Below are 288,358 nucleotides of genomic sequence, written 5' to 3' on the forward strand. Positions count from 1 at the left end.
TCCACTAGTGGCTGCAATTACATTTGTGGTAAATTTCAGGAGGGAAAACTCTGCATTCTGTACCTGCATCAGAAATTTACCCTTCATGGCTTTGGTGCATTCCTAATTTTAAAGGGCTCAAAGGTTATAAAGTTATTTGTAAATTAAATTAAAAGCAGGTTACTGTATGTGTCTTGTCCTTTCCCTGCCTTCTGTTTCCCTTGCTATACTGTAACAGACAGCTCTCTTCTAGCCAAGACAACTATTGTCAAAATGCCTTGCAGTTCTGTAATCTACAGACCCTCATCCCACGTGATTTATACACATGAGGGGGAATTATTGGGTTTACATTTTGAAGTAGCCTATACAGTCATATGAAAAAGTTTGGAAACCCAGGTCTGGCAGGAAGATTGTTACAGACAACCCAAAGATCACCTCCAAAGACCTGCAAGAACATCTTGCTGCAGATAGTGTAACATCGTTCTACAATTCATCACAATTTGCTGGCAGGGTGATAAGAAAGAAGCCCTTTCTGCAATCACGCCACAAACAGGGTCGCAAAAATCTCATTTAGACAAGCCACAGTCATTTTGGAACAAGGTGCTTTGGACTTTTGGACCAAAATTAAGTTATTTGGTCAAAACAAAAAAGAACACCGCATTCCAAGAAAAACACCTGCTACCTGCTGTCAAATTTGGTGGAGGTTCCATCATGCTGTGGGGCTGTGTGGCTAGTTCAGGGACTGGGCCCTTGTTAAAGTCAAGGGTCGGATGAATCCAATTCTTCAAGATAAGGTTCAAGCATCAGTCACAAAGTTGAAGTTACACAGGGGTTGGATATTCCAACACGACAATGACCCCTAAACACACTTTAAAATCTACAAAGGCATTTATGCAGAGGGAGAAGTACAATATTCTGGAATGGTGGTCACAGTCCCCCGACTTGAATAACATCAAAAAATCTATGGGATAATTTGAAGCAGGCTCGGCAGCCATCAAATTTAACCGAACTGGAGATATTTTGTATGGACGAATAATCAAGAATCCAGACACTTATCAACGGCTACAGGAGGCATCTAGAGGCTGTTACATTTGCAAAAGGAGGCTCAACTGAATATTGATGTAATATCTCTGTTGGGGTGCCCAAATGTATGCACCTGTCTAATTTTGTCATGATGCATTTTGCATATTTTTTGTTAATCCAATAGACTTTATGTCACTGCTGAAATACTACTGTTCCATAAGGCATGTTACATATTGAATGGAAGTTGCTACTTTAAAAGCTCAGCCAATGATCAGCAAAACTCCAAAAAATTAAGAGGGGTTCCAAACTTTTTCATATGACTGTAAGGGGCCAATTCATTAACTTTGAGTGTTTTTTTGGCTACTTCGACCATTGAATGGGCTACTTCGACCTTCGATTACGACTTCGAATAGAAGGATTCGAACTAAAAATCGTTCGACTATTCGACCATTCGATAGTCGAAGTAACTTCGACACCCTAGTTCGCCACCTAAAAGCTACCAAACCCAATGTTAGCCTATGGGGAAGGTCCCCATAGGCTTGCCTTACTTTTTTTTGTCGAAGGATAATCCTTCGATCGTTGGATTAAAATCCTTCGATCGCAGTATTTGCGCAAAATCCTTCGACTTCGATTTTCGAAGTCGAAGGATTTTCATTTCCAGTCGAATATCGAGGGTTAATTAACCCTCGATATTCGACCGTTGATGAATTTGCCCCTAAATGTTACATTAGGACTTAAAAGTCCATATAGTAATTGTTTTGCTATCCAAAAATCTTCACACTGTACCAAAGGGATATGAGGAATGGTCCGTGTCCAAAATGTATCTCAGAGGGATTTGAGCCACAATTTTCTCTTTGTCAGGGAGGATCAATATAATTTGTGCAGAAAATGCAATTTTCTCAGCTGTCATAAAACAGCAGAAGATAAATACATCCATCACTGACCCCCGAATGGAAATGGAAATAACCATTGTTTCATCTGCATGTGGTAGTTAATACGGATTACACAGATCACTAATTCTTATGCTCCTCTATATAGTATAGCGTCCATATTGTACATGCAGATTGAGCAGCCTTAGTTGGCAGAATCATAGGTAAACTGCTTTAATTCCAGGAACATGGCTGCATACTGTATTTACTACACTTCCAAATGCTGCATCACGGACCTGAGCAGTGTAAATTTTAGCACATACAAAACACTTGACTGTATGGAAAGATTTAATACATTTACATTTATCAAAGCAGAAAGATGTGGCAGTTTGGCAGAATGTAGTCAAGAGCTTTGAGCTGTAGAATGCCAATTCTAGTCTCTGGGGTGTAAAAGCTCATTGGTGGAGTTCTAACATACCCCTGACTTAATTATCTTAGATGCAAACAGCAAGCCAGTCAGAGACAAATGACCAACAGGGTTACTCACAGTACATATGCAGAATAGAATGTTTTTTTTGCCTTCCTCTGGATCAACTAGCTGGCAAGTTAAAATAGAGTTAAATGGATGAACGTGTGTCTTTTTTCAACCTTACATACTATGAAACTACAGCAACCATACATTGAATTCAATGAGAGACTGGAATATGAATAGGAGAGGAGCTGAATAGAAAAATGAGTAATAAAAAGTAGCAATAACAATACATTTGTAGCCTTACAGAGCATTTGTTTTTAGATAGGGTCAGTGACCCCCATTTGAATTATGGAAAGAGTCAGAAGAAAAAGGTTTAAAAACCAAAGACCAATTGAAAAATTGCTTAGAACTGGACATTCTGTAACATACTAAAAGATAACCTAAAGGTGAACCACCCCTTTAATCAACTTTCATCAAAATACCAATTATCACAAAATATGAGGACTGTTAGCATAAGGGTTTCAAAACCGACAAAAGTATCTCCATTCATCCAAGGTGAGTTAGTTCTGCTTTTTCCTGGATTTTTAATCTGGCACCAGCTATTCCCCAGGTGCAAGTACTGAGTGAGCACTAAGGGGGGTTCAACATCCTAGGCTTTGCTGAGTCAGTCTACGGGAAGGTATTTAAACAGAGAAATTTCATAAAGGAAATGTAAGCCCAAATGCTACATTTCTCATGGAGAATTAAAATTTAATTCAGTTCTTTTAAAACTTTCCAAGGTTATTTGTAAATATTAGTCTGTACTTTGCACTGCTGGTTCTGACTTCATACACAATTAAAACATTATTGCAGTAGTCAGGTCTCCTGCAGCTCCATTTCCCACAATGCCTTGCATGCTACTGCCATGCTACTTCTTTAGCGGTCTATTAATCAAAATCCTGTATTTTTGCAGGCAGCATTCCCCTTACTAACATAACTGATATAGTAGGTTATTATGTGAAACAAGCCAGGAGTAAAATTTCAACTATCCTCAGATGCTATTTGCAAATCCCACTGTTCCCCAGGAGGTGACTTATTGCTGTGGAAGTGGGATTGTGGCATCATACAGATCATCACACATAATGAGAGCACAGACTTTAAACATGATGTAGATAATGATGACCTCATGATTAAATACAAAGAAACTGATCATCTTTCCTTTAGGAAGTCAAAAATGTGTAGTTTTCTGGAAAATGCTGGCAAAATACTGTGTGCTGATGCCTTGCGCATGTAATAATATATAAGATTTGTTGTAGGCTCATTTTTGTATAAATGTTTTTGCATGAATTGAAGCAGAGAAGTCATTATAGTTCATTACAAAGTGAATGTAAAGTGGAAAACACAGGTGCAAAGCACCATGTTTTTTTTTTTTACCTACAATGCATCCGCCGACTGTTTACTATCTTCCATTAACATGTGCTGGACCTGACTGGGGATTGGTTTATGGTGCAAGTTTTCTCTTGTGAAGGTATGTGGTGGGCCAGGGTGCAGGGGAAGAAAAGAGGGTTGCTATGGGGTTGTAATCCTCCATGGCTGGGGTGGTGGGCCAATGATGTGGACACCCAATCCAACACTAAACCTATGAGACTGCAGTCTGCAGTGCATATCCCTGGGGTACATACTAAGTGCTAAGTATTGGGTTCTAAGGCACAATTTTACAAACTTCGAAAAAATTCCACTCCTGCTGTCCCTCAATGTTGTTAAAAAAGCGAGCAGGAGCAGCCCTACAAATGCATGAGGAGGGGGTGTGCTGGACTGGTGAGCAGCTGGATGAGTAGGCAGGGTGGCAAGAGCAAGAGGTACTTACCTTAGTAGCCTATACATACATATGTGCTTTTTATAGGGTTAGAATAAAGAACTAATTATTATTAGCGTAACTGTTTTGCCTCAATAACTGCTTTCCCTGACTAGTACCAGTAGAACGTTGGATTACATTGGACTCTCTAACCTAGAATGGGCCTTCGCTATGTGGTAGAGGAAGGTTGAGGGTGTTGTGCTACTAAACCTTTCTACCTACTGTACTAAAAAAAACAAGACAGAGGGTACTAGAGGTTCTTGCAACCAAACATATAAAAGTATATTTAACATCCACAGGGTTACTCACATCCTTTGAGGCATTATACAAACATCAAGCAGAGCACAGCAATTTAAAGCCAGCACCATGCGAGATGCTTGTGGAGACAGCTTACGGTATGCACCCTCAGAATCTCTGGACAGTGACCTGGATCTCTACATGTTGGATCAGGAAATCGTTCTCTGCACTAGAAGAACTGAATTTCTGGTTTGAAAACTGGAAATTCGGCTCTTAAAGTTAACAGGGGCAGCATTTTTACCTCCACTGGTAACCAATGGGGCTCTGCCACCTGAGCAGAGTTTCTTAACTCGTGCAGCACCCCGAATTCACCTAGGGTCTCCATACCCTTGGGGCCTCTTCTTTACTGGTTCCTAAGTTCCAGGATCCCCAGCACTATCCACTGCCTTCTGAAGTCCAAAGAAAAAGATCCATCTTCTGCCCAACACTATACTAAAGTGTGGTAGGAAGTAGTCATCACTTTGTTGAACTAATTGAAGTTCCCTTAAGCCCAGCAAATATATAATAAGGAAGTGAAGGTATATAAAGCAATATGGGCTATTAGCCCTACGGGTCCTTATATCAGAACAAACTAATAATAATTTAATGCAAATGCCCCTATTTCACTCATAAAGAACAAGCCAAAAAAGGGCAATTTGCCCATTTAAATTTACCATAACGAAAGATGAAGCATCGGAAGCTACGTTGACAAAAAACATAATGACAGTGCCATTTACTGAATGGTAAATTGATTTCTAATCCTTGGTAAATCCAACTTTAATTACTTTATTACTATGTAAATTGTATTAGATGAGGCAATGTCAACATTCATTTGGGGTTTCATGGATATAGTGAAAAGGTCAGTCAAAATTGGAAAACAATACCCCATCCTACCATTATTCATCTCTTACACAAAATCACTATGATGGGAAATAATTTATCTTTCCTTATATTTGTCACCTGAGACTCTCAGCAGAAGTGGCCATTTGTTTGTTTATATACTGTCTATAGATTGTGTCATACATACAATATGGCATACAGTAATAACTGCATGCAAAATAAGTGGAATATCTATCTTCTTAAAGATATAACATGTATTTTTTCTATGTGTTGGTCTAATGCAGGGGTCCCCAAGCTTTTTTACCTATGAGCCACATTCAAATGTAAAAAGAGTTGGGGAGCAACACAAGCATAAAAAAGTCCCTGGGGTGCCAAATAAGGGCTCTGATTTGCTATTTGGTAGCCCCTATGTGGAGTGGCAGCCTACAGGAGGCTCTGTTTATGCCTCTAAACTTGACTCCAAGCAAGGTATTCAAAAATAAGCATCTGCTTTGAGGCCACTTGGAGTAACATCCAAAGGCTTTGTGAGCAACTGGTTGAGGACCACTGGCCTAATGGAACTGTTAAATATACTGAATATACATTTCTTATCCATTTGCTTTATTTCTGTATTCTTTGATGTTATTACTGGCTAAGTCAATAATTGAATGGCCTAGGCAGCCACTGACTTTCTGATAGGCGGCCAACATCTTCTTAATATGTTGATAACCCCATTACAAAAGACCAATCAGACCAGGAGTGGGCATGGCCTGCTAACCATAAGGGTTTGGTATGATGACACTGACATTATCAGCAGAACTGGGTTTTCCTATATCCTGATCAGGGAGATGCCCAGGGCCGAAAATATGGGTAGGCAGAAGAGGACCTTCCTAGGGCGCAACCATGAGGGGGTGCTGGGCAGATGCCTGTTGAAGGGCCCTCTGCTTTTGTGCTCCCTGTGATGTGTCTTATCTGCTCATCCTGCTGGGATGTCTCTTATCTGCTCGTCCTCTCCTCTGTGAGTTACATCACTGCGCATGTTCGCACATATAAAACTATATTTCCTTGAGCAGAGTTCTTCAATCTGAGAGTTTAGTGGCATATCAAATAGTATATAGTACACTACTGTATATACATATATATATATATATATATATATATATATATATATATATGTGTGTGTGTGTGTATATATACAATATATAATACTAATATAGTATACTAGAGCTGCCTGACTCCCTTTCCAGTTGAGTGTTTCTTCATTTTATACAAGCTATTACCTGAGAGATCTGCAGTACTTCCAAATACAATCTATCAATGTGTTATTCATAGGGTTCCTGCTCTCTGTCTTTACTGCAACCATTTGCTCCAGGCTCTCCAGCAGTTTACACCCTCTTTATCAGATGGAGTCCAAAGAGGAAGAATCATGTGTTCCATCCTATTTTAATAAGCTACAGCGAGGAACCTGTCATAACACCCTGGGCCAAATGGGGACATTTCCTTCCGAAAGGGCATAAGTAACAGACTGATCCAATACAAAATTGTTAACCTCATGGATCCCCAACACCTTCTGTTTTTTTATTTAATACTTTTTATTTGTTTTCTCTTCACCATCAATTGTCTGTGTTGCCATTTGTCCTTTCTTCTGCCATAGTCACTTTTTGCTTGAAGTTAACTCACTGCAATGACTCACTTGCCTGTTGCTCATAGTCATTTAAGCCCCACTTATGCTGCTCTTAAATGTTGCATTTTGTTTTGCCCTCTGCACTAAGCCCTTCTTCTTCTTCATGATATCTCATCTGCTGACCATCAGTCTTACCATATTGTTGTATTCCTACTTCATTGCTACATTTCAATCCACCATATACCTTGCAGGAACAGTTTATATTATTATTCACTGGGGGTAGACAGTTCTAGTAGGTAGCACACTGGAGGAGACAAGAGTGGAAATGTCCAACACACTTGAATAATGGAACCAGAAACACAAAGCTCATAATGCAGAAAGTAATTTAGTGGTCACCTAATGTATTGACAGCCCATTCTCACAGACAGAATTACTCAGGCACTCAAGGCAGGATGGGAGAATAAGTGCTCTGATTTCCCAGGAGCCTGGAAGGGTTTGCTGTTTAATTCCACACTGGCCTAGCTGTGCTGTATTCTTTACAAGCCCACAATGCAGGAAGCATCACACGTGGCGTACATTTGATGGTAACGTTCTGTTGGCCTCCTACGATTGCTGACACTGGAAATTTGCTTCCGTTCTTGTTCTTTGTCTCTCTAACAGGGCTGTCTAAATTCTCTTTGTTCTACCAGAATAATAATCAGCTTCTTCATTCTGACATGAATATTAAAGGGAACATTTTGTATAGATTTTCATCCTGGTTTTTCATTGAGCAGCACAGCTGCGTAAAGCCAAACTATTAACCCCTTTGTTGGTGAAATACAGTATCTGCAGTCACATGCCTTATAAGATATTATAAAATATGACAGGTGCCACTTATCCCTAGATATATAATCCTGTCATGGACAGTTAATTTGCAATATGCAGATGAAAACTGTACACACAATATTAACCTTTGCCACACACACATCTTAAAACCAGATTAATCTCTAAATTACCAGCATAACACTGGAAGTCAGTGGTACAAAGCTGATATTAGAAATGACATGAAGAATGCAAACATATTACTTAGTATCTTTTGGGGTAAATATGTTGACCAGTGATCTGTGTTTATTGACTTCAGTAATAGGATAGAACTTGAGTTTCGCTAACTTCCTTTTTACTCCAGATAGTTGACTCACTATAGTGGAATCTTTTTTGTATGTGGTGGATGCTGACTCTTAGGGGGTTATAAGTCCGAATGCAAAAAACTAAACAAATTTGTGGGGTTTTTTTACTATAAATCCGATTTTTTTGTGGAAAAAAAATTAGAATTTTTCAACATTTACTATACCCCGAGGATGGAAAAAGTCTAAATCAGGGTCATAAGTAGATATTACTGGGCCCCACTGCAAAGTATTCTTGGTGCCCCCAAAATGTTTAGAGGTTGACCTGTTATTCCAATATTTATTGAAATTGTATATTAATAAGGGCCTCTTTTTTAATAATATACAAGGTCAAATTGTGGATTAAAGTTTGCTCTGACTTCATCTAAAATTAACAGAAAAATTCAGATTTTGATAAATAACCCCCTTAGTGTAAAGTGTAAAGCATTCTGTAGCTTTAGTGATAGAAGGGTCTACCTCATTAACCCTTCTATAACCCTTCTATAATTTTTTTTCTGGGACAGACATCTGGGCATGCTGCTTTCACATAACTATTTCACAATCGAAAACAAAAATACTTTTTACAAATGTCAATTTGCAATTGGTATTAATTTTTTATTATCTGTGGTTTTGGAGTTATTTAGCTTTTTATTCAGTAGCTCTTCAGCTTGCAAATTCAGCAAGTTGCTAATGTCTAAAATTACCCTAGTAACCATGCATTGATTTGAATTAGAGACTGGAATATGAGTAGCAGTAACAATAAATATGTTGTCTTTACAGCGCATTTGTTTTTAGATGGGGGCAACTAATTAAAAAACTATAAAAAATGAAAACCAGTTGAAAAGTTGTTTAGAATTATCCATTTTATAACATACTAAAAGTTTACTTAAAGATGAACCATCCCTTTAAATTGGTTTAATTTTAAGTAAACCTAATAGGATTGCTTTGCCACCAAATCTTAAAACTAAGACAACCTTCTCATAATATGGAGCTTTCTGGATATCATGCATGCACTCACCAAGGGATGCCTGGGACAGCAGAACAATACAGTAGCATGGCACTCCTCAAACAGTAACTAAGGGTGGTGCATGGTCCAGGGTAACAAGTAAGTGACTAGTGTAGTGATAATGTCAGAGTGCCATGGGCCCACCGGAGGACCTATCCACCCCTGTCCACCCCCCATCCTGAAACTGTCAATGATCCCGGCAGGCCAGTCTAGAATCATTGGAAGTTACATAAGAACTGGCACTTACTCAAGATTTTACCTTTCAGCAGTTTTCTCAAGGAACATCTTAAACAGCTGCTTTTCAGCTAAATTTGGATTTGGTTCAGCTAAAGTCATGTGATTTTAAAGGTCTGGACAACTGAATGTGAAAGTTCACAGACAATGCAATTATTTTTTTTATATATATCTCAAATGCAATAGTGCAAAATAGGGCCAGGTATTTGTCCAAACCTTTTCAGGAGGATTTGGTGCAGCCTAAATATCTTAGATATGATGGTTGGCAGTATTCCCTGTTGAATATTACTCTTTAAATCTGTAATTTAAGTTGGTCCTTCTGCTTTGATGAGCTGGGAAGTGCAATGGGAAGGTTAGTGGAAGACTTACCTAACCTTCAGACCTTTCTGAAAACAGGGAAATATTTTACCTTGAATAGCTTATATCACTGTGCACTGCACACACAATTCCTAAATGAAATCCCGTATGAAGGTCCCTCATGTCATATTCCATGCATACATGAAGGAGAGCTTTTCCTACTAAAGACCAATTTTCTGCCAGCTTCAGAACCCCTCCTCTCTATTACAGTATTGCTATGGAAACAGCTATTCTCTCTGCAGCTGCGGGGGGAAAATGTAAGACCTGAATTATTTGGAAAAAGAATAAAAGAGAACAGAAGTACCACCTCCTTCACTGAGCCTCAGTCTTTCCCTCTATAACACACTTCTCTGAATTTGTTTCATGCAATTCTCACCTAAGCTCTCTTTTGTTTTAAGCAGGAGAATGGCATGTCAGTTTAAAGAAAAAAAACTCGCATTTGTGATGGCATCATTTCTTGCTGGTGACAGCTCAGTGTTTGTTTTCTATGATAAGGACAGGAGTGGAGGAATATACAGCGAGGAAACATGGGCAGGCTTGGAGATAAATAAAATAATTTGTGCAGATTTTTAAGGTTGTTTTATAAAAAAAACAAATGGGACAATGACAAAACATCCCCGGCCACCCTTTTTGCCACTCGTAATACCTTGAATGAATGTACTCTGTCTGATGCCCACAGAGTAGTGACAGACAATTGACAGTGCCAAAAAGCTTTTTGTGCCATGGCGCCAAAACAACAGCGTCCAACAGGGCTTTTTACATTCATTGATATTAGGAGTTGTGAAAGGCAAACTGTGGAATTACTGTTTTTTAAAAATATCTACCTGACAATAACAACCCTTCATGCTTCTCATATATTTATACCTTGTACATTGGGATTGTGTTCCCATTGACTTCTTGTTTTTATTAGTTTAGTAGCCTATCTTTGGACTATCTTTCATTCAGTAGTGCTCCAGTAATATCCCTTTACCCAGAAGTGCACTACATATTCCAATATTCCAGAAATATGTTGGGAAGGCCAGGAATGGACTGGGTTGGCAGGACACTGGAAAAAAACCCAGTGGGCCCCCAACTCTTGTGAATCCCACCAGTCCCCACAGCTGGCTTAGCCCTCTCTCCTTTCTGACCACCCCCACCGCACAAAGAAATAATGTGTATGAAGAAGGTAAGCACTATGGGGCTGAAGGGAGGACAGAAGGTCTGGTATGGTCTGCGGTGGTGGTGGAAGGGTAGGCCTGGGGTTGTTTACGGGTCACTGATGTGGCATCCCCGTTATGCCCGGAACTCCCCAGTCCGACACTGGGGGAGGCCCTCAGGAAGGGCCCATGAGGGGAAAGCTGCCCAAATCAACAGCTTAAATCTGCCTGTGTATGGAAAGCTTTAGACTCCTAATCATATGACATGGAAGTATTCTGCTTTTATTGTGAAGAACAGATACACTTTTTTCAGTGCCTTCATCCAAGTCATTATTGCATTATTCTACAAGGTTCTGGAATGTAGCACCATGAATACTGTATATTCAGAATTTCCAGTGACCACTATACAGTAGAATAAAGTCAGTTTGCTTATTGTAATATTATGGTTATTGCTTTGAATCAGTTTGAAGGAAATTAAAATCTTCAGAAGCTGGCTTTATTCTGCACATGTAACTAGAATTATGACGTTCAGAAGGAGAAAGCACACACAAAATTGTATAAATGTCTTGTGAATGGTAAACTTTTTTGTAACTCAACTTTTACCTTATGTGGTCAACACATAGGTGGTTCACCTTAAATTAACTTTTAGTATGTTATAGAATGGCCAATTCGAAGCAATCTTTCCATTGGATTTCATTATTTCTTTGTTATAGTTTTTTTATTATTTACCCTTTTCTTCTGACTCTTTTAAACAAATGATGGTCACTGGAAACTGGCGAAAGGGGTAACGTAATGGAAAATTCACACTCTAGTAAATTTAAGAAGTAACGACCGATCACCTGAGCAAAAATGCGCCCGGCGAAAGGACGTGAAACTAGACTAGCGATGGTCTCTTTCACTAGCGAATTGTCCTCTACGCCTATTAGTAAATTGGCAATGTCCCTGCAGATTGGATTTCTGGCAAATTTTCGCTAGCGACAGCCACATCGCCCCTTTAGTAAATCTGCCCCTTTGTCTACATACATACATGTACATAGATATAAATAGATAGATGGATAGATAGCATGCAGGTCACACTGTCTCCTATAGACAGCCAGCAATACAAGGAGTTCATTCAGGAGAGGTGAGTAAGCTGTCAGCCTGCCTTGCTCAGAAGCAAATTACAGCAATTTTCTCAACAAAGCAAGTGTTCTCAGTACCTGGGTGTTGTTTGGAGCTAATATTCTTTTCCCAGATCAGAGGGAAACTCTATACCAGTGTCGTATGCAGAGCTTTTCTTCTGTACATTACAGAGTTCAAAATGGATTGTAGTCTTTGGAAACCAAACCTTTGAAAATTGCAGAGAAAACAGCTCGTAGAGATTAGCGTGCGGTTAAGTACTACCACATTCAGCACCCAGAGATACGACAGGGTAGTGTAATAAATCCAAAAATGGCCTGATAAACCCACTCTTTATTAATGTGTATAGCTGTGAAAATATTTAGCATTTCTGTTAAAATCTCATTACATATAATCTTTTCATTTAATACTGCAAGATGTGGGGTAATTGTTTTGCAACTTGGCTTATTTAAATAAACTTCTGTGTTTTGACAGCTGTTCATGTGACACTCATTTAACCGTATCTTAAAATAACTTGACTAAAGGGGAACAATCATTTTCCTACAACCCCCTCTTTAATACTTTTAATGCAGGAATAATTACTGTATGGCAAAACAGCATATGAATATTGCTAATGTGCAGTAGGGACATTAGGTTGATTGCATCAAGCTTGGATGCAGGGCAGTCTAGATACTGGAAGGGAGTAGGGGTGTTCAGGGACTTCTAACTGGCTCAAATAGTGTATGAAAAGTAGAAAGTAAAAGTAGAAGTAAGATTTACCCGTAAGTACATTTCCAGTAAATTTATAATACTGGCCATTTACTGAAACTCCAGAGAAGGTGTTAAAGGTTTGCAATGTGCAATTGACATTTGCAATGGAATATTAATTCATGCAGATCTAGTATTGAATATTTTTTTTTTCCAGTTGGCAATTTATTTCACACCATTTCCTCTAACTAGCCAATGTTAAAGGGGTTGTTCACCTTCAAACAACTAGTTGTTTTCAGCTAGATCACCAGAAATAACGACTTTTACCAATGAATTTCTATTTTCTATTTGTGACTGTTTTTATAATATTGAAGTGTAAAGTGTAATTTTTCACCTTCTGAAGTAGCTGTGGTAGGGGGGGTTGCAGACCCTGTAAACTGTTCTAAATGGATACATTTAGTTGATACATATCTAATCTTTGTCCCCGCTTAGCAGAATCTCTGGGTTTCAAATGTCTGGGATACCAGAGAGAGGCATGCTGGATAAGTAGGTTAGATTACAGCAAACCTAAAGGAATGAACGACTATACTAGCCTAAAAGGTTTCTTATGAATTAATTTTAATTTACTATTTTTTCCTTTTTCTCAGGTATTAACGGTCAGCTAGACTTGAAACATAATGGAACTCCTGTAAGGTAACATAATCATAATAAGTAATAAAGTTAATAGTGCCACACTCACACTAAACCGGTTGTTGAAGCGTCGGGTGCACGGCTGTGTTCCTCTCTGCAAAGGTAAATTCCCACAGTATAACATAAAATCCAGCAGCACTCCGATAAGTGAATCAAATATTTATTTGTGCCACTAGCCAAGCGACGTTTCGGGCTATTCCAGCCCTTTACCAAGCCAAGTGAACAGTGTAACAACCAAGCTTAAATATATGGTTTGGGCGGGGAGGGGTTACAACACACTCCCCTCTCCCAATTGGGACTCAATTCCCAGCATTCCCAGTGATACCAACTGTGTAAAATTCATTATAGTGAAAAATACATTAAAGTGAAACGTTTAAAATATGTTTAAAACATTTGTGTAAAATTCTACATAATTCCTTGGGATTTGGTAGTCAACCCATAATCCATATGTTTTGTGATTGTGTTACATTGTGTACAAATATTGTGTATAAATAGTGTTATAAAATATTTAAAAACTTCAATTTCTGTTTCTATTGTTCTGAATCACTCACAAATGTCTGGGATACTAGATATCTACAATTGTCTGGACACCAGCAAATCCCAGGACAGAAGTAGTAGAATTCTAAAAAGGTAAAGTTGAAAATATAAATATTATTATTAACTACATATCACTAGGTTTAGTAGAAGATTCAAATTGAAACAGTAATTGTTTCAACTGTAGATATCTAGTATCCCAGACATTTGTGTAACGAAATTTCACCATGCTGGCGAATTTTCGCTAGCGTTAGCCACTTCGCCCTTTAGCAAATTTTCCCCAATGTTATTAGCAACCAAGGACAGGCTGAAAGGGGCAGTCTCCTTCAATTTTGTGCACCAGGATTGACTTACTAATGAACTAATTGGACTCAATGGACTAAAAGGTTTTTTTGAAAAAAGTTGTGTTGATATGTTCACAATTCCACACTGTCATTTTAAGTGGGGGGAGGTGGTTTGTTCCACGGGAAGGTATCCCATATATAATCCCATAATGCAGTATTACTTGTTACACTTGATAAAGGGCTCTGCACGAAAGATGTAGTGTGCTTACACTGCTAATTGCAGTTTAAAAAATACTGACTGGAGCTGTTTTGATTCAACTCTTTATTGGATTCAGGTGCAGGTAGTAGGAGTCAAAGGCAAAATAATCAGAGAATAGAGCACCTAGGCCCAAGTACGCTTGTCCTACAATGGGCAGTGAGGGAGTGCAGAGCAGGGTATTATATAGCAAGACTAATGGCTAATACTGTCCACCTGTGGCCAGATTAGCAACAGCTGAATTCACCATGGATACCAATAGCAGTAAAGAAGGACCTTAGCTGTAATGCAAACAGCATAGAAACACCAGGTCACCGATTCAAGCCCAAGCAGGATGTTGGACTAACTACTGAATGTGGGACCATGCATTGACCCCTTCACACAAGTTTTTGTTTTTCAGCAATAAAGACCAACTGTGGTGCCTTCTTGGGTCCATGCCTCTGGGTACATTACTCCTGAAGTAATTCCTCTCACCTATCTAAATTATGTATCATATACACATCAATTGAAAACACCACTCAGCCCCCAAAAAGGGCAGTATAAATTATTATTATTCCTTAATCGGATTTAACCGATAGACAGTAAAACCCAGATAGAATCTACTGTACAGCTGATTCTGTTTCTGACTAACAAAGTAAATTTTAACAAACCATAAATTTCCGAGATAAAATCGTGTTTATACCATTGTTAGTCTTGTCATTGCCTACTGCCATTATTCCTCAGCAGGAATCTTGCTTTATCAACACAACAGAGGTTATTTGAACCCATCTGCTGAAAAGCGTACTGGAAAATTAGAGTTTGCCCAAGAATTGAAGAAGATTTCCATCTTATTTTCTACATGTGAAAGCACATACTGGTACCCAGGTGTGTGGAGAATGCACACTCTTTTTACCTTTATGTGTTGCTAAGTCTGTTCAGCTCTCAGCTTGCTTAAATTTCAGCAGAAACAGTGGTTAAATGGATAAGGGAATCAGATCAAAGGGAAAGACATCATCAAAAGATAGCCGTGGGTCACTGAGGAGTTCTATGACCATATAAAGGCACAAGGCTGCGTTATAAAGGGAACTCTGAGTGGTACTCATGTATTATAAGGGCTAGTCCACACGGGGAGATAGCGACGCGTTTGCGGTCGCGGCGAAAAAACGCCGCGACAGTCGCCGCGACCGGCGCAGGCGACAGTTTTGTATGGGCGCCTATGTAAAAACGCCTGTGCTAACCACACGAGGCGATGCGCTTTTCAACAGTCGCCTGAAAAAGCCTGGCGAGGCATTTTCAGGCGACTGTTGAAAAGCGCATCGCCTCGTGTGGTTAGCACAGGCGTTTTTACATAGGCGCCCATACAAAACTGTCGCCTGCGCCGGTCGCGGCGACTGTCGCGGCGCTTTGTCGCCGCGACCGCAAACGCGTCGCTATCTCCCCGTGTGGACTAGCCCTAAGGGATAATGTTCCCCCTACTGTAAATGATAAGGCTGCAGGCTGATTTATACAGGGAACTTTAAGTATCAGGGGGGGGGGTGCAGGCCCTGGTACAATTGCACCCCTGCTCCCCAGTAGTTCAGCCACTGTTATGTATCATATAAAAGCACAAGGCTGAGTTATACAGGGAACTCTAGTATCACTCATATATTATAAGGGATACTGTAAATTATAAGACTGCAGGCTGAGTTATACAGAGAACTCTGAGTATCCCTGATGCATTATAAGTTATAATATACACCCTACTGTAAATTATAATATATTAAAGGTCACTGAGAAGTTCTGTGATAATATAAATGTACAAATCTGCGGGGAACTCTGAATAGACGGGGGGTCGGGTGCCATCATGGGGGGCAGGGTAATCATAGGCGGAGCGTGATTTTTGCATTTGTGGAGGCTAATTTTACCAATATTTTACAACAACCTAAGCCATAGAGATGTAAATACAGTTTACTTTATATGTGCCTCACTTTTTTACAATATGCAGTACACAGCCTTTAAATACAGGGGATTACTTCTGAGAAAGCAATTAATATTTTGTAGTTGCAGAGCCAGTTTGATAACTTAATAAAAAGCAGAAGATGCACTGCAATTACAAACATATTATTATTATTAATATTATAAGCAGTTATTAGCCCTTCGCTCAAATGCTGCTCATTTTTTAATAGGCTTTTTAATGTTTTTTAAGTCAAAGAAAAATCGTTAGATTTTTCCTTTGATCGTTGGATCAAACTATTTGAAGGATTTAACTTCGATGGTCGAATATCGAGGGTTAATTAACCCTCGATATTCGACCCTATGTAAATCTGCCCCTAAGAGTTACTTATTAAATTCTGGGTTATTTATTAAATTCTGAATGCTAAAAACCTGTCGAGGTCCTGTAGAAGTCAATGGCAGAGGTCCTATTTGTAATTTGTAGGTATTAATGTCTGCAGTGGGTTCGTACGATAAACATTTTGGGGTTTTCAGCGTCAAGTCAGTTTTCGTGGGACAAGCCAAAAAAGTTTTTTCCGGATACAATTTGTTACAAATTTTTTTTATTGATAAATAAGGGAAAATCGTGGATTCTAGTTTGATCAGACTTTTTTTTATTTAAAAGATTTGGATTTTGATAAGTAACCCCCTTATTGTTATTCCCACTTTTTATTATTCATCTTTCTATTCAGTCCCTCTCCCATTCTTATTCTATTCTCTTATTCAAATCAATACATGGTTGCTACGGGAAGTTGAACCCCCAGCAATCAGATTGCAGCAATTGCAAACTGGAGAGCTGCTTAAAAAAAACACACACAAGGAAAACGAATTGCAAATTGTCTCAGAAAATTACTCACTACATCATAGTAAAGGGGTTTATTTATCAAAAGTTCTGTTGTGTTTTTCCTGAAAAATTTTTGTTTTTCAAGGGTAGTTTCAGTAAAAAAAAAATCAAAAAATACTCCAGCTAAAACCTGTCATGGTCATGTAGAAGTCAATGGCAGAGGTCCCTTGAACCATTTGAAGATGTTTTTCGGTGGTTTGTGCTTTAAAACATGATCAATTCCAGCTAGTTGCATTTTTTTTTGAGTATTCAAAAAAAATATTAAGTTTTCCCCCAAATTGCATTCATTCAAGTTTTTTTTACATTTGAGTTTTTTTCATAAAATAGAAAAAAAACTTCCCAAACCTCACAAACTCGACCTTTGAAAATTACCCCCTAAGTGTAGTAGTAGATACCATTACCAGTAGACCAGAGGTAATGTCAAAACTGTCAAGACTCACACACGTTTTTAAAAAATTGGCAATATGGGAGCCTTTGTTCTTAAAAAAAAGCAGAAAAAGGTGCCACTAAAAAACTCCCATAGACGCTAATTAAGTATGCTACAAAAATGTCACTGCAACAAAAATGTTGCCACAACAAAAAGTCACCTGTACACTTTAATGTGTTTTGTGAATTTTCCTGTAGTTTTGTGGTTTTTAAACAAGACAGATTTGATCATCACTAATTAAGATTACCAGAAGTGCCAAAAATAGCAGACATGTTTTTAAAAAATTGGCAACATGGAGGTCGTTTTTTTCCTGCTGAAAAAGGGAACTGTGCTTTTCACTATTTCGCACATGATTTTTAATTCTTGCAAATCTTTTTGCAAAGAAAAAAAACGGGACAGATTCACACATCACTGATCCTTAGCCTAAAGGTGGCCAGACACTGGCAGATTAAAGTTGCTAATATCGTCCCTTTAGACCAATTCGGCAACTTATCTTCCCATGTGTGGGGGCTCCCGACGGGTCCTCCCGATCCAAATCAGGCCAAAAAGCACCTTGTCTGACAATAATAATCCCTGATTTCTTCTGGGTTCTACAATCCTGACTTTTTTGTCAACTCTGGGGACTGGCAGCAGATTATGCCAATGTTTTCCAACAATTTTGCTGTAATCCATGCTCTGTATCATTTTATGTTTCATTAAAGGCTATTTATTATGTGCATTCATTATTTTTTAGCTATAATTCCCCATTAAAGATTACCCATTTTCGGAAGAGGTAGGAGAAATGGGCACACTGGATTATCTAATTGGATTCTATGAGCTCTGAAATACCATGTTTCTATGAGTAAGCGTTCTGCTAAATAACATCACAAGGCTTCATTTGCATATATCTCAAATTGCTGGCAAAAATAGTCCAAGCACATTGTGTCTTATTATTATAAAAGTAATATCCGCTGCAGTGGGTGGAATTAGTAAGGGATTTTTTTTGAACAGATAAAAACGTAATTGGGTGCATCTTGCTCAATTATTCTCCCTCTCTAGAGATGGGGAAAAAGTTAATTTGGGGCATATTCATTTATCAGTAGTTAAATGTAGTATGTAAAATTGCAGGGATCGCTGTGTCACAGCTAGTATTAGTGCAGATTATTACAGTATGATGCCTGAGAGCTTAGGTAGCACATTAATTCACTTCTTTTAATGCTGCTATATCTATTTCACAAGGAAAAAATCTTCCATGGTCCAAGAATCAAGCAAGTGCCTAGGTTCACTTTTTACTGTAATAATATTTACATGGACCTCTCCTTGGTACCTAGGTACCTTGCTTGTTCTTACCCCGTTCAGACGTAGCGAGCTGCAACTCATGGTAAAGCATGTGCTTACATGTGCTCTCTTTCAGGTGGGTCCTCTCTCTAGAATAAAGGAAGGGGTAACCAAACTGATTTCACACAGAACAGATCTCTCAATATCTTGGATACAAGTGGTTTGGAATGAAATAGTCAATATTTTATTTCCCTTGTACATTATCTATGGTGGTACAGAAGCCCCTATGCAGCGAATCTGGGACATATAGGGGCAAATTCACTAACCTCCGGAAATTCGCCAGCGATGGCTTCACTCACATTGCCACACTTCGCCAGGTGAAAATTCGCCAGGACAACGCTAATTCACTAAAATGCAAAGTTGCGTCCAGGGCGCCGAACGATGGCGAAGTTTCACTAGCGTTAATTTGGCAAGCAAAGCGAATTTGCACTATAGTTTCCATACAGCAGGGAAGTTAAATTTCAATGGACGTATATGTTGCAGCAAATGCATTACACTACACAAGCCCAGGGAACCTTAATAAAAGAAAATAGAGTTGTTATAATGCCCTACACATGAGCTCAGTGTATAGTTTATGTGCCATATGTAAGGAAATGTAGGGGGGAAGCCGGGTACCATTTTGCAGCCTATCACCCTGAAAAACTGAAAAGTCGCCAGCATTTTTTGGGACTTTAGAAAAATTTCAATTTTTTTTTTAAGGAACTCCTATCTGCTTTATTGCACTTCGTCTGGTCTGAGGTGGCGAAAGCAAGTCTGGCGCAAATGGTAACATTCATTAAAATCCGCATCTTAGTGAATTTGCGTAGTTACGTCCATTTGCCAGAGCGAAAATTCGCCTGGCATTAGAGTGCGAAGTCGCGCTACAGTCTCTATCACCTTTGCTAGCGAATTTAATCCAGCGCCCGTTAGTAAACCGGTGAAGTCCCGAATTCTTAACTAGTGGAGGCACAGGAACAGTGAGCGTTTCCTCCCACCCACCCTGTGGAGATGTGGGGGGGTATAAGTTGTTGCAGCTTTAGGCGTAGTGGGATTGCCCTACTGGGTAGCCGAAAAGGGAGCGGTTCTGTCAAGGGGAGGTTGGAGCTGGATAGGCCGGGGGCTAGGCTAGGAAAAAAGCGGGCACAGTAGGCAAGGAAGTAAGTGGCGGAGCAGGGGTCAGAAAAAGTTTGGTTAAACTATGGTTCATTGTTAAATGTGGCTAGTGTGTTTTTATTATTATTAACATGTATTTATATAGCGCCAACATATTGCGTAGCACTGTAAAGTAAATGTGATTATACAACTAAAAATGTGATTATACAACTAAATTATGTTTTACATATATATTAATGTGATATGTATTTGTCATAATAATGTTGGTATGTTTTGATGGATGATGTTATACTAAGTTAAGGTAATGTTGAACAATAAATTAAGCTGCGGCCTTTTCACCCAATGCGTTTGCGTTTTGAATAATTGTTGTTGGTTTGGGATGGGACCAAATTGAGTCATACACAAGTCATGCACTGATGGCACAAAAATTAATTACTTCACAAATACTTTAAATAGTTACTTCCCTAGATGGTTGGTTGTGGCTGGGGTGTGAGACCCTGGACCACAAGTCCGAAGTTGGTTGTAGGTGAAGTAATCTGCTAAAAGTAATGCTGACAGTGAATCTTACTCCAGGAATGTATATCCCTGAGCTTAACTGCTTCAATCCCTATGGTGGTTGGCAGGTCTGGACTGGGAGTCAAAATAGGCCCTGGCATTCCAATAATAGAGAGGCCCAATCAGCTCCCCACCAGTCCTCTAAATATTGACTTTCTATGGCATCTTATGGCAGCCCCTCTGGCATTTGCCAGAGCCCACAGATTGCCAGTCCAGGTCTGGTAGTGGGTGACACCACATGGTACTAACCCTTTTTGTCTCCTCGTTGAAGCCTCAAGCTTCTTTACTAACTACCCTCAGCCCACACACAGAGAGTTATTACGGAATCTTTCCCCACACTATCTACACCTGTTGAGGCCTAGCCCCACCTTAGGCTCTCCAGCACCAACCACCTCTCCAGCAATAGGGGCAAGAGTGACAGAACTTCAAATTTTCAATTCGACCCTTGATAAATCTGACCATACTTACTGGTGTGTGTGTGTGGCAAGTTAGCTAAAGAAAACTGACTTAACCACACTCTCAGTAACATTAGACATACCTACTGGCTTTTAGAACAGGCATTATAGTTCAATAGTAATGCTATGGGTGGTGATAAAGAAAACAGTCTGCCTGAGAGAGAGGTGCTAAAGAAAGCTAACTGAAACACACTCCAAATAATATTTATACTGGCTATTATATTGGCTTATAAAAAGAACATTATAACACAATTGGGAGCTTATGGGTGGCAAACAACCTGAGAAATGAGCAACCTAGGCAAGGCAGGCACTGTAAATTGGCAAAGTATATTAACCCTTTAACTCGCCTTTTTAACAGGACAAAAATGTTTTAGTGTCATTCCAAGATTCTGCTGAGCATTCTCCAACTTCTTGTTTTGTAGAAGAAAGATCTGTGGGCCCAACAGCAACCATGGAAAGAATGGCTCGGAGGTAGTGATGGGCGAATTTGCTTCGCTGAGAAATTCGCGAATTTCATGCGAAATTCGCAAAACATTCGCGAAACGGCGCCGGCGTCTCGTTTTTGACGCCGGCGCCCGTTTTTTCGACGCCGGCGCCCGTTTTTGACGCTGGCGCCCGTTTTTTTTGGCGAATTTTCGCGGGCGTTTCGCAAATTTATTCGCTGGACGCGAATCGCGCAAATTCGCCGCGAATTCGCGCCTGGCGAATAAATTCGCCCATCACTACTCGGAGGGAATCCATCCATTTGCACCAAAGGCAGTGATGGGGGTAACTTCACTTTCCCAGCCTGAAGACTAATATATCCTCATTGCTTGTCCAGTCACTTTATTGTCTGCAGAATTTTATTTCTGATCTCCTGTGATTATAACAAATTATGAGAAATGAGAATCAGGTCATAAATAGCTAAGCAATAAACTGTGAGGTTGCTAAGAAACAGACTGGGATTATATAGTGAGGAGCAGAGAAAGAATGTTCCTGCACAGGAAAAAAAAATCTATCATTGTGTCAGTCCTAGGTGCTGTTAAAAGGTTTTTAATTTGCTGTAATTTAAGGTGCATTCTTGGATCCAGAAATGTCTTTTGTGTTGTGTTTTTCTTTGTGTGGTTCGTTTTAGAATCCTCTTTTGCCTGATAGCAGGCACATATTATGTTCTGCCTTTGAATGCCTCAAAGAAGTCTAAGATATTCCATAGCAATGCAAGTTTCTAAAGTGTACACAGCTATTAAGGAAAAAGGCTTTAAAAAAATAAGTTTCACTTCAATAGGATATTTTGCTTACAAAAACATGCCTTGGATTCCTAGAATACTAAGAAACTGAGGTTTGATTTTCATACTGATATCTGTATGAAAAGGTTTTGTAAGTAAGTACCTTTTGTAATTAAGTAGACTACAGTATGTATTATAATATCAAGTTGTGTGTTTTCTGAAAAATAAATAAAAACAGTTGATAATATCAAGTTGTTCGGTCAGCAGGAATAATAATGAAAAATATGGTATAGTGAACTACATTACCATGCCAGTATCCTGGCTTAAGCTCTCAAATATATAAAACTAGGCAGTGGTGTAACTAGATATTGCAAGGACCCACAGCAAACTATTATTCTTGTCCCAAAAATGTCTAGAGGTTGACTTATTTTACCATTATTTATTAAAATGTAAATGGAATTGGTCCTCATGGGACTACTACACCTCCTGGCCCCCCCTGCAGCTGCGGGGTCTGCTTCTTCTATAGTTACAGTCCTGAAACAGACTCTATTGTGCACTGGGGGGAAATGGAAGATGCAATGGAAGATACCTGGGCTAACAATGTACTGTCATCCCTAATCTGAGTAAGGAAACAATGCATACCATCTTAAATCCTAGAAGTTTAAAGGTATGGCATGAATTAAACAAAACATTTCACCTGGCCCCGTACCCAACCCTCTTGACCCCCATAAGGAATAACTGAATAATTACCTGGTTTAGAAGACAAGGGGTATGCGTCTTGATACAGGCCTGTAAGTGTTAATTAAACAGGCCAAGGTATCATGAAAAAAAACATTCTGCCAGTACCAAAAACAGATACTTAACAGGCCTCTGGTCACTAAATTCTGGAATCAACCTTGTGTAAAAAAGTTCAGAACCTGTGATGCCCTACTCTAAAGCTGGCCATAGATGCAAAGATCCATTCGTACGAATCCTTGATTCGTGCGATTTTCGACCGTGTGTGGAGAGTCCCGACATTTTCATCCCACGGAGATCGGTTGTTCAGTCGATCAGCCAGGTTAGAAGATCTCTGTCGGCTGCCGATAATATCTCTGCATGTATTGCCGATCGGACGATTTTCAGTGGGAGACTGTCACCAGCTTTGTCGGACATAAACTTTCATACATTTGCTTTTGTTCTGGCAAGTTGGGAGATAGGTGTTGTGTATTCCACAATATTATCCGTATAGTGTATAAGAGAAATGTAGAGTCCGCAATTTACCACAGCCAGGTAAAAGATGCAACCAAGGTTCCCAGAGATGAAACGATTTATTCAGATTATCCAGCCCAGAGACAGCAAATGATACAGAGATCTTTCAAAATGTGCCCACAGGTTATACTTCCTTCCTTCTCTCTCTCTGCTTCCTAATCTCTTCTCCTCTCCTTCCCAATCTCTCTCTCAACCAAAAACCAACTCCATTGTTATACTGTTTCTAGGCCATTGACCCAAATGGGGAATGGTTCTGATTGGCTGATGACAAGTTAAACAGGAAAACCAGCTAATTTCTTTAGATGTCCCTTTTACCAACAACAACTGTACAAACAGTTCCTCTTTGAAATGTAAAAGACTCTCTCCAGATGGTCTCTTGGAATGTGTCCCACCTATTTCTTATCTTGCATTTTATTACAAGACAGGATGAGCTCCTTTGAAGGAGTCATAAAAACTCAGGATACCTTCTTCCTAAGGATTAATTACAATCGGTCTTTATATATTACTACACTCCCCCACTTGGATCAGTTCTACTCAGAATTGATCCACAACTTATGCAAAAATCTCTTTTTTTTTTTTTTTTTTTTTTTTAAATTAATAAATAATATGATGCCATTATGTTGTAAGGAATGCTAAACCAAGGCTCTTAAATATTTCTTAAAAATTCTGCTAGAACTGGTTACATATCACTTCTCCAGCTCTTTATGTTCCCTCATTTAGGATGAATAAGGTATCCAACACTATTGCAAGTGGCAGTTTTGGTGTATGTTATAGATTAGACGAATGAGTCGATTCTCTCCTCAGTTGATATGTTCAGTCACCATTGAGAAATATGCACCATCTTACTGTATGAGCCATACTCAGTATTTGCAGAGAATTAGTGCAAGTCCTTATGCAGACTGTGGAACTGTTCATGTCCACAAAGTCCATTCTTTCCAGAGTTGGGGACTTTATGATCCAGGCAGGATATTTTGCCACTTCCATCATTCCCCCACTTCCTTACTCAATAGACAAGATAATGTCCTTGCTGCATTTGGTTTTCCTCCAAAGGCTTGGCTCTCTTTATTCCATTTTGCTCTCAGTAGCAGTTGAGTTGAGTACATAGGATCTTGTACTTTTGCTGGTGTTAGATGGCATTGTCTCTCTTTGTCATCCTTCAGTCTGTATTCCTGTTCCTTTCACATTCCACCTTGCCACCAACTCTAGCTTTGGACACAATATCACCCTGACCTGATTCAGTCAGAATATTAATGGTTGTACTTTACATCTGCAAATATGCAGCAATAACATCAATATTCTGAATATATATTCTTTTATTTTTTTCTAAATCCACCCATGTCTATACATTTAGCTCCCAATACCCTCTATTGACCATATGCTAAATGTGAGCCCTTGTTTAGCAACCCTAGGCAGATACACATAATTAATCAATATATTTGTACTATCTCTGGGCAATTCTCTGGGATATTTTTTTTTACATTAAAAACAAAACATGTACAGTATACAGAAAGAAAAACATGGAATAACAGTAATGTAAATGTTGCATAAGCAAAAGTCTCAAGTGTTTTTAGAAACTTTGCAAACAATGTCCTTTTTGTATGTTAATGAGTTCTTTCAATTTACTTCCTTTCTTTTCACAGAGGACTCTTGTCACACATCTTTAGTCCTTAATCACAATCACAACCTGTTTTATTTGGGGAAAAACTTTAGCTCAGAGGAATTCTGTAGAACATATATTGAAATCACAACAGTATCCAGTCTACTGCACTACTGTATCCATTCAAAAGTTTTCTCTGTGGTGTCCAGCTCCAACACCTTTCCTTAATTATTATGTTAATGTATTCACTCCCCCACTTAAAAGCTTTGGTTCCTTGAGCAAAATTTTTTTTTTGTTGCAGGATAGACCTGTGCTTTTGCCACTCCCATCCATAAAATTACTGTTAGGAAGCCATGAATAAAATTTTAAAAACAGTTCAGCATGATTAGATTATCTCCAGTCCTACTTAATTGTGGTATGAAAAATGATAAATAAAGGTAGTGACCAAAGATTCAGGTACATTGATCCTTCTGCTGGAAGACCTTTTCCTGAAAGATATAACTTGGAAAAACATATTACTCCATGTATTCCACATAAAACAACAAAGTTAAGTGCAAAAAAAACTATTAAAGTGTTCTACATTGGTATTCACAGGTTTATAGCTCTGTGTTGAATACCTCCCCCTTGGTCTGTAACACCAGAAGTTGTAAGAGAAACACACCTTAATTTGGACAATTCTGCCTCCAGCACAGAAACGTTTTGTTTCAAGAGATCTCTCTCAGCCCTTATGGTATCATATTCCATTTTAAGCTTGTCATGCTCTCTTTTCAGTTGGGGAAAGGGTATCCAGGATTGTCTAGGAGCCCTATCTTTCTTCTCCTGTTCATATTTCCCTCTTTCTCTCTGCCATTCTGAATTGTAAGCTCTATTCCCTCGCTGAGGCCCTCTAAAACCAGCATACTCTTTATTTTGTTGTCCTTCTACCCTAAAGATTCTAGCGGCATCAACTGCAAAACTTTCCTTTCTACTCCTTTTCCTCCACAAATTATCTGCCCTTAACAATATATCCTTTAAATCTATAGGGTCAGGTGTTACAGACAATATACCTTCCTTGACATCCTCTTCTAAAGCTTCCAACAACATCACTCTATGGAGTAAGCCACCATGTTCAAATCCTGGATTACCAGTCATCAATTGATCCATCACTGTGGCTATCCTATCACATAGTTCATATGGACATTCCTGTTTCATCTGTTTAATCTTACCAGACAATGACACATTTAAAGTAATGCCATACAACGCTCTCAGCATTTCTCTAAAAACATCCCTTGTCCTTCGTTGCTGTCCACAGTTATGTACAATCCTAACCCACAAACCATTTCCAACAACTCTTTGTAAGATTCTATCTATATCGTCCGTATTCAGGTTATATGTTTCTCTAACCCTTTTTAATTCACAGAACCATTTCATGAATCTATTTATGTCATATCGTGGTACCTGCCCAATCTCTCTAACAATAGCATCCATCTCCTGAGGCTTTAATTGCTTTGATATGAGCTGTACCTCACCTGAATTGTCAGTGTTTAATACAGTGGTAGTGACAACAGGGGCTGCTGGGAAACTAGATGCTTGATCCAATTCATTCCATGGATAAATTTGTTTGTGCTCTTTAAATTTGGAAATATTGTTTTGACAAAGTTGATCAGATTTTTCACCAACTTTATCAAAAGCAATATTTACTGCATGTTTGTGTTCCTCCAGCTCCTTCTCTATATCCTGTATTTTCACTGACAATTCATCATTTGTTGCTGTTAAACGGTCACACAGATTGGCCTTTTCAATTAACGCTTCACCAGTAGTAATGGCATGCAATCTTAACTCAGAAATCTTTTCATTTGACTCTTTCAGCAAAGTTTCATACTTGTCAGTCTGTTCTGTAAAATCATTATCCTTTTGTTTAACAATTTCTGCCATTTTTAAACAACAGGACAATAATCCCTGAAGGACCATTCCTTTACGTTTTGATTCCTTAGTTTTCTTATCAAAAACACTGTCAGCTATAAAAATTTTCATTAAATCCCATGAATCTTTACATTCCTGTGGGATTTCATATGGTCCCCCATGGTTTTTAATATAATTTAATAACCACATGCTGACATTTTCTCCCTTATTGCTTTTATCAACAACTGCAGCCATTATGTATATGTAAAAAAAAAAAATGCTAACAAGAAATAATTAAAAAAAAAAACAATGTTCTTACCAACCCTTGAGGTTCACGGTCACCAGTGTCCAGACCACAGTCCTAGGGTTCCAACCTTCCTTCCTTTCAGGGCTGCACAGGGCTTGCAGGCTTTTGGGTCACTAATCCTTCACGCTTCTTCTGGTCACTAGTCACGGCACCAAAATGTTGTGTATTCCACAATATTATCCGTATAGTGTATAAGAGAAATGTAGAGTCCGCAATTTACCACAGCCAGGTAAAAGATGCAACCAAGGTTCCCAGAGATGAAACGATTTATTCAGATTATCCAGCCCAGAGACAGCAAATGATACAGAGATCTTTCAAAATGTGCCCACAGGTTATACTTCCTTCCTTCTCTCTCTCTGCTTCCTAATCTCTTCTCCTCTCCTTCCCAATCTCTCTCTCAATCAAAAACCAACTCCATTGTTATACTGTTTCTAGGCCATTGACCCAAATGGGGAATGGTTCTGATTGGCTGATGACAAGTTAAACAGGAAAACCAGCTAATTTCTTTAGATGTCCCTTTTACCAACAACAACTGTACAAACAGTTCCTCTTTGAAATGTAAAAGACTCTCTCCAGATGGTCTCTTGGAATGTGTCCCACCTATTTCTTATCTTGCATTTTATTACAAGACAGGATGAGCTCCTTTGAAGGAGTCATAAAAACTCAGGATACCTTCTTCCTAAGGATTAATTACAATCGGTCTTTATATATTACTACAATAGGGAAGTCCAATCATTCGAGGATTCAAACGATCGGAACTTTGCGTCTATGGCCAGCTTAAGTCATAGCTGATAACTGACTGATAAGAACCCTGTTGAAAGATCCTAAAAGAGAGGAACTACCAAGAAGAGTTCTTAATGTCGCACCATCCAAGATGTTAATCAAGAAAAATATGTGTGGAGAAGAGAAAGACACTGCTGAAAGTATTCAGTTCATTGTTGGAATTCATAATAATTTTACAATAAATTTCATGTGATAAGAAAAAAACTGTTGTTCCAAATTAATTAATAAATTGTGCAAGAGAAACTACTGTTGAGGTTAATTCATCAAGTGCAAATTCATTCAGAAAAATGGTAATTACAAAGTGCTTTTAGTGCCAAAAGTGCCAAATCTGTGGTAGGCAGTTCTCAATCCACTGGTATCAAAATAGTATGCGGACTTGGTTAAAATGTAACATAGCACAGTTAAAAAATAGTTCATGAGGGCAAAATCAATTATATTAAAAACAAAAATATTTGATGTGTATCGATCTTGGGATACTCAGTGTAAATAACAGTTAGCACACTGGCCCCACCACGATCTTACATCAGACCTGTGAACCCTCTAGAATAATTTGCCTTTAGTCATACGTTTGCGGGAAAATATTGGTATGGTGGTATTGTAAAGCACCTGCAATTGTATGTTTTTATGGTGGTTACACATGCATGCAATACAATCATATCTGAAACCGAAGAATATAAGGCGTGATAAACCATGTTTGGTGTACCAATACAGGTTTCCTATCACTATGTCCTCTCAGAGGCACCTATAGTAGTGTGGCCTGATCCCTGTTACTAGTGAATTCTAGGCATCACCAAACAAGGTTTCTGTGTCCTCACTGTTAGTGAGCACACTTGCATAGCCTGGTTTGTATGTCACATCCAATTACCCACTAGATTTGAATTGCATCAATTCACCTTGACGGGCTAACCACACCACAAAAATGTTTTCGTCTAACCGGAGCTAAACGTCTGCCATGCGTTTCGCCACAAGGGCTTTGTCAAAGGCAAGAACCCTGCCATGTGAGGGTGGAAGCCCATGGAGAGGGTAGAGTTCACATTAAGGCCCCTCATAGGTGATGTGGAGCTCACAATATGAAGTAACTCAAAAACATTTGTCATACAAGGATCTATATCTGTTGTACCATATAAAATGGTTATGAATGCCACATTAGCTTTCAAAAGAGTCCAAACATGACCAGGTCCTACTCACATGAGGTTATAAAAAATGTATGCTCTGTTCTGCTAGGCCATGCCCCTTTAAATTCCTAAAGGAGGGGGGAGTGTCCACTTACCTGATGCCTCTGAAATAATTGATAACTAGGCAGCTCTTCTGAGCATTGGATTTACTTAGGAGAACCCATTTCTGTGGGAGTTTATCCCGTTTGTTTCCTCTTGCCTCCTGGACCAGGAAACTCTATATTTAAAGCTAAGTATCATCATGATAATTATCATATATTTATATAGCTTCAACAAGTTATGTAGTTCTTTACATTAGATAATGAACAGGGAACAAATGGTAAATAACAAACAACGGTTTACAGAGTACAATGCAAGATTTTACAAACTTAAGGGTTAGGGTACAATTAAAACATAAGGATTTTAGAAACAAATTTGTGATTTATAATACCTTTATGACTGATTAATTAACATACATTGAATAAGCTCCCTTAAACAGGTGGGTCTTTAGGGAGCATTTGAAAGTTTGGAAGGAAGAAGAACTGACAGCTCAAGGCAGGGAGTTCAGGAGAAAAGCAGACACCTGAGAAAAGTATTAAAATTCAGAATGGGTTGATAGGAGAAGAGAGGTCAGAAGCAGTGCAAAGGTTGACCGAAGGAGTGTATTTTAAAACCAGAGATGAAATATAGGAAGGAACTTCATTGTTAAGAGCCTTGAATATAAGTGTTAGTAGTTTAAATTTGATTCTAGAGGAGATTGGGAGCGAGTGAAGAGATATGCATATGGCAGCAGCTGATGTTGAGTAGTGAGAAAGGTGAATAAGTCTAGCAGCAGCATTTAGAACAGATTGGAGTTATGAAAGGCTACTTGTTGGAATACCTGTAATGAGTAGGTTGCAGTAATCAAGGCTGGAGTTAATAAGAAACTGGATAAGTGTTTTGGTTGCAATCTGAACTGAGATACGGTCATATTCACAAATGAGGAACCAGTTAATGAAGGTTTCCTTCTTAATAGTCTCAATTCTAGTAATACAACTAATGATGCATGGGTCAAAAGAGACTAGAACATGTTAAGATAAACAAAGGTCCGGGCCAGATGGTATTCATCCCAGGGTACTTAGCAATCTTAGCTCTGTGATTGCCAAACCTCTTTTTTTTTTTTTTTTAACAATTACTGCTTTATTGAAAGTATAACAGAGGCTTGAATGTACAGTGGTAATTAAAATACATTTCTGAGTTTACAATCAATATGCAGGATCAACTGCAGTTAACAAAAAGAACAATAAAAATTGACATGTTTAAAATTGTTGCTACAATTGTATCTCTGTTATTGCAAGCAGCGAACCTATGACCATATAACTGCTAGTGTGGCCGTGAGGTCCAACCTATGATCAGAATACTAGACCGTGACTTATTTCAGAAGGGTATACAAAAAGACCAGACATATGAGGGATATACATGTGTAATATACTTGTGTACGGGGGTATTGGGTTATAAAAGCCACCAAACTACTACTAAGTTGGCAATGTAACTACACTAGAGTAGGACCGTATTCATCATCCCACCTCCTCATCCAGCCAGATCCCCCATATTTTATGAAATTTTTCCGGGCAGTTCCTTCTCATGTATGTCAGTTTATACATGGGCATTGCTTTCCTGATGAGGTCCAACCAAAAAGGGACAGTTGGGCCAGAGGAATCCTTCCATTTGAGGGCTATAGCTTTTTTAGCAAGCATTAGTAAAATAGAAAGGAGAGTACATTCTGCACTTCTAACAGATACTTCCTCTACCATGTTCAATAAGATTATTAGTGGATCCACAGGGATTAACCAATTCGTTTTCCCTTGAATGTTCTGCAACACTTGCTGCCAAAAAAAGTGTATCACAGGACAGGTCCACACCATATGATAATAGTTGGCCACCAGTTCAGAACATATGGGACAGGCCTGTGCTAAAGTGGGATTCATTCTATGCAACCTTTGTGGGGTGAGATAAGTCCTGTGTAGGTATTTAAGTTGAGTTAGTTTGTCCCTACTACATATCATCCCATCTGAGTAGGACTCCAGAGCATCATTCCATTTTTCATCATCTAGCGAGGGTATATCTATTTGCCATTTCAATTGGGTTTTTTTAAGATTAGAGTTACCTATTGACATTAAATGATTATAGAATAGTGATAAAGGTTTTCGGAGTTCAGGGTTGTGGATATAGGTCTCCAGTCTCCTGGGAGTGGTGTCCACCTGCCCACCCAGAAATTGCGAACTTATGGCATGTCTCACTTGAAAAAAGCGAAAAAGCATCACATTAGGCAAAGTAAATTTATCTTTCAGAATTTGGAAGGGGGGTAATTTGCCATCAATAAGAATATCCATGACATACTTAATGTTGCCAAACCTCTTTATTTAATTTTTCAGGATTCACTGAGGTCTGACATAGTGCTGAGTGACTGGTGAATGTGGTGTGGCTATTCAAAAAGGGATCCCGTTCTCAGCCTCAAAACTATAGGCCAGTTAGTCTGACGTCAGTGGTAGGAAAGCTTTTTAAATGGTTAATAAAGGATAAGATACTGGACCTCATAGCAAATCATAATACTATGAGTTTGTGCCAGCATGGTTTCATGTGTAATTGCTATAAAAAGTACTTGCCCTGGTGGTCTAGTGGGGGGACGGCAGGGTCGCTGCCAGCCCCTCGGCGGGGCAACCCGCCGCGAACTCCTTCCTCTGCCGCGTCCTCTTCCGCATTGAAAAACTAGGGCGCGCGGCCGCGCCTCTGTGTAATTTACAGGCGCATTCACGCCGGCGTCATAACGTCACCGCGCATTGGCGCGAAATTCGAATGTATTTAAAAGCCATTGTACACCACTCTCACTGCCCATTATAGGAAATGTTTCTGGTGCTTTCTGAGCTGTGTGCTAACTAGTTATTCTGATTCTGATTCCTGTTTTGACCCCTGCCTGGCTATTTGACGATCCTGACTTCTGAATCCTGTCCCTTGCCTGATTACCGACTTCGATTCTGCTTAACCCCTCTGATTGACTTCCTGGTTTGACCCTTGCCTGCCTGACTACGTTTATTCTCTGCCTGCCTCGACCCGGCCTGATCTGACTACTCTATTGCTTAACGCCTTGTACTACAACCTTCTGCCCAAAGACTCTCTCTAAACAGTCGTGCCCCTCTGCCTATCCAGAACATCTAGCCTTGCACCTCTCGTTTAAGTCCTGGTGGTATCCAAGTAGCTGAGGGCTCCTCCCGAAGCCAAAGGTGGTCACACTACAGGTGAAGCACAAGCCCAGACCAGGGTGCTTGCCATTTGTTCTGGTGTTTGGTGCCGACCGTTACAGTAATAGATCTTGTCAGACTAACTTCATTTCTTTTTATGAAAAGGTAAGCAGGGACCTCGATTCTGGGATGCCAGTGGATGTGATTTACTTTGCTAAAGCATTTGTGCCACACAGAAGGTTACTGGTTAAATTAAGGAATGTTGGCCTGGAACATAGTATTTGTACCTGGATAGAGAACTGGTTAAAAGATATACTACAAAGAGTGGTGGTAAATGGAACATTTTCTAATTAGACCAGTGTTGTTAGTGGAGTACCGCAGGGCTCTGTACTAGGTCCCCTGCTTTTCAGGACATTTATTAATGACCTGGAGGTGTGCATTGAAAGTACTGTTTCTATTTTTGCAGATGATACTAAATTTTGCAGAACTGTAGGTTCCATGGAGGATGGAAACTATGTGTGTTGGGAGTTACCTTAAATGAGAAGGATCTTGCGGTTTTTGTAGATAACAAGTTGTCTAATCCTGGGCAGTGTCATTCTGTGGCTACTAAAGCAAATAAAGTTCTGTCTGGCATAAAAAAGGGCCTCAACTCAAGGGATGAAAACTTAATTATGCCTCTTTATAGGTCCCTGGTGAGGCCTCATCTGGAGTATGCAGTGCAGTTTTGGACTCCAGTCCTTCAGAAGGATATAAATGAGCTGGAGTGCAGAGATGTGCAACTAAGCTGGTTAGAGGGATGGAAGACTTATATTATGAGGGTAGACTGCCAAGATTGGGGTTGTTTTCTCTGGAAAAAAGGCGCTTGCGAGGGGACATAATTACACTTTACAAGTACATTAAAGGAAATTATAGACAAATAGCAGGGGACCACTCCTTCAGTCTAGAAGAAAATAGCTTTCATTTGAAGCAACGTAGGTAGTTCTTTACAGCGAGGACAGTGAGGTTGTGGAATGCACTGCTGGGTGATGTTGTGGTGGCTGATTCTGTTAATAAGAGTGGCTTGGACAAAATATCAAAGGCTATTGTGATATTAAACTCTATAGTTAGTATAGATATGGGTATATATATCATTTATGTGAAAGTATGGAGGGGTGTGTGTATGGAGGGGTGTGTGTATGGATGCTGGGTTTTCATTTGGAGGGGTTGAACTTGATGGACTTCGTCTTTTTTCAACCCGATTTAACTATGTAACTATATTAGGGCAATTTGGAACAGATTTTTTACAGTGAGAGCTGTGAAGTTGTAAAATTCTCTCACTGAATCAGTTGTACAGGCTGATACATTGATAGCTTTAAGCAGGGGTTGGATGGCTTTTTAGCAAAGGAGGGAATACAAGGTTATGAAAGTTAGCTCGTAGTTCAAGTTGATTCAGGGACTGGTCCGATTACCATCTTGGAGTCTGGAAGGATTTTTCCCCCTCTGAGGCAAATTGGAGAAGCTTCAAATGGGGTGTTTTGCCTTTTTTCAGCCTAACTTGCTATGTTACAATGTAATTATACATAAGTAACTTATTAAACAGCTGAATATGACCAGATTTTGTGAGTATTTGTATATGTGGTGAAAAAGACAGATGAGAGTCTCAGATAATTCCTAGGCAGCATGCCTGTGTGATTGAGTGAAAGGTGATGTTGTTAACTGTGAGTGAGATCTAAGAAACAGGGGAGGATCTTGGAGGAAATATCACGAGTTCTATTTTAGAAAGAATCAGCTTCCGGTGGCGCTGCAACATCCAGGAGGAGACAGCAGAGAGGCAGTTTGTAACTTTGGAAAAGAAAGATAGAGAAAGGTCAGGAATAGACAAGTAGAGTTGAGTGTCATCAGCATAAAGGGTATACTGAAGTCCAAGTGAATGAATACGTTTTCCTAGTGAAGAAGTATAGAGTGAGAACAGCAAAGGGCTAAAGATGGAGCCTTAAGGAACGCCAACAGAGAGAGGGAACATAGTAGAAGTACAATTAGAGAGAGCAACTTTAAAGGAACTATAAAAGAGCAGTGTCACAATTAGCAGCTGAGTATACAATGTCTAGGAGGGAGGAGTGGGTGGTCAACTGTATCAAAGGCTGCAGAGAGATCTAGAAGGATGCGTATGGAATAGTGACCTTTAGACTTTGCCAGGGGAAGATCATTGGTTACTTTTGTGAATGCAGTTTCAGTAGAGTGTGCTGGGTGGAAGCCAGATTGCAGGGGGTATAGAAGGTAGTTGTGATTGAGATGACTTTCCAGTAATTTGGATGTGAATGTAAGAAGGGAAACTGAATGATAGTTGGTGGGAGAGTTGGGATTTTTGAGGAAAGTACCATTAGAAATGGAAAGGTAAAGGTTAAATAGATGGGTAAGTGCAGTAGAGAGTGTATCAAACTTTTAGTAAAGGAGGTGAGAAGGTATGGGATCAAGGGATCAGGTTGTGGGGTTTCAGCAGGTTATAAGTTTGATAACTTCATCTAGTATTGCGGGTAGGGATGGGATTTGTTTTTGCCTTGTTTCACCGCAGAAATTTGCCATTGGTCAAAAAAAATTTGACGCCCATAGACTTTAATGGGCGTCTGCGACATTTTGCTGGTGGTGATTTTTTGGCGAAACTAAATGGGTCAAATTCACCCAAGCCTATTTGCAGGAGTGAAGGAGTGCAAAGTGCATGTGATTGAATAGCAAGATAATCTGAGATTGTTGACAGATGGTATGCTCAGTCTAAGGAGATTGATTTTTTTATTTAAAAAAATGACCTAGATCTTGGGCAGTTACATTAATGGGTGGTAATCTTGGGCAGTCAGGCTATTAAGGTTATTAACATAAGAGATCCACTGTGCTGTAAATATAGCACATGTTTTTCCCTTTTATTTTATAAACTGCCATATTTTCATGTATGTCTTTTTGTAACATCTTCATCAACATGTTCATTTAATAATATAACATTTGATAAGTTTGTCTTGATGCTCTAAACGACCCTATCCTAAGTGTAACTGTGAGCCTTAGCATCTGCATGCTAAAAGGAAAGGCTAGTCTGTGTATAATCTGATTGACTATTTGATTGCTGGTAGAAAGAGTGTGTGTTCCAGTTATCTTAACCCTAACTTCTATAGTGCTTGGCATCTTTTCATCCGCAGTCTGAAGTATGAAAGTGGTGGTAGCAAGTTTTTTGTGACTTTTGTGGGTGTTGGTTCGATTTTATAGGACTGCAAATACCCTAATCTACCGAACCATACAAAGACCTGAAAACCCCAAACTATTGCTTAAGATATTCCAGGCAATGACTGAATGCTCAATAAGCAACAAATACCAAGAACTGTCCTATAAACTTCTATTGAGGTGGTACAGGACTCCAGCACTTCTATACAAAATGGGAGTAATTCAGATGGACCGATGTTAGAGATGGGATCAAGAAACAGGCACCCTAGAACATATCTGTATAAAATGTACAAGAGTACATACTGGTCACAGGTCCAGGACATTTGTGAGAAGGTTATCGGCTGCCACTTCACTCTTTCTTATCTACGCGAGTCCTGCTTTTCCACAAGCTGGAACCCAAAGATCCTGCAAAAAAAGCCTACTTTTTCTATTGATTCTGGCTGAAAAAAAGTTATCCCCTTATACTGCAAAAATAAAACCCATCCACCAACAGAGAGATGGATCAGTATAGTCAATGAGTTATGTCTTAATGACTTCTTGCTTAACACAACACTATGCAATTTGGTACCCATGGAAAGAATATATGGAAAAACAAAACACACCAACAATATAAGTTAGTCTCCTATAACTCTATTTATACTTTCAGGTACAAAAATTCCTACACCTTGGTAAAAAAACTATAAGGGTAAATATATGAGGTGTAAACAAGTTCAATAAGCTTGCTAATGAACCATACTATTTAGTAGTAGTTAATCCATAGTTATGTTAATCAATAGCCATCAGATCATAAATAACAATTATTATTGATAACTATACAGTACATGCTTAATGTGACTGTACATGTGTTTCAATAATTGTATACATGACATGTCACTTTTGTACATAATTGACCTAAATGGAATAAACAAAAAAAGAAAAATATGATATAATTTACTTTGACTCGTGCAGTGGCTGCATTCGTTGTACACTTTGATTGGACTTATCACTCCTTGCACTTCCCTAACTTTGCAATCAGCATCAGACAGTCCATCCCAGCTCATATTCTGAATCATCCCCAAGTTCCCCTGTTGCCTCTTAAAAGTTGTTGGTAATTTCAGAATTCCCACTGCAGACTGCATTACTAGGCACAGCAGAAATGCAGCTAAAAAATAACATGCAGACATTAATTTGCCACTGAAACTTTGCCTTCCTGGTTTTGCATGTTCAGCTTCTGTAAAAACTCAAGCGCAATTGCATACACTGGGCACCATTGCATCACATGCAAATCCCCATCATGGCCACATTTACACTTGAATTGAAGGGGAAAATCCTGGATTCTGAGTAAAAAAACAAGGCGAATTTCATATGAAATTGCACTTTGCACACTTGCACTTTAGATTAAAAAATGATCCCAACTGTATCATAAGTGAACAATGTACCATCTAGAATCCACAGTACAAGTCCCAGTGGAGTTTCCTGACCATGTAACAGGAGTGGGCTGCAGCTAAATGGTTAAATGTAAACTACAGAATGTCAAGATTGTATCACTACAACCAATGGTATAGGGAATAATGTACCCCCTATTGTACAATATAAGTCAATCAGTATAAATTTACAGATGTGAGGCTGAAGACCCTCTACACGCCTGCCAACTTGCCTGCTTGTGCCCCCCGCTAAGGAAGGTAAGATTGCGACTGGGGAGGGGAAAGTAGTGAGGGAACACATAAAATGTGTGAAGGTAGCACCTAGTGAGCAGGATTGTGTCTTGTATACTGAAATTGTCACCCCTGTGTGTAAATAAACTGCCTAAATGTAAAGAAAGTGTCTGTTTACAGAACCTATACATTTTTCCTTAGTGAAAATAGTCAGGAGCGCCCGATGTCGCTTCCGTCTCCGGCGGTGTCGCATCCAAAATGGCGGCACCCATGACGCACAGGGGCAGATGCCGGCGCCTTGATGCCAGTGCCATTACATTACGTGTCTGCCGCGAAAATTGAAAATAAAAGGACTTCCAGGTCACTGGTTCAATGCCCGATTATAGGAATTGCTAATTTGTGTTTCTGGGTTTCCTCAGATTGCTGTTTCCTGGATTCCTGTCCCTCTGCTAAGACCCTGATTCTCATACTTGCTGCCTGGCTTATTGAACTCTTGCCTGAACTTGACTATGCTTACGACTGACCCCTTTGGATACCGCAAACTTGGACTTTAACCCCTAAGCTTCCTCCTTGGTCCATTATAATTGGGCCATGGACCCCACTGAGGAAGCTCCGTCTGATGTGAAAAGAACGCTACGGGGTTTGGTGACTCGCATGGAAGATTATGAAGCCCAGCAGAATCATATAGGGCAAGTGCTAGAGGCCCTTCTCTTCTGGATGCCATCCGCTTCTCCGGTCATGGGAAATCCTCCCACTGTAGTTGCTCCTCCTTCTCTTGCCTCATCGATTGATGAGCCCCACATTCCTCCACTGCCCCGCTATAATGGGGATCCTCAAGCCTGCAGAGGTTTGAGTTCTAACCCTCGCAATACTCCAGTGAGCAGTCTAAGGTGGGATACGTGATGTCCAGGTTGGAGGGCAAGCCACTAGAATAGGCAACACCACTTTGGGAGAAGAATTACCCTCTTACCTTCAATGTCAAAGCCTTTTGACATCGAAGATGCCCCGGGTTGTGTCGATAATGCCTCTTCCTGACTCCTACAGATCCAGCAAGGGAATCGCAGTGCCAGTGAGTACGCCATTCAGTTTAGAACTTGGATGGCTGAAACTAACTTGAACAACGAGGCTTATTGAGCGGTGTTCTATCAAGGCTTGTCAAGCAGACTCAGAGTCTCCAGGGATTGTCCTGAACAATTGGAAGACCTGATTTCTCTTGCTATCAAAGTAGACACCCGACTCAGGGAGCACCAATTTGATATGGAGCACAGCAAAAGATTCCTGCCTGCCCTAGCCCCACGCTTCCATAGACCCCTTCTTCCTACTCCTGTCTCTCCTCCAGTGCTGCCCTTTGGGCTTATATACTTACATATAGTTTTCATAGCCCAATCTTATATATTCTGCCTAGTTTAGTCTTTCAGAGCTTTGTAGTTCAAACATTCTAGCTTTCATCCAACTCATGTCACTGATGAGTCATGTGATGACAGTGTGGGAAGCCGTTATTTTCCCTTCAGAGTGGCAGCCATTTATACCTTGTTCAGCTTAGGGTGAAAAGGTATTTTCTTTTTACCTCAAGGATACATTTCTTTTGGATTACAATTCTTACAATTTCTTGGATCACAGCTTCATTAAAGGTCAAGGAATTAAAGCTCATCTAAAGGCTGTGTTCTTGTGAGTAAGCTACTGCTAAATGTAAGTTAAATCCAATCTCTATCACGATTTACTGGAGGAACTGTTCCTCCCCTGGAGGAACCTATGCAGATTGGCCAGATGCACCTCTAAGAACAGAAAAAGCTCCAGAGATGTTTGGCTGGTCTATACTGTGCTGGTAAAGCCCATTTGACCAATTGCTGTCCCTTAAAATTGGGAGGATCTCCATGCTAAGGTGATATTGAGCATGCGCCCGAAAGAACTGCCATTACAGATTCGGCTACCTGATAAGACTATTGATGTCTCCGCTTTTCTGGATTCTGGGGCTGCAGAAAATTTCATGGATGCTTCTTTTGGCAAGTTTCTACAGATTCCCCTATTCCCCTTAGCCAGTACCCTGAGGATCCTGGCAATTGATGACAGGCTGTTAACATCTGAGATAATCTCTGAAACAACTGGTGAACTTCCATTGACAGTTGGATCCTTACACCGAGAGAAGTTTCTCAGAATAAACTGTCCATCGGCTCTTGTGGTATTGGCTTTGTCTGCATAACCCCTCTATTGACTGGGCTGCCAATCAGATCTCTCATTGGAGTTCTTTTTGCTGAAGAAACTGTTTACCTGCTAAGCCTGGTCACTGGGTGACTCTCGCTGCAGTGGATCACCAATCTTTGCCTGCAGTTTACAAAGACTTTTCTGAAATCAGCAGAAATTCTGCCTCCTCATCGTTCCTACGACTGCCCCATCAAACTTCTTCCCGGTACCATGCCCCCCAGAGGTCGTACCTACCCATTGTCTCCTGCTGAGACTTCTGCAATGAAGGAATATATCCAAGATAACCTCCAGTGGGGATTCATTAGACCTTCTTCTTCTCCGGCAGGGGCAGGATTCTTCTTCGTGGAGAAGAAATATGGCAGATCGCATCCCTGTATCGATTACAGGGGCCTCAACAAAATCACAGTTAAAAACCGGTAACCTCTGCCTCTCATCTCCGAGCTCTTCGACCAACTCAGAGAGATGGGCATTATGAATACCTGGTAATGCACTTCTGCGTCTGCAACGCCCCCGACGTCTTTCAAGAATTTGTGAATGACATCTTCAGAGATTGTTTGGGGCAATCTGCAGTCGTGTACTTGGACGACATTTTGATCTTCTCCGGATACTTGGTTACCAAACCCAGGTGAAAGAAGTTGTCTCCTGACTGAGAGAGAATTCCCTTTTTGCCAAGCTGGAGAACTGTGTCTTCAAGGTGCCTAAGATTCCCTTCCTGGGTTACATTATATCTCATGAGGGATTTGAGGTGGATCCTTTTATAGTCATGTCAATTCAAGACTGGCCTCTCCCAACAAGTACCAAGGCCATACAAAGATTTGTCGGTTTTGTTAATTACTACCGACAATTTATGAAGGTGTTTTCCCCCCGTATTGCTCCTGTCTTGGCTCTTATCCGGGAGGGAGGAAAACTTAATGTCTGGCCCCCTCATGATCTGGAGGCCTTTCAGTCCCTGAAAGATTTGTTTGCCTCTGCTCCTGTCCTCCAGCATCCTGATTTTCAGCAACCCTTCTTCATCGAAATAGTTGCTTCTGACGTTGGGGCTGGAGCTATTCTTTCTCAGAGAAAAATTGCAGACGGGAAACTACTCCTTTGTGCTTACTTCTCGAAGAAATTCTCCCCGGCATAGCAAAATTACGATGCCGGAAATTGTGAGCTTCTGGCAGTAAAACTTGCACTTGAGGAGTGGAGACGCTTTCTGGAAGGAGCACCTTATCCTGTCACCATTTACACTGATCGCAAAAACTTGGAATTCATTCAGACTCTTAAGAGACTGAACTCTCTTCAAGCTCAGTGGGCACTCTTCTTCACAGGATTCAATTTTGTCCTTACATACTGCCTTGGCTCCAGGAATCAGAAGCAGGGGCGATTCTTGGTATAATGCCGTCTGAGGCGGCCTTCTTTCGCCGCCCCCTTCCCTCCTCCCGGCACTAACCTTTATAGCGCCGGAGAGGGCAGGGGCGGTCCGCGACAATTCGTGCAGAGAGCGCAATAGCGCTCTCTGCGCTAGAAGAGCCGAATTTCCGGTTTGAAAACCGGAAATTCGGCTCTTAGTTACCAGGAGCGGCATTTTTGCTGCCCCTGACAACCAGGGGGGCGCTGCCGCCTGAGGCGAGTGTCTCAACTCGCCTCATTGGTGGAGCGCCCCTGATCAGAAGGCAGATGCCCTATCCCCAAGCATTGTACTTGAGGTTCGCATCAGTGAAGATCAAGAACCAATTATTCCCACCACGAAAATCATTACTTCCCTATTTCAGCAACTGGCTAGCCAGATCCGATCTGTCCAGTCTTTTCCTCCTTCTGATACCCCCACAGGTATGGTATACGTGCCACCCAAATTCCGCATAAGCATCCTTTAGCAAAGCCACTGTTCCAAGCAAGCTGGACATGCCAGGGTATCCAAAAGACCTTGGAGCTTGTCAGTCGACTCCTTTAGTGGCCAATCCTTTGGAAAGATGTGAAAGACTTTTTTGGCGGCCGGTGCCATTTGTGCCTAAGTCTAGCCATTCTCGCCCTAGCGGTCTATAGCAACCTCTACCCATTCCATATTTAGCTATGGACTTTATTGTCAAACTGCCACATTCCAAGGGGAACACTGTAATATGGGTAGTTATTGACCACTTCAATAAGATGGCACAGTTTATCCATCTTCGTAAACTTCCCTCAGCCAATGAACTCTCTCAGTTGTTCATTTGCTATATCTTCTGACTTCATGTCTTTCCAGTGGAGATTGTATCTGACAAAGGTTTCAAAGTTTGTGTCCAAGTTTGGCAATTATTGTGTAAAAATCTAGGTATAGCTCTCCAATTCTCCTTTGCCTATCACCCTCAATCCCACAGGGCAGCAGAGTGGGTAAACCAAGCACTGGAACAGTTCCTGAGAAGTCATGCATCACTCTGTCAGGATGATTGGGCCAATCCACTCCCCTGGGCGGAGTTCTCTCATAATAACGTATAGGGACGTTAATGTACACCTATGGCTTTAAATCCCTTCACTTCCTGATATCCCTAGTTGCTGGGCAGATGCCCATGTAGCTAGTTTTAATTTACATATCCCAGTTATTGGCCAGGAGGAGCTGTGATCACATCCTGTCACACTTTGGTATAATGAGTGAGAAGGGGTGGATCTTCCTCTTTGGCTCCTGGTTGCTGACCCAGCTGGATGTTTCCAGGGAGCCTGGGTAAGCAAGGCCCAGTGGAGCCATGTGCCCAAGAGGAACCTGAACCTCTAGAGAGTTAAGTCGGGAGCAGGGACCCCATGAATGAGGCTAGTGAGTGACAGGAATATATTGGTTACAGACTCTCTAGGATAGTGAGGCAGTGAGGGAAGAGAGAAAGAGAAAAAAGGAGATGTAGCACAGAGTAGATTCCCAGATTGTACGATTTGCCTACTGTAAAGGGACCACAGTGGATAGGGTTTCAGGCTTTAGGTTCACCTCCCTGACCACCCAACTGGGTGGGATCCAGACCACGTGTGAGGTATTTCTGCTTGGTGGTGCTGTACTGCATTGACTACATCCTCAGGAAATGCAGCTGCATCTACTGTACCTCTGATATACTGTCTGAGCTGTGTGCCTATATATTCTGCAAATGCCTCTGTACTGATGTAAGCACCTTGTGGATCATTGGTCTCTGACAAATAAAAGTTTGTTCTGTTTTATTGCAAGAACCTCCTGGCGCCTATTTCTTTGTTGGTTAAAGCACAGTAACCTGTGGAAGTTGTAGTTGCACTACACTGTACCTTCATTCCTTTCACTTTGTGAAGGCCCTGCCTTGAGTGTTAGAGTCCAGTCCAGTGTAACCCATACTCTAGTATACTAGCTGGTGATTAACTCCGCTGGTGTAAATAGCCCAAGTTAGCATTACAAACGCTTGTCATGCCTCCATTGGTAGATCGCCCTTTCTGACTGTGTATGGGCAACATCCACAAATCTTTCCTCAAGACTTCCTCTTGGCCGACTATCATGTAGCCCACATATCTGCCATTTGGTCGGCTACCAAAGCCAATTTAGAGAAAAGTTCCTTGTCCCATAAGAATTATGCTGATCAAAGACGCAAATCTTTCTAGTTGGGGACAAAGTGTGGCTTTTGACAGGAAATATTCATTTAAAAGTTCCTTCCCCCAAGTTGGCTCCAAAATGTGTTGGTCCATTCTCCATTGTGAAGATTGTTAATCCTGTGGCTGTCAGACTTCAGCTTCCCGATTATAGGAATTGCTGATTTGTGTTTCTGGGTTTCCTAAATTACTGTTGGATTACTGGATTCCTGACTCTCTGCTAAGACCCTGATTCTTGCTGCCTACCATATTGAACTCTTGCCCGAACTTGACTATGTTTACACCTGACCCCTTTGGATACCGCAAACGTGGACTTTAACCCCTAAGCTTCCTCCTTGGTCTGGACTTTTCCGCCCTGAGTTTGAATTTCCTGGTTAACCATACGTGTTGATTTTAAAGTGATTGTTTATCAAAAATTTAATTTGTGTTTTTTCTTCTCAATTTAAAGGGGTGGTTCACCTTTAAGGTAAATTTTATTATGTTATAGAATGGCCAATTCTAAATTGGTTATCATTATTTATTTTTTATAGTTTAATAGTTATTTGCCTTTTTCTTTTGACTCTTTGCAGCTTTCAAATGGGCGTCGCTGACTGCCTTCTAAAAAAGAAATGCCCTGTAAGGCTACAAATGTATTGTTATTGCTACTTTTCATTACTGGTCCTTCTATTCAGGCTTCTCCTATTTGTATTCTAGTCTCTTATCAAATCAATGCATGGTTGCTAGGGTAATTTGGACCCTAGTTACCAGATTGGTTAAGATGCAAATTTAAGAGCTGCTGAATAAAAAGCTAAATAACTCAAAATCCTTCAATAATAAAAAATTAAAACAAATTGCAAACCAGGAAAAACATGGTGGAAAAAATGTGAATGCAAAAAAATATTCTGAAACCATGAATAATTTTTATTAAGCTTATTAGTTTATTAAAAAAAAAGGTAAAAGTAACCAAAAAAACCTCAAGTACAAGCTTTCTTATATGATTCCCCAGTTTATTAAACATTTGAGTTTTTCAGCCTCACTGAAAATGAGTGGGACAATGTTATTCAAGCTTATGTACAGTCGGGGGGGGGGGGTTGGCAAAAAAACCTGGGTATTTTGTTGTTCTACCTGTAAAGCTAGTTTGTGATCAGTGCGCCCTTGATATGAAACTACAGTATAAACACAACATATGGAAGTGTTGTTTGCCCTTTTCCTAAATGCATAACCCTGTTAAAGGGGTGGTTCACCTTTAAACAACTAGTTGTTTTCAGGTAGATCCCCAGAAATAACGACTTTTTCCAATTACTTTTTTAGTTTCTATTTGTGACCGTTTTTATAATATTTAAATGTAAAGTACCATTTTCACCTTCTAAAGCAGCTCTGGCAGGAGGGGGTCACCAACCCCCCCAAACTATTCTAAATTGATACATTTAGTTGATACTTATCATTGTCCCTGCTAAGCACAATCCCTAATTTTCATTAAAGGCAGCTATTAGAATTGATACAATAGTTGCTAATAGTCCAGAGATGCTGCTAAGAAATGTATCAACTAAATGTTGCAAAATTGTAACAGTTCAGAGTCTGTGCCTGAATCACTGAGCTGCCAGACAAACACCAGAGACAAGAACATTCAACTTTAAACTTAGATTTTGGACAAACAGTAAAAAAAAATTAACAAAAGAAAGTAATTGAAAAAAGTCTTTATTTCTCAGGAACAATCTGAAAACAACTGACAAAAAAAAGTGTTTGGAAGGAGAACAACTCCTTTAAGGGGCAGATTTATCAAGGGTCGAATTTCGAATTTGAAAAACTTTGAAATTCGAATTCAAAAAGACCAACCTAAATTAAATTGAAGGGGTTTTTTTTGGCCGAATAGGTCTGTTTTCCATTGATTATCGATCTTATTCAAATTGTACGAATCAAAGTAATATCGCATTTGAATCATACGATTCAAAGTTTTTCCCAAAAAAAACCTTACCACCAATTGACTCCAAGTAAGTTCTAGGAGGTCTTGAAGACCTTTAGGTGCGCACACTCACTGTGAGAGAACTTTAGAAATGGAGGGTGCGGATCTGGGCCGGCAGGGCCCACAAGAGCCAGGGGCCCACCGGGTTTTTTTCCGGTTTCCCGTCTGCCCAGTCCGACCCTGCAAGTGAGGTGTGCAAAGTGCAATTTTGGATGCAAATCGCAATATTTATTTTTACACAAAAAATGCAGCTTTTCCCCCAATGATTCCAAGGTGCAATGTGGCAAAATGAACACAATTATTTGTGCATGTAGTAGCAAATTTGGTATTTGCACACAATTCAGCTAAAGGTGGCAGGAACGGTAAAATGTAATTTGGCATTTGTGAAGAAGTACAAGGGTCATGTTTAGAAGCATCATTCAACGTGTAATGAATGGTATCAATAAGTGCAATGTTAGCTTGATGGCACTTGCCGCTGTAATTGTCTCCTATGGAGTACGGGTCTTCAACAAGTCACAGTTGCAGTGCAATGTAAAACAAACCAGGTGTAGATAATGTAGGATTAGCCTGGGTCTGTGTTTACGGATCATTTTCAGGAGTGAGAATTACCAATTACATGCAGCGCGAACAGTAACACAGGAACTCTATTCTAGGATAAAGAACACAACTAGGATAATTACTTTGCTGTGCTGATTAGTGATGGATGAATCTGTGCTGTTTTGCTTCACAGAAAAACTTGCGAATTACCGTAAAATGGAGAAAAATTCATGAAATGCATTGCAGTCAATAGACGTCAAAATAATTTGGACGCAAGCAACAGTTTTTATTTGCGTGACTTTTTTGTCCAAATGCACTGAAGTCAATGGGCATCCGAATAATTTTGACGTGCGACAATTTTAGGCGTGACTATTCTGACGCACAACAATATTTTTTTGTCATTGCTGATTTTTCCCCGCAGTTTCACAAATTTATTTGGTGGTGGCGAAACACGGAAATTCTGAGTGAATTTGTGCCTGGCAAATTTATTCACCCATCACTAGTGCTGAGTAGAGAAAAAACAGTGACAAGTTAGTCTGAATGTTGCTTGTTTCATATTAAAGAGAATAACATTCCCAAATCAGATTTATTCATCAGATATTGTGTCTGAAGAATCCTAATCTGGCTTTGTTTCATAGCATATTTCCATTTATGCATATTATTAGGAGCTTCAGTTAAAGTTGGTCTGTGCCTATTAAAACTATTATTTCAGCCCAAGAGTCAAATGAACAGATTGTGCGCTGTTTCACCTTACATGGAAATTGTATCAACTTGGTCCCATGGAAAGTCTGGTCAATTGATGACCCTCAATTGCTGATGCAAGTTCTGAGATATTAGCTCTATCTGGGTTAAAGTGGACCTGTCACCCAAACACAAAAAACTGTACATTCTGGTGTGCAAACAAGATTCAGAGATGATGCAAGGCTTGCCTAAAAGGAGAAGGAAAGGTACCAAAGCAGTTTATTTTCAGTATTTAGCCACAATAGGCAAACTATAACACTATTTATTCTGCAGAATGCTTTACTATACCTGAGTAAACAGCTCTAGATCCTCTCTGTTTGTTTAGGATAGCAGCTGCCATATTCACTTGGTGTGACATCACATCCGGCCTGAGTTTCCCTGCTCAGTCATAGCTCTGGGCTCGGATTACAGCAGGGAGGGGGAGAGGAGCAAACTGAGCATGCTCAAGCCCTAGCCCTGATACAGAAGCCCATGTGTACACAACAGAAGGGAAGAAATGCAGTTTCTTTTGACCGAGGACTCAGGGAAGCATTACTTTGAGGGTTTACTGGTGTATTTATATAGACCTTTCAGATAAACGTTACTTAGTTTTAGCCTTTTCTTCTCCTTTAACAGTGTCCACAAAATGGCTCCTGCCTGCTTGCTATAATTATGAATTTCCAAACTGAAGGAAACAAGATTCAAATAATTTATAAAGTGTAATTAAAGTTCATTTTGCTTGACAAATGTAATAAAATAGGATTTTGAATAATATTTTTCGGTGACGGATCCCGTTTAAATGGACATTGAAGGCAAAGATCAGGTGATATCACCACATACAGTGATAATCATGTTCAGTTTAATGAAAATAAAGTGGTCATTTGGAATTGAATTAGGAAATACATTTTTCTCATCAGATAGAATGTGGCCCCATGAGTTCATATTAGAAAATGCTTTGAGTTGTGGTTCATGGTCCAGAAATTAAGATGTCCAGACCTTGACATAGGGCTCACTTTGTTTGCCCAAACCCATTTGTGGGTCCCACAGGTTTGGGGTCAACATGCTTATTTCTAACTGAAGGTAGGAATGATTTTTACTGGCAATTCTGTTTGCATCTATAATTAAGTATGGCACATTAGAGAATGGGTACTGCAAGTCCATCCACTTGTGTCTTATGATAATTCAACTTCAGATTCTTTTAATCTGCATTATAAACCACATTTGAATAAAGTAAAAGAAAGGACATACTTCCTCATATGAATGAATGCAGAGAAATAATTTGCCCTGATAGTTTCATGTTTATGTAAGAAATTTAGCCTCTACTTATGGGGGACATATTCCTGTTACCTTTGCTCCACTGGTTAAATTAATAAAGATACAAGGGAAGTAGAGGATACGACTGTTGGCTCAGATAATTGCATTAGGCTGTGGAGAGGCCTGTTATCAGCCTGCCCTTAAATTACCTTGTGACCCTGATCTACTGTTCTTTTTACCATCTCCATACATTTGACCTCTGTAAATCCATAAATCAAGCATGTCAGATTCTAATAGAAATATAGCATGAAAGACCAGCATATTAGCAAAGATCCCACAATAAGAAACATACATATTTACCAGCGCTTTACCACATTTTTAAAATGTCATTCCCCACAGCCCCATCAAATATTGCTATTCTGAGTACAAAGCTTAGTAAATAGGCAATTATGCAAGGAAAAGCTGTCGAAAAGCACTGTATGTGTTATCAATTAAAAGACTGCTCTATTTATTCTTTCTTCAAGGCTGATCTCTCCTCCGCTATTCCTTTGAGTATTCCCTGCTTTGCTGAGCACTTAAAATACAGGTTCCCCAAGCTTTAGATCTGCTACTTTGTATTCTGTGATGATGAGGAGATTCTTTCAGTCTGGTAGGCTACTTAACTCCTTGGAGATTAAAGCAAAACTGATTCCAACATTCAATCAACTGTACCTACAGCAGAGGAACTTGCTAATACCATAGTTTATTCTTGAAACAAGTTCATTGGTTCTTTCAAAGGAAGGCAAGCAACCATCAAGCAAGCAATTTCAATATGATTTATATAAATATCCTGGATCACCATTTCAGATGTTAGGCAAATATACAGATCTGTTATTAAACTAGCTACTATATTACTGCTGATGGTTCTTGGGTATTTCATATCTTTATTATTCCCAGTGGAAAAAATTATATGGAAGTACATAACACAGGTAAGTGTTGCACTCAGGGTCCCAAGGGTCAACAGCAGGATTTGTGAAAGGGCAGGCTGAGAATCAGCCTCAAACAAAAATGTTCCTTCCACATGGCATTAGCCTTAATCATTATTATTTTTTTTCCCACTCCTGTCACATCTGCCTTTTTATCAGCCACGTTTCCTCAATGCACTTCCCTCAATTTCATGTTTTGTACAGGTATTTGTACTTTATACTGTAGGTATGCTCTAGGTTCTTCTCACATTTCTCCATGACTTTCTTTGATCCCATTTTCTTCCTCTTCTGTTTAACACCTTTTTCCTGCCCCTTTATTTTACCAACTGTCCCACCATTCCTCTTTTTCCCTATTTTTTCCCCTGAAAAAAAAAAACACTTCTCCCTTACTGACCTGCTGGTGTTGTTTCAAGATATTGGGTGTAGGGGGTGTTTATAGTCATTAGTGACAGCATTAGTGACAGGTGTAAAAACCATTGGAAGGGTGGACAGTTACTTTATGCTGGCTACTAAAACATTGCTGGCCATGGATATCATTCCATGTCTGATTCAGCTTTGATGATTCTGCTTTTGTCCACAAAGTCCAAGAACAAGGAATGGATTGCCTGGAGGGAGATACAAAGTTCACCCTTCAGCTAATCTGATTGACACTGCTGTACCAGGACATAAAGCAGCAGCATCAATGTTCTAGCTGACATAAAAGAAGATGTTTAAAATAAGCAGGCACACAGTAACTGCCCCCCCACACACATATACCACAAAATTGGGTTCCAGTAGCATACCCTGATCTCATCTGGAGACAGACTCATCATCCGTAGTTAGTAAGTTCGTTAGGGAGCCGCAATGTTTTTTTTTTTAAATGTTTGAAGAATCAGGCAGGTTTGGGGAGGCTTAGCTTCCCCAAGACTTAATTGTATATCCCCTATAAGTTTCATTCTGACCTACTTGTGTTATCCAGGTTTAATCCTACCTGTACCTTTCCTGAACTAAAGTAATTTGCATAAATGTTGTCAAAAAGAAACAAATGGTCATCACAAGAAATTCTGCTTCTGTGCAGTTATATTTATTTATATTGATCTGGGAGTAGTGATGGGTGAATTTATTCGCCAGGCGCAAATTTGCGGTGAATTTGCGCGATTCGCAAAACACCCGCGAAAATTCGCCCGAAAAAAAGACGCCGGCTTTGTTTCGCAGATTTTTCGCTGTTTCGCGAATTTCGCGCAAAATTTGCGAATTTTTCGGCGAAGCGAAACGGCGCAAATCCGCCCATCACTACCTGGGAGGCAAGTGGGTATCTGCTTCACTCTACCTAATATTATAACAAAACTCTCAGTTCCATTCTAACAGCAGAGAACAGAAAAAAATTATAACCTTCAATAAAATAAATTTTTGCTAACTTTATTAGTTTATTAAAGTTGTTTAATGGTCAAAAATAATTTAGACAATAATAAAGTATTGAGAGAAACCTACTATGCCTTCTGGCAAAGATGTTGCTGATGGCAGAGCTTGCTATTTCAAATAACAGTCCAACAGCTAAATTGTATGTCAACCTGTAAATTGGTCTTTTAAGATTTTAATAATAATTTTCCTTTTAAGACAAAATAATTTTACATAGTGTGAAGGTCATAAGCTGTCAATAATTTAATTACTTCTCTGAAAAGATATGTTCTCGTATTATTAATTCCAGAGCAAAATAAGTCATGTTGAATGTACCAAGAGTACTGTAATGCACATGGGCTTGCAAGAGGCGGTGGAATTTATTTACATGAACCTCCAAAGCCTCTCAACATTGTTCTTTTTTTCCATCTAGGGCTTTATTGCTTCTTACAATCGATGCACCTTTTGCTTGTCCCAGGATAGGTACAGCTTCACAAATGAGTAAATCATCCAGCAAAGAAAAGATTACTCATGAAAACCAATGTGCAATGTTTAAGAAAACCAGGGTTGTCAGTGTACCGTATATACTGTAGTAGAGGAACATTACTCTCATTTGAAGCAGCGTAGTGGCTTCTAAACAGTGAGGGCTTTGAGGTTATGGAAAGCTCTACGGGGTGATGGCAGATTCTATTAACACCCTTAAAGGAGAAGGAAAGGTTAAAACTAAGTAAGCCTTATCAGAAAGGCCCATCTAAATATACCAGTAAACCCCCAAAGTAATGTTGCTCTGAGTCCCCTGTCAAAAGAAATACTGCATTTCTTTCCTTCTATTGTGTACACATGGGCTTCTGTATCAGACTTCCTGCCTTCAGCTTAAACCTCATTGCCCTGGGCAAGAGCATGCTCAGTTTGCTCCTCTTCCCCCCTCCCTCCCTTCTCTACTGTAATCTGAGCCCAGAGCAGGGAGAGACTCAGGCAGGAAGTGATGTCACAGCACATTAATACTGCAGCTCCTATTCTAAACAAACAGAGAGTTTCAAGAGCTTTTTACTTAGGTATGGTAAAACATTCTACAGAATAAATATAGCATTCTAGCTTGTACTATTGCAGCTAATCTATTGGCAATAAAATGCCTCTGTAGCTTTCCTTCTCCTTTAACATTGCCTTGGATGATTTCTTAAACAAGCATACTATACAAAGCCATTGTGATCTTATGGTCTACGGTTAATTAGTATCGATATTGACATAGCTTATATATGTAAGTGTATAGCGTCTGTATCAGTATGTGTATATATAAGTGCATCTGGGTTCATCTGGAGGTGTTCAACTTAATGGACTTTAGCCTTTTTTCACCCCAACTTAACTATGCAACTATGTCATTCCTGGATGTAATGTTCCTGTTTTAACTTCTGTTTTATTGACTATTTGACCTGTTACTGACTACACTTGCTGCTGCCTGTCTGCCCTGGTTTTCAAATTAGCCACCCACTTCCCCTTCTTTTACGTTGCAGCTTGGACTTTTGTTCTGTAAATCTCCTAGTACTCAGTTTCCTCCTCAGTTCTTACTCCTTGGTACTGATTTATTACATGAGATAATATGTCCTTTGCATATCTTTCCCAAAATGTCCAAGGTAAATGTCCTGTCTTCCCACAATAAAACTAGTCTTTTTTAATATACATAGATTTTACATTTTATCATACATTTTATCACACAAATAATATTGCATTACCATGCATTGCTATCATCTGCCTGCATTTTACAATGTTCCTCATCATTCAGCGCTTCACCATTCACTGGTTAGGTCAAATATCTCAAGGTGAAGGGGTTAACAGTTTGCCGTCCCCAGCACCCAAACACCTGCTGAAGTTGGTGCGGCTGTTTGGTATAATTAAAGTAATTTGGAGCCGCTGATTGCTCCCATTCCTTAACAATCAGTGCTAACGAGAGGAAGCTGCAGGCTGTACGCACAGCAGAGGACGAAATTCTGTTATTTGTCAGAACTGATTCAATCCAATATGCCTGTACTCAGCCAAAAAAACACATATAGTGGGGTATGAGAAATAGTGACGATATTGCCGTGCTTCGTCCAAGTGAAAAGTTAAAAAGATAAATTTGGAACTCTGTTCATTTGGTTGAATCAATTGAGTGTGTGAGCAAGAAAATTCAAATTCAGCAAAAGGGAATTATAGTTTACAACAAATAGAAAAAGAAGTTGGTTGATATGATGACGTTAATCTTATCAGGGTATAAAATTCTAATTTGCACCTGACATAACATAATTTTACTGCTTATAGACCAGGCACTTTTAGGCAATAGAAAATCAAGCTGAATGAATGAACATTAGTAAACAAGTATACTCAAGGACAGAACTGCAGGCAAAGTAGTACTGGGTTTTAGATTATTTAGAAGACCAACTAATTTTTATTTATTTAATTATGGTGTTTTCTGGTTCACTGTAGGGGAAGGGAACATAAAAGGTTTTGCTTACTCTGCCTTTAATTGTATTTTTACTTTCTTTCACTTACATGCCCTCTTGACAGTTTTATGCAGAGTCACCATCAAAAGCAACATTTGGGTGCACTTACGATGTGGGCTGAGATGGGTCTAAGGCGACACCCAGACATCTGACTTTGGAGACTGGATGTAGGGTGACATTTTCAACTGTAATGTTAAACAGACAAGCCAGGTTTTGGTGAGAATATAAGCAGTTCAGTCTTGGACATGTTAAGCTTAAGGTGGCAAGCAGTCATCCAAGGGGCAGATTTACTCGAGGGTGAAAATCCGCCAGTGACAGGTTTGCACCCATCGCTATACTTCGCCTGACGAAAATTTGCTTAGACAACGCTAATTCACTGGAATTTTGGAGTTTCAGCATGGGAGCCGATTGGAGGCGACGTTTCGCTAGCGTTTCTTCAGCAATTTGAGCAATTGAAAGCGAAGATGTGCTAGAGGTCTTGCGCTCAATTTAATTTGCATTTGGAAATTTAAAGTTGAATGGATGTATATGTTGCAGCAAATACATTACATTACACAAGTCCAGGGAACCTTAATAAAGAAAATAGAGAAAATGGATGGAGGAAGCCGTTATCCAAAAAAATTTTTAAGGACTTTTGCAGGCTATTAGTATCACGAAAAAAGGATTAAGACGCCAGCGTTTTTTTGGACTTTTTTTTTCCACTAAAAATATGATGTAAGTAACAGAAAATTGAGGAAGATCTATGTACTCCATTGCACTTTGCCTGGTCTGAGCCGGCGAAGGCAAGTCTGGCGTAAGAGGTAGAGATGTCGCGAACTGTTCGCCGGCGAACTTGTTCGCGCGAACATCGGGTGTTCGCGCGAACATCGGGTGTTCGCGCTCGCCGGAAGTTCGCGAACGTCGCGCGACGTTCGCCATTTTGGGTTCGCCATTGTTGGCGCTTTTTTTTGCCCTCTCACCCCAGACCAGCAGGTACATGGCAGCCAATCAGGAAGCTCTCCCCTGGACCACTCCCCTTCCCTATAAAAACCGAAGCCCTGCAGCGTTTTTTCACTCTGCCTGTGTGTGCTGAAGAGATAGTGTAGGGAGAGAGCTGCTGCCTGTTAGTGATTTCAGGGACAGTTGAAAGTTTGCTGGCTAGTAATCGTTTTGATACTGCTCTGTTATTGGAGGGACAGAAGTCTGCAGGGGTTTGAGGGACATTTAAGCTTAGGTAGCTTTGCTGGCTAGTAATCTACCTTCTACTGCAGTGCTCTGTATGTAGCTGCAGTGGGCAGCTGTCCTGCTTCTGATCTCATCTGCTGACTGCTGCAATAACAGTAGTCCTTGTAAGGACTGCTTTTATTTATTTTTTTGTTGTTTTACTACTACTACTACTACTACTACTATAAGAGCCCAGTGCTATTAGTCTAGCAGTGTTGGGGAGTGGGACTGGTGTGCTAATCTGCTGCTCCTAGTAGTTCAGCAGCACCAACTTTAATTTTTTTTTTTTAATATTCATTTTTTTTTTATTTTACTTTTTTTTATTTTACTACCGCTGTAGTAGTGTATAAGTTGACCTTTTAGGCATTATTTGCCCTGTAGGCATTATTTGCACACTGTTTTCTTCAACCCGCCATCGAGCTGTGTGACCTTGTTCCCATTCTGTCTAAATATCCATAATATTACCGTCTCCAGAAAAAACACCGGAGTCACTTTTTTCAAGCAGCATTCATATATTTTACGTAATCCGTATCCACCGCTGTAGTAGTGTATACGTTGGCCTTGTAGGCATTATTTGCACACTGTTTTCTTCAAACCGCCATCGAGCTGTGTGAGCTTGTTCCCATTCTGTCTAAATATCCATAATATTACCGTCTCCAGAAAAACACCGGAGTCACTTTTTTCAAGCAGCCATAATATATTTTACGTAATCCGTATCCACCGCTGTAGTAGTGTATACGTTGGCCTTGTAGGCATTATTTGCACACTGTTTTCTTCAACCCGCCATCGAGCTGTGTGACCTTGTTCCCATTCTGTCTAAATATCCATAATATTACCGTCTCCAGAAAAAACACCGGAGTCACTTTTTTCAAGCAGCCATAATATATTTTACGTAATCCGTATCCACCGCTGTAGTAGTGTATACGTTGGCCTTGTAGGCATTATTTGCACACTGTTTTCTTCAACCCGCCATCGAGCTGTGTGACCTTGTTCCCATTCTGTCTAAATATCCATAATATTACAGTCTCCAGAAAAAACACCGGAGTCACTTTTTTCAAGCAGCCATAATATATTTTACGTAATCCGTATCCACCGCTGTAGTAGTGTATACGTTGGCCTTGTAGGCATTATTTGCACACTGTTTTCTTCAACCCGCCATCGAGCTGTGTGACCTTGTTCCCATTCTGTCTAAATATCCATAATATTACCGTCTCCAGAAAAAACACCGGAGTCACTTTTTTCAAGCAGCCATAATATATTTTACGTAATCCGTATCCACCGCTGTAGTAGTGTATACGTTGGCCTTGTAGGCATTATTTGCACACTGTTTTCTTCAACCCGCCATCGAGCTGTGTGACCTTGTTCCCATTCTGTCTAAATATCCATAATATTACCGTCTCCAGAAAAAACACCGGAGTCACTTTTTCAAGCAGCCATAATATATTTTACGTAATCCGTATCCACCGCTGTAGTAGTGTATACGTTGGCCTTGTAGGCATTATTTGCACACTGTTTTCTTCAACCCGCCATCGAGCTGTGTGACCTTGTTCCCATTCTGTCTAAATATCCATAATATTACCGTCTCCAGAAAAAACACCGGAGTCACTTTTTTCAAGCAGCCATAATATATTTTACGTAATCCGTATCCACCGCTGTAGTAGTGTATACGTTGGCCTTGTAGGCATTATTTGCACACTGTTTTCTTCAACCCGCCATCGAGCTGTGTGACCTTGTTCACATTTTGTCTAAATATTGATAATATTATCGTCTCTAGAAAAACCACTTGAGTTACTTTTTTTCAAGCAGCATTCATATATTTTACGTAATCCGTATCCACCGCTGTAGTAGTGTATACGTTGACCTTGTAGGCATTATTTGCACACTGTTTTCTTCAACCCGCCATCGAGCTGTGTGAGCTTGTTCACATTTTGTCTAAATATTGATAATATTATCGTCTCTAGAAAAACCACTTGAGTTACTTTTTTTCAAGCAGCATTCATATATTTTACGTAATCCGTATCCACCGCTGTAGTAGTGTATACGTTGACCTTGTAGGCATTATTTGCACACTGTTTTCTTCAACCCGCCATCGAGCTGTGTGACCTTGTTCACATTTTGTCTAAATATTGATAATATTATCGTCTCTAGAAAAACCACTTGAGTTACTTTTTTTCAAGCAGCATTCATATATTTTACGTAATCCGTATCCACCGCTGTAGTAGTGTATACGTTGACCTTGTAGGCATTATTTGCACAGTGTTTTCTTCAACCCGCCATCGAGCTGTGTGACCTTGTTCACATTTTGTCTAAATATTGATAATATTATCGTCTCTAGAAAAACCACTTGAGTTACTTTTTTTCAAGCAGCATTCATATATTTTACGTAATCCGTATCCACCGCTGTAGTAGTGTATACGTTGACTTTGTAGGCATTATTTGCACAGTGTTTTCTTCAACCCGCCATCTAGCTGTGTGTATTATCGTTTCCAGAAAAACCAACTGAGTTTTTGTTGTTGTTGTTGTTTTTTTAAAAATAATGCCAGGCAAAGGCAGGCCGCCACGCAGAGGCCGTGCTAGGGGCCGTGCTGCTATGCAATCCTGTGGCCCTAGCAAATTGCCCAGTTTTAAAAAGCCAATGACCCTGAACTCCCAAAATGCTGAAGAGGTAGTTGACTGGCTTACACAGCACACCCCATCCTCTACCGTTTCTAACTTTACCACAACATCCTCCTCATCCTCCACTGCTATGGCCACCCCACGTAACACTTCCTCCACCACCGGTGCCCCTTCTTCACTGGGGTCAGAGGAGTTATTTTCCAATGAGTTTCTTGAACTGAGTAATGCGCAACCATTATTGCCAGAAGAAGATGAAGGAGATGAGGACCTTACACCAGATTTAATTCTGGCAGAGAACACGATAGAGATGGACATAATGAGTGATGAGGAGGAGGTCCCCGCTGCTGCTTCCTTCTGTGATGTGTCAGAAGAAATTGATGCATCTGAGGAGAATGATGATGAGGAGATTGATGTTTTGTGGGTGCCTAGTAGAAGAGAGCAAGAGGAGGGTAGTTCAGATGGAGAGACGGAGAGTCAGAGAGGCAGTAGGAGAATAAGACTTAGAAGAAGCAGGGAGGACAGCCCGCAGGGATCAGTAGGGCAACAACATGTATCGGCACCTGTGTTCAGCCGGCCAACGCACCCGCCATTGCCGCCAATACCGCAAACTCCGCCAACTTCTACTGTTACCGCCAGATCGCACACTTCCAAAAAGTCAGCAGTGTGGGATTTTTTTAATGTGTGTGCCTCTGACAAAAGCATTGTAATTTGCAATGAGTGCAGTCAGAAACTGAGCCTTGGTAAGCCCAACAGCCACATAGGTACAACTTCTATGCGAAGGCACATGAGCGGCAAGCACAAAGCACTTTGGGAGCAACACCTCAAAGGCAACAGGCAAACTAAAAGCCACACTCCTTCTGGTCCAGCATCTTACTGCTCTACCTCTGCTCTCCTTGACCCGTCTGAACCACCCTCCACTCCGCCTTCCACCTTGACCACCTGTTCCCATTCCCAGTCATCTGCCACCAGCCAAGTTTCTGTGAAGGCCATGTTTGAGCGTAAGAAGCCAATGTCTGACTGTCACCCCCTTGCCCGGCGTCTGACAGCTGGCTTGTCTGCACTCTTAGCCCGCCAGCTTTTACCATACCAGCTGGTGGACTCTGAGGCCTTCCGCAAATTTGTAGCAATTGGGACACCGCAGTGGAAGGTACCCAGCCGCAATTTTTTTTCTAAAAAGGGAATACCACACCTGTACCAACATGTGCAGAGCCAAGTTACCGCATCTCTGTCACTTAGTGTTGGGCCAAAGGTCCATATGACTACTGACGCATGGTCCTCCAAGCATGGTCAGGGCAGGTATGTCACCTACACTGCCCACTGGGTGAACTTGGTAATGGCTGGGAAGCAGGGAATGGGTAGCTCAACAACAACAGTGGAGTTGGTGTCACCGCCACGGATTGCACGCGGTTCTGCCACCACCTCTACTCCTCCATCGCTCTCTACCTCGTCTTCTTCTTCTTCTTACTCTGCTGCTGGGTCCTCCTTCTCCTCCTCCACACCTGTGCACCCCCAGCTCCCCCTAGGCTATTCGACGTGCCAGGTACGCCGTTGTCACGCTGTCTTGGGGATGACGTGCCTGGAAAGCAAAAACCATACCGGATCTGTACTCCTGTCATCTCTGCAGTCACAGGCCGATCGGTGGCTGACCCCACACCAACTGCAGATCGGAAAAGTGGTGTGTGACAATGGAAGCAATCTGTTGGCAGCGTTGAGACTAGGCAATTTAACACATGTGCCCTGCATGGCACATGTGTTAAATTTAATAGTCCAACGTTTTGTCTCCAAGTACCCAGGATTCCAGGACGTTCTCACCCAGTCCAGAAAGGTGTCGGCCCATTTCAGACGTTCCTACACAGCCATGGCACGCCTTGCTGACATTCAGCAGCGCTACAACATGCCAGTCAGGCGTTTGATTTCTGACAGCCAGACTCGCTGGAATTCAACGCTCCTTATGTTGGAACGTCTGCTGCAACAACAAAGGGCCGTCAACGAGTACCTTTTTGAACTGGGTGGTAGGACTGGATCTGCACAGCTGGGGATTTTTTTCCCCCGTTACTGGGTGCTTATGCGCGATGCCTGCAGGCTCATGCGACCTTTTGAAGAGGTGACAAATATGGTCAGTCGCACCGAAGGCACCATCAGCGACCTAATACCCTTCGCTTTCTTCCTGGAGCGTGCCGTGCGACGAGTGACAGATGAGGCTGTAGACCAGCGTGACGAGGAGCTGGAAGCGCGCGATTTCTGGTCGGAATCACCAGAACGAACCCAGGCACCTGCTGCAACGCAGGGAGAGGTGCCAGAAGTGGAGTCAGAGGAGGAAGGTGGCTTTGTGGAGGAGGAGGAGGAGGACCAACAGGAGCAGGCTTCCCAGGGGGCTAGTGGTGACCTTTTGGGGACCCCTGGTCTTGTACGTGGCTGGGGGGAGGAGACCGTGGATGATGCAGTCCTTGATAATGAGGAAGCGGAGATGGATAGCTCTGCATCCAACCTTGTGAGAATGGGGTCTTTCATGCTGTCATGCCTGTTGAAGGACCCCCGTATCAAGAGGCTTAAGGAGAAGGACCTGTACTGGGTCGCAACGCTACTAGACCCTCGGTACAAGCATAAAGTGTCAGAAATGTTACCAACATACCACAAGTCCGAAAAGATGCGGCATTTACAAACCAGCCTGCAAAACATGTTGTACAATGCTTTTAAGGGTGATGTCACTTCAGGAACTCATCAACATTCCAGGGGCAGAGGTGCCAGTAATCCTGCCACGAGCACACCTGCAAGGACAAAGCCCTTTGGCCAGTCTGTAACGTCAGACATGCAAATGTTTTTCTGTCCAAGGCAGCGCCACAACCCTTCTGGATCCACCCTCAAAGAACGCCTCGACCGGCAGGTAGCGGACTACCTGGCATTAACTGCAGATATCGACACTCTGAGGAGCGATGAACCCCTGGACTACTGGGTGCGCAGGCTTGATCTGTGGCCAGAGCTGTCACAATTTGCCATGAACCTCTTGTCTTGCCCAGCCTCAAGTGTGCTCTCAGAAAGGACCTTCAGTGCAGCAGGAGGGATTGTAACTGAGAAGAGAACTCGCCTAGGTCACAAAAGTGTCGATTACCTGACCTTTATTAAAATGAATGAGGGGTGGATCTCGGAGGGTTACTGCACGCCGGAAGACTTGTTCTGACTTCTATGCAGCTGTCCTTCTCTTCAAGCCTCATGACTCCACACACAGCTGTCCTTTAGCGTCCTCCTCCTCCCTCCGCCACCGTTACAAACTAGGGTGCAAACCCTACTGGTTTAATTTTTTCTGGCCTCTGTGCTTCAGTGGCTGCGACCAAAAAAATGCCTATTTTCTGCATTTATATGACATAATTTTTCTGGCCTCTGTGCTTCAGTGGCTGCAACCAAAAAAATTTATATTTTCAGCATTTATATGGCATAATTTTTCTGTCAACTGTGCTTCAGTGGCTGCGACCAAACAAATGCATATTTTCTGCATTTATATGGCATAATTTTTCTGGCCTCTGTGCTTCAGTGGCTGCAACCAAAAAAATTACTATTTTCAGCATTTATATGGCATATTTTTTCTGGCAACTGTGCTTCAGTGGCTGCGACCAAAAAAATGCATATTTTCTGCATTTATATGGCATAATTTTTCTGGCCTCTGTGCTTCAGTGGCTGCAACCAAAAAAATTTATATTTTCAGCATTTATATGGCATAATTTTTCTGTCAACTGTGCTTCAGTGGCTGCGACCAAAAAAATGCATATTTTCTGCATTTATATGGCATAATTTTTCTGGCCTCTGTGCTTCAGTGGCTGCAACCAAAAAATTTATATTTTCAGCATTTATATGGCATAATTTTTCTGGCAACTGTGCTTCAGTGGCTGCGACCAAAAAAATGACTATTTTCAGCATTTATATGGCATATTTTTTCTGGCCTCTGTGCTTCAGTGGCTGTGGCCAAAAAAACTGGGCAAACAATGCCTACAAGGTCAACGACGTTGACCTTGTAGGCATTGTTTGCCCAGTTTTTTTGGCCACAGCCACTGAAGCACAGAGGCCAGAAAAAATATGCCATATAAATGCTGAAAATAGTCATTTTTTGCCATACGTTGACTCAACGTATATGGCAAAAAATGACTATTTTCAGCATTTATGTGGCATATTTTTCTGGCAACTGTGCTTCAGTGGCTGCAACCAAAAAAACTGGGCAAACAATGTCTACAAGGTCAACGTATGGCGAAAAATTACTATTTTCAGCATTTATATGGCATATTTTTTCTGGCAACTGTGCTTCAGTGGCTGCGTCCAAAAAAACTGGGCAAACAATGTCTACAAGGTCAACGTATGGCGAAAAATGACTATTTTCAGCATTTATATGGCATATTTTTTCTGGCAACTGTGCTTCAGTGGCTGCGTCCAAAAAAACTGGGCAAACAATGCCTACAAGGTCAACGTATGGCAGTTGTTTAAAGAGAACAGTAGATTACTAGCCAGCAAAGCTACCTAAGCTAAAATGTCCCTCAAATCCCTGCAGACTTCTGTCCCTCCAATACAGAGCAGTATCAAGCAGATTACTAGCCAGCAAACTTACTATCATCTGTCCCTGAAATCACTAACAGCTCTCCCCCTACACTATCTCTTCCAAGCACACACAGGCAGATTTTTCAGATACATTTTTGCCCTTGATCCCCCTCTGGCATGCCACTGTCCAGGTCGTTGCACCCTTTAAACAACTTTAAAATCATTTTTCTGGCCAGAAATGTCTTTTCTAGATGTTAAAGTTCGCCTTCCCATTGAAGTCTATGGGGTTCGCGAACCGTTCGCGAACCGCTCGCATTTTTGCGCAAGTTCGCGAATATGTTCGCGAACTTTTTTTCCGACGTTCGCTACATCCCTAGTAAGAGGTAACATTCAGTAAAATCTGCATTTCATTGAATTTGCGGAGTAACCGCCATTCGCCTGATTGACTTGTCGCCTGGCGATAGAGTGCGAATGACCACTAGCGTCTATGTTTTTTGCTAACGAAGTGACGTCTGCACCGGTTAGTTAATTGGCAATGTGCCTGCGGCCCGTAATGCTACCGAATTGATGCTAGCGTTAGCCAATGCCCCCCAAAGAATAAATCTGCCCCCAAGACTCTAAGTTAGTGAGGTATTTCGTGATTTCTGTCTGAATAGTAGGGCTGAGATTAAGGCAGAAAAGGAAGCTTTGTGTGTAATCCGCATAGAGGTGATACCAGATCCAATCAGGTGAACTAAGCCTACAATTGTCTTAGAGAAAGGAAGTGGAAACCTTTAAATATATATTAGGAAAATGGTCAGTCTCCTCATCCTTACTGCATAGGAAATTCATCTGCATGTCTGATTTGGAATACTTTGATTAGTAATCATATACAATTTTCAGCATGCATCTATGCTGATTACTAATCATACATGAAGTATGTGGATTTTACAGGTTGGGAAAAGAGGATAAACCAAGTAAAGAAGTAGAGTTTAGGTCTGCAGGCCTCTTTTCTCTTTGTTTACATCATTTCCCTTTAGAAATTGCATTTCTCGTGGGTTTTCTCTTATTAGTAAACATGGCCTGAGGATGGTAATGTTCTATTAGTGCTGAAATTATAACTCTATATAATGTATTAAGGAAACAAAAATATCGAGGAAAACTGCCAGTTATGCTCTGCATAAAAACGAGTGGTTTAAAAATGATCAACAAACATAGTTAATTTCCGTACTTCCAGCCTGGAAATGAAAACCTCAGCCCAGAACCTAGTTCCACTCCTGCTTCCTCAAAGCCCTGTAATTTGCTTTCCCCATACCGTTTATTGCCTGTCCCTTTGCTGTTTTGTAAAAAAAAAACATTCCAATAAATAAATATAACGAATTGAGACTGAAACGGAGTAGTAACTGTGTAGATGGGACTCAATGAACTGTCCATCAAAGGCAGAAGAGTAAAATCAATGTGGATATATGTTGTACCCCCTGCAGAGGCAACTTTATGCGAGATTAGAGTTTACCACAGAAACACACTTTCTATTTATTCCTATGGGAGTTTTTGAATAGTATTTATCAATGGGTGAAAGTTAAAATTCACCATGTGATAAATACGCTTTTAAAAATCCTGTAAGAATGAACAGAAAGTGTGTATATGCATAATATTATATAAATGTGAACTTTTAATGTAAGATGTTTAAAGGACTGTTGCACCAATCAGGTAACAGAATTATAGAATCACTGGGGGCACACCAACTAGTTCTCATGTCTGTACTCCCAGCGAGGTCAATTTAAAACAAAGACAACTTTATTAACAATAGAAAATATTCAAAGCATATAATAAAACAATAGATTTGCTTAATTAAAGCCTGCTTTACTAAAGTTGTATGGCTCTTCAACAAGTGATAGGCTTGGGGTTTGTATACCCAAGCTTTATACTTTATACACTTTATACTGAGTGTAGTAATATATATGGGTGTGGCTCTATTCCAGATGCCCAGTCACTGTACTATTGAGAAAGATTATATACAAAATGCCTATTCTCTATAGATAAAGGTCACTTACATAAATAACCAGTAATTGAAGTTGCTTGCCCTGTACATCACATTGCCAGTTCCCTCTAGCATTGCTTTGTTCTAGCTATAACTTTTTCTTAGTTCACTATAAATCTAATATCAAGTACTTATCATGACCTATATATACCCGCCCTATTCAAATTGACCTTAGCATAAGAGTACTAATGAAGTTTTGCTAGGCAGAATTGAAAGCTAGCGAAAGATCACTATGAAATGCTCACACTGACAAATTAACACTAGCGAAACTTCACCAGAGTTCAGCTGCTGAGACGCAACTTTTGTTATGTATATGCATTTTAATAAATTAGCGTAGTGGAAACAAATTTGTGGAGAAGTATGGCAATAGTATGGTTGACTCTTCCTCCAACAGTAAGTGAGGGCCTACCTGAGTATAAGAGACCTATGTAACACCTGCCTACCAGGAGTTGCAGGGAGTTATCACTACCCCAAGGTCAGCTTGGGTAAGATCTGTTACAGTATAAGGATTAGTGAGCACCCGTATCCTAAAACCTGTTACACCAGTATATCCCCATCTCTCATGTGTGCATGTTATGACATCTTTGACTCACATAAGACATCAAAGACTTGCAAATTGCTCCATAATTGTCAGGAGCATTAATGCATTCTTAAATACTGTTAAATGTAATTGTATGTTAAATCAATGTTTAATTGTAACGTGTGTCATGTCATGATATGCACAAAAATTGACTAAAGCAATTTGTCCCAGATCATTGCTGCATAATCTGTCTGAGGACAGTACTTTAAAGGGCACCAATCATGACCAAAATCATTTACTAAGTAAATACACTATGTGAAAGTTCAAGAAATCCGATTTTTAAAACCGTTAGAATTGTTTGTATAATGTAAACGATCAGCTCACTATCTCCCCTGCAGTTCTAGCTGAGGCAGGCATCTTGGATTTCACTGGCTCCTCCTACCTATATCTTCCCAGCCAACTGTAGCTCTGAAATCTCACACATGCTCAGTTGAAATTCCTTGCTTGCTTATCAACCCTTCTAAGCTATTTTCAAATCAGCCAAACCTGTGTGTTAGCTGCTTTACAGTAGTGCTGCCACCTGCTGGAAGTTAGTGTGTGCCCTTCATTTGCATAATGACTTTACCAGCAGGGGACAAGATAGGGAAATCTCATGATACTTCTAGTGGAGGAGTTTACTTAAACAAGGCATTCTGGGTAGAATACTCAAAGCAATCTGAGCATGCTCCTGAAATTTACATATTAGAGTCTCTGTTATAGTCTCAGTATGGCCTCCCTCAGTGAAAGAACCCATTTGACAAAGTAAGGGATTTTTTTAAAACCTGCAGTTTTTTCAAAAAACTATATATGTAGTTTGATTAAACGTGTTTAGCTTGTACTGGTCAGATTGTTCATATGTATTTGATTTTGGCTGTGATAGGTGCCCTTTAAGAGGGTTGTTTATCAAAGGTTTTTTATACCTCAAATTAACTCTCAACTCAAACATTTTCTAAGGGGGAATGAAGACCATATAGGTCTGAATGGAGTTAGGCCAAGCCCCCCTTCCCCCTAAGGTGCTTGTGGTTAGCCTCCCCCAACCCTTCCCAGCTAGCCCCTCAGGTAGAACAAAGGAAGGGGCTAGACACGTCGGGGAAAAAAGTGGGCGGGTTGGGGGAGGAAGCAGAGAAGGAGCATGGGGCAGGGCAGTGATTTAAGGGGATGCTGTGTGTGAATTTGCTCATACTTGCTTGTTTTTTGTTTCCCACCCTCCCTCCCTAGGTAAGGTGGATTCGGTTGAGAACAAGGTGCTCCAGGGTTGTTACAGCCGATCGCCTATTTGGGGTCAGGAAGGAATTTTTCTCTTAGCACTAAATTGGCTGAAAAAGTGGTAGAGTTTTCGCCTTCCTCTGGAGTACCATTATCTGTGTTGGTCAAGGCATGAGTGCGGCTCTAGGTCTACGAAGTGGTTATAGTGCAGGCCTACCTTGGGTGAGTCACGAGTGTGCATCAGACTGGGACTGCACGGTCTTCTCTGATGCATGCAAGTGACTGGGTTAGCGCCATTATGCACAACGAGGGAGCAGGGGGATGGGCAAAAAGGCGGTCACTGAGTGTGTCCAGCCCCGTGATCACTGCTTCAGGTTTTTTGTAAATTTTTTGGGCCATTGAGCCCACGTTTTTTGAGTTACAGATTTTTTGGGCAGGAGCCCACGTTTGGAGAATGAGAGCCGCAGCTGGGGTCAGGGTGTACCTAAACTTTGATTTTTTAACTGTTAAATAAAGCTTGTGACCTCCACAGATTTTTTGCCATAACATGTCTCTGTGTTTTAATTGAATGGAAAAGGTGCAGATTGGGGGGGGGGGTTCCTTGGCTTATCAGCTTGAATGGAAAAAAACTCGATTTTGTCGAGTTTGAGTTGCGAAACTCGAAAACTTGAATTAATTGAGTTTTCCATGGGAAAAAAAACGAATCACTCGAATTTATAATGTTTTTGAGCAAAATCCTTTGAAAAAACTCAACCATCATGAAGGCGATTAACATTTTCAAATGTTTCAAGGGACCTCTGCCTTTGACTCCTTCCTGATCTCAACAGGTTTTAGATGGTGTATTTTTGGATTTGAGCTATTTCCAAGATCAGAGTATAATTAGTGATGGGAGAATTCATTCAGCAGGCGCAAATTCATGGTGAATATCAGAGTTTCGCCGCTGGCGAATAAATTCACGGAACGTCAAAAAATTTTGGATGCGAGTTGGAAAAGCCACTCTCATTAAAACATTGTTTGGGCGCCATCAAACAAAATTGCAATTTTTCGCCGTTTTACGAAACTGGACAAATTCAACTATCACTAGGTATAATAAATCTAGAAAAAAACTTTAAAAATGTTAGTTTTTTTTAACCAGCAGATGTGAATTTTGACCAAAAAAATCTTGAATTTTCATGGAAAACAAGATTCGAGCCTTAATAAATAACCTTTTAAATGGCACATGCAGTTTTAGATAATAGAGATAATACTTTTATAATTGTGAAACTTCTATAAAGTGTTATGGTACATAGCCACAGTGAGTCTCCTTCTTAGCAAATTTAAGTAAATTCATATAACTAATACGCAAGAATATGAAAAGGTAACTGAACAAGCCATGGATTCAAATACACTTAAAGGCTCCCCTCTATGGAGATAAATGTTCTTAATAGCATATACTATTCAAAGCATAGGGTTAGGGATTAACTGTATATTAATTGCATATTAATTCCTGAAAACCCACAATACCCTTTGCTCTTGATACCCTGACTGCAGACAAAAGGTGGGCCAGAGTAAAAAACAAGACAAATTTACGTCAGAACATGAATTAGCATGCATTTATTGAATATTGATGATTTTTCTAGCTTTTTCTTTTCTAGCCCTGGCAAAGTATGTTTTGGACCTCACCATCATGGACCCCACCATCTGGGGGATGTTACCAAGCTCCTTCTTCTGCCAGGCTTCCCCACAGTCGTTGGGTCACCATTGGGTCTGTCTTAGTGTCTTCCTTATGATTACTCTCTATTCTATTGCAGCCACTTTGGAATAACTGAATAGTTGGATGTTAAGAACAGGCAAACATTTGTTTTCTGTTTGTAATAAATGTAATGAGTTGAAACAAAGGAATTATAATAATATACGTCTAATATACGTATAATAATATAAATCTGCTTTTTTGTGTCCCCATTAACCACCCATTAATCACCTCTCTGGCCAGATGTTGAGAAAAACTTAAAAATAATGTGTAATAAGCAAAAATCCCCACCCCCCATTTAAATAATAATATTCACTCAAAACAGACTGATCTCTTACACAAACAGTTTGTTTCCAAATCTAAAAGCTGACTGGGGGAAGTTTATCCTTTAGCAGGGGTGCTTCGCCAATGAGGCAAGTTGAGGCCTCAGGCAGCAGCGCCCCACTAGGTACCAGGGGCAGCAAAAACGCTGCTCCTGGTACTTTAAGAGCAAATTTCCAGGGGAGGGGGGGCAGCAGCAACTGCTGCTGCCTCAGGCAGCGGAGGGGCCAGGATCGCCCCTGTCCTTTAGAAAGTACTATTGAGTTAAGCTACAGAAAATGAACTTAGAAACCAGTGGATGTTATGATTAAGCCAGTAACAAAGTTTAAACTGGGAGAATTTGTACATTACATATTTGGAGTATAAACCGGTGTACTATACATTTATGCTAAATATGTTTTTCTGTAATATGAGAGCAAGTGGGGGTCTTAAGATATGCATTAATGGGTGTGCTCTCATACAGATCCCATAGTAATCTGAAACTGACACAGTTGGAGCTCATTTATCAGTGATTAGCTTTTAAAGCAAGCTGCAGGTAGAATAATGAATGCTGCAATTTGGTTGCCATGGGTTACTGAGCATGGGCAAATTTGCCCATTGTTGATAAATGAGCCCAGTGTCATGTAACATGATTTTTGTCTTCTAATGCAGAAGTGTTAATAAAGTTTTGCTTAAAGGCACATGTCTAGGGTGCAAAGCTTGGGGGGCACCAGGCACGTACCTCATAAGCAGCCTACCCCTAGGTCGCCACTGAAAGAGGTTAAGCGGGTGCTCTCTCTTACATCAAAGCATGCTGACACAGGCCTGTCCAGGCTCATTTGCACACAGTCGCGCACTCGTGTCTTCAATTGCATGCGGGGGACGGGACACGATGTGGGGGTTGCCTGGGGCACCCCACTGACGTTGCCTGGCACTGCAGACAAATAATCATTATTAAAAGATTGTTCACTGGAGCAGATAACCATAGGTCAATAAATGTTAGATCTTGCTCCCTACACAACAAACATGCTACGATAGTCCTCATATAGTCCTCTTCATATATTGTTTACTGTGGATGGGTGAATAGTTTGTTCAAATGATTCTTTAGTCTAGGATCATTCACAGAGTGATGACAACATCTGTCCATGTAAGGCCAGCTTAAGGCAGGTGAGGCAGGAGATAAAAGTATATACATGTAATATATACTGAATATATAATGTATAACATATACAAAGTTTAATTTGCCATCTTACAAAATCACAAGGACAGTTTGCACAGCTGTAACCACAGAGTACACAGAAAGTAGCAAACTGGGTAAGATAAGATATGTCGTCATCTATAAAAGGCTAAAGGTGGCCATAGACACATCGATAATATCTTAAGAAAGAACTTTCGTAGGATATTCCGTGTGCCTATTATGGGAGATGAGCCAACCAATATTGACGAAGACTTGGATAACGGTCAGCTTATTAATTGAGCTGGGTGAAAATTTTGATCGGGCACCGTTTAAAGGCCACTGTTAGTGCTGAATTGTCACCTACAAGTAGAATTATTATTTCTACCTGTATATATGATTATTCAGCTGTAAAACCTCTGTACTGAAAACGCACGACCAATGGTCGCAGTAAAGATCGTCAGTAAAGATCGTACTTGCTATTTATCAAAATCTGATTTTATCTCATTGTTTTCTGATATATACTCCGACCAAATCTGCATGGGTAATTTCCCCGTTATTTATCAATATATTTTCCAGAAAAATACCAGTGTGACAAAAAACTTGAAAAAAATGCGAAATTTGTACAAAAATTTGAATAGCACAAATTCTTTTCAGATTTTTTGCCCTAAACCATGAAGTCTTTGGATTATTACACAAAACAGATCCCAGATCAGGATATCTTCTAGATATTGAGAGGGGCGTTGATTCACATTGGGAAGTGGTCATTCTTACACTTTATAGAGCACTGGTAAGGCCCCATCTAGAATATGCCGTACAGTTTTGGTCTCCAGTGCTCAAACAGGAAATTATTGTATTAGAGAGGATACAGAGAAGGGCAACTTAGTATGGAAAATCTTAGCTATGAGGAAAGACTGGCCAAGTTGGGGCTGTTCACGCTGGAGAAGAGTCGTTTAAGGGGTGATATGATAACTATGTATAAATATATACGTAAGGGGATCATATAATAATCTATCTAATGCTTTATTTACCAGTAGGTCCTTCCAGCTGACACAAGGTCACCCATTCCGATTAGAAGAAAAGAGGTTCCGCCTAAATATTCGGAAAGGGTTATTTACAGTGAGAGCTGTGAAGATGTGGAATTCTCTCCCTGAATCAGTTGTACTGGCTGATACATTAGATAGCTTTAAGAAGGGGTTGGATGGCTTTTTAGCAAGTGAGGGAATACAGGGTTATGGAAGATAGCTCATAGTACAAGTTGATCCAGGGACTAGTCCGATTGCCATTTGGAATCAGGAAGGCATTTTCCCACTCTGAGGCAAATTGGAGAGGTTTCAGATGGGGTTTTTTGCCTTCCTCTGGATCAACTGGTAGTTAGGCAGATTAAAAAAAGTTAAAAGGCTGAAGTTAATGGACGTGTGTCTTTTTTCAACCTAACTTACTATGTTACTATGTTACTATGTTACTATGTATGTATGTATGAGACTTCTCTCATTGACTTATATACAACCTCAGCAGGTCTGAGATTTTTGGATTCTGACTTTTTCCATCCTTGGTGTATAATAAATCCCGAAAAATTCATATTTTTTAAAAATAAGGAGATATTTTGAGTTTTTGGCATTCAGACTTTAATAAATAACCCCCTTAACCTTTCAATGTTGAGAGTATACGGTAATCTACTGTAAGTATACATTTTGACACCTATACCTCTGGAGAGCTCCCAGCAAAAAGCATTAAATTATCTGTAACTCAAGTTCTTATATACTATTAAGCAAAGTTGTCGTGTGAAGAATATGGCATGGTTTGACAATACGTGTTTTTTTCTCAATACATTGAAATAATGTCTCTGGTACTACATGCATGGAATATGGTAACATGAACATCTGTTTTCCTTTGTGTCCATTGTGGAGGATGATTTAAAAGAGCCTTATTGCCTTTTTCTGCAAAAAAAAGTGCTTGCCTCGCCAGCTAGTTACTTATTCTTTATATTGTACTTTTGTTTTGTTGCATTTGAAATTATTGTTTTATACATATACAGTCGTATGAAAAAGTTAGGGAACCCCTCTCAGCCTGAATAATAATTTACTCTACTTTCATCAAAAAAGATAACAGTGCTATGTATTTCTTTTCCCAGAAACATCTGAGTTGTTTTCTCACCAAAGATTTTTAGTGAAGCAGTATTCAGTTGTAATTAAATCAAATATTAAAAACTGGTTGTGCAAAAATTTCAGTACCCTTTTAATTTTGCTAATTTGAATGAATGTAACTGCTCAATACTGATTACTAGCAACACCAAATTGGTTGGATTAGCTTGCTAAGCCTTGAACTTCATAGGAAGGTGTGTCCAATCATGAGAAAATGTATTTAAAGTGGCAAATTGACAGTTGTGCTTCTGTTTGACTCTCATCTGATGAGTGACAGCATGGGATCCTCAAAGCAACTCTCAAAACATCTGAAAATAAAGATAATGCTTAAGGGGAAGGCTACAAAAAGCAGAGGTCTAAACTGTCAGTTTCAACTGTAAGGAATCGAATCAGGAAATGGAAGGCCACAGGCACAGTTGCTGTAAAACCCAGGTCTGGCAGGCCAAGAAAAATACAGAAGCGGCATATGCAGAGTATTGTGAGAACGGTTACAGACAACCCAAAGATCACCTCCAAAGACCTGCAAGAACATCTTGCTGCAGATGGTATACATCGTTCTACAATTCAGCACAATTTGCACAAAGAACATCTGTATGGCAGGGTGATGAGAAAGAAGCCCTTTCTGCACTCAGAGTCGCTTGTTGTATGCAAAAGCTCATTTAGACAAGCCACAGTTATTTTGGAACAAATTGCTGTTTTGGAACAAAGACTGATGAGACAAAATTTGAGTTATTTGGTCATAACAAAAAGCGATTTGCATGGCAGAAGAAGAACACCGGATTCCAAGAAAAACACCTTCTACCTACTGTCGAATTTGGTGGAGGTTCCATCATGCTGTGGGGCTGTGTTGCTAGTTCAGGGACTGGGGCCCTTGTTAAAGTCGAAGGTTGGATGAATTCAACCCAATGTCAACAAATTCTTCAGGATAATGTTCAAGCATCAGTTACAAAGTTGAAGTTACACAAGGGTTGGATATCCCAACAAGACAATGACTCTATGCACACTTGGAAATCTACAAAGGCATTTATGCAGAGGGAGAAGTACAATATTCTGTAATGGCCGTCACAGCCTCCCGACTTGAATATCATCAAAAATCTATGGGATGATTTGAAGCAGGCTGTCCATGCTCTGCAGCCATCAAATTTAACTTAACTGGAGAGATTTTGTATGGATGAATGGTCAAAAATACCACCATCCAGAATCCAGACACCCATCAAAGGCTATAGGAAGTGTCTAGAGGCTGTTACATTTGCAAAAGGAGGCTTAACTAAGTATTGATGTAATATCTCTGTTGGGTGACCAAATGTATGCACCTGTCTAATTTGGTATGATATTGCATATTTTCTGTTAATCCAATAAACTTTGTCACTGCTGAAATACTAAGGCATGTTATATGTTAAAAGGAATTTGCTACTTTGAATGCACAGCCAATCATAAACAAAACTTCAAAGAATTAAGAGGGGTTCCCAAACTTTTTCATATGACTGTACTCACATCATTTGACATTTGTGTTTTAGGCCTTAAAGGGGTTGCTCTCCTTTGAGTTAACTTTTAGTATGATGTAGAGAGGGACATTCTGAGACAATTTGCAATTGGTTTTCATTTTTTATTTATTTGTGGTTTTTGAGTTATTTTACTTTTTATTCTCCAGTTTGCAATTTTAGCAATCTAGTTGCAAGGGTCCAAGTTACCCTAGCAACCATGCATGGATTTGAATAAGAGACTGGAATATAAATAGGAGAGGCCTGAATAGAAAGCTAGGTTATAAAAAGTAGCAAGAACAATACATCTGTTGCCTTACAGAGCATTTGTTTTTTAGGTGGGGTCAGTGACCCCTATTTCAAAGCTGGAAAGAGCAAATCATAAAAAATTATAATAAAATAAATAATGAGGTCCAATGGAAAAGATGCTTAGAATCAGCTATTCTTTAGCATGCTAAAAGTTAACTTAAAGATGAACCACCACTTTAAATTGCCCATATCTTGACTCATTACTGTCAGAGTTGATAGCTTTTTGCTTGTTTATAACACAGATATCAGATCACTATTGAGGGGCATATTTATTGAAAAAAAAAAAGATTTCCTACTAATGGAGCGTTGGCTCAAGTCAACACTTCTGGTGGAGGAAACATTTTTTTAGTGATAGGTGCACTTTTTGTATCATGTTATACATCTGTATAAGCAATAAAAAAAAAAAGTTACAGAGAGAAAGGTTATTGTCCCCTATATAATTTAATCCCAAAAGGCCTAAGTAAGTAACAAGGATGCAAAGGACTATGTTAAACTAAAAGTAGAGATCCTATCAGAACTGGGGGTTAAAGGGGGACCTGTTACCGTAAAAAAACAATTCCAAATTATTTTCTATTGTGCTTGTCAAGTAAAATAATCTTCACTTACACCATATACATTGAAATCTTGTTTCTTTCAGTCTTGGAATTACACAATGACAGCAAGCAGACAGCAGCCATTTTGAGAACAATATTATTAAGGAAAGCTTTGTCTCATGCCAAAATCTTGTTAATGTGCCAGAATTGAACACCTGATGCCAATGCCCATGCACGCGCTACACAATTAGATGGTGAAGAGGGAGTGGGAATGAGGACAGAGACATCTAGGAAGTGCAGAATGGAAAGTGAAAGCAATTGCCAGACAATGAAACAGCTCTGTGTGATGAACCAGCATTTATTTCCCCTGACTAAGAAGAGAATGTGTGGTACATACAGATGCTCCTGACGTGGGGTTAGGGATGGTTTATGATAAGGAATACCCAGTGGCGTTTTTGAGACATTGGGATGTCACTTTAAGATCATTTCCCCCACTTACTTGTTGAGCCAAGCTAAAGAAATGAACCAGGTTGTTCCTTTTATTAAAAAATTACAACTTCACTGTTGAGCATAGGGCAGGAAAGTGGCAACAGAATGCTGAAGTCCTCAGTCCACTGTCTGATGGTTGAAAGGTACAGTAACACCAAAAAATGAAAGTGTTTGAAAATAATGAAAATATCATGTACTGTTGCCCTGCACTGGTAAAACTGATCTGTTAGCCTCAGAAACACTTCTTTTGTTTATATAAATAAGATGCTCTGTAGCAATGGTGGAAATTAATAAAAGGATATATGGCACAGGTTAAATTGTGGATAACAGATAACACCATTATATTCTACAGAGCTGAGCCATTTCTCATTTGAAAGGCTGCCCTAGAGTTGCCACCTGTCTGGTTTTGAACCGGACAGTCAGGTAGTTTTACACCCTCTGTCTGATTCCAAAATACCTGCATGGCCAGGCTTGTCTCCTGCTTCCTGAGCAATTAGACCAATCACAGGCTGCCATTTCATGGACCTGCCTCTTCTCATCACAGACCCGCCTCTTTACATCATCAGCCCACCTCTTTGCATCACCAGCCCCGCCTCTAACATCACTGGTCCGGAGTCCAAGGTAAGAAAAGGTGGCAATCCTAGGCTGTCCCCAGTAGCTTATTTATATAAACAAAAGTAGTATGCGTACATCATTTTATTCTTCCTATCTCCTTTCATGTCAACTGATCTGAGTCGCTTCACTGTCTATAAGGACATACATATAAATATATAGTTTATTCATTTGAAAGTGGGATATAAAGCATCCAGATATCTGTCAGAGGTCAGATTTATTAGTTGTAGTGCCTGTATTTGTAAGCTAGTAATATATAAACTATAAATGGTACGTCTTGCTTAAACAGCAACATAGTGTGTAGTACAGTAGTAGTTACCATTACCAGTCAACTAGACGTAATGTCAAAAATACAGATATATTGGAAACTGGCAACATGGAAGCCTTTTTTCTATTGAAAAAGTGGTTGTAGCCTAGTGAATAGGAGGTTCTCTAACAATGTAGGGCATGTGTACAGTAGCATACTGAGAAAAAAAATGCATGTGATTTTGCCCTCCCTTTGACTCCAATGCAATTCAGCAAATTTCAATTGGCAGTTAGCGAACTTTGACATAAAGCAAAATATGGCAGATTTGCTCAACCCAGTCAACAAGACAAAATGCCACACAAAAGCAGCCATAAACTTTAATGTATTTTGCTAAAAAAAAAAATGCAGTGCCACAAAAAAAATTGTTGCACAACAAAATATTCAGGACAAAAAGTTTCACCAATTTTTTTCACTGTTTTGCTAACTTTTTCACCAGTTTCTTGAATTTTTCGGCAAAGTGAAAGGGGACAGATTTAATCATTTCTTTTTACAACGTACATAAAGTGCAGACTAGATTTTGGGACTTATTTTTCTGATAATTTTATTTAAAAATGTCAGAGCAAACTAGAATCCATAATTTGACCTTATTTATTATTAAAAAGCACGATTTAATTGGATCAGGGAAAAACTCGATAAAATCTAGCAAAAATCTGATTTGTACTATTTTTTCCCCGAATCACTTGACTTTTTCTGGCGGAAAGGCAGAATTTTTCTCACTTTTGTCTGAAAATTCTGAAATAATTGTATGCAAACTTCCAAATAGTATAGGGACCTCTCCCAATGACTTATATTTTGACTTTTCCCATCCTCTGGGTTTATTAAATCTCGAACTACAAATTCAGATTTTATAGAAAAAATAAATAAAAGTTTTTGACATTCAGACTTTAATAAATAATCCCCTAGGTGTCTAAATATTTATCACCGCTATATGCCAAATAGTTTACATCACCATATATGTGCACATTTTACAGCAACGTTTCGAGACGAGTTCAGCCCTTTCTCAAGCCATGTAAACAATGGTTTCTAAAATCAACATAGTCCATATAGATTTTAAAGTCCATCAAAGGAAGTGACTTAATGATTCTTTTCATATACCACATACAGGGCTGTTACCACATATGCTGTATAGAATAAACAAATAGACACTTGTAACATATTTAGCAAAAAAATTTGTATATCTTCCAATAGACAAAATGAGATACTCGTGTTTATAAAAATAAGTACAGATTATAGTCATTATTTAATCCATGCGGCTGTAGTGAATTTAATTTCCTTATCCACCACACCTCTCTCTGTTTCAATTTCAACTCACAATCCCCACCTCTCTTTAATGGGGGCACTGTCTGTATATATATATATATATATATATATATATATATATATATATATATATTCCTCGAGCGAACATTTCTCTGCCGCAATCCCAGCCTTGTGCGCTCGAGGAATTTGAACTGTACCATTCATATTGGAACTTTTAAGACTGTCTCTAGCAATGAATTATTTTTGGGTTTAATCTGATTTTTTTGTACAGGTTGTGGGGAAGGCGATGGGGGCTGCCGTGGCACCCAAATACGTCAACCTGTTTATGCAACAGTTTGAGTAACATTCAATTATGTCAGAATATGGGGACAGGATACTCTTCTTCCGTCGCTACATTGACAATATCATTATTGTATGGTGTAGCATGGAGGATGAGTTCCATAGGATAGTACATGATTTAAATGTCCTTGAAGGTCCTGTAAAATTCATTTATCATTTGCATGCAGAGCGACTGCCCATCTCACAGTTTTGTAGAGTTTTACAGAATAATTCAAACTCTGAACTGGCAGAACAATAGTTAAAAGAAATGTGGGCTCATGTGGACATGTTTATATATATATATATATAAATATATAAAAATTATATATATATATATATATATATATATATATATATATATATATATATATATAGACTGCTGCACACACTTTTAGAGGGATACTGCCCTTGTGCAAACAGAAGAAATATATAAAGTTTGAAGAAATGCTGTTGCACTCTAGGGTCTTTTCAAAAAAAAAAAAAAAAAGCTTTATTAGTATTGACGTTTCGACCCTCTGTGGGGTCTTTACCAAGAACTTGATAAAGACCCAACAGAGGGTCTAAACGGTGATACTATTAAAGTTTTTTATTTTCTGAAAAGACCCTAGAATTTATATTTATATATATATATATATATATATATGTATATATATATATACATATATATATATATATACATATATATATATATACATATATATATATATATATATATATATATATATATATATATATATATATATATATATATACACACACATACACTTTTGAAGAGATGATATATATATAATTCAATCTTTAAAGTTGCTTGGGACTGGGCAGATCTAGAGATACTTATAACATGTACTTCAATATAATGTCATGTGTGTACCCTGATTTGTTTTCTATATCACCAAATGGTTGTACTTATAATATCTAATTATGTTTCCCTACCCCCAAAGTAAATGGAATAGATCCTCAGAATTCCATTGACGGTCAAATTATTATTTTATTATTATACCTGTACAATGGGTGAAATATTAGACCTCTGAATTATTTTTCATGTAATATAAACGCCACTTTCAGTCAGCCTTTGAGCAACTAAACCTATGGTGTGGTAAAGCAGAGTCACCATGCATAAATTCTATATGATAATGTGCTCTGTAAGCCACAAGTGCTGCTGAAGCATGACACCAGGGCACAAGGTGATTGTTTCATACACATGATTATTGTAAGGTTTATGAATAATAATAACACCTGCAGCACTCTCTTGCAACCAACTCCAGAAGACATTTCCTCCCACATAAAACCATGCAGAATTCCAGCTGTGTAGATTATGTTGTATGTAAAACAAAGAGTTTATATTTATATCAAGTTGCTCACTGGCAGCACAAAAACTTCCAGACAAGCAATGCAATAAATAATTCTTATTAACATATCTATAAATGTTGGCATTAGTGATAACTCAGTATGGCCACTAACTTTGTGAATTAGAATTTCTAGAACACTGATGTGGCTCATTACTTTCTAAGGATGCTGTGATTTAACATCCCTGCTGCATTGTTGGGGTAGACATCCTAGGCCCCTTCAGAGAACCTAACATTTCAGGTCCAACAAATTGATAATGACAGTGCCAAATGGTATAGAAGATATATAGATTATATAAGCCCACAGTGGGGCCTACCAGAAGATCCTCGGGTTCCTTGACAGGCATTCCAACTCAGCTAACTTGAAAGCCTTAAAAGCACATCTTTTGTTACCAACCTCAAAACCAAACCACAAAGCTTTGCTTTGCAACGATATACTGATATTTATTTAGTACATAGCATTGTAAAGACATTCCCAGTTAATATGTTGCAGAGATGACCTAATACTGGCAAAGTCTGCACGTCTAAAATGTAGTGTTCCTTATAGAGTTGCCTCTGCAACACAGGAGGCCATGTTATGATCACTATGCCCTTAATACTCACCCAGGAAAGTGCTAGAGATGAGTTTAGTATTATTAATTATTATAAGATCCAGAAGTGAATTATTCTTGAACTAGATGAAATAAAAGGTTGTCATTTAGCATACGTACAAAACTGCTAGCTTTTTATGACTTGGCAACCCCATTACCCCTGTCAATGCCTTGATAATTTCAGTAACCCAACATAATAAATTGACCTAGTTGTGAAACCAACTCCATTGGTATTAATGTCATTGTCATTAGTACCAATATTTACCAAGCTGGGTCATGTCCAGCCCCACCCAATAATACTGTATGTCTACCCAATCAACCACAACCCTGGCACCAGGAAGACAGTAAACTATTCAGTTGTAACGATCTGGATGACAGATTACCCTATGCACTTTCCTAATAGTTGAATCCCCTGTAACCACAATCTGTTAAGACCTGGCTCTGCTCTGCCCCATCTATAACTACTAATCCAGAGTTCCTACTACCTATGTTCTTCACACAATCTGACAATGCATAAACCCCGGAACAGCCTCCCTTTTCCTTTTGCCCACACTAGATTTTCTAACTGTCACCCAGCTGACTGTCTCATCATCCTGCTGCTGTTCTCCTCCCCCAAACTACCCGATCCTGCCTGATGTGCAGATACTCCCAAAATACTCCCAAGTAGGTTCCATGATGTTCCAGTTCAGAAATCAACAAAACATGCAAGAAGATAGATGCAGAATAGGAATTAAAGGAGACGTTTGCTTTGAAATTAATGTTTTTTTATACTGACAGTGTTTTTCCAAGTCAGTTGCCAACTGGCCTTCATGTTTAATAAGTCACAATGTTTGGTTGTCAGGGATTGTGTTTCACATATGGCAAACCCTAGGGGAGTGACTGGATTCCTGTCTAGGTGTGCTCTTCTGCCTATAACAGCCACCTTTGGCTTTGGGCCTGGCTCTTAGTTACTCGGGTGCCACCAGGACCGCACTAGAATCCAGTAACTCCCATAGGGGAAGGCAAGGGAGCCAAATGTATACTCTGGGAAGGAGCTTGACATAGTCAGACAGGCTGGGTCAGAACCAGATAACAGGAGCAGAATCATGAGGCAAACTCAAGGTCAGGAACAGGCCAGGTCAGAAGCAGGAAGTCACACAGGGTAGAGTCAGTGCAGAGCAGGGGCTTATATAGCCAGACTAATGGCTAATACTGAGCACCTATGGCCAGATTAGCAACAGCTGAGTTTGCCATGCCTATTAGAGGATACAAGAATACCAATAATAGTGAACCAGACCCTTAGCTGTTTGCCAGTATAACACAGCAGTATTGGAGACTACATAGTACTCTAAAGGTCACAGGTTCAAACCCAGGCAGGATGTTATATAGTGACCCCAAAAACCAACTGAATCTATAGTTGCAGAATGGAAAGATGCAGAAAGCCCAACACAAGCTTTGCTTAGAAAAGGTCAGTTTTAGAATACTAAGTTAATTTAAAGCATTCTTTTTCTATTAAATAAGCCATAATGCAAGTGCATTAATGAGCACATAGTCTGTTATAGACTGATCTACAAAAGACACTTTGCATTTAGCCATTTCTGATCAAACGTTTGCTTTCAAACGTGTGAATCGTACACAGTGAGGCCTATTTATCATACTGTGTAAAATGATTAACGACAGAAAATCGGTGTAAAAAGTTGTAAAAAATAAATGGCAAATTTATTAAGGTGTGTGTTCTATTTTAGCCTCCCAATTGCCAGATTTCATACAACTACAGACCTTGCATAATTCATTGTCAATGGGAAAAATTCAAGCCCCCCAATAAGAAAAGCCCCATCTACTAACCTAGATAGTCCCCCTCCTGCTTCCTCCCCACATAGTTCATTATTCCAGAACGTGTGCCTGAACAGCATCCTTACTTATTTATGCAGAGTAGCGCAGCAGAGCCAGGTGACATTTCCAGATATTCCGTCTTCTTCGATAAGGGACCACTGTATTTGGCCTATGCACAGTTGGAGCAGTCTGGTATTCGTACCAACTAAGCATGCACCAAAAAGTTCAGTGAATTTCCAAATGGTTTCAGGAACTATCCCCAGTGTGAGGTTGGCAGGTTGGAGCCTACTGTATGTGCTGTGTAACCAAGGCTTGATGAAAAGTCAGAGGCTTTATGATAGTGAGCAAATAGATTTAATGTAATAACAGAAGATGAAAATAAAGACAAGCCAATACTGATCAGTGATCAGCAAACAAAAGGCAAAATAACACAAAGTCTTTCAGTAGGCATGGATCAGGTAAGGGGCAACCAAGAGCGGATCTGTGAAGCTGGCAGTGGTCAAGACAGGCAGCAATCCAGCATAAGCCCGCAGAACAGGCAGAAGTCAGAGCTGGGAAATCAACAAGGACAAGGATTCGGGCAGAGAGGGAACCTAGGCTGAAGAAGGAACAAAAACAAGCATGAAGGCAAGATCACCATAAACTGATATGAATGATCCAGCAAAGGGAGGCAAAAAGGAACTTGCCTATATAGGCCCATAATTACCAAATTGTAGACATCTGGCCTTAATGAGAATGAGGGTGGAGACAAAGAGAAAAGCAGTGAAAGCAATGGTCTATATGGACCATATATGTAAACCTGCCCAGGAAAATAAGGAAGAAAGTAAAATGCAATATATCAATATCAGCCATGCCATGTCAGTAGGAGAGATGGGTCCATTCATGTCATACGCAAACCCCTCAAGAAACACTGTCATTATTATGTGCCAGGAGAACATAGTGATTTGAGTTTTTCTCATGGAAAACTTGATCAATTTGAGTTAACAGGTTGTTAACCCCAAACTCACTGAGTTTTCTCTTAAATTAGAAACCATTTCAGTTGAGAGATCATTCGAATTCATTCGATGTCTAAAAAAGCTCATATAGCTCTAAAATTCAACCTTTGATAAATAACCCCCTTCATTTTTTGGAAACAAATATGCACTCAGAATCCCTCTGACTGCCATTGCTTTCAGCTTGGTTTTCTACAATTCTTTTATAATGAATAAGGGGCCTAGTTATCATTCTGTGTAAAATAAAAATTGTGAAAAAATACACCACACAAAGCCAGGCATCACTGTGTAAAAAAGCAGTGTATTTATCAAGCTGTGTATTGATTTTCAGAGATTGCTTGCCTCTGTGTAAAAAAAAAAAGGTTAAACCAGAAGCAACTGTTTGAAAATGCTATGAGAAAATATGGCATTTACCCATTGCAGGTTTTTGTATTGGTTTTTTTTCCTCCTGAACTTACTTGCTGCTTAATTTTTTCCCATTAACTTTAATGGATTACATGAGGTCTGAAGTGGTGTAAAATAATGCCAATAAATCCACTGTTCTGGTGGCATAAAATAAAACACACATCTTGGTAAATTAGCCATTAATTTCATAGAGTTTCCTACAGTTTTTCTGGTGTTGATTATTTTGCACAGTATGATAAATAAGAATATAAATGTCCTACAAAGAAAATATAATGCCTGTGGCATATGGGTTGATTTCATATGCCAAGTAGGGTTATAACCTGGGCAGTAAATTAGCAGCTAGGGCTGGAGTTGGTGTTACACATTTACTACCAATGTACATCTTTTTGATCACCTCCCTGAATTGCTATCTTTAATTTAAAGCTGGCCATAGATGTAAAGATTTTTAAAAGATCTTTTTGGTATCGTTAGACCAAGTGTATCTTGAAATGATCGTATAAATGTATGATTTGTCCATCAACTAAAAAGACCATTTCAAGCGATGTTGTCTAGTTAAAGCCAGGAAAACTGAGGGTAGCTGCCTGCTTGGCCCTGCAAACAATTGGACAATAGATAGATTTCACTGTGACCGATGAAAATTTTCTAACCTGCCCGATCAATTTTCTGACCGAAAATCGTTAGATGCATGATTGTTTGATTCCCACTAACCTCACAATAATTTAACAGATTGGTTGGATTGCCCTAAAATCGGTTGTTCATCAAAGAAAAATCTGTGTCTATGGGGGCCTTAACCTCCTTCCACGCCAATCACCACTCCCACCACATCTAGCTTTCCCACCCCACCCCGTTCTCTCCGCCATGACATCACTGCTACATCCCCCTAGGAGTGGATAGGAGTAAAAGTGATCAGTGAGGAAATTAGTTATCAGGGGAAAAGAGGGGGAGCAGACAGCAGGGGTGACTGTGCAGACTGAGCAGAAAAGTAAGGAAGTTGTTGGGGAGCGAGCACTAATACTACTTGTGTACGATTATAAAATACTAGACATTAAGCCCGTTAAATTAACGGGCAGTAGCGCAATCCCACGGACACAGGGACTGGACACAGAGACACTTCAACTTTATTATATAGGATAACAAACGTCCTGCAGTATAGTGGGGCAAAGAGATCACTAACAATAGATGTAAAAATGGTTTTATATTAATTGGACAAATATTTACGTAAACATAAATCAAAATAAATGCACACTACAAAGATACACACTTAAACAAAATATTATTCCCACACCAAACCTTATGGACAATGTATGATACCTTTAATTCTTTAGGTTCACACAGCCTAAGTATACCTCTCCTTAGGTGCCTTTGGGGGTCTGGTCCTCGAAACGGGTTCCCTCTGATCTGGTACGGTGGTTACTCCTCTCTTGGGCCCTGTGTGCTCCCACACACTTAAATACAGGAGACCTTCTAAAAGTTTATAGAAATGTCTCCTGATTTCCCTGACTATTTGCAGTGCTACAATCTTTATTCTATAACATCTGTCTTTACTATTGTACAGTTGCAGCATTGTCCTTTGATATTATATTGTCTCACAGTTATGTCACCTTCCCTATTGCTCGCTCCAGATTTACACATAGTTGGTGAAAGCACTGGAAAATTCTCCAATAAGAGCCATCTTGCTGATACAGTAGCAGCAATTCTAGATTGCACAGCAATGTAATAACATATCCAAAGTACAGATACCGTTTTGCTTAGGAGTTTAATGATTCAGCTAGGATTCCAGAAACAAAGATCAGGAAGCCAGGTATATCAATTGACTACTATTATTGGATTACAAATCCCAGGGGGAGTTTTATAGTTCAGCTAAACTGAACTGAAGCTTGGTACAGTACAACTGTTTATACTAAGATAAATGTATCCTTTAGTTTTTACAATGCTCACCCAGCCTATTAAAATACATATATGCTTCTAATATATGGACTCACTGCAGGATTTACAAGCTAAGCTTTGACAGTAAACATGTCAGCTAACACTTAATAAAACACACATCCAATTGTGCTGATGCGTGAGCCCAGACATTCATAGAATTATACACTAAGCGCCATCAGCAGGTCATCTATTAAGCACCCTCCCTGTACATAGCAAGGTGTGCAGTATAAATACTTATGATGTGTTCCTAACGCAATCCAAAGAACACTAGGTAACTGCCTAGAGCACATTATTCTGCACTGCTGCATGGTTGCATGGCTGGATGCACTGAGGGAAATTGAACTGCTGCACAGCCACAGAATTTTACCAAATAAATTGGGTGTTCATACTAGATGTATCCCTTTTCAGTGAAATTGCTGCAACTGTGTTATAGGGCTCATTTATAAACACTGGGTAAATTTGTACCTGGGCAGTAACCCATGGCAACCTATCAAATATTTGCTTTCATTGTTCAACCTGCAACTAGCAGAAAAAAAGTCAGTCACTGATTGGTTGCTATAGGTTACTGCCCATGGGCAAATTTCTCCAGTGTTTATAAATGAAACCAAGCAATATAGTGAAAAGTATAGCGTCATAGTGCCTGGGGAAAAGTCTTTAACTGTAGGGTAGCATATGTAGTAACCAGGGGCCAGATTTGGTATTTACGCATCCTAGCAGTGACTAGCTCAGTGTTGTAGCTCCCACCCTTTCCAACAATTGTCAGGTGATATCAGTGGTGGCCAATAAAAGGGCAACCATGTTTGGGAGTTTTAAGCTTGAAAGCAGTAAGTAAGTCGCAGGTAAAACTTAGTCCCTGTGTAAAATGTATAATAAAGCAATATAATTCTTAAAGAATCAGATGAAAGTTGAGTGTATGACTGGCCATACCAGGGATGACTTTGATGTAGTTGGCCAGTTTAATTATATAAATCCAGAACTGGTGGGAAGATGGTGTCAAGGTAACAGGTGTTAACTAGGGCAAATAGTGTCAGGGAAGGTGACATAACTGTAAGACAATATAGTATCAAAGGACAATGCTGGAACTGTACAATAGTAAGGAGAGATGGTTATAGAATAAAGATTGTAGCACTGTAAATAGTCAGGGAAAGGGGTTGCAACTGTAGCATAGTGTATATCGTAAGGCAAGGAAGTAGCTGTAAAATTTATATATCAGGAAATCCCAACATACAAGCGAAAGGTGCATATTGTAACACCAAAATCTGGCACATAACAAATACCCACTATGGTTTGTTCCAATATTATTGGTCAACAGGTGGTTAAGCTGCATCAGACTTATTTGGATTCTTCTGTTCCTCCTGCGCTGTAACACTGTCCCCAACCTTTTTTACTCGTGAGCCACATTTAAATGTATAAAGACTTGGAGAGCAACACAAGCATAAAAAAGTCCATGGGGTGCCAAAGGGCTGTGATTGGCTGTTTGGTAGCCTCTATACGGACTGGTAGCATACAGGATGTTCTGTTTGGCAGTACATCTGGTTTTTATGAAACCAAAACTTGCCTTCTAGCCAGGAATTCAAAAATAAGCACCTGCTTTGAGGCCACTGGGAGCAACATGTTGCTCGCGAGCTACTGGTTAGGGAACACTGCTCTATAGGCTTCCTGCTGCAATTTATTTCCATTATGCAGCCTCCACTTATTGCTGGACTACTACAGCCTTGGGCTGTCAATGGATGCTGGGAGTTGTAGTCCTAAAGACCTGCTTTATGTAAACCATGGCAATCCCCTTGAGGTGTATTTGGCAGCACCACCAGATGATCAGTTTCTCAGGTCAGATAAATGAATTCTCAATGCTTAATGCTGCACGGGACAAGCTAAACCCCCCTCAGCCGCCTATAACAGGCGCAGTTGCACGGAGACAAAGACATGTCTGTAGTTTATAGTAGAAAGAATAAAGCTCATAAAGACAAGAGGGTGCCTGGTGATAATGTGACAGTGCCGGGGAGGGGGGCACAAAATTTTAACCCTACAAGGGCTGATGGTCTTTATGGATAGAAGGATGGAGATCAGTACATTGGTTCCTATGGGGAGGATGGAGAGAGGCTGTGTGAGTCAGTTGCCTGGCTACAGTAATAAAAGCACATTAGCATGATAGAGTGTACAGGGAAAGAGAGGAGTGTAATGTATGTGTGTGTGTATCTGTGTGTGTCTGTCTGTGTGTGAGTGTGTGGATGAGGAGGGCTTTCTCTCTCCCTTTCAGTATTCAGTTAATCCTTCTGTCAGTTAATGTTAAGGCAGCATTTTAAGTGCTGGAGAGAGAAAGAAAGAAGACCCAAATAGCAGCAGACACAGCAGCCAAGAAAGAAAGGAGAGAGCACCACAGAGCAGGACTGGAGCAAAGGAATTAACAACAATGATATTTTTTTTTTCATTAATAATTGAAATACAAATCTAACCCCCCCCCAACTCTCTACCATAACTGGAACCTCCCCCCACCACCTCAGGAAGCCAGGCCCGGGGGTACAGAGGAGAAATCTTCAGAAACAGAGTGAGAAAACAGGAGGGGGTCCCCCCAAATCAATTTTTTTTTACTGGGAAGTAGGGCTGATCTTCTTCTCTTCGCCAATGCAAACGGAAATATGTTGCGCTTTTTTGCCTATTTCTGCACCAGCTTTCTAGGGGCAGTGCTTGGGGTGAATTTCCCCAACCATATCCATATAGGTAAGTTTTGCAATAAACATGGGGGGCAAATGCGGGTTAAGGGTGGGAGAGTACCTGTCCATCTCGCGGCTCAGGGGTTAATAAGAGAACATGATTGGAGTGGGTGAATGGTTGAGATTTCTTCCCTGGGAGAATGTAGAAAAGAAGCTGACATTCTTTTGTAACATTGTGTATTTTTGGCAGAAAGAGGGACATTTAATTGGTGCAATCTCATCCTTTAACACCTTTAGTTTTTGCACATGCCAAGAGAGAATTAGGGTACAACATACTTCACTTGCTTTGCCAGCCTTGGCCCATACAGTCCCTCCCGTCTTTCAGTCATTCCTTCTGCAGTGTGAGGTTCTTCCATCACCAACACCCCCAATTAATACTCTTTTGTGCCAGATCATTTGTTGCTTTGCCCCCCTCACCCCACTTCCTGGGCACACAAAGGGTTCAGTGCATTTGGCTTTTCATATGGTGTCGCAAGTAGCTGTCTTTGAACAGGTTTAATTGTCCCCATTTTTGGGGGTCTCCTTTGGAATATCTTCCAGAATGCTACAAACAATGACACAAAATTGAATGTACAGACACATGGCTGTGCTTTGGGCCTTTTGGGACCCCTTGCTTGATAAACTGTATTGTATTAAAGTCAGGAATATGGTAACAAACTCCCAGATGCCTCGGAATGCACTATTTGCATGTGGCTAACAGTATAACAGCTGTGAACCCCTCATTCACAGCTTGATAAGAAATGGAATTCTGAAGTCTGATGATAAAGTTATTATTAGGAAATGTATGTATAGTTCTGATTATTTTCATTCACCCATTTCTGTTCCAAGATAGATTGATGGTATGTAAATTTTTTGTTCATCAATTTAGCAAATGCTTTATTTGTCTGGTTGGTAGAGAGGAGGATTTATTTCTATTTTCTATTAATTTATGTTTCTTGATGAATCTTTGTTTAAATTCAACATTTGTTGCTTTATTCTCAATGAATTGATATGTAATAATCTTTTTCTTTCATTTTGTAAACTGTTGGGCTTTATTGTAAGTCAATATTTTGTTGATTTTGCTCTTACTGTTTATTTTGAAATACCAATAACAATAATTGGAAAAGAAAGATAAGAAATGGAATCTGTGGTGCTTGTTCCAACTCCAAATATCCTATGACTGTGAGTGCATTCTATTGGAAGTCAGTGATATAATGTAACTCATCATGATGCCTGTATGATGTGCAGAATTTAACCAATTTAATGCTGGGGGACAAGCGCTAATGGCAACATCTCCCCCCCCCCGCCTATAGTTGCGCATTAACTCCTTCCTTACAAGCTAGGCCTGTGAATGTGCTTCTCCACGATCCAGTCCTGTTTTTGGAATAAAGCAGTTATGTAAACTGTTATGGTACTGAATTTGCATTCTTCATTAGCAAGCTGGTATGTTATCCTGGTGCTGAGGATACGACACGGCAGCCCCAGCAGGGATGAACATTTTCAAGATCCTCCTCAGATGAACACAAGGGGGAACAATCAGTGTCTCAGTCATTCTGACAGCTCAACCTGTGCTAAAGAAACTACCAACTATTCTGGTGTGAGGACATCCCTAAAGCACAGATGCCCAACTTGCCGCACTCCAGATGTTGTCAAACTACAATTCACAGTATATCTCTTTGGGGTGCAGCAAAACACATAGAAGTCATCCAAATGTTTGAGAATGAGAACCTGGAATTAGGACCCTTCAGCAATAGCTGAATTACAACCCAAGCATCCTTTGAAGAACTACAACTCTCTATATGAGGTGTTTGTGGTAGTAGTTCAGTAGCCACAGGTTGGAGAAGACTACTTCAGTTTACTGTGAACCCATCTTCCTATCATATTTTCCTCTTTGCCTTTCCTCTAGCCTATATGGTTCTATGCGTACTAGACTTCAGTCTCAGAGCCATACCATTAAAAGTGACAGAGCTACATTATAGCATCTGATTGGGGCAAGCACCACTTCTGGCAACAAATAAAGTGTCTGATTGCCTACTCATTTTACTTACATTTCAAATGGACCTTTCAGTTAAAGAGGCCTTTGGTGCTTGTTACTGACATGTATGGAGAATGAATGATTTTAGAAATAAGGAAGGGTAGGAAGTTTTCCAGCACTTGGGGTTCTTCCCCTTGACTGATTTGTAAAATACTCAAGCTGTCAAGATTTTGTTTCTAAGAAATGTTAATAGCACCGGGTAAAAGGGAGGGGGTTTGGCAACTGGGAACAGCTTGTTCTTCTCTCCTTTCTGCAAACATTTTCATTTTCTTTTTTTTTTTACGGTGGATCATATTGATTAAGCCCATGTCTTTAAGCTCTTGTCTTCAATTCTGATTGAACTCATCCAAAAGATGTATATAACTGCAATATGCATGTTAACATTCAAATGTAGGAAGCTTATGAATAATTTTTCTTTTTTCACACAATAGCTATTTAGCCCCCCCTGGCTTACTTTTTCTTGGCCAGTATTAAACAAATTTATTGCAAATTTATTTAAACAAACTTGTTTGCCATTTATGGGATTGTTATGGGCCTCCATGGAGAAATTCATACAGTTGACCCCCCAAAAATATAAATATATATATATGTATATATATATATATATATATATATATATATATATATATATATATATATATATATATACTTAATATAAGCTTGAAGTTGTAATTCATTAATAGCTAGATGAACCTAGGTTGGACTCCCCTTCGTTATGCAATTCTTTATGCAATCAGCTTGGAGTTGTAATTCATTAATAGCTAGATGATCCTAGGTTGGACTCCCTTTCGCTATGCAAATTATTTTTTTTACCTCCATGGGGGACCAATCTTCTTGAATTGCAAGTCCAAAACCAACTGTTGCTAAATTAGAGGATTGTTTTCTGGTAATTCTAGCAGTTGCAATTCAACAGAATCTATCTGTTATATATATATATATATATATATATTCTGACGACGACTCTATGAGAGCCGAAACGCGTTGATGCACCATGCATGAATAAATACACTTTGAATCACACCTGATGGGCAATGCCGTGAGTGCTTTCTTTGAACTTTTTATATATATATATATCTATATATAAATCCTGCCATTTACGAAAATTGAATTTATGGTGCCTTTAAGTAAGTTGCCTTTTATAATACAAAAAAAGTTTAATATTAAATAATTGCAGTATATTAAATATTTTATATTTTAAAACAATGCTAAATACTTGTTTTAAAATAATTGTAATAAATTAAATTATAGTAAATAAATATTTAAAAAGCTCTTGAAAGTCTGCTGAACTCATTGGTGCCGGCAGTGCAACAGTGAATTCATTGGTGCAATGTTCATGATGTTTGTGTCCAAGGATTATCAGAACAGGTCATAGATATACGTGCTTTCATTGATTAGGCATGTTTTCAAATTCCAGCCAGATTTATTGTATTTGTTGGTGTATGACCAACATGATAATATCTATGTAACGATAATGGCAAGGGATAATGTTCCTGACTGTTTTTCAGCTACAGGTATGGGATCCGTTATCTGGAATCCAGTGTATAACACAGCACTGCTACAAGAAGGTTTTAAATAAAAAGCCTTATAACATTACGGTAAATGATCCATTATCTGGAAATCTGTTATCCAGAAAGCTCTGGATAACAGATTTGCGGAAAGTCAGCTTCCCATAGACTCCATTTTACCCAAATAATCCAAATTTTTTAAAATTATTAAAAATGATTTCTCTGTAATTATAAAACACTGCCCTTTACTTGATCCAAAGTAAGATAAATGAATCCTTATTGGAAACAAAACAACCGTATTGGGCTTATTTAATGTGTAAATGATTTTCTAGTATGAAGATCCAATTTACATAAAGATCCATTATCTGGAAAACCCCAGGTCCCAAGCATTCTGGATAACAAGACTTGTACCTGTATCATATATCCAATACAGCAGTCATAATATTAATAATAGTGTGCCATTTTCATTTCAAATATAGTGCAAAGTATTCAAAAAATGGTCATGGTGAATATGATATTTCTTATGCCCATGCCTTTAAGTTTGTGTCTTCAATTCTGTCTGAGCTCAACAAAAAAGATGAATATAACTGCAATATGCATGTCAACATTCAATATACTGTAAGAATCCATATGAAGACTGGAAAAATACATACAGGTTTGTCTAAATACAGTTGCAGCTAAAGGCTTCATGGTTGGGCATTGCTGACATATATTTTGAAAATGTCCAACCCTTTTTCCAAAATACCAGGTGTCCTTTGTGCTTATATCTTCCATGGGCCCCTGAGGTTGGGAACTTGGGATTCACCAAATCCACTATTTTGGATTCCGCCGAAACCCCGAATCCTTCGCAAAAGATTTGGCCGAATACCAAATTGAATTTGAATCTTAATTTGCATATGCAAATTAGGGATGGGAAGGGGAAAGTATTTTTACTTCCTTGTTTTGTGACAAAAAGTCACACTATTTCCCTCCCCACTCCTAATTTGCATATGCAAATTAGGATTCGGTTCAGCAGGGCAGTCTGCTGAAAAAGGCTGAATCCTGAACCGAATCCTGGATTTCGGTGCATCCCTATTGGGAACACTGTGTAGAGGACCTCTCTGCCATAAAAAATCTTACAGATCAAGGGTTATCGGGATTTTTACTATGTTATAATTATCTTTAAGTTTAAAATCTATGGTACATTGTGTCGGCCTTCATTCTTGTCTTCACTGTAGTTACTAAGTTACAACAGTAATTTAACATTGTCTTTGAATGCTATTTATAATTTTGCCATAAAAGTATTCCCCTGATGCTTTTACATTGCCATTCTTAGCCCCATGTTCCTCTGTAAGGGGGCTGCCATATTTGTGCAGCAGTAGTCCGTTAGCATTAGAAACTCTAACTGACAGGTTACGAAGGGACAGTCAGGTTGGCAAAACAGTCAGGCTTAGAAACTTACAAAAGCAGGACTATCGGCAAAAAACGATCAACGTGACCTATAGGCAATTTTTAATGTAGATTAATATATTTAACTTTAGTCTCAGAACTTTTATCATAAAAGATCCTGGATAAAGATGATTTAAAAGTCTTCCAAAGTAGTCCATTCAAAAGTCAGCCAAAAATAGAAAACCACATTTAAAAAATGGTTGTGGGGGGGGGTTCCAGTGGTAAACCAGCATTATCCTTGTCCTGCCCATGGCCCACCATCACCTCTTTTCTTGGACTGTCCCCTCAAGAACAATTTATCTTGGAAGTATGTGATCTTGGGGTACACAGGTAAGGTGCATCTTATAGGTCACTGATTTTTTTGAGTGTGTGTTCTCACACCATCAACTAAAAATGCAACCAAAAAAAGGGTTTGATAAGCCTGTGCGGGTAAACCCAAAACTACATGTAACAAAAAGGATTTTGCACCATCATGCCTTCAGCCTTGAAGTTGGTCATATTAGTCAGGCTTCTTTACTAACTCTTTTTTTTTTTGTTCATGGTTTTTATATATGAATTTCTTAATAAAGTGCATGACATTGGTGGTTTTAGAGAAAGTTTTTGTGAGAATAAGAGTTTAAGGGATTTGATATACATATAAATATAGTATATAAGGGGATCATATAATAATCTCTCAAATGCTTTATTTACCAGTAGGTCCTTCCATTTGGCATGATGATACTTATTCCAAAAGGAGGTTCCATCTAAATATTCTGAAAAGGTTTTTCTAGTGAGAGTCGTGAAGTTGTGGAATCAGTCGTACTGGCTGATACATTAGATAGCTTTAAGAAGGGTTTGGATGGCTTTTTAGCAAGTGAAGAAATACAGGTTTATGGAAGCTGGTTCATAGTTGTTGATCCAGGGACTGGTCCGATTGCCATCTTGGAGTCAGTAAGAATTTTTTTCCCCTCTGAGGCAAATTGGAGAGGCTTCAGAAGGTTTTTTTTGCCTTCCTCTGGATAAATTAGCAGTTAGGCTATAGACAAAAAAGGTTGAAATTGGCAGACGTGTGTCTTAATTTCAACCTAACTTACTATGTTGCTATGTTACTAGATGGTGACTATTATCCTGTCATTCTGCTTATGAACTGGGCACATTCCACTTGGTAGTCAAGTTCAGCACTAGCCTCAACTCTGCAATGCACTAGCTTATGTTCTACTCCCAACATTCCACAACAACCTTTAGCTATTGGAGATATGGAAATTGTAATTCAACAGCAGCTAGAGAAGAAGGCTGGACAGACCTGGTATCAACCTCATATCAGCATTCATAAGTGGTTGTATTTTCAATGCTCTGGTTCTTCCTAGAAGCATTGTGGCAGTCTATATGCCTGGTGTTCCAAAGGCATTAGCTCTACCTTTGAATCCTCAGCAATTCCTTTCAAACCTCCAACATAACAGTGTTGTAGCATTTATAGCAGTGAATGCCTTTTGTCATAACAATTGCATAAAGCTGTTTAGGTTCCTGGATTATTTGATGAATAAAACCACCAAAGTTATTTATGCAAAGAAATATGTGAGATAAAATATGTCAGAAATGTTCATTGTACTGTGTTGCACAGAGCAAACATACCTATTTTTTTTTAAGGCTGACTCCATTGCTTAGCCATCTAAAGCACAGATGTTCCATCTACAACCCTCCAGCTTTTGATGCTCTAAAAACGTCTTGACAAGTCCCAGAAAGTCCTGATGAGTTATACATGAAGGGGCCGATTCACTAACTTCGAGTGAAGGATTCGAAGTAAAAAAACTTCGAATTTCGAATTTTTTTTTGGGCTACTTCGACCATCGAACGGGCTACTTCGACCTTCGACTACGACTATGACTTCGAATCGAAGGATTCGTAGTAAAAATCGTTTGACTATTCGACCATTCGATAGTCGAAGTACTGTCTCTTTAAAAAAAAGTTTGATCCCCCAGTTCGCCATCTAAAAGCTACCAAAGTCAATGTTAGCCTATGGGGAAGGTCCCCATAGGCTTGCCTAACTTTTTTTGATCGAAGGATATTCCTTCGATCGTTGGATTTAAATCCTTCGAATCGTTCGATTCGAAGGATTTTACCGTTCGATCTAAGGAATAATCCTTCGATCGTTCGATCGTACTATCTGCGCTAAATCCTTCGACTTCGATATTCGGAAGTCAAAAGGATTTCAATTCCCAGTCGAATATCGAGGGTTAATTAGCCCTCGATATTCGACCCTTAGTGAATCAGCCCCCTAATCTAGGTTTGACAAGTATTTATTATCAAAGGATTACCACCCAAACAACTTGCCACTTGCATTTATTAAACATATTCAATAATTGTCATTTCCATTGAAAGCATTCTTTTCTCATCTCTTTTCCGTTCTGAAATGTAGCAGAAGGTAATTTCCTCCTTGTCTGTTAATCAGGTGGCTTCTGCTACATTGTTTCAAGTCAGAGCATGACAGACAATTAGGGGTAGATTTCTCAAAATGTGAGATTTCCACAGAAGAACTCATCCGCTTTCTATTCATTAATTTGTGATGTGCTGTTTCTATCAATGGGTGAAAGTTATAGTTCACCGTTATAGTACACTTCTATAAATCCCATAGGAATGAATAGAAAATGGTTGCATTTTTCTGTGAAAAACTCTCACATATTTTGATAAATCTGTCTCATAATGAATATTAGGGGGGTTATTTACCAAAGGTTTAATTTTAGAGCAATGTAAATTTTTTGAAACTCTAGTAATAAATAAAAAAATTGTCAATGAAATTGTATTCACAATTCTATTGGTATGTTATTTATGAAAAAATTTGATCAAACAGTCCTGACCTGAAAACTCAATTTTTTTTGATGTGCTTTTTTTTCCTATTGGAGTCTATGGGGCATCATTTTAGAAGCCAAACTAGGCAAAAACTTGGCTCATCACTACTATTAACACACTTAGGGGCACATTTACTTAGTTTGAGTGAAGGAATAGAATAAAAAAAACTTCGAATTTCGAATGATTTTTTGGGCTACTTCGATCATCGAACTGGCTACTTCGACCTTCGACTACGACTTCGAATCGAACTATTCGAACTAAAAAACGTTCGACCATTCGATAGTCGCAAAACTGTCTCTTTAAAAAAAACTTCGACCCCCTACTTTGCCAAGTAAAACCTAGCGAACCTCAATGTTAGCCTATGGGGAAGGTCCCCATAGGCTTTCTAAGCTTTTTTTGATTGAAGGAATTTCGTTCGATCGATGGATTAAAATCCTTCTAATCGATCGTACGAATATCGCTAAATCCTTCAAATTCGATATTCGAAGTCGAAGGATTTAACTTCGATAGTCGAATATCGAGGGTTAATTAAAATAAAATAAATAAGTTAATAAAATAAAAAGCCACGCTACATCATCCCACTATACAGCTTTTAATTCCTTATCCCATAGCAAAACCACAAGGCAAACTCTCATTACACAAATTAGTTCAATGACTTGTAATGCATCTGTTGGTGCCAGATTCACATAGGTGGGCTAGGACTAGGGATAGGGACTGGGTATAGTTAAAAGATAAGGGGCAGATTTATCAAAATATGAGATTAAAGCTAACAGCAAAAAAACTCACCCACTTTATATTCATTCTTGTGGGATTTGTAGAAGTGTATTTATCAATGGGTGAAAGAGTTCACCATTTCATAAATATCCTTTTAAAAATACCATAAGCATGAATAGAAAGTGAGTTATTTTGCAGTGAGATCTAGGAGCAGATTTATCAAAATGTGAGTTTAGATTTTCATAAATAAAAATTCACCCACATTCTGTTCATTCCTATGGGATTTTTGAAGCATTTTTATCAATGGGTGAAAGTTAGAACCATTTGATAAATATGCTTCCAAAAAAAACCATAGGAATGAAAAGAACATGGGTTAGTTTTTAGTTATTAAAATCTAAACTCACATTTTGATAAATCTGCCTCTAAGAATCTAGAAACGGCATTATATTTTTATGTTGGCAATCAAAACCAATTGACCATTCAGATGCTTTAATTCCAAGACTGAATTGGCTGATTTGGTCAAAGTATGTCCGGTCCCTTGAACTTTTCAATATATATATATATATATATATATATATATATATATATATATATATATATATATATATATATATATATATATATATATGAACTGTCATGGATAAAATACGTATTCGGTCATACATGACATGTAATGTAAATGAATGGTCTCTGATTAGATATGATTTCCTGTCTAGTGTCTAGACAAAATTTGAATGCAGACATGTGAGTCGGCCGTGTCAGTATTATTTTCTATCTATAATGTGATCTGGTGCAGAGCAGGAAGATAAATCTTCCCAGTCTGGAGGAATTAGACAAGAAAATCGTTGCATTGATAAATAAAGAAATACAATGCTCTTGGTAATGATTTTTTTATATGACAATGCATAATATGTTCCACTAGAAGGTTCCTGCACATTCTGGGCTTGTTCCCATCAACAGAGGAAAGTCATACAACTCTGTAACTATTGTAGCATATACAGCAGCCACTGTCCTTATATATATTTGTTATTGACATTATTTATTCCTTTCTCTCTGTCCTTAGGGGGGCTTTTCCCAAACCAGCAATCCCAGGAACATGCTGCCTTCCGCTTTGCTTTATCCCAATTGTCAGAACCACCCAAGTTGCTGCCCCAGATCGATATTGTGAACATCAGTGATAGCTTTGAAATGACCTACACTTGTGAGTATTAAAAAATAATCAATATTTAATATTTTCATTCAGTCAAACGTTCGATGATGGTATATTCAACTATGGCTGTAAAGAAATGTTAGATGGTTTCCTAAGATACTTAGCCCTCTCCCCCCCCCCCCGCTCTCTTACCTGCAGCAGGGAAGCAGAGACAAGAAGTGGAGAGTGGGCTGAATCTGAGCTGATGTTGGCGGGGCAAGGGCGGGAAGTGGGGGTAGATGGGGATCAGAGTGCGCTGGGCCCCTCTTAAGATTTTTTTGCAGGGGGCCCAGCGGCACTGACCAAAAACATTTTTCAGTTATTTAGCTTTTTGTTCAGCAACCAGGGGTGGATTTCCGCAGAGGGTGCCCAGAGGCCTCCTTTAGGATCGCACACATGCGCATCTGCCAAGTACTCCAGAATCAGGCAAAACTACCAGTGCGACATGCCACCCCTTAATTTATGTCGGCCTAGGCAATAAAGCAATGAAGACCAATTGCAAAGTTGCTGGCAAGTTGCTAGGAATAGGACATACTATAACATGCTAAAAGTTAACTTAAAGGCGAAACTTCCCTTTAATGCAGGTGTGTGTTTTAAATGCCATATAATTGCTTCGGTGTAATGAACTCCTTCTTATCAACTAAGACTTCTGGGCCAGAAAGTCTGACTGAATTCATCTTTTCTACTTTTACATGGGGCAATGTAATATAAAAGGCAAAGCTTGCAAGTCTAGGAACCAGTAGCAAACAATTAGACAATTAGAAGTTGCTATGGCTTACAAGACCCCTGTGTGAGACTTGAAATGAAATAATCTGTTTAGTTTTCCTTTTGGGATGAGAAAACAATAATCCTATTGAAACAGGCCTGCGCTACACTCCATGTTTAAATGAACCATTCACATTTGTCTCAATTTGAATTGCTTTATTTAAATCGTATGTGACTGAAATGTGTGTAACTTGCTCAGTACAATCCATTGTTTGAAGATTACCTATCTCTGTTCCAAAATGGCCATACCGCTAGGGGAACAATAATCGTATTGAGTTTTCGCCATAAACAATTCTGCATGTAAAATTTCTCGCAGTGTATTGTAAACATTTTTCTTTCAAAGGCTTTTCAATTAAACGTGCAGTACAAATTACTAGGTAGATGTCTTTTTAGTTAAAGCAGATCAGTTTGTTCACTGTAAACATTTCCTACCTTTCTTGTAATAGGCACACTGCACCATGCGAAGAGCACTAGTATTTAAGATTGATACTTAAATATGATATGGTAAATAACTCATTTTTTATTTAGTACTCCTACATCTTGCAATTAAAGCCTTATTGACCTGCCATTGTCTCAGATAGGTTTGTTATCCCTCATACCATCCCTTATGCTCATACCATCCCTTATCCTCATACCATCCCTTATCCCCATACCATCCCTTATGCTCATACCATCCCTTATCCTCATACCATCCCTTATCCTCATACCATCCCTTATCCTCATACCATTCCTTATCCTCATACCATTCCTTATCCTCATACCATTCCTTATCCTCATACCATGCCTTATCCAATCCTTATACCAGCCCTCCTTACCTTGAATGGAAGTGTGACCTGTATTCTACAGGTCTTATTTAACAACTCATGGGGAGGGTCTGGGACCACTACTATCAATTTCTCATAGCCGCCAGAGAGACAGATACATTAAAACACTTGGCAGGGTCTTATTTTTATATAGGTACCCAAGAACCCATGCCTAGAAATCTGCTCTAAGGTACCTAAATACAGTAGTATAAAAACACTTGCTTGTGGCCAAATATGTCAGTGGCGCTGAGGTGGTTGGGTGTACCCCTCTTTTCTGTGATTGGCTCGTGTGCAGACTGTACTGTGCAAGGGAGTGGATAGAGGTCCATTGCCTAAAGTAGTACCAGACCCAAATACAATGCTGACAGTGGCACATTGTTCTCATGCATGCATAGTAGGCAGTTCACATTCTTTACTTTAAAGAGGGCCATACCAATACTCTGCCTCTCCCATAACATCTCCGCCCATACCCACCCCTCCAGTGATGTCACCTCCCATACCCTGCCTATCTTTGATACCGTTAAAGATGGCATGTAGTTTGCAGGCTTTAAAACCAGACAGACAAACAGTCTGGATTGGGATGGTCTGATTAGGGTCTGTTATGTTTTGGGTAGCCGAGGATGATTAAAGTATAACAGTGCTTTATTAGCAGAGTCATGCAGGCATTACACAACAGTAACTTTCACTTTCACATATTCCCCCTATAGTAGGAAAGCATTTGGACAACTGTAATAAACAACAACAATGCATCTTAAAGCAATAATATACATTATTCACATCACATAGTCCTGGGTCCATGCAGGTAGTTTTCCGATTCTCTTAGTACACCTTATAGGTTCACTTTCTTCAGGCCTATTGCAGTTGACATCAGGAGTAGGAAAATGTCCTTCATCAAATGGAGCTTCTCCAAAGTCATATCTAACAGGAGCAAGACGACTTGCATTCCATATGCGTCCATCAGACAGTTCATATGTGTATGGTCCTTGCTGGCATCTCACTTGTGGTGTAGTAAATTTAGATTGTCCTTGTTTCAGTTTACCTGGTTTCTTAATTCTTACTAAAGATCAAGGCTGAAAGTGTACTTCTATTGCACAACGTTTTCTGTCAGTATAAGCCTTGCATTTGGCTTGGTGATGTTTCACAATGTCAGCAGTAAATGATTTTGTAGGCACAGTATTTTGAGGAAGTTTGATGTCTGCAACATGTAACTTAGTGCACATCTGTCTGCCATATAATAATTCAGCTGGAGATGATTGGGTTGTTGCATGGCGCGTTGCTCTGTAGTTATGTAGGAACTCTGTTGTAAATACTTTCCAAGATTTCCCAGTAAGATTTGCTGTCTGTAGTGCTTCTTTCAGACTTCTGTTGAATCGCTCGATTTCTCCATTTGCTTGTGGGTAATACACTGAAGATTTCCTATGCACAATATTCCTCTCTCTCAGAAAGGATTCAGACTCATATGAGACAAACTGTGGTCCGTTGTCTGATATTAACTCCTTTGGATTAACTTCTCTGCTGAAGACTGTAGACAAAAATGTTATTACTGTATCTGATGTTATTTGAGAAGCAAATGCAATTGCAGGACATTTACTGTAATAGTCTATCAAGGTTATAACAAATCTACAGTCTATAGGAGCATCTGTAAAAGGACCAACGATATCAATAGCAAGTTTTTCCCATGCTGAATCAGGGAATGGTACTGGTTTTACATCTGATCTCAACTTAACTTTGTGTACAAAGTTCTTTGCACAACCCAGTGAAGTGTTGCTTTGTGGTGAAATTTTAGACACTGGCTGCGTGGCACGCACTGTTGCTGTAGTAATGAGACCATCAACTAATTGTAGGTTTAATGCAGCAAAGAGATCCCTTCCAAGTATAGCAGTACCCTTATTCACAATGTAAAAGTCAGATTTTGCTGTATTTGATTCAAATTTTACAGTCACTGGCAAGCAACCAAGCACAGGGATTGGATCCTTTAAGTAACTGACCAGTTTCAGGGCAGGTGCAACAAGTGGATATTTTGCAAAGTATTTCCAGAAAATATCTTTTGGTAGTATAGAAACAGCTGAACCTGTATCAAGCATCAGGTTAATGGAGTGACCCTTGTCAGCAGAAGCAGTACTGACACTGACAGTGCAGATAAACGTGTCTGGAATAAATGTACCAGCTTTATCCACACTTAATACTGTGACATTTGTAGTAGTGACTTCATGAACATCTTTAGCAGAACTATGGCAGATCTTAGCAAAATGTCCTACCTTTGTGCATTTGCGGCACCGTTTAGCTTTTGCAGGACATGTAACATGATTTGCACTTTTAAGCTGACAGGAAGTATGTCTGAGCACAGTGACATCTACAGGCCATTTGTATAAACACCTCAGGGTCATTTGCAGGTTGGGAAATTTCCAACATGAGATCACTAATTCATAATATACTAGTACAGGTATTCCTCCGTACAGGTACAGCCTGCTAGTGCTTACCTGACAAGGTTAAAGAGCTGCCGGTAGGTGTGTGAAGATTGAGCTCGCTAGGGCAATAGCAGATAAGAAGATTAGTTGTCTGTGATATATCTCCTCTACTGCAGGTGACTAATCTCCCACAAATACTTTTGCACCAGCAATAAAAAGGAAACTTCGGGCGAAAGCATTTGCAAGTCGTGCCCCCCTCCCCTGGTAGAGGAGATTTAACACAGTTACAAATCTCCTCGTCTTTCATTGCCTTTAAAGGGATTGTTCACCTTTACATGAACTTTTAGTATGTAGAGAGAAATATTCTTAATGATTAGCGAATCTGTTCAGTTTCACTTGGCCGAAAAATTAGTGAAACCTCAAAAAAAATTGAGAAAAGGTGAAAAAATTTGAAGTCATTGGGCGTCAAAACAATTTTGAAACAGGCGACAATTTTTATACGCTCGACTATTGTGAAGTCCAGTGGAAAAGTTGATTAAATGTAGCAATTCTATAACATACCCAAAGTTAATGAAACAATAAGCAATTGCAGTCCTAGTGGGAGTCATGCTTCCAAGGATGCCAGTCCAGGAAAATTTCTGGATAGTAAATGCAGGAATCATTTGATAATGCTGGAGGGTTTGCAATATGGAGCAAAAGCGACAGGACGAGAAATACGGGGCACCTTATTTATGGAGAATAAGTCCATCCCGCCCTCAGTTCCTAGGATTATAATTGGAGGGATTTTGGGTATAGGGCATATTTATGGGTGGCTAGCAAGCTAAAGGTCGCCTGCGCATAACAGCCAGTGTCACCCAGCACATCTCCAGCTCCTCATACATTGGGTTGGATTCAGTATGCTGCTTTCATACTGGCTAGCCCAGGGAATGTTGGAAGTTAGGCACAAGCTGTGATGTACTGAAATGTTCCATGTGCCTTGGTGTAGGTTATATGGCAAAATGCTGCCCTAAAAGTATAAGATGTAACTTGTGTGGTGTGCTTGGCCATGTGGACAGTACCTGTCCTATGTCATGGCAAATGATTGATGATGACTTGAGTGTGGTCAAAAACTCCACCAGGTCAGGTTGATGAGGTGTCTATGCTTGTTCCATGATCCTGTCCCAATTATTCATCATAACCAAACTCAGCATTCCCAAACCCCACAGCCTTCCACATATTTCAAGGCAACAAAGGGAAGGGGTAGAAGTAGTTCAGTAGACACTCCCCCTCTGAGCTAACTGTGCATAGTTTTTTGCCGCAACAAAAACAGTGTGTACGCGCATGCGCAAGTGCGCACACGGAGAGGAGGGGGAGAGAGGAGGGTTACTGGATGGGAGGCCCTCAGGGCCTGCATGTGCCATACTCTGTCTGCCCTATGCTGCCTGTGTGTGTGCCCTACTCTGTCTGCCCTATGCTCCCTGTGTGTGCCATACTCTGCCTGCCCTATGCTACCTGTGTGTGCCTTACTCTGCCTGCCCTATGCTGCCAGTTTGTGCCATACTCTGCCTGCCTTTTTTGGCCTGTGTGTGCCATTCTCTGCCTGTGTGTGCCATACTCTGCCTGCTCTACACTGCCTCTATGTGCCAAACTCTACTTGCCCTATGCTGTCTGTGTGCCATACTCTGCCTGCTCTACCTGCCTGTGTGCCATCGGTAACAAATACACAACCCAACCATGCCAGGTATCACACGCACTGAACAGAGCAACAGTTGTAGTTGTTAGACTAGGGAATAGCAGTTATAGCAAAGCATGATGGCAACCTTCATGCAAAATGGCAAAAGTAACACTTTATATGAGTGGTGTCCAAAGTGCTCCCTCGCCTGCACCCACATGCAGCTGAACAGTCCTATTGCATTGGTGCCAGAGTTCAGGGTTTGTGTAACTGACCCAGTTATGCATGGCTGGCATTCAGTCATAACATATTTTTATATAAACACCTCCACATTGTTATCAAGTTTATTTATAAACTGTTGCATTGCCACTGTGTTTCTGCCAATCGTCCTGGGTCCCTTTCTTTACCATAGATGAAACTATATCATCATCAAGTCTTGCACTCATTTTTTTAATCCCATCAATTGCCTTTAAAAACACTATAAAATATACTGTATGTTAACATGGGGTTTGCCTCTCAAAACAATAAGGGGCCCTTTCACTAAGCTCGAGTGAAGGATTCGAATGAAAAATACTTCGAATTTCGAAGTATTTTGTGGGTACTTCGACCATCGAATGGGCTACTTCGACCTTCGACTACGACCTTCGACTTCGATTCGAACGTTTCGAAAGAAAAATCGTTCGACTATTCGACCATTCGATAGTCGAAGTACTTTCCCTTTAAAAAAAACTTCGACCCCCTACTTCGGCAGATAAAACTTACCGAAGTCAATGTTAGCCTATGGGGAAGGTCCCCATAGGCTTGCTAAACTTTTTTTGATCGAAGGATTTTCCTTCGATCGTTGGATTAAAATCCTTCGAATCGTTCGATTCGAAGGATTTAATCATTCGATCGAACAAAAAATCCTTCGATCGATCGAACGAACGTTTAGCGCTAAATCCTTCGACTTCGATATTCGAAGTCGAAGGATTTCAATTCGAGGGTCGAATTTTGAAGTATTTTTTACTTCGAAATTCGACCCTTAGTGAATCTGCCTCTAAGTGTTGATGTCACTGATAAAAACTCCACTATACACTGATTATCTATTCTTTAAATGTAATAATTGCCTATTGGAAATAAAAGATGAATGTATAATTAACACCTAATTGCTTATTACTGTGGTGTATAAACTGCTTTGCTTGAGTCGTCAGTCTATATTAGTCCAATTTCATGATGAACTAGGTCGCTTTAGCTTTTCACCCTGCTGATGAATACATATTCAGGGTTGGACTGGAGCCTTGGGGGCCCATCAAGGCTGTTACTGACAGTCCCCAGGGGCCCCTCCAGACCTTCAAACTCACAGGGTCTGCATTCATGCTTGAGAGATGTGCCGCACGAGCGAATGCCGTCTTGCCATGGCATAGGCAAGTATGGGGGAATAGGTCTGTATATATTGAGTAAAATTGTATACAGTATATTGAGTAAAATTGTTTCCTAACTTTGTTTCTGATATACCTGTTTGCACCGGCTGATTCGTGTTGAACCTACATTGGAGTCAGGGATGGATACAAACATAAGATTTTCTCTCTATATAGTATCCTGATGGATGAACACTATGAGATATGATAATTAAATTCCTCGATGAAGAACAGTAAATTTAAGTGAATGTACTTTTGCACAAGAATGCTTTATATCTGGGAGACGTGAGATAGGAAACACTGCTGAGAAATCAAAACTATTGACTGATTTACAATATTATTAAGCATGTTATACCGTATGTAGTGCTAAAAGGCAATAACCTGCACTGTGAGAGTAGATTTCATTCAGTCTCTAGTTGCATGTATACATATTACTGGTAGCGGCCATAGTTCTTATCCTTAGCATGTACAGTAGCACAGCACTTATCTTTTGGTAGATATTTTTTACCTGTACCAGCAAGTCCCTCATTTGCCACTGGTACAGGTGCAATTAATCAATTATAAATTTGTTTCTGAAATCCTAATGTCTCAATAGTAGCCTAACCTTTAGTTGTAAACTCTCACAAGTAGGGCCCTCTAATCCTATTGTACTCTGTAAACCCTTGTTTGTTATTCACCATTTGTTCCCCATTTGTTATAAACTACAGCAAAGCGCTGCGTAACTTGTTGGCACTATATAAATAAATGATGATGATTTTGATGATGAAGTTCTGGTTGGAGTGCCAAACGGTATCCCTATCCCAGTATGGCCTATCCTTAACTAGTGTTCAAGCGGTCTTCACTATTTACTTTTGATCTTTTTAAAATTATTTGCCTTCCTATTCTGACTTTTTTTATTTAGGTCATCCTCTATTCATTTTCCTGTGTCTCTTTCAAATCACTCTTCTGGTTGATAGGTTAAATAAGACCCAAGCATATAGATAGCTGTTAAAATTCCAAAATGCTGCTTAACAGAAATCTAAATAATTAAGAAACACATTTAATAAAAAATTAAGGCCAATTTCAAATTTTCTCATAATAGCACTCTCAACATAGTTACATAGTTACACAGTTAAATTGGGTTGAAAAAAGACAAAGTCCATCAAGTTCAACCCCTCCAACTGAAAACCCAGCATCCATACACACACCCCTCCCTACTTTCACATAATTTATATATACCCATACCACTATAACTATAGAGTTTAGTATCACAATAGCCTTTTATATTATGTCTGTCCAAAAAATCAGCCAAGCAACTCTTAAAAGCATTAACAGAATCAGCCATCACAACATCACCCAGCATTGCATTCCACAACCTCACTGTCCTCACTGTAAAGAACCACCTACGTTGCTTCAAATGAAAGTCCTCTTTATGGGTAAAAAGGTCCCCTGCTATTTGTCTATAATGTCTTCTAATGTACTTGTAAAGGGTAATCATGTCCCCTCGCAAGCACCTTTTTTCCAGAGAAAACAACCCCAACCTTGACAGCCTACCCTCATAATTTAAGTCTTCCATCCAGTTTAGTTGCACGTCTCTGCACTCTCTCCAGCTCATTTATATCCCTCTTGAGGACTGGAGTCCAAAACTGAGCTGCATACTCCAGATGAAGCCTTACCAGGGACCTATAAGGAGGCATAATTATGTTTTCATCCCTGAGTTAATGCCCTTTTTTATGCAAGACAGAACTTTATTTGCTTTAGTGGCCACATAATGACACTGTCTAGAATTAGACAACTTGTTATCTACAAAAACCCCTAGATCATTCTCTTTTAAGGAAACTCCCAACACACTGCCATTAAGTGTATAACTTACATTTATATTATTTTTGCCAAATAGCATAACCTTGCATTTATCAACATTGAACCTCATTTTCCAGTTTTCTGCCCAGTTTTCCAACTTAGTCAAATCACTCTGCAAAGTGGCAGCCTCCTGCATGGAACCTATATAAACCATGATAATAAAAGTTCATTTAAAAGTGACCAACCCATTTAATTACTACCATAAGTCTTGCGTCTCTCCCCTGCTTGTGTGACTTGCTGAATGACATGCAAGCTAGGGGTATTCCAGAGGTCTCACAGTTTTCACCCATATCCCACCCATGCTATATGTAGCACTGCTTAATGTAGGCACAGAAGCATACACTAGGGTTGTCACCTGTCCAGATTTGACCCGGACAGCCTGGTTTTCAGAAGGACTGCCTTGGTCAAGACAGTCTGTCTTAAAACTGGGCAGGAACTCCCCTGATAGACATGACAGTAGACAATGCCCTGCTATGCCCTTTCTGCAACATCACTGACCCGCCCCGGTGATGTCATTGCACCACCCCCTGCCCAGATAGTGACCCACACAAAGGTCCTAGCATACAGATGTATCACCCATTCCCTTCTTAGGACAGCATCAATTAGAGTCCACCCGCAAAAACCTACGGTACCCTGCGGGTTGTGGGTATTAGTTCCGGGTGTGGGTACAGACGCGGGTCGTGGTTCTGGGGGCTTGTGGGTCGGCCGCGGGTCTTCTCAATATCGATTTTTACTCCTCCGATAACGCTTACTTCTGATGATGTCATTTCTGGTTTACAATGACAGTACTTCCTGATTCTTGATGGTCAGCGGGTCGCGGGTCCGGGTTGCGGATAAGGTACTTGCTGGTAGGGTCGGGTAGCGGGTCCAAGCGGATAAAAATGCGGGTTGCGGGTCCAGGTTGAGGATTGCAGGTTGCGGTTATGTGTTGGGTATGGGTTCCAAAAAATGGACCCGCGCAGGACTCTAGCATGAATGGCAACAAGCATACCGCAAGGTGCAAAGTAATTTGGTACATTTTTGTAAATTAGTTTGAATGTACAGTATTTTCTCTGTTGAAGCTGAAAGGAGCACTGACCTAGAAAAAAAAACATAGTAACTGGATCTTTTTAAATACACAAGCTATGAGAAAGTTGGCCAGTATATGTCATAAGAATGCCATATACCACACTGGTGACTAATCAAAAGGATGTGAGTATTGTTATAATTACGTTTTGAATTTGCAGGAATGAGCTTTAGTGAATCTGAGCCCAGATTAGAAAAAAACTGATGAATCAATGGCAAAATAGACTTGGAGCAAATAGTGCACCTTTTAATGTCTGGTTTTAGGGCATTGGTTAAATTGTTCAATCATGAGATATGGAAATCATGTTTCGGGCAGCAAAAGGCCCTTTTTCAAGTGAAAAAGGGCCTTTTGCTGCCCGAAACTGCCCGAAACATGTCGTGTGGACGCACAATAAAGCACTGATTAGCAGGTATTCTGCTGTTTGCCTCTGATTTCCATATCCTATGATTGAAGTATTCTTGTGGTGACTTGACGGAACACCAGAGGGAATCAAGGCTTGCGAATAATGCTTGGCGTTCTGTGTGTTACCCTGTGAGGGATTGGTTAAATTGTATTTGCCTTAGGCATCTTAGACTTACTATAGAATAGATCATACATGTAGAATATACTGCAGATTAAGATAATAATGATAGAATGCATTCCTAGGCTGACATAGTCACCATAGACAACAATTACAACAGCACTTCTAGTGGTCATACAGATAAAGCTTTTGTTGAAATCCCTTATACAGCCTTTTTTTCAGGCCCATTTATTCTTATTCATCCTCAACTCCTTTATCTGTTGTAAACAAGAATTGCTTTGCCAGTGTTGACTGAGGACATTAAGAAACAATTAGGGTTTTTTTTTTACGTACAGCACCAAATAGTGTATAGTAACTCAAGCCACAAGACTAATTATAAATATACATTGAAGCTGCCATACCTGTCATACCAGATCCCCATACTTGTGATTGATGCCCCAATTCTGGAGCAATTGGTGGGCGGAAGGTTAGGATAGGGCACATGGGTCTTTGCTTTAAGCAGAGATGAGAATAAAGAAAACCTAGCTTAGAATCCTCTGTATCCTGTATAATATATGGATTAACTATGATTTATTGGCCATTGGATAAGTTTAGACGTGAGTCTACAAGCTCCATGAATCAAACTCCTCTGGGCATTAGAAATCATACATTTATGGTCAAGTGGTTAGAAATGAATTCTCTCTTTACTATCCCAGCAATCCCTTAGGGAACAGACATAAGTCAGTTGCCTGGACGGCCCACTAATTGTTCCCATGGTGGTAGTGTATCGCTCATTGCTGCTAAATAAAACCCATAAAAACAGCAGCAGAGCCGTTCATGCACCAGTTATCCTAGCAGAGACGAGTAAATGGATCTCTAGAATTTAGAGCAGCAATTTATACACATATACAGATTATTTACATTGTTATACATGGAGTGCAGCTAAACTCTGCCTTGATTACTGTGCTCTACTGTGCTGATATCAAGAATTAATGAATTTAATAGCTGCTCCCTGTTGGGAAGGGTGGACAAGCAGCTTTGTCTGACTGCAGTGTTTACTAACTTTTAGAAGCAGGGAGTCGGTGTTGGCCCATCTTGCAATAATTTTTTATGGCTGCCTGCTGACCCCTAAATGTGGCTATTTAAAGCAATATTAATATTATTTTTCTCACAATGATGCCTTAGATAGTTCTGGAAGTGGCACATTTTTATATTTCATGCCAAATTAACCCACTGGATGTTAACACAGTTGAAAGCATCCTGGATGGCATCTGTTAGAAGAATCCCCTGGGGAACTTCGTCCATGTAATGGCTTATGAAAATATAATGAACCTACAGTATAAGTATTGATGGACCCTTCACTACCATATGGGGCAGAGATGATACCACTATGCGACCAATTCCAATCAATGTACAATATGGAATAAATGCATTTATTGAACTCAATGTGGCTCAGCCTACTATCAATAAGACATTTATGTTTTATAGTAAAGTCTGTATTGTATCATTTGTAAATTATATTGATATGCTGTTTGGAGCAGCATCAGTTTGTCCCTTGCTATTCTATGCACTAACTGCCGGGTCTCATAACTGAAAAACCATAGAAGCCAGTTCTCATTCAGTCAAGACTCCAAATACCTCAATGCTTAGAATGGTTCTATGGTAAAGAGAAGACATTGTGGGAATTGTGTGTATGAGTAACACCTAACTACTTATTACATCCCTAACTTCAGTGTTTCAGTGTTACCATTGTCTCTAGCTGGTTTGCCAAAGGCTTCTTTATCACATGCCATAACCCTCCTATTGTGTTATAATACTCTTAGAGGAAGTGTGGAATAACATCCCAGAGAAACATTACAATATTATAACTGGAATTCTCCATGAAACGGGCAATTAGCATTTCTTATAGATTGCTCACAGAGGTACTATAATATGCTAGCATAGTTATTCCACAGCATCAAAATTGATGGTATAGTGGCAGTTGTCTTTTGACGATTTCATGTAGTTCTCAAAATAAATGCAAACATTTCTATTGGGTGAAAAGTTATGGATGCGGTTTAGAAGTCATCATTTGATAAATATGGTTCTAAAAATCCAGTAGGAATGAATAGAACGTGGGTTAGTTTTTATTTATTAAGCTCTAGACTAAAATTTTGATAAATCTGCCCCCAACTTTCACCTATTGATAAATACATTTCTAAAACCCCATAGGAATGAATAGAACAAGGGGGAGTTTAACTTTCACCTATTGATGAATACACTTCTAAAACCCATAGGAATGGATCAAATTTTAGTGGTATTAGAGCTTTTTGAAACCAAGATTAAAGTTATTAAAAGATCTGAATGAAAAAGTACAAACAGAAAAAAGCACTGAATGATCCAAAAAAAAAATATGAATATCTATAATACCTCTAAAAATTATAGTTTTATTTGGGCAATTACTAGCAAGAAAATATCCGAAAACCTCCAAAAGTCTGAATGGTAGAATTTAAAAAGGTCTAATAGTATTAGCTCAGCTCCATTGATTTCTATTGGACTTTTACGTGGTTCCATTTTGTATTAGAGTTTTTCGAGGTTTTAACTGAATTTTTAGAGTTTTAGAGAAATGAAAAAAACTAATTTTTAGAGAAAAATATAAATCTTGAAATAAAATTTCAATTTTAATAAATTGGCCCTTGTGAGTTTTTCTGTGGCGAGCTCTAATCTCACATTTTAATAAATATGCCCCTTAAACGTCAAGATTCAAGTATAGCAACCACAAAATACTTTAATACAAAATACAAAAATACTGTAATACAAATTTTCGGCAAATAAATGTAGATGAGGTCCAGTAGAAGTCAAAGGGAGCTGCATGATCCTGTTAGACCATTAGAACTTCTTGTAGCCATTCGAACGTTTAGAGGTTATCTGAATTTTTTTTCTCCAGTCATTGTCTGAAAAGCTAAAATTTTTAAAGATTTTATCAAGGTTTATGTATTTTTTGGTGCATCATTCACACAGCAGACTAATTAGCTCATATTATCAAAAATAAAGTTATAAGCTATTCCCTAGCAAAACCAGTCAGTGATCTCAAGTAGTGATGGGCGAATTTGTCCCATTTTGCTTTCCCGCGAATTTCCCAGGAAACTGGTGAAAAATTCGCAAAACAGAGATTTTGACGCTGGCCATCCGTTTATTCTTGGAGAAGTCCAACCATCACCGGCAGCGAAAAAACGTTGACTCGAATTTGCACCTGGCGAATACATTCGCCCATCACTAATCTCAAGGTGATGTTCCACTTACAGAATAATTTCAGTGGATGCATATGTCACTATAGAATAGGAAGGCCTATTTATCAAATTTTTTTTAATTCAAATATACTCACAATTTGACTGGGAGGTTATTTAAGAAAAAATTTAAATGTCTAATTTTCGATCAAATAGTTCTGACCTGAAAATGTGAATCTTATTTTGTATTTGATTCGTACAAATCGAGTTTTTCTCCCAAAAAAAAAACTTGAATGTCAGGAAGGTTATCAACATCTCCAAATGGCTCAACGGACCTCTGCCATTGACTTATACATGAATTCAGCAGCTTTTAGGTGGCGAATATTCAAATTAGGACTTTTCTTTGGTCGAGATGTGATAAATCTCACAAATAAATAGGGGGTTTAAAATTTGAATGTGTGAATTTTGAAACTTGAAAATTCAAATTCAAATTAACTATTCAACCCTTGATAAATCTGACCCTTAATATACTGTATCTGTATATACTTTTGTGTTATTTCTATGGTCAAAGTCACCAAAGTAAAAATAAAATATCTTTATTGTGTGGAACTGTGTTATTAATTAGATGAATAATACAAATAATCAGTCAAAACACTCCCTTGACAGCCTATAGCAAATAATCTGTATAATTAATGTATAGCTGTAAATGGAATATTTAAGTGAATATGAGGTGTAAGTTTCACATGTGTGTGTTTGTGTGCCCATCTCTCAGGGAGTTGATCCAGGACTAGTCCGATTGCCATTTTGGAGTCAGGATTTTTTTCCTCCTCTGAGGCAATTTGGAGAGGCTTCAAATTGGGTTTTGTGCCTTCCTCTGGATCAACTAGCAGTTAGTATAGATTTAAAAGGTTGAATTTGATGGACGTATCTTTTTTTCAACCTAACTTACTATGTTATGTTACTATGAGAGAGATCTGGCTGTCCCTACAGAGAAGAGAGAGACCTCATGTTCCCGAGTATATGCTTGGTGTCTGAGCTATGTTCCCACCATCTAAGTCTGTAAAATACAAGAGCATATGCTCAAAGCTGGTCTCAGTTCTTCCAAAATGACTTATAAGTATGTGTGAATGAGTAAGACAGGAGAACATATAATTAATTCTGTATCAATAAATTCAACAGTCATAGTAGATCTAACACAAATGAATGTATAACACAAATGCATTATATTTCCAATACATAGAATTGGTTTCGAATTTACCTTACACATTTAAATTTAACACGTCAGGGTTCTAAAACAAACTAGCTAATTAAATGCATTGTTCACAGGTGCTGACAGATTCAGAGTAAAGAAAGAAAAGTGCCTTGGGTGGCCAGCCTAATGGAGAGAAGAAATAACAACAGATTAAAGCAGACAGATTTAAGGTGGCCATACACGGGCAGATTAAAGCTGCCGATATCGGTCCTTTAGACCAATTCGACAGCTTATCTGCCCATGTGTGGGGACTCCCTACAGGTCCTCCCATTCAATATCAGGCCAAAAATTGGCCAGATATCGATCATTCAAGTCTGATCATACAATCCAGGACCGCATCGGCTAGTCGATGCGGTCCTGCGACTGTCGGAGCCAACTCGAAGTATTGCAATCTGATATTTTGGCCGAACATTCTGATTCATCCTATATAGCCCAGCCGTTAGTGAGCATACCGGGTTAAGATCCTCTCGTTTGGCCACCTTGCCAAACAAGCGGATCTTATAGTGTATGGCCACCTTAAGGGTAGAACTCCTCGGTGAGGCTCGAGCCGCCACATCGCCATGTGAGGAAATGCATGCAACTTGTGGGATGTCCTGAAAATACAGGAAGTGAAGGAGAAATTGCAGGTAAGAACTATATTTATCCGACTGTCGGATGAAAATGCTGCGTTTTCATCCAACAGTCGGATAAATGTAGTTCTTACCTGCGATTTCTCCTTCACTTCCTGTATCTTCAGGACATCCCACACGTCGCATGTGTTTCGTCGGACACGTCGTATGGTGACGAGTCGGCTCAAGCCGCACCGTGGAGTTCTACCCTTAAGCATCACAAGTCATATCTCCACTTGCTGTTTGCGCAATCCCAAAACTTCTTACATGTAACTGTTGCAGCATTAAAGGGGTCATTCACCTTTAAATGAACTTTTAGTATGATTTATAGAGTGAGACAATTTGAAATTCATTTTTTAATATTTGTTTTTGAGTTATTTCGCTTTTTATTCAGCAGCTCTCCAGTTTGCAATTTCAGCAATCTGGTTGCTAGGGTACAAATTCCCCTAGCAACCATGCGCTGATTTGAATAAGAGACTGGAATATGAATAGGTGAGGCCTCAATAGAAAGATGAGTAACAAAAAGTAGCAATACCAATACATTAGTAGCCTTACAGAGCATTTGATTTTAGATGGGACCAGTGACCCCCATCTGAAAGCTGCAAAGAGACAGAAAAAGGCAAATAATTACAAAACTATAAAAATGTAATTATGAAGACCAATTGAAACGTTGCTTAGAATTGGCTATTTCATAACATACTAAAAGTTAACTTAAAGGTGAACCACCCCTATTTGCTGCCACCACCCCCATTCAGCAATTATGGATGCTTAAAAGTGTAATCTACAGTTATTTTAAACACTGTTTCTAAATCTTGTCTGCAATGAGAGCTGTTGAGCTGCAAAATGGTAACAATGTTCTTCCTCTATTACTCCAACAGATTGGATCATCTGCATGCAAATCAACCCCCTACCCCCATTCTCACCCCATTTTTCTCAGATCATTTGTTTAATTTAAAAACTGCGAGATAATAAGTCATCTGACCTCATTATTTTCATCTTTTAATTCCTTTTAAATGTAATGAGAATGTAATCAGAAGGCATCAGTGCAGCATCTCAATGGGAATTTAAAGATGGAGTGAATAAATGAAAAAAACTTTTTTTAAAATTTCTGCTATTTTTTGTGCTGCTTTTGTATTAATAGAAAAGTTGAGTTATCTCACAAACCACATGGGGCAGAGCCATTAGAATGTGTTAAAGAGGAACAGAAAGGTAGTTGTCATGGTTCATACAAGCCTTGATGTGATACATAAAATACAAAAACAGAAAGGGGCAGATTTACTAACATAAGGATTTCTATTTTTTTCACAAATCATATTTTTTATTTAATAACGTGTTGTCTTATTTTTCTAAAACTGTAAAAATTTGAGATTTATTAAGTAACCATGAAAAACTCTAATACAAGACAAGTAAAAGCAGTCAATTTCCTACAGAAGTTAATGGGAGCTCGCTGATCCTATTGGACTTTTTTTAGCCATTCAGTCTTCACCACTTTCTATTCATTCCTATAGGATTTTTAATAAGTGTATTTATCAAATGGTGAATTGTAACTTTCACTCTTTGAAAAATATGGTTCTAAAATTCTATAGATGCACCAAATCCACTATTTTAGAATTCTGCTGAATTCTTAGTCCTTTGTGAAATACCAAACTGAATCCAACCACTAATTTGCATATTTTAGTTAGGGAAACAAGGAGGAAAGAGTAAAATAAGAGTAAGACATAAAGGGGCCGATTCATCAAGGGTCGAATATCGAGGGTTAATTAACCCTCGATATTCGACTAGGAACTAAAATCCTTCGACTTCGAATATCGAAGTCGAAGGATTTAGCGCAGATAGTACGATCGTACGATCTAAGGATTATTCCTTCGATCTAACGATTAAATCCTTCTAATCGAACGATTCGAAGGATTTAAATCCAACGATCGAAGGAATATCCTTCGATCAAAAAAACTTAGGAAAGCCTATGGGGACCTTCCCCATTTTTGGATTCGGATTTGGTTTGGCCAGGCACTTGGATTCCGTCGAATCCAAATCCAGCTGAAAAAGGCAGAATCTTGTCTGAATCCCGAACAAAATCCTAGATCCTATAAAAATCCCATAGGAATGAATAGAAAGTGGGTGAATCTTTCTGCAGTGAGCTCTATTCATAAGTTTTGATAAATCTGCACCTTTTTCTTGCTAATAATTGTCTGAAAAAACCTGTGGGGGCCGATTCACAAAGGGTCGAATATCGAGGGTTAATTAACCCTCGATATATTCGACTGGGAATTAAAATCCTTCGACTTCAAATATCGAAGGATTTTAATCCAACGATTGAAGGAATATCCTTCGATCAAAAAAAGTTAGCCAAGCCTATGGGGACCTTCCCCATAGGCTAACATTGAGTTCGGTAGCTTTTAGATGGCGAACTAGGGGGTCGAAGTTTTTTCTTAAAGAGACAGTACTTCGAATATTGAATGGTCGAATGGTCGAAAGATTTTTAGTTCGAAGTCGAAGTCGTAGTCGAAGGTCGTAGTAGCCCATTCAATGGTCGAAGTAGCCCAAAAAACACTTCGAAATTCGAAGTTTTTTTACTTCGAATCCTTCACTCAAAGTTAGTGAATCGGCCCCTTAATATTTAGAGCTTTTATAGGTTTTTGAATTTTTTAGCACATTGTTCAGCATTTTTTCCATTCATACTTTTTATATTTCGGATCTTTAAATGTTTTTCATGGCATTTGAGGTTCTAGAGAAAATGTATTTAATTTATTTAATTCCAATAAATTCCACCTTTAATAAATGGGCCTCAAAGTTGGCATCAGGTCTTGTAATCCATAGTAATCAGCAGTAAGAAGGTATTGGTCACCTGCTTAAAGGCAACATTTTTCTAGTTGTAGTAGGTACTGTAACTTGAGCAATGAAATCTATTCAATACTGAATGTCCAAACATTTCAATTTAACAATTCAATGATAACTCACTCAGTCTCCTATTTATGAAGCATCAGATCTATTATATATAGAAAGCAAGTTGTCCGTCCTCCTTTTGTTGCATGTTTCTTCTACACATGAAATGATGATACCTTATCACCATGATGATTACTGTATACTGTTTTCCCTGTCCATACCATTGTCCCTTTCTGCACCCACCAAACATTCATTGTCATAAAATGCATACCATGAGGCATCTTTCTGTTTTTTGTTTTGAGACTTGTCCAAACTTTTCCCACCTGATATTTTAACCTGTATTCTCATATCTGCCTCATGACACTCTATCCCTCCTTCCTCCTCCAACATTTATCTTCCTTGACTTTATTTTTTGGTTCACTGCCAACCACTTTCCAACTATCAATTCCTACCCTGGTTTTGGAAGTCAATACCTTTTCATTCTTTTAATTCCTACCCAGTTTTTTCTTCCTGCCTTCTATCTCTTCCTCCTTCCTTCCATCTTCCTCTCCCTCCTTCCCTCTCACCCCTGTTTGACTCCTCCTCAGCTGCCTTTCTGGCAGGTTGTCCTCAGTCATTGGGGTATTCATCCCTTGTGCCACATCTTAATGTTATAACAGGCTTTCAAACAAAATCTAGAAGCATGGCAAGGTTGCATGCATGGGTTACATTATATTGCCAGAACTCATACTTTGCTTAGGTTCTCATGCAAAGCACATTCCTGTAGATGGCACAGCATAATGAATTTTGGACCCACATTTATGGAATAGTTTTGGCTGGCCAATTGCAAATTGTTTTTGCGACAAAATAAATAACAAAACTCTAGAGCAGATGTTAATGCTAACTGTTGCTTGGTGATTATGATGTTATATTTGCCAGCTAATGATTTTACATTGCGAGCAGCGCTAAACATTCACAAAAACACCATTTTAAACATTTTAATTACAATCCCCCTTAAGTCTTAAGACAAAAATGTAGTGCACTGGTGCCTAAGCCATATGAGGATGTCCTGCTCAAGCATTTTCTCATTCTTCTATAAATGTAACAACTTTAGTTTAAGGTTTGGAGACAGGTATTACCCTAACCCCCTTCCCACTCCTCAGCCTTTTTATTCAGATGATACATCCTATAACCTTTGGAAATGTTTACAACTTACATCAAATTCAGTATCTGTGATGCTCATCAAAGCATAAATGTTCTGTGGGGTAAATCCCAGCAACTGCTTTATTAAATTGCTGGTAACAAACCTACACTCCTACCTACAGAAAATCCTGTATCCTGTATCAACTTAATTTCAACAATGTTTCTTTTCATTTTCTTCTTATCAAACTGATCATCAGAGTCATCATCCTGTTCACATGCAAAAAAATCTCCTTCCCTCCTACTCTTTGTCCCTAGCAGCCCTAGAAAAGCTCTCAGTCCGACTTTGCAAATTGCTCTCCCAGAATAAAAATTTTTTTTCATCCCCTCTCCCACCTCCGTCTCTCACTCACATGCATTGCATTAACCTCATGCACCTGCACCGCTGTCAGCTTCTTGCACCACACTGACCCCAACACTTACCCCACTCACTCCCCCACCCCCTCAGCCAAAGCAGCTCCCTCACTCACATGTATTACCTTGACTGTATGCGCCTATACCAGCACTCATCCCACTCACAGCAGCTGCACACATATTATTAGCATTGTTACATTCACTATTATCTACCAGACTGTTGGTTTGCAATATCTATGTTTGCGCAATATCTATAACACCGTTACATTCCGCAGTAGCTTTTAAACCCTAGTTTCTTTGGACAGTTATGCCATTTTAAGCAATCTCTCAGCAGTCACTTTGCCCTCATTCGCCTCCTTAAACCTCTGCCTGTTGCCATACAGCTCCAGCCATTTCTCTATAACAGCCAGAATGCCTTTAGTGTAAGCAGTGTTAGACTGGGAGGTCCAGGGCCTTCAAACATTTTTGGAAATAGAAAGAGGGACAAAAAGATTTGCTGCGCGGATCGCGGCAACATTTTTTTTGCCCCTGCCTATTTTTGTGGTTACACTCCCTAATTACCATGTTCATGTGCAAAATTTGGCAGGTTATGAAAGTTTGAACACATTTCTGTGGTTTTTATGTGTTATTACAGTTTTGAGATATCGTGTATAGTAGGGAGAGATGGTGCCTATAGTAACAGTGGGATAATAGTCTCTGGGAAGGGACTGTGGCTGTGAGATAGCAGGTATAGTAGGGAGAGATGGTGCCTATAGTAGTAAAGAGATAATAGTCTCTGGGAAGGGAATGTGACTGTGAGATAGCAGGTATAGTAGGGAGAGATGGTGCCTATAGTAGTAAAGAGATAATAGTCTCTGGGAAGGGAATGTGACTGTGAGATAGCAGGTATAGTAGGGAGAGATGGTGCCTATAGTAGCAGTGGGATAATAGTCTCTGGGAAGGGACTGTGGCTGTGGGATAGCAGGTATAACAACACACTATACTAAATTAAAACAAAAGTTGGTACCATGGATTCACAAGCCTATAGTACATGATATCTGCTTGTGTGTGTGTTTTTTTTTCTTTTAGAATTGGCGATTTAATTAATCTAATTAAATTCACCATTAGTGTCTAATAGTAAGTAATCCATTTACAAAACAAAAGGGCATGCTTCTTTTTAGATTCTTGTAATTATTTTTTCCCCGTTTTGTGCTGATGACTGTTTTGTTGCCTCTGATAACAGAGGCCTTTATTGATGCATTTTAACAAACCAGAACCAGCATCTCCTTCTGGTATCAGTAGTTCTGTTCATCTGTGCATGTAGCACAGTCTCACTATTATAAGCGTAGGGATGTGAAAATCTTAGACACCCTTACACTTTACAGACAGGCACATCCCTAGTAATATGGACACCTCAGTGGGTCCTTATGGGGACCTTGTGCTTATGTAACCCCTGTAGTTCACACAGTGTACACCAGATGGCACTGTGCCAGAGTATAAAAGGTTTAGGAACCATGAGGTCTGGGTCCATTGCTTTAGCCCAACCAAGCAGGCTGGAAGGGAATGGGTAGTGTCGACCCTAGGCGCCTTGGCCCTAGTAATTAGACAGCTATCCTCAATTATAGATCACTCTAGGAGTGATAGAGAGGTTATTTAGTTGAGCAGCTCAAGGCTCCGCCGAGGAGATTAGAGGGATTAAGATCCCAGGGTATTACTGACCCGGAGTAAGGACTAAAGTGTTGAGATAGGGATGATAGGAATTCCCCTAGTCTGCCACTGGAAGATATCCTGAAAACTGGGCAATACCCATCACATGCTGTCAACTTACTCTCTGCTGTATATTCCCTAGCCTGTGGGGATTCAGCCTATACGTGCTGTGAGTATATGCTTCCTTTATGCTGCTGTGTATATTCTATGCTCCATTGTGGATCAATGTGCTGAATGATCTATGTGCTATTGTTCAATAAATACAGTTCTATGTTCAACCGTTAAAGAACTACTGGCACCCATCATTGTGCTATTGCACCCAGTTACAGTTACACTACACCCTGCCTCCACCGCGTTGCGAGGGCTTGCCCCTGAGAAAGAGAGCTCATCTGTGGTATTAGCCCACAAAGGAAAGTAGCTAAAATTGCCCTTACGCAAAGCAGTTTACTATAGCGCTACATAAGCAAAAAAAATGTATGTAATTTCTCATTCTTAGAAATTAGCATTTCTGGATGCTAACTTCATTTGCTTCTGAGGTAGGATGTTGCTTTGTGACTTTGCAGACTTTAGCCGATTTGAATTGAAGAGCATGATAATGAAAGCAGCGGGTTATCTAAACAAAAACGAGGAAGTTCCTTAAACGGTCTCAGTGGCATAATGTCAGAATCGAGTAGCAGTTGTCAAATTATTGATTCTGTTATTCATGCACTGTGATACAGTAATGATGTCTAGGGGCATTAAAAACAGGGTCGGACTGGGCAGGCGGGAAACCGGGAAAAAACCCAGTGGGCTCCGGCCCTCATGGGCCCCCACTGGCCCACACCCGCTCCCCAATTGGCCCAAACTGAAACAAAAATATGTTCAGCGTGGTGCGCCCGTCGGCTTTTGCGAAGGTGCATGGGGCTCACCGGGGTTCGAAACAGGCAGCTGATTAACAGGCCTGTCTTTGCTAGGAAACTGAGACTTTTGCAACACTGTTTAAAAAGTAACAACCAGGAGTTAAGCAAATGCAGCTTTTATTAGCAATTGTTTATACAAATAATTTTAAAAGCACTGAAAATTTTTAATAAACGTATATTGAAAAGTTGATTAGAATTTTGTTTTTTTAGGCACATTTTAATTTTAGGGTTGATTTGACCTTTAAGAACTGTCTTGATATAGGAAAATAGCTGCTTTTTGAACTTTTTGTTGATATATTTATATATTTTTGTATTTCAAAGCTTTCTGCATAAAAAAGTTTTGATCTAATGGCTTCTATACAGTGTTGAACTGCTAGGGTCCAGTAGCAAATCTGCCAAAGAAGTGCAAACTTTTGCAAGAATTAGTTGTGGACGGGGCTAAAACATAACATGTCACAAAGCTATGGTGAAACTAAGAAAGGGCTGATGGGGATTGCCTTTGGATGGGGCCTACCAGAAGATCCTCTGGTACTCTGACAGGCCATTCTGAACCTAATCCAATATCTGTAGTGTCCACAAAGTTTGGACAAGGGTCAGATGGGTCTATCAGAGTACCAGAGAATCTCCCTAGTGGGCCCCAGCCAAGGACGAGACCCATCAATTCCACAATTGGTCTATATGATGCATTTACAATTAACACCATTTCCAGTGTGGACTCTGGGGGTTATTTACTAAAATCCAGATTTATCTCATATATTATTTTAAAAAACCTCAACCAAACTCCTATGACCATTTTTAGATAATTTATTAAACCCTAAGGTGTTTAAAACCAAAAAGGCGTTTGTGAGGAATTGTACTTGGAAGACTGTAAATATGAGTCCAAGTGGGTTTGCTGGTATCACTCAGTGTGTGTCTTGTCACATGTATGTGGTGTTGGAGCAGCAGTTCTGTGCAGTATTTACATGTGAGAGATGTCAGTGGATTTTCATCTTGGAATCTGAACTGCAGACTCTAAGGAGGGAACTTGTAGCACTGAGGGCAGCGGCTAAAACATGGCGGGGGCAGTGGCGGTACTACTGGGGGAGCAGGGGGTGCAAGCGGGCCAGGGCCCGCACCCCCTTAGGGGCCCCGGCAGCCCGCGCCACTAAAATGCGGGCTGAAAATACGCGTACATAGGGGGACGGGGGGCCCGGCTGTGCGTCACGCACCAGGGCCCGACCCCCTCTAGTTGCGTTACTGGGTGGGGGAAACAGACTCACAGAGCAACCACTGTCAGGGGCCTGTGTAATGGGGGAAGGAGAAGGGGCAGTGCTGGCTAATGAGGCCGGAAGGTTTGTGACAGTCAGGAGGGGAAGTAGGGGACAGAAGTGAAGGAGGGCTGGTCCACAGCTCGTCCAAACCAACAGATTCGTCAACAGATTTTGGCTGAAGATGCTGGGGAGGACAGCTCTCAACTGGCGTGTATGGAGCAGGCTGACTCTCAGAGCACCCTGGGAGGCAGTGACTCTAATATGGGTGATGGATGGATGGCTGGGGAAGACCCAGTGGTCTTGGTACACATAGGTACCAATGACAAAGTTAGAGGAGGGGGTAAAGTCCTAAAAAATGATTTTAAAAAACTAGGTGTTAAGTTGAGGGTGAGGACTTCCAAGGTAATTTTCTCAGAGATATTACCTGTGCCACGAGCAACGTTAAGAAGACATCGAGAGCTTATGATGATTAATGCATGGCTGAAAAGATTGGCAATTCCTGGCTGGATTGCTGTAGGGAGGAGGGTTTGGGGTTTTTGGAGAACTGGGCTGATTTCTCAATCGGCTACAGGTTCTTTGCTAGGGATGGGCAGCACCTCAATGATGATGATGGTGCAGCTGTTTTGGGGGAGAACATGCCTAGATGGTTGGAGGAGATTTTAAACTAGTAGTGGAGGGGAGAATTCAGTAAAGGATTCTGTAGAAGACAGGTTAGAAGAGGTAATGGGCAAAGGAAGGGGAAAGGGGGGGAGGAGATTTGGGTAGGGGTACTGTTAAGGACAGAGAGGACTACATGTCATATGTTCAATATGGTACCAGTATTAAATGTATGTTTGTAAATGCAAGGAGTCTGATAAAATGGAAGAGCTGGAGGTTCTGGAGGGGGCAGTTAATATCAGCAGCTATACTTTATTTTGGAGGGACAGAGACAATAGAAGAGAAGGAGGGATATGTCTGTTTGTTAGGCAGGATTTAAAAGCTAATATAAAGCAGAAGGTGATGTTAGAAAATGAGGGGGTGGAAGACTTATGGGTGGAGCTGTTCACCGATTGTAAAGAGTCCAGCAAATTAATTGTAGGAGTATGATATAGAACCCCTATTGTAAGTGAGGAGGAGGCTTAGCTCCTGATGCAAATAGAAAAGGCTGCTAGTTTGGGTTAAGTAATGATTATGGGGGATTTTAATTACCCAGATATTGACTGGAGCAACAGTACTGCCAGGACAATTAATGGGAACAAGTTTGCTGCACGACAATTTTATGGCACAGGTTGCTGAGGAGCCAACCAGAAAAATGCTATTTTGGATTTAGTGATCTCTAATGACCCAGAATGTATAGCAAATGTGCAAGTCACTGAACCCCTGGGTAATAGTGACCATAATGTGATATATTTTAATATTTGATGCAAAAAATAAATATACACTGGGACAACAAAAACACAAATGTCAGAAAAGCTAATTTTAGTGCCTTGAGGGCTGCCCTTTAGAGCACAGAATGGGGTATTATGTTTTCATCTATAAACACAGAACAGAAATGGTTGTCATTTAAAATGATATAAAATCATTACTGTTCTCAATTTATTCCCTTAAGGAGTAAATGCAGAAACACAAAGAATCACCCTGTGTTGCTTAATATAGAAGTAAAGAAGTTAATAGGAAAGAAGAGAAAGGCATTTAGAAACTTCAAGTCTGTTGGACAGAAGCTACATTTAATGAATGTAAATACTCAAATAAATGTTGTAAAACAGCAATCCGGAAGGCAAAGAAAGGTAATGAGGAGTGCATTGTGGCTGAGGTGAATACTAACCCCAAAAAGTTTTTTAAGTATATTAAGTATATTTAAGTAAAAAGATGCGGGTTGAGGGTGTTGCTCCTTTAAATAATGGTACTAGTATTGCTGTGACAGATACAGTAAAGGCAAATGTGCTAAATCAGTTGTTTTCTTCAGTGTATACAATAGAGGAGTCTTTGATCCCAGGCTCACTTTATAGCTGCACTGATGGCTCAGCTCAATCTAGTCCGTGGCTGACTTCAGATATGATTCATAAAGCTTTAATAAAAATTAAAGGGGTTGTTCACCTTCAAACAACTAGTTGTTATCAGATAGATCACCAGAAATAATGACTTTTTCCAATGACTTTCTATTTTCTATGTGTCACGGTTTTTCTAATATTGAAGTATAAAGTGTCATTTCTCTCCTTCTGAAGCAGCTCTGGGAGGGGGGGTCGCCGATCCTGTAAACTGTTCTAAATTGATACATTTAGTTGATACATTTCTTATCTTTGTCCCTGCTGAGCAGAATCTCTGGGTTTCATTACAGGCAGCTGTTAGAATTGATACAATTGTTGCTAATACTCCAGAGATGCTGCTGAGAAATGTATCAACTAAATGTTGCAAAATTGTAACAGTTCAGAATCTGCACCTGGATTACTGAGCTGTCAGACTCAAACACCAGAGACAGGAACATTCAACTTTAAACTTAGATTTTGGAAAAAACTTAAAAAATAAATAATGGAAAGTAATTGGAAAAAGTCATTATTTCTAGGGAACAATCTAAAAACAACTAAATTGAAAAAAGTGTTTGGAAGGTGAACAACCCCTTTAATGCAAACAAGGCGCCAGGGCCAGATAGCATACACACCTGGTTTCTATGAGAGCTTAGTTCAGTTTTAGACCAGCCCTTATTTCTGATTTTCTCATCTGGTATGGTATGGTAGCTTGGAGAAAAGCTGATGTCATTCCAATATTTAAAAAGAGATTAGATCTCAGCCTGGCAATTATAGGCCATTAAGTTTGACATCTGTGGTGGGCAAATTATTTGAAGGCTTGCTAAGGGATCGCATTAAACATGTTGTCCTAGTGAATGGCATTATGAGCAGCAATCAGCATGGCTTTATGAAGGATAGGTCATGTCAAACAAATTTGATTGCTTTTTATGATGAATTAAGTAAGATGCTGGCTAGAGGGGTGTTGCAGTAGATGTGATAAATTTGAATTTTGCCAAACAGTTTGATACCGTGCCCCACAAACAACTGCTTTTTAAACTAAGGTGTATTGAGCTTAATGAAGTAGTTTGCACGTGTATTGGAAACTGGCTACAGGATCAGGTACAGTGGGTGGTTGTTTATGGTACATTGTCTACTTGGAGTAAGGTTCTTAAAGTCCCTCAGGACTCGGCATTGGGTCCACTTTTATTTAACTTTTTCATTAATGACTATGAGGAGGGTATTGTTAGAAATGTATCAGTGTCTGCAGAAGACACAAAACTATCCAGCCCAATTAATTCCATCCAGGATGTGGCATCCTTGCAACAGGATCTTAACAAACTGGCAAAGTGGCAAATGAGATTCAATGTTGATAAATGTAAAGTCATACACTTGGGATGTAAAAATATCCAAGCCACTTATACCCTTAATGGGACTGCACTAGGCAAATCAATTATGGAAAAGGACCTTGGGGTCCTTGTAAATGATAAACTTGGCTGTAACAAGCAATGCCAGTCAGCAGCATCAAGGGCAAATAATGTTTTGAGCTGTATTAAAAGGGGCATTGATTCACACAAGGAAGGGGTTGTTCTTCCACTATATAGAGCACTAGTAAGGCCCCATCTTGAATATGCCATACAGTTTTGGTCTCTCATTACTGAATTAGAGAGGGTGCAGAGAAGGGCAACTAAGCTGGTAAAAGGTATGGAAATTTTTAGCTATGAGGAAAGACTGGCCAAATTGGGGATGTTCAGGCTGGAGAAGAGGTGCTTAAGGGGTGATATGATAACTATGTATAAATATATATGGGGATCATATAATAATCTCTCTAATGCTTTTTTACCAGTAGGTCTTTCCAGCTGACATAGCGTCACCCATTCCGATTAGCAGTAAAGAGGTTCCGGCTAAATATTCAGAAGGGACAGTGAGAGCTGTGAAGATGTGGATTTCTCTAACTGAATCAGTTGTACAGGCTGATACATTATATAGCTTTAAGAAGGGGGTGGGTGGCTTTTTAGCAAGTGAGGGAATATAGGGTTAGGAAGATAGCTCATAGTACAAGTTGATCCAGGGACTGGAGTCAGGAAGGGATTTTTCCCCCTCTGGGGCAAATTGGAGAGACTAGCAGTTAGACAGGTTAAAAGGTTAAACTTGATGTACTATGTAACTTGGTTAATTAAAAACTCGATTTAATTGGATCATGGAAAAACTCAATAAAATAGATTGAAAATCTGAATTGCTCACATTTCTCTGGCTTTTTTTGCCAGAAAACCTCAAAAAAGTCTGATTTTCGGGCTAAACCCAGCACAGACAGACCTTGACAGGTCTCAAATGGCGGATATTTGAATTCAGGCTTTTTGCTGCATTGGGGTATAATAAATCTCGAAAAATTCTAGTTTTTTTTTCTCTAGAAATTTGAGTTTTCTAGTGAAAAAAACTTGAATTTTTTCGAGATTTTAACATTCGGATTTTGATAAATAACCCCATTGATGTCAGGTTCTCTGGTGGGTCAAGTACAACACCAGCCTGATCATTTTGTAGATAAGAAGAAGAGGAGTATGGATTGTTTCTTTTTCAGTTGTTTTCTGTACGTCATCTAGGTTTCAGGACACACCCTTAAATGTTTTATAAGCTATAAGCTTAGAGAGTAAGATATATGCCATGTTAGATAAATATGCATGCTGTGGTTCTGAGCAATAATTTAAGGGCAAGCTTGTTGATATACAGCTGTGGACAACTTTCATCCAGAAGTTGTGTGATTCTTTTCATCTAATGCAAACTTAGATGGACAAACTCTGGACACCTTTTTGCACTGCATCCAAAGGACAACAATAGTACAAATCTCACAGTTCCTAAAACTGATTGCTGAACTGTTGAGCCATCACAGCTGAACTGATGTAATGTGACGTGACAAGGGAGCTGCTGTTCTGACAAACCAGCATGTTTAAGATCTGCACAGAATAATGTCTGATGTCTACTGTACAGGGGGCGGGGTGTTATCATGGGATCCCTCTATTAAATGGTTCAATTACCTACAATTTATAAAACCATGTCTCCTAAATAAGGTCAGAGACACTCAACATGTTTTATTAGCTTTTCCTTTTATTAGCTCATTTGCTGGAAGTGCTCAAACTAAAAGATGCAACATATGTTAATGCATGCCATATTTCACTACAGGGTTTATTTTTCTTTAAAAGAGCACTCGAAATCTAAATTAGTTTTATAGCTATGCATTTTAAATTTACACCAAGGGCTGATGTGTGATTGTGCTTGCACAACTGTCTGTGATTTTAAATAATGCAACGTTATCCCCACCAGTGATATTATAGCTCCTGCACAGTAGGATTCACCAACTAGCAAATTCAATAGAGTTGCCACCTTTGCCAATGATTAAACTTGGTCAAAGGGGGTAGACCAGTGATGTCAAGGGCATGGGGCAGTGATGTGGGGGGAGTGTTGATGAAGTTGGGGGTGGACATGATAACATTTAGTTGTCCATTTTATTGATATTGCATTGGGTCTGCATGATCAGGTCTATATTATTCATTTAAAGGGGTGGTTCACTTTTGAGATAACTTTTAGTATGATGTAGAGAATGATATTCTGATACAATTTGCATTTGGTTTTCATTTTTTATTATTCAAGCAATCTGGTAGCTAGGGTCCAAATTAACCTAGCAACCATGCATTGATTTTAATAAGAGACTGAAATATGAATAGGAGAGGCCTCAATAGAAAGATGAGTGATAAAAATGAGCAATAACAATAAATTTGTAGCCTTACAGAGAAGGTGTCAGTGATGTCCACTTGAAAGTTGCAAAGAGTCAGAAGAAAAAGGCAAATATTAAAAAAAAAAACCCACATAAAAAATAAATAATAAAAAACAATTGAAAAGTTGATTAGAACTGGCCATTCTATAACATACTAAAGGTGAACCACCCCTTTAAGTGATAATTAATAAAAGGTACAAAAATCACCAAGGTAATAGCAGCCACTTAGATTCCTAAGGTGGCCATACATGGGCAGATCCACTCATTTGGATAGGTCGACCAATGAGCAGATCTTGCCCTAATATGCCCACATTAAGTGGATGATATTGGGCTAATCTGATTGTGGATCCTACAGCCCAACGATCAGATCACAACACGGAGAATAGAGGCGATTTGTTAATACGGTCCTTGATCCAACAGTATTTTTAAACCTTTACTGTCATACAATATTTGACCAGTAAATGCAACCTGCTGACTGGTCGTTATGGGTTACTAGAACTAGATTTTTTATTACATTTCATCCTTGTTCTTTATGCTCTGAGTATACAACATTGTATTATTATAAAAAATATAATTTTTTACTTTAATCATCTTAGGCAGTGTTTAAAAGACACGGACCCCTAGTTATAATGAATGTGCAAACATCTTGAAATGTCTTATATGTTATATGGAAATGCTAGTGGGGCATTGAGGATCAATCAGGTATACAGGGCGTGCATAGTACATTATCATCATATAACCCTGTTTCTATGGAGACTTTTCCATTTTATAGCTGCATTGCCTTTTGCAGTCATAATAGCAATAGAAGCTGTAATATCTTTTGCACTATTAAACATAAATATCCAATGAATAGACTTAAGTTCCATGTGTCTTTTGCACTAATCAAGCTGTAACAGGAATTAATGATGTTTAGTGATCTGTGTCCACAATTCCCAGCCCTCGTTTTTTACTTCATTGGAAGATGTCCCTTTTCTCTCTCCTGTTCTGATTTCCCATAGAAACGTGTAATTGTGTTCTGTTCTATTACAAAAACCTTGCAGAGCTCCTTCTCGAAGCCAGTGCTAACTGCCGCCCACACACACAGCTTTCTCCCCACACCTTTATCCCACTTGAGAAATCCTTTCTGCACAGTATTAACCAAGCTCTGCCACACAACAGCCTAATCCTGCCCCAGTTCCCAACCTGCTGTTTAATTGTTCAGGTGCCAGGGAGAGACGTCATAATGTAAGAGAACTCTGCCATGCACAAGGGGTTATTGCTTTCTCCGCTGTGCTTCTTTAATAGTTGGTGCCAATTAAACCATATAATGTACGGTTTAACTATATACTGGGCTACCCTTATTCTGTAGCAAGATCCAAGATGTGACAATATGAATCCAGCAGTTTGCAGGAAGGGGTTACAGATGTGGGTATATGTGCAGGTTGGCAGGTCAGTAGGTCTGCGTCTCAATATAAGTAAATTTTATTCCTTTAATTCTTTTTTTTTTCTTGCCCCCCAATTTCTGATCTGCACCAACAGTTAATGGGGCGGGCTGCAGATAAGGCAGTTGCGGGTCTGACCAAGTAGTGGGTCCAATCAGGTAAAAATGAGGGCTGCAGGTCTGGATCTGGGTTGGGTTCATGTTTTAGAAATTGGCCAAATGCAGAAATTTCAGAAATTGGACCTGTACAGGACCCTGCATTTCAAAGGTTAAAAACCTTTGTATGCTGTTTCGGAATAATCATTGCATTTGCTACACACGCAACATCACTCTGTACAACTGTAGTGAGACAAAGCAAGACAAACCAATCTGGGCAGAAATTCTAATTAGGGCCTGGCATTTCAGATACACAGAGGCCCAAACAGCCCACACAGAAGACAAAAGAGTCCCCTAGCAGCCCAATAAATAGTGATTGCCTATGGCAGGGATCCCCAACCTTTTGAACCCGTGAGCAACATTCAGAAGCAAAAGGAGTTGGGGAGCAACAATAGCATGAAAAATGTTCTTTGGGTGCCAAATAAGTGCTGTGATTGTCCATTTGGTGTGTATTGTCAACCTACATTGAGGCTCTGTTTGGCAGTACACCTGGTTTTATACAAACAAAACTTGCCACCAAGCCTGGAATTCAAAAATAATCACCTGCTTTGAGGCCACTGGGAGCAACATCCAAGGGGTTGGAGAGTAACATGTTGCTCACGAGCTACTGGTTGTGGATCACTGGTCTATGGCAAGTTACAGCAGCCCTTCTGGCATTTGCTTGAAAAATCAGCTGGTCTGTCAGAGTCCAAAGTGTCCAAATGCAGTTGGGAAGATCAAACAAGCCACCAGAAAGTGCTTTTGATGTGTTTTGACTTGCTTAACTATTAACTTTGAAACTGCAACTTGAATGATCCTTGACTAGGCCTAAATCATTTGTAGGTCGCTGGATCCTAGGGTTCAGTAAGTTATGTTGGAGGTAGTATAATGTAACATATGTTGTAAAATGAATACATGGGTACATTTATTATGCAAGATTTTATTTTATTACTGATTAAAAAGAGAAAAACTGGAAAAAAAAGAATATATCAAAGTGAACTGCTGATGCATTCTCATTTGCTTGGTGTTTAGGAAGTGATAGACTGAGTTACTTTCCTTTGGTGTGAACGAAGTTGTTGACCGGACAACTTTGCTTGCAGTTCAGGAAATGACAAGAGTTTTGCTTGATATTTAGGAAAGGGGCAAACTAGGTAACTTTGCTTGTTCTTTAAGCAAACTGCATACTGGGTGACCTTCTTTGGAACAGATATGTTGCTTTGCTTGATGTTTAGGAAGTGGTAGACAGGGTAGCTTTGCTTGGTGTTTAGGAATTGGTAGACCAGGTGGCAGTATTTTGGTCCTGTACAGTATGAAAAGTATGTAATTCTCAAGTGTATTACATCACTTTCATTTTCCAAGGTCAATTAGTTATGCCCTAACCCTCCATAACTTCCAAATAGGCCCCCTAAAGCTGGCACCCTAGGCACATGCCCTTGAGTACCTATATGGTAAATATGAGCCTGCCGGGTTTCCTTGTTGGTAATGGAGACTGGTAATTTAATCCCTCAACTAATTGTTTATTTTTGCATTCTACATTCTAAATTTCGTGCTCTTCATTTGTGACTGTGCTAGGCTTATATAAGTGATGGCATTCTTGTTTAATCGACTGGTTGGTGATGATGATACTAGGAACTGTAGTTTGGAAACAGCTAGAAGGTTTATTTGTTCTTACTCTCAACTCAAGTTCCTGTATTAAGTTACTGTATAAGTATTTTAAACTTGGTTGTGTTTATTATCCTGATTTAATCCCTGTACCATTCCCTGCTGTTTAGCAGTGAGCCGGAAGAAACTCTCAGGATGATCACGTTGGAGCAGACTGGCCTCAGTCCATTTGGTAGAGCTGATTAAATATGTATCACTTTTGCTCTACTAAATAGCAACATGGTTTAGCATTTTATAATTGAATGAGATGAAATGGACAGTGAGGCTGATTAAATATTTATGCTTGCTTGTGGCTACAGTTGCAGCCAGTGCAAACTCAGTTAAGATTATATAAATCGGAACTGTTAGTGATGAGTGTCAGAAACCGTTTCAGAAATACAGTAAACACACACTGTAGACAGCATATGAGATGGAGCAGGATTTCAGGAGGTGGAGCTTAAAGATCTGAGAGAAGATTATATTTGGTGTTCTATGTATTAAGGTCAGGACCAGCTAATTAAGACAAGGATGCTGTAGCAGAGCAATTTGCAAATATTTTGCAATATCAAACATCTTAATACACTAGGGCAGTGATCCCCAACCAGTAGCTTGTGAGCAACATGTTGCTCCCCAACCCCTTGGATGTTGCTCCCAGTGGCTTTAAAGCAGGTGCTTAATTTTGAATTTCTGATTTGGAGGCATGTTTTGGTTGCATAAAAACCAGTTGTATTGCCAAATAGAGCCTCCTGTAGGCTGCCAGTTCACATAGGGGCTACCAAATAGCCAATCAGAGCCCTTTCTTGGCATCCTCAGGAACTATTTTCATGCTTGTGTTGCTCCCCAACCCTTCTTACATTTAAATGTGGCTCACGGTTGAAAAAGGTTGGAGATCCTTGCACTAGGGGATATAACACATTTATATAACAAAGGATCCTGTCACCAAAAATTGTTTGTATTTGTGCCTGAAAAATGTTTCATGTGTAGAGTAATTATGGAAAAAAGAATTAACTTATAAGGGTTCTAAAGGCTTGGCAAAAAATATGCAGACACTTGCTCCCCTGAGCAGTTTTGCAGTTTAATTGCATGGAAACTGAAAGTTACCTAACACTATAAAAAGTGTGATTATAATGAATAAATTAAGACAATCTGTTCTCAAAACAAATTCTCAAGGACTGTTGGTAAAGTAAGCCAGTCATTGTATATCATCCTAAAGCTGGCCATAGATGCTGAGATTTTTAAAAGATCAGATCCTGATCGTGAGACCACGATCTTCTCAGAACGATCGTACTTTAATTTACCATCAACTAAAAAGACCAATTTGCCAGGAAAACAAAGGGGAACTGCCTGCTTGGCCCTGCAAACATAGATAGATTGCACTGGGACCGACAAAGATATTTTGACCTGGCCGATCAATTTCCTGACAGATGTCGGGCGAAAAATCATAAGATGTACGATTGTTCGAATCCCACTAACTGCACGATAATTTTGAAGGATTGGTCGGGCTTCCCTAAAATCTGTCATTCGGCAAGAAGAATCGTCGCGTCTATGGGGAGCTTAAGACTCGTTTGCTTGATTAGAAGACTATCACCCTATATATTATCAGGATATAATGTTTATGCAATCCTACATATAGACATGGCAATTTGTTTGATCATCCTGGAAATTCATATAGTGTATTAGTCATCACTTTTCCATTCTTACTAAAGCACAGAAGAAAGTAGAAATCCCATCCCATAATAACAAATGTAATGCTATTGAGCTAGACTATATATCTATATATATATATAGATATATATATATATATATATAGATATATATATATATATATTACAAAATTATAATTTACCCCCCCATTATCTCCCCCCCCCAACCTTTCAGTGCTCTAACCGTTGAGGCCAGATGCCACATATAACTAGTTATCACCATTCCTCAGGGCAGACAACACTGGCAGATAGTCTCAGAATATTACTGTTCTATAACTTGGAGAGCCCCCCATTTAAGGTGCAAGATTTGGTCTGCCCGATCCCCCTAGCTCAGCAAGGTTAGAAGTATATGGCTATTCATAGGGTTGGACTGGAACATAGGGACCCACCATGGCAGTCACGGGGCCCCCTCCTAACTTTCTCGACCGCACTCCCCCTCCTCCGTCATGCGCATGTGTGAACCCAGACTTGCCAAGCTCATGTGCAAATGCAGCAGCGCAGCCCATCGTGGAAACGGGTCTGGGTGTTTTTTTCCGGTGTCCCTCTGACCCTGACCCAGTCCAACCCTGGTTATTCACATGGTCACTCTGCTATGTTTCTATGACCAAACGAGTAATTAATCAATGAATCTTACAATTTAACTTTTAGGTTAGGTTTTTTTTCTGGTGAAACAAAATGCACAGCAAAATACTTTTTTTCTGTTTTTTTCCCCACATTTTATTCTGGCAAAACAAAACACATGATAAAATTGGAGCTCAGTCATGATACTAAACTGTAATAGGCAAAAAACATCACGTCATACCTATTGAAAAACCTAATTCGGTTGTTTATAATTAAAGTTGCAGAAAGTCTATGGGCCAATTTAACTAATTGGTTGAATCCATTCCACATTATTTTGACCACTAAATAATGTGAGCAAAGTTTTTTTTTTTTTAAACAGAAACCATAATTCTTTTTGTTTTCCAGCAGTAAATATCATTAAAAAGCACAGAACTTTTGTACATTTGCACCTTAATTTTGACATCATCGCAGTTTATGTACAAGACAACAGAATTCAGATACTGCCAGTAGCCTATATGAAATGATACAGTGTAATCATTGCAAGGATTAGCCTAATACATAATTCATCTCTTCATTTTATAATGGGTTTGTAATCTACTATATTCTGATGTTAGTTATTCTTTTGGCCCTTGTACTTTCTAAAATTGTTTTAATACAAATATTCATTTTGTTCTCCGTTATTATTTTCTCAGCTTTGCCTTTGCTGTTCTGCTCCCATGAGCAGCTTGATTTTGTGCTTCCTTTTGTTGTCTGGCATTTAGAAAATAAAGAGAACTGGCCATTATTAACTCTAGTTCTACAGAGTCGTGCTTGCCAGCATATATTTGCTAAGCCACAAACGTGGTTGTCATAGGCTAATGATCCCTTACAGGAAAAGATTTGGGATTTTGGCATAGCTAAAAACAATGTTTGTTGTAATATGCCTAAAAGGAAATTAAAATAACAACATGTACTGTATTAACTGTATGATTAGACCCATACATTTGGCATGTCTGCCTGTATTATGCCTATATATCTTGTTATTAAGTTTCTTGAGGTGTGCAGATATGGCTTTGTTTTGTCCAGTCTCCCTCTACATAAAGGGCCACACTGGCTAAATCTGCCCACCAAAAGGGCCCTTGGCCTTGCTGTGCTCGGCACTTGAGAAGAAGACCGTAGTGAGCCAGACCTGTCCTTATGAGCTGCCAAAGGGCAAGTGGTAAGGACAGAGCTCTTTTGTATCCTGCACCCACAGGCATTCCCTACCTTGCATGTCTGAATATTGCATAAATTAGGGTTGGATAGGAGGTAGGAATGGAGGCACCACTCCCCCAGTTCATACAGTGCTGCTGAACATAGACAAAGCTGTGTTTATCTGGACATGTTGAATGCCTTCACTCACAGGGCAGTGCACACAGTAACAAAAACATGTTCACTTTGCATCCAGCCCCACCAAATAATACATTATTTTTGGAAACAGAGACCCAGAATTGCTTTGAAGGTGCACAGTGATCAAAAGTACACGGAGATACATAATCTAATGCCAAATCTTGGGTCCAAAAGGCCAATACCAGAGTCCCATGCAAAATGACAAAACTAAGAAGTATTATTGTATTTATTATGTTTTCAATAAGCAAACATTTTTGCTTGTTACTAAAATATTCTTCTTACTACATCATCAAAATATTATGGTGTGGATGGTTTCCTGAGTTGAACACTGAAAGAATAACCCAGAGGAGTGCTTAGAGGATTGCTGATAACAGACCTGTGTTCCCGGAATGGCACACAGTTCAGTGCTAGATATTTACAGTAGCTTCAGAGCTTTTATAATTAATATTGCAGTCCTCATTTGAGGAACCTGTATACTGAGTTGTCCTTAATGGGATTTATTTCCCACATTGTCTACTTAACAATGAAATATGAAGGCAAAACTTAAAGATGTTCACCTTTTTAATACATTTTTGCAAGTTTAGCAAGTAATTTGTCCATGTGATGCTACCAAAAAGCTAACTTCTAATCAAAACTTGTTGATAATAAAGAAAATGATGCCATATATCTCACTGGTGTATATGAATGGCAAAACCGACTGACCAGCTCTCTTGTTTGATCCAATTTGTGCATGTACAGAAAGACCTGGTTTTAGCATAGTCAAGAATCTGTTCATGGCTTAATTTTAGTTTCCAAATTATCCCAGTCTGTATGTTTGATTGTATGAACATGTATATCTTGGCATTGATTAAGGCATTCCCCATGGAATAAAGACATAGCTATGCCCATTTTAAATTATTTGCTCACCAAAAGGAAAGAATAAAAAAGAAACTTCGAGGATCATGGCAGTTGTACAACTGTACCTCAACAGGGATGGTATTGAGTATGGTTCGTAGGTTACTGGCAAAGTTACAAGAAAATATTATCAGTTGAGTAGCTGTGTGCAGATATCTTCACATATTCTTCTTTATGCAGGGCTTCCAGTTATTGGTATCTTTAAGTACATTGCCTCCACTGCCGTTATATTTGCTAGTCTTAAAGAAAAACAAGACAAATTGGAGTTTAAACAGAGACCAGAATTGGTAACATTTAGGTTTAGTTTTCAATGTGTTTGACATTTTAGATGTCAGGTATGTGTTCAGTTTTGTATCTAAGGGGTTTAGAAGTGATACATCAAAAAGGTCCAGTTTTATCACTTGCTCTTATAAGCCAAGCTGTCTCTGGAGAGTTTTAACAAGGGTGTCCTCAGGACCTGTTCTGTAGCAACAGTCATGTGCAGAGGTAGAATAAAATAAACTCCACTCTACCCCACAGATTTACAGAGGGAAAAGATTTTATTTTAGGGACAATATAAAGTAAGTCAAGATGAAATATACTGTATAGTGTGTATATTGTGAATAAATAATATCAAGGGAATGTGCTGTGACTTCAGAACAGTAGGTAAAGTAAGACTATTTGGTGTCAGAGGAAAGGTCTGTAACACTGTGATAGTTTGTGAGATTGGTGTCAGTGAAAGAGACAATAGCTGTGGGATAAGGTACACAGTAAGCAAGATAAGATGGTTTCTGGGTTGGTCTGTTTGTAGCCTGGTAGCTACTGCTGAGCTGCAAGTAGATAGTCACAAAATCCCACAGGAATGAGACAGCACTGTGCACTCGCCTACAAGGAAAAATAAATATTATTTAGCCATTAAGCCATTAGCCATAATACTTAACAGGGAAACAACAATCTCAGCCCTACTCATGTTTACAAGTCCATAGTATTAAAATGGTTTGGGTGGCAAGGAGACCTTCTTTCCAGATATGGAGAGATTTTCCTTTTATGTAATCTTCATGAGAAGAGAGTACCCTGAGAATGATGCTGGATTCTTGGGCCATTATTCATTATTCTCTGGGAGCAATATATAGTAAGAGTTGTCAACACAATGGAGATTGTATATTGTGTGAAGGAGTGAACAGACATTTCCCCAAGGGAGACCTTAACAGCTCCATTCATTTGTACAGGTTGAACTGTTCACCATTAAAATATGCCCCACTGTGCCTTGCTTCTTGATGCCTACTGGGAGCTTTGAAAAGGAGCTCTACCTACCTCCAGCTCTAAAAAATAAGGACAGCCAAGGGATAAGATTAATGTGAGGAACAGGTGAAAGTGCAAAAAGTATAACAATGAAACAGTCATGGCTTACAGTAGATACTTAATCAGAATTTGGGGGAACTTGGGGGAAAGCATAGTTGTTGCCACTTTCTATAATGGTCCTTTTAATTTCCCATATAACAATTTGCCAGCAATAGAAAATTGCCCAGATTTATCCCAATGTTAAGGCATGCCCTTGGTACTAGAGTATTTTAATATTGGCCAGTATGTTACGGAAATAGGCTTTGTATTCTATTCTCCATGTTTCATGGATAGAGCCTCTTTGATCTACAATACAGGGTCAAACAAGCCACTCTGAGTAAATTTAAGAGCCAAATTTTCTGTTATTAAACTGTAAATTCAGCTATTCTAGTGCAATTCTAGTGAAATTGCATACTCTGCACTAGCAATGCAGCCCTCTAACCCCCTCTGGCAATGTAAAGGTAATCTCATGGTGCGGCTTCTAGAAAGCTGCTTCAGGTGGCTTTTGGGCTAAACTCCCTTGGAATCATAGGATCCCACATTTTTTTTAAAAAAAAGACAAGTATTTCAATTTCCTTTTATGTTGCAAACCTAAAAACTAATTTTCTGCAGTTTAAGCTACATCAAAGCTAGTGAGATTGAACAAATAATAGATTAATGAAATAATCAGGTGAGCATTGTTTCCCTTGATTATAAAACCCCATGGATGCTTCCTGTTTTTCTCATTTGTCGTCTTTTCCCCTTGCTTGCGTCTCACTGTCTTTGCTCCTAGTGGTGTCTGTAAGTCAAGCATTGGATTATCAGTGAGCACAAATAGTGTATGCAAGGGAGCACACAGGAGTAAATGGGGGGCAGGGCAAGTTGGGAAAGGGGAGATTAGAGATAGAGGAGTTTTGTCTTTGCTTTGTTTTGGCAGAAGGGCTTTCCCTGTGGTGCCCGTTAAAGGTGAGAAAAACAAGGAGACATCTGGTGCATTGAAGCAGCAAAAATAAAGAAATTAGCAGCAACTAAGAATCTCCTGCAGACTGCAGTTTGTACCACTTAAGTACTGTGAATGAGGTTAATTAAAATTCTGATAGTAGTTGTCTAGATACAGGATAGCAACTATGGAGGGCAGAGATCTATCGATCATCTGTATTTATATATCTATCATCCTTATTTATATATCTACTGTATCTGTCTGTAGCTATCCACCTGCTTATTTGTCCATGAATTTGGTTTTTGTCCATTAATTTATGTCCCTCTCTCTCTCTCTCTCTCTCTCTCTCTCTCTCTCTCTCTCTCTCTCTCTCTCTCTCTCTCTCTCTCTCTATATATATATACTGTATAGATCATACTCAGTGCTTGTTAATTTTCCAATGAAAAATTATTTACAGTCTAGTCATTCTATACTAAGAAATAAGAAGCAAGGTGTAAAAAACCTGGTGGTCTAGTTGGGCAGCGGGGAGCCTGCTGCTCCTCGTCGCGCTCTTGAATGTCCGGTTCCAGCTTCACTGGGAGCTCGGGTAGCTTCGGCTATATTCGGAGCAATCACATTTAGCGCCATTTTCATTGCCTAACTTAAAGGTCGATTCCTATACTTCCTGGGTGCATTTTATTGTCTGATTTGTGTTCCTGATCCTTTCTTGTTCCTGACCTTATGATTCTGCCATCTGTACTGACCTTTGCCTGTATTTGACTACATCTCGTTGACTGCTCCCACGTCCTTTCCGCATAATTTCGGTTCCCTAGCATGGTCAATTTATGACTGTTAGGCCATGCAGTCTTCTGACTTCTTGTAATGGAATTTAATAATCTAGCGGTAAGAAATAAGAAGCTGGCAAGTTGTTCATGTCTGGAAAGTGTAGGACCATGAGACAATTAACATGGGGAGTACTAAATGTGGAGTAAAATGCAAACAGATACAGGAAGAATATAGAAATGCCTTGCAGATTGTGCCCAAGGTGGAATCATACCCAGAATCCTAGTGTTGCAAGGTAGTAGTGCTAATAGCTTAGATGCTATGCCAAATCATGCAACCCCTGGACTGCTAGACTGTGCATCCTGCTGGCTTCATATTCCAGTATCTTATTCAATTCAATGCATAGTTGCTAGGGTAATCTGGAACCTAGCAACCAGATTGCTGACATTGTAAACTGGAGCGCTGCTGAATTAAAAAGTTAACTCAAAAAACACAGATATTAAAAGATGAAAACCAATTACAAATTGTCTAAGAATACCACTCTCCTCATTATACTAAAAGTTAATTAAAAGTTAACAACCACAGCAACATCTCACACCTTAAGGGGTTTATTTACAAAGCCCCGAATGCAAAAATCACGAAAAATCCGTGATTTTTTTTCTATATATATAAAATCAGCTTTTAAAAAATCTGTTTATTAATACCAGAGGCTGGAATCTGAAATCTAGAATCTGAAATCCCGCATCTCAGACCTGTCGAGGTTACATATAAGTCAATGGGAGAAGTCCCAAGTTTTCGGAGGTTTCGGGCAAAAATCTGAGGTTTCGGGTGAAAACTCTAAAAAAATCGCTTGAAACCTCTAAATATATCATGAAAATTAGTTTTTACCGCAAAGCAAATTTTCGGGAAAATGTAATAATAAATAAGCGTTAAAAACCCGAGCAGCTTAGATCGGAGTTTGTAGCAGACAATATTGAGATAAGTTCTAGCACGATTCCCCCTTTCATCTGATATATCTGTGCTTTGACAACAAACTGGCCAAACTTTGTTTAAGATTGAGGTGGCATTCCTGCAGGTTGCTTCAAACTCCAAGAAAGAGTTTGTCTGCTATTCCCTCCTCGTCAACTGCTGACTCTTCATTGAGTTTATTTGCCTACTGTGTTGAACTGGGATGCCAAGGGCGCACCAGGGAAAAGGCTAGCAAAGACCATCAGAACAACCATATTCTAATTTATTTGCCATTTTTTACGTCTTTCATCTTTTCCTTTTTCTTTTTTAACCCCTTTTCGTTGCACCTTTGCAATTCTGTTGTCTTCTTTCAAACGTTTCCTCTTATTCACAGATATAATATTTTCACTTTCTTGTACCACCTAATGACCTAAAGTCTGTTCTTCTGAACAGTGCATTTTTCATTTTCAATGTAGAGTTGTCGCCAGCACTGCAAAGATCTTCTGGGCAGCCCAACAATAGTTGCACAATGATAGGTTGCTCAGTGATTGGACAATCAGTTTGAAATGCATTACAATTTAGCCAGTTGCTAAGTGGCTGAACTGTTTGCTATGAATATAATGTGTAAGCTGAAGGTCTCACCCCAAGGGCATGCTTCCTGGGAAGACCAGTCTAACTCTATTGGCCTATATGATTTTAGTCTGGGCAGTCATATCTAACACTGGATTGAAGGAGCACCTTTAATAAAAGTATTCCCAGGAGAATATGTTCAGGGCCAGACTGGGCAGACTGGGCAGACGGGACACCGGTAGGCCTAGTCCCACGCCCCACGACTAGACGAGCCACCACTCCACCCTGCCCTTCCCCTCCCAAGAAATAATGTGCTTGACAGAGGTACACGCTGGTGGGGGAAAGGGGGGACAGAGGGGGATTTGCAATGGGGGGCCTGTGGGCGTGGTGGATGGGGGATCAGGGGCTGCGGGGGTGTCTGGGCCCCTGTTGTGGCAGTCCCAGTGCAATGCTGTTTCTTTTCTAACAGTCTTTATTTTGCAACCATAACTAAAATACATTTAATAATGAAAAGTGTTCTATAACCTGAAAAGATAGAAAATACAGGTTCTACACAAGCTTCTGGAGAAAACTGAGCCCTTCTGTGGTGTCAGCAAAGTGCACAGAATGCTAACGAGTCTAAATGTTACAACTTGCTCTTTCAAACAAGGGCAAGCTGTAAAAAGTACAACTAGAAAACATGGTGATGTACTTAATTGGCACTGTGTGAACCTGAATAGATGCTGCTGCTTGTTAAAATACTAAGCATATGTGCGACAGTAAGGGGAAAATATTGTCTCCAGTATGTGACCGCTCGCAACTGGTAACTCTTGCCACTATGCAAACTGTACTATGCATTTGTCATTTGCCATAGGGGGAAGGGGCTGTCCAATCTGGTACCAAGGGTGGCAATGGGCAAAGATACAGCCCTGCTTCTAGAAGCCACTAATATTACCAAATGCAGATCTTTGTTTGGGATCTTTGTTTCTTTAACCAGCAAAGTGAAATGAACATATTTTCGCCATACTTCCTCTTTTACTCTCCCAATGTCAGTTATAAACTGAAGTTTTATTTAAGGAAATTGGAAATTTATATCCCACACATGGCTCCCTGGCTGCATAAACTATGCACAGCAAAGAGCTCCTGCTGCCAGACAAATTCCTTGTGACATCTTTGCTCCAACAAAAGCTCACCTGTGAGTGGGGCGCGCTGGGTAAATCTTATTTAATATGTGTGTACCATTTCCATGCCTTGCTTCCAGCTTACAGGTTTTCTTGTCGAAACCTTTTCTCTGCTTGTTTTATCTGTACGGACACGACGATATGCCTCACTTCCTTATTGTGATGTGCAGATTACTTGTTTTTGTGCTGCAGGGCTGATACGTTGCCTACATACAAATATTGTAGGTCATTGCAATACCAGCCCCTTTCAAATAATGAGGCAGATTCAGTTCAGTGAGAAATAGTTATCTCATGGTTTATCATGTGAAAACTCACAGACAACATAGTAACATAATAAGTTAGATTGAAAAAAGACACGTCTATTATGTTTTGGGTAGCCGAGGATGAGTAGAGTATAACAGTGCTTTATTAGCAGAGACTCATGCTGCCATTACACAACAGTAAGCTTTCACTTTCACTTTTAAGCTACCAGGAAGTATGCAGAGTATAAGTATGAGCACAGTGACATCTACAGCCCATTTTTATAAACACCACAACGTCCATCAAGTTCAACCTTATGTCTGTATATAACCTGCCTAACTGTTGATCCAGAGGAAGGCAAAAAATCCCATGAACCCTCTACAATTTGCCTACATTTTGACTCCAAGATGGCAATCGGACCAACTGGTAAATAAAGCATTACAGAGTTTATTGTACAGTACGACAAGATTAAATTTTTTTTTCCATTTTTTCCCCCATATACTTCAATAGAGTTTTCACGTAAGAAACCATATGATACGTTTACTGAATTGAATTGCATCTCATCTCAAATGAAATCTCGTCCATGATTGTTCATGAGATAAACCTTTTTCTCACTGAATTGAATCTGACCCAAATGTGTGATTGTAATGTTTCCATCATTTTAGCCAGGATCTGTATACTGTATATATCCTAAATTTTCAGTCATATCTTACCCACTTAATGATGTCATGCATTAATATCCATATAGAAAAGAAGAGGTTAACAAGAGCATCATTATGTATAAGTCATTAATGACAGCTATTATAATTAGTGATGGGTGATTTGCTCCCACTTCGTTTCGCAAAAAAATTTGCACTTCTTGCAAAAATTTGCGAAACTGCGAAAAATTCGAGAAAAATCGTGAAATCTGAAAGTTCACAAAAAAACCATGAAATTCAAAAGTTTTCATGAAAACATAGTGAAATACGAATGGGTTCACTAAAAAATCATCAAATTTTAACGTCTTCACAACAAATTTTAAAATTCTGCCATTTTCACAAAAAATCAGGAAAATCGGAAATTGAAGCCGGGGAAAAGAGATTTGCAAAAAGACCAGACTGTCTCCTTGATGAAATGTGGCCATTCAGAGGATTTCTATAGCACCAAATTCACTTAAGGGCTCCTTAGATGTCTTTGTATAACATCATCATTTTAAAATAATCCAGCCGTTGCAGAAAGTGAACTGGTTTCAACTAGTGTATCTCCAAACATTGCTGAACTCCTAACATGCCAATAGCAAATATCCACTAGGTTATCTCTGAACATAACAGTGCAACAACAGCTAAGGAGGCATTGGTTACAGACTACTGGTCTCAAAAATACTGCGGTTATCTGTCATTGTCAAAATCAAACCTTTGAACAGCAAGTAAAGCCTTGTTGCACTCAAATATATTCCCTGTAATGCTTATGATTTCATATATGGCATTTTGACTGTGCAATGTAGTTGCTGGCTCTTCTTGGTATCAGGATTATTTGGTGAACTTCCAGCCTGTAATCACACCCCCACTGTGAGCTACAGTAATAGAAGGCAGCATGGAATCCGTTAGGCATAATTGATGGGATTATGTGTAAGTGTGGCAGTATTCACTGTGTGTAATATTAAATAAAAACACATTCATATTTGAATTGTCTGATAAAATATTGATTGATCAAATATTCACATAATTATTAAATATTAGACAGGACAGCAAAAGAACATGAAAATGAGAAAGAACATACTGTTTTCTAAAGCTTTAAAAGAAAGACATTTTGAATGTAACATCCTGTTGAGATATGCTTAAAGGAACTATTGCGTCCAATGGAAAATTGCTTATTCCCAGCTCACCGAAAAGCAGCTAAATCATTGTGTAACCTCATTGTTTGAATGTGTGATCTTTTCATTGTCTATTGCAGTGTATGTATATATATCAATTCTGCATGGCACCATTATTATCAGCGCTGTTAAGCTTACCATGCTTTCATTATTCGTCTCCTCGATAGCATAGAATTGGTATTATTAGGGAAGTGAGATTTGGATGATAATTATCTATCTGCCCAGCCTGATAAGTTGAAATCATTTATCAAGTGTCAAGATAATAGTTAATAAGCTGTACTGTATAATAAAGACATTGCTTCGCTGTTCATAGATATACTAGTAATTGTATAAAACGATCTACATAAATCATTCAGAACCTAATTATGTTACTGAACTGCTAAAAGCAGCCTTAAAACATGATATTTAAAGGGTCAGTCCCAAATATCTCTATTTTTCATAAGTCAAAGGTTGATTCACTGGGTCTCAGACAAGCAGTATGCTCATTTTTCAGGCAGTAGCAGGTAAAATAATGAACATTTTATTGGATGCTTAAAGTTACTACCCAGGTACATATTTAACCCAGTGTTTGATAAATGCAATTATCATTTTGTCCCCAAAAACTGGTATAAAGGTTGCTTTCCTGTCTTTACCTCCCATTTTGGCATTCCTGCAATTGTGTACTTCCTTCAGACCTGATTTACTTTTAAGGGGCCTTTAAAAACCTTCTCCAGTTCATCTCCTAGCTGGTTTCCCAACATCCAGGTGGTAACCTGACAAATGTGCTACTAGTTTAGATATAGCCTTCCCTAAACTACCATCATTTCCATTGCATGGCGGCCACAAGCCTCTTTATCCTTTCCCATAAACCTCCTATTGTTGTATATTCCCACTACAAGATGCCAGGAGTGGCTGTGGAATTTTTATTCCATGCTGTATGTTGGTATTGGGAGTGCAGCCAGCTACATGGGTCCATAAATGGAACTCTACATAGCAAGCAGCCCTCCTAATTTTATGTCACAGCCTTTATTGAGTGATGTAAAAAAAATATGCCAGCAGAAATGTTCCTTTTGTTAGTCACAATTCTAAAAGACATAAAAGGGTACAGTGCAATGCCTTTTAATATGAGCAAAGTACAGTATATATGAATTGTATTGGAAATGCATTCTGTCTAGTGAACATTCTGCCATTTATGCTAGCAAAATTTACCACCTACGGATGTTAGAATCTGTTACTGAACTCTTCCGAGCAATGGCTGTTTTGTTTCCACTGAAATTAAAATTCAGATAAATGAGGGAGGCTGTTCTAAATATCCCATATTAGTTATGTCATGCAGAATAATGCCTTTAATCAATGTCTTTCTTAGGGCACACAGTCTGTGTATTAATGGTGGGGCCAAGGTTAAAACAGTGAACCATTTTTTTAGTATGGTGTTCAATGGCAACTCCCCTTTTCTTCCTCTTCTGCATCTTTAGCTTTAGCTGAATCCAGCAGCCAAAAAAACTAAAAAAATTAAATTAATTTATTATTATTATTGTTACATTTTGTTCCTTTTTATTCAATACTTCATCTATTTGTGTTATAATCTCTTATACAATACAAAGGTCTCTAGTCTCTTATACAATACAAAGGTCCTTGAAATTCCAACCTAGAGAAATGCTGAACAAAAAGCTAAATCACAAAATAATGAAAACCAATTGCAAATTGTGTCAGAATATCAGTCTATGCCATACTAAAAATTAATTTAAAAATGAACAAGCCCTTTCACAGTTAGTAATTCATGTCTCATTGGGTAATTACTATGATATTCTAAAAGTAGCTCAGTGACTGATGTATTTACTTTACAACAGAGAAAACTGTTTTGTTCAAAAATCAAAATATCTAGTTTAGTTTAGTCAATTGTCATAGCCAAGTCTTCTAGCAAGGTTTTCAATCATACCAAAACACACAGTGACTGATATTTGATCTCATTAGAATCAGTGACATATAAAAATGTCTACAGTCGTATCTATATCTCACTTTTCCTCCAGCACTAGTTAACAATACTGTTATAACAGAGGGGCAAACTTCTCTAACAAAATAAATGATGTATAATAGAAGAACCATCCCAGAAGAGGACACCGGGTTATGTTCCATAGGAAGTAATCACTCCTCCATTTGATTTGTGGTTGCAAAGAAAAAAATTGAGACAGTAAAAGATACTGCAGGTGGATTTTAGAATGCGGTTTGAATGTCATATGGTGACATATTCCCATTTCATCTTGTTGTCTTGGAAGCATTCTGAACACGTCAATTCCCTTGCACAGCCTTGTTTCCCCCTTTTGATGTCTTGACAAGTACAAAGCATCTTCAACATCTCTTGCGATATTGCAACATTAAAATGATTCAACAAAATACCTGAAAAATAAATTACACCCACATGTCTGAATGTCAAATATACAAAGTGGAAGAAAAATATGAGAGCAGAACATAAATACGTTGAGGAAATGGAGTGGCGGCAAAGTTAAAATGAGAAAGAGAATAGGGGAGGAATGTGGATAACAATGATGGTTTCCATCATGCTGGGATCTTTTAGAAACTCTGCAGTAGGGAGTTATGGTTCATTTTATTTACATTAGTGAATCATTCATGGTTGTTAGCTCGCTTGGTTACCAGTTGAATTTTAGCATGTGTTTTAAAAAAAATTAAGATGAGACAATATATTGATAATGTTTTTCAGTCCTTGGATCAACTTGTACTATGAGCTATTTTCTATCCATCTATCTAATATAAACCAGAACCACCATGTCGTATTTTTTTATTTTTATATACTTGGAATCAGTTCATTTTCTAGGGCAGTGGTCCCCAACCAGTTGCTTGCGAGCTCACCAAGTTTTTGTTGCATAAAAATCAGGTGTACTGCCAAACAGAGCCTCCTGTAGACTGCCAGTCCACATAGGGGCCTATTTTGCATCCCAGAAAGTTTTTGCATGCCTGTGTTGCTCCCCAACTCTTTTTATTTTTGAATTTGGCTCACGGGTAAAAAAGGTTGGGGACCCCTGTTCTAGGGTTTAGTCTTCTTAATATTGCTTCTTATGATATGTGCCTCTTAAATTTTTCAGGAACCACAAATGCTGCATGCAAGAGAAAGGGAAAAGGCATTTATCAGAATTGTAGGCAAATTCAGTGTTGTTGGGCTTAATGAAGTCGTTTGCACATGGATAGGAAACTGGCTACAGGATCGGGTACAGAGGGTGGTTGTTAATGGTACATTCTCTACTTTGAGTAAGGTTCTTAGTGGGGTCCCCCAGGGCTAGGTATTAGGTCCACTTTTATTTAACTTGTTCATTAATGACTTAGGGGAGGGTGTTGTAAGTAATGTATCAGTGTTTGCAGACGACACAAAACTATCCAGTCCAATTAATTCCATCCAGGATATGGCATCCTTGCAACACAATCTTGACAAACTGGCAATCTGGGCAGCTAAGTGGCAAATGAGATTCAATGTTGATAAATGTAAAGTCATGCACCTGGGATGTAAAAATATCCAAGCCACTTATACACTTAATGCGACTGTACTAGGCAAATCCATTATGGAAAAGGACCTTGGAGTCCTTGTAGATGATAAACTTGGCTGTAGCAAGCAATGCCAGTCAGCAGCATCAAGAGCAAATAAGGTCTTGAGCTGTATTAAAAAGGGCACTGGAGGAGGGGGTCATTCTTCCACTGTATAGAGCACTTGTAAGGCCCCATCTAGAATATGCCATACAGTTTTGGTCTCCATCACTCATACAGGACATTATTGTATTAGAAAGGGTACAGAGTGGGGCAACTAAGCTGGTGAAAGGTATGGAAAAAAAATTGGGGATGTTCACACTGGAGAAGAGGAGCTTAAGGGGTGATGTGATAACTATGTATAAATATATAAGGGGATCATATAATAATCTCTCAAATGCTTTATTTACCAGTAGGTCTTTCCAGCTGACAGGAGGTCACCCATTCCGATTAGAATAAAAGAGTTTCTGCCTAAATATTCAGAATGGGTTATAAACAGTGAGAGCTGTGAAGATGTGGAATTCTCTCCTTGAATCAGTTGTACAGGCTGATACATTAATTAGCTTTGAAAAGGGGTTGGCTGGCTTTTTAGCAAGTGAGGGAATACAGGGTTATGGAAGATAGCTCATAGTACAAGTTGATCCAGGGACTGGTCCGATTGCCATTTTGGAGTAAGGAAAGAATTTTTTCCCCCTCTGAGGCAAATTGGTGAGGCTTCAAATGTTTTTTTTTGCCTTCCTCTGGATCAACTGACAGGCAGATATTAAAAAAAAAAAAAGGTTGAACTTGAAATCTCTGCTACCTCCTATGAGAATATTTTGTCCATTTTTAAAGGATGTTGTGACAGCACTGCTTTCTGTATGGAGTGGCATGCTTCTTCAAACTGCCATAGAAAGAATCAGCCATAGAGAGTATCGGAGCTCAATAATCCTAAAACCAGGTGAACGTGTGGCACACTGCACTGCTGAGACATTTCATCCAGTACCTGGAAGTGACATCATATGCTTTACTGGAAGTGACATCATGCTCATGCACAAATGCTCGCCTTAAGTCGCTTAATGCTGCCCGTGAACGTGGAAATGCTCCACTTTGATCATGACTGAATGCTACTGTGCATGCACACCAATTTAATGAGAACCATGAAAAATCATCGTGAAAAATTGGGGGAATGTCGGGGCTAAAATTAGGGGGGTTGACAGCTGTCATTAAAATTGATTAATTTTGAAAGTTAATATGGATATGGGTGTTGATGGGTGGTAAAATTCAGAGTGATCAATCAGATTATTGCCTAATTTATAGATGACATTAGTTAATTGTTGACACATTACAATTTTTTGAATACAATGGTTTTACTACTTAAACGAGGATACAGATTGGTCAGATATGTATGTATGTATATTTGTATTGGTATATCGCTCCTTGAGGGCTGTACAGCAGAACAATAAATTAGATGAACAAACAGCGGGTCTTTACAATAATAAGTACAAATAAGTACAAAAATACCATACACATAAATATATAGTACAGTTACAATACAGATTAAGGGGCAGATTCACTAAGCACAGAATTTGCACTAGCGTCCACTTCGCTCACAGATTCACTAAGCACAGAATTTGCACTAGCGTCCACTTCGCTCACATCGCAACACTTTGCCATGCGTAAATTTGCCCAAACAACACTAATTCACTGACATGAGAAGTTACGTCCAGGGCGACGAACACTGGAGAAGTTGTGATAGTGTTACTTCGCCAAGCAAAGCGAAGTTGCACTAGCGTTGCCTAATTTGCATACAGCGGGAAGTGAAAGTTGAATGCACGTATATATTGCAGCAAATACATTACATTACACAAGCCCAGGGAACCTTAAAAAAATAAAATAGAGTTGTTATATTGCACTGCACATGAGCCCAGTGTATAGTTTATGTGCCATATGTTAGGAAATGTAGGGGGGAACCTGGGAACCCAAATAAAAATTACGGACTTTTGCAGCCTATCACCCTGAAAAAAAAAGACGCCGGCAAAAAAAAAAAATTGAGGCAGTCCTATACACTCCATTGAACTTCACCTAGTCTGAGCTGACAAAGGCAAGTCTGGCGGAACAGCTAACATTCAGTAAAATCTGCATCTTTGTGAATTTTTGCTGTTACGTCCATTCGCCAGAGCAAAAGTTGCCTGGAGTTAGAGTGTGAAGTTGCGCTAGTGTCTATCTCCTTCGCTAGCGAAGTTACACCTGTGCCCGTTATTAAATCATCAAAGTACCAAACTGAACTGTAAAGAACTGTCAAAAGACAATGTTAAAACTGACTGACTGACTGAATGAGTGTTGATTTTCTTACACAGAATTTTACATGACAGAAATTCAACTCTATGTAATGGATTTTTTTCTACGAATGTGTTGGCTTTAATGCATCGGTGCATGCATCTTGAGCTAAATACATGGCCATCTTTGGTTGTCTTTGAGAAAGCCTAGCAGCACCAAACTAGAGGCAAATTCACAAAAGGGAGAATTTTTCGCTAGTGAAGGCTCCGACACACAGGGTAAAAAATGCTAATTTGCATCTCTCTAGCTGAACACTGGCGAAGTTTCACTAGTGTTAATTTCTCAGCATGAGCATTGCATATTTTGTCAGCATGAGCATTGTTCCTGCCTCGGATGCCTCCCCTTCCGATAGGTAAGCCGGTGAGGGGGGTGTGGCATTTTGAGGACCCGCATTCTTCATCAGAATCAGCACTGGGTAACATTCTGTAAAATTCGCACTTTAGTGAATTTGCAGAATAACAATCGTTTGCTTGAGTGAAAATTCTTCTGGCGATTAGGCATGAATGGTTTCTTTCGCTAGTTAATTGTCCTTTACGTCTGTTAGTAAATTGGCGATGTCCCTGTGGGTGAGATTTGTGGTGAATTTTCGCTAGTGACTGCCACTTCTCCCTTTAGTAAATCTGCCCCATAGAATGAATAGCCTGTCTTCTGCCTGCCAAGACTCTTGGGAATATAGATATACAATATGTTTGTCCCAGCTAATCTCTAGTAGAACGAGGGAATGGAGGTGATTGTAATGCTGTTGTTTGAATTGGACAGAGCCTGTACAGTTGGTCGTTAGTATATATTATTGTCAGTGACTAAGTAAACCATTGAATTATGCTTAAAACTTGTTAATTTGCTTAATTTTTAACATGACAATCATGACAGTCATTTTTTACAACCTACTGATAACACGATTTAAAACAATATGTGCATGGGGAAGTAGAAATTTGCTGGGCATTGTTAGAACGTACAATACAGTAAGATTCTTTGATGCAGGTTATTTCAGAATCAGTTGCATCAGTGAACAGAGATTTGGATGCAAATTAATTTTTTGAGAAACCAGAATAAAAAAATAAATAAAAATAGAATGGAATTACCTGCTGTTACAGTAAACCTAAAGGCAACAATTCTGGGCTTGTCTTTCCAACTATACAGTGTTTTGCCCTGCTATGTACATGGATTTCCTTTGTGTATTTATGTAGAATTCACTGGGTGTTAATGTGAAATCGCAAGAGAATACCAAATTTTTAGACTGAATTATATGACCGGTTTGCAGAACTATTGGCCATGTGCTAGTCTCTAAATTCTTCTCAGGGTTGTCTTTTTGATTTAAAGTCCATATGGACAGCTTGTGTACTGCTGAGTTGTCACAGGTGTTTGGAACATATAAAAACTTCTACTGGGATCTTGAGAATAAACAAGAGCATGGCAAGTAGTTGAGGTTAGATTTATTAAGCCTTATTGCGGGGTTTATAAAGGGAAGGTGATTAGGAATGGGAGACACATGAGGGTAAATGAGGTGGGTGGAAAACACTGTGAACAGGCAGATAACAGAAACACTAAACACAAGAGTTCAGAACCAGTCCCGAGAGCCCCCAGTGGCTCATGAGGTAAATGCTGCAAATGACCAGAACAGCACAACCATAGTTCAATTCCCGGGCTGATTGTGACACTTATCTTGTCGTGTGTCAGCCGTTATTACACTGCTCCTTACAATTTAAGTTTGTAGTATCCTACATTAACATTTGACCACTGCCCATATTAGCACATTAGGCAAGTAAAACAACTTTCATACAAGGGTGTATTGATTGACTGGCTGAGGTTGCAAAGAAGTTAACAATTTGAAGAGTGTGCCTCATTATCGTAAATCTTAATAAAGATAGGTAAGTAGGAACCATATATAAGAATATGTTAATCTTCCTGCATGTATTGTGTTTTATGTACATTTTATGTTTAAATAGGTACATGACACAATGGCAGAGTTTGTGTATATTTAAAAATGTGCCCTTGTCAGCTAGGATTGTATGAATGTATGGCATATGTGTGTGTACGTCCATTGTATATTGTGTCCCTTTCCCTGTTTGCTGTGATTGAGAGATGTGTGTTTGTATTTTATATATATATATATATATATATATATATATATATATATATATATATATATATATATATATATATATATATATATAGTCATGTTGTTGAACCGGCACTCACCATTAACTAGTCATATCCCGGGTGCTTCTTCAAGACAGAGCATATAGAACGGTGGGGTAGATTGTAATACTCCAATAAAAGCTTTTTGTCACAATACCCGTGAGTACTCTTAACCATTCTATATATATATATATATATATATATATATATATATATATATATATATATATATATATATACAATATCAAAACAGGGGGGTTGTGGGAGCACTCTAAAGGCTTTAAAGTATATATATAAGTATAATAATGCTATTGCATATGTACCCAAAACAGGGGTTATTTTGTTACAAAGTTATGATCATAAAATTGATAAGCCACCATACCACGTCAAGGTAAACCCCGAATGGCGGTCCCTAACTTGTTTTATATTTTATGTGCATTTTAGCATTACCTGTAATCAATGTCCATTGAACGCTGTTTTTTCACTGAGGGCTAAATCCTCCCCAGCCAGCAATCAGGCTTTTAAAGGAGAGATGCTACAACCACTGAAGCTATGCCACAGCTCCTGGCTAAATATACAATATCAAAACAGGGGGGTTGTGGGAGCACTCTAAAGGCTTTAAAGTATATATATAAGTATAATAAATGCTATTGCATATGTAGCACCCCATACCCCCCCTTTAAACTAGTGGTGATCCTATGCTTTTAAAATTGGGCGTTTGTTTTGGGAATATCTCTCCTTTAAAAGCCTGATTGCTGGCTGGGGAGGATTTAGCCCTCAGTGAAAAAACAGCGTTCAACAGACATTGATTACAGGTAATGCTAAAATGCACATAAAATATAAAACAAGTTAGGGACCGCCATTCGGGGTTTACCTTGACGTGGTATGGTGGCTTATCAATTTTATGATCATAACTTTGTAACAAAATAACCCCTGTTTTGGGTACATATGCAATAGCATTTATTATACTTATATATATACTTTAAAGCCTTTAGAGTGCTCCCACAACCCCCCTGTTTTGATATTGTATATTTAGCCAGGAGCTGTGGCATAGCTTCAGTGGTTGTAGCCAGGGCCGCCATCAGGGGGGGACAGGGGGGACAAGCGTACCGGGCCCGGGCATGAAGGGGGGCCCGGCAGCGCTGCATTTTTTTGAAGATCCGGGCCCCCCTTACGAGCGCCCGAGCCGTACGTCATTCCTCTTGAGTGCCGAATGCGGAAGTGCCGAAAAGCCGAAGCCGATGCGCCGAAAAGACCCGAAGTCACGGAAAAAGCCGAAGTCCCGAAGTCACGAAGCGCCGAAAAGACCCGAAGTCACGAAAACAGCCGAAGCCGAAGTCCTGAAGCAGCGCAAAGACCCGAAGTCACGAAAACAGCCGAAATTGAAGTCCTGAAGCGGTGAAAAGACCCGAAGTCACGAAAGGAGGCGAAGTTGAAGTACTGAAGCCATGAGTTCAATTCTACTGAACACCAGTTTGTGGTGTTTTTTTTTTTTTAATCCCCTGGCCACCAATGTATTATTTTAATATTCTATAGGCCCCTGCCACCAATCTTTTTTTTAAAACTTTTTTTTTGGGGCCCCAATTTTTTTTTTAACTCGTAAGGGGCCCCTTGCCACCATTGGTTTTTTTTGGTTTTTTTTTAAAAAAAAAATTAATTTTCTTTTTGGTGGCCCCAAATTTTTTTAACTTGTAAGGGGGCCCCTGCCACCAGGTTTTTTTTTTTTTCAAAAAAAAATTATTTTTTTTTAAATTTTTTTTGGGGCCCCAATTTGTTTTTAACTTGTAAGGGGGCCCCTGCCGCCAATGTTTTTTTTTTTTTTCAAAAAAAAAATTAATTTTTTTTCAAATTTTTTTTTTTGGGGCCCCAATTTGTTTTTAACTTATAAGGGGGCCCCTGCCACCAATGTTTGTTTATTTTTTAGTTTTTTTTACATTTTTTTTGTTGGGGCCCCAAGTTTTTTTTAACTTATAAGGGGGCCCCTGCCACCAATGTTTTAAAAAAAAATTTACATTTTTTTTTTTTGGGGCCCCAATTTTTTTTATAAGGGGGCCCTGACCATCAATAGCTTTTTACAACTTGTGTGGGGGGGGTTACTTTTTTAGCGCTGATGTCTGTGTGGTCTTTTAACTGCGATGTGGGCGGGATATGGGGCGGGGCTTGGTTGTCAGTGTGGGCGGGGCCCAGGGGGCCCCAAAAATTTTGTTGTACGGGGCCCCGTGATTTCTAATGGCGGCCCTGGTTGTAGCACCCCATACCCCCCTTTAAACTAGTGGTGATCCTATGCTTTTAAAATTGGGCATTTGTTTTGGGAATATCTCTCCTTTAAAAGCCTGATTGCTGGCTGGGGAGGATTTAGCCCTCAGTGAAAAAACAGCGTTCAACAGACATTGATTACAGGTAATGCTAAAATGCACATAAAATATAAAACAAGTTAGGGACCGCCATTCGGGGTTTACCTTGACGTGGTATGGTGGCTTATCAATTTTATGATCATAACTTTGTAACAAAATAACCCCTGTTTTGGGTACATATGCAATAGCATTTATTATACTTATATATATATATATACTTTAAAGCCTTTAGAGTGCTCCCACAACCCCCTGTTTTGATATTGTATATATATATATTATATATATATATATATATATATATATATATATATATATATATATATTTGTCATATCGGCTATCGGCACTCACCCAATGATCAGCCAAGTCCCAGGTGCATCTCCCACAAAGTATCACAACTTATGTTTGTAGAAAATGGAGGCACTCACAGCTTGATGTTGATGAATTTATTAGGGATGCACCGAATCCACTATTTTGGGTTCGGCCAAATCCCTGAATCCTTATCAAAAGATTCGGCCAAATACCGAACCGAATCCGAATTTGCATATGCAAATTAGGGGTGGAAAAGGGAACACATTTTTTACTTTCTTGTTTTGTGACAAAAAGTCACGCGATTTACCTCTTCACTGCTAATTTGCAAATGCAAATTAGGATTCGGATTTGGTAAGGCCGGGCAGAAGTATTTGGCCAAATCCTGCTGAAAAAGGCAGAATCCTGGCCGAATCCCGAACCGAATCCTGGATTTGGTGCATCCCTAGAATTTATTAAATTCTTACATATTCCCCCACAACAATGCATTTCGGCTCCTTTAGAACATCATCAGGATGAACCCAGATGTGATCAGCACATACAAATGCTACAATATATATATATATATATATATGTATATATATATATATATATATATATATATATATATATATATATATATATATATATATATATATATATATATATATATATATATATATATCTCAATCCCTGTTTTGTTTGAAGGGTAAGGCATTTTTTATAACAAAGGAAAGTTGTGCTCACCACAATGCAATGAGGTTGTGACCACAAAATTCACATAGACCAATACAAGAAATCCTCTGCACTCCATTATCAATATATTAAGGACATTAAAACATTTTGTGTCTTAAGCTACTAAAAATGCCTTCCCTTTTAAAAAAAAACGGGATTGTTTGTTATACAGCACTGTGTGTGTTTGAATGTCCTAAGGGAGCCATCAGCAGGTGTATTCCCGGATTCCATTAGATGGAGGCACTGCCATGAGAGGTAATTCCCATTACCCTTTCATCTTGCAAAGGGGACTCAGGACCTGTAAAGGGTAAGATATGTGTGATGTACAACGTTTGGCACATGAGGTGGCCAAAAGGGGTTACACATTCTTATGAAAATATTTCCCCAACTGAGCCTCCAACCAATGTCTCTGTAGGCAAGCAGCCCTGCAGTTTAGAACCACTGCCCAAAACAATTGAGTCTTCCAGCTGACATAAACATGGTGGTTGGCAGACAGTATAATTTCTCATCTGTAGTTAGTTTCTGTACTATGTCTGCCTGCTTTGCCAGGTGGCATATCTTTTCCATAGACTGAGAGAAAAGTGCAAAAATATACCTTGAACAAAACATCACCCAGTAATCGCAGACCTTGTTGCAAATTCACAACCTCAGAAAATTCTCCAGTGATGGCTTCGCTCACAGTGCTTCGCCAGGCGCACAGTACATTCGGCAGGACAATGCTAATTCACTAAAATCTGAAGTTGCGTCCAGGGAGCCGAACGCTGGCGAAGTTGTACTAGCGTTACTGCACCAAGTGAAGCGAAGTTGTGATAGTGTCACTACGCCAAGTGAAGCAAAGTTGCAGTAGCGGTGCCTAATTTGCATACAGTGGGAAGTTATACGGTGGGAAGTTAAACTTCAATGGACGTATATGTTGCAGCAAATACATTACACTACAAAAGCCTGGGAAACCTTAATAAAATAAAATAAAGTTGTTATAATGCCCTACACATGAGCCCAGTGTATAGTTTGTGCCATATGTTAGGAAATGTAGGAGGGAAGCCGGTTACCCCAAAAAAAATGTACGCTCTTTTTCAGCCTATCACCCTGAAAAAGGAAAAGACGCTAGCGTTTTTTGGGACTTAGAAAATTTTTCAACTTTTTTTTAGAAACTCCTATTTACTCTATTGCACTTCGCCGGGTCTTAGGTGGTAACATTCAGTAAAATCCGCATCGTAGTGAAAGTTGCGTCCGTTCGCCAGAGTGCAAATTCGCCAGGCGTTAGGGAGCAAAGTACCGCTAGAGTCTATCTCATTCGCTAGCAAGGTTACGCCAGTGACCTTTAGTAAATCAGTGAAGTACCAAAATGACGTCACGCTGGCGATTTTTCGCCCACGTTAGTCCCTTCGCCCTTTAGTAAATTTGCCCCATAGTCTTTTGATTGGCTAGAAGATAGTCATGATTTTACTATTTTGATTTTAAAAAATATTGTGCTCCTTGGCAATCTGGTACTTCAATTGGAGTAGACCCTCGCACACCCGTTATGTAGATTTATAGATTTGCTCGGTGCACAATGAATGGAGGATACGGTGACCTCCCAGTAACTGGAACAAAAAAACACACCAGCACACGAGACTTGTATCTGCAGGGCAAGCCCTTGCAAAAGTTTTTACTGCGGTGGTGCAAATGCTTGACAAAGGGGCGGAGCCCCGAAACGTTGCACCACCGCAGTAAAAACTTTTGCAAGGGCTTGCCCTGCAGATACAAGTCTCGTGTGCTGGTGTGTTTTTTTGTTCCTTGGCAATCTGGAACAGGATTGCTTGTTCCATATTTCTATTCTTCTCTTTGCTGAGGGCATTAGGAAAGCTACAATCAAAAAAAAAAAAAAGAGCACAGAGAGAACTCGAGCCTCAAACAGTCTGCATGAAATTACTGTCCTTTCAATCTCAAGGCAAAGCCTTTGATACTTTTTCAAGTTTTAGGCACACCTCCCTCCTTTTTGCTTACAGGTGGTAGAACACAACCATAGCATTAAAATGCACTTAGCTTTGTTCAGCCAAGAAGGTGCCAGGTTTAGAAGAACATTATGATCCCTGCAAAGAGTCTGTGGAAGTTTTCATATGGGCAACGAATGAATGGGCACACTCCCAAACTAGCACAAATATTATATATGAATACTCCTTGATTCTACTGTAACTGCACTCTGAACTGGAGTTTCTAATCAACTGCCAGAAGAGAAAACATATGAGTGGCCTGTTTCAGGGCTTTTAGATTGTGTTTCCTAGGTTCTACAGATGCTCTAGTAATATTGTCATAATCCCTATGGAAAACATTCGGCTTGCAGTGTCTGTGTATAAGCTATTTCTTGAGAATTTCCAAATGCAGATGCCCCTGGGCTACAGCTTCCATCAGTATCTCTTGAAGACACTCAGCAATAAACCAGGGATTCTACATGCAAAGTAAACTTGGCTTGAAAGAGTCAGCATCTTAAGATTTATGTTCTCCCCTTGGGGTAGTACAAAATCATTCTCATATTTTGCATCTTTCCCTCAGCATCTCTTATAAACTGACCATTCATTCTTTTCACTGTGTCACGCCTTGGTTGGTTTGTACAATGATAGTTTGATAACAGGCGTCCCCTCCATTCACAGTGAATTCTGTAACCCTTTTACCATAGAGAGAGCCCTGAAAGGTTTGCCATCCCTGGCCCATAACATGCTGAAATATTTTATCTATATAGCACTAACCTATTCTGCAGCACTTTACAGGGATTATACATCAATAACTGCCCCAGCAAAGCTTCAGTCCTTATCACATTCACACACATTATAGTCAGTTTTATAAAGAAACAATTAATGTATGTTTTAGGTGTTTAGGAGAAGCAAATTACCCACAGAAAACCCATGCAAGAAGAGGTAGAACATGCAAATGCTTTTCAGTTAGTGCTCTGGAATTAAACATGGGCACCAATGCTAACCATGGCACCACCATACTGCTGATAATATTGATAATATTGTTAAATAGCCAAAAATGTAATGTATAAAGACTGGAGTTACTGGATGTCTAACAAAATAGCCAGAACACTACTTCCTGCTTTTCATCTTTTCAGCTCTCTAACTCTTAATTAGTCAGTGACTTTGAGGGAGGCCACATGGGACATAACTGTTCAGTGAGTTTGCAGGTCAGATTCAGAAGCAAACCGTTATGACCTGTAAGGCCCCACTAAAGTCATTGACTGGTTACTGCCTGGTAACCAATAAGACAGCTGCAAAGCAGGAAGTAGAGCTCTGGCTATTATGTTAGGCATCTGGTTACTCCAGCCCTTATACATTACATTTTTGCTAAATTACTATATTGAAAACATTTCTATTTTGCCCAGCCTATCTATTTACACAGTTTTTATTTTTACACTGAACAATTCCTTTGAGCCAACAGTTCTGGGTGAATAGTTACATGAGGGTTAAAGTGAGCATTATTCTCTCATTTCGGGGGTTTGGTATTGGATTTTTATATATCTAGGAGAAATCATGTGAATATATTCAGTAAGAACAACTTTTACTGTATTTATAATTGAATCTTAATTACATTTATTTCCACTGCTGTGTTCTCATGGCACAAATTCTGCATTCCCATATGAACTATATTGAAGCATGGGCAAATATAATGTTCACTAATATATTACCCTGGATTCCATTTAAAAATTCATTCTAGAGTTTAGATTTTATTTACAAGTATAATGTAGTCACAATAAACATCAAAACAGTGATTGTGAGCTTGTTCCTACAGAGCATCCATTTCTGTGTCTGCAAGTCTCTTTCCCTGTATTGGAGTGTCTGTAGGCACAAATGCCTCTTCCGCAAGTTCAGGTCAGTATTCTGTTAGAAATAAATCTAATTTCTGAATTGTATATTTTCAGCTAGACAGAGACTTTGCAAAATATTTAAAAAAATAGTATATGAACATTGCTGCTTAACAATGGGCTACCCAAAAAGTGCTTAGTATAGGTTGGTATAGTAGTACTGGCGCCCAGAACAAGGCTGCTTGGCTCTCAGCTTGCTTGCTCACTCTGGCATCTCCAGTAAACCCAACCCAACCCCACACACATTTCTCTTCTTCTACAACCAATCATTTCCCCTCTAATTCCATCCCTTGTCTGTACCCGAAGGAAAGGTGGCTCTTTTGCATATTTGCAATCTATTATCAAGTGTGCAAGCATTCTTGATGCTGTAGCCAAGTAAGCATGCATGGGGATGGAAATTTATAGGATAAAGATATGTGGATAAAGAGATAATGGCCACGGTTATGCTGAACACAGTTTATGCAGGAGGATCCTCCAATGAGAAACCTGCCTGATCTTTGTACACTCAACTCGAATAAGGGAATCCTCTTGCATGAGTTATTATATTTGGCTGGCTACTGTAAAACTGAGGGCTGCTATGATGAGAGTTTTATGGGTGGTTCCCAATTTCTAAAATAAAAATGGACAGTGCTGTCCAAGGGGCCACTGGTAAGGTTTCCAACTGCCCAATATTTTACTGGCCTGGCAGTTAAGTTATTGCTTGATGTCACTTTTATTAATGGGGTAGAAAGATACAGGAAGACTGGTATTTTTTCCAGAAATGATGGCAACTGTAGCAACTTGCAATGCAGGAAGGCTAGCGTCACCATTTGTGGAATACAGAGTTAAATATATTCCAAGGCCTTTGGAATGCCCAAGCCTCTGTCTATAAATTATTAAGTAAATAGAAACTTATTTATTTGTATTGAGTTATTCTCAGAGGTTTCACTTCACAGTTGCAAGATCCTTGTGTATTTTTTATAGACTAGGACAGGGTATCCTCAAAAAGGATCCAGGAGAAATCACGAGGGCAGCAAATAGAGAACATAAAATGTTGTCTACCTCTGTGATGTTTACATAAAAGAGAATCCATGTATTTTCAAAGACTTTGCTATATGCAAATAAAAGACACAACAGGAACAGGGGTTGGTCCCCCACAGAACACAGGCTCCTGAAATGCAGAACCCTCTTGTATCTGATTGTGTCACTGCTTGTGTTTTGAATGAAGGGAATCCATGTTTACATTTCGGGAATCCTCTTTGGGATTATAAGGAAATAGATGGGGTTTTTTTCTTTTGCTTCAGGCACAAAGATGAGAAGAACTTTACAGGTCTTCAAGGAGATGTACCAGCTGTAAATCTGTGATGTGAGAAGGAGTGGCTTGGAATTATTTGTGAATGTGGAGTCAAGGGCAAATAATCTAAAATGGCTATGCCATCTGATTAATCAGGAAGTTTCCTTAAAATACACAAGAATTTTTAATGATCTGGTTAGCTTTAAGGTGGCATAAAACTTCTAAGTAGTTTAGACTACACATCCCAAAACACTCCAACATATTAATCAAAGGATAAAGCATGTAGCATAGGGTGGTATTTCGGTTCAGGGTTGGACTGGCCTGCCAGAGGATTTCTCGGGGGGGCCCAGGTTCTAGTGGACCTCAGCCAAGAGCAATTACCACCTCCCTTTCTTATTTTCCACATAAGCCTATATAACCCCAATAACATTTAGCACTATTTAAAGGGTGCCTGTTGGGTAAAAATGTTATCCCCAATCAAAGGTGCAGACAAAAGAGCTCGCATTCCAGTTGGGATAAGTTTTTTTTTTTTAAATGCCCCCCGCCAGCTCTATGCTACCCACACCAGTCATTCGCATGCGCATAATGAAAATGTGCCCCGGATTGCGCATTCGCATGATGTCACATGCACATTATTCACATGCAAGTGACCAGACAAAAACTGTTATCCCCAACCGGAATGCGGCTCTATTGGCCCGCATATTTACGCAACAGGTGCCCCTTTAAGTTTTGTCTAATAGGCCTAGTCTGATGCTGTTTCAGTCAGATACCTGTTCTTTTATCACTCAGAAGAGAAGCACAGTATTCTGAAGAACATTTTTAACTTTCATTTTCGAAGGTCACAGTTTAAACAAACCTTGGGGTAAAGATCCCCTTTAAATATTCCCGAGTAGAATGTAGAAATATATTCATTTGTCACTATGCACATTGCATATGAAATCCTGAGCTAATACATAAACTCTGCTGAGAGTGTTGTTCCAGCTCTGCAAGCTCCATCGCTAGTTAAAAGTCAAGATGGCACATTGAAGTTTATGACAATGACTCAGAGCTATACGTTGAAAATGACTAAAAACTTCAGACAGTATAATGGCAAAATGGTTTCCAGTAATGGCATTTTGTGCATAAAGAAGGAAAGTGCTATAAAATGGACCAGTTAGGTGTATTTAAGTTAAAGGGAAACTAAACCCTGCTGCACTGCTCAACCACATTTTACTAAGTTGTTTCTGGACTAGAAATCTCTGCCTGCATTAACATATTAAGGTTAAGGCATGCTGGGAGCTGTATTCTTTCAACATCGGGGTTGGATTCTTAAAGTAATACTGCTTAATAAAACATTTACCCAGCTCTCTTGAGTCTTTGGCTGCATTAAAATGCAAAACAATTCTCTGGCCGGATTAAAAAATGGGGCGCCCCTAGGCTATCTCCGCTCATCGCCCCCTTATGCATCCCCCTCTTATGCATCCCCCTCTCTGTCTGTGACCCCTTCTGCCTCAGCATCTCTCTTCCCTTCACCTCCCACCCCTCCTCTTCTGTGTCATCCTCCCCGTCCAGGCCCGGATTTGTGGAAAGGCCACCTAGGCCCGGGCCTAAGGTAGCAGGATTTTAGGGGGGTGGCATGCTGCCCAACCACACCCACATTGGTTCAATGCGATGCGCTGGAGATATAATTTTTTTAATTTCCCATGCGCCAATCCCCATTGATGATGAAAATTTGCACGAATAAAGGGGTGGGGACAGGGGCGACGAACGGCAGTGGGCCTAGGGGCACCCACTATGTAAATCCGGCCCTGTCCCTGTCTCCCTGCCCCTGCACGTATATGCACATGCAACCCTTTGGATGTTGATCCCAGTGGCCTCAAAGCAGGTGCTTATGTATGAATTCCTGGCTTGATAGCAAGAATTGCAATGTAATCTCTCTGTTAGATGAGAACAAGATGGCCATTGCTGTGTTCTAGTGGAGAATTATGGTGCATCTGTAGTTAAGGTTTGAATGCCTAGTTTTTGCATGCTAATAGAGAAGGTCTATGTCCCCTGGGCTAGTCAGGGGTGCAGCCAAATTACTCAGGGTATTTATTTCAGATGAATGTACTAGATACCGTCAGGGGCGCTCCACCAATGAGGCGAGTTGATCCAGTCTCCTCAGACGGCAGCGCCCCCCTGGTTGCCAGGGGCGGCAAAAATGCCGCTCCTGGTAACTAAGAGGCGAATTTCCGTTTTTCAACCAGGAAATTCAGCTCTTCTAGTGCAGGGAGCGCAATTGCGCTCTCTGCACTAGCGTCGTGCAGTGCCCGACCCCCTCCTGCACAGAAAATGTGAGCGCCGTGAGGAGGGGTCGGGCAGCAACGGAATGACGCCTCAAGCGACATAAAGGCGCAGATAGGCGCTGGATACCATGGTAGTCTAGGGGGGGACCGCAGGGACGCCCGCCGCCCCCTCGGAAGGGATGCCCGACGCGAGCTGTATCCTCTTGGTAAAAGGCGCAGTACTTGGGCGCGCGCGGCGCGCCTCTGTTTTCTTTATTGCCACATGCGCTCTGGCGTGCTTACGTCAGCACACAATGGCGCGAAATTCAAATGTTTAAAAGGCGCAATTGGGCTTGTGATCATTGCCCGTTATAGGATCTTGTTCCTGGTGCTTCTGTGCTGTTTTGCCTGTTTGATTCTGTTGTGACCTCTGCCTGTTTTTGACTATACTGACTTCTGGAATCCTGACCCTGCCTGATAACCGACTCTTCTGTATCCACAACCCCTCTAATTGATCTCCTGGTTTGACCCTTGCCTGCCTGACTCCGTTGTACTCTGCCTGCCCCGACCCGGCCTGATCTGACTACTCCTTCTGTCTACGCCTTGTACCACGACCTTCTGCCCAAAGACTTGCATTACCGTTGTGCCCCTGTGCTCGTGAACCCCTCACTTTGCACCTCTCTTAATAAGACCTGGCGGCATCCAGTTAGCCAAGGGCTCCTCCCAAGGTGAAAGGCAGTTTAGCATCAGTTCTGAATTTAGGATGCCAACCGTGACAATAATACTTGTACAGATGCATTTGAGAACCCTATATTCAATATCAGAAAATATTTAACAAGATGCATAGTCAATCGCTCATAACATACAACCCATCTGTTTGTCACCATCTTAATTGAGGAACACAGAGTAAATATTTTCTTCTTTCATTCTTTCATGCACTTTAATGTACAGAAGAGTACAGCTCTTACCTTTTATGCCTGGGCGCTCTCAGTGTCAATAATGTTTATGTGCGAAATGCTGATGTGCAACACACAAAAACCAGTAAAGTTGTGCAAACAAAGCATCTCTTTTCCCCTGCACAATCTTAGTCATTGGTCTACACATTCTTGATAGATATAAAAATAGGCATTTATATCTGTAGTTTATGGAAAAAAGCATGGGGTTGTTTGAGGGGTGTCTGCACCTACATTATACTATATATATGTGATGACATAAGTGAGGTTATTTATTATGTTGAACAAAGTGCACAAAAAAGTGCAATTGTTTGTACTGCACACTACATTCTTCTGTTGCAGAATTGCGACAAACCCCTGCCTCCATTTTGGTCGCTCAGGTGGGCGAAAAGAAATAGAAAGTGGCAGGAAGGGGGATTTGAACACTATAGATTAAACAGACCCTGTAGTCTGGGACCCACTTTTCCCTGGGCCTCCCATGACCATGGGGTCTGCTTCCTCTATAGTTACGTTGTTGTTCTTACTCCCTCCGCTAAGTGATGGCTATCACAGAGAAATAGGCAATAAAGGTATATCTTATGGTCCAATTAAGGGCCAAAAAAGGAAAGAGAGGTTATGAGAAATAGGTGGAGTTAGTGCAAAATGCTGGCCTGGTTGTTTTTTTATCATTTTTAATTTCTCTAAATTGGGGCCCATTCTATTAATTTGCCAAGGCCAATGCATTTTTACGGTTACGGGGTAAAATCAAAGGGGCCAGCCCTAGGATAGTTAAATAAAAACTGGAACGGTTAAATAAGCACTTCTTCGTTATTGACTCATTGAGTAGCCTTAAGGCATAGTGCCTCAAATTATGAAAATAGCCTCCCCATCTGCAAAATCTCATCCACATCTAAAGCCAGAAATAGAACCAACACAATCCATATATATAATAAATTGCATTACAAATCCATTACATTTTCCATTTCTTGGCCTCTTCTTGCCATTATCAGTTATGAGTTTAAGGTACATTTTTTTATGGAATAGGCATATTGTTTTTTCCTGTACACACACACACACACACTCTACCATGAACCCATCCTTTGAAGAAGTTGATATCCCAGCAAAAAATATCACCATAGTTACCCACCTTAGGTATTAGCCATAATAATTTCCCTGTCCGCACTTTATCACCTGATGGGATAGTTATGGGCTAATTGCATTGAAGTCAATGGGTGTTTTTTCATGCCAGCTTTTTTTGCAGAAATCCAATCCCTGTCATGCAGGATCTCTGTCTAGGCTGTGATTCTGTTTGGAATTCCATGAATAGTAGCAATATGTCCAACTTTAAAGCAAATATCATGTGTTCATTTGAACCAATAGTCCACAGTAAATAGTTTTCTTTGTAGGTAAAAATGTTACGAGCAAATGGTGCTAAATCTAAATTACTGTATGTCCCTGGTGCTTTCCTAACCCTCCGTTCTCTGTCTCAGTTTGTTCACAGTTCTCCAAAGGGGTTTACTCCATATTTGGATTTTACGACCGGAAGACGGTGAACATGCTAACTTCTTTCTGTGGTGCTCTACACGTCTGCTTCATCACCCCCAGCTTTCCAGTAGCCACTTCCAATCAGTTTGTCCTGCAGCTGAGGCCGGAGCTCCAAGATGCCCTTATTAGTGTTATTGAGTATTACAAATGGAAAAAGTTTGTTTACATTTATGACGCAGACCGAGGTAAGTTAATGGCATGATTTCTCTGTTTAAAAACTGCTCATATATTGAAAACTATGAGAAAGCATGTATGTAATGTAAATTGAGCAATTTTACATTAATTTGAGAGTTAACATTTCCTTTAAAAGGCATGTAAAGGCAAAAAAATTAAATCCAATTGTTACTTTCTTTAATGAAAAAGAAAACTATCTCCAATATACTTTAGTTAAAAAATGTGTACCATTTTTATTAGAAATCTGACTGTATGCAGTGAAATTCTCCCTTCATTTACTGCTGTGGATAGGAATTGTCAGACGGTCCCTAACTACTCTGCAGGGAAACAATCATACTTATTAACAGCAGAGGGAACACCCGCCTTACTTCCCAGCCATGCAGAACTCAAGCAGCTTTGTTTGTTTCTCTGTAGAGCAGTTGGTGACTGTGTAGAGATTTGTATTGAATTTTATTTTTACCTTTACTGTTTCCAACTTTAGTTGCAGGGACAAAGATCATGGAGCCAGATTTGAACAGCTAAACTGGGATTCTATTTGGAGGATTATTTTGCTGCAGTCACTGGTTCTGCAGACTTAAAGAAAGTTTGTATTAAACAATACAAAAACTATATAAGCCACATTAGCTTACATGACAACACAGGACCCAGTCTGCATATTCTGATTATTAATCAGTCTTGCTGTATCGGCTTCTGGCAAATATTATTTGACTTGTGCTGTTTTGATAATTTATGACAATCCCTAAACAGCCCAGACCACACTGAGCATGTGCACAGTCTTGATCTTGCAAAGATGTTTAACAAAGTTACAAGATGATGACCCCCTGTGGCCAACTTTGAAAGCATAAATAATTTCTTTGATTAGGCTTGTGATGAAGTAAATTCATGTTTATGTTTAGTATTCAAAATACAGCATTTCTAGTCTATTCTAGACTTTGCTTCCTCTTTAAACACTGCTTGGCAATGGCTTATATTTCTATATATAAACTATAATGTAATCTGAAAACAACTTTCCCAGGGTCGCAACCCAGTCAAAGGTCAACTATGTAACATTTTATAAGCGTAAATGGGTAGTTTAACTTCAAATTCATTAAAGAATGTTATTGAAACTTTTCAGTTTCATTTTTTTTTTTTTTGCTATGCTTTTCAATTGTTCCCCTTCCTCTTCAGATTCTTTATAGTTTGAAATCTGTTCATTGGGGTCACTGACCCTAGCAACCAAAAATTTGGTCTGTCAGTTTACAATGGTATCCTTACTGTTTATGACTTACGTTTTGTTATCCTGGCACTGTCCTATTCATTTTCTATCTTTCATTCAAACCACTGCCTGGTTGCTTGAGTAAATAGGATCATAACAACCAAATAGCTGCTGGAATTACAAACGGGAGAGCTTCTGAACATAAAATGAAATAACTGAAAAATCAACTGTAAAAATAAAAAATGAAGACCAGTTGTAAATTATGCCTACCGTGTAACAAAAAAACAGTAGCACTTTGATAAAAATGAAGAATGAATCTGTAGTTTATTTAGCCCATATGCATATAAATTAAGGGAAACACTTCGAGATCCACTGAGCCCTTTATCAAGCCTAATGTGCCTTTAGGCCTGAAGGGCTTGCAAAGGTCATCCAGTTTAAGCACCTGACATCCCTTTTGGATGCGTAATTAAGGGTTTGAGCACTCCATAACTGATAAGTAAATTATGCCTACATCATAATTGTTCATATCTATGGGGGGGGGGGAGAATTTGATGATAATGTCTTTATATATTCCTAAAAATTTTTTGAGCTAAAAGTGCAAAAATGAGCCTTGGTCTCATTCATTCAGTCAACACTTGGCTCCAGGTCATAGCTGTACTCTGCACTGCTTAAGCTAGGTGCAAAGCTCAATGCCATCAGGCACAAGGCAGCCCTGTCTTTAGACATAGGCATGCAATAAGCACAGGGTTCTGCTGCACCTTGTATCCACTAGCACACCCTTAATTGTGTGTCTAAATGACATAAAGAGCATAAAGATCTGCATCCAGGATTCAAAGTGCAGGCAGAGTGCAAAAACATGGTGATTTGCACCCATTTTTGCACTTTTCACCCTGCACTTCATTTTGTAAATATCCCCAAGAATGTTTAACAAAACAGTGCGGTATTGTTATGGCCGCTAGATGGAGATGGAGGTTTACTAGATGGAGATGTAAAACTTTAAAATAAGTGAATGTAAAATTGATGAGTACAATTCTATGCACTTACATTCATTGTTTATTTTTTTTTTTTTTTATTCCAAGATATTAAGGGATACAGGTACCTAATATGCATGGATTTTGTTACAACACGGCCACCTGCTGATCATTTTCTGACCATGACATAGTCAGGAGAAAGAAATTGAGCTGGTCTGTTGTTCTTCTGGTTAGGAAAAACATCAGAAATCACAGATTACTTTTCTCACATCTTTTCTAATCAAAATAACATCAGACCAGCCCTCTTTCCAGCATTCTCATGAATTTTACATTCATTTGTTTTAAAGGTCTACTTATCCTTTATAGTCATCTAACGCTTCATTTACAACTGCAAATAGTGGTGCCTTAAAATAGGCACAAAGCTGTGCATCTATTCATTTAAGGTATTTGTGTTGACTATGGGGAAACCTGGAGCCACAGTTACCCTGAAAGCGGCAGTAAATCCAGGGTTCCCAAAGCAGATTGTGGACCACAGCTTTACAGAGTTCTGTTTCACATACAGTATATATTGGCTATTAGCGATTTGTTTAATTGAGTGGCAAAAGCTTTCAGTACAGGTAGAGATAAGGAGGCAGATTAGCATCTATCATGCAGGAAAGATTTCATTGATTTTATTTTATATAGGACTGATCTTTCCTACAGAACCTTAAACTGAAGGAGAATAACAAAGACAAAGTGGCAAATGGGAATGTTTTTGTGAAAGTAGGGGGGTTTGTTAGGAGACAAGGACGGCACCTCGTCTGAGGCACAACTTCAGCTGAGGTATCAAATAGTATATTTTGCTATCTCTGCACCCCTAAACAGCAAATATTCACCCTTTTTTCTAAAAGGGGAACTCCACCCAAAACGTTTTTTAATGAAATGTAATTACATAATATTTTTGTAGCCTACATAGGAGAATAGGTTCCAATCAGATAAAGGGTTTGGACAGGAATGATGAATGTTATATATAAATGCATTTGTGACCTTGCTGAAAAATCAGAATTGGGGGATGCTACAAATTTAGAAGGAGACCCCATAACTGGAAATAGCTAGAATCTTAAAATTCACCATCTAAAACCTGTCAAGGTCATGTAGGAGTCACTGGCAGAGGTCCCCTGAACCATTTGAAGATGTTAATAACCTTCATGATGTTACAGTTTTTTCAGAGGGTTTTGCCCGTAAACTCAATTAATTCAAGCGATTCGAGTATTTTCCTGCCGAAAACTCGATTCATTTCAGTTTTCAGGTTGTTAACCCCGAACATGCTGATTCAAGTTTTTTTCCATTCACGTTTTTTCCTTAAATTAGAAGTTGTGAGTTCATTTGAGGTTTAAAAAAACTCTAAAATTCGACCTTTGATAAATAACCCCCATAGTAATTTAGTTGTGGAACACAGTAACATTTAGTTATGCCACTGATCAGGCAGCAAATAAAACATTTCAGAATGTTGAGTCAGTATGGCATAATGTGGTACTTGGTGTCTTGGTTTAGATTTTGCTGTTGTGCCCCCCCCAACCCTGACAGCGTTGGGCCTCCTAGGTGAGTCAAATTGGCGCTGCCCCTGTACAGTCACACCCCTGCACTTAAGAAATGTACACCACTGGTTGCCCCAAACTCAAAACATAGAAATCACCACCAGATTTTTAAGCCAAGGTTCCCTAATGCCTTGTCTCTTATAACTCATGCATACAATTGCGGATAAACCAGCTTTTGTTACAGTTTTCTAATGTAAAAGCAGGACTTGTTGTTCCTATAGGCTCCTTAATGTCCCTGAACCCTAGTGTTTCCCTGTTTCCTATTGAAATTCTGCCTCTATATATACTGTATCAACCTGTCAATAGAGATGTCGCGAACTGTTCGCCGGCGAACTTGTTCGCGCGAACATCGGGTGTTCGCGCTCGCCGGAAGTTCGCGAACGTCGCGCGACGTTCGCCATTTTGGGTTCGCCATTGTTGGCGCTTTTTTTTGCCCTCTCACCCCAGACCAGCAGGTACATGGCAGCCAATCAGGAAGCTCTCCCCTGGACCACTCCCCTTCCCTATAAAACCGAAGCCCTGCAGCGTTTTTTCACTCTGCCTGTGTGTGCTGAAGAGATAGTGTAGGGAGAGAGCTGCTGCCTGTTAGTGATTTCAGGGACAGTTGAAAGTTTGCTGGCTAGTAATCGTTTTGATACTGCTCTGTTATTGGAGGGACAGAAGTCTGCAGGGGTTTGAGGACATTTAAGCTTAGGTAGCTTTGCTGGCTAGTAATCTACCTTCTACTGCAGTGCTCTGTATGTAGCTGCAGTGGGCAGCTGTCCTGCTTCTGATCTCATCTGCTGACTGCTGCAATAACAGTAGTACTACTACTACTACTACTATAAGAGCCCAGTGCTATTAGTCTAGCAGTGTTGGGGAGTGGGACTGGTGTGCTAATCTGCTGCTCCTAGTAGTTCAGCAGCACCAACTTTAATTTTTTTTTTTTAATATTCATTTTTTTTTTATTTTACTTTTTTTTATTTTACTACCGCTGTAGTAGTGTATAAGTTGACCTTTTAGGCATTATTTGCCCTGTAGGCTTTATTTGCACACTGTTTTCTTCAACCCGCCATCTAGCTGTGTGACCTTGTTCACATTCTGTCTAAATATCCATAATATTACCGTCTCCAGAAAAAACACCGGAGTGACTTTTTTCAAGCAGCCATAATATATTTTACGTAATCCGTATCCACCGCTGTAGTAGTGTATACGTTGACCTTGTAGGCATTATTTGCACAGTGTTTTCTTCAACCCGCCATCTAGCTGTGTGAGCTTGTTCACATTTTGTCTAAATATTGATAATATTATCGTCTCTAGAAAAACCACTTGAGTTACTTTTTTTCAAGCAGCATTCATATATTTTACGTAATCCGTATCCACCGCTGTAGTAGTGTATACGTTGACCTTGTAGGCATTATTTGCACACTGTTTTCTTCAACCCGCCATCTAGCTGTGTGACCTTGTTCACATTCTGTCTAAATATCCATAATATTACCGTCTCCAGAAAAAACACCGGAGTGACTTTTTTCAAGCAGCCATAATATATTTTACGTAATCCGTATCCACCGCTGTAGTAGTGTATACGTTGACCTTGTAGGCATTATTTGCACACTGTTTTCTTCAACCCGCCATCTAGCTGTGTGACCTTGTTCACATTCTGTCTAAATATCCATAATATTACCGTCTCCAGAAAAAACACCGGAGTGACTTTTTTCAAGCAGCCATAATATATTTTACGTAATCCGTATCCACCGCTGTAGTAGTGTATACGTTGACCTTGTAGGCATTATTTGCACAGTGTTTTCTTCAACCCGCCATCTAGCTGTGTGAGCTTGTTCACATTTTGTTTAAATATTGATAATATTATCGTCTCTAGAAAACCACTTGAGTTACTTTTTTCAAGCAGCATTCATATATTTTACGTAATCCGTATCCACCGCTGTAGTAGTGTATACGTTGACCTTGTAGGCATTATTTGCACACTGTTTTCTTCAACCCGCCATCTAGCTGTGTGACCTTGTTCACATTCTGTCTAAATATCCATAATATTACCGTCTCCAGAAAAAACACCGGAGTGACTTTTTTCAAGCAGCCATAATATATTTTACGTAATCCGTATCCACCGCTGTAGTAGTGTATACGTTGACCTTGTAGGCATTATTTGCACACTGTTTTCTTCAACCCGCCATCTAGCTGTGTGACCTTGTTCACATTCTGTCTAAATATCCATAATATTACCGTCTCCAGAAAAAACACCGGAGTGACTTTTTTCAAGCAGCCATAATATATTTTACGTAATCCGTATCCACCGCTGTAGTAGTGTATACGTTGACCTTGTAGGCATTATTTGCACACTGTTTTCTTCAACCCGCCATCTAGCTGTGTGACCTTGTTCACATTCTGTCTAAATATCCATAATATTACCGTCTCCAGAAAAAACACCGGAGTGACTTTTTTCAAGCAGCCATAATATATTTTACGTAATCCGTATCCACCGATGTAGTAGTGTATACGTTGACCTTGTAGGCATTATTTGCACACTGTTTTCTTCAACCCGCCATCTAGCTGTGTGAGCTTGTTCACATTTTGTCTAAATATTGATAATATTATCGTCTCTAGAAAAACCACTTGAGTTACTTTTTTTCAAGCAGCATTCATATATTTTACGTAATCCGTATCCACCGCTGTAGTAGTGTATACGTTGACCTTGTAGGCATTATTTGCACACTGTTTTCTTCAACCCGCCATCTAGCTGTGTGTATTATCGTTTCCAGAAAAACCAACTGAGTTTTTGTTGTTGTTGTTGTTTTTTTAAAAATAATGCCAGGCAAAGGCAGGCCGCCACGCAGAGGCCGTGCTAGGGGCCGTGCTGCTATGCAATCCTGTGGCCCTAGCAAATTGCCCAGTTTTAAAAAGCCAATGACCCTGAACTCCCAAAATGCTGAAGAGGTAGTTGACTGGCTTACACAGCACACCCCATCCTCTACCGTTTCTAACTTTACCACAACATCCTCCTCATCCTCCACTGCTATGGCCACCCCACGTAACACTTCCTCCACCACCGGTGCCCCTTCTTCACTGGGGTCAGAGGAGTTATTTTCCCATGAGTTTCTTGAACTGAGTAATGCGCAACCATTATTGCCAGAAGAAGATGAAGGAGATGAGGACCTTACACCAGATTTAATTCTGGCAGAGAACACGATAGAGATGGACATAATGAGTGATGAGGAGGAGGTCCCCGCTGCTGCTTCCTTCTGTGATGTGTCAGAAGAAATTGATGCATCTGAGGAGAATGATGATGAGGAGATTGATGTTTTGTGGGTGCCTAGTAGAAGAGAGCAAGAGGAGGGTAGTTCAGATGGAGAGACGGAGAGTCAGAGAGGCAGTAGGAGAATAAGACTTAGAAGAAGCAGGGAGGACAGCCCGCAGGGATCAGTAGGACAACAACATGTATCGGCACCTGTGTTCAGCCGGCCAACGCACCCGCCATTGCCGCCAATACCGCCAACTCCGCCAACTTCTACTGTTACCGCCAGATCGCACACTTCCAAAAAGTCAGCAGTGTGGGATTTTTTTAATGTGTGTGCCTCTGACAAAAGCATTGTAATTTGCAATGAGTGCAGTCAGAAACTGAGCCTTGGTAAGCCCAACAGCCACATAGGTACAACTTCTATGCGAAGGCACATGAGCGGCAAGCACAAAGCACTTTGGGAGCAACACCTCAAAGGCAACAGGCAAACTAAAAGCCACACTCCTTCTGGTCCAGCATCTTACTGCTCTACCTCTGCTCTCCTTGACCCGTCTGAACCACCCTCCACTCCGCCTTCCACCTTGACCAACTGTTCCCATTCCCAGTCATCTGCCACCAGCCAAGTTTCTGTGAAGGCCATGTTTGAGCGTAAGAAGCCAATGTCTGACTGTCACCCCCTTGCCCGGCGTCTGACAGCTGGCTTGTCTGCACTCTTAGCCCGCCAGCTTTTACCATACCAGCTGGTGGACTCTGAGGCCTTCCGCAAATTTGTAGCAATTGGGACACCGCAGTGGAAGGTACCCTGTACCCAGCCGCAATTTTTTTTCTAAAAAGGGAATACCACACCTGTACCAACATGTGCAGAGCCAAGTTACCGCATCTCTGTCACTTAGTGTTGGGCCAAAGGTCCATATGACTACTGACGCATGGTCCTCCAAGCATGGTCAGGGCAGGTATGTCACCTACACTGCCCACTGGGTGAACTTGGTAATGGCTGGGAAGCAGGGAATGGGTAGCTCAACAACAACAGTGGAGTTAGTGTCACCGCCACGGATTGCACGCGGTTCTGCCACCACCTCTACTCCTCCATCGCTCTCTACCTCGTCTTCTTCTTCTTCTTACTCTGCTGCTGGGTCCTCCTTCTCCTCCTCCACACCTGTGCACCCCCAGCTCCCCCTAGGCTATTCGACATGCCAGGTACGCCGTTGTCACGCTGTCTTGGGGATGACGTGCCTGGAAAGCAAAAACCATACCGGATCTGTACTCCTGTCATCTCTGCAGTCACAGGCCGATCGGTGGCTGACCCCACAACCTTTTTGAACTGGGTGGTAGGACTGGATCTGCACAGCTGGGGATTTTTTTCCCCCGTTACTGGGTGCTTATGCGCGATGCCTGCAGGCTCATGCGACCTTTTGAAGAGGTGACAAATATGGTCAGTCGCACCGAAGGCACCATCAGCGACCTAATACCCTTCGCTTTCTTCCTGGAGCGTGCCGTGCGACGAGTGACAGATGAGGCTGTAGACCAGCGTGACGAGGAGCTGGAAGCGCACGATTTCTGGTCGGAATCACCAGAACGAACCCAGGCACCTGCTGCAACGCAGGGAGAGGTGCCAGAAGTGGAGTCAGAGGAGGAAGGTGGCTTTGTGGAGGAGGAGGAGGAGGACCAACAGGAGCAGGCTTCCCAGGGGGCTAGTGGTGACCTTTTGGGGACCCCTGGTCTTGTACGTGGCTGGGGGGAGGAGACCGTGGATGATGCAGTCCTTGATAATGAGGAAGCGGAGATGGATAGCTCTGCATCCAACCTTGTGAGAATGGGGTCTTTCATGCTGTCATGCCTGTTGAAGGACCCCCGTATCAAGAGGCTTAAGGAGAAGGACCTGTACTGGGTCGCAACGCTACTAGACCCTCGGTACAAGCATAAAGTGTCAGAAATGTTACCAACATACCACAAGTCCGAAAAGATGCGGCATTTACAAACCAGCCTGCAAAACATGTTGTACAATGCTTTTAAGGGTGATGTCACTTCAGGAACTCATCAACATTCCAGGGGCAGAGGTGCCAGTAATCCTGCCACGAGCACACCTGCAAGGACAAAGCCCTTTGGCCAGTCTGTAACGTCAGACATGCAAATGTTTTTCTGTCCAAGGCAGCGCCACAACCCTTCTGGATCCACCCTCAAAGAACGCCTCGACCGGCAGGTAGCGGACTACCTGGCATTAACTGCAGATATCGACACTCTGAGGAGCGATGAACCCCTGGACTACTGGGTGCGCAGGCTTGATCTGTGGCCAGAGCTGTCACAATTTGCCATGAACCTCTTGTCTTGCCCAGCCTCAAGTGTGCTCTCAGAAAGGACCTTCAGTGCAGCAGGAGGGATTGTAACTGAGAAGAGAACTCGCCTAGGTCACAAAAGTGTCGATTACCTGACCTTTATTAAAATGAATGAGGGGTGGATCTCGGAGGGTTACTGCACGCCGGAAGACTTGTTCTGACTTCTATGCAGCTGTCCTTCTCTTCAAGCCTCATGACTCCACACACAGCTGTCCTTTAGCGTCCTCCTCCTCCCTCCGCCACCGTTACAAACTAGGGTGCAAACCCTACTGGTTTAATTTTTTCTGGCCTCTGTGCTTCAGTGGCTGCAACCAAAAAAACTGGGCAAACAATGTCTACAAGGTCAACGTATGGCAAAAAATGACTATTTTCAGCATTTATATGGCATATTTTTTCTGGCAACTGTGCTTCAGTGGCTGCGTCCAAAAAAATGCATATTTTCTGCATTTATATGGCATAATTTTTCTGGCCTCTGTGCTTCAGTGGCTGCAACCAAAAAAATGCATATTTTCAGCATTTATATGGCATAATTTTTCTGGCCTCTGTGCTTCAGTGGCTGCAACCAAAAAAATTTATATTTTCAGCATTTATATGGCATAATTTTTCTGGCAACTGTGCTTCAGTTGACCTTGTAGGCATTGTTTGCCCAGTTTTTTTGGCCGCAGCCACTGAAGCACAGAGGCCAGAAAAAATATGCCATATAAATGCTGAAAATAGTCATTTTTTGCCATACGTTGACTCAACGTATATGGCAAAAAATTACTATTTTCAGCATTTATATGGCATATTTTTTCTGGCAACTGTGCTTCAGTGGCTGCGACCAAAAAAACTGGGCAAACAATGCCTACAAGGTCAACGTATGGCAAAAAATGACTATTTTCAGCATTTATATGGCATATTTTTTCTGGCAACTGTGCTTCAGTGGCTGCAACCAAAAAAACTGGGCAAACAATGTCTACAAGGTCAACGTATGGCGAAAAATTACTATTTTCAGCATTTATATGGCATATTTTTTATGGCAACTGTGCTTCAGTGGCTGCGTCCAAAAAAACTGGGCAAACAATGCCTACAAGGTCAACGTATGGCAGTTGTTTAAAGAGAACAGTAGATTACTAGCCAGCAAAGCTACCTAAGCTAAAATGTCCCTCAAATCCCTGCAGACTTCTGTCCCTCCAATACAGAGCAGTATCAAGCAGATTACTAGCCAGCAAACTTACTATCATCTGTCCCTGAAATCACTAACAGCTCTCCCCTACACTATCTCTTCCAAGCACACACAGGCAGATTTTTCAGATACATTTTTGCCCTTGATCCCCCTCTGGCATGCCACTGTCCAGGTCGTTGCACCCTTTAAACAACTTTAAAATCATTTTTCTGGCCAGAAATGTCTTTTCTAGATGTTAAAGTTCGCCTTCCCATTGAAGTCTATGGGGTTCGCGAACCGTTCGCGAACCGCTCGCATTTTTGCGCAAGTTCGCGAATATGTTCGCGAACTTTTTTTCCGACGTTCGCTACATCCCTACCTGTCAAGAATATGTGGGCAGATTGGCTCCACTAATACAGCTTAGAGGAGTCAATTACTCATACAGTACTTGTTTCTCCATGGGAGTAAGGGGCATTTATGTATGCAAAGTGAGTTCATTTTGGATGTATGATAAAAGCTGTCTGCTGTTTGCTAGCAGATGCCTGCATTAGATAGAACCTAGTTTGGCTCCCTCACTACTTGCTCTCTGACATCCATTCATCATTGCTGTGTACCAACTGCAAGGTGTCTGCCAACTCAGAGGAAGAAGATGACTGTCTCTGTCTCTAAGGGATCAGCATGGAAACATTTCCAGATATAACTGGGCTTTTTTAATTTAATTTTGAGGCAGTACTACAGACAGCACTTAAAGGACACTAAATAGCAAAGCTGCCATCTGAGATTGCTTGGTTTTAGAGAGAGGTAGGTGAATGGTAGTAACATAAGAACTTCTCTACCAAGGAATTGCATTATTTAGTATTTTGCTATTAAATTGCTATTAAATACAAATGGCACAGGAGTTTTGAAGGAAGGTGCTACACCAGCATATAGGTAAGCGCTCTCTCTTTGTGTGTTATCCCATAACAATGCCTCTACTAAATGTACTGAATGGGCCTCATTTATGATGATTGGAGCAGGTTGCAAAGAGCAAAAAACAGGCACAAATTTTTGTGCCCCACATTTTGTGTCCATATGGGCTTGTCCTGGAGGCTGGAGGACAAGGATCTACTCCTTTCCCATTAATACAGTGCTGCAGACTTGTATTTTAAAAACTTTTTAAAAAACTATTGGTGCATCATAGTAGTAAGCATTACTATTTCTCTCTATTCTAACTATATGACTGGAGTGGGCTTTATATTCCTCTCCATTCTCAGGTTTGTCCGTTCTGCAAAAGGTTCTAGACACAGCGGCTGAGAAGAACTGGCAGGTGACAGCTGTGAATATTCTTACTACCACTGAGGAGGGTTACCGTCTACTTTTTCAGGACTTAGACAAGAGCAAGGACCGGCAGATTGTGATAGACTGCGAGTCAGAGAGGCTGAATGCAATACTAACCCAGGTAGTGTTAACATTATCCTAAACTCATATCGGCCATATGTAATAAAAAATGCTGAGTTTGTGCAGGAACAAGACTAGAACTCCATGACGCGCCTGGAGCCGACACGTCGCTATGAGACAAAACGCATGTGACGTGTCGGATGTTCTAAAGAAATAGGAAGTGAAGGAGAAATAGCAGGTAAGAACTACATTTATCCGACTGTCGGATGAAAACGCAGCCCTGTGAGTGTGGATCTTTCTATAAAACCATTAGGCGGGGGTGCAATGAGGCTGTGACCACAAAATACATATAGAGAAATAAAAGAGTCCTCTGCACTCAACCCATTATCAATATATTTAAGACAGAGACATTTTGTGCATACTGCTACTGAAAAATGCCTTCCCCTTTAAACAAAACAGGGATTGTTTGTCCATATATTGCAGTATATTTAAGTTGGCCAACTACGTCAAAGTCATCCCTGGTATGGCCAGTCCTACACTCAAATTGCATCTGATTCATTAAATTCTATTGCTTCATTATACATTCTATTATGCAAATCATAAAACCAGCTCATTTTGTTTTCTTTGCAGAGATGTTAGCCATGAAAATGTATATGCACTATTTATATCTCCTCATTTTATTATAGTTTTGGGTAATTATATGCACATGTGGAATCAAAATATTAAGTAGACCCAGGCATTCATATTTATAGTTCAGAAAATGTAATTAACGCTCACACCTACAGTATGTCCATGTGTATCAGTTGTGTCACACAAACCATGCCAATATAGCTTAGTGCCCCTGCTGGGCAAATCCTCACTTCCAAATTAAGCAGTGGAAAAATGTGTTGAAGCGTGATGGTAAAATGCAGGAAATAAGTGTTATGCTTTTATTAAAAGGGTATACTTTTAGAAAGTGCATGTTTTCTATGCCTTCCCATTTTGACAGCTCAGCCTGCAGTCCCGGATTCTTACTGAAATGTCCCAACTTTCTCATTGATCTCCTTACACTAAACACTAGAAAAAGAAACAATGGGGCAAATTCACTAAGAATCGAAGTTGCGCCAGGCGCAACTTCGCCGCTCTTCGCCGCTCTTCGCCAGGCGAATTTTCGCCAGCGCTCCGCAAATTCACTAAAATGCGAAGTTGCGCACAGGGGTAGCGAAAGGTTGCGGAGTTGCACTAGCGTTGTTTCGCTATATAAAGCGAAGTTGCGCTAGCGAAGGCTAATTTGCATACGGCGCGAAATTCAAATTTCAATGGAGGAACACGTATCTGCACTACAAATGCCTAGAAAACCTTCAAATCTGCAAATAAAAATTTTATTTTGCCCTACACATGTGCCCACTGTCTAGGTAAGTTGCCATGAGTCAGGAAAAGTAGGGGGGAGGAAGGGGAGCCCCAAAAATTTTTCGATCTTTTTCAGCCTATCAGCCATCATGTAGAAAACACGCCAGCGTTTTTTGGGACTTAGAAAAAATTTTGACTTTTTTTGAAACAATCCCTATCTACTCTATTGCGCTTCGCCAGGTCTGAGGTGGCGAAGGAAGTCTAGCGTAAAAGGTAGCGTTCGCTACACTGCGCAAGTTAGTGAATTTGCGTAGTTTCGTCGCTAGCGAAGATTCGCCTGGCGTAAGGTTGCGAAGTAACACTAGCGAAACTACGCCAGCGTTCATTAGTGAATTTGCGCATTAGCGAAAATGGCCAACGCTAGCGAATTAACGCTAGCGTTCGGCGCTTCGCGCTTTAGTGAATTTGCCCCAATGTTTCTAGTTAATTACATAAGGGAGCTTTTGGCAGGGAGCCCAGAATAATCAGCGCCTGCACTTGGATACAATTATAACTAATAAGATAAGCAGGACTCTTGGGGGGGATTGAAATTTGCAGCTTAAAGATCAATCACCTTCATTAGCAAAACTGTAATAGCACATAAAGCAAAACCCTAAAACCACCATAAATCTGATCAAATGTTCCATAACCTGCCAAATTGTATAAAACGGATGCAGTATTTAACGGTGGATGGTGACAAAATTGGTGTGGTCATAAAATTCCTCGCACTACACACTCCATATCTTTTTGTCCCGCTTTACGTTTTTTCAAATGTCGGATGATATAGTTGTCCCAAACATAAAGTAGACAGCTTCCAACTGGGGTTGTAATCTGGCCCATATAAATTATATCTGATTCCAATGTTATTAAAAGGGAAGAAACACAACCAATATAGGAAAGCCAGTATTTTGTTTTTCAGAAAAGATGGCCACCCTACTTCTAATGCATTTTGCACAGACAGAAACATGATCCCCTCATGGGTCAGTATTGCCAAACAATGTGGAATTGACTTTAGGAAACGTATGAAAAACCATGTACTTTAGTGAAGATATTTGGCGTGGTTTGGAAGAGACCATCATGCTCACTTATTTTACTTATTCTTTGAAATATATAATGTTTCTAGAGTTAACTTACTTTTAGTAGCATCAAATGCAGGCATTGTTTGTGTAGACATGAATATTATTTTGTACTATTCATCATTTGGTGGCGATACATTACAAATAATGTGGGTACTTATGCTATTGCATTTTTATTTATATTTGTTTCAGCATTTGTGCCTCGATTTTTAGAAATTTCTTGCAACTTCTATAATTCAGCAAAGAGTTGCGGTTTGTTAAAGTTAGATTTTTAATTCTTCGGAATCTGTATTTTCTAAATGTGGATTAAAGTAAGTGATTTTGTGGGTCAGGATGTTTTGTGACTTTTATATTCTGGAGTGTTGTCTTTGTATGTAAGAGCGAGGGCCATATTTATTTTAATAAAAGGTTTGCATGGCAAGGAGTGTGTTTAGATGCAAGTTCTTTTAATAAATGGTGTCTATAAGCAGCACTGTAATAGAAGGTTTATGTCCCTTTTAAAAGGATACTATAACTGCAGTTGTGATTGTGTGCCATAGGCCCTCTTAGACCTGGCGAACTGATGAGATGAAGTTACATCCTCCTCACTCTTATGTCCACGGCATCATATCCTGTATGATGGAAACTCATAGAAGTTCTAGAAAACACTGGCATTTTTTAAAGTCCTAACTATTCAAGATTTTTGTGTTAATTTTTTTAACCAATTTGAGGGGCATGCTACATTTGTTTTAGGGTGGACTCATGTCTAGGATCTCTTTAGTCTTTATTTCACTTCCTAGGAAATTTGTAATAATAAGTGACCACTTCAAGCATTTGCATCAACATCTGTAATAAAGACATATATATGACCTATATGTATGAATTAACTCTAGCGAAACTTTGCCACAATTAGCATAGTGGTAATGAATTTACAACTGGTGTTGTAAATTTACATCTGGTGTGAAGTATGGCAGAGCGTTCGCTGTCCAAAATTTTGCCTTTTGGTTATTTTGTCCCTTGGAGTCAGAATTTTTCCCCCTCTGAGGCAAATTGGAGAGGCTTCAAATGTTTTTTTTTTTTGCCTTCCTCTGCCATCAACTAGTAGTTACGCAGGTTATATATAGACCTAAAAGGTTGAACTTGATGGACGTGTGTCTTTTTTCAACCTAACTTACTATGTAACTATGTACTTTCTAAGGGAAAAATACAGTAGCTGCAATGGAATACATGGACTGGTCACTCATTCCTATAGTTGCCGATTATAGATATGTTCTAGCAACTATAGCATGCACCCCTGTCCAATCAACACCTCAGGATACAGATAGTCATGTTTGTCAGATAACACTCATGCAGTTGGACCCTACCTAAGCCTAAAGGAGTTGCTCTTTTATTTTGGTTGGGGGGGGGGGTTCCAGAAGGGAAACCGCAGAAATGTTGTCTCTTGATTTTTAGTGCAAATACACATATTTGAAACTCGTTATTCCTGTGCATGTTTCATTCAAATCTCTGTTAAAAAACACAGGGAAAAAATTAGTCGAAAATTCAAACTGATTGACCCTTATTCATCTTCTGTTCTACTACAAACACTTCTCCTATGAAGTGTAGTAGCCTTGAATAAACACAACCATTTTTTTGCTACCTTGGAGTGCTCTCCTCATTTGTAAATTCACTTCTCCTATGAAAATCATATCAAACCAAATTTTTTCTCCTTTCAGGTCGTAAAGCTGGAGAAAAACGTTATCGGATATCATTATATTCTCGCAAACCTGGTAAGTAGACTTGTATTTGTACTCAGGTAAAATGCACTGTTAGAAGCGCTACTGTTGCACTTGAGTAAATCTGTTACTGTTTCTAGATTAAAAGCGGCCACACATACAGGCTGATATAGCTGCCGATTTCAAACATCGTTCAATAAGGTTGTTCTTTCCTAACGGGTTGCGTAGGACCCTATAATAATCCAATCATTGGTCCATGGGCCAAGCAGGCAGCTGGGAAAAGTCCTGCGCTACAATAAAACTTACTCTGCCATTCAGGCCCGAAATTATCTTCCGTGGTACATTGCGTGTCCCTTGATCTGATAAAAACAAATATTCCCAGCACTTTTAGCAGCAAGAGAGAGGATAGTATGTAAAGACCCTTCCCCTGACTGCTAGTGACCGGGAAGTCACTGTGTTTGGTAAGATTCTTTAATTTGCCACTTAATATATAAACTATATAAAATCAGTTGGTTAAGTAGTCATTCTGGGAGTATAGTTTTCCTTTTAACCCCAAATGGGTGGTTTGTAAGTACCCATCTTTATTACACTGGAGTGACCATCATTTTTTGTCTTGGCTTTCCAAGAATAGTACAGGATATTCTCCTTACTTTGTATTTTATGTCTTTTTCCCACATATCTGCCCATTTTTTTGACAAACGGTATGTAACGTCTACTCAAATACTACACAATATATATCCTTTCTGCTCCCTTGCAGCTAAAAGCATTGGTATTATTTATTTTTATTGTTTATTTCTACAGAGGATTCTTTGGGAGGTCCTTACTTCCCAGCAAAGAGGTCAAGGGTATTATATCGCTGATTTTATTAGGAAAATTTACCTTGATCTGGTTGGTTGTTCCTTTTGTTAGGGTTTCATGGATATTGACATGCAGAAGTTCAAAGAAGCAGGTGCCAACGTGACAGGATTCCAGTTGGTGAATTACACAGACCAGTTGGTATCCAGAATTATGCAGCAGTGGAAGAATTATGATGGACGGGAACAACCTCGTGTGGACTGGAAGACGCCAAAGGCAAGTTGTTACCACTTTTAAATTTCATCATACCAGCTTCCGATTTTCTGATCTAATTAGGCCATCTTTTTCATGTCTGGGCTGTTGTTGTGAAGCTACAGTAAGCTTAGGGGATGTTGTAAATCAGTATGCAGATGGATGATAGATAGATAGATAGATAGATAGATAGATAGATAGATAGATAGATCTGCCCATTGTGTGCTATGAAACAAAATAAAATGGGAGCTACTGGGGCATCTTTGTAGGCACATACCTTTCCCATTAAATAGCTATGGAGTCCTTGGTTATAGAAGCCAAAAGGCTAAGGAGTAGTATTTATAGTCCAATTCGTTATTGCACTGTAGTTCTCCCATAATTGGATTCAATAGAAGATTGTATAAAATACTATAAAACGACATGGGTAGAAAGGAACAGCTTTAAGCAATTATTTAGCCAGGACCCACTATTTCAATTTAGAAAATGTGATTTATTTTATGCAACTGCTTATCACTTGATTAGGAAAGAAGTTCATCCACACAGAATGTTTCAGTCAATGTAACCTCTGGTGGATGTATCTTCTTCCTTCAGATGTCTGATAAACCATTGGTTATGCCCCATCATTATATTAAGGACTTATCTTTGACTATTTCTGAGTGTTAATAAGCAGCAAGTAACCTTACTTAATTCCATAGAACTGGATAAAGAAGGCAGGTAAGGTATACTTTAATCTCATAAATATCTCCAACTGCTGTGACAATTAAACCCAGTTATTGGTAGGCGGCATCCAAAATAACATAATGTTGTTATAATTTATCATAAACATAATTTTGTGGAGGAAAAAAAAACAATAAGTCAAACCATCAAGAAATACAGTATTGTTTCATTGAACATCAGTAAAGTGTTGGCTGAAACTCACAGATGTGTGAAAGTGGGATCCAGTCACAAAGGAACCATGATTTTCCTTGAGGGATGGTGTTAATCTTTTAATGTACATGACTGGAAGTGTGAATTGTTGTGAAGCCACCAGGGTAAGGATCTCAATGTGGAATTGTAGGGTGATGACAATCAGTTTCTCAGGCCCTTTCCTCTGTTCAGGGATGATTTTTCCGCATAAATGGCCTCTTTCACACCCTTTTTCAAACCATCTGTTCTTTCTATCCAAAATTTGCACAGTGTTGTCCTCAAAGGAGTGCCCCTGTTTCTTGGGATGTAGATAGACTGCTGAGTCTAGTCCTGAGGAGTTAGCATTTCTATGTTGGGCAATTCTCTTAAAAATAAGGTGTTTTGTCTCCCCAATGTATAGATCAGAGTACTCTTCACTACACTGGACAGCATAGATGAAATTGCTCTTCATGTGCTTTGTTGTTGGGTCTTTAGGATGCACCAATTTTTTAATGGTATTTTCTTATGGTGTTGCTGGGTCTGAAATACACAGGAATTTGATGTTTCTTGAAAATTCTGATATTCCGGTCACATATGGGATGACTATGTTGCTTTGCTTGCTATGCTTCTCCCCTCTATTTGGTGTGGTCTTTTTGCTTGGCTTAGATTTTGTTTTGATAAAGGCCTAGTCTGGGCATCCACAAATTTTCAGAGCTCCTTTCAGATGTTGGTATTGATTGCCACAGTTTCAGGCCAATGGTGTAAAGAGTTCTTATAACTCCCAGTTTATGTTCCAGATGGTGATGGGAATCAAACAAGAAATACTTCAATATACAGGTTTCCCCCCTCTTTAAAAACCATTATACAGTCTAAAAATGCCTGTTTGCTGTCTTTCACATCTTCCCTAATGAACTTGATGTTTTTGTCCATCGAGTTTTAGTACTAAGGGAAAGTTGGAACCTCATGTGATTTAATTTTGACCCAGGTGTCATCCACATATCTGAACCAATGACTTGGTGCTGTTCCCTTGAAGGTATTCAGGGCTTTCTTTTCCACTTCTTCCATGTAAAGGTTTGCTACGATTGGAGACACAGGTGAACCCATGGCACAGCAATGTTTTTGTCTATTAAAGACTTCCTTGTGCTTGAATTAAGTGGAATTAAGGCATCAGTCCAATAAGGAACAAACTTGTTAAGAGTTAAGAATTGTTCTGCTGCTGAGGGTGGTGTCTTGTTTCAGTCATTTCCTCACTGTTCCAATTGGCTCGGATGTGGGTATGCTTGTCATTAGAGATGTAACATCATAGGACGCCATAGTCTTATTGGTCTCCATTTTAATCTCATGCACTTTGTTGCCAAAGTCCGTGAAGGTCTAAATGTAGCATTAAAGGGGTTGTTCAGCTGTTCTCAGTTAGCTTGCCTAAAAGTTAGCTTCCATTTGCGACCATTTTTCTAATGCTGAAGTTTAAAGTTTAATTTTTTTTACCTTCTTATGTCTTTCTAAAGCAGCTGGGGGGGGTGGGGTCATAGACTCTGTAACTGTTCTAAATTGATACATTAGTTGATACATTTCTTATCTTCATTAAAGGCAGCTGTTAGAATTGATACAATAGTTATTAATATTCCCACAGATGCTGCTGAGAAATGTATCAACTAATGTTGCAAAATTGTAACAGTTTAGATTCTGCACCTAAATTACTGAGCTGCCTGACTGAAATACCAGAGACAGGAACTAGTGTGTGTGTGCATCAGGGCCGGAACTAGGGGTAGGCAGAAGAGGCACGTGCCTAGTGCGCAAATGTGGAGGGGCGCCAGGTACCATACCTCTTTTGCCACCTTACCCCTAGTTTAGAAGCTTCTTTACCCACCTGTGAGAGCAATCGGCACTTCCTAGACGTGTGCGCTCTTCTGCACATGCGCGCACGGAAGCTCGACTTGTGCGCTTCAGCTCCCTAGTGCACGCGCGCCTGTGCGTGCGCGCGTCCTTCAGAAGGGGCGATGTAGTCTCCGACCCTAACCCACCCATCCTAACCCACACCTAGCCCACCATTCCCCCTCAATTTATAGACCCCCGCCCGCCAGATGGCATGAAAGGCATGAATTTAGGGTCCGGAAGCCAGCAGTGCTAGGTCATGAGCGGGGAGAGCAGGAGAAGAGCTCAAACCGGCCCTGCTCGCTACCTGAAGATGTTGTGCAGGAGCCAGCCTTAATCTGCCCGACCAACGGGTCCTGCAGGTTTTGGGCTGGCCCACACATCACTAACAGGAACATTCAACTTTAAACTTCAGTTTTATTTCAACAGTCAAACATTAAAAATGGAAAGCAACTGAAAAAGTTTTTATTTCTGGGGAATAATCTGAAAACAACTGAATTGCAAAAAGTGTTTGGAAGGTGAACAACCCAAATTCCAACTGTGGTGTCTGAAGGCCTGGCCAAAGCATTTTATCTCACATAATAAACACGACAGTAACATACAGCTCAATAGATAAAATCTATTTCAGTGTTTCGTCACTTGGTCACACACAAAGATACAGTTGCAGCCGAGCCAGGCCAAGCCGGGCAGGCGCCCTAGGCAACCTGGGCAGTGGCGGCACCGGCTGACACCGCGCATTGGAATTTACGCGCGCATGCACAAATTTACACTGGCCCGCATGCACAGACTGATGCTGGCGTGCACACACAGATTGACGCTGATGAGCACGTGCAGATTCACGATGGCGCGCATGTGCAGATTGACGCTGGCATAGCGGGCTCTCATGGGCAGGACTCACAAAAGAAGGATATTGCACAAGGGAGAGAGGGGACCAGACTTGGGGTAGGCGACGGAGCAGGTACGTGCCTGGCGCCCCCCCCCCAGCTTTGCGCCCTAGGCACATGCTTACTCTGCCTACCCCTTGGCCCGGCCCTGAGTTACAGGGTATAGCTTCCGGTTCTTTTCTGTCTCACTCTCTTCTGAATAGAAAGGTAAAATAAAGGTTAACAACTATGCTTTTTATACATCTAGCAAATATATTTCCTACCTAGAAGACTCATTTGAAATAAAAATGTTTCTGGAGAGTGTCTTTCCATAACACGCTGTGCGGCTATGAACTCACATAAAGGCCTGTTGGGTTCTGCTATTTCATGACATTAGTCTTCTATTCACTAGAGACTATTTTTAGCTGTTCATTATGGTCACCTGCTAACCTGAACAATCACTGAAAACATTATCGATATGTAGCATTTATCTTGCAATTGTTTCATCGTAAATAGACAGTGAAATACAACTTGAGGGCATAGCATACAGAACATCCAACTAATCTTTATTTAAAGAAAAAATAAACCCTAAAATGAATATGGCTTAAAATGCCATGTTTTATATACTGAACTTATTGCACCAGTCTAAAGTTTCAGCTTCTCAATAGCAGCAATTATCCTTGTCACAGGGGGTCACCATCTTGGAAATTTTCTGTCACACTCACATGCTCAGTGGGCTCTGAGAAGCTGTTGAGACGCTATGCTTAGGGGTCGTCTTAAATTTTCAAGTAGAAAATGAGGTTGGCCTGTAATATAAGCGGATTACGGGCAGCAGCAATTCTGGGGCTGCCGCCACTCTATCCCACTCCATGCTTAAAAATCAGCATCAAAAGGGGGCAGCGTCGCTAGTGCATTGAGCGCAATTGTGCTCTCTGCACTAGCGGAACCGGATCCGGAAATTTGTCTCTTAAAGTTACAAGAGGTGGCTATTTGCCGCCCCTTGTAACTGGCCTCTCACTGCTGCCTGAGGCAAGGTTCTCACCTTAGAATATAAATATAAATACGAATAAGTCCCAAACCTTATGTACCCCTAGTAACCTTGTATTTCATGGTGCTGCTTAGTACTGATAAGTTGCACTATACCCTCTTGTTCTTCTTTCTTGTACTGTTACTGGAAGATGCAGAGAGACTTACATTGCTGCTGCAGAGTTCCTTTGTGTTTTTAGAAAAGACGAATATGGAGTATGGTTTGTGAGTGTGTTTTTAATTATTTCTTAAAATTGTAAAAGCACTTCTGCACATGCCGCTCTTTATTGTCCTCAAGGGAAAAAGAACGTTGAAAGCTGGTCAGATCTGCCCTTGATTTTGAGATATGCAGAAACAATTTCTGTGTTTGTGAGTATAATATACCAATGGGATACTCGCATTCTCAAGTGTGGGTATAAGCTATACCCTTATATCTTCTTTCACTACCACTGAAATGGATGTATAATTAACACTAGAAATAACTAAAGGTGAAAGTCCTTTTATCACACTGATTTATAAACACTTTTTAAAGGGATACTGTTATGGGAAAAAACATTTTTTTCAAACTAAATCAGTTAATAGTGCTGCTCCAGCAGAATTCTGCACTGAAATCCATTTCTCAAAAGAGCAAACAGATTTTTTTATATTCAATTTTGAAATCTGACATGGGGCTAGACATTTTGTCAATTTCCCAGCTGCCCCTGGTCATGTGACTTGTGCCTGCACTTTAGGAGAGAAATGCTTTCTGGCAGGCTGCTGTTTTTCCTTCTCAATGTAACTGAATGTGTCTCAGTGGGACATGGGTTTTTACTATTGAGTGTTGTTCTTAGATCTACCAGGCAGCTGTTATCTTGTGTTAGGGAGCTGTTATCTGGTTACCTTCCCATTGTTCTTTTGTTTGGCTGCAGGGGGGGGAGGGAGGGGGTGATATCACTCCAACTTGCAGCACAGCAGTAAAGAGTGATTGAAGTTTATCAGAGCACAAGTCACATGACTTAGGGCAGCTGGGAAATTGACAAAATGTCTAGCTCCATGTCAGATTTCAAAATTGAATATAAAAAAATCTGTTTGCTCTTTTGAGAAATGGATTTCAGTGCAGAATTCTGCTGGAGCAGCACTATTAACTGATTCATTTTGAAAAAATTTTTTTTTCCCATGACAGTATCCCTTTAAGCACTGTTTGGATTGAGAATGCTGCACTATATTTTTTTTCTGTTTTTCCCCCCAAAAAAACTCATTGGAGGAATACAGCAATCCCCTTTTGGAATAAAGTTCTCACCTTGCCTCATGGCACGAGCGGCCCTGGCTACAGGGCTGATTATTAAATTCTCATGCTAATTGCACTGGTTTCTGTGCTGCCATGTTGTCACGGTCAGCACCCTAAACCAGAACTAGTGCCAAGCTCCCTAGTCTCGGCTCGGCTTCACCAGTAGTGTGACCGCCTTTGGCTTCGGGAGGAGCCCTCAGCGTACTCAGATGCCACCTGGACTTTTCAAGAGGAGCAAGGCGAGGAGTTCTGGCAAGCAAAGGGGCACGACAGTTGTAAAAGTCAGTTAGGCCGAAGGTAGCGGTACAACAGGATAAGGCAGAATCATAGTCAGGCAGGCTGGGTCGAGGCAGGTGGATAACCAGGATCGTCAGGAAGGCAAAGGGTCAAACCGGGTAGTCAATCAGAATAGGATCAGGCAGAAGGAGTAGTCAAGATACAGGCTGCGTCGGAGTATGGATATCAGGATGGTCAAAACAGGCAAGATCACAACAGGAGATCAATATCAAACAGGAACAGACGCACAAAGGCTCAGAGGCACCAAGAAAACAAGTCCTATCACGGGCAATGATCATAATAAAACCGTCCCTTTTAATACATTTAAGTTTCGCGCCATTGCCGTAATCACGCCTGTGCACATGCGCCTATATTTTACGGAAGTGCGCGCCGCACGCACTTTAGGAAGCCGGCACACAGGGGGAAGAGGAGTGGCGTGGCGGGCGTCCCCGCCGCACCACTAGACTACCAGGGTTAGGTACTTTTGTTACACATGTATTATGTGTATTAATTACTAATCAGCCTTATATTGTGACATTTATATTCTATATGTACTGTATATTGTGAGTGGGGCCCTAAGCTCAGTAAGTGACAGCAGCACAGAGCATTTTCAGTGAATCAGCAGAAAAGAAGATGGGGAACTACTGGGGCATATTTGGAGGCACAGATCTTCCCTGCTAAAGGCCTGTGGTTGCCTTTGGCTGGTACAGAAGCCCAGAACATAATGTAGAACATTTTTAGTATACTTTTTATTTAAGCTTTAGTTCTCCTTTAGGTCATTTAGTGAAAAATGAGGGTAGAAACACTCTCTCATATACTGTTGTACAAAAATTTGTGGAAAGTCAATGAGTGACATCTGATTGACGATGGCTCTGCCCACTTTTTCTAACCTTGAACTGCAGTTACCCAGTGATTAACTCTGCAAAGTTTAGGGACCCTCGTATTAATATTTAAAAATGCCAGCAGTTTAAAATTAATTTAATTGACGGTTGGTGGGTGTGCCCACTATTTCTAACCTTGAGTCAGAGTTACCCAGTGACTGTTTGGGCTAAAAATAGTGTGAGGATAGCATAAATAGTGTGAGAATAAGAGCATTTTAAATTTAAACCAGTGTTCAATGGATGAAATCTGTTATTGGCTCTGCCCACTTTTAATAAGTTAAAATTTCACCCCTGTAATAAATGAAAGAAATATAATTGGCTGATGGAGGATCCACCCACTTTTTCTAACCTTGAATACATATTCACCCAGTGCAAAGTTTGGGAACCCTGGCATAAATAGTATGAGAATAGGAGTGTGTAAAACAATTAAATTCAATGGATGAAATCCATTGTTGGCTCAGTCCACTTTTACTAACCTTGACCTGCAGTCTACCAGTGACCAACCATGAAGAGTTTAGGACTCTGGCATTAATACTGTGAGAATGCCAGCAGGTTAAATTTCCACATTGAAAGTTAATGGATGAAATCTGATTGGCTGTTCATAGCTTCACCCACTTTATATGTCATCTTTTCATTCACGTTGACCCCAAGACTATGTGATTCAAGTCAGTGTGGCATCAAAGCTGTAAGACTGGCAGCAATTTAAATTTCACCATTGAAATATAATTGGTTAAATTTGATTGACTGTTGTTGACTCCTTCCACTTTTGGGCGTCCAACACATATTGCATTTTCATTTGGGTTGACCCCATGATTATGTTATTCAAGTTTGTTGAGTTCAGCTTCAAAAGCTGTAAGAGTGGAAGCAGTTTGAAAATCTTCCTTGTCAAAGTCAATGGAAAAATTGGGGCGTTTAGAAAATGGGGGCACTCAGTATAAAGAAGAGGAAGAAGAAGTATAGGTCGAAGAACAGTATGTTGGTTTTTCAAACCAACATAACAAACGTTATTAATATAAAGTTGGTTGTCTCTTTGATGCTAAAACATCCTTTGCCCTCTTCTTTTCTGGGAATGCTTTCCACTATATCTTGTAATATTGTTGGTGGGACTTGCTTCCTTTTATACATAAGAGGATGGGCAGTGATATTAGGTGTCCAGCCTTGGTTCACGTTGGCATTCCAATTCATCCCACAGGTGTTCATTTTGGTTAAGATCAGAAAAGCAGGTCAAGTTCTTCCACTCCAATCTCTGCACACCAATTCTGACCTCACTTACTAAAATAGGAAAGGGCATTCCCCAAACTCTTTCCAAAAAATAGGTAACATGGAATTAACAAGAATGTCATTGTCGTGTATTATGTAGTGGCATATGTGTCAACAATGCTGGACATGGCTTGAATAGCCAATTCCAAGGATGAGAAGGGGTATCCACATACCTTACTTTTTGACAATGTAGTGTATCTGAAACAGATTAACTACAATGACAGATGTCAGATAAGTTGCCTTTGAGTCATGCAAGCTTCAAAGAGATCAATTGAAGGAGAAGAATGACCTCAACAGTTTCTTCAGTTTCATTATTACTTGCAGATGAAAACATCGTAATGGAGTAGAACTTACAAAATTTAATGATGTCTCTAAATACTTTGTAGTACACCTCTGCTTTGACCTATGATGGAGTAAGAGTAATGGCCGAAGCCTTCCAGAGTTTAAGGAAACAACGGATAGACATTTCCCGTCGTGGGAATGCTGGGGACTGTCTAGCAAACCCTGCAGTGCCATGGGGACAAGGAATAGATATCCAGAGGGCATTACAACAGGTAAACTTGCTTCTTCCAGCTACTTGGTGGCTTTGAACAAGTTCCAGGCTGATGTAGAATCTAGAAACGTGGTTTTTTTTTAATGGTCCTAAGCATTTAAATAATTTGAACAGCAAATGCAACATTATTATCACAATTAATGATTGTAAATAGATAGTAAATCTAGTATCTCCACAGAAAATGTTGGCCATGTGAGGTGCTTATTGTTTTTATAAAGAATATATATATATATATGTATATATATTTGGTGCTTATACAGCTGAATTCATGCTTGTGTTTATTTACCTTTTCTTACTTTAAAGGTTCAGCTTGAAGGGCTATCAGGGAATGTCCAGTTCAATGAGAAAGGCCGTCGGACTAATTATACACTTCATGTGCTTGAGCTGAAACTTGAGGGAATACGTCACGTAAGTCCATAAATCTGGGTTATCCATACTATAGCATATGGCTGGTACTAATATTGTTGATCTGACTCTGAGTTAAAAAGGAACTATTAATATATTAATATAATATTTATTTTCAAAAACATAGAGAGTATAGTATTAGCTTACTGTGTGAATAGGCTATTCATTTGCATTTGTGAGTGAGGCTTGCCATATTGCTTGCGTAGCAATTGATAAGCAAATTGATCACATTTGAATTGTAGGATTAAAGTAGGGAAAATAACAAATCAGAAGATGTTCTGGCCATTAATTTACAGACAACAATCATATAAAGTACTTTGTTTTACATGATTATATCTCGTGTGTATGGCCAGCTTAAGTACATTTATGAGAATGTCATTCACAGCCCTGTCCAGATCATGCAGTAATAAAATAATGTTTGCAATTGACAGCACTCATGATGATAGATAGATGATAGATAGATGATAGATAGATAGATAGATAGATAGATAGATAGATAGAAAGATGATAGATAGATGATTGATAGATAGATAGATAGATAGAGATAAATTATAGATAGATAGATGATAGATAGAGATAAATTATAGCTAGATAGATGGATCGATAGATTGATCGATCGATAGATAGATGCTAGATAGAGATAGATGATAGATAGATAGATAGAAAGACAGACAGAAAGACAGACAGATAGATATATAGAGATAAATGATAGATGATAGATAGATAAATAGACGATAGATAGATAGATAGATAGATACTGTAGGTAGATAGATAGATAGATAGATACAGTAGATATTCTTATTACTTGTGATGTTTTCTTCTTTAGCATCTGAATTTATAGGAGACATCAAGGGGTTGGCATAGTAGATCAATTTGTAGTGTAGCAGTGATTATCTCTGTTAGAATCTTGTGTCTTTTGTACTTTTGAACAGTCAGGTCACCATGAAGTCTATTTTTATTTTACATTGTCTCCCCTACTGTTCCTTTAACGTTCATTACTGGCTTTGCACATTTCATTCTCCTTTCCATAGCCTAACAGTAAGTCTTTTGAGAGAGGGAAGCTAATTCAAAGAAAGTGCCTACACAATAAGCATTGGATGTTGTATTGTATTACTATTTCTGTGTACAGTATCTGCTTTTAGTCAGAATGTCATAGCCTTGCCACTGAATTGGTGATAATTACTCAGGAGCCCAACATTTGTATTTTATCACTCAGTTTGACTTGTGGTGCTTACCGCTGTTTACCTGTATGATTTTTTTTTCAGTCGTCTCCCACTTTTGAGATCCTCACTCTTCACAGAACATACTAGAATTAGGTCTGAATTATTACTGCCAGTGGTACAACTGAATAGCATCACTGGCGGTTTCTAGCCCAAACCTGCCAACCCACTATGCCCCTTCCCCAGTCCCGCTACCTGATCTTACCCTCAGGGAATTGTGTAGGGGGGATTAGAGTCTGCACTTTATCTGGATACCCACGGACCGCCTGTACAGTCAGGAGTCGGGGATTTTCCACCCAGAACCCAAACACTTTGCAGGTATTCCCCTGACCTGATGCACGTCACTACCATAGGGGATGCAGGAATAGGGATTGTGGGGTGCAAGCAGGGGGTCATGGATCCCTTGATCTTGTGGGTCTGTATCCCCTTTAGTTTAGCCACTGATTGCCATACTTTATATCAGGGGTCCCCAACCTTTTTCACCCATAAGCAACATTCAGATGTAAAAAGAGTTGGGGAGCATGAAAAATGTTCCTGGGTGGTGCCAAATAAAGGTTGTGATTGGCTATTGGTAACCCCAATGTGGACTGGCAGCCTTCAGGAGGCTCTGGTTGGCAGTACATCTGTTTTTTAAGCAACCCAAACTTGTGTCCATGCCAGGAATTCAAAAATAAGCACCTGCTTTGAGGCCACTGAGAGCAACATCCTAGGGGTTGCAGAGCAACATGTTGCTCACGAGCTACTAGTTGGGGATTACTGTTTTATATGCTTAAACAGAACAGACAGAGCTGCTTAGCCAAAAGTCTAATATTAGAAGTAGAAAATGCTAAATGCAGGCATCGCGGTATATAGATCAAGGCATTTACAACATACTTTAGATAGAAGCTTCTGGGTCATGTTAAGTGCAAAAAGCAGGGCAAAAAATAGGAGTAACAATTGAAGATATACAGTTGCAGCTCCACCCTATCATGGTAGAACTCAAATCAATCAGAATGCATAGTAAGGAGGTGCTCTTTTTGTAATTTATGAAATAGAATTCGCAATTCCTTATTTCTCTAATATTTCTCTGTAATATCAGCACAAATCGAATAAGACATTACAAGTCCCCTTTAAGACAGCGAGGTACTTTTCAACAGTCAGTAAAACAGTAGGAATATTGGGGGGGAATTACATTTTTGTTCACCCTATAAAATTAAGCTATTTTCATGTTCCGTTTTATTTCTAAATAAAGAAAAATCCCTATAAAATTAAGCTTGCCAACTGAATAGGAATTTATTTAAAATTGTTGGGGCGACACGTCATACTAATATTTATTCCCTCACTATGTTTGGTTCTCTGTTTAACAGATAGCTCATTGGAATGAAGATGATAAACTGATCCCCCTGGCAACAGATGCTCATGCTGGCAATGAATCCATTGGAGTTCAAAACCGGACATACATTGTCACCACAATCATGGTTCGTATCAACTGTATCTTTTAGTTAAAGTAGTAGAAATAATAACGAAAGGGTGATGTTATGAAGCAGTACTGTATGAAAGTTCATAAATCTTGTCAGATCTTACAGTTAATGGCAACATTCTCAGTCAACACTCAAAGTTACCCAGTTCATTAAGGTGCTTGGATCCAAACATGCTCCTGCACTTCTACATAGTAGTAAATTAATCTATCCTGTCCAAGTAGTGGTGCCATTTTTTGAAATATCACAAAGCAAGCTTTGTTACCAACTTTACTTAGTAGTGAAGGCAAAATGTATTAAAATTTGAATCGTGGAATTCCTTTGGATACCCAGGCAGCTTATATATATATATATATATATATATATATATACTATATATATATATATATATATATATATATATATATATATATATATATATATATATATATATATATATATATTATCCAAGTCAAAAAAAACTTTCCTCGCTGGAATAATGATAATGAAATTGACAAAACACAACCAACTCTAAAAAGTCCCAATTTGGAGCTGATATGTGTTCCAGCCAGTTTTGATAACTTGAGGTGGGACCCACCGGCTCAGACCCGCTCCCCAGATTTGTTGCTCCCCCCACGCCTATAGCAGCACAAGGAGAAAGTATGAGATATGCGGTGCAGGGGAATGGAGGCTCGTGGGTGGTTTTGACAAGTTGAGATGTTAGCCACTAGGGTGGGGGGCCCCTGAGGTGGCAGCAAGGGTAGGCCCACACACCCCAGTCAGACACTACTAAATTTGCCCAGTGAAAACCCTAATTAAAAGTCTTTGCTAATACCAAATTGACCAAAATAAGTGACAGGTCACATGCAAAAAAGAACTTTCAGTATATCAGGATATATCACAGACTGTTTAGATAAAGGAGTCTTTCTGAGCTGGACAGTTGTGCAATCATTTGGCCAATATCGATTGCTGTATCCAAAAAGCAAATGAAAAAAGCAACAAAGATGGAAATCTATGACTTATGCCAGTATCTCCAGTTGATTAATAGCCTCTGACAAAGTGGTAATGAAATCAGAATGCATGATAGATCTTGGCTGAAAGCAAAAGAACAAGGCCAAACAAACATTTCGGTGTTACTGCTCTCTGCACAAAAAGAGATGTGATTAAGGGAGAGTTTGGAGATGTACTTGCATTGATTGAATGGCCAATTTATTGTAATTAGGAAAAAATACTGTTGGAATAAATTTATTAAACTAAGTAAACTGTTGCAAGCATAGTCACCCAAGTTTACTTTATTTTGTCTCCTTGGTGCTGAATATACTACAGGTATGGGCTCTGTTATCAATAATGCTTGGGACCTGGGGGTTTTCGGATAAGGGGTCTGCATACCATAGGCCTGTTGGAATGGAATCTATGGCAGATGGTCTACCAATAATTCAGAGCTTCAGGATAATGGATCCCGTAACTGTATAATGATCTCACAGAGCAAGTACCCAATTCTGTAATGACATTTGAAGAGGGCATAAACCTTCCCTAAAACTCAACCTAGTTTGTAAGAACTGCAAACTCATTTTAAGCATTACTTTTTTTTTCAAAATTACATCTCACTTTTTTCCTGGCATCTAACATCTAGGAGTCTCCCTACGTTATGCTGAAGAAGAACGCTGACCAACTAGAAGGCAATGACCGATTCGAAGGCTACTGTGTAGAGCTGGCTGCAGAGATCGCTAAGCACGTTGGGTTCAAGTACAAGCTGGAAATTGTAAAGGATGGAAAGTATGGAGCACGAGACTCTGATATGAAGGCTTGGAACGGCATGGTGGGGGAGCTGGTGTATGGGGTATGTGTAAAAAAATGCTGCGTTTATTGTACATGTTCAATTATAGGCATAATAGGACTAGTACATTACTAACATACATTAATTATACAAATTGTATTTATGCTTTACTTACTTTATAGTGTGTGCCAAAATATATTGTAGTATCCTCCATTTCTAACTCAGGGTTTCTTATGTCTAGTGCTTAGGCAACTTGACTATATGCCATCCACTGGTATGTTGACTGTAGCCAACATTGCTTTGAAAGGACTTCAACAGGGTATTCTGTGCTTCCTTGACACACGTGCCCATTCCTTATATCACCTACAGAAGAACACCCCATTTCATGTTGCTGTATGTTCTAATATATATGTACCCCCAGCTCCTCTATCTTATGCTTTATGCACCCATCCAAAATATAACATTCTACCATTTATATGGTTTCAGGAATGTGGGCTCTCCTTAACAAGTGTATATTTTTTACATTTCTCCTGTGTTCTATATACAAAGCAGAGGGCACTTACCTGAACCTAAATATATTTTTTTTGTAATTAAAGTCAATTTAATGATAATTATAATTAATTAAATGCATTTTCTAACCCCAAGAATGGTGAAGACAAAATCAATCAAGTAAATAGAAAAGTGGTTGCACCAGCTGTTAAAAATGAAAAAGGGCCCACTGGGCCAGTGCAACTCACCTATTGGTGTTTTCTAGCATCAGTTATGTGTTAGTGGAAAACCACTTTAATGTCAGTATCATTTTATCTGTTTAGCATTCTACAATAATGTGTTCCCCTATACCATGGAAATAATGGTACAGTTCACAGAAGCAGAAGCTGACAACATTCAGCATAATGGGAAGCACCTACCTATTGTTCTACTACCAGTAGCAACCAATCAGCAAGCAGCATTTACTGTTTACCTCCTTGTAAGCAAACACCTGATTGGTTGCTATTGGTAATTAGACCTGGTACAAATGCTGAGATTTTTATTACATTGTATTAAAATATTCATATTAGTATCATCCTTTCTTTTCATGGCGCTTGAGAGAATTTCCTCAATTTGAAACAAAGAGTCTCAAAGCTTTTCATTAGTTCTCTGGAAGGCATCCTGATAGCAGGAAGCGGTTAATAAAAAAAAAAACCTCCAGCTCATTCTTTTTCAAAAGAAGAGCATTAAGGCAAATTAATCTCAGCTCTTTATTTATTAATTGAATTTACAAAACCAATTGGAGTTTATACAGAGCACTCTGAGCAATTTTCTTTCTATGTGAAATTTTCTGATTACAACCTTCAGAACTCACCATGATTCCCTTTCTCTTGCCTGTTGCAGATATTGCACTTATTGTGCAAACATGGTGATATCTGTTGGGTTTCTTAATAAAGCCTATGATAGTTGCATCTTTAGAAGCATTGTTGGAATTGGGGTTTTGGGTGTAGGAGAGCTGACTGTTATTTTAATATGACAATTATAAAAAGTCATAAAACACTATAGCATAAATTATACCATTAGAGTCAAATTCACTTGGCACAAGTCCCCCAGGTCCAGAGCAGGCAGAAGGGTTCACTGGTGCCTGCTACAAGTTACTAATGAGTAGTGATGGGCGAATTTGGAGCGTTTCGATTTGCCAAAAAATAGGAGGTGGATGTCCCCTGAAACGGTGAAAAATTCATGGAAAAAAAACGGACGCCGTCGTAAAAGACGAGAATTCGCGCCTGGAGAATAAATTCGCCCATCACTACTAATGAGCATGCATTGATGCATGTATCTTTCTGAATAGGGTCGATGTGTGCATAATTATGTATCAAAATTAGTGACTTGCACTTGTGTTTGCATTTGTAAATAAGCCAGCTTCGGTCCTTTGCGTAGTAAAAATTTGGGTAGGTACTGTACATGAAACATGGTAAGTGAAGAATAGAAATGTATTTCTAGATGCAGGGGTGCAACTAATTGGGTACTGAATCATAGTTTTTGCATTTTACCTTATTCAGATTTGCTTGTTCTGCTTACTCTGTATGCCTGTACAAGGATAGGAGGTGGATGTCCCCTGTAACTTCCCATTGGACTTTGTTCAGAACATGCAAGGTGTGAAGGGCCAGGGCTGGCAATATACTAGGAAGTTCCTTACTTAATTCCTGTCTAGGTGCTTGTTGTTGTGAGTTGTGGAAGGTTCAAAACACAGCTTGCATCTGCCAATAGCACAGGCACAATATTGTACCCCTACAACTCCAGCAACTGCATGTGTACTGGTGGTAAATTAACCCTTATGCCAGCCCTAGACTGGCACATTATTGCTTAAACATTTGTTTCCAAGAAAACTAACGTCAATGTGTTGTATTTACTTTCTATTTTTGCAATTGCAAGCAACCTATCTTATGTATATAAAGCATTACTCTTTAAATCTGCACTTGTATCCATTTCAATGCATTGTGTGATCCCATGCCTGACAATATATTAATCATCTGCTTTTATGCCACTAGAGAGCCGATTTGGCTGTTGCTCCCTTGACAATAACACTAGTGCGTGAAGAAGTTATCGACTTTTCCAAACCATTCATGAGCCTGGGTATTTCAATCATGATCAAGAAGCCTCAGAAATCCAAACCTGGAGTTTTTTCCTTCCTGGATCCACTGGCTTATGAGATCTGGATGTGTATAGTCTTTGCATACATTGGAGTCAGTGTGGTTCTCTTCCTTGTGAGTCGATTCAGCCCATATGAGTGGCACAATGAGGAGTTTGAAGAAGGAAAAGAGCAGCCGACAACTGATCAGTCTAATGAATTTGGCATATTTAATAGCCTGTGGTTCTCTTTAGGAGCATTTATGCAGCAAGGATGTGATATATCCCCAAGGTGAGTTTGTCCTTATATAGTGATTACTATTCCCTCTGTTAAAAACCTAATACCAAACTAAATACCTTAAAATAATTCATAGAAAAAAAGTACATGTATGGGACCTGTTATCCAGAATGCTCGGCACATGGGATTTTTTGGATAAGGGGTCTTTCTGTAATTTGGATCCCCCTACATTAAGGGGCAGATTTATCAAGGTTTGAATTGTTTTTTTGGGTCAAAACGCACTAATTTGAATTGCGAATAATCGAAACTCGAATTAGAATATCGAAGTTTATCAAACTTTACTGTAGGCTACCATATTTTAGAAAAACTATTTACTGTCCAGTGCCACTTCTTTCATAGAAGGTATCAAGCAAACTGTACCCAGAGTGATCTCTAACTAAATCATTGTTCCAGGCTTGGCCTATCTTGTTTGTTTTAGTTCTAGTCTGCTTTTTCTGACTGTGGCTTGTCTTCTGACTTTGTTGACCATGCTGTGGCTTATTCAGGGGCTGAGCAAGCGTATTTGTTCCCAGGAAATTTATTTAAGATCAATTAATATTTCTATATTGAGATTCAATGTGTTCACCTGCTGCCTCAATGATAGTCAATCCCTCATTACCTGATTTAAGGGGGAAACTTGGTTATTTGGAGAGATGAAATGATAAACAATCTGCCATATAGGTCTCAGACTTATTGGGTTATTCAGAAAGCTAAGGGTTTTATTTAGATAGATAGATAGATAGATAGATAGATAGATAGATAGATAGACTTTTACAATAACCCAATTTCACTCATATATGAGATGATTCTTACTATAAAAGAAAGTTATCCAAAGCTTATATTTTTTCACCTAATACATCGTTTTTGTCTCGTGGATTTTGCTACTGCTACATTGTAATGTCCTTGGTTTGTAAATTGTATATGTGTCTTAAAAAGTCAAATACTGTACCAATGAGTAGAGTAGAGCATGAGCTACATTGGACCCTCTTTCAGCAGGATAGGCCTTCGCTGGGTGGAAGGAGCAAATGAGGGTGTAGCTGAAATACACCTCAATGATGCCAAAGATGGAAAATGGATGCCGGGGGTTCTTTGCAAACAATAACAAAACAGTCTTTATTCAATATAAAGTGACACAGGGTTGCAATACTCACAGCACATGGTAGATCAATAAATGCCAGGTACAATCAAAGATGTAGCAGACACATCTGAAGGAATAGCAGGAGGAGTTGAAAGTATACATCTTCCAGGTTATCAATACTTCATGGGGTCCGGAATCCCTACAGCAGATGTGCAACAGGGAGAGAGCAATAACATGTTACCCTTGTCAGTACTGTGATCCCTTTAGTACAGACAAGCAGAGAGCCTGGGGGAGAGCTACTCCAGTCTATACGCCTTGGTGGAGCACTTTGCTGCTCTTGCTAACTAAAGCAAACAGAAATGGTGGCTATCCTGCACACTAGCTAACATCGTTCATGGGGTTGATAATCCCCGACTTCTCTGAAGGGGTTTCCCTTTAGGGCTTAAAGAACAAGGAAAGTTAAACTAAAGAAGTAGGCTAGAAATGATTTACATTATGTTTTGGACTTCTATACCAGCCCCAGGCAACCAAAGATCTTTAGCAGTAAAGATCTGTGTCTCCAAAGATGCCCCAGTAGCTCCCCATCTTCTTTTCTGCTGATTCACTGCCCATGCTCCATGATGCTGACAGTTACTGAGCTTAGGGGCTGACTCAAAATATACAGTACACATAGAATAGAAATGTCACAGTATAAGGCTGATTAGTAATTAATATGGATAATTACTACACGGAAGCACAGAAACCAGTGCAACTAGCATCAGCATTTAATAATCAGCCCTTTAGGATCAGCTTATATTACAGGCGAACCTCATTTTCTGCTTGATAATTTGCGATGACCCCTAAGCTTAGCTTCTCAACAGCTGCTCAGAGCCCACTGAGCATGTGAGTGTTGCAGACACTTTTCAAGATGGTGACCCCCTGTGACAAGTTTGAAGTCCTGCATCATTGCTGCTATTGAGAAGCTGAAACTTTAGGCTGGTGCAATAAGCTCAGTATATAAAATATGACATTTTTATCCCTATTCATTTTTAGGGTTTAGTTCTCCTTTAACACATCTGGGACCTTGTTGATCCCAGGCTCAATGCACATGCATCCAGATCAACTGCTGCAGGCCAAAGAGGAATAACCTCCCCCAGCAAAGCGCCAAAGAACCTTACAGCACATAAATATAAGAGTGTAAACTGGAGTGACTTGTGGATAAAAGATGAAGGCAGGTTCAGTTAACCAGTGGTTTGCTTCAGGTAGGAGATATATCTGAATACCCCAGGGCTTTTTAGGTTTTTAACAGTACAGGGAAGAAGAGAAAGGGTTAATGTTCAACATCTCTGCTTGTTAAGACCACAAATAGGTATGACACAGTGACAACCCCATAATATGATTTTGCCAGCTCGCTGTGACCATCAATAAAGCTCTGCCTTTAATAAATCTAGGGCATTGAAGGTATGAAAAAAGGAGAGAAGCTGTGCTAAGTGCTTGGAGTAATTGCATTTATATACTGTGTCTAAAATAAATTCTTCAGCAAGAGACATCCTCATCAGAGAGCACTATTCCGAAGCATTAGCACAAACTATAATTCATTTTAATTGTTAGCAATATGTCGGCGGATCTTGAGCTTGATGTTTTTTGCTTTGAGCTCCCACAGAGGTCGCTAATAATGTTTGTATGAATGCTCTGGACAAGTGCACACAGATTTCAACAGACTTCTCCATATTAAATCCATACTCTGCTGGATATTTTGAGCTGTTCTCTGCATTGTTCTTCCACTTTTCTGTTGGGTTTTTATTTAAAGAAACAAAGTTTTTATTTGTGTGGTGAGGACCCCTATGTACTGGTATTCAAGATCACAGTGCAGACAAAGGCTGAGCTCAGCATGGGCAGCTGCTCTCAATGCTTTCATGCCCACTTCCGATGCATAAGCATGTATGCGAAACCATGTCACTATGCCTTTTTTTTCCTGTACCAGGGGGCAAAGTGTTAATTAAATCTCAGCCAGCTGAGAGGAGTATGACTGAGGGAGCCGTGGGCTTGCTTGATTTTATATGTTTTGAAAGGTCACCTCGTGATGAGGGATTTGGTATTAAAACTGAAGTAGACATCTGGTGAAAAACATGAGTGAATGGTTGAACCAATGAGTTAAATAAATAACCTCAGGCTTTTTTCATATTATATTTGTGCATTAACAGAGAAAAGTGTATATACTAAATGCGTACTTGCTCATAATTCCCCAGAATGTATCCCCCTATTTGATTTTGAACAGAATATATTTGCAGGGAAATTTTAAAACTGTATTGGGTTCTTTAATTCAGTGGTGTCCTGCTATCCTGGGAAAGATGACCTACCCCAAAAACATGTGAAGGACCACACTGCTTCAAATGAAAATTCTGTTCCTCTAGTCTAAAGGGGTGGCCTGTCTATAACGCACTCTAATGTACTTGTAAAGAGTAGTTATGTCCCCTCACAAGTGTCCTTTTTTCCTGAGAAAACAACCCCAACTTTGACAGTCTACCTTCCCAATTTAAATCTCCCATCCCTCTAACCAGTTTATTTGCACATCTAGCACTCTCTCCAGCTCATTTACTGTATATCCTTCTTAAGGACTGGAGCCCAAAACTTCACTGCATACTTACCAGGGCCCTATAAAGAGGCAAAATTGTGTTTTCATCCCTTAAATAAATGCCCTTTTTTAGGCAAGACAGTATTTTATTTGCTTTAGCAGCCACAGAATGACACTGACTGGAAATAGACAATGTTTTATCCACAAAAATCCCCAGATCCTTCTCAATTAAGGAAACACAGGGTCATTTAGTGTATAAGTGACATTAATATTATTTTTACCAAAGTGCATGATTGCACTTAACATGGAACCTCCTATTCCAGTTTGCTGCCCAGTTTTCAAATTTAGTCAAATCACTCTGCAAAATGGCAATATCCTACATGGAACTTATCGTTCTGCACAATTTAGTATCATCAGTATAAATAAAAACAGTACTTTCAATGCCCACCTCCAGGTCATTAAAAAGCAAAGTACCAAGGACAGATCCCTGCAGTACTCCACTAACAACAATAGTCCAATTAGAAAATGCTCCATATACCACCACTCTTTGTAATCGACCCAAGTACAAATACTTTGTTCCAGGCCAACATTCCCTGATTTACCCAGTAACCTTCTGTGTGGCACTGTATCAAATGTATTAGCAAAGTCTAAGTAGATCACATTCACTGTCATCCCAGAATCGAGTATCAAGCTTGCCTCCTTATAAAAGGCAATTAAATTAGTTTGACAAATCTGATAAATAAAACCATGCTGCTACAAATTCATAGTATTATTATTTGCCATGAAGCCAAATATCTTATCCCTTAATACCCCTTCAAAAACCTTTCCTACCACTGACACGAGACTATGCCGACATTTATACTTATTAATAGTGATGGGCAAATTTATTCACCAGGCGCGTATTCGGGGCAAATTTCCCCGTTTGGAAAATTTGCCGGCGTCAAATTTCGATGCCGGCAACAATTAAACGGACGCCCATTGACTTTAATGCGCGTCAGCGTCGCCAGAATTGACACCGATGTCAAAATTCACTTATTGTTATGTTTTGGGTAGCCGAGGATGAGTAGCGTATAACAGTGCTTTATTAGCAGAGACTCATGCAGGCATTACACAACAGCAACTTTCACTTTTAAGCTCTCCAGGAAGTATTCACAGAATGTCTTGAGCACAGTGACATCTACAGGCCATTTGTATAAACACCACATATTCTCCCTATAGTAGGAAAGCATTTGGGCAAATGTAATAAACAACAACAATGCATCTTAAAGAAATACTATACATTATTCACATCACATAGTCCTGGGTCCATACAGGTAGTTTTCTGATTCTCTCAGTACACCTTATAGGTTCACTTGCTTCAGGCCTATTGCAGTTGACATCAGGAGTAGGAAAATGTCCATCATCAAATGGAGCTTCTCCAAAGTCATATCTAACAGGAGCAAGACTTGCATTCCAGAACTGTCCATCAGACAGTTCATATGTGTATGGTCCTCGCTGGCGTCTCACTTCAAGAGGTGTAGTAAATTTAGATTGTCCTTGTTTCAGTATTCCTGGTTTCTTAATTATGACTAAAGATCCAAGCTGAAAGTGTACTTCTCTTGCACCACGTTTTCTGTCAGTATAAGCCTTGCATTTGGCTTATTAACGTTTCACAATGTCAGCAGTAGATGATTTTGTAGGCACAGTATATTGTGGAAGTGGAATGTGCGCATCTGTCTGCCATGTAATAATTCAGCTGGAGATGATTAGGTTGTTGCATGGCAGGTTGCTCTGTAGTTATATAGGAACTCTGTTGTAAATACTTTCCAAGATTTCCCAGTAAGATTTGCTGTCTGTAGTGCTTCTTTCAGACTTCTGTTGAATCGCTCGATTTCTCCATTTGCGTGTGAGTAATACACAGAAGATTTCCTATGCACACTATACCTCTCTCTCAGAAAGAATTCAAACTCAGATGAGACAAACTGTAATCCGTTGTCTGATATTAACTCCTTTGGATTACCTTCTCTGCTGAAGACTGTAGACAGAAATGTTATTGCTGTAGCTGATGTTATATTAGAAAAAATGCAATTGCAGGCCATTTACTGATATAGTCTATCAAGGTTATAGCAAATCTACAGTCTATAGGAGCATCTGTAAAAGGACCGACAATAACAATAGCAAGTTTTTCTCATGCTGAATCAGGAAATTGTACTGGTTTGACATCTGGGATCACCTTAACTTTGTGTACAAAGTTCTTTGCACAGCCCAGTGAAGTGTTGCTTTGTGGTAGGGATGCACCGAATCCACTATTTTGGATTCGGCCGAAACCCCCGAATCATTCATGAAAGATTCAGGCAAATACCGAACTGAATCCGAATTCTAATTTGCATATGCAAATTAGGGGTGGTAAAGGGAAAAAAATGTACTTCCTTGTTTTGTGTCAAAAAGTCACACGATTTCCCTCCCCGCCCCTAATTTGCATATGCAAATTAGGATTCGGTTCAGCCGGGCAGCAGGATTGAAGTAGTGACTTCATGAACATCTTTAGCTGAACTACGGCAGATCTTAGCAAAATGTCATACTTTTGTGCAGTTGCGGCACTGTAAAGCTTTTGCAGGACATTTAAGATAATTTGTAGTGTGTTGTGTTAAACCACAGCGAAAACAGTATTTTCTATTTGTATTTGCTGCATGGTTTTGCAGAGTAGGTGAATCTCTTTCATTAGCACTGTATTTTGCCTGTGACTGCATTATCAGGCCACAGTGCTGAATTCCCAGTCTGTACATTCCCAGCAGTTCCCTGACTGAGAGTTTTAGCCTCTGCCACTGCTGTTTCAATTTGGCTAGCAACTGTAATAGCCTTTGCAAGGGTTAAATCCTGCTCTAGGAGCAGTCTCTCTCTAATGCGAGGTGAGTTTCTTTTCTCCACTATTTGGATTCGCCATTACGTTGTCCACGTTTGCGGAATTTATATGTTTCAGCCACCAAATTTACTCTTGGCATGAACAGGTTCTTTAGAGCAGTAAGAGCAGTTTCTGAAGTATCATCGGATAATGGTAATATATAGAATATTCGCTGTCCCTCTGCTCCCAGGCAGTGAATAAGTAAAGCACGCTTTCTAGCAGCAGAAATCTCCCCTTGGTCAGCAGCAATAATGTAATTTTCAAAATTACGGATCCAAGCAGTAAAAGGTATGGTAGGTTCACCAGGGTTTGGAAGAAAAGGTGCAGGTTGCTGCAGAGGTAGAAGAGCCATCCTTGTCGCCATTTGTTATGTTTTGGGTAGCCGAGGATGAGTAGAGTATAACAGTGCTTTATTAGCAGAGACTCATGCAGCCATTACAAAACAGTAACTTTCATTTTCACTTTTAAGCTCTCCAGGAAGTATGCACAGTATGTCTTGAGCACAGTGACATCTACAGGCCATTTGTATAATAACAACACTTATCACTATTTATTAAACACCATTTTACATCAATCCCTGTCCCAGTGAATGCTTAGATGCTAAGGTCCTTATCACCTTCACGCACACTAGGGTAAATTGTTGTATCGGAAGCAAATTAACCTGCCTGTATTTTTATGGAGGGTGGGAGGCAACCCATACAGACATGGGGTGACTGTACAAACCCCTTGCAGATAGTGTCCTGCACTAGTAGTACTACCTACTGAGCAACCATGCTGCTCCAATTTTGCAGTGTTTTTTGTCCTTAAGAGACAATGAGCCCTTTTTCATTTATATCATCAGGCTGTCTGCGACAAATATGCATGTGATATTTTTATCATAGAACGTAAAAAACAAAAACTCAAGCTCCCTCATTATAAAAGAAGGTGTTATAGGTGTTATAACACCTGGAAATTTGAATCCCAGTGCCTAAAAATAGCTGCCTGATTATTGCTATGACAAGGTTAATAGTTACAAGGTGCAGAAAGATTTTAGTCACTGATTAAACTATCAGAGATATTATTATTATTATTGATAGTTAAAGGAGAACTAAACCCACTTAAGTACAACAGCCCGCTTCAACTGCCCTCCATAGGCCCCCCTCATCTCTCTCTTCCCGCATAGTCTATTTCATAAAAAACTGCCTCTGTTTGAAAACCTTAGATAAAAAAGAAGCAGGGTTCCCATGTGCAGTCATCATATGATACCCTTAGGGGTTATTTACGAAAACTCAAATTTATCTCTGAATTTTATAAAACCAAGCTCGACCAAACTCCCATCCACTATTTCATCTTATTTATCAATAAATTAACTTGAAAAAGTCGGGTCGGGAAAGGCTTGATAAAACAGAGACTCCTTGCAAGCAGGGACCAATACTATTATCCATCAGGCTGGGTCATACACAAAATAGGCTTATCAAATGTAGTACCAGGGTAAGAATTAACAGAGTGGCACTTGTTTGAGCTACACAAAAAGATCAACTAGCAGGTAGGAAGATTTTGCTAGGCATGCTAGGTTGAACTTGATGGAAGTGTTTTTTTTAATCAAATACATATATAATTTTCTTGCATTTGTATTTGCTAGAAAGCAGCCACATTAGCCACACTGATGCGTATGCGTGAAAATTCTGCCTACCATCCAACCCCAGCTTGTCACACAATCTCACACAGCGCTACACAGTGCACGATCTTAAGAACAGCAATAACATGCCAACACAGCACTAGATTTTATATTGGCAACAATAAGGTTGTGCGATTGGTGCATGCTTGAAGGAAGGGAGGGATGTGCTAGGACTGTGCTCTCTATTCGGTATGTGACTTTGTCTTGGTATTAGTGTGATGAATGCCGCTTTTTTTTCAGAATGTAGCATTTAAACCCGAAAAGGGCTTAAACAAGAGGGGGTTGAATTGAGCAATGTCATCAATAGAGGTATGCCTTTCAATGAAGATGAACTCCTACATTGCCTTCCTTGTCCTTTAAAGGAGAACTAAACTCTAAAAATTAATGTGATTAAAATTTAATAAACATTTTATATACTGAATTATTGCACCAGCCTAAACTTTCAGCTTCTCAATAGCAGCAATGATCCAGGACTTCAAACTTGTCACAGGGGATCACCATCTTGGAAAGTGTCTGTGACACTCACATGCTCAGTGGGCTCTGAGCAGCTGTTGAGAAGCTAAGCTTAGGTGTCCTTGCAAATTATCAAGCAGAAATCGAGGTTGGTCTGTCACAAAGACTGGTGGTAAATGGAATGTTTTCTAATTGGACCAGTGTTGTTAGTGGAGTACCACAGGGCTCTGTACTAGGTCTCTTGCTTTTCAACTTGTTTATTAATGACCTGGAGGTGGGCATTGAAAGTACTGTTGCTATTTTTGTAGATTATACTAAATTGTGCAGAACTATAGGTTCCATGCAGGATGCTGCCATTTTGCAGAATGATTTGTCTTAAGTTGGAAAACTGGGCAGCAAACTGGAAAATGAGGTTCAATGTTGATAAATGCAAGGTTATACACTAAATGGCAGTGAGTTTACTTAAATGATAATGATCTTGGGTTTTTTTGTCTAATTCTGGGCAGTGTCATTCTGTGGATACTAAAGCAAATAAAGTTCTGTCTTGCATAAAAAAGAGCATTAACTCAAGGGATAAAAACATAATTATGCCTCTTTATAGGTCCCTGGTGAGTATGCAGTGCAGTTTTGGACTCCAGTCCTTAAGAGGAATATAAATGAGCTGGAGAGAGTGCAGAGACGTGCAACCAAACTGGTTAGATGGATAGAAGACTTAAATTATGAGGGTAGACTGTCACGGTTGGGGTTGTTTTCAATGGAAAAAGGGTGCTTTGTGAAGGGATATGATTACACTTTACAAGTACATTAGAGGACATTATAGACAAATAGCAGGGGACCTTTTTACTCATAAAGTGGATTACCGTACCAGAGGCCACCCCTTCAGACTAGAAGAAAAGAACTTTCATTTGAAGCAACATAGGTAGTTCTTCACAGTGAGGACAGTGAGGTTGTGGAATGCACTGCCGGATGATGTTGTGATGCTGATTCTGTTAATGCCTTTAAGAGCGGCTTTGATGATTTCTTGGACAGACATAATATCGAAGGCTATTGTGGCATGCGTGAACGGACACTTGCGCCCATGCGTGAATGGACGCTGGCGTGCATGCGTGAGTGGACGCTAGCATGTATTAGAGAAGGTCCAGAGAAGGGCAACTAAGCTGGTAAAAGGTATGGAAAATCTTAGCTATGAAGAAAGACTGGCCAAATTGGGGATGTTCACACTGGAGAAGAGGCACTTAAGGGGTGATGTGATGACTATGTATAAATATATAAGGGGATCATATAATAATCTCTCTAATGCTTTATTTACCAGTAGGTCTTTCAAGCTGACACGAGGTCACCCATTCCGATTAGAAGAAAAAAGTTTCCGCCTAAATATTCAGAAGGGATTTTTTACAGTGAGACCTGTGAAGATGTGGAATTCTCTCCCTCAATCAGTGGTACAGGCTGATACATTAGATAGCTTTAAGAAGGGGTTGGATGGCTTTTTAGCAAGTGAGGGAATACAGGGTTATGGAATATAGCTCATAGTACAAGTTGATCCATGGACTATTGGCAGTCAGGAAGGAATTTTCCACCCCCCCCCTCTGAGGCTAATTGGAGAGGCTTCAGATGGGTTTTTTTTCAACTGGCAGTTAGGCAGGTTAAAAAAAAATAAAAAAGTTAAAAGGTTGAACTTGATGGACGTGTGCCTTTTTTCAACCTAACTTACTGTTATATTACTATGTTATGTATGCTTGAACGGACGCTGGCATATATACTCCAATGGATGCTGGCACGCATGCGCCAATGGATGTGCAAGTGTGAGCCGACAGTTTAGAGAAGAGAGGGGACCGGACTAGGGGTAGTAAGGCGGCAGATAAGGTAAATGCCTGGCGCCCCCGCAGCTTTGCGCCCTAGGCACGTGCCTACTCTGCCTACCCCTAGTTCCGGCCCTGTGGGTATATATATATATATATATATATATATATATATATATATATATATATATATATATATATATATATATATATATACATATAATTTATGTGAAAGTATGGAGGGGTTTGTGTATGGATGCTGGGTTTTCATTTGGAGGGGTTGAACTTGATGGACTTTGTCTTTTTTTCAACCCGATTTAACTATCTAACTAACTATATGCTATATATGCTACAAGGCTGATTATTACATTCTTATTCTAGTTACACTGGTTTCTGTGCTGCCATGTAGTAATTGTCTGTATTAATAACTAATTTATATTCTATGTGTACTGTATAATGTGAGTGGGTCCCTATGCTCAGTAAGTGACAGCAGCACAGAGCATGTGCAGTGAATCAGCAGAAAACAAGATCGGGAGCTACTGGGGCATCTTTTGCGACACAGACCTTTACTGCTAAAGGGCTGTGGTTGCCTTGGGCTGGTACAGAAACACAAAACATAATGTACAACATTTCTAGCCTACTTCTTTAATTAAGATTTAGTTTCCTTTAAATGGGTAGTAAAGCTATGCCAAAAAACTTTCATCATGGGTTAGGCACTATGTTCACCATATAAACTGTGTAGATTGAGTGATGTATTTAAAGTCTAGAACATCATTCACGTGCCCTATTTTTCTTTAGGTCCCTCTCAGGAAGAATCGTTGGGGGTGTGTGGTGGTTCTTCACTTTGATCATTATTTCATCTTACACGGCAAATCTAGCAGCCTTTTTGACAGTTGAAAGGATGGTCTCACCTATAGAGAGCGCAGATGACTTGGCCAAGCAAACTGAAATATCCTATGGAACTCTTGACTCTGGATCGACTAAAGAGTTTTTTAAGGTAAAAACAAGAGTTTCTAGAGTTTGTGATTTATATGAAAGCTCCAAATTACGGGAAGGCCATCTCCATTTTATTCAAATAATTCATAGGTTTTAAATTTTTAATTTTTCTCTGTAATAATAAAAAAGTACCATGTACTTGATCCAAACTGAGAATAATGCATTCTAATTAAAGGCAAAACAACTCTTTTGGGTTTATTTCATGTTTAATCAAATTTTTTGTATTATGATTGAACTCATTTTCTCTAAAATCACAAATGCCATGAAAGGTTTTAAAAGATTCAATTACAAAAAGTAGGAACGGAAAAAACACTAAACAATGTGCTAAAATGTCCAAAAATCCTACAAATGTTAAATTTTTCGTTACAATTACTAGCAAAAACAAAATCCATACATATCTAAAAGTCTGAATGGCTACAAAAAAAAAGGTTCAATAAGGTCAGTGCAGCTCCCATTGACTTCTATGGGACCCTAACTGCTCTTACTTGGCGAAGATTTGTAATTTATCTTGTATTTTTATTAAACCAACATCAACAATTTTATTTGTCAATTAAATAACTGGAAAAAGTTGGGTAGGGAAAAGACTTAATAAAATAGAGTTAAAATCGAATCATACAAATTTTTCGTACTTGCCCAAATCACTTGATTTTTTGGGGTTATCGTCAGAAAGCTCCAAATTTTTTGAATTATCGGACCCAGTACATATACTGTATCTGCCATCCAGGATATATCCCCTCTGACAGGTTCTAAATCATCTAAATTGTTTGTCTTTCTAGAGATCAAAAATTGCTGTGTTTGAAAAGATGTGGACTTACATGCGTTCGGCAGAACCCTCCGTTTTCGTAAAAACAACTGAGGAAGGAATGAATCGAGTACGAAAGTCAAAGGGCAAATATGCTTACCTTTTAGAGTCCACCATGAATGAGTACATTGAACAAAGAAAACCCTGCGACACCATGAAGGTGGGAGGTAACTTGGACTCCAAGGGATATGGCATTGCAACTCCCAAGGGGTCTGCCCTGAGGTATGTAAACTGACCTCTGCTTTCTCATGTCTGAGTGGATTTTTTCCTTCTTGCTGTTTGGCTGTAGACCTGGGGTAAATGGAACAATCTCTCCTTGGAGAAACATATGTCCCTTTCATCCTAGCCACCTGCTATATGTCATTACATTCTGAAATAGCTTTCCTGTAGCCCATCTTGCAAATCATCTTGGACCTGACATCATCTTATTTCCCTGGCAATTTATCATATCCAAAACTCTTCTCATCTTTTCCAGTGGAAACCTAATATGTATCAATCGCTTAGGCCATTTTTAATAAAGGTCTCTTGATTACTGGACCTGTATAGTGACTGTGTTTCGGTATGTTAAATATAAAGGGCATATAAACCATCCATAGTAGAGATGTTCCACTCACATGTTGCTGGACTACTAATCATAGCATACTTAAATACACTATATGGCCAAAAGTATAAGGGCACTTTTCTCTCTAATATATCATTCCAAAACCAAGGATTTACCCACTAATCTTCTCTGAAGTCCTTTCACTAGATGTTTCAACATTGTCGGTGGGATTTGCTTCTATTCATATGTAAGAGGATGATGATGTTGGTTAAATAGGTCTAGCACACATCTGTTCCTTTAATTCATCCAAAAGATGTTCACTTGGGTTAAGATCAGAGCTCTGAGCAGGCCAGTCAAGTTCTTCCACTAACATCTGCAATGGACCTTACTTTGTGCATGGGAACATTATGGTACTGAAACATTGAAGGGTCCTCCCCCAAACTGTGCTACGTGCATAGAATTGCCAAGAAAAGCATTGTATAATGTAGAGGTACCTGTGTCAGTAATGATGGATATGACTTATATAGCCATTTCCAATAATTAGAAAGAATGTCCACATACTTTTGCCCATACAGTATATTATCAAGGGTTAAAGCATGCTGGGAGCTGTGGTTTAACAATATGAGGGGCAAATTGGGGTTGATAGGGATCTTTACCACCATTCATTAAGTTTACAGCAACTGTTTGTAAAAGCAAGGGGCAACATATGGATGTTTTAGTAAGGTCCCTACATTTGCACAAATAATTATCATAGACTTTTTTCATATAAGTCACCAGCATCACTACTCCCACTGTATATCATCATATACAATGTGATCTTTTTTCCCATATAAGGTAGGTTATTTTATCCCCGTAGATGTGTTTATGTATGGTTTGCCAATTTGTGCCTAACCATCTTTTCTCTGCAAGTTTGTTGTTAATTAAAGTCTCTCCTTTTTACCTGCCATCTCTGTCTTTTAAAGTAAATATTCATTTAGCACCATTAACCTTCCCAAGGCTTTCAATTTCTTTTTATGTATCACTTCTGTGGTTTGATTAGGTCAGCTAATTTGTTTGGTATGGGGATGTGGTTTGATTGTTAGCTTTTTGCATATCCTTCATGATGTGGTCTTCAGCACTTGCCATGGCAACTAATTGCACACATTGCAGGCCTTGTTCCTTCAGCTCTCGCTTAATTAGGAACAAAATACAAGGAAAAAAAGAACTGTAATGCATGAAAATGTGTCTATCACCTGATCTACAGTTTATATTATACCTCTGGTCCGGACACAAATAAATTCTGATGTGCAGGTGGATTGTTGATGTAAATCCAAAAACAAAATTGTTCCTAAGGAAAGACTACGTCATTCTAACTTCCGATAAAAGTTAAACAAATTATTTAATGGGTTTAAAGTTATTTGAAAAGATAATAATACAGATAACAATACAGCAGAAGGTAGCTCATCTTTAGCAAAGACTACATTTCTCACAGAGCCTTCTATGCTTCCTCACAGGACTGTTAAACAAAAACTATAATTATACTCCCAGACAATGTAGGTCACTATAAAATATATTGCATAATACAGCTTATATGTGAAACCCTGCTTCACCTAAATAAACTATCTTCATAAGAATATACTTTTTTTTATTTTAATCTTTTTATTTTCATGAAAATGAAAAGAAATTAACATTGCTTTTACAGGAATAGGTGGAAGCTGGACATTTCCCAGCCAGCTTTGGCATTAACAAGTTCTCGCATTGGCCTCTTATTCCTGTGATGCATAGGAATATGCATATGTAATAAAAATTTTAGTCAAACCCAATGACCATTTATACATTTTTAAGAAAAAGGGAGAAAAAAAAGAGGAAAAGAAAATGAAAAAGAAAAGAAAGAAAGAAAGAAAGAAAAGGAAACTTAGTGAAAGAGAAAAACAAAAAATTACTATATATATAACACGTAAATATAAGCATTCTAACAATTCTTACCCAGTTAGCTATGAGGTTTGTTTCATGGCATAAAAATTCTTTCCTTTTTCTCCGTAATAATAAAACAGTACCTTGTACTTGATCTCAACAAAGCTATAATTAATCCTAATTGGAAGCAAAACCAGCCTATTGGGTTTATTTAGGGGCAGATTTATCAAGGGTCGAATTTGAGGGTTAGTAAAACCCTGGAAGTAAAATCCTTCGAATTCGAATATCGAATTCGAAGGACTTTAGCACAAAAGGTTCGATCGAACGATCAAATAAAAATCATTAGAGCGAACAATAAAAAAGATTTTAAGCGATCGATCGAATGATTTTTATTCGATCATAAAAAGTGCATCTACAATGTCCCAATAGGCTAACATTCAATTCATTAGTAGAACAAAAATAATGAAGACGCGATGCCAATGCGGGTGGTGTACTTAAAGTTCCTTCAAGGCTTTAACTTCAACATTCAATTCGGTAGCTTTTATTTGGCGAAATATTGAGTCGAAGGATTTTTTAAAGAGACAGTACTTCGATTATCGAATGGTCGAACGGTCGAACGATTTTTACTTTGAATCGTTCGAATCATTCGATTCGATCGAATTTGACCAATTCGATGGTCAAAGTACCCAAAAAATTACTTCGAAATTCGAATATTTTTGGATTCGAACTATTCACTCGAGCATAGTAAATCTGCCCCTTAATGTTTACCTGATTTTCTAGTAGACTCGGCATGAAGATCCAAATTATGGAAAGATGTGTTTTCGGAAAGCCCCAGGTCCCGAGCATTCTGGATAGCAGATACCATACCTGTATGTGCCATTGGGTAAACTAAAATAGAAAATTGCCATTTTACGTACTAAGGGCCATTCCCCTGGGATCATATTATTCACGGTGCACACAAAAAAGCATTATCATGCTACTTCCTCAGCCTTATCTTCAGAAAGGCATGAATGTAAATCTAAAATTAAAAATGTCATGCATATTTATAGTGGTCAAGTGGGCAATGATAGCCACGCATACTTTTTTCTTACAAAATTATAAAGGCTTCAAAAACAAAAAAGAAGGCTCTACAATAGTAATATGACATTATAAATTCCATAAGTGTAGTTCTCTATCAAGCTGACTTCTGCAATCCCGATGAAAGAGATGTAAATGATTTTATTTTTTCCAAAGACAGCACAAATTGCTTTATGTGAGACGTCTATGTCTGTGTGTAAACTGCAGCAGCAAACATTTCCCAGACATATGCTCCTGTCCTGTTTGTCTTATGAAATGCATTCAATGCCTGAAGCCATAGGAAATAAACTGTCTGGTTGAGGCTGTACATTTATTAAAAAAAAAAGCCATACAGTAGAGAAGCGGATATATAGGTGGGAATAATTTGGTGGATGTTTTGGCTTTGATGCGACCATTAACCCTGTATGTGGTTTTGATTTAGGGTAAGATAGGGGGTCTTATTAATAAATACTAATACTGCTGCTGCTGATGATGATGATGATGACGATATGAAAAGATTAATTTGCTATGGTTTACTTGTACCTAAAATAGTGTGCTTATCTTTGCATTTATTGGATTGATATGTACATACTACTCCCTATTGGACTTTGTACTACTGTTGCGTTTTAGATATGATGTAAATGTAGCGGATACTGTCTCTTTAAGTCTCTTACACCTTTTTGTTTCTTTTTTCTATTTTTTTTTCTGCTTTTCCCATATTGACTGTTTTCCCTTGAAATACCTACACAGATTCTGCCTATAATTAAGTGCCCACTACAAAAGGTGTAGTGTATAGGGAGATACTGATGGTTTGAATGGTAGTTATATACATCTTTTTTTTACTCTTATCTTGTGTGGCCTTTGTCGATTCCTTGAATGCCTGAGTGCCCATTTTTGCTGCTGATAAGATTGTTGCTCCCTGTGCACCTGGACCATTCTTTTCACATGGTGAATGCTTCCACAGTAAACAAATGTCAAAAATGCAGGGCAGAACTAGAGGTAGGCAGAGTAGGCATGTACCTAGGGCGCAAAGCTGGGGGGGGGGGGCGCCAGGCACGTACCTTCTCTGTCGCCTACCCCAAGTCTGGTCCCCGCTCCCACTGACTATTGCTTTGTCTAATGCGATCCATTTCACACATGCGCGCACTAATGCTAATCCACACAGGCGCCAATTCCCACAAGCGCATGCTCATCCTGCACGCTCAGCCAGCCAGGTTGCCTAGGGTGCCTGGCCAGCCTGGCCCGGCACTGCAAAAATGGGGTATAGGTGCACCAGCCACAGACCCTCAGCACAAGGAGTCCAGGACCACCAAAAGGGACCAGGGACCTTTCAAAGCATGGCACTAACAGAAATATACCATAGGCTTGTGCTTCGCATTGCTGAACAACAAACCAGCCTGTGGTATAGTTCTAGCAGAGCCAATTTAGTGAAAACTGCCCAGGCCTTGCAATGGTCCAGGGCATGGTTTAAGGTTAGCAATTAACATATTGCTACCTCCTTCCCCCAGTGATTTACATTTTTTGTACTTAAAAGGAGAACTAAACCCCCCCAAAGAGAAAAGCCTACCCTCCATTGCTTCCCTGCATCCTCCCCGCATAGTCCATTACGGTAAAAAGTGTCAAACTGGGAGCAGTGAAGAGGAAATTGTAATCTCCTCTTCACTGCTCCCATCACCCTCTCTTAATCTAAGCACACGATCTTGTATTGTTAAATCTATTATCCCCTCTCATCCCATCAAACAATACAATGCTCGCACTGTCAAATCTAGTTCACACCTTGTCTCACTCTCATTATTACTGTTACTTACAGCTGGGGACATCTCCCCAAACCATGGTCTAACTCACTCGTTTGTACCCTCACTTATTCCTACTCTCAGGCATTCAACAATGTCTTTTCCAGTCTCTCAGACTTTACGCACTTCTAATCCTGCAAACCTAATTCAAATAAAGCCAGCACCCTCCCTGCCGTTCTCATGTGCCCTCTGGAATGCACGGTCAATCTGCAATAAACTAACAGCAGTCCATGACCTCTTTATAGCTAAATCCCTTCACCTTCTTGCAATCACTGAAACATGGCTCTCCCCCTCTGACACTGCTTCACCTGCTGTCCTCTGCTATGGAGGCTTCTCACTTAGTCACACTCCTAGACCGGATGGCCGTCATGGCGGTGGGGTGGGATTTCTTCTCTCCCCCAAATGTAGGTTTCAAAATCTAACTACACCGACTTCTTTCTCCTTCACTTCTTTTGAAGTCCACAGCATACGTTTGTTTTCTCCAATCTCTCTGCGTGTTGCTGTCATATATCGCCCCCCTGGTCCCTACTCCACCTTCTTGGATCACTTTGCTGCCTGGCTTCCATACTTTCTATCCAATGAGACACCTGCTCTCATTTTAGGGGACTTTAACATCCCCATTGACAACTCTGCTTCTGCTGCCACCTCTAAACTTCACCTCTAACAGCTTCATTTGGTCTCTCTCAGTGGACCGACTCACCTACCCACATCGAGGGTCATGCTCTTGACCTTATATTCTGCCACTCATGCTGCCCATCCAACTTAATTAACTCTCCCTACCCTCTGTCTGACCATCATCTACTCTCCTTTCAGATACTGCTTTCATCTGCACCTTCACAACCATCTCTCTCTACCCACACGTACAGAAACCTTAATGCCTTTGAACCACAACAATTATCAACAGTATCAGCACAATCCATATCTCATATTAATACTCTCTCCTGTCCCAATATGGCAGCTTCTTTCTACAACGATGCCCTTTCAACAGCACTTGACTCCCTTGCACCTTCTACCACCCATCACAGCTGGCCGGCTAAACCCCAACCCTGGCACACTAGTGTAACATGGTACCTCAGAAGATGTAGTATATCAGCTGAGCGACGGTGGAGAAAGTCACAAACTGATCCTGACTTCATCCACTTCAAATTCATGCTCTACTGCTATAACCGAGCTCTATAATTAGCCAAAAAACAATACTTCTCTTATCTAATATCTACTATGTCCTCCAAACCACAGCAGCTGTTTGCCACATTTAACTCACTCCTATGCCCCCCTCCACCTATCAATGTTACCGCCCAAGACCTTGCTCATTTCTTTAATGAAAAAATCGATCTCATTAGGCTGAGCATACCGTCCGACAACAATCGCAGACCAACGTGCATTCCACTCACATCTACTTTGCACTCCTTCACCCCTGCAACTCTAGATGAAGTTAGCAAACTTCTAGCCTGCTCAAAACCTACCACCTGTTCCCTTGACCCCATACCCTCTCGCCTCCTCCACCCAATCTCTGATACACTCTCTCCTGCACTTACCCACCTATTTAATCTTTCACTCTCTACTGGTACCTTTCCATCATTATACAAACAAGCACTAATCACTCCTATCCTCAAAAAACCTTCCCTTAATCCCAGCTCTCCCACTAACTATTGACCGGTCTCCCTTCTTCCATTCGCATCCAAATTACTAGAAAGGCTTGTTTACAAACGCCTGATCCAGCATCTCACTCACAACTCCCTCCTCGACCCCTTGCAATCTGGCTTCCGCCCATCACACTCGACTGAAACTGCAATCACCAAAGTAACCAATGATCTTCTATTGGCAAAGTCTAAAGGTCATTATTCCATTCTAATCCTTCTAGATCTCTCTGCGGCCTTTGACACAGTTGACCACACACTCCTCCTTGACATTCTACACTCAGCTGGCATTTGGGACACTGCTCTTTCATGGTTTACATCTTATCTGTCTGACCGTTCCTTTAAAGTTTCCTTCTCTAACTCTACTTCTACTACTTTCCCACTCTCTGTTGGAGTTCCTCAAGGCTCTTTTCTTGGCCCCCTGCTGTTCTCGCTCTATACAACTTCACTAGGAAAACTTATTCAGTCATTTGGACTTCAGTATCTTTATGCTGATGACACCCAACTCTACTTGTCTACTCCTGATCTTTCTAATTCTGTCCTTTCCCAAGTCACAGACTGTCTCTCTGCTGTCTCCTCCTGGATGTCACAGCGCCACCTGAAACTGAACCTTTCTAAAACAGAACTCATTATATTTCCTCCAAGATCTTCCCCTGTCCCTTAGATATCACTCACAGTAAACAACACCACCTTTCATTCCACCACACAGGCACGCTGCCTAGGAGTTATCTTAGACTCTCATCTGTCTTTTTCACCACACATTCAAACACTTGCAAAATCTTGCAAAATTCAACTGCGCAACATTGCTTGAATACGACCATATCTCAGTTCAGAATCAACTAAAACACTGATTCAGTCTCTCATCATCTCCCGCCTTGATTACTGCAACTTACTCCTCACAGGTATTCCAACAAGTCACCTTTCACAACTCCAATCTGTTCTAAACGTGGCCGCTAGACTCATTCATCTAGCTCGCCGCTCAACATCAGCTGCTCCCATATGTATGTCCCTTCACTGGTTCTCAATCTACTCTAGAATCAAATTCAAATTACTTAAACTCACATTCAAGGCCCTTAATAATGAAACCCCTCCCTATATTTCATCTCTAATCTCCAAATACACTCCGTCACGAAACCTACGCTCTGCTTCTGATCTTCGCCTCACTTCTCCTCTGATCACTTCTGCCCATTCTCGTCTACAAAACTTCTCTCGGGCTTCTGCTTTTCTCTGGAACTCTCTGCCACAAGCTGTCAGACTTTCTCCTTCTTTCCAAACTTTCAAGCGCTCCTTAAAGACCCATCTGTTTAAAGAGGCTTATTTGATGTACCTTAATTAATCATTGCTGTATCAAAAATGACAAAATGTTTATATAATCCTAATGTCTCAATTGTACCATAACCTTTTAGTTTGTAAACTCTAATCTCTAGGTCCTTCTAACCCCATTGTATTCTGTAATCCTTATTTGTTATCCACCATTTATTCCCTGTTTGCTATAACTGCAGTAAAGCACTGCGTATCTTGACAGCGCTATATAAATAAATGATGATGATGATGATGAAACTAACTTATCCATGCAGCGTGAGAGTAGTGAAGCAGAGCTCATAGGCATTATCTTCGGCATCTTCGGACAGTTTTACTTCCCTTAGGCAGTTTACGGATCTTTCTGCTCATTTGCAGTTGTTTTTACGCGTGCAACAATTTTTCTCACTCCAAATGCATTAGTCAATGGCCGTTTTTTCTTATGGTGACTTTTTACCTCCTAATGCATTATAGTCAAGGGGCATTTTTTCTTATGGCGACCTTTTTGGTCCTAATGCATTAAAGTAATTTTTTTTTTCCGCTACTCTGTATGGATAAGTCAGTGTGACATACTGTATGTCTGTGAAACAAGACATCTTACTGATGTTTGCTTTGAATTTACAGTTTATTTTCCATTATTTTTGCCTCCCATTTACAAAGCATTCCTATTCCATCACCCTAAGCTTCTCTGACTTCTAGTCCAGTGCCATGTACAGTGCTTTATTGGAATAGATTAGGGACTTAACAAACCATTGCTGGGGTTAATTAAGGTGTGGCCTAAAATGTCACAATACTTATTTTCAAATGTTGAAACAGAAGGCAGAGTTTGGCACCCAAGAAGCACACACATCTGAAGACAAAAGCGTATTAGTGATGTGCGAATTTCTCCCGTTTAGATTCGCTAGAAAATTTGCAAATTTCCCGCGAAACAGCGAAAAATCAGTAAAACTCGAAAACTGACGCCCACGTAAATTTTCTATGTGCTTCCAAAAAGTCCCTTGTGTCAACTTTGACGCCGGCATTAAAGTCAATGGGGGTCCGAATAGTGTTGATGCGCAGCAATTTTGACGTGAACGACTTTTCGGACGCACGTCCAAAAAATGTGGAAATGTGGAGGCAAAATGTGGAAAACTGGTCATGAATTCACGCCAGGCAGATTTAGTCCCCCATCACTACTGAGTATTGCATCACCGCAGTTTTTTTCACATTTGAACAGGGAAATATTGTTTTATGTATGTGCATTATTTAATTTATATAGCGCTACTTATGTATGTAACGCTGTACAGCAGTATAATGAATTAATAGAAAAGGGGTCATTACAATAGTAAATATAAATAAATACAAAGTACAATATAATACATTCAAATGAAAACAAAGTACAGTTACAATAAATATTAATAGCTTAGTGTCAAAGACACAAGAATATGGAAGTCCCTGTCCCGTAGAGCTTATAGTCTAAGTGATTTTATATTATAGTTAATGGTATTTAATAAAGTACATATAAGTAACATAGAGCTAAAATGATGATCATTATCTTACATAACTTTGTGGCAAAAAAAGGGATAAACTATTAAACTGCTATCAGCAGGAACAAATAAGCCCTTATATATTAAGACCACCTGCCCTACAATATGTTTTATAAAAGAGACATTTATTCAACAATCCTTCAGTGCGCCTGAACAATAAAATCTTTAGCCTCTGACAACATGTGCATGAAATGGACAGCGTCTTTTTCCTGAAATATAGATTGGCTTTCCAATTAGTGCAATGTAGGTGTTTGATATTTTTCCTGTTCGATAAGAATAATATTGGCCAGGCTCTATGCATGAATCATATGTTACTATGTAAACTTGCAATTGCTTTGGAGTTATGTGTGTTCCCTATGCATTATAATGTGCTTTTTGACTGCAGTATGTTTGTTGGATTTGGGATATAGCTTTTTTCTGATTGTCCCAGTCAATTCTATTATGCTTGGTTAAGGGATCTATTATCCTGAACCCCATTGTCCAGAAAGCTCCATAATAGAGGAATGGCATTTTCCATTTTCATATCTGGAAAACACTATTCCCTAAACATTCCATATTGTAGAAACCATGCGTTTAGATTGTTTGTTGGAATGAGATACATGGCTTGTGGAACAGTTATTGGGTGCCATTGCTCATATGTGGATAACATTTCATGATTTGAGCCACTTTGCATGATATGACAAAGGGCAAACAGCCTGATCTACAGGCTTTACTGATTTTGATCAGCACTTTCCATTGAGGAGTCAGTGACGTTTCTCTTCTAGGGTGACAATTGTTGGTCCCGCATTACACACAGAGCTTCCCATTCTCCCCAGTAGAGATTGCAGCAACTGAATATTGGTTAGCAGGTTCTTCACATAAGCAATGATGACATCTGAGATGGTTGTACAACTCCCAGCTCTTGCAGTGTGAGTGTGCATAATAGCTGAAATAAACCTAATCAAACCACTCTCATGAAAATTCTTTTTTTTGGAATGGTGAAAGCAAAATGCAGTAGACCATATTATCCATTAATCAATGCAAAGCAAGATTCATCTTCCCTTCCCTTTTCTTTCTGTTAGGCCAAACCATACAAATCTTTCCTTGTAACCTCCCTATTGTCTGTGGTCCCCCATGCAGAATATTTTGTCTTTCTTTATGTGTTCTTTGTCATTAGAGAATCACTCAGAAGGATTGGTGATCCAGTTTTTAATCTCTTATTTCTTTACGCCATTGTTTTCTTAAATCAAGTGCACCTCACCCCAGCCTCCGCTGTCAGGGTTTAGAAACAAAAGTATAATAAGGAGCAAACAAATGTAATTATGCCTAAGAATACTGTGCTTTAATAAACCTTGTTGTTTGTCTATCCCACTGCAAGATCCATCCTGATTTGCAATTTAGATAAAGTAACTTAAAGTATAAATACACAGGAACAAGCCACAATTCCCTCTGTGCTGCTAATTGGCACAACAATGCTTCAGCACCTTCACTCATATATAACCCACTTTATACAGATATGATTTTATAGCAGAGCCATTAAGAGTTATCAGTTCAGTTAAAAAGATATTTTAAGGCAGTGATCCCCAACCAGTAGCTCGTGAGCAACATGTTGCTCTCCAACCCCTTAGATGTTGCCCTAGTACCAAGTAGAGCCTCCTGTAGGCTGCCAGTCCACATAGGGGTTACCAAATAACCAATTACAGCCCTTTATTTGGCACCCCAATGAGACTTTTCATCCTTGTGTTGCTCCCCAACTCTTAATAAATATATATATATATGAAAGTGGCTCATGGGTAAAAAAGGGGACCCCTGGTATAAGGTCATAGATTATTTCATATACTACACTGTCAATCTGTACATAATTTCTGGCTAGAAATAACCATAATGACATGCTTGAGGAGCATTTGAGAGGCAAAACTACCATTTATTCATTCTTAAAATTGTTCTAACCAAAATTAGAACTTACTAAAATAACTTAATTTCAGTAAACTAGAAAGTGGTAAATCACTTCTAATTAGGGGACATTCATGTCCACTTCTACTTTTAGTTAGGGAATCCTTATGTCCACTTATGTCCCTAGTTGGAGGACCACTGCCCTCTTTGCTCCTGCTCAAGTTATTAGACCTTGATAACCACTTCTTCCTCTAAGTGGTGGACCTCCATGTTCACGTTGCCTCTGGTTATGGAACCTGCTTATGATTCTTTTAGTATCTGTGTTTTTTACATCTCATTTAGTGGTTACTTATAAATAAAACAGCAATAAAATTAAATGTCTTTATGTTAAAGTATCTTCTTGACCAAGCATTCCTATTTCAATTAAAACTGTACTTATCCTCCAAATAAAAGTATCTCCAATGCAACAGGAATAGGTGTGTTTGTTGCCAAGTCTTGTAGAATGAATTTTCATGTTAGGCTCCAACTTTTTTGTGGGTGATGGTGTCAGAGCTGAAGCATGGATAGGTGCATGTGATTTAGGATGTGGCTTGCAGCTGGTTCACCTATCCTTTGTCCCATGACCTCATGAGTGATTTCTCAAGCTGTAACTTATCCAGTGTTATCTATTCATTTTCAAAGAAATCCAGTAAACCTGGCAGTGTTAAAACTGAACGAGCAGGGGCTTTTGGACAAATTGAAAAACAAATGGTGGTACGACAAGGGAGAATGCGGCAGCGGGGGAGGTGATTCCAAGGTCAGCCCCAGTAAAATAAAACTAGCGGGTAACAAACAGCATGGATAGTAACCAGCAACTGCCCTGCATGCCCTTTATGCCAGAGACCCGGCCCTGCCTTTTAAATTTCCCTTCAAAAGAAGACACCAAGGGTTCCATGGCAGCTCCATTCTCCACAAATAAAATGAGAGTAAGAATGCATGACATCATGGACACTGAACAATGGCATAACTAAACAATATAGACTAAACCATTCATAGGCAACTTTCAGTTCACTATCCTATAATCTGTAATTTCCATGATGCAAGTGCAAAGCTTTTTATATCTTATTCTGAAGAAGATGGAGGCTGTCATAAAACTACTGAAGACAGGGTCTGACCCTAATAAACTCATATAAGAAGTCTTTGAAACTCTTAGTTGGGTGCCTTGGATGACTTACTGTAATTAAGACCATGACAGCCAGTTAAATCAGTCAGACCTACATTATCAAATAAACATCTGAATGTAAAGTGACTGGACTCCTAAATTTCCCATGATTCTATCATTCTATGTAAATTTACAAAAACAGCTTTCTAAACCTTTGCCCAATCTTGTGGACTGGCTTGGGAAAATGTTGATAAGCAGATTGGATCTAATTAGGATGATGACAGCACAAAAATATTGCATGCTTGGTTACATCACCACTTGTAATTTCAGCTGCATGTAGATCAGAACACAACAGATGGAACTCTCGTGGGGCACTGCAAATTCCAATCTGTCTCCCTCATCTAGCTTGTTGAAGGGATGGAGACATTTTTTACAAAAATTTATAAAATTATAAAAAACTTCAGGGCACCGGGATAAGACATGGAGCTTAAACATTGGCAGGGGAAGGGTGTTGCTGGTTACTCAAAGTGATATAGTTAATACTCATCTGGCTTGGCTGGAAGAGAGGGGAGAAAGGGGCTCCAGGGGATGGAGGGCATGAGAGGGTTAGGGTGGTGGGTGCTCGACTGAGTATTGAAGTGTATCACTTTGTCATGGTTCAAGCATACGTTAATGAATGCCTCAATGAAATGTTGCTATGATGCTGAATAACATAAAATAACATTGGTAATGTTATTTATGTTATATCCCCTGGTTTGAAGAGGTGCTGTAAACCTAGCGGTATTGAAACTCAGTGAGCAAGGCGTCTTAGACAAGCTGAAAAGCAAATGGTGGTACGATAAAGGGGAATGTGGAAGCAAAGACTCCGGAAGTAAGGTTAGTCACCCCCAGCCACAGAGTTCCTACCTTCAATCACTTGATGCTACAGGGGCCTTCTGACTGTTTAACAGGGTTTTCATAGTTCTTTAGCTGATATGCAGTGTATTCATTTGCACGTTTCATCAAACCCAGCCTGCAGAGACTTGATTCATCAAAATCATACATGTCTGACCTTTTTACCTCTGGCTGTTGCTGAACTATAAAAATGCTAAATCAATCTGATTTATAGTTCATTATTAGCCGAAGAAATGTTAGTTATCTCTGAATCGGAACACTTTAGCTAAACTTAACTCTTTCACATAATGATGCCATAATAATTCCATCAAGTACACATATAATAAACTCTGCACTTTGTTTTATCAACCTTCTAACTTAAGGATTTGCCTCTGCAAATCAATCTAAATGTCTCTCCATATGTTAAGAGGCATCTCTTAATCTTTTCAACTGTTAAAACACACAAGCTAAAGCAGTGCTGTCCAACTGCTGAGGGCTGGCATTTTTATCAACACCCATGTTATTCCAAGAACTTTTAAGACCATATTCACATTAATGGCAGTAGTACACCAAAAAACCAATGGCTAGTTAGCTTATTGCAGAGGTATCACCCATATGTAAAAAAATAACTTCATTATGTCATATTAAGACATGCCCTTAAATCCATATGCCTCATCCTCCCATGTGGATAGAAAAGCAACCCCAGCACATAATTTAGGGAACTTAATATAATTTAATAATTTAAATTATTAATATATAATATATATAAAATAATTTAATAATTTAGTGCCTTAGGGAACCCAACCACTATTCCCACATTTTAACAAACACCCAGGACAAACCCCCACCAGGCTCACCTCTTACAGGCAATGCAGGGCAGACAGAGTAGGACACACACAGGCAGAATAGGGCAAGCAAGAAGAGTGTGGCAGACAGACAATGGCACACATGGGCAGCATAGGCAGGCAGAATATGGCAAACACAAGCAGGGTAGGGCATCCAGAGTATGGCACGCAGGCAGAGTGTGGTACACACAGACAGTGGCAGTTTAATGACATATGGGGCCCCTAGGCTACCCCCACACATGCCCCCCTTTAGGCTACTGCTGGGTCTGTATGCATTCAGATCCAGGTATGCGTGCATGCAAGCTCACTATTCCGAGTCGGGTTCTCCTTGCCTGTCTCCCTCTCCCAACAGGAGCACCTGACTGGACCCAGCAACACAAATAAAAACGACTATTAAAATAAAATAGAAATAATAATTGAAAAAGGCTAAATAGGCCCCTAGGCCTATTGAAAACTAATTGCAAACTGTTGCCTACATGATTGTAAAATTTACTTTGAATTTGAACTACCACCTTTGTTAAATAAATGCATTGTACACCCACACACACCAAAAATGACAGTATAATTTGCTACTAGTAAGTTTGCAGGTAAATATAAAACTGATTTGTGCATAAATGCAATCTTTTCCTTGCAGGGTGTCAGGTTAATAATGTAGTAACCACTCCCCAACAATTTCAGTGTCACTTTAAATACACAGATGATGCCTTAACGTGTAATGTTAATTTATATCCTGGGAGCTGTTCTGTTCTCGTATCACAAATTCAGTAATGGAACATCTGTAACACAATCTGCTCTTTGAATCAGTTCCATCTTACAATTTATTGCAAAACATTAAATATTCAGAGGGCCATTGCTGACAATGGGAGTGCTGACAGATTGGTAATAGACCAGCTCGAGAGAACGATATAAAAATTAGCTCTGGCCAAAGATAGGCAGCTGCTTCTGGTACTGAAAGGCAATTAGACAAGTAGTTATGGCACCAGTTTTCTGCCATGTACATTTGTGCACAGTAAAGTGTGAAATACATGAGATGATGTCTCCTCTTCAGTAACATTTACTGATTTACATTTACTATAGGGAAGTAAAATACTGTAGTAATGGGTGCAAAGATATTGCCCTAAAGCAACCAATTAGCAGATAGCATTTACTAATCTGCAGTTTTAAAGAAAATATCCTTCTCTTTTTACATTAACCCCTATTTTTTAAACAGATATTTGAAGCACTGTATCTATCTATCTATCTATCTATCTATCTATCTATATATATATATATATATATATATATATATATATATATATATATTTAGATATATATATATATATATATACACAAATACAAGATGTCCTCTGCAATCAACCCTTTATCAATATATTTAGGACATTGAGACATTTTGTGTCTTAAAGGGGTTGTTCACCTTTGAGTTAACTGTTAGTATGATGCAGAGAGTGATATTCTGAGACAATTTAAAATTGTTTTTCATGTTTTATTATCTGTGGTTGTGGTTTTTGAGCTATTTAGCTTTTTATTCAGCAGCTCTCCAGTTTGCAATTTCAGCAGTCTGGTTGCTAGGGTCCAAATTACCCTAGCAACCATGCACTGATTTGCATAAGAGACTGGAACATGAATTGGAGAGGCCTGAATAGAAAGATGAGTAATAAAAAGTAGCAATAACAACGAAATTGTTGCTGTACAGAGCATTTGTTTTTAGCAAGGGTCAGTGACCCACATTTGAAAGCTGGCAAGAGTCAGAAAAAGAAGGGAAATAATTCAAAAACTGTAAAAAAATAAATAATAAAGACTAACTGAAAATTTGCTTAGAATTAGTCATTCTATAACATACTAAAAGTTACCTTAAAGGTGAACTACCCATTTAAGCTACTAAAAATGCCTTATCCTTTAAACAAAGGGGTTGTTTGTCCAAATATTGCAATATATTTAAGCTGGCCAACTAAGTCATCCCATATCTGGCCAGTCCTACACTCAGTTTTCATCTGATTCATTAAGAATTCTATTGTTTCATTATACATTTTACACAGGGACTAAGTATTACCTGCAACTTACTGCTTTCAATGGTTGCAATGAGGCACAAAATTCATACAGTCTTTAAAATTAAGCACAACTTTCCCTTGTTTGTTATAGTTTATATAGGAGAAGTGGCCAGCTCCATGTTGTTGTTCCCACCCTTTCCAGCTATAGTCAGGTGATCCCAGTGGTGGCCAATAAAATGGCAACCGTGTTTGGGAGTTTTAATCTTGAAAGCAGTAAGTTGCAGGTAAAAATTAGTCTCTCTGTAAAATGTACAGTATAATGAAGCAATAGAATTCTTAATGAATGAGATGCAAGTTGAGTTTAGGACTGGCCATGCCAGGAATGACTTTGACGTAGTTGGCCAGCTTAAATATATTGTAATATATGGACAAACAATCCCTGTTTTGTTTAAAGGATAAGGAATTTTTTAGAAGCTTAAAGCTGGCCATAGACGTGCAGATTTACCTGCTATATCGGACAAATGATCGGACGTCCCAATCTCCCGACCTGCCACTAACCTTTCAGATCAAATAAAGTAGCAAAATAACAGATCAGCCGATGTTCTGCCCCTACAGCAATCGTAGGAAAGTTTATGTAAGGCAAAGCTAGTGACAGTCTCCCACTGAAAACCGTCAGATCGGCAATACATGCAGAGATATTATCGGCAGCCGAAAGAAATCTTCTAACCTGTCCGTTTGACTGAACGATGGATAAGCATGGCATGACAAATGTCGGGACACTCTACACACAGTTTGAAAATCGTACGAATCGGATCTTTGCATCTATGGCCAGCTTAAGGCTTAAGCACCAAAGAAATACCACACTCAACAGGCTGAGTCAGAATAACTGATTTTATTAAACATACAAAAGAAGTTCCAACATTCTGATCACAAAGAAATACCACACTCAACAGGCTGAGTCAGATTAACTGATTTTAATAAACAAACAAAAGAAATTCCAACATTCTGATCATATCATCGTGATCTTCCTCAGGGAAAAAACAAACAAGAGTGTAAGCAGTGTAAACCCTCAATAACCCTCCCTCTGTGCAGAAAATGTCCCAAAAACATGAACTCCATTAATTATCATGTAAACCAGAAGTGGGTGTAAAAACTAAGGAAAACCAGCCTAACCTAAAAAATAAAATAATAAAATAAAATGAAAGCAAGCGTTAACTGTAAAGACAACAAGGTGTGGGCAGTCATTTAGATCAAGCAACTGATGTTGGAATATACAAAATACAGTGGCTAGTCTAGTTCCTTGGGGATAACCAAAGGGCATTAAGGTTATCTAGATACTGCATAGCAGGTTGAAGATTGTTGTACAGGCACTGTGTCAAAAAATGTCAAAAACAGTAAAAAAAAAGATAAGGCAGAAGGGTCTTATCTGGAATCTAAAACAGAACCCAATCTCTAAAAGTGCTAAACTATCAAAATGCCCAGAAGGGACTGCACCAGTTGAACGTAAAAGTATAAGGATCTGAAAACGTAGCTATAGACATTGCAGGACATTTGCCAACGTATATCAACATGCCCCAAAGTTACATAACCATTGTAGTCATCAGAGGTCAGGTGTATTAAATACAACAAAGGAAAATGATCTGTTGAACTATACCTCTCTGTACATTTGGTATAAAAATATTGTAAAAATGGATGCAGCGTATTTATGGGGAGGGAGCATAATCCCAAAAGTTCAGCATGTGCAACCCAAACATGACGTGGAGCAAAAAAATGGGTTGAAATTGAACCCGGCCAGACCACTCGTCAAAAAGTAATAGAAAACAAAATCAGAAAATGCTGTTTATAAAGCAGTTTATATCACCCGAAAGAAATTGCACTACAGATGGATTTAGCTTCCCACCTCACACAACAAGATCTGCTGTCTTCAGCAAAAAAAAAACCTAGCCAATAAAATCTTAAGGAACACATTGAAAAAAGTATCTGCCTTCCTAGCACTGTCATGCTCTTCTTCCCCTTCCTGATCTTTGGGTTCCAGTCTCACTCTCACTGGAGGTTCTTCTCTCTGAATATTATATATTATCCCTCCAACTATGCATTTTTTCTTAGAAATGTTAGCTGCTGGGCTTCTACAGATTGTTTGCTTAATAAAATTGTCCCCATCGCCCTGCTGAAAGTTACCATTCAACTCAAATCCCATGAACATAAAGAAAAGCACAATAAACCTGTTTAATGTTAATTTAACATCATGTAAATATAAAACAAAAAAAACCACTATATAAAAAAGCACATCTTATCTCATTCATACAGCAGTTTTATACATTTACATATCTATGCACGTAGTCATCTTTATTAAGAAGTACAGAATCCCACATACTGTATAGATAAACATGTATCATTCCAACATGGCGGTGACATCAGTAATGTTAATAGTGGCCTGCGGGAATCTGTGCAAAGTTTGCACTGGAACCACCATACATTTATTGGTTGTATTTATAGAAACACTTACATGACGCATAGGTCAATTGATGACCAACATAATTCACAGAACAAAACCCAAACAAATCATACAAGACTTTTTTATCTGCAGAAATTATATTTAGATCGATCACTTTAGTCTGTGGCCCAAGTCAGTCATGGTCCACAAAAATCAGCTCAAGTCTAGCTGTAGATGTAACTAATTTGAACCCTGTTGCTTGGTAATTAAGCCCCTGAGTAAAAGACTGGCTGGGTCTGTTTTATAATTGGTATGTGGCTTTTGGGGTGCATGCATGAGTTCTTGCTGGAGGGAGGTGGGGAATGATATGTTGGTGTGCATTATGAAATGAGAAATGTTGCATCTGGGAAGGCTCTAAGCCTCTTGAAGTTCACAAGGAATCTAAAATGCCCATGTTCTGTTCTGTGTATACATATATATTATATTTATCATATATATATACTATACACACACATCATCATCATCAACTACCTTTGTAAGTAATGTTTGTTATCTGACTCCTTTCTGTGGACCTAAGTCATGTTTTATAACAGAGTTTATATACAGACAGCAATGGTACTGTGTATTAAAGGGGTTGTTCCCCTTCCAAACACTTTTTTTCCATTGCTTTCAGATTGTTCACCAGAAATAAAGACTTTTTATTCCATTAATTTCCATTTTTTTATTTTTTATCGTTTTTCCAAATTCTAAGTTGAATGTCTCTGGTGTCTCATTCTGGCAGCTCAGTAATTCAGGCGCAGACTCTAAACTGTTACAATTTTGCAACATTTAGTTGATACATTGCTCAAGCAGCATCTGTGCAATATTAGCAACTATCAAAGATAAGAAGTGTGTCAACTAAGGGGGTTATTTGATGAAATCTGAATGTATATAATATTTTATTTAACAAAAAAAACACAACTCCCATGCAACTTATTTATTAATAATAATAAACAACCCTGACTTAATCAGATTGCAGAAAAACTCTGAAACCCGAATTGCTCGATTTTTTTGAGTTTTAGCCCGAAAACCCAGAAAAAGTCGGATTTTCAGGCTAAACTCAGACAATGATAACTTCAAATTGAGATAGGTGCCTCTCCCATTGACTTATACAGGATCTGAAATAGCGGATATTCGTTTTTTTTGCAGAAAAATGCAGTTGTTTTTTATTTTTTTTTTTTCAAACTAAAAATTTGAGTTTTTGCAAAGCCTGACCAGATAAATTTGAGGTTTAGTAAATAACCCCCTACTGCTTCCAATCAACAGCTCTAGAATGCTTTTAGGTAGGATAATTCCTCACCAAGGTGACTTTAAGAAATTTACTGGAGTTTCAATCTTTAAGTTAGGGTTCCTGAACTACATTTCTGCCATCTCACCAACATCAGTTTTTTTTTTCACGTATCCTTATGTGATGGATTGCCTCTAAGTCTTTAAAGATTTTTGTACTTTCAACATTATTTCATAATTGAGCATTCCTGCCAAGCTTGTTTAAAAAAAATGGGCAATTTTATTTGAAAGAGAACTTCAAAAGGTTTAAATCCTTAAATTGAAAACCTGGAGTAACTGTAAAAAGTATAACATAGTGTCAGCCTTCTGTCTGCAGTTTGTGCTATATTCTGTGTTAGATGTTTTATGAGAATTTTGGGGGACAGACAAGACATTAAAGATATATTATATTCTCATAACATATTTCTTTTCCCCCCTCTCTCGCTTCTCCTTTCATTTCTCTTGTTGGCTACAGGATAAGACAAGTGCACTGAGTCTCAGTAATGTTGCCGGTGTGTTCTACATTCTCATCGGAGGTCTGGGATTGGCCATGCTTGTTGCCCTTATCGAGTTTTGTTACAAATCAAGAAGTGAATCCAAAAAGATGAAGGTGGCATCTAATATGAGGATATTTCTTTAATATTTGTCATATATCACATTTTTATAGGCTTACAACAACCCTACTTCTGGTGCACACACAATTGCACACAGTAAAGTGTATATTTAGTATATTGCCATATTTTACTACTGAATCAGTAGTTGAATTTTACATCTTGCATACAACATATCATCATGTCGCAGGCACTTGGCATGGGGAGCATAGGCAGATTTGAATGAAGCTTTGGGCAAGGTATACCCCCCCCCAAACTATCACCAATAACTTTCAGTCTAACCCAAAGCAACCAATGAACTGTATGCTTTCAATTCTCTAAATATTTTATATTCATTGATTGACATGCTATTAGACTTAGCACAAGCTACACTTTATTATGTAACATATGTATATACAAGCTACACTTTATTATGTAACATATGTATATACTGTATACCTGTATATATATATTTTTGCAAACTAACAGGGGATGAACCCCCTGTCCTTCTCAAAGGGTTTCTGTTTAATTCCGCAGACAACAGTCACAGAAGCAGTCCGGATGGCGACTCTACCCAGACCTTCCACAGCAGGAGGAAGTGGTGAAAACGGGAGAGTGGTCAGTCATGACTTCCCCAAAACCATGCAAACAATTCCTTGTATGAGCCACAGTGCAGGAATGGCTCTGGGAACAACTGGGTTATAATAACAGCAGACTTCACACCGCCTAGTGGATTATTGACCCTTACCCTTCCAGTGCCAAAAAACCCACAAAGGACAAATCAAATGGACTTTTTACAGCTACTCAAAGATCTATTTTTGCTTTTATTTTGTCCTTTTGCCTAAAGAAAGACATTAGTAACTGCAATAAAGAGCTGAATATTGGAAGAACGAGGAGCCTACAGTGTGGGCTGGACAACTGAATGTTATCATAAGACTCTGAATCCACTGTCCTTCAGCTCAAACATTTTAGTAAATTCAGTTGTAAATATTTTTTCAACATGTTCACAATGTTTTTTTTTTGATTATTCCCCCCTTTCATTTTCCAGTTTTAGAAATTGGATTTGGAACTGGCACTCTCGCGAAAGAATGGGAGGCATGAAAAATAAAAATATATAATGTCTGAAATCTGAATAGTAGGAATAAGGAGTGGTATATCAGGCAAAACAAGAGAAAATAATGATTTTGAAAAGTTATTACTTAAGTTCATCACAGGAGATGGCTTAGGATAGAAGCAAAAAAAAAAATCATGCATACACATATTAAAAATGCATTATAAAAAGGTTTAAAAAGCCAGAACTTGTGAGAAAATCAGGTCTAATATCATCAGGGCTCTTATATAAAGATCTGAGTATGTAGTGAAGTAGATTCCAGGAGAGGAAAGGACTTAAAGGAAAATGAGAAGTTATAAGACAAAAGTTTGCAAACAGTAAGTAGATGCTATCATAAATGTCAACTGTATGAATAATTCATCTGTTTGGCCATAAATATTGGACTTTTAATCACTCCCAGGTGGGACTTGACTAGGTATAATCAGTGCCAAAACAACCCAAATGCAGCACAGAGAAAATGCCTATTTTTTGGTACTTGGTAAAGCCATATTTTATTTCAGTCTCCCAATCCACTTTTTTTCATTCAGCTTCTAGAATTGGCAGATATATACTGGATTCAGTACGTCCCATGAAGTTGAAGAACCTATCTCAAGTACACCTGCACTGGTTAACTTGTGAATGTGAAATTGGGGGAGTTTGTTTGCCAATATTTGTATTCGACAATAAAAGGAAAGCAAATCATTTGAATGAAGAGGTGGGAATGCCATGGACTGCTGGGGACACCTAAATGGACTCAGATGACCTCTTACCTAACATCAACAGGCATTCAAGCTCGATGTATGATATATAATTATTATCATACTCCCATCCCTTTCCTAAACAACTTTTTTTTGTTCTTCAATCAAAACTGATGTCCGTGGAAAAATAACCCTTTGAAAAAGTTAGTGTTTTTGCAGTCTTTTACTTTTTATGATTCTGTTCATTCCTGTTCTGACGTGTGAAGCCTATAAAGACGACATGCTTTTCCTTCAAACCTTTACTTCAGCTCGGAAATGGGAACATATTCTTTATACTCATTCCGCAGGAATTTTGAGGAGCTTTTCAGCCATTTGAGTCAAGGTGCCATAAAGCAGTCTGCTACCTTTGGGCTTGAACTCTGAATTGTAAAATGTGCATTACGTGAAGATTTTCTGTTTTGCACAGAGAGCATTGTTTACTCATTGACTATGAGACTTGAATATAAGCGCCTACAGAAAGAACTACAAATTAGCACTGGAGAAGTTGAGTGTTTACTCGTAGTTTGTATTTTTACTACTTTCTTAAAAACAGCAGTGCAGAGACAAGTTTGGTTTTTAAATCTGAGCTTGTCATTCACATGTAACCCCCCCCCCAAACCTTTCAGGCATTTCATTCTGTTTTTTTCCTATTTGATACCTGGATATTTTTTCCAAAAGTCTGTATTTGTTTTAGCTCTGATGTCAAAAGTGCTAAGCGAGATTCTGTTTGGTCAAAAAGAAGCATCTTTTTGTTTTATAGTTGTGTTGGAAGGAAGTGATTACTCTTTTCAGCATCTCTTTGCTTCTTATGTATCTCCTTTTTTGTTTTCTTTTTTTTCTTTTAATTAATATAAAATGGACGTGTTCTCTTTCACTGATGAGTGCCCACTTGATCCTTTCTAGTCAGGAGCTTGTGTATGTGTATGGGTGATGGTTTTAGACAGTACATAACCAGAGAAAATTGCTTACGGTGAAGTCACACTTTCTATTACTCAGAACATCATTTTGATCTAGATCTGTTGTGAATAGGATATTTTGACTCTACTGTATAGTAAAAAATGTGGCTTGGTTTGAAATATGTTTGAAAAAAGTTGCAAAAACATGGCCATTGACTTTAATGCTTTTGGCAAATTTTTTGCCATTTGCCATGAATTTTCTGTGAATCGAAATGGTCACAACAGGGGCATAATTATAGAGGAAAAGGACCTTGTAACTACAGGGGGGGCTTGTGGTAGTGGTGTGGCCTGACTGGAGAATGAGCACGATACACAGGTGAAGGTGACTGAACGAATTTTCTGAAAGCTACAGGACTAGTGGTAGAGGGGGGATGACATCAATATATTAACATGATTTTCAAACCTGTCTGATAGATATCTGACTGATTTTTGAAATGATATCTGTTGGACTGGAAATCATGAGCTCACCATACAGGGGGCAATAAGCTGCTGGCCAGTGTTGCATTGTACACAGTGTAGTGACCCAGGCACTGATGTAATTAGTTACTGAGGACCAAAGCAAAGTCTTTTAAGGGAATCAGACATTTTTCACAAACATACTGAAGGGGTTATTTACTAAAGTCCAGTCTGGCTTTTTGGTGCAAAACATTTTTCGGATTTTTTATTTTAAACCAAAATTTTTGGGGATTTATTAAAGTACAATGCTGCAAAAAGTCCAAATCAGAAAATCCACCATCTCAGACCTGCTGGATGGAGTTGTATATAAATCTGTGGGAGAGGTCCCTATCCTATTTGGAAGTTTTTGTAGTCTGCGCTGGGATAAACCTGAAAATCTGACTATTTCAGGCTTTTCGGGCAAAAATCCCAAAAATTCTGGCTTTTTGGGAAAAAGACAGAAAAAAAGTCATACAATTCGGAAAAAACGGACGATTCAGGTTTTCCCCTGATCTGATTAAATCATGCTTTTTTAACAATAAATAAGGTTCAATCATGGATTCTAGTTTGGTTGAACTTTTTTTATTTAAATAATCAGATTGGGCCTGTTATATACCTCAGGCAAGATATATTGAGGTCTTTCTGCATCTACAGTCTGGTTATTAATAATAACAATAATGGGAGCTGGTTAATTGTACCCAACAGACTGTACCAATATGCCAAGTCATAACTGAGGAATGTATAGGACGTGTAAAATTTATTTGCAACAAAAGTGAATTAAGCTAAAATTGGTACAGAACTTGTTTTTCAAGAATTCCCTCTATATAAAGTATTCCAGACTTACTAACAAGTCAGTGTTCCTTTGTATTAGCAAGTATGTGTCTATGGGGCACCTAGTGAAGGAATAGAATAAAAAATACTTCGAATTTTGAATGTTTCTTTTGGCTACTTCGACCATCGAATTGGCTACTTCGACCTTCGACTACGACTTTGAATCGAACGATTCGAACTAAAAATCGTTCGACTATTCAAAGTACTGTCTCTTTAAAAAAAAACTTCGACCACCTACTTCGCCACCTAAAACCTACTGAGCATCAATGTTAGCCTATGGGGAAGGTTCGAACGAATAGCATTCGAACGAAAATCGGTAAATCCTTTGACTTTGATATTCGAAGTTGAAGGATTTTACTTTGACGGTCGAATATCGAGGGTTAATTAACCCTCGATATTCGACCCTAAGTAAATGTGCCCCTATGTGTCTGTGCTAAAATATTCATAGAGAATATTTATGAAGCTGATATTCTAAAATATCAAATTAAGGGGCCCGTTTATTAAAGCTCAGATTTTTTCCAAATTTTTTTTACCCGAAAGCTGCTAAAAATCCGAATCCAAAAATACTCCATCTGAAACCTGTAGATGTCCCGGAAGTTGTTTCTTGACATTGTGACCTACCCTGGAAAACCCAGATAAAGTCAAGGTTTTCGTCCAATAATCTGTAGCTGAGTTTCTGCTACGGCAATAAAAAATACAGTAATAACAGAGTGACAGTATTGATACAGTATGATATTTCAATATATGTTTTAACATTATATAGGTCCTAAAGGAATGTTAGACTGCAAATCTTGAATACCAAAAGTCTGGAAACCCATGAGTATGTTTCAACTAGTATTATTTACAGTATTTATCAAAATGGTGTACTTACTAATTGGCCTTACTTTAATTTTAACCTTTTTATGCTGCTTATGTAGTGGAAAGGCTATTCAGTCAATGGACTTCATACATATTTTTATAATATCAAACGTCCCCTAGGTGTTCAAACAATCATATTTTTCTAGGCCTACGCTCTAGAGCAATTAAATAGGTTACATATATATTTAGCAGTATTAGTGTGGACATTTGTTTAAACAAGAGTTGTATGCTCTTATGCATGTGCAACTGCTCAGTCAATATTCTGCACTTGTGTCACATATGGATGTCAATGGCTGCATCTTCTTGCTGCCTCTGGATTTATCAGGTGAAGTATAGCTAGTTTCTCTTTTATACTTTATGTCTGCATTTTTGCATATAAACCTCCACTGAGCTTGTACACAGTGTAGTGACCCAGGCACTGATGTAATTAGTTATTGAGGACCAAAGCAAAGTCTTTTAAGGGAATCAGACATCCTAATTCTTTGTCTGATGAGGCATTTGTTTTATTACTTATATACAGTGTGTACATAAGGAGAAATATTCTTGATAGACCAGAGTCTGAATACGTCTCTAGGGAAAGACTTGTAGATTTCCTTTTTTTTTTTGCATCTAAGGCATGTACCATTTTCTAAAGGAGCTGAGTGGGGAGGAGTTAGAGAGTGGAAGGAGGAAGATGACACTGGGGGCAGATTATCAAAACATAAGTTTAGAGTTTATTAAATTAAAAACATTTTCATCCCAATGGGATTTTTAGAATTGTATTTATCAATGGGCGAATGTTACAACTCACCATTTGCTATATACGGTTCTAAAAAACCCATAGGAATGAATAGAACATGGGTGAGAATTTATTTATTAAAGGACCAGTAACATCACATTTTTTTTAAAAAAAAATTGTTGGTATACATCGAAAAAAAACCCCAAAACAAATTAAACTTTAAAATCGCAAAGTCTTTATTAAGAAATAACTTACCGCTCCTCTTCAGAAAACGATGGGGATGTTATCGGTCCTTTAAGCTCTAAACTCACATTTTGATAAATCGCCCCCTGGGTGTTTGCATTGTGCACCTTTATGCACTGGCCCAGGTCGATGGTAAAAGAAAAAAGTGTCAACTGCCTCAGTAACACAGGGCTCAGTAAGGACTATTAGGCATAAAGGTGATAGCCAGGGAGGAGAAATCGAGCGCCGCACGATGGATATTCGCCATGTCGCCTTTTCTGAAGAGGAGGGGAAGCGGAGTTTAGGTAAGTTATTTCTTAATAAAGGCTTTGCGATTTTAAAGTTTCATTTGTCTCAGTGTTTTTTTCTATGTATACTTACAAATTTTTAAAAAACATTTTTTGATGTTACTGTTCCTTTAAGCTCTAAACTCACATTATGATCGGCCCATGGGTGTTTGCATTGGGCACCTTTATGCACTGGCACAGGTTGATGGTAAAAGAAAAAAAGTGGCAACTGCCTCAGTAACACAGGGCGCAGTGAGGACTATTAGGCATTGTGTGGGGCTGTTTCAACCTTCTTTACTTTTCCAATTATTCACACAGCAGGGGTATTAAAGCTCAAGTTTTTCAGGTAAACTACAACTTCTGAATGGCTATGAGGAGGTATCATTATTCATTTCCAGATACCCTACAGGAAATAATTTTAGTGTTTATATGCATACTAAACACATAGGGGGTTCTTTACTAAGCTCCGAATACCCGAAATTCCCCGAAATCCCCAAAAAAATTGTAATTTGTATTATAATGTAGCAACATCCTACAGCCAAAAACAAAATCAACAGGTCTGAGCAGAAGGATGCCTTTAGTAACAGTAACACTTAGGGGCTGATTTATTATGCGGTGTAAAAAACGGTCAGATGATTCACCACACTTCACCAGGCTTTGCTGTGTAAAAAAGGCATCAAAAAGGGCGTACATTTTTTTTACGTGTTTTTTCATAGTGACTACTGCCAGAAGCAATGTAAACTAAAGTAACGGCGGCAAATCCTGCGTTTGCATGGCGTAAAATAAAATACTCTTTGATAGATTCGCCATTTCTTTTACACAGCTTTTTTTTACCGAATTTCGTTTTACACAGCATAATAAATATGTCCTTTACAATTCAGTAACATTCCCTCGCGACACCATACATAAATGGCAATTATTAGGGCTTGCTATAAACAGCTCTCTGCTGATTTGGAGAGTGTGTAGGGTTTCAAGCAGAATGAGACATTTAAGTTATCATTGTAGTTTGAACTGCAAAACTCTCCCATTAAACAAGAGACTTTTCCATCATTTACACTTATCATTTGGGTGTATAAACCATGGCTGAGGTGGGGGGGGGTTTGTGGTTTACGCTGCAGTGATATTTGAAGCATCTGTTGCTAGGCAACCCCTCAGGACCAAACGATTGGATGCAGTTCTGCTGTTGGCAATAAAATGTCAAGGTCTAATAATGCGGAGAGAATCCAAGTTTTCTAGTAGAAGACAGTTAATTAACCTCAGATTTGCACAAGTCATCTTATCTATATAAAATACCATTACCAATCCAGCTGCAGTATAAAGGCCACTGTTCTATCACAGAGGCTGAAGTGAGCAGATAATGTCTCTTGCTGCTGGGTGAACATAGCCCGTCTGCCAACAAAGGAATAAACATTCAATACACAGATACATTTTGATGGCAATGAATTCCATTGTCCATTATAGAAAAAAGATCAAGAGGGTTGTTTACTAAAATAAAAGGATATGGGGGAATGTAATTAGAGTCGCAAAGAGAAAAGCCATTCGCACTAATAAGAATACAAATCCACATCTCGCAATGTAATATTGTTCCTTTAACTGTTATTGCATTGCGAATTTTAATTGCGCATTGCGAATTTTAATTGCGCACTTAAGAAGTGCCTGAAGGTGTCGTAATCTTTTGGAGCAAATATAACGACTTTTTCACTAACAAGTTTTATTACATTTAGGGGTAGATTTATCAAGGGTCGAATTTCGAAGCACGACCATCGAATTAAAAAACGTTGAATTCGAATATTGAATTCAAAGTTTTTTTCAGCAAATTTGGCAATCCTACGATCGAATAAAAACCGAACGATTCGAAGGATTTCAGCGATCGATCAAAGGATTTTTATTCGATGTGTAAAGACTTAGAAAATGGTTGTAGAAGGTCCCCATAGGCTAAAATAGCACTTCGGCAGGTTTAACTTGGCGAAGTATTGAAGTCAAAGTTTTTTTTAAAGAGACAGTACTGCGATTATCGAATGGTCGAATATTCGAACGTTTTTTACTTTGAATCGAAGTCGAAGTAAATTCGAAGTCGTAGTATCTTATTCGATGGTCGAAGTATCCAAAAAATTACTTTGAATTTCGAATTTTTTTACTTTGAAAGTTCCCTTGAATTCACTTCGATCCTTAGTAAATCTGCCCCTAAATTACTGTGTATTGGCACAAACTATAAAATTCGCAAACGGCCTTCCACTTTCAGAAGTGGTGGCTAAGCAGTTTCTGGGTTTGCAAAAGCATTGCGAATAGTATTACCGTTACCGACTTTTATTACATTCCCCCGATATCTTTTCTTTTTATATAAAAAAAAAATACAGACCAAACTCCCATACCCGATTTTACATTATTTATTATAAATAAAAAGCTTGATTTAATCTGTTCAGGTAAAATTCTATATATAATAAATATGTGACATCCAAGTAGAGATAGCAGACAGGCAGGAGAAGACCCGAGTTAAGAGCTCTGGATTGAGATCTGGAGAAGAAAGATAGAAATTAACAGTGAGTATCGTCAGCATAGAGGTGGTATTGGAAACCAAATGAGCTGATTATTTTGCCAAGGGAGGAAGTACAGATAGAAAATAATAAGGGGCCCAGGACAGAGCCTTGAGGAACCCAAACAGAGAGAAGATGAAGCTCCATTGTTGAGACATTGAAGGAACGATAATTGAGGTAAGAAGAGAACCAGGACAAGGCCGTGTCACAAATACCAAGCAAATGGAGGGACTGGAGGAGAAGTGGATTATCCTCAGTGTCAAATGCAGCTGAGAGATCAAGTAATCCAAGTATAGGAGAAGGAAGAGGAACTCCAGCAGTATTACTGCAAACAACTTTTTATTCCAGGCAGTGGTAAACACAACATGTTTCGGGTTCAATACCCTTTATCAAGTGAATAAGGACCATAAACATGTGCACCCATTCAAAACTCATATGCACTTTGACCTATACAACATAGTGCAGTCTGGGTAATCAATTTAAAAAGAAATGTACTAACACATTTTAAAACATTGGTGTGTATATAGGTTGTATTGCAACACATAAATAGTGAAGCCGGTGCTCAGACCATAATTGTGTGCACAGATATAAAAAATACAAAAGCTCAGGGCCACACTCTCTGCTTGTCTGTAACATGGATTGCCTGCTAGAGGCTGCTGGGAGTTGTAGTCCATAGTGAGGGGGTAAAGTGACACTTGTATCTGTGTGTGTAACATTATTAACACATAAATAGTAAAGCCAGTGCTTTAATTGTGTGCACAAATATAAGAAATATAAGAAATAGAAAACAATACAACCTATATACACACCAATGTTTTAAAATGTGTTAGTACATTTCTTTTTAAATTGATTACCCAGACTGCACTATGTTGTATAGGTCAAAGTGCATATGGGTTTTAAATGGGTGCACGTGTTTATGGTCCTTATTCACTTGATAAAGGGTATTGAACCCGAAACATGTTGTGTTTACCACTGCCTGGAATAAAAAGTTGTTTGCAGTAATACTGCTGGAGTTCCTCTTCCTTCTCTTATACTTGGATCTTTTTCAGCAGTTGTAGCACAGAGCAACTATTAAGGAATTGGACGCATACCATTTGGAAAAGCTGTGCTTACCACCATCCCCCTCTTCTATTGAGAGATCAAGTAGTATAAGGGTGTTGGCTTTTGCTGTCAAGAGGTCATTAGTTAGTCGAGTTCGGGGGATTTCAGTGGAGTGTTGTTGCCCAGCAGGTTATTATCAGAGAGGAATGGTGTTAGTAGGTGTTATAAACTAGGCACTAAGTAGTATAGAGAGGAAAAAATTGCAGAGAGATTGGTCGGAGGTTATCAAGATTGGAGGGATCAAGAGAGGGGTTTTTTCAGAATGACAAGGGCATGTTTTAGTTGAGTTGGAAAGATTTCAGTTGAGAGTAAGACATTTAATAGATGAGTCAAGGCTTTACTTAGGCAGGGATTGGAATTGCAGAGAAGTTTGAAAGAGATGGGATCAAGATGGTGTTAATTTTGCTCAGCAATATCTTGACCAGAGACCGATGCAAACGGAGGGGGTGGGGAAAGAAGAGGCAAAGAAAAATTGTGCACGTTTTTTTTAGAAAGGGAGTTAATGAGTGTAGTAAAGTAGGTTTGTTTAGCTAGGGATAGGCTGGTATTATAAGAGACCAGAGCAGATATGTAGCCTCAGAACTTCGATTCTACCCCTTTAAATGTCATTTCCTAGTACTTATGAAATAATAACCTCCCACCATTGCTAAAATCTGAATACCAGCAGGGGGTATCCTGAACTTTGTAGTCCTGGAACAGTTAGGGCAATGACACATGAGCAGATTTGTCACAGAGACTCTTCTATGGGCAACTAATCTCCTCCAAATGTTTTTGAACTGGTGATAAAGTGAATGACTGGTGGTAAAACAAATGCGTTGCTTTTTCCCATGTTGCCTAATGTTTCCTTTGGGCCACATATGTTTTACCACCGGTGATTCACTTTAACCGCAAAAGAGGAATTTTGTCATGGGCAACTACTGTATCTCCTCATGTGTCACTGCTGCACGTTTTTGATCTAGACCTCTGCAAGCCTGTATAAATATAGCCTGTACATATAACATGAAAATACAAATAATTATTATTGGTGTGTTCAAGACAAAAGAATTCTCACACCGATGATCAGTACCAAGGAAGCTCCTCATGTTTAGAAGCATACACGTGAGGCGTGGGTGTATCAAGGGCATTCATACAGCAGGTTTGGTCAATTGTTAAAGGGATATATTTAGCTCTGCTAACCATAGCATGTAGGAAGAATATATTATATAAAATGTGGATTACCTTGATTTTATTACCTAGTATTGTGCATATACTAGCACCCCCTCACTTGTTGCAAGTGGGGAATTACAGAAGAAGTGAAAATGTATTTAGGGGCCCCCATTATAATTAACATGTATTTTTAGAGCTCCAACATATTGTGCAGGGCTGTAAAATAAATATACTTATACAAAGAAATCACATGAATTACATGGAACATACAGAGTTACATTCATAACAACCAGTACCAGTACAAAAGGTGAGGAAGGCCCTGTGCAAGAGAGCTAACAATCTAAAGGGGAAGGGAATGAGACACAAGGTGCGGGAGTAGGCAAGATCAGAAATAAGCAGTTGAGAGATGTAGCATATGGTATTGCATTTGGTAGCAAAGTGAGGGTAGGCTTCTATAAATAAGTGCGTTTTAAGAGATCTTTTGAAAGCAGACAGGTTGGGGGAAAGTCGGAAAGACTGCGGGAGACAATTCCAGAGGAGGGGTGCAGCCCTTGCAAAGTCTTGAATGTGAGCATGCAAGGAGGCAATGAGAGAAGAGTTGAGGAGCAGGTCAGTAGAGGAGCGTAGTAAGTGGTTGAGTAAGTATTTAGAGATTAGTTCAGAGATGTAGGGAGGGGCAGAGTTATTAAGTCCTTTTAAGGTCAGGGTCATTAGTTTGAATTTTATTCTGAAATGTAGCAGAAGGCAATGCAGGGATTGGCAGAGCTGCATTGCAGAAGAGGATTGGTTGCTGAGGTGTATAAGCCTGGCGGTAGTGTTCATTATGGACTGGAGAGGTGACAGTCTCTGGCGGGGAAGGTTAATTAAAAAAGAGTTACAGTAGTCTAGACGTGATATGATGAGAGAGTGAATAAGAATTTTTAACAAAGGAACAACAAAGCAAAAGGAAAGGCTACAGTGTTTTTAAAATACAATAGGTCAACTTATCAGGCTTGCATTGATACTATGTGCATATTTTCCCTTTAATATTTGGCTAGCTGCTAGACAAAATATAGGCTTAAATGTAGAAGATCTAAATAGAAAGCCAACAGCTTCTCCAGTCTGTATAGGAGTAAGAAGCTAACCTAATCACAAATGCTCCATTATCTTTCCCTCTGTTAAATTTTCCCATTCTTTCCTAGTTCCTCCTCCCAGTTAGGGGGGATATAAACCAACTATAACCATGTAGCAACATTCATGCTGCACTCTAAATGGTGCTGCACTACAATTCCCAGCATGTCAGCATGTTATGAAAGGTTAAATAATGGCAGTTGAAGTTTTGCAACATGAGAGATCCAGGTCCACTAGAAAGGGCCATCAGCCAAATTGATGTAAGGGGTTCTTCCTGTAAGAATCCTACCTGCTCTGTTTCTAGCTGACTCTGGCGGTGCCATAACATAGCTCTTGCAGCACCAAATGTCTAAACGGCATGATTTCCACCCTTGCAACATATAATTACAACGTAATATTGTCAAGACAAATTGCACAGTAATCTCCCTGTGTTAGATAGCAGAAAGATAGCTTTTGTATACATCCCCGGGTCCAAATCTCCTTGCTTGTAATGTTACATTGCTTCTAAAGCTCGATACACATGGGCAAAGGAAGTCAGTCAGTTTTGCCAGTTTCAACAAAACTGACCATTATCTGCCCCAACTGAGATCCAGACCAGGAAAAAGGAATATCAATCTGTGTGTGAAGTGTAAAGTCATATAAAAGGAACATGCAAGGGAAAAACAGATAAGGTACAACATAAAGTGGATCAAAGTGGCGTGCAATGGAGTGCGAAATAAAAGGAATTCAATATGATCAATTAGTCCAGTGCCTCCACACATGTTTGTATTTCTAACTTGGTGCAGGCCCTTGCCACAGCTTAATTAGCAAGGCATGTACCATACAGAAAGCTTATGCTTTCCTTATGGAGCTAAGGAATCACAGCTATAAGGAAAATTTGTTTACTAAAAAGGGACTTCGACCGGAATCTACTAAAGTCCAGCAAGTCCCCCAGCGCTACAGGGTTTGTTTCTAGAAGCTATTGGCACGGGAGGCAGACGGAGTCTGGTGCAACGGTAGGGCCCAGGTACAAATTTTTCACCTTAGTTACACCACTGGCATTTTTGGAATTTAGTATACTGCACATATGCCAGTTAATTTAGCTTTCCTTGAACCTTAATGTGAATATGTCAACATTTTGTTGGGATGAAAGCAAATCTTCGCACACATATTATTCAGTTATTCTATCCATTAATAAACCAAGTGTGAGAATCTAGGTGACCCAAAAGAACACCTGTAATCCTATTATAGCATTCCCATGTTGTGAAGAGATCCCATTACAAATTCCATTTTTTAAGACAGGAGTCTAGCATGTTGAATGTCACAAGAAATTCCTCACACTATCCATTGAGTAGTGACAAGTCATTTGTATTGGTAATGCTCACATGGTTGGCTTCATGCAGAGCTGATTCTCTTATAGGCACTATAGGCTCAAAGTGGTGTGACCTCCAAGCCTCAGACATGGCTTTATATCTATGAAGTATTATCTGTTCCAAACCATTAAATCCAGTCGGGGCAGCTGAGGCTGCTGGCAGGAGTTATCTTATCTCATTGTGTTCAATCCAAGTTGTAGTATCATCAAAAAGAAAGTCTCATTCATCCTGTAACAACTCATCAACTCTTCTCCACTGGGGACTACTCATGTGTGATGAATACGCTACATCAACTAAATATGTGGCTTATACCAGCTCTCCTCTGGGATAAGATTTTATTGCATTGCACAAAGGGATATGAATTTATGTTCTAAAAACAAACAATAAGCCTATTAAGTGAACTTTAATTATAATCATTGACGTAATTGTGCAGTAATAAGTCTTCTAGTGACATGCAAGCAGTAAGCACATTATAATAATATCCAATTATTTCCCTAGAACATTCCATTATTGAGCAGTAGGCTATATAACTTCTTTGGAAAAAGGATACAAAAGAGAACCTTCACAAAAACGTAGAATAAAGATGTAGTTTTTCTAGTAAACCATGTTCTTAATATACAGCTAGGGTCAACAAATTATAAATCATAAATATCCTGAGATTTCCAAAATATATATGTATGTATGTATGTATGTATGTATTGTAAAGCACTCCTTGAGGGCAAAGCGCTATACAGCAGAACAATAAATTAGTAGAACAAACAGGGTGTCATTGCAATAATACAATACACATAAATATAAAGTATAGTTACAATACAGATTAAGTGCTTAGTGTCAAGGAGACAAAAGGATGGACCTTACAGACTAAATGGGAGGGTAACTTACAGACACAAATAGAAGGATATGAAGTGGTGTAGGTTACAGTGGGTGACACTGCCATATAATTGCCAGTTCCCAGTTCAGGTGCTATGCAATTGCTCCAAGAGGTAGTCTTTGAGGTTAGTTCTAAAGAGACTGAGAGAGGATTCTCTACAGAAAAACTCAGGAAGGGCATTCCACATATAAGAAGCAGCAAGACCGAAGGGTTTGAGGCGGCAAACAGCAGTAGTAATGGGGGTGCAACCAAGTGGGTGCTCTAAGAGGAGTGGAGGATTCGGCCAGGAACATATAGAGAAACAAGAGATGAGATGTAGTTAGGTGCAGAGGAATGCAGGGCTTTAAAGTTTATGAGGAGAAGTTTGTAAGTTATTCTTGTTTTATGAGAAGCCATGATAAGGACTTTAGCAGGGGAGGAGCCTTTACCCTTTTGGAGGATAGGAGGAGAATTCTGGCAGCAGTATTTAATACAGACTGTAGATGAGAGAGATGGGAGTTAGTGAGGCCAGTTAGTAGAAGGTTACAGTAATCTAGTCGGGATAGGATGAGAGCATGCATGAGCTTCTTTGCCATAGCAGGTTAAAGAAAGGACGATTTTGGCTATGTTGCGTAGGAAAGAGTGACAGCTTAGTTAATGTGATCAGAGAAAGAGAGAGAGGAGTCAAAGATTACCCCCAGACAGCGAGCTGAGTTGACACGGTTAATGAGCATGCCATCAATAGAGATAGTAAATGGGGGAGTAGGACCAGGCTTAGGTGAAAGATGATTAGGAGGGTATGTAAGACCCGAAACATGTCATGTAGAATTCTTGAATAAACACAACCTAAGCATTTTGCTACCTTGGAGCGCTCTCCTCATTTTTTAATTAACTAGTGAAAGATGATTAGTTCAGTTTTTGTTAGGTTGAGTTTGAGGTGGCATGGTTCATCTAGTTGGAGATTGCTAGGAGGCAGTTAAGAGATTTGAGCCTCGGTTTCAGTTAATGAAGGGATGGATAAATATATTTGGGTATCATCAGCATACAGATGATAATTAAAGTGGATGAGATCTCACAAAAGACAGCGTGTACAGCTGGCAAAGTACAGATCCTAGCAGGACCCCTACTTTAAGTGGAACAGGAGATGAGGTTTCATTAGCCTAAGACACAGTGAATGATCCATTAGAAAGTTAAGAAGAGATCCAAGATGCAGCCTAGTTATGGATACCAAGTGAATACAGAATTTGCATCAGGAGAGAGTGGTCAACTGTATCAAATGCAGATGATAGGTGAAGGAGGATAAGGACAGTGAAATGACCTTTGGCTTTGGCAACCTGAAGATCATTTGTATCTCTGCACAAGGCAGTCTCGGTAGAGTGTGCATGCCAGAAACATATAAAACAAAGGCAAAACCAAGTTATACTGTATTTGTAGTCATCTCACATTAGAGCAGAGGATTTCATATTTTTAGGTTCAAGATTATGTGAATAAGTTATATAATTAAAGATTGATGATATGACTTCACTCGTGGACTGGACAGCCCTTGAGGTGTTCCACCTGTACCGCCACCAAGGTTTCCACAAGGAAAGGTGGCCCCAAACTGGATACTATGCTTTTCTACAAATAATTTGATACAAACAAATTATGGTTAAATCAAGAAGAATACCTACTGCACTTTTTTTGCACAAGCCTCTGTGTACCTTAAGGCTTTAATTTACCTGGTATCTAAGTCAACTTGTGGAACCAACCCAGTCTAAGAACCTGTGCAGTGGAGTAGGGGTTCTATCACAGGCCTATCAAACGTTCTTACCGACCCAGGAACCATTACACCAGAAGTTACGTCACCAAGGTTCAGAAGTGATGTCACTCCAGAGGCGGATCAACCAGATCGGGGGAAATCCCTTTTTCCTTCAGAGACTGACCACCCACGCATACACAATCCAATGCAGGTGTCTACTTTACACTGTCTAGATATTTCAGGGGAGCAATGCCATGTTACTCCTAATAGCTGCCTTTACAACATATTGTTTGTTGCTGTTTCTTGTGTGGTTAGCTCTACAGTGTGAAATGTGCACCAGTTTAGAGCAACTTCCCCTGGCATTTAATCAAAGCTGGAAAAATGCCAGTTTATGCCATTTACAGTTTATACCAGTAACAGCAATGTAATTACCCTTTTACTAAATGTGATGATCAAATGGCACTGCAAACATTTTCCCTTTAGAATCACCAGGGTTCTTTCCTGCAATAAAAGGATAAGAGAAATCATAGCCAGGAAACCTAATTAAAATTAATTTTTATTCATTAGAACTGATCAGCTTTGGTCTATCTCTGCACTTCAGTTTGAACAAGAAAGAAGTAATGCTTGGAGAAACAAGGGATGGCCATATCAGTGCAATCATTTTGCTTTTAATGTATCCAAAACAAACTAAAAATAATTTTTAGCTCTTAGTGAAAGTTTTGGTTTTACTTATGCTGTTCAGGCTAAAGCTGCGTATTTTGAGGGTGCATAGATCTCAAGACCCCGTCCTTGACAACCGCAGTTATAGCAGGGTGACATTTTTGACAGGGCTACCAGAGCCCTTTAGGAGTGAAGATCAGCTGGCCAGAGCCTACTAAGTATGTGCAGTGCCGCTGACTTTATGAAGATGGCTGCTGTGGACGGTGCTGAAGGCTTGGATTCAGTGGGGTAATTATAGAGGAAGCAGACCCCACAGCCCCGAGGGCCAGTGGACAGGCAGGCATGCAAGCGGACTCTAGTGGGCGGGGAGGCAGGGGCCCCGGTAGGTTGCAGGGTGCACCGGCCAGTTCTCGCTAAAGAAGTTTTGTGGCCAGCCCAGCACCATGTCTTTATGCCGTTGCCTGGACCAATGCTGTCAGGGCTGTTGAAACACTGGAAGGTACAGTAAGTGAGTATATAAATATAGACTTTTTTAGGCTTTAGGTCTCCTTATAGATTAGAGAATGGTACAGTAAATTCAGTATATAAATATAGACTTTTTCAGGCTTTAGGTCTCCTTATAGATTATGTCAGACCTACAAGCTGCATTCATCCAACACGACACAACTTTCGGATGAAGATGCAATGAGCGGCATTCGCATCCGACAGTCATATCACAGCTTATAGGTCCGACATTCCTGTATTATATTTGGCACATCCGTCTCATCACATCCACTTCCTCTCATCGCGTCGGATCAGAACAAGCCGTACCATGGAGTTCAGCCAGTGTCGGACTGGGACACCAGGGGCCCACCGAAAAACCTTAAACCAGGGGCCCACCAAGAAAATTTTGACCAGTGGCCCACTCTCAGTACTATTATTTTTCCTTCCCTCACTCAACCTCTATTCACCTAGTCTCTTTAGTTCATACTATAACCTATTATTCCATCTATTTAGCCTCTTAGTTCTCATAGAAATAGTGAATGACCATGAAATCGGTCAGATGTTTAGCAGCACAAGGGCCCACTGACACCTGGGCCCACCGTGAGTTTTCCTGGTATCCCGGTGGGCCAGTCCAACACTGAGTTCAGCCCTTAGATAGTTTTTCCCAGTGAGGGATTTGTGTGAGTAGCTGGGAAGGAGACAGACTGTTTCCATGCTGAGCTGCAGCTTACCAAGTAAGTAAGTAAGTGTTCACCAAGTGACTGGAGAAATGAACTGAAAAATCCCTCCTAACAGACTGTGTATTGAAAGGTTAGCAGAGGACTCTGGGACTCAATACTGCTAATTGCTGTAAGTGCTGGACACATTTTATTTCTGTATACACCAATCTGGGTGTTAAGCAGGACTGCTGTTCCAATGTTGAAGCAAGTGTGCTAAAGCTGTTTATTTTGTTTATAATAAAAGCCAACCTAGCTGCATAAAACTGTCTAAGGTGGCCTTCAACTCACGTTTGTGTACTAAAACTGTGCTGTGCTTATAATCCCTGCAAACCTGAATCTCACAGTATGTATATGTAGTGGGGACTTGTGTTTTTTTGGATGATTTTTGACTTGAGGAAGGCACCCTAAGTTGCACCTGCAGGTTAGACTATTATTTATTGTGTACAGGAGCAGTCCCTTGGCACTTTCATCCGTCATCAGTTAGGGGCAGATTAATCAAAATGTGAGTTTAGAGCTTAAAAAACTACCAAGTTTGAGTCATTCCTATGGGTTTTTTAGAACCATATTTATCAATGGATGAAAGTTGGAACTCACCGTTTGATAAATATGGTTCTATAAATCCTACAGGAAAGAATATGAGTGGGTGAGTTTTTACTTATTAAGCTCTAAACTCACATTTTGATAAATCTGCCCCTTAGTGTCTACTAACTGCAAAAAACCAATGAAGACATCAATTTAAAGCTGGAGTGAAAAGCATGGGAGATGAAAGCTTCCCTATAATTAAGGCCCAGTGGTAGGCCTACTGAACTGAAAATAATGCAATGTGACTGGGAATAGCACAAGACAAATTACGCTTGTCAATGAAATAAGGACTAGACTTAGCAATAGAAACCAGTCTGTATAAAGCAAATTAAACACGCATCATCAAGACGCAGGAGAATGATGTATATATTACACATGGCACTTGGAAACGTCTGCATACAACAGATGACATTAGAGACTGTTGTACAAAATTATAATATATAACATGCAGCTGCCCCCATAACATGGAGACCAGCTGCATGTTATATGATACACTGCACTGGAGACTGCTTTGCATATTTTGTTATGTTTTATGCATCATCCTGCCTAAAACCAACCTCCCCCCAATGAATAGACAAGACACAAAAAATGAAATAGCAATAGCAATTAATATATGCAATATATTAATTAATAGCATGCTATATTTAACATTTATATAAGCACAGTCAACATAACATGACATTTGTACAACAAACACTTTAATCCTAAATAATCCTGTAATTTCAAAGTCATCTAACTGTCCAATCAAACTTGTGCCATAATCTATGAAATTGGTTTTGCACAAACCCTCTCCCAACCAAATCCACTTCTTGGGGTATACACAGTCATATGAAAAAGTTTGGGAGTCCCTCTTAATTCTTTAGAGTTTTGTTTCTCATTGGCTGAGCTTACAAAGTAGCAACTTCCTTTTAATATTTAACATGCCCGAAAACAGTAGTATTTCAGCAGTGACAAAGTTTATTGGATTAACAAAAAATATGCAATATGCATCATAGCAAATACATCAATACTTTGTTGGGCCTCCTTTTGCAAATGTAACAGCCTCTAGATGCCCCCTTTAGCCTTTGATGAGTGTCTGGATTGTGAATGGCGATATTTTTGACCATTCGTCCATACAAAATCTCTACAGTTCAGTTAAATTTGATGGCTGCAGAGCATGGACAGCCTGCTTCAAATCATCCCATAGATTTTCGATGATATTCAAGTTGGAGGACTGTGACGGCCATTCCAGAATATTGTACTTCTCCCTCTGCATAAATGCCTTTGTAGATTGAGAAAGTGTGTTAAGGGTCATTGTCTTGTTAGAATATCCAACCCCTGTGTAACTGCTCACAACTTTGTGACTGATGCTTGAACATTATCCTGAAGAATCTGTTGATATTTGGTTGAATTCATCCGAACCTTGACTTTAACAAAGGTCACAGTCCCTGAACTAGCCACACAGCCCCACAGCATGATGGACCCTCCACCAAATTTGACAGTAGGTAGCAGGTGTTTTTCTTGCAATGCAGTGTTAATCTTCGCCATGCAAAGCACTTTTTGTTATGACCAAATAACTAAATTTTTGTCTCATCAGTACAAAGCACTTTGTTCCAAAATGACTGTGGCTTGTCTAAATGAGCTTTTGCATACAACAAGCGACTCTGTTTGTGGTGTGATTACAGAAAGGGCTTCTTTCTCACCACCCTGCCATACAGATGTTCTTTGTGCAAATTGTGCTGAATTGTAGAACAATCAGGGGTGCTTCGCCAATGAGGCAAGTTGAGGCTGTCGCCTCAGGCAGCAGTGCCCCACTAGGTACCAGGGGCAGCAAAAATGCTGCTCCTGGTACTTTAAGAGCAAATTTCCAGGGGAGGGGGGGCAGCAGCAACTGCTGCTGCCTCAGGCAGCGGAGGGGCCAGGATCGCCCCTGAGAACAATGTACAGATACAACATCTGCAGCAAGATGTTCTTGCAGGTCTTTGGAGGTGATCTTTGGGTTGTCTGTAACCATTCTCACAATCCTCCGCATATGCCGCTCCTGTATTTTTCTTGGCCTGCTAGACCTGGGTTTTACAGCAACTGTGCCTCTGGCCTTCCATTTTCTGATTACATTCCTTACAGTTGACTGACAGTATAAACATCTGAGATAGCTTTTTGTAGCCTTCCCTTAAACCATGATACTGAACAATCTTTGTTTTCAGATCTTTTGAGAGTTGCTTGGAGGATCGCATGTTTTCACTCTTCCTAGGAGAGTCAAACACAACTTGCAATTGGCCACCTTAAATACCTTTTCTCATGATTGGACACAACTGCCTATGAAGTTCAAGGCATAAAGAGCTAATCCAACCAATTTGGAGTTGCCAGTAATCAGTATTAAGCAGTTACATGCATTCAAATTAACAAAATTACAACCAGTTTTTACATTTGATTTAATTTCATGCAATTGAATGCTTCACTAAAAATCTTTGTTCAGAAAACATCCCAGTACTCCTGGGTTCTTGAGAAATGAAAGACATAGCACTGTTATCTTTTTTGCTGAAAGCGGCGTAAATTATTATGCAGCCTGAGAGGGGTTTTCAAACTTTTTTTTTATAACTGTATCATTCATTCTTGTCAGTCAGTGTGAGTCCATATACCATTGGTCGTGCATGTTGAAGAGTGAATCTGTCTTGTTTAGCTTTTATGCTCAACAACTTCCATGACTGGTGTAAAAAAGCACTTATCACTAGTTGTGCACTCTGCCCCTTTTCTTTCTGCATCTCTGTGATAAAAAAAGACAATGTGGACTGTTTGGCAAGAGGCAACATGGGGTCTTTAGCTCCGTCAATCCTGTTATATATTTGCCGGTGTCTGAGAGGACAGGCCCCAAAAACCTGTTTGTTGGATCAAGATCCAACGGAATGGTTCAGCTGGCCTCTACATTCAGCAGAATGTAGAACAGAAGATCACTCAGTGCTTAGTACAGCAAATGAGAATTACAAGGCAGAAGCAGTACAGTCCATCCCCCTTTTAAATTATGTTAATCCCCTCTCTTCCAAATTGTGCTAACATGGCAGCTCTACTTTGTATCTAACAATAAATATAGATGAGATCAATGTCTTGTGTTCATAAAAATTGTATTTATTATATTTGCTTGAACTTTAGGTGCTGGTTTATAGACTTGGATGGGTTTAAGAATAAATAGTGAAGATGAGAGGGAAACGTTACATTGTGACCTAGGGACAGTATAATGTAGGTCTGGGAAATACATGTGAAATGCACAGTGATGCAACAGACCATTTAATGCTACAAAGAAATAACTCTGCATTGGGGTTTATGTAACAGTCACTGGGTGGTCAAAGCACAAAGTATCTCTGGGCAGTTTATTAAATGTCAAGAGCAGACTTGCTTTCATGACTATACAGAACTCTGTGTACAAACCCCCTACACTTGTCACAGCTTTAAAGCAAATACAAATCACCAGGGAAAGAATTGCATTAATGGCATTGTGACAGGGCCCTAAGGCAGCGCATGAGCCAAGATATAATGTACCATTACATGAGGTTTTCTTATACCTGCCAGCAAAGCTGACATCCCCAGAGCATGAAGCAGTTGCCTAAGGGCACTGACAGTGCCCAGCGTGTAATGTGCTGAATCAGAACGATCCACCACCAACAGGTTATGGCAAATAAATGCAGGGAATAGATATTTGATTTATGGGCACAGCGCTATGGGGTGCCGTTTGTCCCAAATACATTCTGTATACAAAACTATCCCTAATACACAGAATTCATGTCTCTCATGGTATATAAGTATTTTTGACCATAAACAGATAAAAAAAAATATACAAAAGATTTATTTCTATTAAAGAATGAGAACAAAATCTGGTTAGTGCACAAAAGGATGTCATTATATCACAAACTCCATTCTGTACATTTTAACAAGCAATCTGTCACAAATGTATAGCCTCCATGTAACGGACGCACTTATGTGCAAAGTTACTTACAGAATGAATTATGTAAAAAAACTTGCACATAATATATAATAGTGTAACTATCTAGTGCATGTCAAGCTAGATTTGAATGACAAAATAGATATTTGTGACAGAAAGCAAGATTTTATAGTACAGGATTCATTCTTTCCACAAAATGAAAGCTCAGTTTCACAAAACAGATAAAATATCCATTCTGTGAAGCAACACTGTCACATTCATGAACCAATAAGAACAAAGCTTATTGCCATATAACAAACAAGATGAGAAGTTTCCAGCTCTGCTCCACATGGCTGCATCATCCCTAAGGCATAGTATCTGGCCTGCTATAGAGGGCGCCCTCTAATGTCCCCTCTGCTGCATAGTAATAAACATGAACAAACAAAGGGCTGCTGTTAAACACTACAGGTTCATAATTGGAAGTTTTTACAAATGGCTGAGAAATAAAATGCTGCACTTATAATGATTGTAGAGAAAGAAAATATGCAAAACATAAATATGATCATTTTAGGTGATATGGCTATTCTTATTGTAGTAACCTGCTTGTGTGGCCATTTTGGTTAAGGGCATTCCTGCTGTTTTGCCATTGTCTTATGATTCATTCCTGTTCCTGTTTCCCTCTTCCTGTCTAAGCTGAGAGCAATAATCGGACAGGCCACACCTACCTGCCATGTTTTAATAAATGTACCAGAAGCAGGGGTGGAACTACAGATCAAGTAGACCCTGCGGCTACAGGGGGGCCTGGAGGTATAGGGGCCCATGAGGCCCTAATTCACATACAGTTTCAATAAATATTGGTAAAACAAGTCAACCTCTAGACATTTTGGGGGCCTGAAAAATGATTTGCTATGGGGCCCAGTAATATCTAGTCCAGAAGTTACTGTGCTTGTCTGGCTGTTGTGCCTGAACTAAAACAGCAGAATCATTTAATCCACTACCAGCCAGTTTATCACACATCATCTTGCAGCCTTACTAGGGTTGCCACCCGACCGGTATTTTACCGGCCAAGCCAGTAATCCTTTTGTGCACTAACCCGATTTTGTTCTCATTCTTTAATAGAAATAAGTCTTTTGTATGCAAACCGTGTGTAAGTTGCATGTAACATTTTCAGAGTAGGGGTTCTGTCAATTCCAGAGCATTTGCATCTACTATACTAGGCACAAGTCTGGGGTGCAGTTGCTGTCTGGGTCTGCTGTATGGCTGTTATGCCATTGATTGTGTATTAAAGAAGCAGCAGATTAGTGCCTGTTTTCTTTTAAGACAATTTAATGAAAGGATGTCAGAAAGATGCTCAGAATTTTCAATGGTGTAACTTATGCCGGTTTTATGCAATTTTTTTGGTGATATGTGGCAAATTATCCCGCTGTTTTTTTACACCCCAAAATAAATTTGTCCCTAGATGTACTGCATAATATGGACAGGGCAGTACAGAGAATGGAGGCCAGGGCACTCCAACTGCTGGCATGTGAGTATTGACAGTATGTGAGTAATCTGTGCACCATCAGGACTGTATTTACATCCGATGCTGCCCTAGGCATCACACATAAATACGCCCCCTACGTCGTGCATCGTGAGTATGACGTCAGCACATAATTCACATGAAATCAGTGCATCGTGCACGTGACGTCACACACACGGACGTCACAGAAACCAGCCCGGCCTCCTACCGATCACCCCCATTTTTTATACCGGATTTTCCAATGGAAATCCATGGAAGTGGCTGGGCTATTTTTTTTTTATAGAATCAAGGGCCACCCCCCAAAACCTGCCACCCTGGGCACAGGCCCTTGGGTGCCTTAATATAAATACGGCCCTGTGCACAGAGCAATAAATAGCTATATAGTTCACTGAAGACCAGACTGCATAACCAGGTTTAATGTAGTGACATGGAGTTCTACAGCCCTGTCTACAGCGACAGTGTTTGCACGTACAGTACAGTGGAAATATGTACAGTTAGGTCCATAAATCATTGGCCAGAGACAACGTTTTTCTTATTTTGGTTCTGTACATTACCACAATATATTTTCAACAACTCAGATGCAGTTGGACTGCAGACTTTCAGCTTTAGTTCAGTGGGTTGAACAAAAAGATTGCATAAAAATTTGAGGAACTAAAGCCTTTTTTTTAACACAATCACTTCATTTCAGGGGTTCAAAAGCAATTGGATAATTGACTCAAAGGCAATTTCATGGGCAGGTGTGGGAAATTCCTGTATTATTTCATTATCAATGAAGCAGATAAAAGCCCTGGAGTTGATTTGAGGGGGGGGGGCTTGTATGTGGAAGATTTTGCTGTGAACAGACAACATGTGGTCAAAGGAGCTCTCCATGCAGGTGAAACAAGCCATCCTTAAGCAGAAAAAACCCATCTGAGAAATTGCTACAATATTAGGAGTGGCAAAATCTACAGTTTGGTACATCATGAGAAAGAAAGAAAGAAAGAAAGAAAGCACTGGTGAACTCAGCAACGCAAAAAGACCTGGACATCCACAGAAGACAACAGTAGTGGATGATCGCAGAATCATTTCCATGGTGAAGAGAAACCCCTTCACAACAGCCAAACAAGTGAACAACACTCTCCAGGAGGTAGGCGTATTGATATCCAAGTTTACCATAAAGAGAAGACTGCATGAAAGTAAATACAGAGGGTGCACTGCAAGGTGCAAGCCACTCATAAGCATCAAGAATAGAAAGGCTAGGTTGGACTTTACTAAAAACATCTAAAAAAGCCAGCACAGTTCTGGAAAAACATTCTTTGGACAGATGAAACCAAGATCAACCTGTACCAGAATGATTGCTCATGATCCAAAGCATACCACATCATCTATAAAACATGGCAGAGGCAGTATGATGGCTTGGGCGTGCATGGCTGCCAGTGGCACTGGGACACTAGTGATGTGATCAATGATGTGACACAGGACAGAAGCAGCCGAATGAATTCTGAGGTGTTCAGAAACATGCTGTCTGCTCAAATCGAAATTGATTGGGAGGCGTTTCATAATGACCCAAAACATACAGCCAAAGCAACCCAGGAGTTTATTAAAGCAAAGAAGTGGAATATTCTTAAATGGCCAAGTCAGTCACTTGATCTGAAACCAATTGAGCATGCATTTCACTTGTTGAAGACTAAACTTCAGACACAAAGCCCGGCATACAAACAACACCTGAAAGTTGCTGCAGTAAAGGGCAGAGCATTAAAAAGGAGGAAACCCAGAATCTGGTGATGTCCATGAGTTGAAGACTTCAGGCTGTCATTGCCAGCAAAGGGTTTTCAACCAACTATTAGAAATGAACATTTTATTTTCAGTTTTTTAATTTGTCCAATTGCTTTTGAGACCCAGAAATGAATTGATTGTATTAAAAAAAGGCTTTAGTTCCTCACATTTTTATGCATTATTTTTTTTCAACCCACTGAATTAAAGCTGGAAGTCTACAGTTCAACTGCATCTGAGTTGTTTTATTTAAAATTCATTATGGTAATGTACAGAACCAAAATTTGAAAAAGTTGTCTCTGTCCAAAGATTTATGGACCTAACTGTATACTTGTCTCTCCTCTGTGCTATTCTGTGTGAGGAGGGGAGGACTATCGAATGGTCGAATAGTCAAACGATTTTTAGTTTGAATGATTCGATTCGAAGTCGAAGGTCGAAGTAGCCAATTCGATGGTCAAAGTAGCCAAAATAAAACTTCGAAATTCAAAGTTTTTTTTTTATTCTAATCCTTCACTCGAACTTAGTAAATGTGCCCCTTAGTGTCTGTTACTTAAAGTATTAATATTGTGGCACTACTAACTAATGTTCTTTTTCCTTTTGCAGCCAAATCTTACTTGATATGTCCAATGGAACAAATAGTTCTTGGAGTGGTGTCGGCATTGATAATCCTCTTTATCCTTTACAAAATTTTGTAAGTACTGGGACCAAATAGAGAATATAACCCAATGCTATAAGGTTTAACATATCAATTTAATTTTCCTCTTTGTTTTTCTAATTAACAGCAATGAGCTAAGAATGCTGAAAGATGCAGTTGTTGAAGATATTGAAAACGGGCAGATGAGTAGTTCAAAAAGTAAGATAAACATATTGGGTTTTACGCAGATTACAATATTTCTCAATTAAAATTTTATATATATATATATAAAAAACTTAGACATGGTGCACACGGACAAACATAAAACAATGCCTGTGTGCTGGTTAAAGACAACAATAGTAATAATCAAAAAGAAAACAAACAGGTCTTTATATGAAAAAAACAAAAGGTTTTATTTGATCAACGTTGATCAAATAAAACCTTTTGTTTTTTTCATATAAAGACCTGTTTGGTGCGGTTTTCTTTTTGATTATATATATATATATATATATATATATATATATATATATATATATATATATATATATATATATATATATATATATATATATATATATATATATATACCTGTATATATATGGACCATGAGTAAAAACTCTACTTTTTTTCCCTTGCAGGACCTTTACATCGGAATAACTGGTCAATCACTTATATCACTGGTAATGATTTCTCTCATTGTTCCTGCAAATTTTTTATTATGTGATATATTTCTCTAGCAACTGTTATTTTTCTTTTTTTCATTTTCTTTAGAGTGTATGATTTTCATTATAAGAAGTGCAATGGTAACACTATACTTCTTTCCACTGGGATTGAACAAATTGTGCACATTGTTCCAGGTAATAAAATCAAACTATTATTCTTTTAATAAGGTTAGAAAAGAATGTTGATTGTATATAATATCTCATTAGCTTCTGATTGGGCGGGATCAAATTAACTTTTGGTCGATAGGCCTAATATTAGCTGACTGAGTTACAAAGAATGCCTCTACTATGGAGACTAGTATGGCAACACATTCCCTTAAATGTAAATATGTATGCACTACCAGTATTAGTTTTTGCTTGAATTTGCATTAACATGAAGGGAAGTGAAAAGCATTGAAAAATATGTTGTTCTTAAAAGTAGTGATATTTACAGGCAACTCTACAAGGAAGATTTAAATAACTTTGTATGTCAAAGCTGATGAGGCACAAACGGCTAACGTTGTTCTAATGAAAGAACAAGAAAAAGAGATAGATATAAAGGATTCAATTAAAGAGAAGGAGTCACAACAGGTCCCTATGGAAGCAGAAAAAAAACCTGAAGACAAACTACAAAAAAAGGATAAACAGTCCCATAATGAGGAATGTGAGAAGGAAAAAGAACAATTTACTATTGACAAAGTTAAAAAAGCAGAGGAGGAAGAGGAAAAGAAAATCTGTGAAACTAAAACGGGAGATAAAAAGAGGATATCTTTCTTTAAATTTGGGAAAAACAGAAAAAAGGACAGATGCAGTGGAAAGAATGTAAAAAGGGGAAGCTTGTGGACAGAGCATAAAAGAGGGCAAATAGTCCCTCTATAGTTATAATAAAATATGTTTATTGTAAAATATATATAGAGTGTCTTGTGTGTTTTTTTTTTTTTAAAAAAGAACATTACCATATCTTATATTTACAACTGTATAAAAGTAATTATCCAATGGTAGGGCCATAGGTGAGGTTGATTATTTTGAGCAGTTTTACGGATGTGGCTGGAGTTTGTTCACTCAGAGTTTTTGGACTTTTATATTCCTGTGTGTTACCCATGTCAAACTGATTGTAAATACACTACTATTACAGGATGGATGGATGGATACCTAGAGATGACAGATGATAGATAGATGATAGATAGATAGATAGATAGTGTAGTATTTTTGGAAATAGTCGTTTCACACCAGGTGCTTGTGTACAAAGTTTCTATTTTGTTATATTTGTTCCCCTTTTCCCAAAATTTTCCCTTATTTTAGTCCTCCATTTCGGGGGCTGTGCTTATATTTAATTTTCAACATGCATGTGTGTCTTCCACCAACAAATGGTTAAAGTGCCTACTTACAAGACTTTTATTTTTTCAACCACATATAATAGTGTTTTCTTTTCCCTTTACGACAAACTTCTGTGCCTTCCACCAAAAAATGGCTAAGGTGCCTACTTACAAGACCTTGATATATGGCTCGCATGTAATATTTTACGACCCTTTCTTCTTTTCTCAGTTCCTCCAATCACTCCCACATGGAATAGAGACGTATATTGTGTAATACGCTTTAATAAATATTTAAAAAATTATAAAAAGATTTTGCACTCACATTTTAATCGGGTTTTACAAACGTTTCTATAAAATCAGCTGTCCTTTGCAGGTTGCCCAGATCTTTCCGGGGTAGGAATAAAAGAGCCGGCTTTTCCTATCCCTCGTGGTTGCGTTCCTGCTGTTCAGCGTCCTGTCCCCTACTGCCTGACGCTTTTCGCTGGTCCAATCAGCTTCCTCAGAGGCATGGGGATATCCGTCGCATGATTTCCTTAAAGAGCCGATCCTCGGCTGGTTGCCATGGTTGCCGTTCTATTTCCTACCGCTATGCGTTCCACATGCGGTCCACACCTCTCTCTGGTATCTCTTCGTGCTTCGTTTCCATGTCAAAGTTTTCTGAGCAACCGCAATCTTATCTACATATACAATCTCTAATACCACTTCCTAACTTCTACACGATACTCTCTCAATCCTACCCATCTCTAGAGATACAACCTATCTATATACAAGGTACTCTAATAGTCCTAACTTTTTCTTTAGCGCTGTTCCCTTAGAACTCCGATTAGCTGCTTCCTGTGTCGTGTACCTCGACTTGCCCTTTCTATTTCTATTCTATTTTCGCGATCCCCTCCATTTGTGTGTCCTGATTTGTTTTTTATTTTTTGTTTTTTAACCATTCAATTTGAAGTGCTATTATTCTTGTGCTCCCCTGATTTTAACCTATCAATTTTACTTTTGTGTTTGCGTGTTTTCTTTTTAATCTTTCTAATTAATTATTTATTATTCACTATTTCAGGTGATTAATTTTGTGTTTAATCTTTCCTTTGTGCTATAACATTCATTTATTTGTTTTTTGTGTGTTTTACTATTTCCTACCATTTATTTCTTTTAGCTTCTGTGCCTTCTACGTGTGACAACCTATTTAAGTGAAATGTAGATGAATTTACATACTGAATTCGTAAATTCATCTACATTTCACTTAAATAGGTTGTCACACGTAGAAGGCACAGAAGCTAAAAGAAATAAATGGTAGGAAATACTAAAACACACAAAAAACAAATAAATGAATGGTTTTCTGGATAATGGATCTTTCTGTAATTTGGATGCTCATACCTTAAGTCTACTAGAAAATCAAGTAAACATAAAATAAACATAATAGGCTGGGTTTGCTTCCAATAAGGATTAGTTATAGCATAGTTTGGATCAAGTACAAGGTACTGCAGGGCCGGAACTAGGGGGAGGCAGAGTAGGCATGTGCCTAAGGCAATTCGTGCATGCGCGCTCCCAGTCAGTGCAGTGACAGCCAGGTTGCCGAGGGCACCTGGCCACTCTGGCCTGGCTCTGAGGTACTGTTTTATTATTACAGAGAAAAGGGAAATCATTTTTAAAAACTTGGATTATTTGGATAAAATAAGGGGTCTATGGGAGACTTTCCATAGACAAAGCACCCTAAATATGATTGTCAGGGGTCCTCCAAACAGTTTATTGCTCATTATGCATAGGTTTACCAAAGCATTTGACATTTAGAAGCCCCAATATGAAGTTAGCGCATACAAATATTCCTGTAGGTCACTTCAGCTAATGAAAAATCAATGCACTGAGTGCATTTTTTGTGGGGTAAAAACACAGAAATATATGTTTACCCCCCAAAACCATATATTTTTTGAAAGTACGCATCCTGCCGAATCTAAAATGGGTTTGTATGCCTTTCTGCTCCAAACTAGTGAGTCGCAAAGCTTTCCCAAATTTGTTGGTTATGGTGAAATACCTGAAAATTGCCTCAAAGCTTCAACTTTCCAGCATCGTATTGCTCATGTATCATTAGGCACCATTCAAAAGCACCCTAAAATATTATTGTATCATTACGTACCAAGAAAAAGCAACCTAAATATGATTGCCAGGGTCATCCAAACCGTTTAATGTCCATTGTGCATAAGTTTACCAAAGTATCTAGCCTTTAAAGCCCCCAAAATGAAGTTAGCGCATTCAAATAGTCTTGTAGGTAACTTCAGCTAATGAAAAATCAACACATTGACTGCATTTTTTGTGGGGTAAAAACACAGAAATATATGTTGACCCCCCCAAAACCGTATATATTTTTGGAAAGTACACATACTGCTGAATCTAAAATGGGTACCCATGCCTTTTTGCTCCAAACAACTAAGTTGCAATGCTTTCCCAAAATTGGAGGTTATGGTGAAATACCTGAAAATTGCCTCAAAGCTTCAACTTTCCAGCATCGTATTGCTCATGTATCATTAGGCACCATGAAAAAGCACCCTAAACATTATTGTATCATTACACACCATGAAAAAACACCCTAAACATGATTGCCAGGTGCTCATTGTAGGTCACTTCAGCTAATGAATGCATTGACTGCATTTTTTGTGGGGTAAAAACACAGAAATATATATTTACCCCACAAAACCATATATTTTTGGAAAGTACACATTCTGCCAAATCTAAAATGGGTACCCCTGCCTTTTCGCTCCAAACTACTACTACTACTACTAACCTAGAAAACCCCCTCCCTGCTTCCCCTCGCATACTTCAATAGCTCTGAAAATGTCCCTAAAATATTTCTCACCTAGCAGAGTAAGCGCAGAGGAGCTAGTGGGCACCATCTTCCAGATCTTGGGGTTTCTTCTGGTCCTCTTCGGCAATTTTCCGTCACAATACGAACAGGAAGACTGCTCCAACTGTGCATGTGCATGCACTGATAGGTGAGAAAACTTTTAGGGTCATTTTCAGGGTTATTGAAGTATGCAGGGAGGGGGGCTATCTAGGTTAGTAGGCAGGGGGTTTTCTTAATTGGGGGGTTGAGTGCCCATCTCCCCAGCTCCATCCCCCAAACCTGAAGTAATCCTTTCTATGCAAAAGCCCAAGGTGCCTCAGGTCACTGTCATAGGCTGTTACCAAACAGGTGAGAGAAGTAATTGCATTGCATTACATCGTTTCAGGATCTTAATTGGGCTTTACTGAAAATATGTACAAACAATGCCTTGTCCACCCTTGAAATAATAAATTATTAGATCCAAAAGAAATGAGGGTATTAAAAAATTGTAACCAGAAAAAGGAGACAATAATAATAAGGCAATTAAAAAATGGGTCACCAGTACTCATGTCACCTTCTCATATTCCCTAGCAGGAACTAAAACCTTAAGGGAGAACTAATCACCCTTTAGTCAAAAGTGAAGTTGGACAGCCCTGACCTAGATGCTAACAAGCCAACAATTAGTAACCTGTGTTCAGTGACATGCCTCACTTGTGCACATGTTAGGAAAACCAAAACCGGTAAAAATGATGGTTGATCCCAATGTTATTAATAGGGAAAAAAGATAAATATATAGGAAGGCCGGTATTTTTTTCAAGAAAAGGTGGCAACACTAGTTACATTAATGAATGTACATTGCAAAATTGCTTATATTTCTTTAATTATGCAACAGTTTTTGAGTTCCCCTTTAAAAAAAATTAAATTTCCCAATAATGATTTCATGAAAAGCAACATTCCTGCTTTTGATTCTACCTTTTCAATCAAAACCCGCTACAGCCAATGCACTTGGTTTGAGGGCTGGAGCTTACTAAGGGGCACATTTACCTAGGGTCGAATATCGAGGGTTAATTAACCCTCGATATTCGACCGTCAAAGTAAAATCCTTCGACTTCGAATATCATAGTCGAAGGATTTACCGCTATTCCTACGATCGAAGGAACGATTAAATCCTTCGAATCGAACGATTCGAAGGATTTTAATACATCGATCGAAGTCTAATGATTTTTAGTTCGAATCCTTCGATTCGAAGTCAAAGGTCGTAGTCGAAGGTCGAAGTAGCCCATTCGATGGTCGAAGTAGCCATATTTGACCATTCGAAATTCAAACTATTTTTCCTCTATTCCTTCACTCGAACTAAGTTAATGGGCCCCTAAATTTCTACAGGGAACATACACATTTAAGGACATTTTATTGTTGTTCTGGTTACAAATTTCAATTCCATAGCAACCATCTGTGGCCTAGAGCCTATTCCTAATCCTTCCTAACTCATTGCAATTATGGGATGCTGATAAGGATAATATGCCTTTAGCTTTACAGAAGCAAATGCTGTTAATGCTAGTATTGCTCTCTGCCTTATTCATTTGTGCTTAGGAGCACCAGCTAAACACAAATGCAAGGCTCTAGGTACAACGCATACTTGTCAGGTTAGTGGGCAGAATGGCAGCAGCTATTTTGGAACTATACAACGTGCCACCAGGCCTGGATTCCGGGCCGAGGCGCCCCTAGGCCACTGGGTCCTAGCGTCCCACCCCAAAAACCTAGACACCCTAGGCCTGGGCTTTTGTGGCCTCGCGGCAAATCCGGGCCTGTGTACCACATGGTTCCATAGTACAAGGAGGAGTTGAGAGCATGGCAATTGGTAAGCTTTTTTTCATACACAGGTTCGGGTGCCTGGCCGGTATTTTACTTGCCTAGCCAGTAATTCTAGCAAAAACCAGCAATAAATTTACCAGCAATGTTTTCTCCAGTAAACTTCACATAGTTCTGGACCTTTCCTGTCTTTTCAAATATATCCAATGCTGAGCACATCTATACTACAAATAAACGGGTGTCGGCGTCAAAAACGGAAGCCGGCATCAAAAACGAGATGCCGGCACCGTTTCACGAATTTTTCACCATTTCGGGGGAAATTCGCTAATTTTCCGGCGAAGCGAACCGGCGCAAATTCGCCCATCACTAATCAGAAACAATTGCAAACGATCAGGGAGTCCCTGTTTTTTTAAATATCCAATTAGTCAAACCACACAAAAGGACTTAAACCCAGGGTAACTTAATAAATATACTGATCATTCATAAATATCAATAAAAGGGCAATATTTATTCACTACCATGCCAGCAAAATTCCAGTTAAGATCAAACCCTAAAAATAAATTTGGCATCAGTGAGAGGTGTCTCTCCTTAACATTCACAACATTGAAGCATCTTTATCCCTCATGGCATTTAAGTGCAATAAGCAAAAAATTCTAAAACATTGTTTGCAAAAATATGGAAAACATATACCTATACTTTTATGTTCTAAATGTTAAAGGGATGCTGCCACGGGATAACATGCTCCAGCAGACTTCTGTACTGAAATCCGTTTTTCAGAAGAGCAAACAGATTTTTTATATTTAATTTTGAAATCTTACATGAGTTCAGACATATTATCTGTTTCCCATGTACCCCCAGTCATGTGACTTGTGCTCTGATAAACTTTAGTCACTCTTTACTGTTGCACTGCAAGTTGAAGTGATATCACCCCCTCTCCCCCCCCAGCAGCCTAACAAGAGAACAATGGGAAGGTGACCAGACAGCAGCTCCCTGACACAAGATAACAGCTCCCTGGTAGATATAGGAACAGCACTCAATAGTAAAAATCCATGTCCCACTGCAACACCTTCAGTTACGTTAAGTAAAAGAAACAATAGCCTTTCAGAAAGCAGTTCCATAGTGCAGCAGTGACTCTTTCTGATAGCACATGACCAGGAAAAAGGACCTGGAGTGGCTGCCTACACATGACTATTACAACTTAAAAAATACACTTTTTGGTTCAGGAATGACATTTTACATGGTAGAGTGAATTGCTTTCAGTGTAAACAGAGTAGTTTAAAAATAAAAACAGCTCCATAAAAATCATGACAGAATCCTTTTAAAGGGGGAGCTCCTCACACTGGCATTACATTTGTTTTTAGGGTTTGCTTTTAATTAGATTTTTGCTGACATGATAGTAAATAAATATTGCCATTTTATTTATATTTTGGATTGATCAGTATCTTTATTAGGTTACCCAGGGGTTAAGTACTTTTGTGTGGTGTGACTAATTAGCATATTGGTGGTAAACTATCTTCTTTAACCCTTAACTATCCAACTCCTGCCCAATCCGCCCACTCACACCATTGGCCCTGCCCCCTTTTCGTCCCTGGGAACTTCTCTGATCCGTAATACACATACACAGTTGAACAGTTGATGGATTTATTTGGCCGGACACAATACCTTTAAATTATAGTGATATGGGTAGCCTGCCAGCCAGGAGCAACTTCACTTAAATAACTAAGCTGATGATGATCTCTGGACTGCTGAAGGGAATCCCCACTTACTGTATGTGGTAGAATCCCCACTTACTGTATGTGGCAGTTGCTTCAAACTCCTGAGAAGGGCTCCCTTTGGTTTTCCCTGGCCCAAGAAGATCACGCTTTGCTCTGACAAGGACTCCCTTTCCTTCCGCACCCTAAAGAGAGCACGCTTTTCTGCCACTGGGGGTTCCCTATTAACTTTCCCACACAGAAACTCTGGGAGCATGCACACTTTGCTTGTACTTTGTTGCTTCTCTCTCCCAGCAGCACTTTCTCTCTCTTTAAAAAAAAATCACAATACAAGGCTAATTAGTACAGGTATAGGATCCATTATATGGAAATCCAAATTACAGAAAAATACATTATCCAGTAAACCACAGATCCCAAGCATTCTGAATAACAGGTCCCTTACCTGTAATTAATTCAGATTCCCAATTGGAAGCACTGAAATTTCATCTGAATTAATAGCAAACCAGGCCTGTAGCATCACTTACGATAAAAGATGTAACCTTTTTTGAATGTTGAATGTCAACCCCTAAGCTTAGCTTCTCAACAGCAGCCCACATCACACAGAACATTTGCAATTCCACTGGCCCAGGCTTTCGTGGCCTCACCACAAATCCGGGACTGTTGCCATGGCTTTATTGTGCCCAAAACAACACCCACTTTCCTGCAAGCCCTTTGTGGGAAGGGCACAGAATTCATCTTTTTAACATAGAATGAATTGAGGAAGGAGGTTAAATGTCCAGCCTAAAAAGTGAGTGTGGAAATGGTTACTGTGAGTAATGCATTTTACTTGCAGCTATCTGAATGTAAGGCGAAAGGCTGACATTTTTAGGAGATTAACCGTCAGCAGTACCGCAGGTTTACAGTTGGCGACAAATCTCCCTGAGAGCCAGCACCCTAAAAGCAAAATACTTTTAAGATTTCAAATACCCTAATGCCTTTTTACTATTTAACCCTATCTTGGCCCCCACTTAATATCTTACCATACACAGGTCCTGAATCCCCTTTATTAAATGAAATGGTACTGGGAATTCCTCTCAATGGCAGTGGCTCCAACTGGTCCACTAGGAAACAATAATTAACCACACCATTGCAATAAAACAGATAAAACCGGTAAAACACCTGCCAAGGATGGGGCCGGTATTACAAATTTACCGGCAATATAGTTACCTTCAGGCAATTAATTAGACAGAATGGAGACTTATTGTCAGGAAATGACATAACAGAAAAACATATCAGAACATATACTGGAATGACCTTGTATGAATCATGACAGGTTTTTATGATATTCCATGTCACTTTAATTCATCTACATTATATATGTTAATATGTCGATTATCCCACACACAAACATACATCTCCTTATCTCCTTACAACCAGCTGTCTCAGAGAGAGATGGCTTAAATTTGGAAATCCAGAACTCAAACATGGCAATATTCTCATTTCAATCGAGATGCCGGAGAAAGGAAATGTGTGGTCTAAATTTAGTCTTTGGATTATATACCTCCTATCTGTAAAGAGCAAACGCAGGGTTGTGTGTGGATAGCAGCTTAGTACTGGGCGAGGAGCTGCATAATAGTAATTTAAATGCAGCCTGTTTATTGCATAAATGTTAAGGACTAATGCTAGATAAATGTTAAATGAGTATCACAAAATACTTGCCTAGCAACAAGTGGTTGTCTATGATGTTGAAAGTCACCACTGGGTCCCCCCCCCCAAGCCACTTCAGTAGTGTGACTACATCTTCAAAAGTGGAGCAATGTGGCACTTTAGCAGATATAGTCACACTGCTGAAGTGGCTTAGTGGGTGGGCCCAGTGGTGACATTCCACACCAAAGACTGCCTAGGGCCTGCCTGTCAGGGAGCCGGGAGCTCCCTCCAGGGAGGTAGTCAGGATCGAGGAGGAAGCCCTCTTGAGGGAGCAAGGTCGCGGTATCCAAAGGGTTAAACAAAGGAGTAGTCAGAATCCAGGCAAGAGTTTCACGGGCAGGCAGATAACAGCAAAGTCCAAAGTCCAGGCAAAGGGTCAGGATAATAATCAGGAACAAGATTACAGCAATAGCAAAATGTCAGGGAACCCAGGATACACACAGGAAATGATTCCTATACTTGGGCGCCATTCTGGCGTCTTGGCAGCGTTTTTATGTTTGAATTTGGCGCCATAGTGACGTCACCGACGTGCTGCCCCCGGCGTCGATGCGCTGGCGTGTTTGCGTTGGCTACCCACGTGGCGGCCATGGGCGCCGCCATTTTGGGAGCGACGCCGGAAGGAATAGACGCGCCGCCCAGAGCTCCTGGAACTGCTCCGGGCGGCGTTCGTGACAGTACCCCCCCACGGGGGGCCATTGGACCACCAAGACTAGGCTTCTGGGGAAACTTAGAGTGGAAATCCCTCACCAGACGAGGAGCGTGCACACCAGAGTGTCCTTCCCAGGAGCATTCTTCAGGGCCAAAGCCCTTCCACTTGATGAGGTACTGGAGAGAGCCCCTGGAGATTCTGGAGTCAAGGATCTTTTCCACCTCATATTCTTGTTGACCATCCACAGAGATGGTAGGAGGGGGAGACTGGTTCACAGAAAAGCGGTTGGAGGTAGCGGGTTTCACCAAAGAGACATGAAACACGTTGGGAATTCGCATCAAGTCTGACGGCCACAGGATTGATCACCTCCGAGATGGAGAAAGGACCCACAAACTTCGGACCCAACTTAGGAGATGGCACCTTCAACCGAATGTTCCTGGAAGACAACCAGACTTTATCACCAACCTTGTAGGGAGGAGAGGGTCTACGTCTACGATCTGCAAACGTCTTATGAACCAGAGCGCTCTTCTCCAAGTTCAACTTGGTTGCAGCCCAAACAGCAGACATGTGGGCTGCATGGTCATCAGCAGCCGGGACGTCAGACAACACAAAGTCCTGGGGGAAGGCTTGAGGATGCTGACCATACACCGACATGAACGGAGACCTTCCAGTGGAAGTGTGGCAGGCATTGTTATGAGCGAATTCCGCCCACGGGAGGAGATCAGACCAATCATCTTGACAAAGGGACACATGGTTCCTCAAGAACTGTTCCAGAGCTTGGTTCACACATTCAGCTGCCCCATTAGTCTGGGGATCATAAGCGGAGGAAAACTGGAGAGTAATACCCAGAACTTTGCACAGGGAACGCCAAAATTTTGCTGTAAACTGGGAACCTCTGTCAGAGACCACTTCCACAGGAAACCCATGCAGACGGAAAATATACTGGATGAAGAGCTGAGACAACTCCACAGCAGAGGGTAGGTTCCGCAGGGGAATGAAATGGGCCATCTTGCTAAAGCGATCAATCACAACCCAGATCACAGTGTTTCCACTAGAGGGGGGAAGTTCAACAATGAAGTCCATTGCTAAATGAGTCCATGGACGAGAGGGGATAGGCAATGGTTGTAATAACCCACTGGGGCGAGAATGACTAGGTTTGGATGTGGCACAAACGGTACAGGCAGCAACAAAGTCTTTGACATCTTTACGGATAGTCGGCCTCCAAACTAAACGCCTCAGGAGTTCAAGAGTTTTTTCAGGACCAGGGTGTCCTGCTTGCTTGGAGCAGTGGGTTTGTTGAAGAATAGAGAGACGTAACTCGGAGGGAACAAAAGCCATCCCAATGGGGGTATTCGGAGGAGCAGAAGACTGTCCAGCCAAGATTTGTTCGGCAAATTGGGGAAACAGAGATGCAATAATCTTGGCGGGGGGAATAATTGGTTCAAGACTTTCTGCAAGACGATCACCCGGAGTGAAACTTCTGGAAAACGCGTCGGCCTTCCGATTCTTGGAGCCAGGACGATAGGTCAGAACAAAGTTAAAACGGGAGAAGAACAGGGCCCACCTGGCCTGACGAGGATTCAGTCTCTTGAGAGAGTGTATGAACTCCAAGTTCTTATGATCAGTATAAATCGTGACCGGAATTGAAGAACCCTCTAGGAGGTGATGCCACTCTTCAAGAGCAAGCTTGACTGTCAGAAGTTCTCGATTTCCTACATCGTAATTCTGTTCTGCAGGAGAAAACTTTCTGGAGAAAAAGGCACAAGGGTGCAACTTCCCATCGGCAGAATGTCTCTGGGATAGGATAGCCCCAGCACCTACTTCAGATGCATCCACCTCAATGCAAAAGGGAAGCTTAGGATCCGGATGACGGAGGACTGGAGTAGAAGAAAATGCGTCCTTTAGAGACTGAAAAGCTTCTACAGCAACTGGAGGCCAAGAACTGGGAGTACCCCCTTTTCGGATAAGAGTAAGGATAGGTGCAATACGGGATGAGAACCCCCTGATAAATTGCCGGTAGTAGTTGGCAAATCCGATGAACCTTTGAATAGCCTTGGTGCTCAAGGGAAGTGGCCACTCTTGGATTGCTGACACCTTAACGGGATCCATCTCGAAACCTTCTGGGGAGATGATATAACCTAAGAACGGAATCTTAGACACCTCAAAGACACATTTCTCCAACTTGGCGAAGGGAGAGTTCTTCCTCAAACGAGAGAGTACTTCCTTCACCTGGGAGCGATGAGATACAAAGTCTTTCGAGAAGATCAGGATGTCATCCAGATACACGACCACAGACTTTCCCAAAAGATCCCGGAAGATGTCATTCACGAGCTCTTGAAAGACAGCGGGGGCATTACAGAGGCCAAAGGGCATCACGAGATATTCATAGTGCCCATCTTGAGTGTTGAATGCCGTCTTCCATTCGTCCCCTTCACGGATGCGGATGAGGTTGTACGCCCCACGGAGATCTAATTTAGTGAAAATCTTAGCCCCTTTCAATTGGTCAAAGAGTTCAGCAATCAGAGGCAAGGGGTACCGGTTTTTAACTGTGATCTTATTAAGGCCCCGGTAGTCAATGCAAGGACGTAGGCCTCCATCCTTCTTTTCCACGAAGAAGAAACCTGCCCCAGCAGGAGAAGTAGAGGGGCGGATAAACCCTCGCTGGAGATTTTCCTGAATATAATCTTTCATAGCGGAAGTCTCAGCTGAAGAAACAGGATAGGTGCGACCCCTAGGGGGCATGGTTCCTGGCAGGAGATCGATAGGACAATCGTATGGTCGATGTGGAGGAAGGAATTCAGCAGACTTCTTACAGAATACATCAGAGAATTCCTTGTAAAAGGAGGGTAGAGTCTTCAGATCAGACGTAGAGATATTCACCCTCTGGAGGGGTTCAGCAGGGAGACAGTGCTGCTGGCAAAATGGGCTCCAACGGGAAATCTGTCCTGCGGACCAATCAATGGTGGGATTATGCAGGCGCAGCCAAGGAAGACCCAAAACAACTGGAATGGATGGGCAGGAAATAATTAGGAACGATAGTCTTTCTTTATGCAGCGTCCCAACCTGCACAGGCAATTCCCCAGTCGTCATAGAGATAAATTCAGCCTCCAGGGGTCTTTAGTCAATAGCAGTGACACGAAGAGGAGTAGTCAATGGGAATAAGGGAACTTCCATGTATTTGGCAAAAAGAGCGTCCATGAAGTTCCCAGCAGCTCCAGAGTCAATGAAAGCTGAGCCGACAATGGTTTTAGTGGCTAGACGAATCTGTAAAGGAAGGAAAAACCTATGAGTGTTCTCTTGAGACTTCGGAGTAGTGCCCCCTACATCAGTTACCCTAGATATACCTCGGGGAACAGAACTCGTGGGCTTCACCGGACAGGAGTTCGCAAAATGAGACTGTCCGCCACAATACAGACATAGGCCAGCCATCCGTCTACGGAGCCTTTCTTGTTCAGAGAGACGAGCCCTTCCAACTTGCATCGGTTCCTCCGGAGGAGAAGCAGAAGCTTGAAAGCTGGAGAATGCAAGAGAGGTCTTTGGAAGCGAGGTGCCAACACGGGTTGAAATCTTTTACAACGCTCCTTCTCTACTTGATGCTCTCTGAGATGAGTGTCCACCTTAATGGATAGTGCAATCAGATCTTCCAACAGGTCAGGGAACTCCCTGGAGACAAGATCATCTTTAATGCGAATAGACAGACCTTGATAGAATACGGCCTTATAGGCATCGTCATTCCAGGAAGTCTCAGCCATCAAAGTTCTAAAGTCGATAGCATAGTCACTGACACTGTGGTTTCCCTGCCAGAGTTGCAGAAGACGAGAAGGGGCATTAGTAACCCGACCCGAGGCATCAAACACAGTACGAAATGCTTGAAGAAAAACCTTGGCATCAAAAGTCAGTGGAGAATTCTTCTCCCAAAGAGATGTTGCCCACACCACCAAACGAGACATCACAGTAGGATCCATGGCCCAAGTATAATGTCAGGGAGGGGGTGTCCAAAGGGTTAAACAAAGGAGTAGTCAGAATCCAGGCAAGAGTTTCACGGGCAGGCAGATAACAGCAAAGTCCAAAGTCCAGGCAAAGGGTCAGGATAATAATCAGGAACAAGATTACAGCAATAGCAAAATGTCAGGGAACCCAGGATACACACAGGAAATGATTCCTATACTTGGGCGCCATTCTGGCGTCTTGGCAGCGTTTTTATGTTTGAATTTCGCGCCATAGTGACATCACCGACATGCTGACGCCTGCGTCGATGCGCTGGCGTGTTTGCGCCGGTGCCGCTACCCACATGGCGGCCATGGGTGCCGCCATTTTGGGAGCGACGCCGGAAGGAATAGACGCGCCGCCCGGAGCTCCTGGAACTGCTCCGGGCGGCGTACGTGACACTGCCTAACATAACAGTCTTTCTTGTTAATTGGTTATGGAGTAGTCCCCTAGGTTCTCACCAAATATAATAGTCTCCTTGTTGATTAGGTATAGGGTAGTGGAAAGTAGACCCCAGGGTCTGCCATGGGTTCCCCAATAGTTAAAAGTTTTAGAGTTCTCCCCCTACACAGGCTAGTCCCACAGTATTTTACAATGTCCCTGCTGTCTGGTGTGTGCATGCGCAGTTAACTGTTTGCAACAAAGAAAGGGGCGATTTTAAGATATTCACATGTGCCAGGACATCATTAATGATATTGTAACGCTTTCTTGGGCTATCCTGCCAATGAGGAGTTAAGGGTGTCCAGCTAGTGGAGTGAGCATGGGTTACATGTGAATCTACACCCAGGGCAGAGCCTTCGCCAAATGGAAGCTTCCCCTTTAAGATGTAAAACTACAATCTACAGGCTAATTAGTGCAAAAGTAGATGAATTGGACGCCAGGAGGTTCTTGGATAATAAAACAAGGGAATACAGTAGGTTTATTATGCACAAAAGCAAATGACCTCAGGTTTACTCACAAATACTTGTAGGATACAGCAGATGGAATCAAAGTAAAGATCACAGTCAGACAGATGTGACTCCTTGAGGTATCAGCAGACAGGTGTACATCAATTCCCATTTAACCAATGTTGCCAGTGAGGGGATCGGGATTGATCAGGTAGGGTACAAGCAGTCCTTTGTTAACCTAGATACCTATCAACTGAGTTCCCTGCTCTAAAGGCAAACAGGCCTTGTGGGAAAGCTACTTCCTTCTACAAATCCTGGTCCCCAGCTTAAGCACCAAAGGTGTCAGATCCCTTTGGGGTAAATGTAGGGTTGCCACCTTTAGGTCTGGCTGAGACCGGGCGATGGGACGGGCCTGTGACATCAGTGGGCGGGGCTATGATGTCAGTGGGCGGGCCCATGCCATCAGTGGACGGGCCTGTGCCATCAGTTGGTGGGGCTATGACGTCAGTGGGCGGACCCGTGACATCAGTGGGTGGGGCTATGACTCAGCGATCAGCGATTGGCCGATCGCCGTGTCAATCAAGGTAATCCAGCCCGGTTTTCCTTATTTGGAAAACCAGGCAGGAAGTATAGACCCGGGTAGCCCCTCAAAATACCGGGCTGTCCGGGTCAAAACCGGCAGGTGGCAACCCTAGGTAAATGGCTTACTGGGGCCTATGGTGATCCCAGGCTCAATGGGAGTCACCTAGCAGCAGCACCAGGAACCAGGAACCAAAGAGGAAGAAGCCACTCCCTGCACAATACTATGTAGCAGTGTGGCAGGGGAGTGTCATTACACTCTTTGTCCAATAGATGAGGTGGTTACACTTAAACTGTTGCAAGAGCTTGTGCCCAATAACAAAGGATAAGAGAACTACATAAAGAAGGTAGGGGATTAAAGGGCCACTAAAGTCTAAAATAGAATAATGTTAGAAATGCTGTATTTTGTATACTAAACATAAACATGAACGTACTGCACCAGCAGCCTAATAACACAAATGATTTATGCTTTCAAAGTTGGCGCAGGGAGCTGTCATCTTGTAACTTTGTTAGACTTTTCTGCAATATCAAGACTCGCACATGCTCAGTGTGGTCTGGGCTTCAGTTGGGAGGTTAAGCTTAGGGTTCGTAATAAATGATCAGAACAGCACAAGTCAAATAATATCTGCCATAGAAGCCAATACAGCAAGACTGATTAATAATCAGAATATAAAGACTGTACTGAGTCTCTGGATACAAATCTCTACAGGGAATCCAACAATTCTGATCGAGTTCTAGGAAGTAAGGTGGGGGGCTCCCCCTGCAATTTGAAAATATGATCGTTTACCAGCACAGCAGTTAGGGACTGTCTGACAATTCCTATCCACAGCAGTAAATGAAGGGAGAATGTCACTGCATACAGTCAGGTTTCTTATAAAAACGGTACACATTTTTTAATTAAAGTATATTGGAGATAGGTTTCTTTTTCATTAAAGAAAGTAAAAATGGGATTTTAGTTTTTTGCCTTTTCTTGTCCTTTAACTCTATAGGGATAGGATATCCTATAGGTCCCTACATAATCATACTAGGCCACTCCCTTTGTCCCAACAACACTTTTCACACAAACTTCCCATGCTCTTTTCCGTCTGCATGAAGACAGACAAAAAACGCCTTGAGGAGCAGAGGCAGACCAAGCCAACCAGGAGCCCTAGGCAACCCTGCCAGCCACATTGCCCCTTTCACATGCAGCTCAGTTATGCAGTGACATCACATGGGGGTGCCACAGAGCGCAAATTCTATTTTGAATGTGGGGAAGAGTGCCTGGACTAGGGGTAAGTATGTGGAAGAGGTACATGCCTAGTGCCCTCTTCCTCTCTACCTTTGTGCCCAAGGCACATGCCTCTTCTACCTACCCCTAGTTCCGGCCCTGACATCACCACGTGCAGCCCGGAAGAAGAGATCTACTGCACCGCTCTCTAGTCTCTATAATGTGGGCAAGGTACAGAATGAAGACATTGTACAGCACAGCAGGAGCCCTGGTTGGGGTGAACGGCGGTGCCAATGCCTTTGATTAATCAGTGCTATTATTATTAGACATTCACAAAAGCTGAGCTGCGGCGGGTCAATACTGGGGGCGGGTGCTCTGTTTTGGGTTTTACTACTACAACACAAGTTATATAGAAGATGTTAGGGGTGCCTGCTTGCCGCTCCTAAACATCTTGCTGCCCTAGGCTCGGGCCTAGTTGGCCTCTCCCCAAATCCGGGCCTGGGCCCTGATGAGGAGTAGAAAGGTATTGTTGAATATATAGTGAATAAAGTACCCCCTTTTGTAAAATATAGGGATATTATAAGTTACCAAGGAGTTTCATGACCATATAAAAACACGAGGCCGAAGGCCGAGTGTTTTTATACAGGTCATGGAACTCCGAGGTAACTTCTAATATCCTCATATTTTACAACTGGGGGTACTTTATTTATTATAATACACAAATTTCAATGAGTCATGTGACAGAAATGACATCAGAACTCACCGTTTATAACTGATGACATCAGAACTCACCGTTTATAAGGATATAATTTACAGGATATTCATGGCTTTTGTGTATTATATAGCATTCTAAGACGCATTATTATACTGATCATCCATACAACATCAGGGAAGAAATCTCATTCAACACTATTGCCCAGACACATATCCAGTGGGGGAGCCTCGTGGAAGCATCACTTATAAAACTGCCTTGAGCCTCTCAGGTGTACTTCAACAAAACCGAAAGCACTACAGGCTGCACGACTATGACAAAGTGTTACTAGTGCAAGCTATACCCCCTATCACTCTTCTTACCTACAACTTCTATTTTGTGGGGGGCTCATTATGACCAAGTGCCCCTTTTTGCACCCCCTATCTCATTTCTAACTATTTCAGACTGCAGTACCCCCTTCCAGGTCAGGACTGGGATTCACAATTGGTCCAGGCATTCCAAGTACACAAGCAGCCCACCACCAGCACAATAAATAATGACTGTCAACAAATAGCAGCCCCTCTGGCCAGCGCCGATTCAGACCTAAGCGCCGCCTGAGGCGGCTCCTGCAATGCCGCCCCCCCTCGCTGACTTACTTGTCGGGAGGGGAGGCAGGAACACTAATGCGGAGAGCGCAATTGCGCTCTCACGCATTAGTAAAGCCGAATTTCCGGTTTAAAAACCGGAAATTCGGCTCTTAAAGGTGCAGGAGCGGCTTTTTGCCGCCCCTGGAAACCGCTTCGGCGTTGCCGCCTGAGGCGAGCGTCTCAGCTCGCCTCATTGGCGGCGCGCCCCTGCCTCTGGCATTTGCCAGAACTCACAGATTGCCAGCCCGGCCTGCCCCCTTCCTTGTAACCCAGGAAAGCCTTATCCCCTGTTTATTGCTGAATAATATTGTGCTCCTTCCAGAGTGTGGGTGTGTGCTCTGTGAAGCCAGCAGGGTAGAAGTAATTATAGATAACCAATCAGGCCTGCAATGTTATTAAAGCCAAACCAGCAGTGTTAATAGTTACAGAATTGTGTGGGAGCTGTTTTCTCTCTTTTTCACAAGTTCTTATATTCTTACCCTGGCATTATGTGCAATGTGGTATTACTGCAGCCGTTATAAGTATGGACAGGTCAGGGAAGAGGGAAGGAGAGGAAGAAAGGAGTGGATCCATCGGCAAAACTACATTCAAATGAGACATATGGAGACTGCCCAGGGATTAAAGGGACCTGTATCAACATCTACCTCCTCAAATCAGAAAGTGGAAAATATGTTCAACATCATTTTAATTAAAATATATATAAATAAATATATTTGTTACGTTTTTTATTAAACAAAGCAAATGGGGAATGGATTCTTTTTACACTTCCTTATAAAATCATTGTGGGAGGAGAGGTAATCATCTCAGCTTTTGTGTGCAAGTCCTTCTGTACAAGCAGTCCAGGGTGTTAACTGCATCTGTAATTGTGTTTTGCATAAGAACCACTTTGTATATGGAACACTGTCCATTCTTTAGTGTGCACCTTGCCAGAGTCTCTTCACACCCCCCCCCCAGGATAGAAGCGACCGCTATGCCGCTCTGACACTTCTGTAACCCTCTGCCTTCTCACTTCCAACTCCTGTGTGACCCCTGTTCCACCATGGTTTACCACCTCAAGTTCCTTGGCCGCAAGGCACCTTTTCCCTAGCCACTCCCAAGTGCAGAGGCTCAAGGCCTGCCTGACAAATCTTCTGGTAATGCAGCTGCTGCGCTATCATCAACTGGTTGACGCAGCCCGCATCCTCCAACCGATGGCTTGTGCTACCCCTAACTGGTGTATCCCAAGTCACCATTATTTTGCCAGGAAGGCTGTCCCTGCCCTCCACCAGTATGTGGTAGACAATGTGTCTCTGTCGTTGGATCGTGTTATCGGCAGCAGGTTGCACTGTACCATGGACAGATGGACCAGCAGGTATGGGCAGGGGAGGTAGATATCATATATTGCACCCTTGGACACTCTAAATGCTGGGGAGAGTGCAAGCAGGGGCACTCCCCTCAGGCTAGAGGTGCCTCCTCATGAGGTAAAGGGCAAACCCCACACAGTGAGTTCCTCCTCTACTTTCTCCTCCTCTTCTGCCACACACCCCCAGGGCAAGCCACCCCTGTAACAAGCAGTGCCAGTCAGCAGCATTGAGGGCAAATAAGGTCTTGAGCTGTATTAAAAGGGGCATTGATTCACAGGAGGAGGGGGTTATTATTTCACTGATATAGGAATTTTTTGCATATGATTGCCTGTGAACTGGGGCGAGTCTCTTTGGCTTAATTAAGGCAGTAATCATATGTGGACTCCCGATCGATGAATACTTTAGGGTACAGAGAAGGGCAACTAAGCTGGTAAAAGGTATGGAAAATCTTAGCTATGAGGAAAGACTGGCCAAGTTGGGGTTGTTTGCGCTGGAGAAAAGGCGCTTAAGGGGTGATATATTAACTATGTATAAATATATAACTGGATTGTATAATAACCTCTCTGGTGCTTTATTTACCAGTAGGTCATTCAAGCTAACAAGAGGGCACTCATTCAGATTAGAAAATAGGAGGTTCTAATAAAACCTTTACAAAAAAGATGATTCTGTCTAAATATTCGTAAGGGATTTTTTACAGTGAGAGCTGTGAAGTTGTGGAATTCTCTCCACATTTAAGAAGAGGTTGGATAGCTTTTTAGCAAACAAGGGAATACAGGGCTATGGAAGGTAGCTTGATCCAGGGACATCTCAACACCAGTATGATGTTGAGATGTCTATGGCTAGCAATAAGGGTCACAAACCAAACACTGGTCACTACAGTTCAAAATAGCCATCATGCCATAGATAAGATAAACTGAACATGATTTTTTAGTGGGAGTTTGACATCATGGTCTTTCTCAAAGCCAACCGCTTACAGCTGTGTAAGATCTGTGAAGGCCTAATGTACTATATGAAGCATCAGTTGAATGCCCTAGTGCTGACCTGTAAACAAATGCAGTCAAATAAGACTATAAGTGCTGTCAGATTTTCATTCACATAATCATAACACATCGGGGGCCCATTCATTAAGTTCGAGTGAAGGAATAGAAGAAAAAAAACTTCGAATTTCGAAGTGTTTTTTTGGCTACTTCGACCATCAAATGGGCTACTTCGACCTTCGACTACGACTTCGACTTCGAATCGAACAATTCGAACTAAAAATCTTTCGATTATTTGAACATTCGATAGTCGAAGTACTGTCTCTTTAAGAAAAAACTTCGACCCCCTAGTTCGCCACCTAAAAGCTACCAAACTCAATGTTAGCCTATGTGGAAGGTCCCCATAGGCTTGGCAAACTTTTTTTGGTCGAAGGATAATCCTTCGATTGTTGGATTAAAATCGTTTGAAGGATTTAATCGTTCGATCGAAGTATTTGCGCAAAATCCTTCAACTTCGATATTCGAAGTCGAAGGATTTTCATTCCCCAGTCGAATATCGAGGGTTAATTAACCTTTGATATTCGACCCTTGATGAATTTGCCCCATCATGTTACATTCCACCTGTGTTCAGTGGTTGGAATGCGCCTGTGTCAGACAGGCCTGGAAAAAAGACTATGCTGTGTTTCAGCTTGCACTCCCCTGCGGTGGAAGCAGGAAAATTAAGCGCAGGGGAACACAGAGCAAAGGTTAGATTGTAACCTGTGGTGCAAATTGCAAGAAGTTTCCATTGTTTCAAATATTAGGAATAGCTTTGCTTTAATACCTGCATCAAGTTAGGCTGGTGATGACATTTTCTTTAGGTCAGAAGTTATATGATGACACCTAGTGGGCATTGTGAGATATTGAAATAACAGCCAAAGATAAATATGTATATATAAATGTGTTCTCACTTCAAACATTTTTAGATGATAAAGAAGAAAATGTATTGCACAGCTTTTTATGAAACCAAAAACAAAGAGTGAGGGGGAAACAAAGCAGGAAGGCTTCTCATTGGTGGATTGTCTTGTATCAGTTGGGTGGCTGGCATATTATCATTTAATTATCCGTAAGTCTAATACTGTTACTTTAAAAATAGATTGCTATTGTTTCTGGAATATAACTCCCATTATACTTTAACCTCATTCTTTCCGGCTTCATAATAAGAAGTTGTAGTACAGCAACGCTGCTGTAGAATGCTGTTTTCTTATGGACGCAGACCCGTGCTGCTGGGTCAATACAGAACATATGGTCACAGTTTAGCCACATCCAAACTGGGAACAACAGAGAAAGTTGGTGATTGCAAACACACTGCACAGCTCTGCAGCTCAGAAAATACAACAAGAAAATTATGGATTAAGATCGAGCAAGAATCCTTCGTGACCTTCCTTTGGGCCAGCCTGTGGCTACGAGCCACAAATAGGATATTTAGAGTTCAATCAGTCAGTAAACTGAAATACACGTTAAACATCTGGGACTTACTCGTTAAACCTGGCAAATGGATAAATGCTCCCGCCCTCCACAGTCCAGTTTTTGGCAACCCTACTGTATGTTCATCCCCAGGTTGGACTTGGATAATTATAAAGGATGGCAGAGGCAGCGACATTCACCGGTAACCAACTTAAAACAATAGAGGAAATAATCACCAACCATGCTATTTCAAACTTAGATAGATTCAAACAAAAATACAGATTAATGGAGGGCACTCCAAACATGACTACAAAGGAGTATATTTTTTTTTTTCAATAATGTTTTTATTTATTTATATGCGTTACATGTTAAATGGCATATTGCAGGTAAAATAATGTAAATAACAACAAAAAAAAAAAAAACAAAAAAAAAAAAACAAAAACAAGTATAACAAAATAAATGTCAAGTGAGGTAGTAGAGTTGTGACTTCACATGTCATGGTTAGGTAAAGATATTAAGTATTACCAAAATGACCAACAATTGTATCTTTGGTTCCCTTATTCAATCATATCATACAGCCGTATTCTACTTTCATGTAGGTGGCATTACTAAATTATAAATCGGTACTTTGCAGGTTTGATGGTTGACTCGATAATATTCTATTGAGACGGTGACTCCTGGGGGGTTCTGTTAAGCTTTGACTTACTGAGGTGATGAACAGTTGTTCAGCCTCCTGGACAGATGCAGATCCGCATAGCAGTTCAGTTTCGTACCAGGTAGTGTGTTGAAAAGTCTGTATTGTTAGTTGTCTGGTGGTTGGTGGTAGTGTGTCTATGTATGTTGACCATGTGTTAATAAATTTTTCCGTGTGTTTTTCTTTGTCTGTGAGGGTTTCAATCCAATCCATATGGAAAATGTGTTGCAGCTTTTGTAAAACTAGAGATATGGGTGGGGGGGATTGAGATAGCCAGTTGTGGAGTATGGCCTTTCTGGCTGCTGCGGCTAAGCGTTCAGCTAGGATTTTTCCTGGTTTGGGGGATTGTATGTCTGACGGGAATTTGCTGAATATGGCCCATGCGGCTGTGATGGGCATCTTTTTTCCGGATATAGTTTCCCAATAGCTGGCGATTTCCTCCCAGAATATTTTGATTTGTGGACAAGACCATAAACAATGAATTAAATCTGCTTTGTCAGCACCACATTTTAAGCATCTGTCCGAGGTGGCAGTTCCGATGTGGAATCTTCAAAGGAGTATATTATATTACCATTCCTCTTAAATAGAATGTAAGTGAGGTGCAATTATCCCAAAGGGTACACCCACAGTAAGTACCCAAAAACTCAAATAGAAAATGTATTGAGCATGCACACTCTAAATAAAAATTTTTTACAAACAACTGGAGGTATGAGAAAAAACATTTTATATTTCAAATATTAAAACATACATCGAAAACATTTTTGCAAAGCAAAAAGGAAAACACCACATGAAATGGATACACTTGCCAAGGATGAGAATGCCCCAACGTTTTAGCACTTAGCCTTTGTCAAGGGGAATTCCAGGGGTGAAAGTTCTGGTGCAATTTGAAAAAATTCAAATAAAAGAAAACAAAATTCCAAGCAACTTTCCAATATACATTTATAACAAATGACCAGTGCTTTAAAAGTTATTTGGAAAAACAAAAGCTATTGAAAGCAGCATTTGCTTAACTCCTGGTTGTCACTTTTTTTAAAAAAAACAATGTTGCAAAAGTATTAGTTCCCCAGCAAAGACAGGTCTGTTAATCATCTGCCTTATCTTACATTGTATCAACAGACTGAGCTGTCAGGGCAGAGAATAGAAAGGGACAAACACTGCTTTCAATAGCATTACAAATACAAATAACTTAAAAAACATAGAACATTTGTAATGAATTAAGTTTCTTAAATGTATGTTTTCTTATATTAGGCAAAAAGATTTTTTTGGGTTGACAAAAGGATCCAATGGATCCAATGCAGTGCTGAAGTCCGCTTGTCCACAGTCTCAAAGATGCAGTATAGTGCAGAGATGCGCTCCTTTGCCGGCATATGAGATGTAGTGCTGCCTATTCGGAGCTGCTGCTGGATCAGACGATGGCGGCGTCTCTGCACGAAGGCTGGTTCAGGAAACAAGGTAACAAGGTTTTCAGGAACAAGGCATTCAAGGTTTTCAAGGTTTAGGTCGGCAGATCAGGAACAAACAGAATACATTCAATGACTCAGGCTACATTCAATGACTCAATGATGATATACTCGTATTTAAACAATGAATATGTGAGTAGTTCCACATAAGTTATATAAGCCATCTGTTTTGGATGTACTACTATCTAGGCCCCTGGGAACTACCTTTTTTAGCAGTAATCAGCGCACCCAATCCCATATTATTCCCTTTAAGGAGTCCAAGTGTCCCTTATTGCTCATCTAACAAGCACTTGCATCTGGGGAATGATGTATTGTGATTCCTGCGTCTGACTGAAGTGCAGGCCAGTGCTATCCATAAGGCAAACAGTAAGGAAAGCGTATGCGGCCTGTATTTCATACTCATCGCTATATTCTCTTCAGAGGTGCTGTGTTTCAGCAAATTCTGAAAACAGTGACAAAGTGCAAAAAAGGCAGAATTTTGCCCATTTTCTGCACTTTGCAAAGTGCCTAGCACCCCTCATTTCTTTATTGCCTACATCTATTCAAGTGCATCTGCTTGCAGGTAGTTCTGTTACATTTCTTGGGGTGTCTGCAGGAACCCACCAATGAGATCATTGCCCTGGTACCTTTAAAAGGGCTTGGTTGATATTCTAGTATTAAAATACAAATTATATAACTAGGACAAGTATCAATTGTGATGTTAATCACGTGCCATCAGAAAATCAATAAATTAATAAATAAGATAACCACATTTGGAAGAGCACTAGCAGTTTAACTTTAATAACCTATTGGTGTATTTTGAATTTCTGATTTACCAACAGCCTGAAGCTGCATTCAGAAAAGCACTAGCACTTTAGTCTGTCATTTAAATAGTGTAAAATATTAGTGGTCATCTTATTCATTAATTTATTGATTTTCTAATGGCACGTGATTAACGTTGCAATTGATACTTGTCTCAGTTATATAATATGAATGAAATTAGCACTGCCACTTTAACTCAATTAATTGTATTATATAATTATAACAATCAATTACAATGATTAATGAATTTCACTAATGATGACACAGAATGAATTTAAGTTCTCAATTTTTGAAAGATATTAATTCACACACAGGGGTTTTTCAGTGACCTCAATGCTGAGTGTGTAAAGCAAGAAGGAAAGTGGGTTGCTCTGTCTACTGCCATTCCTAATGTGGATAGGGTTCCCCATATCCCCATTCATCTTCAGATAATCTGAGGGCATTAAATACAGTAAATTAATGGCTTGTAAAAAAGGGCCTTTGAACCCAAACTGCTGGAAAAGCTCAGTTGTGTAGCCCAGTCTAGCCTGTCAAAGACTTTCTTGAGACTCTCCCTTCCAATAAGCCCATCTGGCTAAATTAATCTGGCAAGGCACTATTGAGACATGCTATAGGCCTGTTATTTCCACATAGAGTGGGATCCTTCCCTTTCTTGGGTAATGCAGTTATAAAGGATGACAGAATAGAGTCTGGGATTGGTTTCATACCTTGTAAGAAGTTATTGAATATGTATGCTAAGACTGGTGAAAAAAAGTCTTGAAAAATGTAGTATGCATTAGAAAAACCCATCAGGTTCTGGAGCTTTGTGGAGGGGGAGACTCCTCGATAGTAACTTCCTCAATAAGTTCCTCACTTAAATTCATTCTCTGATAAGGTACATAGGCTGCAACCTTCGAGGAACTGGGTTAGCTGGTGGCTTTAAATTTTATTTACTTTAAGATCAAGGTTCTCTTTCTAGGGCTGTACAAATCCTTAGCGTTCAGAGAAACCAAGTGAATCATTGTATTTCAGGGTTATAGGTGGCAAAACTATAAGGCTTATTCGTTAGTACAGATGTGGTCAGAGTGAAGGAGTTTTGCCCCCTGGTGATAACCAAACATAACATAGGTACCCCACAAATAATCATTTTGTTCCAGTTATATTCCTAGCAAAAAAAAGCCAGGGGTTAGGACATAACAACCCAAAACAATGTCCAGAATCTATGGGTTGAAGTAGGAGGTAGTGATTGTATAAAAATTGGTAAGAAGCCAGACAGCAGGATTATGTGTAAAGGAAAGGCCTTTAAGTGTGTAGTCACTGTCAAGTGCAAGTGAGTTGTTCCCCTGGATACTTGGGAGACAATTTACTAACATTCTTGGGGGTTTTTATCTCTAAAACTAAAAAAATCATGCTTTATGTAAAAATTTTGTGCACACATTTTAAATGTGTGTGCGTAGTTTTCCAAAAAGGTGTGCTCAGATGAGAGTGTATGCAAAATTTTGTGTTTTTAAAACAAAATTCTTAGTTTTCATCCAATTAGTTGTGTGCTTTGTCATATTTCTGTGCACACACGTGAGCTTAGAAGAAACATTGTCGTCAGGACAGTCCAAATCAGACTGAAGACAGACTTGGTAGTTAATGCCACATGGGGATAGAATGTGGAAAAAGCAGAGCTGTTGCAAATTGATTAAAAGCCCTTTCATGTAGGTGAGTTGGATTGATGCGAGGATATAGGAGATCGCTGGAACTGGTGAGGGATCATCGTTTGCTATTCTGGAGACAGTCTCAGTGACTGTGTTTTAGTTCTCTCCTTGGTCATCTGTATTGGCAGTAGTCCCAGGGTGCTGAGACACTTGTTGTCCTTGTGGGAATCTGAAAGGATGTGTTGTTGAACTTGAAGGAGACAATTCATTTAAAGGGGAAGCCTAGGAGGTGTTATGTAGTTGTGTTATAGGCTTCAGCTCTCTCTTTTAAGCCAGCGTAATGGGAAAGATGTCATTATAAATTTGCAGCATTGCCCCCTTGAAAGTCTACAGATGGTAGATGTATCCAATTAGTACCTTTTCCTTGTTTTCTAAAAAGTGGCAGCATACTAAAAATAGTCTCTATTTTATCAACCCTCTGGCCCAATGAGTTCAAATGTGTCTTGAATTCCTGGACTGCATATTTAACAGCCCTTGCAATGGCTGAGGAAATAGAGTTATGTGTTGGGGCTGACAGTTGTTGTGCAAGGATGTCTGCAGTTACTGGTAGTGAGGCTTTTGGGTCATCTGCTGGGTAAGTAGAGGATATAGGATGATGATCTGTGGTGTGTGGCCTGAAGGGAGAGCTTGTCTCTGAAGAGCACTCCAGTTTGTCACTGCCATATTGACACAGGAACAGGGACATTGTGCTGGTTGCTTTTTGGATCCTTTTTCCTTTTCTTTTCCATGTGTTCACACCACTGTGGAGCATTCCCCATTCAGATGCGAGCAGTTTGTGGCTATTTATGAGGGGTGCCTTTGGCCTTTCGCTGCAGAGCTCAGGAATCATGACATGCATGTGCTCCCACACCCCATTGTTACATTTTAAGTTCACTTAGTACATCTTACAGAACTTTTCCAAATAAAGAAAACAAATTTGCCTGCTCTGCTTCCTAATTGTTAGTCTGTCTCTATGAAAACAATTTCTATCAACAAAACCAAGATTAGATTAGATCAGATCCTTAAGAAATTGTATCTCTTAGCAAAGAAAGGCACAAATCAGCAGTTTCATGAAAAGATGATAAACATTCTATGTATAGCCAACAGATAAGTCATTTATATTAAGTGATAAAATTCTTTTATTTCACCTTCATTTATTTATTTTTGCAGAATATGCAAAAATGAAAGCTATACAAACTGTCTATTAGAGGGACAGCAAGAAATGTGTTTATATCCTAAACATGCAGGAAATGTTCATAAAATTGTCTTTTTTTTTTAGCAAACAGTACATTTAGCAAACTTTAGAGATCCCTTTTTAAGGTACATGGATAAGAAAATTATATGGATGTCATCAACATCATTAACATAATCAACGCATTATATGCTACTGTGCAGATAATTATTTATTTTATTATTAATTTTAAATTATTATTCATTTTATTAATTTATCTGACAGCAGTTTAAAGTTACTTTTATCCAGTTCTGCATCTTAAACTGTTAATTTGTTCATTTCCATGCTATTTATTGCTGAAACAAACGAAAAGATTGCGGAGCATGTCGGTCACTGAATCTTTAAAATCTTCATTTATTTGAAATTGTTAAAAACATGAATGACAATGACATGTTCCCCTACGCTTGACGCGTTTCATGGCGTCTCGCCACTTCCTCAGAAGCATAAGGTATGCTAACCCCCATGTTGGTTAATATAGCACCTCAACAAGCAGACACACCCATGGAAACGCCCATAAAAACATTAACCCCAGAAGGTTTATACATCAATAAGTTAACCCCAAAAAATACCAAAACCGACAAAAATATATATAATAAGTCACATACACCCATCTTAACAAATGCTGGACAAATTGAGTGTTACAAATTTGCTACTATAAAAATAAGAGAGGAGATATAATATACAATGTTTGATAATGGTTATGTAGTATCTTACGTTTAAAGCATCTCGATGTAGCAATTTGGAGCTGTCTGACATGTTCTTAAAGGGGTGATTTTAGACAAATAGCGTGTTATGGATATTACATATTATAATCTCAAAATAATCTCAAAATAACAATAGATAAATATATACTATGTACTGTACAAATATAGACACGCTAGGGAATGCACTAATTGCAGAAACAAGCAAGTTCCCACTCTCTGTTTAGCCCTCCATAATTTTCAGTGGTTTTCAACTGGTATATCCAGTAAGCCTCGAGGCGACATAATTTTTGATCTAAATCACCCTTTCTCATATCTTTTCGTGGTCTGTCTATAATTTGAAAAGTTACACATGATGCGCCCTGATGCTTATCAATTAGATGCTTCGCTATAGCTGACTTAGTATCCAAACGTTCCACAGCAGACATATGTTCTGACACCCGAATGCTAGCTGTCCTGATAGTCTTCCCTACATATTGGGATCCACAGCTGCAGGTTGCCATATATATAACTCCTTTTAAAATATTGTTTGATTTTAAACTCTGCGCCAGTTACAGTGCTGTGAAACGTTTTGGATACTTGCATGAGTGTACATGTTTTACATCTAGTGCGTCCACACCTATAGGAACCTTTGTATTTCAGCCAGGCACTCTCATCACTCTGTGCTTTGGTGGTATACAGACTTTTGGATATGTGTGCTGCTACATTTTTGCCTCTCCTATAGACAAAAGATGGTGCACTTTCCAGGATCTTTCCTAGAATCGGATCCTGGAGTAAAATACTCCAATGTTTTTTGATGCTGCCTTGAATATGGTACGCATCACGACTATATGTTGTGCAGAAGCGAACACCAGATTTTCCCTCATTCTTGGCTATTTTGGATCTAGAATGTTTCTCAAATTTGGGGTTCTGTTCTAAAAGTTTATTGCGGTCAGCTCTGACTGCCCTCTCGTAGGCTGTTGTTATCTTCCACCTTGTAGCCCCTTTCAACAAAGCGATCCCACAACATCATTGCTTGTTCGTTAAAGGTATCCCAAGTGGAACATATGCGGCGGAGCCGCAGAAATTGTCCCACGGGGATACCCCTAACACAGGAACCCGGATGAAAACTCTGTGCATGTAGCAATGTGTTGCGGGTTATGGGCTTGCGAAAGAGGGTAGAGGTGATCCTATCCCCTTGTGCCTGAAAAATGATGTCTAGGAACGGGATATCAGAGACATGCGTCTCATGGGTGAATTGTAAACACTTGACCGCGCTATTACAGTAATTGATGAAGGATGACAAGGAAGCTTCGTCCCCTTCCCATACTCCTATGCAGTCATCGATATATCTGTAAAAACATATGATCTGGTGTTTAAAGGGGTTCTGATCACTGAAGATGAAGGTTCTCTCCCACCAACCCATGACCAAATTGGCATAGGTGGGTGAGAAAGATGCCCCCATGGCGGCTCCACGTAGTTGCAAGTAAAACTGCCCATCAAATAGAAAATAGTTTGTATGCAACAGGAAATCTATCCCTTCCATGATGAACTCATTCTGTATCTGGAGAAACAGATTTGTAGTTGCCAACCAAAATTTGATTGAATTTAGGCCCAAATCGTGGTCTATGGAGGAGTATAATGACGTTACATCCATGGAAAACCACCTATATGTGTCTTTCCACCTTAAGCCAGAAATTTTGTTGATACACATAGTAGTATCCCTCAAATAGGTGGGGAGTGCAAGAACCAGGGGTAACAATAGATTGTCCACATATTTAGAAAAGTTCTCGGTTAAAGAACCGATACTAGCCACTATAGGGCGCCCTTTCACATTGACTAAAGATTTATGGACTTTGGGAAGTACGTGAAAAATCCGTATAACTGGATTTACACACTGTATGTACTCAAATTCTCTCTTGGTTATGATGCCCATATTTAATGCAGATGACAAAAGGGTGAACATTTTATTTTGAAAAATTATGGTAGGGTCCGCATCCAAAAGTCTATAAGTTTCTTTATCTGATAATTGGCGCATAATTTCTGATTCATAAACTGAGGCATCCAAAACAACAACAGACCCACCCTTATCTGCATTTTTTATTACAATGCTTTTGTTATCGGCCAAAGTTTTTAGAGCCTTATACTCGCCTCTATCTAGGTTGTTACATTTAGAGGATTTCGTCTGTTGTTGTTTTAAACCCACAGCTTCTATATCTTGACGTACCAATCTTTGAAAAAGATCTATGATATTATTTTTTGACTGTACTGGGTAAAAATTGGAACGTTTCCTAAGATCGGTGTGTGTAATGGGGGGTTCTTCAGAGTCACAGGCAGCATTTTCCCTCAGTAAGTCTTCCAAATTAACTAGAGTACATTCGTCGATAAAATTAAAATTAGAATTTAAACTAGTAGAAATTGCTGTCTGTGACTCTGTACTGCTAGTACCACCATCTATACAATGTACATCATTAACCACACTATTTAAATTTGTTACTTCAGTAATAGACTCAACATATGACTCTTCACATTCCTGAATATTAACAGCGAAATGTCTTTTTAAGGTCAACATTCTAACAAATTTGTTAAGGTCTATTAACATAGAGAAAGTGTCACTCGCTGCATCTGGTACATAGTTCAACCCCCGTGAGAGTAAAGAACGTTCCTTTGCCGACAAAACATATGAGGACAAATTAATGACATTATCCTTAGCATGATTAGAGATATTACCCGAAACTTGTAAATCTGGAGTAATCTGTCCATGGACGGAATCCGACCCCAATGCATTCGATGAAAAATGGTTTCCCAAAACATTTTTCACCATCGATGTTTCTTGTTGCGTTTGCCTCCTACACCTGTATGGAAACCTGGCATTGCTCCTGCGCCCCCCCCTCCTTGTAGATTTGTGGAGCTGCGGGTGTTGATCGGTTCCCGTTGCATGTAGCCTTTGTTCTTGTATCTCTCTCCTTGGTGTCCCCAATCCCTGTAGTCCTCCGGCTCGCTCTCCGACGCCTCCGGTTCCGAAGCTAAAAAAGAAAGTGAGGAAACAGGGGACATTGATCTAGGACGCGATGTTCCGTCCTGGCAGTCAGCAAACTGCACGGACCTATCCGGCTTTAAAATTGAGCGTGTGGAATTAGCGCCATAACCTCCCATGCTGGTTTGTTCACCGCTGGCGTGTCTGTATTGGCGTTTGCCTCATTTCTCAAACCTCCACACATACACCGCATGATTATCGTAGTCTCTTTTATCTCTTTGGAACTTCTCTTTTTTGAGATTTTTGATGTTGGATTCGTATTTGTTAAGCTGTTCCTTGATGTAAGCCCAATCTGGGAGATCCGTGGCTATGTCTGCTGAATCAGACACAACTTTATTCAGGTATGTAATCTCCTTCTGTGTGGCAATTAACTCACTCTTGTCTCTCTCCAAAATCAATCGCATGAGACTCATTGAGCAGTCCGTTAACACCATATTCCATGCCTTTTCAAAATCTGGAGAAATCGCATCAAATGACGGGAATTTGCGTATTCGGAGGCCTCTGGGTATTCGTTCAAGTAATTCTCCAGGGAGCAAACATCCCACCAGAGCCTTATTTCCTTACGCATCTCTCTTTCTAAATCACGATAAATAAATTTCAAATCAATGTCATTCATTATACATGTTCCAGGTTCCCCTCTAAAATCTGGGGAGTCGGCAAATACTTGTTCGGCTTGTTTCTTACGTTGTGCATCCAATGGCAAACGTGCATTCCCAGTCACATTCATTGCTTAAATCGATTGATTCAAAAAAAATTTTTATACGTAAAAAGTCACTTGAATATATACACGTGATCAATGGTGTAGTATGGTGGTGCTCTTCCAGCCGGATTTCAACTTTATAGTAAAAGAATAAATGGGAGCACTCCCCCTTCTCTCACCTGCACGTGAAGATTCAGCAAGCCTGTGTGCTTACACGCAAAGAGCCCCCGGTCCAGGCCAATATCATGTAGAAACAAACGAAAAGATTGCGGAGCATGTCGGTCACTGAATCTTTAAAATCTTCATTTATTTGAAATTGTTAAAAACATGAATGACAATGACATGTTCCCCTACGCTTGACGCGTTTCGTGGCGTCTCGCCACTTCCTCAGAAGCATAAAGTATGCTAACCCCCATGTTGGTTAATATAGCACCTCAACAAGCAGACACACCCATGGAAACGCCCATAAAAACATTAACCCCAGAAGGTTTATACATCAATAAGTTAACCCCAAAAAATACCAAAACCAACAAAAATATATATAATAAGTCACATACACCCATCTTAACAAATGCTGGACAAATTGAGTGTTACAAATTTGCTACTATAAAAATAAGAGAGGAGATATAATATACAATGTTTGATAATGGTTATGTAGTATCTTACGTTTAAAGCATCTCGATGTAGCAATTTGGAGCTGTCTGACATGTTCTTAAATGGGTGATTTTAGACAAATAGCGTGTTATGGATATTACATATTATAATCTCAAAATAATCTCAAAATAACAATAGATAAATATATACTATGTACTGTACAAATATAGACACGCTAGGGAATGCACTAATTGCAGAAACAAGCAAGTTCCCACTCTCTGTTTAGCCCTCCATAATTTTCAGTGGTTTTCAACTGGTAAGCCTCGAGGCGACATAATTTTTGATCTAAATCACCCTTTCTCATATCTTTTCGTGGTCTGTCTATAATTTGAAAAGTTACACATGATGCGCCCTGATGCTTATCAATTAGATGCTTCGCTATAGCTGACTTAGTATCCAAACGTTCCACAGCAGACATATGTTCTGACACCCGAATGCTAGCTGTCCTGATAGTCTTCCCTACATATTGGGATCCACAGCTGCAGGTTGCCATATATATAACTCCTTTTAAAATATTGTTTGATTTTAAACTCTGCGCCAGTTACAGTGCTGTGAAACGTTTTGGATACTTGCATGAGTGTACATGTTTTACATCTAGTGCGTCCACACCTATAGGAACCTTTGTATTTCAGCCAGGCACTCTCATCACTCTGTGCTTTGGTGGTATACAGACTTTTGGATATGTGTGCTGCTACATTTTTGCCTCTCCTATAGACAAAAGATGGTGCACTTTCCAGGATCTTTCCTAGAATCGGATCCTGGAGTAAAATACTCCAATGTTTTTTGATGCTGCCTTGAATATGGTAAGCATCACGACTATATGTTGTGCAGAAGCGAACACCAGATTTTCCCTCATTCTTGGCTATTTTGGATCTAGAATGTTTCTCAAATTTGGGGTTCTGTTCTAAAAGTTTATTGCGGTCAGCTCTGACTGCCCTCTCGTAATCAAATTATAGACAGACCACGAAAAGATATGAGAAAGGGTGATTTAGATCAAAAATTATGTCGCCTCGAGACTTACTGGATATACCAGTTGAAAACCACTGAAAATTATGGAGGGCTAAACAGAGAGTGGGAACTTGCTTGTTTCTGCAATTAGTGCATTCCCTAGCGTGTCTATATTTGTACAGTACATAGTATATATTTATCTATTGTTATTTTGAGATTATTTTGAGATTATAATATGTAATATCCATAACACGCTATTTGTCTAAAATCACCCCTTTAAGAACATGTCAGACAGCTCCAAATTGCTACATCGAGATGCTTTAAACGTAAGATACTACATAACCATTATCAAACATTGTATATTATATCTCCTCTCTTATTTTTATAGTAGCAAATTTGTAACACTCAATTT

The 288,358-nt window shown here is 39.7% G+C and overlaps 2 protein-coding genes across 8 annotated transcripts; one reads left to right on the top strand and one right to left on the bottom strand.

Moving 5' to 3' along the window:
* Positions 1-25,072: 25,072 nt before the first annotated feature.
* On the bottom strand, positions 25,073-27,233 carry LOC121401421. The gene has a single exon (XM_041586041.1). It carries the CDS (start codon positions 27,165-27,167, stop codon positions 25,620-25,622), a length of 1,548 nt encoding a protein of 515 aa, XP_041441975.1. The 5' UTR covers positions 27,168-27,233; the 3' UTR covers positions 25,073-25,619.
* Positions 27,234-84,256: 57,023 nt separating this feature from the next.
* Positions 84,257-230,123, top strand: gria1.L (glutamate receptor, ionotropic, AMPA 1 L homeolog). 7 transcript variants are annotated; one of them, XR_005965996.1, is made up of 16 exons: positions 84,257-84,790; positions 94,334-94,471; positions 160,571-160,810; positions 172,505-172,692; positions 176,767-176,820; positions 177,676-177,837; positions 186,530-186,697; positions 187,000-187,104; positions 189,668-189,778; positions 191,391-191,597; positions 194,054-194,424; positions 205,630-205,828; positions 206,604-206,851; positions 218,928-219,042; positions 220,149-220,263; positions 227,308-227,442. XR_005965996.1 is itself a non-coding variant. In XM_041584819.1 (16 exons), the coding sequence occupies exons 1-16, from the start codon at positions 84,709-84,711 to the stop codon at positions 228,125-228,127; spliced, it is 2,712 nt and encodes a 903-aa protein (XP_041440753.1). In that variant the 5' UTR covers positions 84,264-84,708; the 3' UTR covers positions 228,128-230,123. The 7 variants fall into 7 exon arrangements, 6 of the variants coding, with proteins under 6 accessions (XP_041440753.1, XP_041440754.1, XP_041440752.1 ...); XM_041584819.1 differs by lacking the exon at positions 220,149-220,263 and adding an exon at positions 227,939-230,123 and having other exon boundaries at positions 84,264-84,790; XM_041584820.1 differs by lacking the exon at positions 220,149-220,263 and adding an exon at positions 227,939-230,123 and having other exon boundaries at positions 84,264-84,790; positions 172,505-172,689.
* The last annotated feature ends 58,235 nt before the right edge of the window (positions 230,124-288,358 follow it).

Source organism: Xenopus laevis, chromosome 3L (assembly GCF_017654675.1).
Source record: "Xenopus laevis strain J_2021 chromosome 3L, Xenopus_laevis_v10.1, whole genome shotgun sequence".
NCBI classification, from domain to species: domain Eukaryota; kingdom Metazoa; phylum Chordata; class Amphibia; order Anura; family Pipidae; genus Xenopus; species Xenopus laevis.

Coding starts and splice junctions, on each gene's coding strand:
- gria1.L (XM_041584819.1), top strand. CDS start 84,709: ATGTTGCGCTTTTTTGCCTATTTCTGCACCAGCTTTCTAGGGGCAGTG. Junction 187,105..189,667: donor AACTTGAGGGAATACGTCAC/GTAAGTCCATAA, acceptor TCTGTTTAACAG/ATAGCTCATTGGAATGAAGA. Junction 191,598..194,053: donor TGGGGGAGCTGGTGTATGGG/GTATGTGTAAAA, acceptor TTATGCCACTAG/AGAGCCGATTTGGCTGTTGC.
- LOC121401421 (XM_041586041.1), bottom strand. CDS start 27,167: ATGGCTGCAGTTGTTGATAAAAGCAATAAGGGAGAAAATGTCAGCATG.